At 40.1% G+C, this 288,358-nt stretch overlaps 2 protein-coding genes and 1 pseudogene across 2 annotated transcripts; 2 read left to right on the top strand and 1 right to left on the bottom strand.

Annotated features, from left to right (window-relative positions):
* Nucleotides 1–36,212: 36,212 nt before the first annotated feature.
* On the bottom strand, nt 36,213–37,578 carry LOC111165620 (large ribosomal subunit protein eL21 pseudogene; annotated as a pseudogene).
* A 53,131-nt stretch (nt 37,579–90,709) lies between these two features.
* PLCB4 (phospholipase C beta 4) lies at nt 90,710–249,370 on the top strand. The gene is made up of 37 exons (XM_022556478.2): nt 90,710–90,808; nt 118,471–118,551; nt 119,370–119,429; nt 120,443–120,586; nt 141,301–141,380; nt 144,323–144,376; nt 149,973–150,054; nt 151,021–151,121; nt 151,770–151,827; nt 158,969–159,077; nt 162,925–163,135; nt 164,127–164,220; nt 167,305–167,384; nt 167,921–168,005; nt 170,557–170,647; nt 172,612–172,707; nt 177,486–177,586; nt 179,706–179,741; nt 181,793–181,934; nt 182,572–182,656; nt 182,989–183,113; nt 184,988–185,039; nt 192,940–193,042; nt 195,077–195,241; nt 198,253–198,457; nt 213,093–213,181; nt 213,922–214,072; nt 218,979–219,028; nt 219,175–219,240; nt 228,685–228,800; nt 230,074–230,149; nt 231,907–232,082; nt 235,230–235,331; nt 240,568–240,625; nt 241,143–241,229; nt 244,238–244,274; nt 246,692–249,370. Exons 1-37 carry the CDS (start codon nt 90,725–90,727, stop codon nt 246,778–246,780), a joined length of 3,621 nt encoding a protein of 1,206 aa, XP_022412186.1. The 5' UTR covers nt 90,710–90,724; the 3' UTR covers nt 246,781–249,370.
* Nucleotides 249,371–268,693: 19,323 nt separating this feature from the next.
* On the top strand, nt 268,694–280,825 carry LAMP5 (lysosome associated membrane protein 5). The gene is made up of 5 exons (XM_089895455.1): nt 268,694–268,757; nt 269,290–269,462; nt 269,833–270,193; nt 271,556–271,744; nt 280,126–280,825. Exons 1-5 carry the CDS (start codon nt 268,694–268,696, stop codon nt 280,302–280,304), a joined length of 966 nt encoding a protein of 321 aa, XP_089751581.1. The 3' UTR covers nt 280,305–280,825.
* Nucleotides 280,826–288,358: the final 7,533 nt, after the last annotated feature.

The following is a 288,358-nucleotide window of genomic DNA, read 5'->3' as shown; positions in this document are numbered from 1 at the left end:
GAGTGGATTGTCAGTTTGGACTGCCCTTAGCTGGAAAGTTCTACCGATCTCAACTGAGCTCACTTAAGTATCTCTGGTCAACTGTTGGGTATACTGAGGGCTGGCTGGTAGAGAGTGGCCTTAGCTGGGATGGCTCATTTCTCCTCTATGTGTTTCTTGCCTTCTAGCAGGCCAGTTTGGGTTTCAAAGAGGGAGAGAAAGAGCAAAGGAGAGAGTGTGAATGAGTACCAAAGCCATACCATCATTTCTTCCACACCCTGTTTGTCAAGGGAAGTCTCAGACCAGCCCAGATTTAAGAGGTGGGGAGATGTACCCTTTTGGGTGAATGGCTTTGAGAGAAGGATTATTTAACTATGCAAATTCTGTGGCCTATTATATTTTATATTCATAATAGACTTGCCTATGTTCATAATCAGAAAATAACAACCTGGAAAGGAATCACTAGGGCATTTATTTATGAGTGGTGGTTCTTTATTCCCAAGTTGGAATGAACAGTTTAATCAGAATATTTATTTCAACCATGGGTGTCTTACTTTCCTGCATGTCTTGGTCCAGCCAGTTCACTGGGAGAGATCCCAGTCAGGAGAATGCAGAGTGATAGCTCAATTTTCTTCTCTTATCCTACTTAGAATGTAGCCTCTGGAAATAAGGTAATTTAGTGGAAACCTCCAGCTGTTTTCTCATGGAGACAGGGAGACAGGCCTCATGAAGCTGTAACAGGAAAACAGGATCTCTGGGGTCTTATGTAGGGAGACTGTTGAGAAAATTCAAACCTAACACCTTATATGGAAGAATATGTGTCATATAAACTCTCATAGAAGAGAGTTATCTCCTTGTCACGTGACTTACTAGTCCTTTGTACCCACATGGGGCTCTGTTAAGGGAATCCTCTTTCTAATTAGTTCTGTATTTCGTATTAAAACATCATACAGCTGTGTATAGCAGCTGTTCCTTAGCCCATTGTGAGATGGCTCTGTGCACTGAACTCCATGGAGGTGCAGAAGAACATGATGGCGTCTTGTGGGGCACAGAAAGGAAACTGGTGTGTAAAGTCTGAAACGTTCAATATTAAAGTTTTATATCTGGAAAATGAACGTATTTTTTAGTGCATTCACACAGAACTGTTTGGCAGATTCTTACAGAGTTCAGCATACACTTACCATAGGCCTCTAGCATTTTCATTCCTAGGTTTTTTTCCTCGAGAGAATGAAAATATATCCACACAAAGATTGTAAATGAACGTTCATAGCAGCTTTAGTTATAATAACAGAAACTGTAAAAACACAAGTATCCACCACATTAATGGATAAACAAATTATGAAGTATGCATACAATGGAATACTGCTTAGCAATGAAAAAGGAGCAAGGTACTGGTACAAACAACAACTTGGGTGAATCTCAGAAACATCCTGCTGTGTAAAGAAGTGATACATAAAAGGATACATGCTGTGTTATTCCATTTATAAGATGTTCAAAACAGACCAATTTAATCTGTCATGACAGGAAGTAGATAGGTGATTGCTTGTGGCTGGCATGTGTATTGGGTAGGGTGTGGGGGTGAGGATGGCAGAGTGGCCTGGAGGAACTTTTGGGTTGATGGAAAAGGTTCCAATATCTTGAGTGTGGTGTTAGTTACATGGGTGCATTGTACTATATATAATGTAGCCCTCAATAAACTGAGCTATTTGTGGGGGAGGGGGTTGTCCATGTTTCTCAATACATATACGACATTAGGGCAATATCATGAAAAATTTTTGATCAACAAAAGGGGACATATGTTTGAAAAGATTAAAGCTTTCTAGAAGTTGCCATTAGCCTAGGCTTTTTCTTAGATTTATTTGTCTCTAAATTGTCCATTGTTAGAAACAGAGGGTAAGAACAAGTAAACTGCTTAGACTTCTCATCATATGTAGATCTGGCCCATGTGACTAAGCCAAAATCTTTTTAATTGGACCAGATTTTTGAAATTCTTTACCAGAAGTGTGGGAAATTCATTTATACAGTTGAGCTATGGTAGCTACTGCTAGGTGAAGTTAATAGGTCATTTTCAATGTTTGATGCAGTGCAGAGGAATAAAGATTGGGTTTATGTTTCATAGATCATATGTTCATGTCAATCAGTTCTCATTCTTTGATGAAAACAGAATGCTTCAAAAGTGGGTAAATGTTTTACGTGTACTATACAAGTTCCAGAGTGGAAAAAAGAATATAAGAACAAGAGTCAAACAGTCCCTTAAAATCATGTGGAAGTGTAAAATCATGTGGAATCTAGCCATGCAGAACCTGCTGTTAAAATCCTGTTTGGGCTTGTTCACTCTCTGATTGTTTAAAGGATAGAGCTGAGAGAAAAATACGTTTGTCATATGTTTATTTGGATTCAATGCTGGATGTAACTTAGTAAGAGCAACTTCTTTTATTTTACCATCAAAGGATTTTTAAATTCCCAGATGTCATTCATGCACCAGAGTGCTAGAGACAGTGATTTATGTTGTCAAAGCCTGGTGATGCTAGAATGGAAGCAGTTTTTGTTTTGCTTCTTAGTCAAATTGTAGTCTGTTTGGATTGACTAAAATGTATTTCGTTTTGTTTTGATAATTCAGAAATGGGTTTCAGATTTCATATTTTTAATAGCATAATATTAAATTATAAAGAAGCTGACCCAGAAAAACTTTTTAGTTCCGTCCTGATTAGTGTTTTCTAAATGGTCATTTTTTTGGCATTTTATGTCTGTGATTAATTAATTCATTCATCAGGTATTTATCAAGTGTCTAACATGTACCAAACATTTTTCCAAGCACTTGGAAGAAAGCAGTGATCTTTGAGAGGAATACTTTCTGGCAGAGAGGAAGAGAGATAATGAAGAAGTGAATAGGAGAGGGGTCCAAGTTTAGGAAGACCCTAAGGTCACTTTCTCTCACAGACATGTTGAGTCTACACCTACATACAGAGCAATTCTCTTGAAGAAGATCTGAGGGCTGACTGAACACCTACTGCATGTAGAAGGACACAGAGAAACAGGTAGGAAAGATGGAGACACGGTATCCATAGGAACATCTCCCCAGAAGAAGCAACCTGCAGTAGGGAGGGATATTGCTGAGGGGTCCAAGTGCAGACTTGCCCCCCCCGACCCCCCCCCACCCCGGGACACAGTGAAAAAGCAGCAATATAAAGGGCACCCAGACTATACGAGAAGGAAATCCATTTATTAAATCTAGTTCTGTTAGAACTAATAAATGAACTAAATAAAATTGCAGGGTACAAAATTAATACACAGAAACCTGTTACATTTCTATACACTAATAACAAATTATCAGAAAGAGAAATTAAGAAGACAACCCATTTACAATTGCACCAAAAAGAATAAAATACCTAGGAATAAATTTAACCCAAGAGGCAAAAGACTTTAGGACACTGGGGAAACTATAGGACATTTAGGAAAGAAATTGAAGATGACACAAATAAGTGGAAAGATATATTGTGCTCATGGATTGGAAGAGTCAAATATCATTAAAATGTTCATGCTACCCAAAATAATCTACAGATTCAGTGCAATCCCTGTCAAAATATGAATGGCATTTTTCACAGAACTAGAACAAATTATTGCTAAAATTTGTAGGGAGCCACAAAAGACCCTGAATAGTCAAGGCAGTTTTGAGAAAGAAAAATAGAGATGCAGGTATCATGCTCCCAGACTTGAAACTATACTATGAAGTTATAGTAATCAAAACAGTATGGTATTGACACAAAACAGACACATAGATCAATTGGAACAGAATAGTGAATCCAGGAATAAACCCACATTCATATGGTCAATTAACCTATGACAAAGGTGGCAATAATAAACAATGGGGAAAAATAGTCTTTTCAATAAACAGTATTCAGAAAACTGGACAGCTATACACAAGAGAATAAAACTGGATCACTTTCTTACTCCCTATACAGAAATAAACTCTAAGTGTATTAAAGACTTAAATGTAAGACTTGAAACCATAAAAATGCTGGAAGAAAACATAGGCGGTAACCTCTTTGACATTGGTCTTAGCAGTATTTTTTGGATATGTTTCCTTTGGCAAGAGAAACAAAAGCAAAAATAAGTGGGACTACATCAAACTAAGAAGTTTTTGCACAGTGAAGGAAACTATCAACAAAATGAAAAGGCTGCCTACTGAATGGGAAAAGATTTGCATACAATGTATCCAATAAGGGGGTTGATGTCCAAATAAATAGAATACTCATACAACTCAATATCAAGAAAACAATCTGATTAAAAAATGGGCAGAATACCTGAACAGACATTTCTCCAAAGAATACATACAGATGGCCAACAGGCACATGAAAAGGTGCTTAACATTACTAGTCATCAGGGAAATGTAAATCAAAACCACTATGAGATTCCACCTCAGGATAACTATTATCAAAATGACAAGAAACAGCAAGTGTTGACACGGGTATGGAGAAAAGGGCACACTTGTGCACTGTTGATAGGAATGTAAATTGGTTCAGCCACTATGGAAAACAGTGTAGAGGTTTCTCAAAAAACTAAAAATAGAGCTACCATATCATCCAGCAATTCCACTTCTGGTGTGTTTATCCAAAGGCAATGAAAACACTAATTTGAAAAGATATATGTATCTCTATGTTCACTGTACATGATTTACAATAGCCAAGCTATGGAAGCATCTATGGAAGCATAGATGAATGGATAAAGAAGATGTGATATATATACACAATGGAATATTACTCAGCCATTAAAAAAGAATGAAATCTTGCCACATGCAGCAACATGGATAGACCTGTAGCGTATTATGCTAAGTGAAATAGAGAAAAACAAATACCATATTATTTCACTTATATGAAATCTAGAAAACAAGACAAATGAACAAACAAAAGAATTTTGTTTTCTCTGTGAGAAGCAGACTCATAGATACAGAGAAGAAATGGGTGGTTGCCACAGGGGAGGGTGGGCAGTGGGACAGAGAAAATAGGTGAAGAGGATTAAGAAATATAAACTCCCAGCTATAAAATACATAAGTCTTGGGATGTAATGTACACATAGGGAATATAGTCAATAATATTGTAACAGCTTTGTATGGTGACAGATGAAAACTGATTTATTGATGTGATCATTTCATAATGTGTAAAAATATTGAATCACTATGTTGTACACGTGAAACTAAGATAATATTGTATGTTAATTATAACTCAATAAAAAAGGTAAAATATAGCAACAAAAACAAAACAAAAAGAAGTAAACAAATGAAAGAACAAGAAATTTTATGAGTGATAGGTGTTAAGAAAATAAAATGAGATTTTTATGATAGAGGCTGAGTTAGGTGGGGAGGTGAGTCATTTGGATTTCTAGTCAAGGAAGGTCGTACTATGAAAGTAACATTTAAGCTGAGACCCCAAAGATAAGTAGGAGACAGCTATGTGAAGAAACAGGGGCAGAGTGTTTTAGACAAAAGGAACAGCAAGTTGAAAGGTCCTGTGGTAGAGATGAACTCGGTGTGTTCAAATCATAGCGGCCAATCAGGAGCAAATGGTAAATGAAGTCAGAGTGATGGGCAGCAGCCAGATGGCATCATCCCCTTTAAACCTTGGTAAGGGGATTTTTACTTTATATATAATATATATGTATATATTATAGATTATATATATATATTTTTTTATTTTAAGAAATAGGATAGACGTGATCTGATTTATATTTTAGAAAATCACTCTTATAGTGGACAATAAATTGGGGTGTAGAGTTGCAGACAAGATCGGAAGCCGAGAAGCCAGTTAGGAGGCTATTGGATTAAGATAAGAAAAAAGACTATGATTGTTTAGATGTTAATGCCAGAGATGATGATGGAGAGAAGTAGGCTGATTTGGGAATTATTTTTGAAGTGATGCCAGCAGCAGATGAATTGGGTATGGATATTTCGAGGAAAGGAGGCATTGAAGATGACTCCTAAGGTACCAGAGTCTTCAGAGTCTCACCTGAAGAACAGGTGAGAAATTTACTGATATGGGGAAAACTAGGGGAAAAATATGTTTTTTTTTAAATCAAGTGTTCTGCTTTAAATTTTAAAGTTTAATATGTTTAGTAAGCATTCAAGTAGAAATGTCAAGTAAGCAGTTGGATATATGAGTCTGGAGCAGTTGGATATATGAGAACTAGGAATGGAAATATAGGTGTTATGTAAAGCTTTGAGCCCACAGGGGATGACCTAGGAAGAGAAGATACACAGAGAAGAGCCCTGGGTCACTCTAACATATAGAAGCTAAATCAAAAGAGGTCATGATTGAGGACAAGTGGTTGGTGAGATCAAGGAAAACTAGGAGAGTGTGGAATTGCTGTCTCCAAGAGAAGAAAATGTTTCAAGAAGGAGAGAGTGGTTACTTGGGTCAAAACTGTTGAGATGGTTGATGGGGACAGAAAGATGCCTGTCAGATTTCCCAATAGGAAGGTCACTGAGGACCTTTACAAGAGGGGAGAATTCTAATTGGAGTGGTCTGAGGAAAGAGAGAGGTGAGAAACTGAAGTCTGTGTATGTGACTCTTTTAAGATGCTGGGTTCGATGCAATATTATCATTGAAAAGAGGCACGAACAGGAGACTCAGGCTTGAGGAGACTGTAGGAAAAATCATTTTAGAGAGTAGAGGAGAAAACATACTGAAGAAGGATTATTGGACAACCTTTGAATGTTCATTAGAGATCTGTGGTCATGAGTGTAAGGTGAAGACTGGTCAGTTTGGCTGTGAGTTTTTCTTCAGCCTAGTTCAATTCCATGACCGCACTGCTTAGTAGAGAATTAGGTGTGACAATAGAATTTAGGATAGGAAAGAAGGGAAGGGAGGCCTGGGGACTGTGATGGATAATGAAAGAGTGGTAGAGTCAACAGATGGTAGGTCTCAGTGAGATTTAGAATCGTTGGACTTGGAGTTATAATAGTTGAGAAGAGAACAGTTTATTGGCCAGAGAAGGATGTGGCACATGACTTTTAAAGGAGGTATTGTTGCTGATGATTTCAAGGTCAAGCAAATGCCCATACACGTGGGTGACTGAAGATATCAGTGGTGATTGAAGATACCATCTAAGGTTAAAAAGTCTTGGCCTCACTTTTTTTTGTTGTTGTTTTTAGCCTGTATATGTTAAAATGTATTGATCTATATTTTACAGAAAAATTATAATAGTGTCTAACCAACTGATATAAACCAACTCTATTTCTGTAGACCAGACTTCTCCCTTTAATGGAAACATGACTTTCAACAACCAACAAACTATATATATGATAGCCTCAGGCATCCAGAAAAATGGACCACTTTCCCAATGCTGTTTTCAAAAATCCCTGGGTCAATGAATGGCCTAACATCAATCCTGGGGCTTACACAGGACCAGTCAGCCTTGGTTGACAGAGTTCCCAGATGTAGAGGCAGGTTGTAGGGCACATGATCCCATAAATGCCACCTACAGATACCAGTTGGCTCACATCATTCAGTGGGTAAGGAAGGCTCAGGCTGGACGTGTCCAGCCTGTTCATGGACAAACTCTCATCGAAGAACGAAGGTAATTTAGCTACCACAGTCACTGTTTGGGGGCATCTTTTACGAGTGGTCTGGAGCTTGTTCCTAACTTACCTTTCTAGTTTAGTTCAGCAGGAAATTTAGCAGGCTGTGATTGCCTGTCTCTACTCCAGACCAAATATCTCCATTGCCTAGATGCCTTGGTTTGTCTGTCATGTGTTTGTTTATAAGATCTCTTTATTGAAGTATAACTAACATACAATTAGAAAAGTGCACAAATCATAAGTGCACAGCTCCCTGGATTTTAATGAGGTTAATGCACTGAGGTAACCTGAAAAAGAAACAGCGATTTCCAACACCCCAGAACCCCACCTCATGATCCGTTCTGGTCACTATTCTTTCCCTTCCCTGAGGGTAACCTCTCTCCTGACTTCTGACACTGTAGATTAATTTTGTCTTTTAATGTCTTGACGTTTTCACAGGATAGCCTGGCTATGGTGAGCATTATGCTGGATAAAACTAAGAATGTTTAAATGACCCATAGGTCTGTACATCCTTCCAAGGCCTGAAATTCTTACTGCTATTTTCCTCCCCCTCCCAAAGCAAGGAGGAATAACCTTCCAGGATAAAAACCGATATTACCCTCAAAGGCTGCTGGTAATGATATAAACTGATAGGACACGGGGTTCCTTTTCTAGTATCCAGGTTTTTCCTTTTGGTTTTGTTTTTTGTTCACTTTTTTCAAATATGAGCCTCAGGAACATTTCCTACGAGAGTCCTGCAGAGAACAGCCTATTTAGACCCAGGCTAATTGGACAAGGCAGTGTTTAATCTTTCATTTGTGTGTCCATAAGGGAGACAGCTCTTCTGATAAAGGTAACAGATGCTGACTTAAGTGCTCTTGTGTCCTTCTGCAACAGAGCAGGGCTGGGAGATGTCAGACTCCGAGGCAGGGTTTTCCTGGCCTCGTTTTGAATGGATGGGAGAGGCACTTAGTCCAGACAAGTGGGAGCATTCTACAGGAGTTTCTGTGGAAACTAACAATGTCAGATGAGATCAATGGTGGCTGAATGCTGTTTCCTCCAAAGGTGACTTAGGTTATAGAATTTTGGATAAAACTTGGCTTGGAAGAAACAAAAGACTAAGATGCTTTCTTTCATAGGGAAGGACAACAGCATACAGATTTCTCGTTACCTACTGCCTCATGTATGTCATCATGATACCTATGTGATAGTTTTTATTCTATTGCCTTCCCTAGATAATTCCTTAATGATGCATTTACTGTGTCAGAAAAATACAGATTGTGGAATAATGGGTTACTCTCCCACATACTCTAAGAGAGTGAATAAAAAAAGACAAGATAAGAACTTTAAAACATGGTCTTTTCTGTATTGTATTATTTTTTCTCACTTTTCTCTACTGTGTTTTATTTATTGGAGTATACCTTACATACTGGAAAATGCATAAATCATAGTTCAAGACTTTTTGTGTGTTTATATGTATATACACCCATATAACCACTTCCTAGATCAACACATATATGTGTGGGTGTATGCTTAAGTGACCTGTAGTCTCTGTATACACATACATGTCTTATTGTCGTCTTTATTAGCTCTGCATAGTTAAGGATCATTTTCTCGTATTTCTAACATGGGTCACCATTTACAATTTCTCATGTCCTGTAGTAAAGAATCTACAAAACTCTTTGGGGCAGCCTCATTTCTAAGCCCTCATATGTTTGCATACCCATCTTACAACTTGGAGTTAATAAGGATCTCCCCTAATTCAGATTAGCAGCCATTGCTAGCCATGCATTATTTACTTATCAAATGCTGATTGAGCCCTTACTATTTATAAAGCATTCTCCCAGGTATCGTCATCTCCAAACGTAAGTCAGATGCAGAATATGCCTTCCTATAGCTTATAGGCTACAGAAGTTAAGCAATGCAGGTAAACAATAACAAATCAGTACAGGAAGTTCTAAAGTGTGTAAAGAAAAGACAAGCATATGTTTGTTCCAGACCTTGAAGGGAGAAGGGTTTGGGCAGAGGGAGATAATGGAGGCCAGAAAGAACAACTGGGATACAGGAAAAAGGAGGTAGTTCTTTGGGCTGCAGCATAAGATAACCAAAGGGAAGCTAGAGGAGAGAAGGAGGGTGGAGAGGTTCTGATTAAAATAAGAAGGACCCTGAATGTCATGATAAGGAGTTTAGATATTTTCCCCATAGGAATTTGTTACTCATGTTGTTGTTGAGAGACCAGCAGCATCACCCGGGAGCTTGTTAGTGCTGCTGAATCTGGGACCCCCCGTTTACTGCCTCAGCATCTCTGGGATGGGGCTTAGCATCTGGGTGTTCACAAGCCCTCCATGTGGGCCTTCTGTGCATTCATGTTTGAGAAGCACCATGCTAGACCACAGCTCCTTGGAACATAAACCAGTAGTGTTGCCAAAGTTTGCTCAACAGAAGAGGGATTCCAGGTTGTGTTAATCTATGTTTTGTATAGAAGTGAAATGCTGAATTAAACGAAGCTGTGCACGGGATTCCTAGAACCCAGAGCATTCTGATATAGATCGTGAATCTTCCAATGGGAGTTAGAGTACGCGGTATATTCCAAATTGTTTCTCCATGGAATCTGTTCTTTCCCTTTCTTTTCTTAGTATTTTTATAAGAACTAATGGGGGCATTAGTATTGCTTGGGATACTCTTGGGGGTCACACTGTGGTGGGCAGTGATGAGCTAAGGGAAGTTTTTCATCAGGAAAGGGAGGGACTAGCATGAAAGGAGCAGTGCTTTGTGAATAATCACATAGAAGCCTGCTGGTTGAGATGACTGGGTTGGTTGGGGGCCCGGAAGCAGGGGCTGGGGATTGGAGAAGAAGGAAATGATGAGCTTGCACAGCAATAAGGCTAGTCCAGGTGAGAGCATGAGAACAGGCAGATTAGAATGGTGATGCTCTGAGGTGTAGGGATACAGATACTGTAGGAGGGACTTGGAGCTTATGGACATACCACTAGCATATACCATTTCCACATTCAACCATGAAGACGTTCTGCTGTCACTTCACTACAAGCAAACATGTCATGGTCCACAAAGACGGTTTCTAGAAGCAGAAGTGGTCCTGTGCTAAGAGCCTAAGGGACTGCCAGATTGATGGACGTGGGCTGCTCCATGTGTGTTGTGGAGGCGGAGGTGGACTCGACACTTCGGAGGGACACCTCATCCGGACGTAGGCATAGCTGTCCTTCAGCACAGAGTAGGAGAGCTGGGAAACAGCACAGCCTTTGATTTCCCAATTTGGTCTTACCATTCGAGTTCTTTCTACACATGACACTGTCTCCGGGCAACGCCACATTTCTGGGCAGCTGCTGCCTCGACTGATTTTGATATAGCAATAACTCTCCCTGTGATTTTCCAGGGCTTAAAAGGAAAGTGGAAGTCATCAGCAGTTCCTCATTACTGAGGTTCTTAGCACAGTTTTCCATGCTATAAATGATGGTGCTCAAAGACAATCGGATTATATTTGAGGGCCTTTCTGACTTATCTCACAAAATACCCCCCTGTTCCTCTTGATTGCCAACTGGGTCATCTGTGTTGAATAGTTATTCAGTAGGGTAAGTGTAACATTTTAGTTGTGTTTTTAATAAGAGTAATGTATGTGTATATATATTTTAAAAATAGGAAGGAAGACATGTGAACTGGATCAATTTCCACTACCCCCCCCAGGTTCTTTGGAGGCAACTGTTATAACCATTTCTTTTTTTTGAAATCATATCCTGGTTATTGCTATGACCTAAAGTCCTTGTCCTTCAGACTCAATTGATCAGTTTCGGATGTTATTTATTAACTTATTTAATGAATACAGATTTAACCCACATCAATGACAACCTCAATTTTTTAAATAATTACATTACTATATATAGTCCTTCTGTTTGTGGCCTGTGTTAGTTTACCTAGCATTCTTGAGCCTCTGTTTCTTATTCCTTCAACATTTGAAAGCCTCTCTTAACTTCCCCCACCATGTAGGGTGATGATGTTTGATCCACTGTCCTCTGGAATTTTCTTCCTTTCACTCCCACTTCTTTAAACAATCCTCTCACTTTTGCATTTTCAAACATTAGAACATTTCCGTTGTTCTTTTTTCACATCTTATATCACCATAGTTTCCCCAGGCTGTTATACATTCATTACGAACTGGATTTTAATGGATGTGTAGCATTGAGTGTTAAGTCTCTCATAATTTCCTTAACCATACTATTTCCCTGTTCCCCTGCTGCTCAGTTTTCCCTTCCGTTCTCCCTGCAACAACAGTTCACTGTAAATAACTATATCCTCAGCCTTTTAGCATGTGCTTTTATATAACCATTTTTATTTTTTAATTTTTTAAAAATTTATTTCATTGAAATACAGTTGATTTACAATGTTGTGTTAATTTCTGCTGTACAGCAAAGTGATTCAGTTATACATATATATTCTTTTTCATATCCTTTTTTCATTATGGTGTATCACAGGATGTTATACTCTGTGCTATACAGTAAGACCTTGTTGTTTATCCATTCTATATATAATAGTTTGCATCTGCTAATCCCAGACTCCCAATCCATCCCCCACCCGCCCTGCCCCTTGGCAACCACAAGTCTGTTCTCTGTGACTCTATTTCTGTTTTGTAAATAAGTTCATTTGTGTCATATTTTAGATTCCACTTTGGTATTTCTTTCCCTGTCTGGCTTACTTCACTTAGCATGATAATCTCCAGATCCATCCATGTCACTGCAAATGGCATGATTTCATTCTTTTTAATGGCTGAGTAATATTCCATTGTGTATATATATACCACATCTTCTTTATCCATTCATCTGTTCAATGGACGTTTAGGTTGTTTCCATGTCTTGGCTATTGTGAATAGTGCTGCTATGAACATAGGGACACATGTATCTTTTAAAATTATTTTTAAGTCATCTTCTGTGCTGTGTCTAAGCTTGAATCTTCCTCCTATCCTCCGCACCAGCCAGCTACAAGCCACGCCCACTGCAATCCCGTTCTGCCATATTCTGGACCGCAGCTTTCCCTAATTCGATCTCAGATCATAGATTTATGCCCAGTTGTTTGTCTCTAACTTCGAATCTTGTTTGCTCTTGACCTTTCTCTTCTCTTCAGTTATCAGTCAGTTCTCTTCTTTATTCCTTTACTTTCATTTCATTGCAGGGCTCAGACGAATCTATGGAGGAAAGGAGAGAGGGAGGGAGGGTTGATGAGCACTGAACTTTAGTCCAACCACCCTATCTGCTTAGGTTGTACTTCTGATGCCTGCTCTGATGGCCCGTGGTGTCAGAACTTTGCTACTGCATTTCCCTGTGGTAGCAAAGATTTGTTTTGAGTTACAGAAATCTCATCTAGCCCGCTGAATCAGTTAAATCCCTTCTTCCTTTTCCCTTCTTGTCTTAAGGTTATGGAATGGAAGATAGTACCTATGCAAGAAATATTCAGGGTTAGTTTTCTTTGAAATATAAGCAAGACAGGAAGTAAATTTTTTAAAAAGCTAAGTTGAAAAAATTTCCAGTGGGATTAGTTTTACTGTTTAACTACAAAGGAACTTCTCACTTGAATGGAGAAGCCTTCTCTGATTTTTTTTGATGCAGGTTGGGGAAAATACTGTTGCCTCTCTCCCCTCGTCCCCATTTATCTTGCTCATTCATACACCTCCTTTGCATCTCTTCTTCTTAGAGAAGCAGAGATTGGCAAATCAGTCTCAGTCATTCTTTTATTCATCTCATGGCAAAACAGTAACAGCACATACACCCAAAAACCCCAAAAGAGAAACCAGTGAGCCAAAAGCAGGATGGGAAAAAAAATTGGCCAAGCATGAAAGAAAAGTAAATGAAAGAAACATGGTTAGTGTTGACCAGCACTGAATATGATTGTCCAATTCAGGATAGTTGTGCAGTGAATCAGCAGATTCATTCAAGAGCTATGCCCAGAGTATCAACAACATGGGAGGCTTTTAGCCAAGGGCATAACCTGGAGATGCCGAAATGAAGAGAGCTCCCTCTCCAGGGAGGAGTCCTGACAAAGTCATTGGAATCAGAGAGTTGAGCTGAACATGACCAGAATGTCAGACACTTCATCAGTTATCTGTGGCCACAGTAATGATGAACAGTTATTACCCCAGAACCTCAGTTTGTAACAATAAACATTTATTTTGGGTCACAAACTTATGGGCCAGCTGGGCATTTTTGCTGGTTTGGGCTAGGTTCATCTGGGCTTACTCATGCATTTGTGGTCAGCTAGTGGGTCAGTTGGGGACTGGCCAGTTGTGAATGACCTCAGCTGGGCTGACTCAGCTCTGTTCCACGTGGTCTCTCATGCTCTGTTGGGTTAGCCTAGCCTTGTTCATGATGACCGAGCAGGATCCCAAGAGAAGGAGCAGAAACTTGCAAGGCCTCTTGAAATCTAGATTTGGAACTGGCATATGGCACTTCTTCTTTATTCTGTTGGCCAAAACGAGGTCCAAAGCCAACCCCAGAGTCAGAATGGGAAGAGACTTCAAAGTTAGCAGACAAAGGAAAAGGATACAGGAAGGCTGTTAATTGGAGGCATCAAGCAATCTGCCACATGCCACAGCCTCTTGTACCAAATACTGGACCTGGGGGAAGTTTACCAGGGCACAAAGGTCAGAAAATAAAATGGGAACAGTTATTATGAGAAGATCAGCTTTTAAGAAAGGAGATTGGGTTGGAGCCCCCTGCAGGTTCCTCCTTTGGGACAAACTTGCCTCAGGAGCAGTCATCTGCGCCTTAAAGAGGTCCTTTCCATCTCAGGGAATCTAATCCAGTATGAATGAGCAGAGGCTGGACCTTCTTAATCTGAGGTACTTTCTGATTTCCTAGTAGGATTGGGGAAAGGGGACTTGAATGCTCCGTGGGCATAGAGGAGACCCCACGCTCTCCCTTGGGCTTATGCAGTTTAGCTGGGGATTTTGCAGACTCAGACATGCTCCTTCCCCACACTATACTTAATTCAGGGAATTTGAGCGCTGATTCTCAAAAAGTATGGTCCTCAGACCAGCAGCATCAGCATCACCTGGCAACCTGGTAGAAATGCAGTTTCCTAATTGCAAGAGATTTCTGAATCAGAACCTCTGGAGGTGGGATCCAGGAGTCTATGTTTTAACAGCTCTCCAGGTGATTCTGATGCTTGCTCAAGTTTGAGACAACTGAGTTAGACAACTGTATGTGGTTTTGACAGGTTTAAAAGAAAATAGCCAGATATAGTAAATATAGATTCACAACGTCCACTCATATTTGCAACTCAGATCATTAATGAGTCATTTTTTAGTGTAGGTATGTCCCATGTAATATTTGGGACATATTTATACATGGGACATACTTATACTAAAATATTATTTGTTGTTGATCTGAAATCAAATTTAATTGGGTGTCCTATATTTTATCCGGCAACCCTAAAATAAAAAGTAGAGAAAAATTGTTAGAGGGTTCAAAAAACAATCAACATCATTAGAAGAGAAGCTCTAGAAAGAAAGGTTAAAGAAATTGACTTGGTGAACCCAGAGAGAAGGGTAATGGTGGAGGGTTTTATTTAAAGGGGATGCTGCTGAGCTGTTCTTCATGGCTGCTCGAATTAACCCAGAAGAGATTTCTCTTAGCAATAAATGAATAAATTTCTCTGTCAATAGATGACTTCACTGGGGGCTCTGAGTGATTTTGTGATTCCCGATGGAAGTCAGATGCATTTGGTAATTTCATGCGACCGTGATTCAGCCAGTCCTCCAACCTGTGTTTGTGAAGGAGCAACTTAGAGAGGCATGTGCCAACAGGGGGCAGGAGGAGATGATTTCTCAAGGTCCTTTATGGCTTCTCTTAAGACTATTTGAAGAAACTAACACAATATTGTAAAGCAACTATACTCCAATAAAATGTTTAAAAAAAGACTGTTTGAATTTACAGTTTTTGCTCCTTATTTTATTTTGAAAAGTTCGTAGTCTTTTGATTGATTTTTAAACGTGAGCTTATCTGGAAGGTTGGTTTTTCAGAACATGGTTATGAAGGTGAGGCAGGAAAGCAGAGCTGTTAAAAAGATACTTTAGAAACAGATACATGGGACTCAAATCCTAGCTCTCCCACTTCCTTGCTGTGCAGTCTTAGGCTGGTCTTTGTTCCTCAGCTTTCTCATTTGTAAAATGGGAATTATTATTAATTGTTAATTAATTGATATTTCATGGGTTGTTGTAGGGCTTAATTGAGCTTATTTATGTAAAACATAAGAACTGTTCCTGGAACACAGTGAGCCCTCATTAAATGTTATTTTACATTATTAAGGACTTGAATCTCTCTATGGATCCTGGGTATTCGGAGGTTGTTTTAGCCAAAAGCTGGTGTTGAATGGTCAGTTCATTGTCATATATGGGAGAGGAGTTGTCCCTTCTGAGCAAAGTCTTGTCCCTCTAGGTGACCCCTGATATTCAGGTGTTGGTTTTGGCTCTCAGGGGTGGTATTTGGCAGTATTACTGCATCTTAGTCATGAATCATTTCTTTTTCCTTACCCAGATGAACTTTCCCATATCTTCCTGAAACCCTCCCACATCTTCCTGAAACCCTCCCAAGAGAATTAGGTTTCCTTTCCCATTGCAAATTGAATTCAATTAAAAAGTTGTAAAAGAATGCCATAGAATGTCATGGAGAACATAATGTTACATTTCCAAAATATTTTTGAGAAACTTGAACTCTAAATCCATTTAGTTCTGTTGGTAAGGATACAGAGTTAGTCATGGAAACATTTTAATCTGATGACTAGCTTTTATCAGAATTATGGATCCAATTGAGATTAGTTATTTTTACAGACTGATCTCTTTCTTAACTCCTGAAGAAAAAAAAGGTAATAGCAGCCTCGTAGATGGTATAATTTTAGCCTACCTGTGGTTGAAGTGTCAGATGATAAATCCCAAGGCTCTGTTAGAAAAACAGTTTTGTCAGTCTACTCAGGATCCTACTGTACATACCTGATGATCAATAAACTAAGGAGTGTCTAGGGTTAAACATCTTTTGTTGTTATTGTTTTGCTGAGAAGTGTAAACTTGTTCTTTAAATGAAGCTCCGTCTGGAATTTGCAAAATAACACGCACTCAGTCTTGCCGTGCTCTAATTCTAGCAGTGAGCGAGAGTTGTTACTTTTCTTTCAGTAAAGAAAATGTGTTATGGTACCAATATCAGTGGCTTAAAACATTAAGCCTTTATTGTTTTACGGGTGCCGTGGGTAGTTATGAGGAAGTGGTCCAGGCTTGATTGACCTCAGCAGGGCTCACTCATATCTTGGCATTAGCTGGTGTCTGTCTAGTCAAGAATGGCCTTGCTCACACCTCTGGGAGTTTGCCAGCTGTAAGCTGAGGATGGGTTGACGAGACCATGTGCCTGTCCTCATCAGGAAGGCTAGCCTAGGCCTGCCTGTTCATTGAGGAGAGGCAGGATTTTGAGAGAGAGAGAAACAGAGAGACTGGCGGTCAGCAAGGTCTCTTGAGACCTAGGCTAGGAGCTGGCACAAGATCACTTCTGCTGCATTCTGTTGGCTTAAGCAAGTCCCAAGGTCAGTCCAGATGGAGGAAGTGAGGAAATTGACTCCTCCCCTTTGTGGGAGGAGCCACAGAACCACATGACAAAGCATGCTGTGGTTGGCTGGAAATGGCCCCTGAAATCCATATCCTATCGGTGGAACCTATGATTGTTCCCTTATGTGGCAAGAGAGGTGATTAAAAGAATTTGAGTGGAAGCACTTATCCTGGATAAGTGGACGCTAAGTGCTTCCTTGTAAGAGAGAGGCAGAGGCGGTTTGAGAGAGACCCACAGAAGAGGAGAAGTTGATGTGAAGATAGAGGCAGAGACTGGACTGATGCATCCTCAAGCCAAGGAGTGCTTCACCAGCAGAAGTGGGAAGAGAGAAATGGAATCTCCCCAGAGCCTCTGAAGGAAATGTGGCCGGGCCAACGCCTTGATTTCAGACTTTTGACCTCAACGGTGAGAGGATACATTTCTATTATATTAAATTACCTTGTTTGTGGTAGTTTTTCTATGTCAGACATGGGAAACTAATACAGGTGTGGATGGATACAGGAGAGAACAAATTGAAGACATTTTTGTAATAACCCACATATACTTCTAAATTATATAATTCTGTATAGTGCTTTTTCACTTAAAGTAGCAAAACACTTCCCCACGTCATTATAAAGTTGTTGAAAACAGTTTTAAATAATCACATGATACAATATGCATATGTATGTATATATATAATGCAATGCAGAAATAATAGCATGATAGTACACAATGTATATTAAGTTAGTCTAGCTAAACATTTCTTTGTTATTGGCAATTAAATTCTTTGAGTTTTTCAGATGAAGCCATGTGCACAAGACAAGGGCTCTATGCCCTGCATCACCGTTCACTTTTTCCCTTGGTCCTTTCCTCTATTAGGCCCATGATATCTCTTGTTGGAATTACTAGAATCATATCCTTGATGATCTTAACCTCCCTCCAGCCCACTTTACAAATTGCTCAACCAGATTCGTTTTCTAAAGAAAAATCTCAGTTCAAGTCGCCTCTGGCGAAAAGCTCTCAATGATGTTCAGTGGCAAATGTTAGTTCTTTAATCCAACACTTATTCCCTTGGAGTAAAGTTGTCTGTGCACAGTTACCTGTAGAGTCCTTTTTTCTGTGAGCCTTTGGGCTCCTTAAGAACAGTATTGCTTTCTCTATCTTTCTACCCCCCACGTCACCTGCCATGGCGCTTTGAAGGTATGGTTTGCTCTGGTATCTGCTGCATGCATGAATAAATGAATTCAAAGGGAAAATAATTCTAATTGCTTTGTCTTTTCCTATATGATCCCAGTCATTCAATTTGACTGAATTTGAAATTGATTGGGTTAGTCAACTAGAATTCGGGAACTAGAATTGTTGTTCTAGCTTGGGGAGGGGTCTTAATATTTGTGTGTCATGGACCCATTTGGCATCTGGGGAAGCCTGTGGATTTTTTTGCAGGAGGAAAGGTTATTAATGCATCAAATAAAATACATAAGATTACCAAGGAAATCAGTTATATTGCATTAGAGCTGTCGAAGTATTATGAATTGTGCTATAGTAATGTGTTCATCTTTAATGGATAAACTAATATCTAGTTGTAGCCCTATTAGCTACTATAATATCAAAGTGGTGGTGATGGTACACAGCATTTCAAGATCCTATGGCAACCGTAATGTGATATTAAAATATCTCTGGTTTCTATTGATGACAGAATCACAGATCCTGCTAATACTATTGTGGTTTGTTGCCTATGCCCATAATTGAAGAAGAGTCTGGATTTTAATGAGAAGTTAGTGTAAATAAAGATGTAACTTTATTCCCATCTTAGTTCACAGACCACCCCATCCCCCCAACCCCGGCCCTGAATTCGCCAGACCCCAGCTTGAGAAGGCCTGAAAGGCTTGTTTTAGGAAGAGCTGTAAGACAAGTCTGTGTAGCTCTGTTGTCGTCCAGTGGGTGAGCCTGAATTAGGCATGTTAAAGTCGTTCATGCAAGTAGGTAGGCAAGAAATTTTAGAACATTTGTATGTCTACTGTAGCACCTAAGATCTTGTAGAAACTGGATAAACCCTTTTTGTATAATAACACAACTTTCCAGTGCAGATGCTCCCTCCTGTATGGTGAGAACAGAGGTGTCCTTCAGCTTTAAAAGTGCCATCACCTTGTGGCCCAGGCCCTGCACACGGACACCTTTCTGTTTCTAACCCTCCTGGGCAGTTGTTTAGTTGAACTGAGTTGTTGGGTTGAATGTTTCCCTAATGGTACTGGATTGATAGGTTTGTACTTTGACATTTACTTGTCGAACTTACTCCCTCCATCTACTTCCAGAGGGGCTTGGGGGCAGCATTCGACCTGCAGCAAACTGCAAAACAGAGTGATTATGATAAACACTCCCCAGGGCCTCCTGGAGGGGCTGAGGTGACAGGTGCTCCAGGCACTAGGTGATTGGATTTCTAGTCCTGGCCAATAGGCTGTGGTCTGATTTCTGTGGGCCGAGAGAAACTAGGAAGCGTGTTGTTAGTGCAGCTTCTGTTTTTTCTCAATATAAATTATACAAAAATATTTTTTGTTCATTCCTTAAAAAAAAAATAAAGTACCTCATAATACAATCCTTTGTTGTACAAGGCACTAGCTTACAGCAGCAAAGTATCAATATTTGTCTCTGTAGTCAAGCTGAATCAGGGCAGGGGTTCTTATAACACTGAGAACTGCAGGATTGTGGACGATGTTTCTAATTGTGTCAGTTACCTGTCAGCACTATTAATTATGAAAATAAGATGAATGCCTTTATTGCCATATATATATTACATACCTCTATATCTCTATTCATGTCTGTATCTATATATGCATATACACACACAACGTGTGTATAGGTATATACATATGTGTATGTATATATTGTGATTGAAGCTAATGTAGAATTATCTTTACTTGAATACTGGAGGTCTTCATGTGACTGACATTTACATTTGCATTGACATTTGCATTTTTCTATCTTCCAAACCACCTAAATCCTCTTGACCCTGAGAGTTTATTTTTTGATAATTACTTCTCCTTTTTAATTCTTTTTTTTTGAATTTTATTTTATTTATTTTTTTGTACAGCAGGTTCTTATTAGTTATCCATTTTATACACATCAGTGCATACATGTCAATGCCAATCTCCCAAATCATCCCACCACTCCCACCCCACGCCGCTTTCCCCCCTTGGTGTCCATACGTTTGTTCTCTACATCTGTGTCTCAATTTCTGCCCTGCAAACTGGTTCATCTGTACCATTTTTCTAGGCTCTACATATATGCGTTAATATGCGATACTTGGTTTTCTCTTTCTGACTTACTTCAGTCTCTATGACAGTCTCTAGATCCATCCACATCTCTACAAATGACCCAATTTCATTCCTTTTTATGGCTGAGTAATATTCCATTGTATATATGTGCCACATCTTCTTTATCCACTCATCAGTCGATGGGCATTTAGGTTGCTTCCATGACTTGGCTATTGTAAATAGGGCTGCAATGAACATTGGGGTGCATGTGTCTTTTTGAATTATGGTGTTTATCTGGGTATATGCCCAGTAGTGGTATTGCTGGGTAATATGGTAATTCTATTTTTCATTTTTTAAGGAACATCCATACTGTTCTGCATAGTGCCTGTATCAATTTACATTCCCACCAACAGTGCAAGAGGGTTCCCTTTTCTCCACACCCTCTCCAGCATTTGTTGTTTGTAGATTTTCTGATGATGCCCATTCTCACTGGTGTGAGGTGGTACCTCATTGTAGTTTTGATTTGCATTTCGCTAATAATTAGTGATGTTGAGCAGCTTTTCATTGGCTTCTTGGCCATCTGTGTGTCTTCTTTGGAGAAATGTCTATTTAGGTCTTCTAGCCATTTTTGGATTGGGTTTTTTTTTCTTTTAATATTGAACTGAATGAGTTGTTTATATACTTTGGAGATTAATACTTTGTCCGTTGATTCATTTGCAAATATTTTCTCCCATTCTGAGGGTTGTCCTTTTGTCTTGTTTATGGTTTCCTTTGCTGTGCAAAAGCTTTTAAGTTTCATTAGGTCCCATTTGTTTATTTTTGTTTTTATTTCCATTACTCTAGGAGGTGGATCAAAGAAGACCTTGCTATGATTTATGTCAAAGAGTGTTCTTCCTATGTTTTCCTCTAAGAGTTTTATAGTGTCGGGTCTTACATTTAGGTCTCTAATGCATTTTGAGTTTATTTTTGTGTATGGTGTTAGGGAGTGTTCTAATTTCATTCTTTTACATGTAGCTGTCCAGTTTTCTCAGCACCACTTACTGAAGATACTGTCTTGTCTCCATTGTATATCCTTGCCTCCTTTGTCATAGATTAGTTGACCATAGGTGCGTGGGTTTATCCCTGGGCTTTCTGTCTTATCCATTGATCTATCTTTCTGTTTTTGCGCCAGTACAGTATTGTCTTGATTACTGTAGCTTTGTAGTATAGTCTGAAACCAGGGAGTCTGATTCCTCCAGCTCCATTATTTTCCCTCAAGACTGCTTTGTCTATTCGGGGTCTTTTGTGTCTCCATACAAATTTTAAGATTTTTTGTTCTAGTTCTGTAAAAATGCCATTGGTAATTTAATAGGGATTGCATTGAATCTGTAGATTGTTTTGGGTAGTATAGTCATTTTCACAATATTGATTCTTCAAATCCAAGCAAATGGTGTATCACTCCATCTGTTTGTATCATCTTTAATTTCTTTCATCAGTGTTTTATAGTTTTCTGCATACAGGTCTTTTGTCTCCCTAGGTAGGTTTATTCCTAGGTATTTTATTCTTTTTGTTGCAATGGTAAATGGGAGTGTTTCCTTAATTCCTCTTTCAGATTTTTCATCATTAGTATATAAGAATGAAAGAGATTTCTGTGCATTAATTTTGTATCCTGCAACTTTACCAAATTCATTGATTAGCTCTAGTAGTTTTCTGGCGGCATCTTTAGGATTCTCTACTTATAGTATCATGTCATCTGCAAACAGTGACAGTTTTACTTCTTCTTTTCCAATTTGGATTCCTTTTATTTCTTTTTATTCTCTGCTTGCTGTGTCTAGGACTTCCAAAACTATGTGGAATAATAGTGGTGAGAGTGGACATCCTTGTCTTGTTCCTGATCTTAGAGGAAATGCTTTCAGTTTTTCACCATTGAGAATGATGTTTGCTATGGGTTTTTCGTATATGGCCTTTATTATGTTGAGGTAGGTTCCCTCTGTGCCCACTTTCTGGAGAGTTTTTATCATAAATAGGTGTTGAATTTTATTGAAAGCTTTTTCTGCATCTATTGAGATGATCATATGTTTTTTATTCTTCAGTTTGTTGATATGGTGTATCACATTGATTGATTTGCATATATTGAAGAATCCTTGCATCCCTGGGATAAATCCCACTTGATCATGGTGTATGATCCTTTTAATGTGTTGTTGGATTCTGTTTGCTAGTATTTCATTGAGGATTTTTGCATCTATATTCATCAGTGATATAGGTCTGTAATTTTCTTTTTTTGTAGTATCTTTGTCTGGTTTTGGTATCAGGGTGATGGTGGCCCCATAGAATGAGTTTGGGAGTGTTCCTTCCTCTGCAATATTTTGGAAGAGTTTGAGAAGGATGGGTGTTAGCTCTTCTCTAAATGTTTGATAGAATTCACCTGTGAAGCCATCCGGTCTGGGACTTTTGTTTGTTGGAAGATTTTTAATCACAGTTTCAATTTCATTACTTGTGATTGGTCTGTTCATATTTTCTATTTCTTCCTGGTTCAGTCTTGGAAGCTTATACCTTTCTAAGAATTTGTCCATTTCTTCCAGGTTGTCCAAGTTATTGGCATAGAGTTGCTTGGAGTAGTCTCTTAGGATGCTTTGTATTTCTGTGGTGTCTGTTGTTACTTCTCCTTTTCCATTTCAAATTGTATTGATTTGAGTCCTCTCCCTCTTTTTCTTCATGAGTCTGGCTAATGGTTTATCAATTTTATTTATCTTCTCTAAGAACCAGCTTTTAGTTTTATTGATCTTTGCATTGTTTTCTTTGTTTCTGTTTCCTTTATTTCTGCTCTGATCTTTATGATTTCTTTCTTTCTGCTAACTTTAGGTTTTGTATATTCTTGTTTCTCTAGTTCCTTTAGGTGTAAGGTTAGATTTTTTTTATTAGAGATTTTTCTTGCTTCTTGAGGTAGCCTTGTATAGCTATAAACTTCCCTCTTAGAACTGCTTTTGTTGCATCCCATAGGTTTTGGATCATCATGTTTTCATTGTCATTTGTCTCTAGGTACTTTTTGATTTCCTCTTTTATTTCTTCAGTGATCTCTTGGTTACTTAGTAATATATTGTTTAGCCTCCATGTATTTGTGGCTTTTACGTTTTTTTCCCCGTAATTCATTTCTAATCTCACAGCTTTGTGGTCAGAAAAGATGCTTGATATGTTTCAATTTTCTTAAATTTACTGAGGCTTGATTTGTGACTCACGATGTGATCAATCCTGAAGAATGTTCCGTGCACACTTGAGAAGAAAGTGTAATCTGCTCTTTTTGGATGGAATGTCCTATAAATATCAGTTAAATCTATCTGCTCTATTGTGTCATTTAAAGCTTGTGTTTCTGTATTAATTTTCTGGTTGGGTGATCTGTCCATTGGTGTAAGTGAGTTATTAAAGTCCCCCATTATTATTGTGTTATTGTCGATTTCCTCTTTTATAGCTGTTAGCAGTTGCCTTATGTATTGAGGTGCTCCTACGTTGGGTACATATATATTTATAATTGTTATATCTTCTTCTTGGATTGATCCCTTGATCATTATGTAGTGTTCTTCCTTGTCTCTTATAGCATTGCATTTTAAAGTCTATTTTATCTGATATGCGTATTGCTACTCCAGTTTTCTTTTGATTTCCATTTGCATGGAATATCTTTTTCCTTCCCCTCACTTTCAGTCTCTATATGTCCCTAGGTCTGAAGTGGGTCTCTTGTAGACAGCATATATAATATATATGGGTCCTGTTTTTGTATGCATTCAGCAAGCCTCTGCCTTTATCTTGGAGCATTTAATCCATTCACGTTTAAGGTAATTATCGATATGTATGTTTCTATTACCATTTTCTTAATTGTTTTGGGTTAGTTTTTGTAGGTCCTTTTCTTCTCTTGTGTTTCCCACTTACAGAAGTTCCTTCAGCATTTGGTGTAGAGCTGGTTTGGTGGTGCTGAATTCTCTTAGCTTTTGCTTGTCTGTAAAGCTTTTGATTTCTCCATCGAATCTGAATGAGATCCTTGCCGGTTAGAGTAATCTTGGTTGTAGTTTCTTCCCTTTCATCACTTTAAATATATCATGCCACTCCCTTCTGGCTTGTAGAGTTTCTGCTGAGAAATCAGCTGTTAACCTTATGGGAGTTCCCTTGTATGTTATTTGTCATTTTTCCCTTGCTGCTTTCAATAATTTTTTTGTCTTTAATTTTTGCCAATTTGATTACGATGTGTCCTGGCGTATTTCTCCTTTGGTTTATCCTATATGGGACTCTGCACTTCCTGGACATGGGTGGGACCCCTATAATGCGAATGTTGTTGCATTTAATGTTGTCCCAGAGGACAGACACCATTCTGTCTTCCAGGTCACTTATCCGTTCTTCTGCCTCAATTATTCTGCTATTGATTCCTTCTAGTGTAGTTTTCATTTCAGTTATTTTATTGTTCATCTCTGTTTGTTTGTTCTTTAATTCTTCTAGGTCTTTGTTAAACATTTCTTGCATCTTCTTGATCTTTGCCTCCATTCTTTTTCCAAGGTCCTGGATCATCTTCACTGTCATTATTCTGAATTCTTTTTCTGGAAGGTTGGCTATCTCCACTTCATTTAGTTGTTTCGCTGGGGTTTTATCTTGTTCCTTCATCTGGTGCATAGCCCTCTGCCTTTGTATCTTGCCTATTTTTCTGTGAATGTGGTTTTTATTCCACAGGCTGCAGGATTGTAGTGCTTCGTGCTTCTGTTGTCTGCCCTCTGGTGGATGAGGCTATCTGACCTTGAGGCTTTCTGATTTGGTTGAAACTAATACCAAATTTGGAAATCTTTTAATATACCATGTTAACTTGAATAGTTTCTTGAATATGGGTGAGATAAGGGGATAGTTTGCAATGTTAGTGATAAAGTTTGGTAATCACTTGAAGATTTCAGAGTACGTAGTTTTTTGATGATTAATTTTGCATCTCTTGTGTATGTCATTAAATATAAAAAGGGCTGTCTTTTATGTTAGACTAATTTGTAAAAGTGGTATAAAGAGTTTGTGTTATTTATTTTTGTTTTCTGTTTCATTGGGTGGAAAATTTAAATCTGACCTAGTGAATCCTTTAACACTTTGAGAACTATATATTTATTTTTAATTTGTTAAGAATCACAACTATGTCTTCAAATTCCTTACAACCTACCAGGCTGGCTCCTTCACAGAGTTTTCTCTGATCCCATGTGTGAATTTCTTATTGCTATTGTAGAAAATTACCACGAAGTTAGTGGCTTAAAACAACACAGACTTATTCTTATCTTTCAATTCTAGAGGTCAGAAGTCCAAAATGGGTCTCAATGTGCTAAAATCAAGGTGTTGGCTGACTGTGCCTTCTGAAGGCTCTGGGGAGGATCTGTTCCTTGCCTTTTCCAGCTTCTAGAGGTCGCCTGCATTCCTTGGCTGGTGTCCCCCTTCCATCTTCAAAACCGTCAATGACCTGTGGAGTCTTTCTCACAGTGTTATGTGTTTCTTACTCTTCTGCCTCCTTTTTCCTCATTTAAGGACTTTTGTGATTATATTAGGTCCACCTGGATAATCCAGGATAGTCTCTTTATGTTACAATCAGTGGAATAGCAATCTTAATGCCACTGCAACCTTTGCCTATAATTCTTCTTTGCCTATGAAATAACATATTCACAGATTCTGAGCATTAGGAAGAAGCTATTATCCTGCCTACCACATTTCCTAAACCAGAAATGATCCATGTGCTTTTCATAAGGTTTCAGTGACACACTGTCTCAACTTGCTATTATTCATGTACATACTTTATCTCTCCTCTGTCTTTTTACCCCTGAACAAGACAGGACCATGTCTACATCATATTTGTGTTCTCAGAACACAGCAACATTGAAGGAACCAGGTAAATATTTTTTGAGCAAATGAATGATTCTGTGTAAAACTTTATTAAAAAATGATTAGAAGGGAGGAAGTCAATTATAGAAGTATAGAGAAAGGAAACAGGCAAAAATGGACAGGTTATCATCAGTACTACTTGCAAAGAACAGTTTCTTCAAGCACATCATTGTCTCTAAGCATCAAATAATATCACTAGTCAAAGGATATGATCCACTTAAGAGTTATTACAATTTTTCTCACTCTATTATTTTGGCATTAAAAATCCTTTAATGTTTTTTAGTTTTTTAAACAGAATCAGTTATTTGAGGCTTTATGATCTCTGGGCATCCTAACCTCTCACATGTGAACCTGCAAATTTTGGAAAGTGGTGGCCAAACTGTGGGATGGATACCCTTGTGGGGTGACCTGCTGAGTAGCTAGCCTTCACTGGCCAAGTGGTACCCAAGGCTTCCTCAAGCTCTAAGAGCTTTGGCTTTAAAGTACTTTCGAACATGTGCAGCTAGTCTATGAGACACACTTAAGAGCAGAGGAGAGTGAATGATTTCCCTAACGTGTCCAGGTAGCCTAGATTTTTCTCCCAGGTACCTTTAGCCTACATGTGAGTTATATATTCTACTTCATGATGCATTTGTGTATTTCTAAATATATTCTATATATATGTAAAGTTTTAATGCTGTCCCACATCCAAGAAGTGTCATTTTGAAAAGTGTGAGCATGCATTATTCTTACCATAGTTCTATGATGTAGGCAGGCATTCTTCTCCTGTCTTATGGGTGAAGAAGTCTAGCCACAGAGTATAACAAACTTGTCCATCCTCACACAGCTGACTTGTGATGTGTGTGATACAGTGAGTGATTTGAATCTAGATTACTTCACTCCAAACTCCATGCTTCTTATATATTTAGTACCACACAAACTACATTTTCCCAAGCGTCAAGGCTTATAGGTCTTGCTATTTCTTTTAACTCATGATCTGAATAGTGCAGCAATTCACAAAGTGTTTTCTGTTGTATGTTACTCTAATGATATTATCTGTGAAAAGAAAGTATTTTGTAATCAAGTGTAATTAACAATACTTTCAAAATTAAAGCATGTACCTCCATAGAAGTGACTATGCATGCAAAGCCCAATAGTAGAGAAATGTCTTAACTTCTTTTACCCCAGCATCTTCCAAACTCACATGACCACAGAACCCTTGCTCTCTGCCCTCATGCTCCCATAATAGTTATTGTCTTTTGGGAAAGCTACAAAATTCCTAGATCCTCGATCCCCAGGTGGTCTGACATGATTATGCTGCCAGCCAGTGTGTAAATGGAGCTGTTGTTAAGGGGCAGAAATTGGCTTTGCCTCCTGTGTCCATTAGGAATGCTTTCATCAGCAAGTACTAGAGTAAGTAATTTCAGTTTGAGCTCTTTCTAATGAAAGTGCAGTCCTTGTATCAGCTATATAGATGTCACCTGGGAGCCTGTTAGAAACCTGGACTTTCAGGTCCCACCCTAGATTTGCTGAAAGGAAATCTATATTTTATTTTTATTTTATTTATTTATTTATTTATTTTGTTTGAGGTACACAGGCCTCTCACTGTTGTGGCCTCTCCCGTTGTGGAGCACAGGCTCCAGACACACAGGCTCAGTGGCCATGGCTCACGGGCCCAGCCGCTCTGCGGCGTGTGGGATCTTTCTGGACTGGGGCACAAACCCGTGTCCCCTGCATCAGCAGGCGGACTCTCAACCACTGCACCACCAGGGAAGCCCAGGAATCTATATTTTAATAAGATCCTCAGGTAATTCAAATGCACAGTAACATTTAAGGAGCACTGATTTAAACAATAAGGGCATTTTTTTTTAATCTAATAATAAATTCAAAGATGGAGGGTCCTATTTTGATTTGCAACCCAAAGGAGTATTTAGGGCCCAGGGTCCTGTTTCCTCATGGTGGTAAAATGGCTGCCAACTCTATGCATTTTATCCTCTCTTAGCTGCATTGAAATACAGCTAGAAGGGGCTTTCCTGGTGGCGCAGTGGTTGAGAGTCTGCCTGCTGATTCAGGGGACGTGGGTTCATGCCCTGGTCCGAGAAGATCCCACATGCTGCGGAGCGGCTAGGCCCATGAGCCATGGCCACTGAGCCTGCACGTCCGGAGCCTGTGATCCACAACGGGAGAGGCCACAACAGTGAGAGACCCGTGTACCGAAAAAAAAAAAAAATACAGATAGAAGGAGACAGGGGCAAAGTAGACATGGAAGGAGGCAGGGACAAAGGACTTTTTCTTACGTGGATTTTTTTTTTTTAAATTTTGGCTGCCCCACAAGGCTTGCAGGATCTCAGTTCCCTGACCAGGGATTGAACCCGGTCCATGTCAGTGAAAGTGCTGAATCCTAACCACTAGACCACCAGGGAACGCCCAGGCTTTCTTTTTTTATTAAGAAATAATTTCTTTCTCAGGAGCCCTGCTGCAGCTTCCCCTTGGTTCTCATCAGCTAGATCTGTGTCACATATTCATGCATTAGATCAATTACTGAGAACATGTAACAGGAAAGCCTCAATTGCCTTTGTTCTTGACCAGTGCTGTCCAAAAAAAATATAAAGCTAGCCATATATATAAGTTAAGATTTTCTTGTAGCTACATTTTTAAGAAAAGAAAAAAAAAGGTAAAATTAATTTTAATAATGTTTTATTTAACCCAGTATATCTAGACCATTATCATTTCAACATGTAAGCAATATAAAAAAATTGCCAATGAGATATTTTATTTTCTTTATTTCATACTAAATCTTTGAACTCGAGTCCATATTTTATGCTTATACTACATTTCAATTCAGATGCTAAATTTTCATTAGAGATGTTTGATCTGTATTTAGATATCAATTGAAAAGGTGTTCACCAAATTGCTCCATGCATAATTAAATATTTTCCAATAATCAAATCATGTTTCAGATTTTAAGTTAAATTAAATTTAAATTAAATTAAAAATTTGGTTCCTCAGTCACATCAGTCACGTTTCAAGTGGCTGGTTGCTGTTGTATTGGACAAGGCAGGACTAGGCCCTCGCTACTCAAAACATGGTCCAGGGACCAGCAGTGACAGCATTTTCTGAGAGCTTGTTAGAACTGCTGAATCTTGGGTCCCACCCTAGATCTATTCAGTCAAAATCTATATTTTAATTTAATTTAATGCACATTAAAGCTTAAGCTGTACTCAACTTTGGCTAGGATTTACAATGACTGTGGGAACTTTAGAAAATACTGTTGCTTACACCCCACCCGAGAACCTTGGAATCAGACTTTCTGTGGGGTCCAGACATCAATATTTTATTGAAGCTTTCCAGGTTATTCCAATATGCAGCCAAGTTTGAGAACTGCTGGTCGAGACCAATCCTGATTCGTCCCTTCAATTCAGACACATTGCAACCCCAGCACTATGGTAGTGGAAGTTCTTAAGTAACCAAGAGTGGTTTCCATATTTGCTTCCCTTGTTCTGTGGATATTTTCTGTAGGGATCGGTGTCTGGCTGGTATCTGCTATGCTTGCTTGGGTCACACTCTCTTGGTCTCTTTTCTCCATTCAATCTGGCTAACTCTTTCCTCTGTTTTCCAGTCAACAGTTTCCCCATAGCTTACCTTCCTTGTTCTCCCAGGTAGCTGACACGTTAGGCTGTGCTGATCAGTATTCAAACCTGATCTGGAAGCCCATCAAGGGCTGCCTTTACTTCCAACTCCTCACCTCTGCTCCAGCCCTAGTGAAGATGCATCTTGCTTCTTTGTTGTTGTGTTATTCATTGCCTCTGCCTCAGTGTTTCATCCACAGTGTCCTTTTCTTAGTTCTTACACTTCCCACCTTATACATTTCCAGAATTAATTTCCTTAAGGTGCTCATAATTCTGCCTTTGTTTCGTTGATTATATTTTGCCTTCTCGTTGATGATGAGCTCAAATGAGGTGGGTATGAAGTCTACTCATTTAAAGCAGCTCTGAATCTATGAGCTCTAACTGAGATGCGATTTTTATGACCATATTTGGGTACCTTGTAAGCTACTCATGTACCCTTCTCTGGGTTCCTGGAGACTCAAAATGTACACAGACCTCAAAACATAGGCTTGCATATTTACATGCCTCCATTGCAAACTCTACCACCTGAGCTTCTCTTCTGAGGAGGGAACTTTAGCAGCACAGACTTGGAAAAAAATAGGTTCTTCTCTACTAGGAAACTTCACCTGGGAGGCTCTCATTAGTACACACAAAGCCACTTTAAAACAAAAGTGTATTCAGTTTGCCCAGCTCTAAGAGGCGCTGTTGTGGTCATGTGGACTCATGAACAAAGGGGCTGATTGACAGCCTTTTGAAATCTAACCCGTTTCTTGGTAGAAGGGCTTCTGTACAGGATACATTTCCATGATGAGTAATTGCTGTCAAATCTAACAAAAGGAGTTCTCTAAAATTTAGGCCATGTAACACTTAGGCTATGTAATAGAACAGCTTTGTATTGGGTGGTATTTATTTATTTAAATATTAAGAGAATCCTATCAGCTTCTGGAAATTATTATTAAAGTATAAATGTTTTTATTTGAGATTGTGTAAACAAGTATGTGAAGACTGAGCACTTGGAGAAATATAGGAGTTAAGCAATAATAGCAATTCTTACTCTTACGTTTGAAAGTAAATCAGTATTTTAACTGTGTAAACTCCATGATTTAAAAAGTCTTAGTTTAGAAAAATCTGATTTTTGAAATTTAAAATTGTAAGTAAGATCAAAAATATTTTTAAAGTCATTTAAAAATCTATCACATTTATGTATTTTTTCTAATATTTACATTGCATAAAAAATTAATATGGTAAAGTCCCCATGACATTTTTGAATAGTCATTAGAAGTGAACTATTCAAAGAAGCTCCCTGAGAAATATGGTCCATATGACTCAAATTATGTATAGAACAGCAAAATATTAAAAGTATAATGTTAGCTTCCTTGTATTAGAATTAAGAAATATCATGAGGAACCCCAGACATTTTGGAGGACTGGAAAAACTTTGACTTTTCTGCAATCAAACACTCTGTTCAGTAAAAGAGGAAAAGCTAATAATTAAATACACATTATATCTAGTAAAATACACATTTATGCCAGCATATATAATGAAGTATATCCAATTTGCCCAATAATATATGTAACACATGGGTGTGTTGTGTCTTGCCTTGTTCATAGCAGTTTGACACATAATCTTACCATCCTCTGTGGCCCTGGGCAGAGTCAGTAACATTTCGGTTCCATTCCACAGATTTGAAAATGGAGACTCAGAGAAGAACAATATATACCCCAAATCAGCAGAATGTAAGATTAGAAATCATTCATCTTACTCAACAGCTGGTGTTCTTTTCACTGTAGTATGCTGCCTCTTTATTTCTTAGGGCTCTCAGGCAATAGAACTTTTTAAGCTTTCTGGGCTATGAGATGTTAAAGGACTGGCCAGCGAGCTGACCGCTCCATGGTGGATTAGACCAGCCTGACAGATTGCTCCTATCTCCTGACAGAACCTCAGTCCCTTTTTCCATAATTCTGAAAGCATTAAAGCTTTGAAATTTAGTTTTCCCATAAGTTTGGCATAAATTTAGTGGCAAAATTATGCCTAAACCAACAGGAGGTTATATATAGTCTTTATCTCACTTTGGGTGAAGAGCTATAGGTCTCACTGCATAAATACTGGTGTATTTGCTAGGGATCCACAAACTTTTTCTCTAAAGATCTAGATAGTAAATATTTTAGGCTTTGTGGATCATACTGTCTCTTTGGCAACTACTCAACTCTGCCATTGTGACTAGCACAAAAGCAGCCAGAGAGTATGTAAATGAAGGCATGGCTGTGTTCCAATAAAACTTTATTTACAAAAATAGGGGACAGGTTGGACTTTGTCCACTGGCCATAGTCTGTCAACCCCTGGACTTAAGGGTGATGGCTAGATTTGATGGGACTATTGCATAATGTATTATATTTGCACCATATTACCTTTCTGACATTGAAACATATCAGACCCCAAAGGATTTTGGTAAGGGGCCATGGGCCTGTATCTAATATTTAGAGGAAATATTACAGAAGAGAAAGTCTGTTTTGGTCAAGCACTAAAGTCTTCGTACACACATGACTGGAGGGCCAACTAAAGTTCAGGTATTGCCAGTGCATTAGTCAAGAATGAGTGCTGTGAACCAGAAAGTATTTAAACATATAGGTTCATATTTGCCCCACATAACAGTAAGTTCAGTGGTAGGTAGTACAGGGCTGGTTCAAGCTAAGTGGTTCCCTCAGAAATCCAGCCTCTCTCCATATTCATTCTCTACCATCCTTAGTTGATAAGCCTTCATCCTGATGATCATTGCCTCATGGTTGTAAAATGGGTGCTGTACCTCCAGGTGTCACATACACACTCCCAGCAGAAAGCAAAAAAAGGAAGTGGGGAACATTGTATCTATATTAGAAAAGCAGAAACTTATCCCCGAATCTCAACATTTAGTCTATCACTGGACTAAACAGGATCACAAAGCTACCACTAATTGTAAGGAAGCCTCTGGAAGCAAGTATTTTTAGTTGGGTTCGTTTTCATTACCCACTGAAATAGGGAGAAAAGATATTGGGTGGACAAGTTGCACCATCTGCTGAGGCATCTGTTCTTGTTTTGGTAGCTGTTACATTTCATTACAGATATTTAACATTTTATAGTCTTCTCTCCTGGGCAACATATCTTTTTAAGTATCACCAGAGTTAGCAGTGTTTTCCATCTGAGTTGGAAAATTAAATAACATGATTCACATTTTTAAAATGTAAATGTTGTGTAATATGAATGTATAATCACTTGAGAATGGATTTTTCAGAAATAAACTTTCCTGAGGATTTTAGTGTTGGAGGATTTTGTTTAGATGGGACCCTTAGTATGTGTGTTTGCAAGGTTTGAGGAAAGACTGCTTTCCTCAAATGGAAGGCAGCTTACACATTCAGCCTCGTAAGCAAGTCTTTGTTCTCATGGGGGACAATTGCACAGTAGAGCAGGATTTCATGACATGGCATGGTGAACTCAGAGAGCTTTAAGATAGAACAGTCACTCAGTAACTTTCTTAACTATGGCTCTGCTACAAGTCTGAGAGAAAAGCAATTAGATAGGCACACAGAGACCATTTTAGTTTTTACTTGTGTGTCTTGGGATCTTTTTTTTTTTTTTAACATCTTTATTGGAGTATAATTGCTTTACAATGTTGTGTTAGTTTCTGCTATAACAAAGTGAATCAGCTATATGTATACATATATCCCCGTATCCACTCCCTCTTGTGTCTCCCTCCTACCTTCCCTATCCCACCCCTCTAGGTGGTCACAAAGCACCGAGCTGATCTCCCTGTGCTATGCAGCTGCTTCCCACTAGCTATCTATTTTACATTTGGTAGTGTATATATGTCAATGTTACTCTCTCACTTCGTCCCAGCTTACCCTTCCCCCTCCCCGTGTCCTCAAGTCCATTCTCTATGTCTGTGTCTTTATTCCTGTCCTGACCCTAGGTTCATGAGAACCATTTTTTTTTTTTTAGATTCCATATATATGTGTTAGCATATGGTATTTGTTTTTCTCTTTCTGACTTACCACTACTGGGCATATACCCTGAGAAAACCAGAATTCAAAAAGAGTCATGTACCACAGTGTTCATTGCAGCACTATTTACAATAGCCAGGACATGGAAGCAATGTAAGTGTCCATCGACAGATGAATGGATAAACAAGATGTGGTGCATATATACAATGGCATATTACTCAGCCATAAAAAGAAACGAAACTGAGTTATTTGTAGTGAGGTGGATGGACCTAGAGTCTGTTATACAGGGTGTCTTGGGATCTTTACCCTCCTGTCTGAGGTGGTATTTATTGTCTTTCTGGACACAGGGCACTTACTTGTTTTTTGTTTGTTTGTTTGTTTGTTTGTTTGTTTGTTTTGGCATAAGCTACTGTAATAAGAAAGGATAGAGGTACCCACACAATTTCAAATGTATATTTGCTTTAGTAGGCTATCCTAAAATGGTACAAGTGGAAATAGCATGAAAATAAATAGATTCATTTATTGATTTGTTTAGACCTTAAATGTAAGTGAAATTAGTTTTTCTTCAACTAAGTTCTGTAACACTGAATTAATTCTAGAATCTGTTTCAATGTAGCCATTATGACTAAGTTATAACAATGAACTTTGATCTGTCAGATAAAGCCTAATTTTGAAATAATGCCCATCAGACCCTCATCTGCTGTACTTTTGAAAACTGCAGCAAGAAAATCCAGTTTTTAACCCAAATAGTTCATGGTTCTTAGGGAATCCAGAATTAAGTGACCACCAAGAACTATTTCAAAAGTGACCAGAAATGGAATGGTCTGCATTTTGATGAGGAGAAATGAAGAAGAAGTCACGTTGGTAACTGTTTGAATCTGGATTACTCTGTGGCGTCCAGATCATTCATTAACATGGTCAAAGCAGCAGATACTGATGAAAAACAGACAGCTAAAAGAGAAGGATCAATGTGAACAAACCTATCAACTGAGCCAGAAGAAACAGAAATAAATGAGAAGAGATAAATCCTTAAAATCATTCCAAATTTTATCATCAGGGAGAGTTAAAAACAGACTCCTATGGAAGAGGAGTAGTTCAAGACCAAGAAGGGATTCTTGGAAATTAAAGAGTAATTGTTGACTTAAAAAATAATAGTATAGTGAAAAGATGAAGAAACCTTCCAGAAAAATGGAGCGAAAGAACAAAGAGTTGGAAAATATGAGTGAAAAGATGAGACATGATAGTGGTCCTACATGTTTTTATAGAGGGTCTGGAAAGAGAAAATTGAAAAAAAATTGGAGGAAATAAAAGATACATTCACACACACATTTTTAACTTTTCCAACTCTTCAGACAACAAAGGCCCTCTGAGTGCAAAGTAGGTTGAGTAAGCATATGAGTGGATCGGTAATTAAACACATTTTCCTGATATTTCAGAACACCAAGGAACAGGAGAGGATGCTAAAAGATTCCAGAAATGGGAGTGGGATAGGGAATTGACCACAGAGATGATTTCTAGAGGACAAGAGAATGATACCTTCTTGGTTTGGTAGGAATTTTGATTCTGTTCCCAACAAACTGCAAATTCAGTATGAAGGGAAAATAAAAGCATTTTAAGACAAGTAAGAACTAAAACATTTGCTCATCCCCAGGTCATTCCTAAAAGAATTAATGCAGCAAAATAAAAGAGAGAAATGTGGGTTCCAAGGATAGGTGGATAAACTAAACTAATACAAAAAACAAGAAACCCCAAGACAGTAGGTCTTTTGCAAATGGTTAAAAGAAAAAAAAAAGCTGTCAAAAGCAGAATAGGATTTTTAGGAATTTCTAAAATCCTAAAAGCAAATGAAATTTCTATAAGAGAAAGTGTGATAAAACTACACCTTCTCAGTTAACGGAGTATTTAAGTCGGGCCCTTCTCAACTCAGTTTTCTTTGTTCTGGTTCTTGAAGCAGCAGAGGCGAGAGCAGTGTTGTATGGCCTTCTCTTCCTTCACATGCACAATTTGTTTCTGCAGAGAGTATTTACCATGTAATTTTCATATTGTAAATGCTGTTCATTTTTCAATTTACAAACATCACTGTGTAAAAAAGTTATAGTACAGAACATGGTATAAATGATAAAACTTTGACAATGTGAGAGTAGTAGTTTGCTAGAGAAAAGTTGGGAGGTGGAAAGGGGAAGAATGTGAAAGGAGACAGAGGGACCCTAATCCCTCATTTTACAGAGAGAGCAAGATAACACTGCCTCAGTTTGGTGAGTTAAGAAGAGAGGTTTAAACTGTCTACAGATCAATTGAAAAACAAAATATTATATAATATTAGCAGTGGTGAAGAGAAGGAAAAAAAGGGAATGGCATACTGTGGAGTCAAATGATAATTTTTAAGTTGACAAATCAAGAAATAGGGTTTTGAGCATATTATCTGGAGGTACACTTTCCAATTCAGTAGCTACTGGCCAGGCGAGGTTATTGAGCCGTTGAAATGCGGCTCATCCAAATTGAGATGTGCTGTAAGGAAAATACACCTCATATTCCCAAGGCTTAGTATGAAAAAAATGAATGTTGAAATACCTCAGTCATTTTTAATATTGAATAATGTTGAACTGATAGTATTTTCAGTCTATTTAAATAACATATTGCTAAAATTAATTTTACCATTTTCTTTTTGTTGTTTTTAATGTATTACTAGAAAATTTAAAATTACATATGTGATTCGCTAGAGTTCTATTGAATAGCCCTGCCTCTAGAGAGGTATAGAGGTAGACTAGAGGAGTTGAAATCAGAAATGATCAATTTATTTGTACCATTGTGGGAGTGGACTGGTGTGATGGGAAAGGAAGCCTTTTTGTCTTATACTTTTATATCTTTTAGAAAATTGTTTTTATTAAATATTGAGCAGTTTCAAAAGGATATTTGTAAAATATATGAAAAGCATGAGGAAGAACAAGATAATAAATATTCTTAATCACCACCCAGTTTAAGGAAACAAAGAAGCAAAAACAACCCACCATTTACGTTGAAGGCATTTCTCCCTCCCACCCCAAGCTCCTGGACTGTTTTAATTTTTATTATTGTCATCATAATAAAAATAATCATATGCCTTTCAAGAAAGTTTTTAAGTGGAGGATATCCTTTTTTTTTTTTTTTTTTTTACAGTCCAGGTCTTTTATCTTCTTTACATCCATCATACCATGAATTCATAGGGATTGGGCTCCAACAGTTCAGGCTCCTTTCCACTGGTTCTCACGAAGTGTGCTTCTCTGGGTGGGGCAGGCTGGCGCTTCAGTTGAACCCAAGTACCTTTCTCTTTGGCTTCCTTCTTTTTCTGATCATTTTCCTTCTCCTGTTTCAGGAAGCTGTCCCGGCTCTTAGAGTGCTTAATATGCTCGATACGCACGTTAATTCTCTTGGCGAGAATCTTGCCCTTAACTTGTTTGTTTACAGTGACGCCAACAGCGTGCGGGGTAACCCGTAGACTCTCCCAGTTTTGCCGTGGTAACATTTGTGGGGCATTCCTTTTTGAACAGTGCCCATTCCCCTGATATCTACAATATCACCTTTCTTGTAGATTTGCATATATGTGGCCAAAGGAACAACTCCATGTTCTCTAAAAGGCCTAGAGGACATGTAGTGGGTGCCCCTCTTCTTTCCCTTTGTGTTGGTCATTTTGGCGAATTACTGGAAGATGGCGATTCCGGCCAAAAGGCAGGATATATTGTATAGTTTTTTTGTTTGTTTGTTTGGGTAATTTGGCAGTATTAAATTTTAAAATGGCTATGCTATTGGAATTAGTTGTTCCCTTTGAGAAATATGTTTTATGTGTTCCAAAAAATGCAAACTGCAAAGAAGTATGTAAAACTTGATGTCATTTTAATTTTTCTTAAAAAGATGGATGTTTGTATATCTACTTTATAACTATGCATGTACACATACATATACATGTATATGCTGCCATACACATAGACATGATATATGTATGTATACACACGAACGTATGCATAGTCAGTACCTGGTAACATTGCTTATCTCTCATAAGTCCGATTGGAAGGGTATTTTCTTGTTTTATACATTTTCAGAGGCAGATGATCATGCAATCATAATTTTATTTACTTAGTGGTGATAATTTTCTGTATTTTTCCACATGAAAATACTTGAAGAAATAAAATAAATATGTTTGAACAGTTAGGGCTTTTTTAGAAGAGAACACATTGCCTTAGAAGATAGGAAGCAACATGTTTTGAATTTTTTTAAAAAAAATGTTAAGTTACACAAAAAGTACTAAAGCCATCATTTTTCTTCTCCCCCACCCCAAGTGTATTAGTCCAAGAGGCAGGTGTTATCACTTTCAAACCAACCCTAAAGCTGATTCCTTATCTCATCCTTTCAGTCTAAGGCACTTGGAAAGGACACAGCAGTCTTCCTCCAGTGCTTCCTTTCCAACACAAAATTTAAGAAGCCTGTCAGCAAATCACATTAATGTAGTGAACTGTACTTCCCACAGGACAGTCAAAACAAAGGAGATGCATGAATCATTTTAATTTGATGAATGTAGGCCATGATATATAGGTAATGTTTACTTTTTCTCTAATTATACGTGTTCATGAGCACTGAGAAGAACCTTTTTTGCGGGGTGGGGGGCAGAGCGCCATGCAGCTTGTGTGTTCTTAGTTCCCCAACCAGGGATTGAACCTAGGCCACCGCAGTGAAAGCGCTGAGTCCTAACCACTGCACTGCCAGGGAATTCCCTGAAAAGATCTTTTTTACTTCATAAAATTACAAAGAAGAAATGAACTATTTACTTCAATCCTATCATCCAGACATAACCGTTAATAATATTTTGTTATATTTATTTCTAGTATTTCCAGACATAAACATAAACTATATTTTGAAACTTTGGACATATCATGTGTATGTCTTCTGTTTTTTTTCCCAAAACCATTATATTTGGAGTGCTTTTTCATGGCATTGAATATTCTTCATAGGCATAGTTTTAATAACTTTGGAATAGATCATTTTAGAGAAATCAGTGAAAAATATATTATGAGTTTAAATTGGAAATGAATATATTGCATTTTTATTGGGGTTGGAATTGAACATATTTGTTCTTCTAGGGGAGTTTTAGTATACAATTGATACCATAAGTGAAAAGATAATGAAATGTTTACCTTGTCATAATCAATAGCAATTTTCTTAGCTGTATTAGGTGAATGGAAGTCTTTATGGATGTGTAAGACATGTCCAGAGACACATCTTGAATGAAAACAGATGGTTGTACACTTCTGACCCCACCAATAGATGAAAAGGCGGAAACTTCATTAATGCAAAGTGGCGTGGAGCTGTAACCATGCATCTCAGGACAAAAATGAATCTAGATTCTGTTCTTGTCTCAAGGAGGCAGAAGGTTAAAGGCTTATCTTTGCCGGGCTGTTTACCCCTAACGGATGACTCATTAGGCATAAGCTAGCCTTGTCAAGGTGAATTCCACCGGTACCAAGTCTAATACGTATCATGAAAGATGGGATGTGTTAGTGGTTATGGAAACGGGTGTGTGTGGAATTATATCTTCTGAGGTCAAGTGGATGAACGGGGTTGGATGGGTGGGGGAAGGAATTGTCTTTAGGATAGGTAGGAATCCAGGAGCTGGTACCACCTGAGGAGAACCACTGGATTTTTATTTTAGGTGGAAGATCAGAGACATTTACAAGGATTATAATAAGGAAGAGTGTGATAAGGCAAGATGGGAGGATCAAACAGATAGTCAGATGAATGAGGGAGTGGAGAGAGGAACTTATAAAAATCATAGCTTCCACCTCCCAGATGCCTTCTGTGGGCCAGCCACCTGTCTCCTGTGGGTGGAATGCGAGTCACCTGCTTAGTGGGGAGTGACGGAGGAATAGGCCGGATTTCTTTTTACTTGGCATGTAAGGATAATAAGGTTGAAGGAAATGGGAAGGAAGGACATAGATTGAAGTAAACAGAGCCTTAATTATTAAAAGAGTTTGAAGAGTTGACATTGTCTGACATTTCAAGAGGAAGTAAAGGCTCCTTTTAAATGATTCGCAGAAGGTCATAGGATTGTTCACAGGTAGCCCCAGGAAGTTGCCCACCACTACTGGATATGGACGTGAACTCTTTATTCCTCTAAGATCCTGACCTCTGGGACAGATAGTGTATTCGCTGATGAAAAGTAAAACTACCTTCCCTTTGCATTAAGATTTGTAGGCTCCCTCTCAAGCTAGTTTAAGCAAGAAAAAGGGGAAATTATCAAAAGGATGCAGGGCTGTTTCCAGGGATCCCATGGTAAGAAAGGAAGAATCTGAAAATAGGAACTAAAAAGCTTTCAAGTATCCAGGCGGCAATTGATCTTCAGGTGCTCTCTCATCTCTGCTTCTCCAGTGCTATTTTTCTCTGTCCCCGTTTCTCTTTCCACATGAGGTACAATGATGGTTCCAGATGTTTACATCCCCCGGTTCAAGCAACTCGTGACTGGCCCTCGGAAGTCTGACCCCAAATTCTCAAGAGAGGAAGAAGCTGATTGGCTCAGCTTGAGCACATGTATGTCCATACTTGGTCCAGTCAGCTCTGGCCAGTGGTAAGGTCCTAGCACAAATATAGGTGCCATTGATATGCCATGGAAATGGGTCAGATAATAATTCTCAAAGAAGTTGTGGGCTCGATGGGCTCTCCAAAATTGACCACTACCACTGACACCTTAGTAGATGTGGGGCAGGAGACATAGCCTTTCACCATCACTGTGTTTTCTTTTCCACCAAAAATAATATCTAGCTCCTTGCACTTGAAAATGTGGTCCATGAACCTGCAGCATTAGCATCGCATGGGAACTTAGAAATGCAGACTCTTAGGCCCTACCCCAGACCTACTGAATCAGAATCTGACAGTTCACAAGATCTCCCAACAATTGTAGGACATAATATTTGAGAAATGCTGATTAGACAGAGGAGCAAATTAGGAACCACAGATTAGGGCTGTTAAAAGGGCTTCTTCCAGAGAGGGATGGCAGCCAAATTGTTTTGTCTGAACTTCAGCTGAGAGCCTTCCCCTGCCCTCACCCAAGCTTCCTTTTGAGTACATTTCTGCTGGAAATTCAGAGTTCAGAATGAGGATGGAGAGAGATGCCAGTGTCTGATGTGGGAACCATAGTGTATGTTGTCCTGTTTTGGCACTGAGGGGTGATCTGTGGGGTGAAAAAAGGAAAGAGAAAAGCAATAAATGTGTTAATATCATCATCAAAATGGAAGTATCAGCAAGCTTGCTTTTTTTTTTAACATCTTTATTGGAGTATAATTGCTTTCCAATGGTGTGTTAGTTTCTGCTTTATAACAAAGTGAATCAGCTATACATATACATATATCCCCATATCTCTTCCCTCTTGCGTCTCCCTCCCTCTCACCCTCCCTATCCCACCCTTCTAGGTGGTCACAAAGCACCGAGCTGATCTCCCTCTGCTATGCGGCTGCTTCCCACTACCTATCTATTTTACATTTGGTAGTGTATATATGTCCATGCCACTCTCTCACTTTGTCCCAACTTACCCTTCCCCCTCCCTGTGTCCTCAAGTCCATTCTCTAGTAAGTCTGTGAATTGGTACAGCCACTATGGAGAACAGTATGGAGGTTCCTTAAAAAACTACAAATTGAACCACCATATGACCCAGAAATCCCACTACTGGGCATATACCCTGAGAAAACCATAATTCTAAAAGAGTCATGTACCAAAATGTTCATTGAAGCTCTATTTACAATAGCCAGTAGATGGAAGCAACCTAAGTGTCCATCATCGGATGAATGGATAAAGAAGATGTGGCACATATATACAATGGTATATTACTCAGCCATAAAAAGAAATGAAATTGAGATATTTGTAGTGAGGTGGATGGACCTAGAGTCTGTCATACAAAGTGAAGTAAGTCAGAAAGAGAAAGACAAATACCGTATGCTAACACATATATATGGAATCCAAGAAAAAAAAGTCATGAAGAACCTAAGGGTACGACGGGAATAAAGGCAAGCCTGCTTTTAATTAAGTAGTCATTATCTTGAAGTTAATAAGTGTCACTTATATATTAAGTCACTAACCTACCTCTGTTTTCATGTCCAGCTCTGCAAGTTTTTAACGTCCCTAAAATGGCATCTTTTCATGAAGCTTGAGCTCTTTTTGAGCTAAACCAACAACTTTTGATTATGGAGAAATTACTAGGTTGATTGCTTAGAATATAGATACCCTCAAGAAACTTACTAGGTAGAACATCTTTGGCAGCAATTCAGAAATTCATGCCATTAGCGTTTTGGACTTTGAAGTCTAAAAAGATGAATTTCAGACACTCTACTTTGCAGGAATTCTATTTTCCTACTTTTCTCTTGTTTACTCCTTAAAATAATCCTGGGAACTGATGTGGGTCACGATAACCTGCCATTGCTGTTAAATCAAACTGCTCATTTGAAGGGAAACTTTTATTATTTAGTAACTTAACCAGAAATCCATAAAAAAAAATACTTTCTTATAAAAATCCTTGCTTTGTAAACTGCCAGAAGTGAGCAGATGGAAATAACAAGAATTTCTAGTTCTCCAGGCAAACAGAAAGCCCCACCTCAGTAGGACCCTGCTGACACCAATTCAAAACTTTTTTTCCACCTTATTTTGTTGGAATAGAAGCATTTGGGTTTACCGGATCAGACTGGAATTTTTGAAGCCAACTGCTCTAATACCCTTGGTATTCCAGGTGACCAAATTTCTATATTCATTAAAAGAAAGTATCATTTTGTCTGACGGTTTAACATCCTCATATTGGATAGAAATATAGAAGTATCTGGAAATCTCTGAGTACTGTTTCTCATCCTTGGCTGCACATTGGAATCACTGGAGAGCTTTGACAACTACTGATGCCTGAGCCGCATCTCTGGAGATTCCCATGTAATTGCATGCAGCCTGGGCATGGGGATTTTTAAACCCTCTCCTCCAAGGAGAACCATCCAAGGTTGAACCATCATCTTATGGACCTGTTCATCAAACAGTTCCACTGAGGGGCATTTGCAGGTACGCTTGTCAAAATGCAGACTCCCAGCTACCAGCCCAAGAGAATCAAATTCAATAATTTGGGGACAACTCATGAATTCTTACAGAAATTTCCAGCAGGACTCTTGATGTTTGCCCTAAAACAGTGGGGCAACAAGCATAGTAGCTTCTCCATCACCTGGGCTCAAGAAATGCAAAGTCTTGAGCCCTGCCCCAGACTTGCTGAAGCTGAATCTTTGAGAGTGAGGGCCACTGCTCCAAAAATAGTACTTGGAAAAAATAAAGTTGAGAAGTGTTCTTTTAATCTATAGTGAAGGAAAATCACCTCTATAAGTATGAACTTTTAACACTGTTTATAAACGTTATAATATCTTTGTTGGCAAGCTGATTCAAATTGAAGGGGAACTCTTAAAAAATACTGAACTCGGGCCTCCCTGGTGGCGCAGTGGTTGAGAGTCAGCCTGCCGATGCAGGGGCCACGGGTTCTTGTCCCGGTCTGGGAGGATCCCACATGCCACGGAGCGGCTGGGCCCGTGAGCCATGGCCGCTGAGGCTGTGCGTCCGGAGCCTGTGCTCCGCAACTCGAGAGGCCACAACAGTGAGAGACCCGCATACTGCAAAAAAAGAAAAAAAAAATACTGAACTCTAGAGACTTGATACACCAAGTATGGTCTCCTAACTGTCAACATCATCATCACCTGAGAATTTGTGAGAATTGCAGAATCTCTGGCTCCACCCCAGACATACTGAATCAGAATTTGCATTTTTTTTTGCTCAAGAAAATCGGATAATTTATTTGCAAGTTAAAGTCTGAGAAACACTGTTCTAGATAAAGATGTTAAAACTGTAATGACAGGTTTCCTTACTTTCAAAATATTATTTCTACACCTATCAGTAATCAGTTCCTCCCACACACCTGTAGGCAAATCTAGGAAAAAAAAATGTTCTTTTAAGTTTGTTCTGCACTTGTTTCAACTTAATAATTGGTAGGTGTTGTCTTCCTTGTATTTTGAGGCATTTAAACCTTTTTTCCCATTCTTCCTTGAAGAAAGTTACTTAACACTTTTATTTTTTCTTCCTTTTTTTTTTTTTTCTCTTTTGAAGCTGCCGTCTCAGGCTGGATCCCTATATTACTCGAGAATATTTTTTAAACTTATTTTTCTGATATCTGGCCCATTTCTCTAAGGTGGAGGATGGGCAGAGTATTGTTGAGTTGTTTTGTGTTTTATTTTATTTTGTTATATATTGTGATTCATTGCTAGGTCTGTAGCGGTCTCAATAAAATTATAAGTTTGAAGATTAACATTAAAGTGTAACAAATTATAAATTAGAAGATTAACATTGAATTGTAGAATTTCCTTTTGAAATGGAAAAATTCATTAAGGATCCATTAATTCCATCAGTAGAGCCTTCTACATTACCAATAAAGAAGAACCAGCCCTGTGCAGTGATCACCTTTGGATAGGCAGAGGCAACTTGAGATTTCACAATCAGAACAGGGCAGATTGGGTGTAAAATAGATGGAAATGGAGCCCAGAACTGTGTGCATATTCTTGTGTGGCAACTTTTAAAAATAATTTTTAATCACTTTATCATTTAAGTATGCTAGTATAGCTCCTAGGTTCCAGGATATTTTCAGCCTTCTCAAAAAATAGGTGAGTTCTGAAAAAATTTTATTGGCTTCAAAATATAAGATGAAAGCTACAACAAAATGACTGTTTCATTAAATATCTCCCAAATAAGACATTTCATTGTTAACTATTTTATCAACCATGACATTATCTCAACTTGTAACTTAAATCATCCTCGTGGACTTATATACCAACTACGTCTGCTGTGAGTGCCATTCAGTGTGTTTGATATGATTCAGGGTGATGCTAAAAAATAAGAATTTGTAGAACAACAAAGATCTTAAATCCCTGACCTGCCATGGTTAATTACTTCCTGTCTTCTTTTCTATGATTATTCCATATCTACTTTCCTATTTAGAAGTAGAAATTGTTTGTTTGTTTTTGGTAAAAATAAAAATGTGCCATAAAAGGGCAATTTTTGGTCAAGCTTTGTGGGATTGTTTTTCTCTAGAAAAGCGATTCTTGATCTTTTGGGGAATTAACTCATTTGAGAATCTCATGAAAGCTAAAGAAACTGCTCTAGAAACATGAAAGTATGCACGAAAATATACATTTGGGGCTGAAGGTTAATGTTTTAGTAAAGGCTCTTTGGATGACAAAAATTAGTAAAACAAACCAACAAATAAAATTAACTAATATGTTGACTTTCGGAGTTTTAAGCAAGGAAAGGATAACTTTTTGGTTCACGTAGCTGGAAAGGTGCTTCAGATACAGCTGGTTCCAGGGTCTCATTAGTCTAATTGTACTGGACTTGGCTTCCTTTGTCCCTCTGACGCGCCGTCTCCTATGTTTGGACAGTTCTCTGACTTTACATGTTAGTCATTGATAGCTCTAGCATCAAACCTAGCAGAAGAAAGACTCTACTTCCCAGGTATCTCAGATATATCAGATATCAAATGTATCACATATATCACAAGTGAACTTGTTAATCCCTATTGGTCAGATCCAATATTCTGTCCATTCCTGAGCCAGGTGCATTCCATTCCTCGCCATGGGAGGTCCGAGCCCAGGTCACAAGCTGCACTTCTGGAGTCAGTATTGCTGGGACCTCAGGAATGGAGAGCAGGAGAGGGGAGGACTTCAAGATGAACATTATTAGGACACTCTTGTCAATGGAATGGGGAGTAGTGTTAAGGGGCAAAGGCAACCAGAAGCCACTGCCATGAGCAACTCCTGCTTTAGAGATAAAGAAACCATCTAATTAGCTCAAGCCAACCTTTTTTTACTCCTATAGAGCCCCAAATACATGCACATCTTATTCATTCCTTTAATAAAAATGTACGGTGCACCTTCTGTACATGTATATTTTCAACCATTCATCCATGACCCTTATCCTCACGGATGCATTTTTTTGAAGTTGTCATCACATACCTTGTCTAAAATGCTGTGCTTGTGTTAGCATTTGAGCAAGGTGGGTAAACACATTGTATTTCCTCAAGTATCTTACCTAGAAGTGTAAAAATGCAGGTATCTCAGTCCCTAAGCATCCAAACTTATTCCTAATATTTCAGGCTATGTTTGCCAAGCCTCATGGGAAGTTTGTCTTTAAACAAGTCTGCAGTACTTATTTTAGGCTTGACTAATGTGGTTCATTGTTAACATGAAATGAAAGATACATTTAAAATCCGCAAGTAGTGAACAACAAAATCTATGAGGGACATGCTGACAGTTGTCAGAAGGTAAAAGGATTTATGTTCTGTCTTCATTTGTCAGTCATGGGACTGATAGCTAGGGTTAGAATGGACAGAATACCCGGATCTGACCAGTTGGGATTAAGCTCAATTCTGAAACTTTATTTGAGATACCTGGGAAGTAGAGTCTGTCTTCTGCTAGGTTTGATACTATCAGATATCAGCCTGGAGCTGTCACCTATAAGAGATAATTTGTTTAACATCTATCATCATTCCAACACAGTTAAAGAGGGCTGAGTGATACTGAAAACTCTGCAAAACAGTGGTAGCTTTACTTTGGCCATGGATTGCTGAATTTAATGGGACCTTTCTGGAATGTTTAAATAATCCCATCTTTAAAGACCATGAGCTGGGACTATTTTATAAATAAATTGGCCTTATATATCAGCAGAGATGAAGTCAGGAAATAGAAACCACTCCAGGTGTTTCAAGTAGAAGAGATTTAATACAGGGGACCGGGTGCTTACAAAATGGCATGAAAGACTGAAGAATGAGGAAGTCCACCCCTGGACTTCTGAGTTCAAAGGCATGCCACTGTTGCTATTGCTGCCACAACTTCCTCTTCCTCCAAAACCTGTATCTTTCAGACCTTGCTTGCTAGGAGAAGAGCAGCAGGAAAATGGCCACTGTCTTTCAGATATTTAATTAGTGCTTCTAATTGGCTCCAGTTCTAACCGGAACCCAGTTGCAAAGAAGTCTTAGAAATGTAATGTTTAGCTTTCTGGCCTCCCCAACCGAAGAAGGGTGGAATGGAGTACACAGACAATCTACAGTATATACTACAGCTTTTAAAAATGCAATCAGTTTCTCAAAGAGATATCTGCATTTCTGTGTTCATTGCAGCATTATTCAGAGTAGCCAAGATACGGAAACAACCTAAGTGTCTGTCAGCAGATAAGTGGGTAAAGGAAACATGATACACACACACACACACACACACACACACACACACACACACACACACTGGAATGTTATTCAGCCTTAAAATAGAAGGAAATCCTGCCATTTACAACATGGATAAATCTAGAGGACATTATGCTAAGTGAAATAATCCAGACACAGAAAGATAAATACTGCATGATCTCACTTATATGTGGAATCTGAAAAAGTCAGACTCGTAAAAACAGTAGAATGGTGTTTGCTAGAGGCAGAGGTGTGGGGGAAATGGAGAGATGTTAGAGAGTACAAAGTTCCAGTTATATAGGATAAATACGTTCTGGAGACCTAATGTACAGCATGGCAACTATAATTCATGATACTGTATTGTATACTTGAAATTTACTGAGAGTAGATTTTACGTGTTTTCACCACACAAAAGTACCAAAAAAAAAATGGTGACTATGTGAGGTGATAGATGTTAGCTTGATTGTGGTAATCATTTCACAATGTATACATATATCAAAACATCATATTATACACCTTAAATATATACAATTTTTATTTGTCAATTATATCTCAGTAAAGCTGGAAAAAAATGGGTTTTCCTGGGATTTTATAATGAAATTCCATTTTTTGTTCAAGAGAAACCACCTATCTACTACGATTTTAAATAGTGTTAAGATTAGGCCTCAGTAAACAATGAACTGTATGTTTTCTTCTTTTTAAACTTTACATTTGAATTTACATACAGTACAATTCACATTTTTGGTTTGAGTTATATGAGTTTTGCCAAATACATTGAGTCATGTAACCACTGACTGATAATTAGGATACAGAGCAGTTCCATCACTCCGGAAAAATACTCTTCTGCTGCCTGTTTGTAGTTAAGCCCTTTCTACATCCTTAACCCCTAGCAACCACTGATCTGCCCTCCATCATTAATAGCTTTGCCTTTTCCAGAATAGCACAGAAATGGAACCATACAATTTGTGTTGAATCCCACATTAGGACAGTGTATTTGAGTTTCTTCTCTGTTGTTTCTGATAAAGATAATCCATTTATTATTGCTGAATCATATTCCATTTACCATTGTAAATGTAGTTACAATTTACCATTGTAAATATTTACCATTTTACCGTTCCTGACTTTCATTGTAAATGAAATTGTAAATATTTACCATTTTACCATTCCTGACTTTCATTTTGAGAGTATAAAAGTTTTGAGAGTGTCCTTTTATTAAAAATCTCCTTATATATTTTTAAATAGTTCTAATTTGCCTCTTAAGCATGACAAAGAAATGAAGAAGACAAATGTCTTCCCTTTCCTGGATGACTTCAAACTAGGCGTTCCTCACGATAGCTCATCAAGTTATATAGTCTGATTGTGATTCCTGAATAGGAACACGATGATTAGACAAATCTCAAGAACTGGAATTTTTTCTATTCTGATAGTCAGACCAAGTGCTTAGAATGTATTAGGTGCCCATTCTTATCACTTCAATGAGTTTTCCAAAAGATGAAATACTTTTTAAATGAATTATTTGTTGATTGGTGCCAGATTAGAACTGAAAGGCCAGTGAAGGCCACCTAAATTTTTATTTGAAAAAGTAGAATCATTTTTGGCTTTATTCACAAAGAGCCTTTCCTGTAGACAGATTTCAGCATATTTTGATGATTCATCGTAGAAATGTGTTTATCAATTACAGTAGGAGAAAGCATTACCAGCTAACAGCTAAGAAAAGGAGAAAAGGTTACATCATTCAGTTTCAGGTTCCTAAAGGCATTAGTGGGCAGAATGTAATTAACCAGCTTTGGATTCATCCAGTTTGAGGACTTATCCCCCATCTCTTTTCTGAAGGGTTCGGTGATCATTCATTATCTCAAGTTTTTTGGTTTTGCATTTTAAATTTTATTTGAAAAGCAGAACCCTGACGGCACTGTGCCTTCTTAGGCTCAGTTGAACAGCCAGGGGTGAAGAAACCAAGAAGTTTTCTTATAATTACAATACCCCAGACATCCTGTATGTTACATTCATTGCCTCATGACCTTATCTGGTAGGTAGTATTATTATTCACATTTAAGTGTTAAGAAAGCTGAGGTTAAAAGAAGTTAGGTAACTTTCCCAAGATTCACATAGCTCATCAAGAAGAACTTGAACCCAGGGCTGCCTGGTAACAAAGTCTATGCTTTTAACCACTAACTTTTAGCTTTTCCATTGCAGTTAAACTATTTCGTATGCATCTAATTATGTGCATTTATCATTAAGATGATACCTGCTTATCCAGATTACTTACCTCCATCAATCATTTTTGAACAATGTGAAGTATGAGTAGGTAATACATCCTGCATAAAATATTTGTGGCCCAGTGAGATGACTAATTAGTAATCCTGAGCTTCTTCCAAGAAGGGTTGCCCATGTGCAACTTTAGTGGAGTTTTCTACAGCACTTGGGCCTGGAATCAGAAGTCACATTTAATGTCCAGGCTAACCACATTAGTTGAGGCTTTTAGAGTGTGTGCTTATTGGATTTTAGAGGGGTATGTTTTGACCTGATGTATAAAAACCTTCTTAATAACAGAACTTTGTTGCAGTGGGATTCTGCTATATTATTTGAAAATAATTTGATGAAACTAAATCAGATCAGGGACTTGTAGCTAAAGCATTCTAGGCACTTTAGTAGACATTAAAAAATGCTCTGCTAAAGAGGATGCTGATGGGCGATCAGAAATTCAAGATGGAGCGTGACTAATGTCCTACATGCTGCCATGGTTATCATCATAAGGTGTCTACAAAGGGCTCCAACTTAGATGATCAAGCCACCTGACCCCCCAGTCAAACACAAGCCTGGACAAGATTGTTTTAGCATGTTCTACGTACATTTCATTGTGGCAAGTCATGTGCTTTCTAGGTTCTTTTGTGCAAAGCTAATAAGCTACAGGAGAGGCCGTTAATCAAATTGTTTTGGAGTGTATTCCATTTCTGAGGGTGAGTAGGTGTGACACGTTTCACTGTGAGCACACCCTTAATATTAAAAGATGGTCTAGGTTGATACCAGACAAGGTCAACTTGCTCTTGTGTCTAATGAAAATGTCCTCGCAGTTTGTTCACTGGGAGCAGTTAACTTGACTTAGCTTGTGAGCTTCTGGTTACAGGAATTATTTTTCTCATTTCGTTCTGCCTCTTGGTACATAGTACAGTATCTGATACACAGTAGGTACGTATATATATATATATATATAGTATGTGTGTATGAGTGTAAACTACTTCAAAGTTACATGGGAGGAAATCCCATGTGATTCAGGGGAGGCTGAGAACTCTTCGGGGACTGGAAATCTTTGATTGCTTCAAATCCTCAGTTGGTATATATTTATTAAAGAGCAATGTATTGAATGTTTGGCATAGATAAATGTTTTGCAGGAGGGATAATGATATACTTGTTTTTGCAAAGCATACAATCAAGGGGGAAAGACCTGCAGATGGAGCCTAGCATGATTCTACTACTATGTTTATTATTAGTCCTGCCTAACATTTATTGAGCAATAATTAGATGTCAGACTCCTTCTAAGTCATTTCTGTATTAACTCATTTAATCCTCAAAACAGTCCTACTGAAGTAGGCATTATGATTATCTCCATTTTACAAATGAGGCATCTCAGGCTCAGAGACATTAAGTAACTCACAGAAGATCACACAGCCGTAAAAGGTGTAGTTGGGATTTGAATCCAGGCAGTCTGACTCCAGAGCCTCAACTTATATGTACCAGAGTCTACTTAAGTCATGGGTAATGACTTAATTAGCCAAGTGAAGAAGGGGGAAGCAGATAATGTAAGAGTATTGTGTTCGGATGGTATGTCATATATAGAATTGGGCACTGTGGTTGGAGAGTATGTGTGTGTGTTTGAGGTGGATGATAAAAGTATGATTGGAGAAACAGGTTATGTAAGTCTTCTTAAAGCTGTGTTGTTAAATGGATTTTTATCTTGTAGCTGGTAATGGGCCATTGAAGGGTTTAATCAGGTGACATAATAAAACTTGCCTTTTTTTATTGATGTATAATTGATTTACAATATTATGTTACTTTCAGGTGTACAGCAGAGTGATTCAGTTGTATATATATATATATATATTCTTTTTCAGAATCTTTTCCATAACAGGTTATTACAAGACATTGAATATAGTTCCCTGAGCTATACAGTAAGTTCTTGTTATCTTTTTTTTTTTTTTTTTTTTTTTTTTGCGGTACGTGGGCCTCTCACTGTTGTGGCCTCTCCCGTTGTGGAGCACAGGCTCTGGATGCGCAGGCTCAGTGGCCATGGCTCACGGGCCTAGCCGCTCCGTAGCATGTGGGATCTTCCCCGACCAGGGCATGAACCTGTGTCCCCTGCATCGGCAGGTGGACTCTCAACCACTGCGCCACCAGGGAAGCCCTCTTGTTATCTTTTTTATATATAGTAGCATGTATCTGTTAATCCCAAACTCCTAATTTATCCTTTCCTCCCCCACTTTCCCCTTTGATAACCATAAGTTTGTTTTCTATGACTGTGAATCTGTTTCTGTTTTGCAAATAAATTCATTTGTATCATTCTTTTAGATTCCACATATTAGTGGTATCATATGATATTTGTCTTTCTCTGTCTGACTTACTTCACTTAGTATGATAATCTCTAGGTCCATCTGTGTTGTTGCAAATGACATTATTTCGTTCCTTTTTATGGCTGAGTAATATTCCATTGTATATATGTACCACATCTTCTTTATCCATTCGTCTGTCAATGGACATTTAGGTTGCTTCCATGTCTTTGCTATTATAAATAGTGCTGCTATGAAGACCAGGGTGCATGTATCTTTTCAAATTAGAGCTTTCGTCTTTTCCAGATATATGCCCGGGAGTGAGAATGCTGGGTCATATGGCAACTCTATTTTTAGTTTTTTAAGGAAGCTCCATATTGTTTTCCATAGTGGCTGCGCCAATTTACATTCCCACCAACAGTGTAGGAGGGTTCCCTTTTCTCCACAGCCTCTCCAGCATTTATTATTTGTAGACTTTTGGATGATGGCCATTCTGACCAGTTTGAGTCATCGTAGTTTTGATTTGTGTTTCTCTTATAATTAGGGATGTTAGCATCTTTTTATGTGCCTGTTGGCCATCTGCATGTCTTCTTTGGAGAAATATCTGCTTAGATCTTCTGCCCACTTTTTGATAAAACTTTCAGTTTTAGAAAAGTTAGTCGGCCTTCTGTCTAGAGAATAGAGGGAGGGGTAGGGGACAGACTGCAGACAGAAAGATTAACTAGGAAGCTTTCCAGCAGCCCAGAAAAAGAGTGATGGACACTTAGCCTAGGCTGGGGGTGAGAAAGGGGCAGATTCAAGGGAGATCCAGGGGGTAGAATCAACAGGACTTCATGGGCAGGAGAGAAGTGTTAGAGGGAAGAGTTGCATTTAGAGTATTTTAAAGAATAAAATGTGAATTTCCCAGTTCCTGTTCTAGGCCAGCATTGTGTTGTTCTCATAGTTCATTTCCCTATAGGAAGGACAAGTTAAGTGTTAGAGGAATGAGTGTACATGGTTTTCTATGGACTTCTGGTCTATTTGGTTTTCCTTTAGAATGTTTCTTGAATTCATACTACTTGTGGCAGATTCTTTCAATAAACTTTTTATTTTTTATTCTTGAATTTTATTTTATTTTTTTTATAAAGCAGGTTCTTATTAGTTATCTATTTTATACATATTAGTGTATATATGTCAGTCCCAATCTCCCAATTCATCCCCACCACCCCTGCTTTCCCCCTCAATAAACTTTTGATGCATGCGGCCTCTTATGAACAGCAGTGCTAATCCGGCTAATATGCCATTAGAAGAAGAATGAAATGTAAAAGTAAGATGAAAGGAATTATACTAGTCTTTTCTACACAATGCTCCTTAGATGTTAAGATTGAACATGTCTTTTACCTGAAAATAATCATATTCTGACTTTGTTCTATTTTTATACATTGGAACACATATTTGAAATTACATATATATATGAGCCTTCATATGTATGATTGGGAACAACAAATTTATTTCCATCAGCCTTGGGTAATGTGTTTTTATAATGGGAAATTCTATCCTTAAACATACCACAGTGTTAAAGAGAAGAATATCATTTGTCCTATGAAAACCATGCCTTGTTCTTTTCCCCTATGCCTTGTTTCTGGAATACCCATCTGGGCAACAGAAGCTGTGTTTCATTTGAGGATTTCTCTTCTGGCTGATAGGTTTTATTCGTGGCTCAAGAGGGCAAATAAATGTATTATATAAATATCCCTCCTTATCTGAGGGTCTTGCTTCTTCTGTACAATCCAGGTTTTCAAATGGTAAAATTCTTGACTTATGTAATATTTTTTAAACCTGTGCTAATTTTTTGGTCCATTCCCTCCTTCTCCCTTTTAGCTTTGTAATACTCATTCATTCAAATGAAAAAAAAAGATATAACCATGCTTAAGATGCTTGAAAATTTTTTTTCCAGTTTGGAATTCTTTGAATGCAATGGAGGCTCTTTAGAATTTTACCATACGGTGGGAAATGCTGTGTCTAAAACCACAGGAACAATGTTTTATGATATTTCTTATGAGACAGCATTACTGGGGTAGGGGAGAAAGCAGGTGGCATAACATTAAATGGGACCATATTTATAACAGACTAGACTTAGAAGAAAGATAGCTAGCTATTTATGGAGTGCTAAGTCTGTCCAGATAACATGCTAACTGCCTTACAGGCATTATCTCATTTGACCTTCCCAAAAGGTGAGAAATATACTTATTTCTTCCCCAGTTGAGGGAAATGATGTTGGGAAATTTATCTAGGCACACTTATCCAATGTTGTGCAAGGGAAGGATGGAGATGAATTTGGACCTAGCCTTTCCAATTTCAGAGTTTATTTTTTTAATCAATACACTGTAATTTAAGATACACGTGGGGCTATTTCAGGGGAGAACATGGTAGGGAGGTAGGGGAGAGGAAGGAGGGAAGGAAAAGAATGGGAAAGGCATTGCATAGGTTAAGCTAGCCTCTGTAACAAAGAGGGCCACAAATAGATAATGGCTCAAATATGGTAAAAGTTTATTTTTTGCTCATGTGACAGTACTGGGCAGATGAAGTGGTTGGTGGTGCTGCCACATGTTTTCGGGTTTTCAGTGATCCAGGCTGATGACAGCTCTGTCATCGTTAACTTGTAGCTTTCAAGTTCCTCCGGGGGATGATGCTGTCTGTCCTCCCTGATGGGGGCAGAGTGCATGAGTGTGTGGAGGAGGATTTAATGGGCATGCCTAGTTATGACACATATCACTAACACACTCACAGGCCAGGACTCAGTCACATGGCTCTACCTGACTGCAGGGGAGGCAGGTAAATGTAGCCAGGTGTGGGTCCTAGAAGATGAGGAATGCATGGATTTGGCTGATTTGTCAGGAACCAATAATCAATCACGAGATCCTGTAAGAATCAAGTCTCCGTGCACACATTTATATTTTGTGTTCTCCCATGCTTTGTGAGAGAGGGATTATTTGTCTCATTTTACAAAGCAAATAATTGAGACCCCGGGAGTTGCCCAAGGTCATGTGGCTATTAAATAAATGGTAGAGCTATCCCTGGGCCTGCTCTTTCTTCCCTTCACACCACACATGTTATTGGGTCTCTCACTCCCCGCCCCAGTCTAGTCCTTTGATAGGAAGCAATTCCAGAAAGCAAGATTCAAATCCCAATTAATTCTATGATTCTCAAAATATGGTCCACCAGCAACATCATGATCACCAGGGAGCTTGTTTGAAATGTGCAATTTCAGTCTCTACCCCAGACCTGCTGACTAATCCAGTCATTCCAACAGGCTCCCCAGGTAATCTGGAGGCAGGGGGAAGCCTGGGCTCCTGCAAGACAACTTCCCAACCCCATCCTGCTGTCTGACTATCATCTTTCATCTGTGCCTGGGAAGAAGTGGGTTCCCTCTGTTAGTCACAGGATATCACCAGTTGAGTAGAATTTCAGCCTTTATACGGAGTAAACATGTTTAACCTAGAAAGGATAACTTAGCAATGTAATATTGAATGACCGCTTAGCCCAATTTTTGAAAAGCATGAGCTGTCTCCATAGATAAGCCAAACAGGCCCGAACAAAACAGAAGAAAAGAGAACTTGTCTCTTTGGGTTAGTGGACAACAATTTGATTTTCTGAAAAGAGCAGCTTTTTTTTCTTTTGCTGAGAAGGTAGGAGTACTGAGCCCCTAGTTTTCCCACTGCAGTTTACAGTTAGGGCCCAAACAGATTAAAGACACACGCTCTCAAACCATCTGACCTCTGATTCCACATTTCCCGGGGCAGTCCCCGTTCCTAGTGTATCAGCTGTTAACCTTGCCCTGCGGTTACAAAAAGGCCACTGCTGGTTAGATTGTTAATGGCTGATGAGTGTCAAGGAGGGTCTTTCTTGTGGTCAGACCCGTTCCCCTGTGAGTCTTATGACAATCATATCCTTACAGCCCCATTCACTGAAGAGGAGGGGGGGGAAGGGAGGTAAGCACCCAAGGGCCCCAAATGTCAGAATAGATGACCAGACGGCCTTCCTATCCAGGAGGAATGAAGTCTGAAGTCCACGGCTGAAGGGACACGCAGCCAGGCACTACTGTTTTGAAACAATAAAATAAAACTTTTCCAGAGGCTTTGCAACCTTGATAATTTTACTCTGTGTATGTAATTTTTACATAAAACAAACAAGTCAGGAACAGTCCCACTGCTCTAGTGTATGACTGCGTGCAGCCACAACTACATGCCTATTGCCTTAGAAGGTAACTTTAGGCTATTTTTATTCAATTAAATCTCACAGGCCACTCAGAGCAAATGTTTGCATCTTGTTTTCTTGGAGATTTGGACATGGAGAACAGCAACTTGCTTAAGGTCAGAGCAAGTAGAATTCCAGCTACATGGAGTCTCCCAGTTACAACTCCTATCTCTCAATTCATGGTGGGTAGGAGGGGTGGCTTGCAAACTGTAAGACTTTAATACATATCAGTGACCTTCTCTTATAAACTTAAATGCTCTGTAAATCAAGGAAGGTGTCTGCCATTCTCATACTAGTGTATTTCATTACAGTCAAATTGAAAAAGAGTTGGTATTGATGTTCCATTGGCAATATTTCCAGGCAGGATTTGATTTACAATAACAGTGTCATGCATGAGGGTGTATATTGCTTACATGGGACATCCAGAAACTAAGTGATTCTGTCTTAAGTTTTCAAGTAGTTTTACTTAAGGGAAGCATGGAAAATTTCTTTATTTATGATGTCCCCAAATTGCATTTTAGGAAAGGTTTGAACGAAGACGTTTGCTTGCTAATTCATCCATGGTTATTCCAACAGGCTCTCTCTTCACATTCATAGCAGCCTTCATGACATGCTTTACGCAGTGCTGAGCACTGTGCTTAGTCCTCTGTATGCACTTACCTAATACCACCCTAACGAGGACTTATCAGGTAGATATTACCTCTAGCATACAGCTTGAGGGGGCTGCCAGGATCTCACAGCTTACAGAAAGGTGAGCTGGGGTTCCAGTGTCATCGAATGTAGTAATCGCTGTGGGTTTCCAATGGCAGCTGGCAAGCAAAATAAACATCATCCATATGTGCCATGACTACAGCCACTCAGCTCACTCATGCAACACCTGCTCATTCACTCATTTATTTCTTTTCATTTGTTTAACAAACATGTATTGAGAACTTGCCATGCACCAAGAGGACACCAAAATGAGAAAGATTCACAGGTCCTGCCCTCATGGAGTTCCCCACCTAGTATTTTATTAAAAGTTGTATTGTGTTTTCTTCCTTAGTGGTTGCATTTATGTAACACAGATATGTTGTATGCTGGATGGCTTCAATTAAGCAAGATGGCTAATAACTTTATGAAACCGTGAGCACCAAAATTTAGGATGTGGCATTTGGCTAGAGAATGGGAAACTCTCTAAGGACAGATTGCAAAATTAAACCTAAAGTAAATAATTTGCTTACTAATTTATCCTTTTTCCTATGTGTTTCATCTGTATTCCTTTATCTGCGAGAATTGATGCTTCTGATGTGTAAGGTATTGTATGCAAAGATAAATTCAGTTTCCCATGCATCTAAAATTTCTTTCAGGCTTAGACCTGAGCTTGAAATAATGATAGTGCTAGATGGAAAGGTGTGTTGCCTTGGAGAGGTACGTATGAATTGCTATGCGATTCAAGGCAAGAGAGAATTAGAGAAAACTTCTAGGGGGAAGTGACATTTGAGCCAGACTTCAAAGGATAGACTGGATTATAAGATGGGGAGGCCGGTGGGGTGCGGGTTCATTTGAGGCAGAGAGAACTGTAGAAAGGAAAGTACAGAGAAGAGGGACTAGCAAGAATTTAACCTGAACTTTGAGATATGAGAGATACTTCAGAGGGTATTAATGATTGACTTACTAAGCAACTTCCTAGGGCTCATCATCATGTTGATAATCTCTTACGGAGACTGGAGAATTTAAAAAATCTAAATAAGAAATGATCACCTAAAACATTTAGAAAGTACATAAAATTATGAAAAGAAAAACTCAGCAAGAAACCTTCATCCGAATGAAGCCACTGACTAGCATTTGAATATTTTCCTTCAAGTCTTTTGTATTTTGTTTCTATACATCTTTGTGAATAGTTGAAATCATGTATTACATTCTACCTTTTCATGTTAAATAATACCAGCATTTACCTGTGTTATGAAGAAGCTCTTAGAAACCGTCACATTGAATGGCCTTGTACCATTGCCTGGGTTTGTCACAGTTGACTTTACCCCACCCTATTTTTAGACGTTTAGGGTGTTCCGTGTTCTCCTCCTACTACTACTTTTGTATTTTGCAGATGGTAAAGCCAAGGCACTTTAAGAAGGTGAGGGGGGTGGCTACTTGTTTGGTTGCTAGGAGCCAGAAGGAACCCAAAGACTCAGTACACAAAGCTCAGCCCTGTTACTAGAGGTTCTGGGGGTAAAGACTAATTAGCTATTGAAGTTCATGTTCTGAGAAGTTTGGCCTAAGTGGGCCACTGACCTTCTGACTCCCAGGAAGGAGATTCCATTGACTGTCAGGCTCAAAGCCATTTGGTTACTCCTCCCATTTCCCAGAGTGGTTTGGATTGTTAGGAAAGGACCAAACAATTAGCTCTTCAAATTGGATTTCCAGGTTGGGAAGAGGAAGCAGGAAGACCTATCAAAGGACAAAGATGTTGGGCTCACCCTCTTTGACCTGAAAGATGGAAGGGGCAGAAGGGAAGGTGGGAGTCTGTCCTAAATTGAGTAGGTTTCTCATCACCTGTTAGTTGGAGTTGGCAACCAGAGAAGCATTCTCTTTAGGAAGAAACATGACGAGAAAACTCAATCATGTCTTGCTTGGATTTTTAATGTTGCCGCATACCCGTGTTTGTGACTTATTCATTGTATGCTGTGAGCCTGGCTTGCTTTCCATGGGCCCTTTTTACCTTTGGCCCCATCTTTCCTTTATGACCATTCACTCTAAGAGCAGATAACTGCATTGGAGGGAAGCACAGGTTCCCATGGATCATGCTGCAGTCAGTTCAGCTATTAAATCTATCGTAAATCCCGGCAGACGGCGGTGTATCAGCAGTGTGGTTGTGTATGATGAATGTGTGGTCATAATAACAGTGCCTGGAGGCCTACTCATGTTATAGTTCAGCAAAGGAAGGAGACAGGAAGGAGACTGTTAGCGTAGGGCAAAGAAACATCTGCTCCATGAGACCAAAAAAAAAAAAAAAAAAAAGAGGTATACCACATTTTACATAATAGATGCTGTTTTGAAACGTTCTCTGGAATTAATTTCCCATATTAAATCATGCTTCAAACCTTCTTAGGAACTCCCCCCCGCCTTTTTATTTTTATTTTTTTGGCTGCGTTGGGTCTTCATTGCTACACGCGGGCTTTCTGGCTTTCTCTAGTTGGCGTGAGCGGGGACTACTGTTCATTGCAGTGCGTGGGCTTCTCATTGTGGTGGCTTCTCTTGTTGCAGAGCATGGGCTCTAGGCGCGTGGGCTTCAGCAGTTGTGGTGCGTGGGCTTCAGTAGTTGTGGCTCGCAGGCTCTAGAGCGCAGGCTCAGTAGTTGTGGTGCACGGGTTTAGTTACTCCGCAACATGTGGGATCTTCCCAGGCCAGGGATCGAACCCGTGTCCACTGCATTGGCAAGTGGATTCTTAACCACTGTGCCACCAGGGAAGTCCCAGGAAGTTCACTTTTTACAAGAACCATTCTATTAATTTTTTGAGAGAAAGCAGAATTTCTTAAAAGTCTACTAACTCTGAGATGAAGCTGCCTTCATTCAAATCTTGGCTCCATCATTTAGTATCTTTGTGACTTTGGACAAATGATTGAATTGCTCGAGGCCTTCATTTTCCTATCTGCATAACACAGACAGTAATAGCACCTATGGCATAAAGTATTTATACAGATTTGATGTGCGAAAACATTTTAGAATGCAGAATATGAAATGATTCAAAACGTAAAACTGTGACTGTAGTATAAATATATGTTAAAATATAAAAATAATCTGTCCGTTATTATGCAAGTGATATTATGCACATAAAATGAAATTTGGAACAATATTGTTCTTACTATAAGCCAGGCCTATAGGGCTAGGCACATTAGTACATTCAAAATAATTCATGGTACATTAGGTTAAAAGGATGAAATGAAAACCCTCCAGAGTAGGAGAGTTTCAAAGTAATTCAACTGATCTGTGAAGCTAAATAGGTATATAAACACGATTGAATTCTAAATTTTTTACACTTATGTTTATCACATAATATTTTATTACCCATTTGCTCTAAAGGTGTAGTTCTTATATTTAAATGATAGTATATATTTTCTTTGAAATGTGGAGCTGAATGATTTTGTAAAATTAAATTGGGGATGAGTTCAATTTTAGGTTCCCAGGAAAACTGTCTATGGTTAGATGGCTATAGTTCCCTTCCATTTAGTTTAACTGGGAAAAAAGTGGGTATTGGTGCATTAAACACACTCTAAAATTTCAATAAGTATTACATGACTACTTTATCTATCTATATGTAAATTTACAAACAATGTCAGCCATCTGAGTTAAACAGAAAGTAAAACACCCAGGAGTGAAAAATATATCTAAATGTTATAAAATGGCTATTATACAATCCCTGCTATAAAATGTTATTATAAAATTCAGATGCCCTCACTCAGAGCCTTCCTGATTCATATTTATCACATAATCTTTACCTTACTTATTCTTCTGAGCAGAATAGGAGCCGTAAATAAGAAAAAATTGGGAGAAAGCAAAGCCTGACATCAAAAGAGATATGGAGTAAAATGTAGACACATAACTTTGTTATCACATAGCTAATCACCAGGTCATTTCTTTCCTCATTCTATTATTCACTCCTCTTTCAAAGATTCTCTAATCACCTGTGAAAATACCCATCACTCTGCTAGGCACAAGGTTTAGAGAAGCAGGTGTGGGAGATTCAAAGCTAACTAAGAAACAGACCTTTCTGTGTCAAGTTGCTTGCAGTCAAGTGGACAGATTGTGTTCATAATAATTAGTGTCATCCAGAAAAGTAATGTTACAGTTTTAAGTCCTTGCTTTAAGTAGTCACAGATAGTTGACTTTGATTTTGTTGCACTCTCATACTCACGCCCTGGATTGCTTTCCTAGCTTCTAATTACTCCCTTTTTTTCCCCTGGATCCCTTTTTTCTTCCCTGTATCTCATTAGTCCTCTTTAATAGCATCTTTTATATAACATAGTCAGGATGCCCAGTGACTCACTAGAGTCATGTAGAAAACTCCCATCCTATTCATCCTTATTTTAGCAGATGTCTCAGTTAGTTTTTGCTGGGTAACAAACCACCCCCAATTTTTATGGATTTAAAAAACAATCATGTTTTATTTTTCATAATTCAGTGTGCTGGTTGGGCAGGTTTACTATTCTGGGCTGTCTCAGCTAGGACAGGATGATCCAGGATGGTCTTTCTCACGTACTTGAGGCCTCAGCTGGGATGACTGAGTTGATGGAAGCTTCTTACCACATAGCTTCTCATCTTCCAGCAGTCTTTCTCAGTCTTTCTAACGTGGTAGTTTCAGGGTTCCAAAGAGACACAAGAAAGGAAACCCCAATATACAAATGATTTCATGCATCTGATTTGCATCAAGGCAAGTCACATGCCCAAACCCAGATCCAAGATCCACGTGGAAAAATATTCTCTGCACCTTGGTGGAGAAGCTGCAGAGTCACAATGCAAAGGGGCACAATACAGGGAGGGAAAGACTTTGTGGCTCTTTTTGCAAATGGTCTGCCATACCCAGAGAAGGAGCAGCCCAGGAGGGATACCCATCCTCTTCAGCCAGAGTCTGTTGTCTGGAACTAGTCACCTAGCCCCCACTGAGGATGGTTGCAAAGAACAATGGAGAGTAAAGCCTTCTGAGCAGTTAGATGTCACATTTGTCTCAAATGACAGAGTTATACCTTACTTAATTTACTCTTAACAAAATTCATTTGAGCCTTTGAGGGTCATAGTCAAACACCATGAGTGTCCATCTTTAGCCTTTCAGTGGTTGGAGGTGGGTCTTCCAATAGCTATGGATTTGAGGGAGGGAGGAGGGTTGTAGGAAGTGGTTTACATTTTCACAACCAAAACGGTGATTTGCCTGTCACCTGTCATGCAGTCTTCCAACCTCTCAAGCATTACCTGTCCTATTTCCTAATCCTGGGGTCCCCCTTGCCCATTTCACTTAATAAGTATCCTTATCCTTTAAGGCCCAGTTCTAAATGTTCTCTCCAGATAACCTTCCTGCCTTTGTCTCCCCTGGGTAGGGGTCATCTTGCCTGTCTCTAAATTCCTGTAAAATATTATAGTGCTTGTGTTGAATTATCTACCAACCTCTTTTACTCTGCAGGATTTGAGTTCCTTAGTGTGGGGCCTGTGCCTTATTCACTATCAAATTCAAGATAGTGTCTAGTCTACCAGGGACATGATATAACTAAAAGATAATCCCTTGGGGAAGAAGGAGGAAGCAATATTTAACCCTGGTGCCCTAGTCTATTCCCTTTGTATTGTTAATGTAAATGTTCCATTTCATTTTCTCTCCTCAAGTCATCAACATATCAGGCCACGGTCATGTATGGATTCCTCTGTTAATTCCTTCATTGCAGAAAAGTCAGAGAGAGAGGCATTCATTCTGCACAGTATATATTGAATACCAACTCTGTGTCACACATGTTTTGTATGACAGAGATACAGCAGAAACAAAAATACAGGACTTCCCTGGTGGCTCAGTGGTTAAGAATCCGCCTGCCAATGCAGGGACACGGGTTTGATCCCTGGTCCGGGAAGATCCCACATGCCACGGAGCAACTAAGCCCGTGTGCCACAACTACTGAAGCTCACACACCTAGATCCTGTGCTCCTCAACAAGAGAAGCCACTGCAATGAGAAGCCCGAGCACCGCAAGAGTAGCCCCCACTCACCACAACTAGAGAAAGCCTGTGCGCAGCAATGAAGACCCAATGCAGCCGAAAATAAATTAATTAATTAATTTTTAAAAAAGAAAACAAAAATACATAAAGTTACTACTTCAATGGAGGGATATAAATATATATATATATATGTATATAAAATATTAGATGTCAGATATTGATGTAGGAAAATAGAACGGGTGAGGAAGGAAGTCCTAGTGGTGGTGGTAAGCTATTTTGTGATGAGTAGCAAGGAGGGGCCTCTCGAATACAGTGACAAATGAACAGCGATCTTCAGATATTTAGGGAAGAACAGTCTAAACTGAGGGAATGGTATATGCAAAGGCCCTGAGGCAGAATTATGAATGGCCTCTCTGAGGAACTGGAAGGAAGTCCATATGGTTGGAGTCCAGTGAGTGTGGGAAAGGAATAGGAGATGGGGGGAGAAGGTATGAGGCTAGGTTGTGTAGGGCCTTATGGCGCATGGCATAGACTGGCTTGTATTCTGAGGTAGATGGGGAGTCATATCAGTAAAGGATAAAGAACCAAAGGCTTTGAGAATTATATGGGTCTGGAGAGAGAAATGAGAGAGGGGGAAAATGTGTGTGTCTGCCCTACGATCTCTTTTCTCCCTTTCCTCTAACATTGAACAGGTTTTTCACCCTGCTCCATCCGGTGAAAAAAAATCTACTTTCAAGATTGACTGAGTGCTAGCAAATCAGTATCTATGAAAACGTATATAATAATATTTGACCACATGTAGAAATATCTTCTTCCACCAGAAATAGATAAATAGATCAAAGACAAATAGACTGGATAGCTGTTGTTGGTTAATTCTTGCCATTTTACTAGGTATAATCCTATTAAAAGTCCCATATTTATGTACTGCTTTTATTGTAATTTATGTTCTAAAAAAGATTAGTTGTTAGACCAAGTCTACATAGCTCTGCTTAAATAGTTTCAGTAGGACCCAACAAGCTATATATTATAAATAAAAATAAATAAGTGGTTATTTAACTTAAAATGGCCTTGATGTCATATGACTGTGCATGGGATGATGCACAAGGGTGAGTATTGACTTTCTGCATGAAAAAACAACCTGTGTAGAAAGTTTTTCTCTTTTTTTCACAAACACATTTTCTGAAAAGAAAACCATCAGGGGCAGAGAGCATTCTCTGTTAAGTGTGGTGAGAATACCTATATTTTTAATGTATTACAAAAATAATATATTGTAATAAATGTAAAAATATAGAAATTTTTAGAGTTCTTAGAAATGTAGTTATAGTCAATTTATAGTGGCATTTTTTTAATCAAGCCAAACCAACCTTGTTATGAGCACATTCATTTATCTCCAAGGTAATTTGGTTATAGCCAAGTTATTGGTTTCTTATGACTAATATTGGGCTATTATGTGCATTGTTCAGTCAAAGAAAAAACTGAATTATCGTTTTACTTGCTGTGGCCCTCAGTAAATAAAGCCTGGTGCTCCCCCCTGTTTGCATAATGCAGTCCTCCCAGTACCAGAATTCATAGGAAATCTAGAGGTCAGCAGAGGTTAGAATGCTCTACAGCTGTTAACAGCATCAGTTTCTGTTGTGATATAGAACAATTCCTTCAATGTGTAGGGAGCTGCATTGTTCAGAGAGCAAGAGCATTCTACATATGTCATCTCTTCTACCTGGGGAGCCTCCTTCCAAGTGAGATTATAGGCATGTTCATTTTCAGAGGGAAATTCCTTGAAACAGCATTCGTGAGATTCTCTTTTGGTTTCACAGTAATTGGTTGAACAGCTCTTGAAATTAGCCCTTCCTACTCTGAGTGCACTTTGCCACTAGACTGAGTCCATGAGTCTTCTGTAATCATGAGCTATCCTGTAGAGATGTGTGTGTTGATGGATATTTGAAATTAGCCTAGAGTTTAGGGTTTTTGTTTTTCCTTATTCACTGTGTATTTCTTGGATGTAAATGCCTACAGTGGGGTTTATTAATAATCAAGTAGGCTGAAAGTAGAATTAACCTATAAACACATTTGGGCTATGTCTCCACCCATAAGCCTTCACACGTTATTGTAAAAGTTTTGCTGAAGAAATGTCCTTATTTAGCATATGAGGAGGTCCTCATGGCTATAGTGGAAAATAATTGATTTAAGTTTGGAAGGTAACAATGAGGGAGGACCCCCTTGGTTTCTGGTTTTGCATCCTTAGCATCCAGTTCTGTGGGCTTAAAGCTTTTATGTTTATTGCCTAAGAAGATTTGAGAACCAGCATTTAATTCTTGAGGCCAAGAGAGGAAATACCAATTCTGCAGCCAATCACTTAAGCTTTGGAATGTAATATACTACATACTATGCAGAGAAGTAGGAATGTATCTTGAGGTACTACATCTAGTTTAAAACACAGCCGCAATATTCAGTAAGAGTCAAAGTCTAAGACCATGCCTAGGAGGTCATCATGAGTCATAACTTCATGGAGAGAGGATCCAAATCGACTATTAAAATCTACAAAGAACTAAGTAAGTGAAAGAGGGCCTGAGGTCCAGTAGGAGAGACTTTTCCCGAGCCATCAGTATCTGCATATAGACTTTCTATTTCCTGGGATCTCTATGGTCATCTAACCAGGAGGGCTTCATGGCGTCTTCCTGGGCTCAGGGCTGTGGGCCAAGCAACTTCTTCAGTCTCTCATCTGTGAATCAAAGGATGACTGCTTGTGGGCATCTGGCAAGATTGCGGGTAGGTGCTCTGTAAACGTCATGTCATGCTTTTCATTCACCAGGGAGCATTGTAACTTTCCAACATGTTTGTTATCAATGAAGATTTTATTTTTAAAAACCAAGACAGTGATGTCATATATTGCCAAGTAACAGGTTTCTGCTGTTCATTATATCAGATAAACTTTACACGTTTCCTGGAATATGTGAGTTTGAAAACTTAAGATAGCAGATTCAGCAGACTCAGGCACAGAGAGACCAGACGTTTCTCGGTTTAATCATCACTCCACTCATAGATGAAGGTATTAGGAGACAGAAGGGATTGTGGTGCTAAAGTTAGTATTGGCACTTGAATTAGAATTTGTCTTAGAAATATCAGTTTGCTTCGAAGCATGCTACACAGACCTTAACCATGTTTCTATCTGATCCTTTGTGAAATGAAAATGCCAATACAGAATGAACTGTTTTGATAAGCCCCCTCACAATTTTAGAGTATATTTATAGTTAATCCCTAAGAACTAATATGTAATGATGCCATTTTCCTGATTTTATTTTTATGAGCCGCAGCTTTATATCCCACAGCTTATCTGATTTGAAAATGCTTGTCATGTTTGGAGAAAGTTAATATTGAGTCATGCGAAAACCTTAATAAACTTAGTCTTGAACTAATATTTCAGGCTCATGGGGCATTTCTGTATGCTGAGATAGATTTTAGTATTAAAGAAATGCAACAGTGACCTTTCCATAAAACCTTAATAAAATTACTTTGTGATATAAACTGAAGAAGAGATGGGAACTTTCTTGAATAAGAGTATGCGTGATTTATCTGTGTCTCATGGTTTATCTTATAGCTCATGTCTTCAGATCTCTTGTGTTTTTCTTTCTCTTAAGCCAAACAACAATAATTTCCATAATTTAAACAGAGAACAGAACACAGAAATTTCAGACATGTTTTCCCTTTCTTTGCACCAGTGTCAGTTAACTGCTGCTGAAGTGCCTGTTGTCTTAATAATTCTCTTAGTCTCCATGTTGTTAAAAGATTAACAACATAGAAAATTCCACCCATAAATTTCAGTTATTTAATATTAAAAATACCATTTGGGGGTGGCATGTCACAGCTCTTTAGCAGAAAGCAGTGTACAATGGTTTCTCAAAAGTGTTGAATAAGGATACTGTATCCAGTTAATAAAATTAAAATGATGAATATATGGCAAACTAACTGTAACTTCCCAAAATTAAAATATTGACCTGGTATTCTGAAATTGAAACTCTTTGTTTTCCAGAGACTGGCAAACAGGTGACCAAAAATGACCAAAGTCTGAAGCCCACAGTTTTAACTTCATTTTTTTTTTTTTTTTTTTTTTTTTTTTTTTTGCGGTACGCGGGCCTCTCACTGTTGTGGCCTCTCCCGTCGTGGAGCACAGGCTCCAGATGCGCAGGCTCAGCGGCCATGGCTCACGGGCCCAGCCACTCCGCGGCATGTGGGATCCTCCCGGACTGGGGCACGAACCCGCGTCCCCTGCTTCGGCAGGCGGACTCTCAACCACTGCGCCACCAGGGAAGCCCAGACTTCATATTTTTTGCTAGTTCTAGTTTAGGGTGGACAAAAAAGTCTTAATTAGCATAGTTAGTATGAATCGTTGTTGTGTAAACTGCTTTTTGTGGTCTCCTTGATGGCTTGACCCAAGATTCTCTTTTAGAGCCCACAAAGCAAAGGCAAAACGATGGCTTTTAAGGGGTAGAACGTTTTGCTTTTTATTAGCTCCAAGACTATTTGCAAATGCAAAGTTGGATGAACATTTCCCCAATCAATCCCTGTGTATCTAACTGTTTACTGCTTAAACTTTAACCAATATTCTTATACAGGATAAACACCAAAAATCATTTCATTGCAAACTTGAAGTGAGATAGTATTTAGACTTCTTTGGGTCAGAGGAATTTGGAAAGAGGCTTACAGTGCCTTAGTGACATGGACTAACCCAGCTTTATCTCTGAAAAGATGTTAGAGGAATATTTAATCTCATCTCATCCAGGGCAACAATCCCTTTATAATCTCCAAGAACAGAGAAACATCTAAATCCTTAAGTGATTAGAAGTATTTGTTCTGAAACTGTACAACTTCACTGAAACATAATTCTTATTTTCCTGATGTTGCTTTAAAATAGACATTCCTGAGACCACTGATCTTTGGTACAGAGGTTTTCCTCTAAATGAACACAATGTTTGCATTACTCCCTTTTCCATGTGCGTGATTTTGGGGTGATTTTCAATACATTCTGTGAGTCAGAAAGAGGATGGGATGGGTATTGGATGGGCAGTTCAGCTGTATCAGCTCTATCACAGCTCCGCCAGTAGGGCTGAGGAACTGCTCAGTCCACCTGTTTTGGGCCTCTATGTCCATCCAGTTACATAACAGCTCAAATTAACTCTGAAATCCTTGGAATTTTCTTTTATAACTTGTTGCTTAAATAGTATGACTTCCCTCACCAGTTCCCTGTTTTGTCGATATGCTTCTTAAAATTGTGGCACAGAATGTACAAAATAATCCAAGCAATGGTGGTATCCAAAAGAGTTTGCTGAGATGGTTGTCCCTTGATTGAAGTCCTCCCTGAAACTGCATTAAAGTTTAAACCATTACTTCACCACCATTAGTTCACTAAGGTTGGAGTTCACATAAAGGTCAGATGTTTTTCATATTAAAAAAAACAGTTTTTTTGGCCTCATAGTTGCTTTAAAAACAAAAACAAAACCTTCTTGGAGATCTTTGTATTGCTCACTTTTATATGTCTCTTGATAGCTTGACCCATCCTTCCACGCAGTCATTTTGTAGCAATGACCTCTGCTCAGGACATGTTTGGACGTCTGAAGTGCTAGAAGAGCACCAGTAGGGATGGGGTCTTATCTTAGGAGGCCACTGAAAACAAGGAGTGAAGTCCTGGAGAGGAGAAAAGGATGGTGATACCACAGGATTGCCACGGGAAGGAGAATCCAAAGAGCAAAAAAGATGGGGAAAAGGGGTGGACAAGACAGACACGTGGAAAGAGGATCAGTAGAGTATAGGGTGAAGGTGGGAGGTTAAGAAAGACCAGGGCCAAGATAAGGACATTGAGTTTGAAGACTAACAGGTCCAACTACTCAAAATGGCATTTTGAACAGAATAGGTGAGGTAGATTCCATATTTTAAGACATTTATTGAGTCTGTACGTAGGAAATGGTGATATTGAGCAAAGCTGCTTTTTATTATTGAAGGAAACTTGGCCGTGGGAGGGTGTGATATAGGTGGTCAAAATATACCTTAATTGTAAGGCTTTCTCTCTTTAAAACTTCAGGGCATGATAATTGATTTAGTGACAGTAGATGTTTTGTGCACAGAGGCTGATTTAACTTACATTCATGTAATGGTCATAATTGAATCCCATTTCCTTTCCTGTTTCACCTTGGGGGTTGGTTTCAATTGGGGCAGAATAAAAATAAAAATATATGTAATGGCTTACTCAACACTTGTGATTTCATCCGAGTTAAATAAAGGCAACCACATTAATTTTGTTAAAATGCCCACTACGAATATTCCAAAATAACATCATAGGCCAGCACGTCAGGCACCCAGTGACTAGATCCTGATGTTTTTATCAAACTAAGTTTTCTCCATCACATTTAGAACACTACTCTAAAAACAAAGCTAAGAATTAAAGACACAGTGATCTTTTTAGAGTGAAAATTATTTTATGAGAGCATTAAAAAAATAAGAAACAAATACATTTTTCTTTTTTTTTTTTTTTTTTTTTGCGGTACGCGGGCCTCTCACTGTTGTGGCCTTTCCTGTTGCGGAGCACAGGCTCCGGATGCGCAGGTTCAGCGGCCATGGCTCACGGACCCAGCCGCTCCGCGGCATGTGGGATCTTCCCGGACTGGGGCACAAACCCGTGTCCCCTGCATCGGCAGGCGGACTCTCAACCACTGCACCACCAGGGAAGCCCTCATTTTTCTTTTGAATAATGTTTGTACTTCCTGATTTTGAAGCTGGGTAACAAGGATTTCTGTCCTTGTTAGCTAAGTTAACTAGCTAACTAGCTAAGTTCGAAATAGGAAATTGGATAGTGGTCGTGACTTAGGCATCTCCTTCGTGGAGGCAATCCTCATTTTTGGTTTAACTATCTCTCATTAAAGCAGCTTAAATACTATCCCAGGAAAAGATGACTTTACCTTATCTTGGTCAGAGGCTATATCTTTATTGTTTTTACTGAATTTAAGGAACTTTCATCATGAGAACCAAGGTCAGACAGAGAGTTTAAAGTTAAAAGGTTTAAGTTCTGGTTCTACCATCATTTGAGGGAGGCTTAGCTGTCTGAGCTCTGCTTTGCACGTTTTGCAGTTGAGTTATGATTTCTCACTTAAACAGAGTCTGTGAAAATACTTGATAAAATGTAAGCTGTTACATCAATACTGGGTGCCCTGGCTGGAAGAGCTGTGTGAAGCTTGGAGGGTCGGCGGTGATGAGCCCCCAACTACTCCATCAAGGCTGAGTGGTGACAGCAGCCACTTTGATTTCTCGTTATGGCAGGAAATCCAGCCTCTCTCGCCTAGTGAGAGAGTCATCCTCCTAGTCTCCAGGTCACGTCGCTGACTTCTTTCTTTAAAAGCGTGCCTGCAATCTTGTAGCATTTCAGAATATACTGGGTCAAACTTTACCCCTTAAGAAACAAAATAATTGATTGCAGACACAAGCGATTTTCAGTAACTTTGCTTATTAGTGCTGACACTTGGGGGAACCAAGGGCTTGTCTGACAAAGGGGCAGGGAATTTAGTTACAAAAGCTCTGTTTTGGCTCTCTCTTCCCAGACTGCTGATATGGCTTGAATTAGAAGTTAGCAACATTTGCTAAAATAAAATACGATGTAAACTCTTGGGAATTGCTTCACATCTGACTTCTCTGACCCCCAATATCCTTCCCATGCCTCTGGGCCTTGAGGGATGTTTTTCAGTTTCTATATAAGCAATGGAAGCAGACACATTTCAAAATAACCCCACAAAAGCACACATGGTATGAAAGGAACAATTATTTAAAGGCTGTTGACCTTACCAGCATTGGGCAAGCGTCTGGCATCTTGAAAGTCTGCTTTGATACTGAAGAGCTGTTCTAGAAATGTCACTATGTCATTACCTTGTCAGTTGCTCCTCAGTACATAATAGTAATGCATTGTTTTTCATCTTACTTGAAGCTGTCTCACTATGGCTTTCCTTTTAGGAAATAAAATATATTTCAGGAAGGACATATATGGTTCTTAAATAACATCTACATTTATTTGCAGCCCAAATAATGTTTAATCACACTCACCAAGACTAGAAGGAATCAGAAACATGACTATTTCAGCCTCTAGTTTCTACGAACAAAGAAACTAAGGCTCTAAGAACTTAAGGGGCTTCCTCAAGGTCCCACAAGTACTTGGGACAGAGCTGGGACTGGAATCCAGGTTATCCATCTCTGATTGCCCTGTCGTTTCCATTCCAGCCAGCTGCATAGGTCATATTAATTTAATATTCATTGTGGAAACAATAATATATAATTAAAGTCAGACCCTTTTTTAGGGTGTGACCAAATTATTTATAGAGCCATAAAATTTGGATCATTCTAATTCACTTTTCTAATATCACCTTAGAAGACCTATTTCAAATCGTGTGACCATTGGTACTGGTATTTATTAGGCAAATGGTAGTGAAACAGGTGAAATGTTCAGTGTCCTGCTGGTCTATCGGACAAAGCCAAAGACGGCACATATTCTAACATGCGGATCTATTTTTTCTGTGCATTCTCATGTACAGAAACCAATGTATGCAGTAAGTTCCCTGCCTTGTTGGAAATAACGGTTAATTATATGATGCCACACCTGGGGAAAAAAAACAAAAACAAAAACACAAAGACCTTTAACACTTTTTCCATAAATGAACCGAGGTTAAGGATTTTGCTTCTTTTTCCTTTCAGACTAATCGTACTTTTGTGCATAAAAACAAACAAACAAACAAAAACCATGAAGATAGGTTTGGGGACTTTGAAGAATTTGCACGAATAGAAAATAATAAAATCAACCTCCTGAAACCTTAAATTTCATGAAATTTTTTCTCACTGTCTCTGTCTTATTAGTTCCATCTGTAGCCTTAGTTTTAAGCTTTTGAGAATGGAGGTAGAACAATTTTGAACATGTAAGGAGATAATTGAATTTGTGTGAGATTTGAGGTTTATTTAGGTTACAACTCTTTGAACACAGTTTATTTTCAGGTCATGTGGTACCCCTGTGTGTATGAACATATAAAAGCTCATTAATTTTGGATACCTTTTAGCTCACAACCTAAGGAAAATATTTGATTTTCTCCTTTTATGGTCTGGACTCAGTTCCAATATGCATGGCCTTATACTTTATTCTCATCTTATGACTCTTGTATAATAATAGCAAAGACCTAGTAATAAAATCGCTTGGAGAATGTTTAAATACCAAGAATCTTGGGCTTCCCTGGTGGTGCAGTGATTGAGTCTGCCTGCAGATGCAGGGGACACGGGTTTGTGCCCCGGTCCGGGAAGATCCCACGTGCCGCGGGGCGGCTGGGCCTGTGAGCCATGGCCACTGAGCCTGCGCATCTGGAGCCTGTGCTCCGCAACGGGAGAGGCCACAACAGTGAGAGGCCCCCGTACGGCAAAAACAAAACAAACAAACCAAAACAAACAAACAAACAAAAAAAACAGGAATCTTGATTAAATTTGAACCCATTGTCTGTGTATGTTTATTTTAATAAGAAAATCATTTTTACAATAAAGGATTCTTCAAGCTCTTGAATGTGTGCCTGGTCCTAGTCCAAAACAGTGTCCCTGTTTTTTGTGAAGTCCTGTTTTGCAGTCTTTAGACTTATTCCATACACACGCCCAAGGCAACATTCAATAGATTATTCAAGTGAAGATAAAATAAAAATCTTTCCTTTGAAATATGCAGATAATTAAGGCAAAATCAGGCCTCTAAAGAGAGCTTTCTTCTCCCTTGATACATGTGATTCATGTTGGTGATGCTTTGCCTAATAATTGTGGCAGATAATAATTTGCCAGTCCCAGGGCAAATGAAGGGCAAAGTATGGAGGGCTGGGCACCAGAGAGAAGACCTTATGAACAGCCCAGGAGGCCTTCTGTAAAGAGGGAGTCTCCGTGGGTAAGAAAACCATGCACCCCATGAGTACATGCCCAGGGCATGGTTGGAGGACCCAGAAGCCAATCTGAGCAGCCCTCAAGGGGAATCAGTGGTCAGAGGTCTGAGCTAAGGGTGGGACACAGCAGATGGGAAGTTGGGATGTACAGCCCAAAAGTCATGTATGGGCCCCACCAGGCTACAGAACCAGGTGAATATGGAAACTTGTTCTCAGGCTGGGTCCCAGCCAGGCAGCAGGGGATCAGCATGGTATGAGTCGGGAACAAGAGAGTGGGACAGCATTTCAAGATCCTGGAGGAGAAAGCAGGTACATACAAAAAGGGTACCAACATGTTCATTTGGATAACAGAAGTGTTTATTGTCCTCTGCCTTGGTTGTTTTTCGGCTTGGTTGGGAGTTCCTCCCCAGAGTAAGATATTCATTCTTTCAGTCATGCAGTGTTTACTGAGTGCCCCCTGTATGCTGTGCTGGACACTAAAAATAATAGCAAATGAGGCTGGCCTCCCCAGCCTATAGTGAAGATACAGATAAACAAGAGCTGCCTACAGTGTAGCATGATTTGTTCCGCAAAGAGACATACAGAGTGCTTCAGTGAAAATACAGGAGTGGCACCTAACCCAGTTTCTCATGCTGATATCTGAAGGATAACCAGAGCTAACCAAATTTAGGAGAGAGGTTCAGGAATAAGAGGGAAAGAAAAATATGCAAAAGGCTCAGTGTATTTGGGGCAATGAGTCAAGTCTGATAAATCCAGAGAGAAGAATTGAAGGGGAAAAATGACACTTTTTTTTTTAGAATGCCTTTGGTGGACTTTTGTTTAATATATATATATATATATATATATATATATATATAATTATTTATTTGTTCATTTTGGCTGCGTTGGGTCTTAATTGCTGCACACGGGCTTTCTCTAGTTGCGGCAAACGGGGGCTACTCTTCATTGCGGTGTGCCGGCTTCTCATTGCAGTGGCCTCTCTTGTTGCGGAGCCCGGGCTCTAGGCACGCGGGCTTCAGTAGTTGCAGCATGCGGGCTCAATAGTTGTGGTGCACGGACTTAGTTGCTCCGTGGCATGTGGGATCTTCCCAGACCAGGGATCGAACCCGTGTCCCTGCACTGGCAGGCAGATTCTTACCCACTGTGCCACCAGGGAAATCCCAAAATGACACTTTTTGAGCATCTTTTGGGATGCTGCGGCTTTTCCACTCAGCCGAGGGGATGTTTCTTCTCTCATGTTTTAACATGATCTTTCTCCTCAGCTCTTTTGTTAATTGTGGCTTCTTAAAGGCTGAGTTTGCTGGTTGAATCTTTATTTACCCAATTTTTTTCTTTCTGAGTTCTTAGGAGAAATGTTAGTACTCTCAGCTTATAGTTATCAGGGACCATGAAGACTTGGGCCAAAAGAAGGAAGTGCTTGAAGTCACTTGTTAAGTGACTGCAGTGTCTACATTGTAGATTAAACAGATGCTGTGTTGACTGTTCAGTTATGTCATTCTTTATTTGCTTTCTTCAAGTCACCTGTCACCCATAACTGGCTTCTTTTGTTTTTTTCTTTTTTAAAATATTTATTTATTTGGTTGCTCCAGGTCTTAGTTGTGGCAGGTGGGCTCCTTAGCTGTGGCATGTGAACTCTTAGTTGCAGCATGCATGTGGGATCTAGTTCCCTGACCCGAGATCAAATCCCAGCCCCCTGCACTGGGAGTGCAGAGTCTTAACCACTGCACCACCAGCTAAGTCCCTTAACTAGCTTCTTTAAGACTTAACCCTTAAGGATTAGGCTTGAAAAAATGATTGAGAAAATTACCCATTTACTTTAGGCCTTTATTTTCTACTCTTGGTCTACTCTGGTGCCAGGGCCCAGAATCTCTGTCTCCTGGATTTTCCATGGCCTTGAGAGAAGTGTGCAGTTTAGACAAACGGACCATCTGTATTCCTTACCTGAGATTTAGTCCCAAATGCCTAGTGGGTCTCTTTCTCTGGTGAGCTGGCCTGGGCCATAGGTGAAGAGCAAAAGACCCTTCTTTCCTTCTTTTTCTTTTTTTGGCTTTTTTTCTTTGATGAAGACTTGACCCAAGGCAGTTGTTCTCAAACTTTAGCTGACATAGAACCACCTGGCCACTTGGATTAAGCATAGATATCTGAGCCCTGCCCTCCCAACTGATTTTCTGATTCAGAAGATCTGGGTGGGGTCTGAGATTTCTGCATTTCTAAAATGTTCAAGATGAGGTTTGCTGTTTGGGTACCATGCTTTGAGAACCACTGATCAAAGGCAAGCTCGTGGAGCCTACACCGTCTCTGATCTTTGCCTTATGCTCCTGGCTTGAGTCCCCAGAAGACTTGAGTCCCCAGCTTGGCTATCCAGATCTTACCATCAATAGCTCAAAGGGTGTTCCGGTTGAGAAGAACTAAGGCTGAAGGAGAAGTCGACTCAAGCCCCCATGGTCTTAGTTCCCACTCTGGACCCCTGGGCTCTCCAAGGACAAAGCCCCAGACTTCTGTCTTAGCTGGTCAATTAAGAACACCATGAATCAAGATCCAAGACAGAGTTATTTCTATAATATATTTATGACCTCCACTTAAAACTATACTTGATCTGTCATGTCGCCATTTTGTTACCTGTTTCTCCAGACCTTATCAGAACCCTTATGTGGAAGTGAGAGGGGCTGAACTCTCCCCAAATATTATTGTGTGTGGCTCACACCCAGTACTCAGCAGGAGGTTGTTTCTATCCATGGTAAACTGTACACATCCACCATATATTCTGTTGGTTCTGGTCTTGAAAACAGTAATAAATTCTGCTCTTGAAAGAGGGGGGGGAAATCCGGTCATTTGTTTACATGTATCACAATTTTGAATAATTGTCTTATTTCTCAGTACTGTTGTATTTATCAGGGCTCTTGTGGTTAACTCTGTTTACCTTAAGTACTCAGTAGTAATAAAGTACCTTCTGCTGTTTGCTGTACTCCCTTAGTCAGTAAAAACAAAAGTACTTTATATCAGAAGCATAAAAGAAATAAGATGCCTTTACTTTGCAGAATTTTTATGTGTTTACAAAAAAATTCTTTCTACGACAGTTTTGTTATTCCATTAAGTCAGAGAAAAAGCAGTTGAATTACATATTCCTCTCCCCAGGAAACACATTCTATATATATTTTTCATATCCTAAAGGTTGATTTATCTTGCATCTTATCAAACAAATTTTTATTTTTAGCAGTCATGTCTGTAAGTCAATACCACAAAAATCATTAATGTATAAATGATATCTTACATTTCTGAAAGATCATACATAATACTTTTTTTTGAACATCTTTATTGGAGTATAGTTGCTTTACAATGGTGTGTTAGTTTCTGCTTTAGAACAAAGTGAATTACCTATACATATATATGTATATCCCCATATCTCCTCCCTCTGCATCTCCCTCCCACCCTCCCTATCCCACCCCTCTAGGTGGTCACAAAACACCGAGCTGATCTCCCTATGCTATGCAGGTGCTTCCCACTAGCTATCTGTTTTACATTTGGTAGTGTATATATGTCCATGCCACTCTCTCACTTCGTCCCATCTTCCCCTTCCCCCTCCCCATGTCCTCAAGTCCATTCTCTACATCTGCGTCTTTATTCCTGTCCTGCCCCTAGGTTCTTCAGAACCTTTTTTTTTTTTTTTTAGATTCCATATATATATGTCAGCATATGGTATTTGTTTTTCTCTTCCTGATTTACTTCACTCTGTATGACAGACTCTAGGTCCATCCACCTCACTACAAATAACTCAGCTTCGTTTCTTTTTATGGCTGAGTAATATTCTATTGTATATGTGTGACACATCTTTATCCATTCATCGCCATTCATCACTCAATGGACACTTAGGTTGCTTCCATGTCCTGGCTATTGTAAATAGAGCTGCAATGAACATTTTGATACATGACTCTTTTCGTATTATGTTTTTCTCAGGGTATATGCCCAGTAGTGGGGTTCCTGCATCTTATAGTAGTTCTATTTTTAGTTTTTTAAGGAACCTCCATACTGTTCTCCATAGTGGCTGTATCAATTTACATTCCCACCAATGGTGCAAGAGGGTTCCCTTTTCTCCACACCCTCTCCAGCATTTATTGTTTCTAGATTTTTTGATGATGGCCATTCTCACTGGCGTGAGATGATACCTCAGTGTAGTTTTGATTTGCATTTCTCTAATGATTAGTGATGTTGAGCATTCTTTCATGTGTTTTTTTGGCAATCTGTATATCTTCATTGGAGAAATGTCTATTTAGGTCTTCTGCCCATTTTTGGATTTGGGTTGTTTGGTTTTTTGATACTGAGTTACATAAGCTGCTTGTAAATTTTGGAGATTAATCCTTCGTCAGTTGCTTCATTTGCAAATATTTTCTCCCATTCTGAGGGTTGTCTTTTCATCTTGTTTATATTTTCCTTTGCTGTACAAAAGCTTTCATTTTCACAAGGTCCCACTTGTTTATTTCTGTTTTTATTTCCTTTAAATTAGGAGGTGGGTCAAAAAGGATCTTGCTGTGATTTTTGTCATAGAGTGTTCTGCCCGTTTTTTCCTCTAAGAATTTTATAGTGTCTGACCTTACATTTAGGCCCCTAATCCATTTTTTTTTTCCAATCCATTTTGAGTTTACTTTTGTGTATGGTGTTAGGGAGTGTTCTAATTTCATTCTTTTACATGTAGCTGTCCAGTTTTCCCAGCATCACTTATTGAAGAGGCTCTCTTTTCTCCATTTTATATTCTTGCCTCCTTTATCAAAAATAAGGTGACCATATGTGTGTGGGTTTATTGCTGGGCTTTCTATCCTCTTCCATTGATCTATCTTTCTGTTTTTGTGCCAGTACCATACTGTCTTGATTACTGTAGCTTTGTAGTATAGTCTGAAGTCAGGGAGCCTGATTCCTCCAACTCTGTTTTTCGTTCTCAAGATTGCTTTGGCTATTCGGGGTCTTTTGTGTTTCCATACAAATTGTGAAATTTTTTGCTCTAGTTCTGTGAAAAATGCCAGTGGTAGTTTGATAGGGATTGCTTTGAATCTATAGATTGCTTTGGGTAGTAGAGTCATTTTCACAATGTTGATTCTTCCAATCCAAGAACATGGTATATCTCTCCATCTATTTGTATCATCTTTAATTTCTTTCATCAGTGTCTTATAATTTTCTGCATACAGGTCTTTTGTCTCCTTAGGTAGGTTTATTCCTAGATATTTGATTCTTTTTGTTGCAATGGTAAATGGGAGTGTTTTCTTTATTTCACTTTCAGATTTTTCATCATTAGTATATAGGAATGCCAGAGATTTCTGTGCATTAATTTTGTATCCTGCTACTTTACCAAATTCATTGATTAGCTCTAGTAGTTTTCTGGCAGCATCTTTAGGATTCTCTACGTATAGTATCATGTCATCTGCAAACAGTGACAGCTTTACTTCTTCTTTTCCGATTTGGATTCCTTTTATTTCCTTTTCTTCTCTGATTGCTGTGGCTAAAACTTCCAAAACTATGTTGAATTATAGTGGTGAGAGTGGGCAACCTTTTCTTGTTCCCGATCTTAGTGGAAATAGTTTCAGATTTTCACCATTGAGGACAGTGTTGGCTGTGGGTTTGTCATATATGGCCTTTATTATGTTGATGTAAGTTCCCTCTATGCCTACTCTCTGGAGGGTTTTTATCGTAAATGGGTGTTAAATTTTGTCAAAAGCTTTTTCTGCATCTATTGAGATGATCATATGTTTGTTTGTTTTTTTATTTTGTGGTATGCGGGCCTCTCACTGTTTTGGCCTCTCCCGTTGCGGAGCACAAGCTACGGATGTGCAGGCTCAGCGGCCATGGCTCATGGGCTCAGCTGCTCCACGGCATGTGGGATCCCCCTGGACCAGGGAAAAAACCCGTGTCCCCTGCATCGGCAGGCAGACTCTCAACCACTGCACCACCAGGGAAGCCTGATCATATGGTTTTTATCCTTCAATTTATTAATATGGTTTATCACATTGATTGATTTGCATATATTGAAGAATCTTTGCATTCCTAGCATAAAGCCCACTTGATCATGGTGTATGATCCTTTTAATGTGCTGTTGGATTCTGTTTGCTAGTATTTTGTTGAGGATTTTTGCATCTATGTTCATCAGTGATATTGGCCTGTAGTTTTCTTTCTTTGTGACATCTTTGTCTGGTTTTGGCATCAGGGTGATGGTGGCCTCGTAGAATGAGTTTTGGAGTGTTCCTTCCTCTGCTATATTTTCGAAGAGTTTGAGAAGTATAGGTGTTAGGTCTTCTCTAAATGTTTTGTTAGAATTCACCTGTGAAGCCATCTGGTCCTGGGTTTTTGTTTGTTGGAAGAGTTTTAATCACAGTCTCAATTTCAGTGCTTGTGATTGGTCTGTTTATATTTTCAGTTTCTTCCTGCTTCAGTCTCGGAAGGTTGTTCTTTTCTAAGAATTTGTCCATTTATTCCAGGTTGCCCATTTTATTGCCATAGAGTTGCTTATAGTAATCTCTTATGATCATTTGTATTTTTGCAGTGTCAGTTGTTACTTCTCCTTTTTCATTTCTAATTCTATTGATTTGAGTCTTCTCCCTTTTTTCTTGATGAGTCTGGCTAATGGTTTATCAATTTTGTTTATCTTCTCAAAGAACCAGCTTTTAGTTTTATTGACCTTTGCTACTCTTTCCTTCATTTCCTTTTCATTTATTTCTGATATGATCTTTATTATTTCTTTCCTCTGCTAACTTTGTGGGGGTTTTTTTTGTTCTTCTTTCTCAAATTGCTTTAGGGGGAAGGGTTGGTTGTTTATTTGAGATGTTTCTTTTTTCTTGAGGTAGGATTGTATTGCTATAAACTTCCCTCCTAGAACTGGTTTTGCTGCATCCCATAGGTTTTGGGTCGTCGTGCTTTCATTGTCATTTGTTTCTGGGTATTTTTGATTTCTTTTATATCCTCAGCGGTCTCTTGGTTACTAAGTCGTGTATTGTTTAGCCTGCATGTATTTGTATTTTTTACAGATTTTTTCCTGAAATGAAAATAAATAAATAAAGTTATTAAAATAAAAAATAAACAATTATTATTAAAAATAAAAAAATTAAAAGTAATAAAACAAGAAAAAGAAAGAAAGAAAGAACGAAGAGAGCAACCAGACCAAAAAACAAATCCACCAATGATAAGAAGTGCTAATTACTTAAAAAAAAAAAAAAAAAAAAACACGGACAGACAGAACCCTAGGACAAATGTGAAAGCAAAGCTATACAGACAAAATCACACAAAGAAGCATACAAATACACACTCACAAAAAGAGAAAAAGGAAAAAAAATATTTTATATATATATATTATTGCTCCCAAAGCCACTGCCTCAATTTTGGGATTATGCATTGTCTATTCAGGTATTCCACAGTTGCAAGGTACATCAAGTTGATTGTGGAGATTTAATCCACTGCTCCTGAGGCTGCTGGGAGAGATTTCCCTTTCTCTGCTTTGTTCGCACAGCTCCTGGGGTTCATCTTTGGATTTGGCCCCGCCTCTGCCTGTAGGTTGCCTGAGGGCGTCTGTTCTTCGCTCAGACAGAACAGGGTTAAATTAGCAGCTGATTAAGGGGCTCTGGCTCACTCAGGTTTGGGAGAGGGAGGGGTACACAATGTGGGGCGAGCCTGCAGCGGCAGAGGCCGGCGTAAACTTGCAGCAGCCTGAGGGGTGCCGTGTGTTCTCCCAGGGAAGTTGTCCCTGGATCACAGGACCCTGGCAGTGGCGGGCTGCACAGGCTCCCGGGAGGAGAGGTGTGGATAGTGACCTGTGCTTACACACAGGCTTCTTGGTGGCTGCAGCAGCAGTTTTAGCGTCTCATGCCCGTCTCTGGTGTCCATGCTGTTAGCCGCGGCTCACTCCCAACTCTGGAGCTCGTTTAGGCAGTGCTCTGAATCCTCTCTCCTCAGGCACTGTGAAACAATGATCTCTTGCCTCTTAGGCAGGTCCAGACTTTTTCCTGGACTCCTTCCTGGCTAGCTGTGGCACACCAGCCCCCTTCAGGCTGTGTTCACGCAGCCAACCCCAGTCCTGTCCCTGGGGTCTGACCTCCGAAGCTGGAGCCTCAGCTCCCAGCCCCCACCCGCCACAGCAGGTGAGCAGACAAGCCTCTCGGGCTGGTGAGTGCTGGTCAGCACCGTTCCTCTGTGCAGGAATCTCTCCGCTTTGCCCTCTGCACCCCTGTTGCTGCACTCTCCCCCGTGGCTCTGAAGCTTCCCCCCCTGCCCCCCGCCATCTCCACCAGTGAAGGGGCTTCCTACTGTGTGGAAACTTTGCCTCCTTCACAGCTCCCTCCCAGAGGTGCAGGTCCCGTCCCTATTCTTTTGTCTCTGTTTTTTCTTTTTTCTTTTGCCCTACCCAGGTACGTGCCTTTTGGGAGGTCTGAGGTCTTCTGCCAGCATTCAGTAGGTGTTCTGTAGGAGTTCTTCCACATGTAGATGTATTTCTGATGTATTTCTAGGGAGGAAGGTGATCTCCACATCTTACTCTTCTGCCATCTTGAAGGTCTCTCCCCATAATACTGTTAAGCCAAGGACTTACTAAATATTGAGGAAATGGAACCTCAGAAGGCTTCATACTCGCTGCCCTGAACGTTTGACATGGAATCCTCCTTCAACAATATTGGTCCCTAAACCCGGGTCTCTACCTGAGTCCTTCAGAGAAACTTAACTGAGAGGGAAGAGGTGAATAGCAAGGCACTATCAGGTCAGATAACCATAGTCATAGACAATTACTTTTAACACAATTTCTGCCACTTAACTTGTTCAAGAGGATCTTGGAAGGCTGGCATGTATACCCACAAGTCATTTCCAAGGGAATTGCTGCAGGCAGACATGAACAGCCAAACACTGTTTTGAAATAAATCAGTTCTTTTCTTGGGAAACTATATACTTCATCATATTCTAATTTCTTTAAAAACTGGTCATTACAGACTGAATTATATGTTAACAGTTGTTCATTATCTTCAGATGAAGCTGATCCTAAATATCCCGGATAATCAAGCATCTTTTAGACATGTTTTGTAAAATTCTGATATAATGAACCCTGTAATATAATCATAATTATACCTAATAAATTTATAAAGGGAAATCATTTTAATATTTTTATTCATCTATTTTGTAATGATTAAGTTTTAAGAATATTATGTTTACCTCTTAAGTATGATTAGTATTGACCAGGGGAGACAGAGTCAAAGAGTAGACGTTTGTTGTTTTAATTTAATTTGTGTCTTTTATAAATTCCAGGAAATTATTTTGAATCAAGTGGTGCTTTATTAATAAATAAATATACTTATTATGTATTTATTATGAATTTAATAGATGAATCATGGCAAAGGCCTTAGGTTTCTTTATTTCAGAATTCCTTAAAGACTAAATCTAGGGGCTTTCCTGGTGGTGCAGTGGTTGAGAGTCCGCCTGCCGATGCAGGGGCCACGGGTTCGTGCCCCGGTCCGGGAAGATCCCACATGCCGCAGAGCGGCTGGGCCCGTGAGCCATGGCCGCTGAGCCTGTGCGTCCGGAGCCTGTGCTCTGCGACGGGAGAGGCCGCAGCAGTGAGAGTCCTGCGTACCGCAAAAAAAAAAAAAAAAAAAAAGACTAAATCTAGCACCACCATAATCTGTTTTATTTCTAAATATAAGTATACTAGAAGTTTCAGAGTTAATACCCAAGGTTTAGTCAGTATTATTAAGTAATTCCTTCCTAAGAATCAGTTATAACTGGTGTGTGTGAGGCTCCTGATGTACTGTCAAGATTTTAAATCTTGAGAGGAAAAGAACATTTTAGAGCTTTATGTATTAGTCTCGTCCTGGTATTTGTTCTTGCCAGGAATTCTGGTGGAAAACGTGGACATAGAAATTGATTTATGTAAAAAAAAAAATTTTAATGTCATCTTCTCTTTACTTTCAATAACATTTTTCTTGAATATAAAAATTATAGTCACTGTAAATACAGAAAGTATTAAAAAAATAAAAATCACCTAAAATTATGTCACCACAATGTAACTACTGTTTGTACAATATTTTGGTTTATATTTTTCTTGTCTTTTTCCTCTATTAAAAAGTGTGTGTGTGTGTTTGTGTGTGTGTAAGGAACGTGTACATAACACATAAAAATTTGGATCATACTTGCAAACAATTTTGTAACCAGCTTTTTTACTTGCTTAATAATATATCGAGAACATTTGTATTTGCTTGCCAAGAGTTGTGAATATTTTTAGAAACTATTCTAAATTTGCTCTTGTTCAGCAAAGAACTATTCATTGAAAGCATTATTTTTAATGGGCACAGACTATTTAAATACTATCGTATATGTAACCAATTGCTTACTGTTGTTCATATAAAGATGACTTAAATAGCACAGCAGTGCTATTCCCCATAAACAGCACAACAGTGAGAAAGTATCTTTGTACGTAGATTTTGTATACATTTTCAAGGCTATAGAAATGTATTGCAAAATTCTTTTTCATCAAACTATACAAGAATGCCCTTACCTCCAACCCTGCACATTGCCTATTATCATTTTCTTAGTCCTGCACCCTTTATATGCTTTTTAAAAAGGTTATTTAATGGCTTGATAAAAATGGAGTTATTTTTAGCAAATGGAGAAGTTGTCATTAATGATGCAATATATCAGTGTCAAATTAAATTCTTACTGGAAGTAAAGCCATTTATTTAAAGGCTCTGGATGATCTGCTGTAGCTGTACTTCTGTTTCTAGAAATATAAGGATTACCTTATTTAAAGATTGAGGAGCAGGACGTTGAAATGTGCTGGATGGAGTCCACTAATTGACTTTTTTGTCAGTGGAATTTTTATCCCAACCCTCTGTGTTCTGGGAAACGATGTTGGTTGTTCTCAACATGGGGTCATTTAAGGCCATGGGTTATTTGGTTTAATGGGATTTATATGGTTGGATAGGGAAGGGATTAATTCTTTATGGAACTTTTTTGTTGTAAGGTGGATGGTAAAAGTTTCACTTAAGAAAATCCATAACTGAGCCATGGTGCCTGTTTGTTTACTTGAAAGCTGTATGTTATCAAGTGGAAGCAAACGCTTTTTCAGACGAATTCATTTGTTCACAAATAGAAACAGAAAGTGGAGAATGTCTTGATTGGCTTGGGGGAAGCTGCAGGGTTTATTTAAAGTTTGTATTTATTGCTGAGGTGCAAAATTGTTAAATGGCATTTGAATCCAGGGGAAAGATATACTGTAGAAATTACTTTTCAAAGGGGCATTGGGATAGAAGGACAGGAGTTATCTGAGTTCATTTCTAGATGAAATTCTATTCTACTTTTCTTTCTATCTTTCTTTGATTCAGTTGAACAAACACATGTTGAATGCCCATCCCTCAAGGCAGAGCTGTCCTTTCTCCTTTTCAGATTGATTTGGCAACTTGCTATGCCCAGCTTCAGAGGGCCCACTGTATTTGTTTCCTTGAGCTGCTGTTAAAAAAGTTACCACAAACTAGTGGCTGAAAGCAACAGAAGTTTATTCTCTCATAGTTCTGGAGGCCAGAAGTCTGAAATCAAGGTGTCTGCAAGACCACACGTCCTCCAGGCTGGAGGGAAGAACCCATGTCTTGCCTCTTCCAGCTTCTGGTGACTGCCAACACTCCTTGACTTGTGGCTGCATCACTCCAATCTCTGCCTCAGTGGTCACATTGCCTCCCCTTTCGTCTGTGTCAAATCTCCCCGCCTCCCTTTTACAAGGACACTTGTGATAGCATTTAGGACACCCTGGGAAGATCTAAGAGAATCTCTCCATCTTCAAGATCCTTAACTTAATCACATCTGCAAAGTCCTTTTTTGCTATATAAGGTAATGCCTATAGGTTTCAGATATTAGGATATAGGTATCTTTTGGGGGCCGTGATTCAGCCTGCAATACCCAGGACCTTAAATATACCTGATCTCATGTACATCCCCTTGTCTGCTCTTTACCAGAACATGAGGCATAGGTCCAGAAACAAAAAATTATTTGCCAAAGTTTTGACCCAACTGGCCTGGGGAGAAGAGTTGACTCCATAATTGAGCTAGCATATCTGGGATAGATAGTCTGGTAAGCTTTGAAGACCACCTTCTAGACAGCAGATTTAAAGATGCGGGGCAGAGCAGACCAGCAAACAAAGAGCTGCCCTTCCTCGGTTCACCCCAACTGAATGGGTGAGTGGATGGAAAGCCATCTTCTTGGGTGATGGCACATCCTCCTTGAGTATTTGGATCCCCACAGCTGACCTGAGCTCCCTGGTGGTCCTCCCCACTAACACTTTCGGTCCCTCATCATCTTTAGAAGGAGCTTTTTGCCACTTGTTCTGAAACGAGGTCTTCTAGGGACTCCCTCTCTCTCTCTCGTCCCCTCCCTGCAACCTGGGAGTTTTTCCTCTGTAGCCAGTGTAACAGCTAATCCATTTCAGTTGCGTAAGAATTTAGAAACAAGGAGACTATTTAAAAGCCCACTGGCCTCCCTCCAGTAGTCACTCAAGGTGTTTACTCTGGAAAAAGTACCGAGTTCTATATCCATTCTTTGTGTAAATTCTCCTTTACTTCCCGTGTTCCTTAAGAAGGACACTTTCCTGTGGGCTCTGTGGGGTGAGGTAATGTTCTTCCAGGAGACAACTGAACCATGAAGTATCTTGTAAATGAGACCTTAGAAGGCCAGCCAGAGAATTTGAGGAGAGGAGCCTTTGGCATGGCAGTGAAAGCGTTTTGTTTCTTGTTTGCTTTTTGGTTTTTTACCAGTTAGCTGTGGGTGGAGCTTTGAGATCATTGCAAACAGAGTGGCCAGTTCCCCGCTCCCTGACTTTTAAAAGAAGTAACTATTTGTCCTTTTAACTTTTTCTGGAGTCAGTTGGATTGTGACACATACCTCATTTATTCCTGTTTAATAATCAATTACCTGGATCAAACTGCTATTAAACATGACTGACTGGGCCAATGTTTTCTGGTCTGCAGGTCATAGTTGTACCATCTACATAAAATAAGCCAGTCGCTGCCCCTAATGCCAGACTTGAGGAAGTATTTCTGAGACAATTCAAGGAGCAGTCCCCCTCCCCCCAAATCCTGTTTAAAACTGGGAAAATTCAGGGTACTCCAATGTCATTTTTCTGAAATGCCATCTAACTTGTTCAGAAATCCAAAGCTCAGGAAAAGTAAGCAGTGAGATGAGCTCCTACCTCCACTGTCAACCTCTTTAGAGATTAAGGTCACAATTACCCTCCACTTTGCATTAGCTCCCACCAACATCCTTCACATAATTAGACCATTATGATGAAATTAGTACCCAATGCAGACATGAATATTTTAGTAGTAAGGATAGTAGTGAAATCGGAGAAACATCATGTACTGAGGACGTCTGCCGTGTGTCCTTTTGATCCTGGGAGAACCGGAGTTAAGCCAATGAAAGATGATACAAGTTGATATAAGCTGTCTTTTAATTTCATTTTTGGTGTGAGCATTTCATATTGCAAGCCCCTTGTTGCTATTCCCTTTACAATAAAACCAAAGGAAATATTGAAAGGGATGGTTGGCAGGAGTGGAAAGATCATAGAACACATAAAGTCCTGCAGAGGAGAGGTGTTTCGCCCACCGGGGAAGCCACCGTGTTGTTTCTTCATCCTTCTTTAATGCTAACACTTAGGTCCCTGTAGTTGACTCACCTTATTATAGGTCACTGAACAACACGTCCATGATAGCCTGAGGGGGGTCTGCAGGTCCTTTTTTCTCTGCAGATCTGTTTTATGACATAGAAGGCAGGAATGCACATCACTGCACTAGAAGCTTGCTTTGACACTGCCTGGGGTGGAGAGGCTGTGTTTGTGGACACTGAGAAATGGGCATGGAAAGACACAGAGAGAGGCAGACGAAGAGGAACAGAGAAGCAGAGAGAGAGAGGAAGAGAGACCCAGTCATAGCCATTGTGGGAGACTGAGACATGGACCAGCCTACTCACAGATGGACTCTCTTCTCCCACTGGCATGGCTTGTCTGCCTTGGCTTTCCATGGGAGGCCTTGGTACTGATGAATAGAGGGCTGCTTCCTGCCTCAGTCTGAGCTGGTTAGAATGCCCTTCATGCTTTGATCAGTTTTTAGCCTGGTCAGTAGTAAATATTGGATGAGTTCCTCCTTCAAACACCAGTGGTTGCCATTGTGAAGAAACTATCTTGAAACGTGACCTAATGTGCTCTTCGTCTGCTTTAAAGTATTTGGGACTAAAGATTCATGCGTCTGCCTATCTGTGTGATTTCAACTTCTTTTTTTTCCTTTTTGAAATTTGCATTATTTTTTATTTACACAAGCAGCACATGAATGCAGGAATCTATTCCCATAATAAAAAAGTCCAGGACAGAGATAACATGAAAGATATCTTGACTTTCAGCCCCAAGCTTTGTTCCCTCCCCAGAAGTAAGCAGAGTCATAAATTTGCAAGGTTCTTTCCAAACTTTTTAATAATGTATTATATGCATGAATATTTACCTAGAAAAATATATAGTTTTGCCTTGTGTGTGTGTGTGTGTGTGCGTTTACTACACAGTTCATGTCATTCTGTGGCTGTGTATTTAGGTAAATGGTGTCACACTGTTCCTATTCCATATTACTACATGGCTTGCTGCAAAAACGTGGTTTTCATTTAATGGTATGTGTTAGAGACTTTTCACGTTCAGCTTCACATCACCTTGTAATGTGTACATGTATTAGACTTTGCTCCTTAGTGAATCACATTGATTGTTTTCAGTGTGGAAACATCCCAAATTATTCTTTCAGAACTTTCTGGAATAGATTGGTTTATATTTTAGCAGAGGTTTTTCTCTGTGAGAATAAGCTCTAGGGTTGGTTGGTTGGTTTCTTATTAACCCTTTGTGATGTCATTGTCAGAGTCTGACAAGACACTTGTGAAATGAGTTGGGTAGTAGCTTTATTTTATTTTATTATTTTATTTTTTTATGTCCTAGAAAAATGTAGGTACACAGGATTTACCTTTTCCTAGACGATTTGGTAGAACTCACCTGTAAAATCATCTGGGCCTAATCTTTTACTATTTTTTCAATTTCTCCCAAGATTACTGGTCTGTTTAAGTGTTCTGCTCATTTGTTGAGCCAAATTTATTTTAACTTTGAAAAACATCCACTTTAAGTTTTCAAATATTTTGGTTAAAGTTATACATAGTATCTCTTACGGTGTTCACCTTCTGTCTGTATTTACACTCCACCTTTCATCATGGATATTGTGAGTTTACGGTTCTTCCTCATCCTCCTTCCTACCCCAACTCCCACTCTGTCTCTCTCCCCAATACCTGCCAAATTTTGTCTAATATATGCATATTCAGAAAATAATTAACTTTTACCAGTCATTGTTTTATTATTTGGGGTTAGGTTTTAATGTATATATAGTACTCCCATCTTTCATTTCTAAGAAGTTTATAATTTCTGCTTTGACTATTCTGCTCAAATCAAGAATTATTTAGAAGTATGTATGTTTATGTTTAATTCCTACGTGTGTAGGTTTTACACACTCTGTCATTAATTTATAAGTTGGCCTAGTCATGGTCAGTAAGCATGGCCACTGTAATTTCTGACTCTTGAAAAGTACTGAGATTTTCTCTGTGGCCTAATCATGATCAGATTTTGAGATTGTGATGTGTGTGTGGGGAAGCCGGGTACAAAGAGAGAATGAAGGAAAGATGTATGTGTGGGGGGGGGCTAAACTCATTAAGTAATATATTTAAATTATGTTAACTTGAGTCATTTAAATTGTTTTGGTTAAATTTGTATGATTTTCAAATCCTCAGTATTCTTCCATTAATTTCTGAGAATCATTATCTCCTAATATGTTTGTGACTTTGCCTGTTTCTCTTCGTATTTTCAGTTTTTCAATCTATGTTTTGATGCTGTGTGGTCACATATCTAATGTTAATGACTTGAAAAACTTTGATCACCCCTTCTCTTAATATGACTTATCACTGTCTCTTGCTTTTTTTCCTTGAAGTCTATTTTGTCTAACATTATTAGTGTTACATCTGGTCCTTTCCCAGCGTGTGCCTATTATAACTTCTTTTCATCCCTTCATTTTCAAACTTCCTATATAATTTTTATTTTATAAATATTTCTGGTAAACAACTATAATGTTACCTAATTTGAAAGCCTCTGTCTTTTATAAATGGATTTAGCCAAATCATATTTATTACAGTTAGTAAATACATTGTCATTTTACTTTGTGTTTTCCAGCTATTGTGTGTTCTTCTTTTTTCCCTCTCCCTTCCCACATCTTTTATCTGTTTCCTTTTTAAAGGAGGCTCACATTTCTTCATTCTATTTTTTCCCTCATTTATTTGCAAGTTATACTTTCCATTTAAAATTTTCTATTAGGAAAATTCTTAAATTTTTAACACTCATAATTGATCTTCTATTTTTCTGCCAATATCTAGAGTTTTAACTACCTATATTGCACTCCGTAAAATGTTTTTTACCTCCCTTTGTTCCATATTTCCTTCCCTCCAGCACCTACCTGTGTTGATATAATCTGGAATTTGGATGCTAGATTGTAATTTCTATATCTTCTTCTTTTTGTATAATACATAAGACTTAAGAGTAAAATTTGTCTCTTTTTTAAACTTTTTTCTTCTTTCTTTCTTCCCTTCTTTCTTCCTTCCTTTCTCCTTCCTTTCCCCTTCCTTCTTGCCAGCCTTACTTCTCATATCTCTTATTTTTCTATATTTCTTTTTCTTCTTGACAGAATATATAATACATTAACTCTTTCAGAGTAGGTTATTAAACCCTTTTGATACCTTGAAAGTCTGTAAATATATCTTCTCCTAACAATTAAACCATTATTCCATTGGTCACAGAGTTTCTAGTCCACAGTTACTTTCCCTCAAAACTTTGCAGTTATTGCTCTGCTGTCTTCTCATGTGTAATACTCTGATGGTGTGCCTGATTCCATGCTGATTGCCATTCAATTCTAAATTGTCTTCTCTCTATGCATCTCTGAGAAATTTCATAACTTCTCTTCATATTGCTTGTTCTTAGTCACCTCAAGGAATGTTTAGGTGTGTGTATCTTTTTCCCCCATTTATACCTACTGCATCACTGGATTTTTTCACACTGAGAGCACAAATCTTCAGATTTCAGAAATGTTTTTCTACTATTCCTTTAATTGTTCCCATTTTTCCATTGGCTTTACTTTCTCTCCTTCTAATAGAAGACATCCTTCTATAAGGTGGTTTTTGAATCTTCTGTTTCCATTTTCCATCTCTCTTAATTTTTCAGTCATGCTTTCTGTTTCTTTTTGTGTTGTATTCTGTGATAATTCCTTGGCTCAGCACTTCATATGAATTCTCTTTACAGTGCAGGTCACCTATTTATTAGGAGTTTGACTACAACAATCTTTTTAAAATTTCTAGAATCTGTAGTTAATTGTGTTTGGGGAAGAGAATGCACTCTTTCCTCCCTCTGAGGATATCAGCCATCCTTAAGTCAAAGTCAGATTCTGTTTGTCCCGTTAACTCTGTTTTCTTGGGTGTAAGTTCTTCTATTTACTCTGTTTGGTGTCTGCCTTCCATGTTCTTTGCATTGCTCAAATATTTGGTGATTCTTATTGGTGATCCTTTTCATTTAAGATGCCCTGTTTATAGCTATTGCATGCACACCATGGTGCAGGATGCTAAGAAGGGTGGGTAAAAGGAACATCCAGTTCTTCCTAAGTGTAGGCAGCCACTCTGGACAATGCCAGTCTCCCTTCAATGTCATACTCACTGCCTATGCTACAAAGCAGACATTCTGTTGTTCACTGCATGGCCCAAGGGAGGAGGGGGTGAGAGAGGGCTAAAGACAGGACCAAGAGAAATAAAAATTACAGCTACTCCTACTTGATTCTACAACCCCATCACCTGTCAACTCCCCCTGGCCGTGAGTTCACCTTGTAGTGGAGGCTTGTAGAACCTCTCGCTCTTTGCAGCAGTCCTCTGCTGTATGTAGGTTTAGGTGTGTGGTTTCTTTCTTTTATCTGATGACATCAGATTTTATATATACACAATTATTTTATAGGATTTGAAGAGGAAGGGGGAAGCTTCCCAAACAATCACCAAATGATCACCAAACAACCAGGAGAAGGGAATTCAGGGTCAGATGAAGGGAAGAAGGAAAAAAAAAAGACAATTTATGGACTTAGTCCATGTGTATGAAGAAAAGCTTTTGCAAACATGTAAATATCAAATGATTAACCTTTGATCTTCACTTGTTTTTTAATTGTGTTCACTAATGAGATACCCTTTTTCATTTTCAGGTCTTAAATATAATCATGGCCAAACCTTATGAATTTAATTGGCAGAAGGAAGTTCCTTCGTTTTTGCAAGAAGGAGCAGTTTTTGACAGATATGAAGAGGTAAAGAAGCATTATTAATCATTTCTCTCAAAACATTCTTATAATTATTTCATTTTAATCACAGTATTGAGTAAATAGTCTTTGATATAAGTAAGAATATCCTGGAGATTTATAAGATAGAATAGTTGGAAAGAGTCAAAGTTATGAGATATAATAATAATGATAATGATACTATAATTTACTGAGCACTCTCCCTGTGCCAGATATAATAATAATGTTGATACTATAAATTATTATGTGCTTACTGTGTGCCAGACAGCTTTCTAAGCACTTCCTGTGTATTATTTGTTCAATTCCTTATAACAACCTTATAAGATTGTTGCCATTATTATGCTTGTTTTACAGATGAGTTTCACGGAGTAATAGTTTTTGCTTAACGAAGTGCTTTAGTCAGGCTTTCCTCATAACACTTTCTATTTGTCATAAATGTAGTAGTGATTGGACTTTGTGCTGGTCACGTGCATTGCTCGTCTCATTTATACACATCAGCTTGACCAAAGCTTTGCGTGCCTCTGCTTCTATTATTTATTGCTTGTGCCCTTGCAAGGTGGTGATGGCTCCAGGCTTTCTAGAAACCAGGGGCTTGGGGCCACCAGTCTGTTCAGAAGGTTTAGGATGGAGAGTGGAAGCCTCCTTTGCATTGTTAACATGTTGTTTTCCTTAGAGTTTACTTGAATTTGAGATGACTTGTGGAGGGGTGTGTGATGATACTCTGTTGCCTCTAAGGCGAAGTAAGATGCAAAACTTGTTCAGACTTCATGCAGAGTCAGAGTTGGTTCCCTTCAAAATCAGTGGAATGTATGTGGCTCATTGTGGTGGCCTCCCAGGGGTTCAGATCATCAGGCCTTTTCGTGAGGTCTGTGGGCTGACACAACTCACTAACTGGTTGACTTGTTTTTCCAAAATATGTATCATAATACTCTCTAGATTTATACCATAGTTGTTTTGTGTAAACAGAATTGAGAAAGGCAAAGGATGGACCCAAATGTAGTCAGTATTCTTCATATTGAATTAAAGTATTGTGGTGACAGCTATCTATGCTACTGAAACTTTACTGCTTCCCTGAAAGAACAGCATTCTGCTATAAGAAGAAACAAAACAATTTTCTACCACCTGGAGGCAACCACTGTTAACTCTTTTGCAGTTTTCTTCTAGTCTTTATTTCTAATTATTTTTCCTCTTCCATAGTTGTCATCATAGAGTAATCTTGAAAATACAAATCAGAACCTCTTCTTCCTCTATTTAAAATGCTTCCATGACTCCCTTTTATAGGATAAAGATGACTCATCAGAATGAAATACAAGGTCTTCCATAATTTGGCTCCTGCCTAATTCTACAGCCTCATTTCCCACCAGTTTTCTACAAACACTCTCTGCTTTAACCCTAAGAATATGCTTAAAATTCCCCCAATAAACTATTCTATTTCATGCTTTGTGCTTACTGCTACCTTTTCCTGAAAGACACTTATCCCTCCTTGTTTGACTGGAAAACTCCTATTTATCCTTCAGAACCCAGATGAGAAATCTTTACTCTTTGATATCTCCCTTGACCCATTTGATAAGAATTGATCACTCCTTTGTGCTACCACTAAACTACCCTTGCACATACTACACGGCACTCACATTTCATTTAATGTTTTTGTCTTCCCTAGTATACTCTGAGTTTCTTGAGGTCAAGGACCATATTTTACTTATCTTTTTCTCTCCAGGGACTAGCAGGATGCCTACAATTGCCAAATTCACTGTAAATATCTAGTATCAAAAGGGATTTTAAAGGACATGGAAGCAGCCTAAGTGTCCATCGACAGATGAATGGATAAAGAAGATGTGGCACATATATACAATGGAATATTACTCAGCCATAAAAAGAAACAAAATTGAGTTATTTGTAGTGAGGTGGCTGGACCTAGATTCTGTCATACAGAGTGAAGTAAATCAGAAAGAGAAAAATAAATACCGTATGCTAACACATATATATGGAATAAAAAAAATGGTTCTGAAGAAGCTAGGGGGAGGACAGGAATAAAGACGCAGACATAGAGAATGGAATTGAGGACAGGGGGACGGGGAAGGGTAAGCTGGGATGAAGTGAGAGAGTGGCATGGACATATATACACTACCAAATGTAAATAGATAGCTAGTGGGAAGCAGCCACATAGCACAGGGAGATCAGCTCCGTGCTTTGTGACCACCTAGAGGGGTGGGATAGAGAGGATGGGAGCGAGACGCAAGAGGGAGGAGATATGGGGATGTATGTATAACTGATTCACCTTGTTATAAAACAGAAACTAACACACCATAGTAAAGCAATTATACTCAAATAAAGATGTTGTTAATAAAAAAAGGGGGATTTTAGATACAATTGATTCCAACTAAGTTTGGTTTTATTATAGTTTGTTCATTTTCTTGATAATTGAAATGGTGAGAGGTCCTTGAGACCTGTGTGGAAAGCTGTACTTCAACATATTCAAAATATTAGAGTAAATCATATCTAGTTTTCATCTTTTAAATTAAAAATTATCAATATCAACAATTTGAGAGTTCAAGCCGAATGCAATTAAGTGCACTTGACTACTTTTGTCCACTTTACACAACTTGGCAAGAAGGCCAAGGGCTAACTTAGAGGCATTTCCAAGCCTTTTCTCCCAGGTAAGTCAGGTCTAGGTTGAGTACCAGCGCCACCATGATGATGGCCATTGCCCTTCATTATGAGCTGGCGAGTGACATCTCTCCCTGAATCTGCTAGGGTATCCCAAAAGATTTGCGGTTTTCTGAGGCAGTTTCCCAGGCTCTGGAAATCTATAGGATAATTAAAAAATACTTCCTGGCTTCCAATTCCTCAGAGAAGGTCATTTTGAAGAGATTAAATGTAATCACTGGCTGAGTATCTCTTCTGCTGTCATATAAGCAGAAACCAGTTAGAGAAAGAGTACTGTTTTTTGATAAAGTGAAATGTGATTTGATGAACTAGAAGTTTATCATCATTGAATCATTTTTATTTCTCATGATTTTTTTTGGTAATTAATCATCATAACTCACTTATATTTAGAAAATACTGATGACTTGCACTTCTAAAGGCATTTACTTTTCTTCCAGGTTCCTCTGAAAATGAGGTAAAGCGAGGAAAGAAATCTTAACAAGTATTAAATACAATCTGGCTAAGCTTTCAACTTTCTTAAGTGCTATTTTACTAGGATTATAAGCAAAACGTTTTCAGCTTCATAAAGTAAATAATGCCTCTTCATAAAACATATCAAACTGGTGTTGACCTTAAAAATAAAAGTTATTTTATCAGCAAAAATGGGTTTATTTAGGAATAGCAGAGGAGTTGCAATTCAGGACAAGCAAGCTATAGCAAAAGCCATAGACAAGTTCATAGAACAGAGGAGGGGAATATTATTGCAGAGAGAAAAAGGAGGAAGTCAGGAGGGATTGTTTTGAACAAAAATCCATTGGAGAAAAGTGTGAGTTCAGGGAGCTGGTGGGTTACTCAGGGGCTGAGTTGCTGGGCTAGTCAGTATCTTGTGGGAGATGCCATGCACATCTTTTCCTTTTGGGGGCCTGAAATTGATGATTCTTTCCTATTGATGATTCTTCTCTGGGGTCTGTAACTGACAATTCTTCCCATAGTTGATGTCCAGTGGTACCTTGTGCGAGCTTCTCCTTCTGGCCTCCTGACTCCATTTTAGTAAGGTTTCCCTTTATTAATTTTCAAACCAGAAAAAGCCAAATAGTGTTTCATATGGGGCTGTAGCGAGTTGTTTTTATTACAGCTGACCTTTGAATAACACAGGTTTCAACTGCATGGTCCACTTTTATATGGATTTTTTTCAGTAAATACCTATCACAGTACCACACAATCCTCAGTTGGCTGAGTCAGCGGATGCGGAACCACGGATACAGAGGGTTGACTGTAAAAGTTATATTCATATTTTCAACTGCACTGGGGTTGGCAGCCCTAAAACCTCACGTTGTTCAAGGCTCAACTGTATTTCCCTATTCTGTAAGATTTAGTTCTTTAGAGTCACGGCCATTAAAATTTTCAAGGCACCAAATATAAGCAGAGAAGATTTGTTTCTACAGTGTTTTGCATGAACAGCAGGGAGAAATGACAGCTGACAGCAAGTGGGAGGAACAGGAATTAGAGAAAACACAACCTGATCATCCCAAAAGTGCCACGGCAAAGGGACCATTTGTGAAGGGGCATAAACGCCTTCAGCACCATATGGCAACTAACATTATCATGACGGTCTGAAGGATCGGGTAAACATTAAATTGTGTTCCACGTATTGGTTTAAAGAAGGCAGGGAAGTATTTTAATCAGTGGGTGAGCATTCACTAGGTCAGAAAAAAATAGGATTTACTAACCGCTGTTTTAAAAATATGTATTATTTTGCCAATAAATGCAACTAGTGCAACTGTATTTAAGCATTATTTTATTATTTCTGCTGAGGGATTTCTTCTGAGGTAGCCCAAAATTTCAGGAACTGCAGCCTTTCATTGTAGCCTCTGATTGTATTCTCCTGCCACTTCAAAAGCTGTTTTTATCTAACTTTACTTGACTTTTAAGTTACTTACATGAAAAATATATTTCATTTCCGAAGTGGTACAACAAGTGGTGTAAAAATCTTTAGACATTTTTCTATCACAGAGGAGGGAAACAGCAGTGCTTTTTAAAACCCATGCAGCCCAAATGTCTCTAACTCAACTGGCATCCTGACTTGCCTTTCATGTCCTTATTAAAGGGCTGAAGACCCCATCCTCTGGCTATTCAGGGCTCTCCCCAGCCTTTCCTAGAATTCCTAGGTGCCTAGAGCCGCCTTGTGATCACTCAGCTCCTCAATGCCTTCTTACCTCTCTGTTCCCAGGACGGTTCCCTGCTCTAATTTCTCTCCCTAAACCCATTATATCACTGAACCTCAGGAACAAGGATGTTGTGTAAAATAGGCTTTTATTAAAAATTTGGTGGTAGCAGAGGAGAATTGCAGCATGCAGTAGGAGACAACAGATATCATGAGGAATAAATTTCAGAGGTCAGCAGGGCAACAGGTATCTCTCTCACTGCCTTCTTTTTTGCCCCACTCTTCCACCAAGAAGCATGTTCCTGTTTCTTTTCTTTTTTGATCTCTCCCCCAGAATCCTTTTCTAATACACCCTTTTCCTTTTTCCCATATGCCTCTTATTCCAATTAGAAACAAAAACAAAAAAAACAAAAAACCAACTCCCTCTCAAACCAAGGAGGAAAATGGGAAATTCTGGTCCTTTCTCATCCTGAGCAGTGTGGTTCCTTGTCTAGCTGAAACTCTCGCATCCAGACTCGCCTGAGACCTCCGCTTTTGCGTAACTTTGAAGGGCAATGGATATACTTAAACACACAAAAATTTTAAAGACCTTTCTCCCTTGAAAGAAAAGTGGTCTGTCGTCCTTCTAGAGAAGTGGTCACCAGCAGAACTTTGCAGTGATGGACATGGTCTGTATCTGGGCTGCCTGTTACCACATGTGAAGAGGGTTGTGATGCACAGTTGGTAATCTCAAGGCTGTTTCCCCAACCTGTGCACAAAATCTAGACTGCACTTATTTTTCTTAGAGTGCAAGAGTTTCTCTTTAGCAAAATTCATTCAGTTTGGCATTTGAAAAACAAACAAAACAACAACAACAGCAAAAGTGGCCAGTGAGACTGAGGAACTGAGGTTTTATCTTAATTAATTTTAATTAAAGCTTACATAACAACATGTGGCTGGTGTCTCTCTTATTGGACAGCACAGTTTTCTAGACAGTTAGCTTAAATTACAACCAGATTTTAAAATACCATCCTCTTTCCCCAGCACGCAGAAAGAGCTCTCAGTTTGCTTAACTGGGATCTGCAGTTTCATCAGCCACGTCTTCTTAGGGGCAGCCAGAGCAGAGATTTGAATGTTTTATAGCTGACTTCCCTCCCCCACCACCCCACATCCCAAATCCCAGCTTGGGTTGGGCTGCCCCTTTTCCTCACCTGTGGGATTTTGTATCTGAGGCAGGCTGCCGGGTTGGTGTCCTTTTCTGAAGAAGGCTTGGTCTTTATTACTAACCCCTCCCACTCACCATCCCCAAACCCCTCCCCTGCACACACACAGAAACGGAGCCCCTTGATGCTCACAACTGCTGCCAGGAAAACAGAAACAGTTATGGTAGCTGCCAATCCCAGAGGAATATGGAAGTACAGCATCAATAAAAGCTGAAGTGAGGCCAAGTGGGACAGGCCGAATTTGGCCTCTTTCCAAGGTAGCTCTGAAACCAAACTGTAGGGCACTCAGTGAAGCTCCAAAAGGCCCAGGCACCCTACATACCCCAGGCTGCACATTGGTGAAGCAAATAATTTAACAAGTGTAATTTGCAAAAAACTAAAAACACATCCTCATAGAAAGTATTTTGACTGAAAGGTTTATTTAGCTCCTCAGTGAGGATACCAGCAGGATGATAAGTCTAGTTATAAGAGCACTGGAGGAAAAGAGGAAAGGAAAGCTGCAACAAGCTTTGTTAATTAGATACAAAACCGGTTACTGCCCTGGAGGGTAATAAAACCATAACCCCTGAGGCTGTCTTTTCTACCAGACACAAATCACATGCATCCCTTACAGAACAAAAAATGGCTGCAACTTATCTAGTTAACTTCAGAAAATCTGGGCCCTAAACTACAGTAAATAATAAGTCAAACAAAGGGGCATTCTTCTAGAGAAATAAATCATCCTTGGGTGGGTCTCTAGACAGCGTTCCTGTATAACATGGAAAGGATACATAGCCATCTTTTTATCTCATTCCCAGTTTTGGGTGATTTAAACTCAATTGCACCCACAGAGTTAGGATATCCAGCTCAAAAAGTAGAAAGTGGAATTGTAGCACATTACTTGTATTTACAGTGAAAGATACTTACAGAGTCATCATAATGATAACAATTCTGATCATATTTATTAGTCTTTCAATGTTTAGAGTCAACCTAATGGTATACAAAATATTTAATTACTATTGACAAAACAGAATGAAAAATCTATTAACTTTGTCAGTGCAAAGTAAGGGTACAGACAGATTTTGGAAAGGAGAGCTAGTTGGAGACACAGAGGAAAAACCAGAGGCTTAATATTCTCAGTGAGAGGAAATGTTGATAGTTAGTTGACGGTGCATGAAATAGAGGCTTCTGTCTATTATTTAAAGCCAATCACAAAACCAGAAAGAATGTGATTCACATTTGGAAGGGAGAGGAGGGAAAGTAGGGAAATGAGTTAAATTGAGTTCCATTTCTGAGTTGTTACCCTAAGGAACCTATCAACATTCCTACGTGTGCCTGGTGGATAATTAGTTCAGTTATTCACTGTCTTGCCATGAGTCCTGCTTTCTTCAAGCTCCAGTCCCTACTAGAATTGGACATTTAAAACAAAACAAAAAATGTGTTATATCACTTTATTGTCCACCAAATTACGTCCAGATGTCTTGGTTTGATACTGCAGGCCCTCAGCATGTGGCCCCAGATGTCCTACCACCCTCACCCCTGTGCTTTCCCCCCACAGTCACATTGCAATGAGGAAGGTGGCAGATTGTACCCCTTGTGGGGTGAGGAGACCAAGGTGGGCAGTGGGTCCAGGGGACTGACCGAGAAGGCCTCAGAGAGCAAGCCCCCTTCGGTCTGCGTATTGGTGGGTGAGTCCATTAGCGGATCAAAGGACAGCTAAGATGAGGGGACAGTCCGAGCTCTTGCAAGGGCATGGGTGCGGGATGGGGGGCATGGCTTGTCTGTCTGGGGTAGGAGGGCAGGTGGTGAAGGCAGGAGCTGCAGCTGCAGAGATGAGCAGTGCCCCACCATAAATGCTTTACTTTCCAGCCCAAGCATTGGCACTAGATCCTGAAGGCTCTAGGGACCCTTCGATGCATATTTTTTAGCAGGAAAGAGTGAGGTCTGAATATGACTGGAAAGTGGGTCTGGCTGATTAGTTGTGTCTGGGAGGGTAGAGGTGGGATTGAATGGCTGGATAGACAGTCATTCAGACACATGGGAAATAAGAGGAGGGGTGGAGGATGGAAATGAATTAGAGGATTTTCTAACCTGGTGGATGTAGAAGGTGAGGGAGAGTAAGAAGTGTAAAACGAGTTGGGATTTCCAGCCCAGGAAGCTGGGTGGGCTCTGATTGCTGGCACAGAGAATGTCAGAGAAGGGGTAATTTATGGATGTGCTTATGTGGTTCTTCTTCATGAAATGAACAGTACTTATCATTGTATGTTCTGTTGTACCTCAGAAGCATTTTGCATATACAGAAATCACATAAGTTTTAGTTAAAAATAAACTGCACAAAAAGAGAATTGACAAACATAGTAAACTACCCAAGAGGATGAACAAATGGATGCATTTTCTTCCTTCCTCCATCCTCCACTCCCAGGGGTGCTGTTGGCATCCTGGCTGGAGTAGGCGTCGTGAGCAAGGGCATGGTATGAACAGAAGTCTGAGAAGTAGGCAGAAGCCTCATTGCGTACAGCAGCAGTTCTGAAAGTGTGGTCCCCAAACCAGCATCACCTAGAACTTTATCAGAAATGCACATTCTCAGCCCATCTCATAGATGAATCAGAAACTCCGGGAATGGGCCCAGCAGTGTATGTTTTAACTAGTCCTCTAAGAGTCTTGGATGCACATCTGAGTATGAGGCTCAGTGGTCATAGGACTGGGATGGGGAGCTTGGATTTCTTTCTGAGTGTTATGGGAAGCCATTTTCAACAGGGACTGACATGATCTGGTTTACGTTCTGGTGACAGTTACTTTGGTAGCTGTGCGGAGAATGGATTTGTAAGGGGCGGGGTGCAAAGTGCACACCAGAGGTACAGAGTACGGTTAGAGAACACCAGAAGTTTAATTTAAGGAAGGTGAGCTGGAATCTTAGCCCTTGCTTTTACTTGGTGTATCTCTACAGGCAATTTTCTTAATATCTCTGTGCTAGAAAAGGGGAGCTAGGAAGGTAGGTGGGTCTGAAGAGTATGTATTATATTTCACCTAAGGATCCTATGATTCTACACCCACCCGCCTTCAGTTACCTCTCTCATCATCTTGTGACCTCTTCCTCATATGGTAAGAAAGGTGTGGCCAGAGCCTGAGCACTTAATCACTTAATCACGCTGAAACAATCCGGAGCTGCAAGGGCTAGTATCAGCCGGGGTTTTGCAAGAACACCCAGACCTGTTCCTTCCTCTAGACCCCCCATTGAAATAACAGTGCTAATAACATTATCTGTGCTCTCAGACCCCCAAAGTTTAGAGACCATTGTCATCCAAGCAGGAGGTGTTTAAGGAAAGGTCTGTATGGTTTGCAAAATTCTGGGAAGTAAGTGCACTTGAAGACAAAAGACTCTGATTTGAGCCTTGACCCTGACATTTACAAGTTATGACCTTGGGCAAGTCCTTTCACCGGCCTTAGTGAGCTTAGTGGGCTTCTAGGGGCAGAAAATTGTGGGACGGTAAATACATGGTGAAACTAATGGATCATCAGGGTTATTTTAAGTAAGGTTTGTGCAGACACATCTTGGTGCTGACTTTCTTCTTCATGGCCACAAAACACCCTGGAGGGGGGCTATATGGAAGGCTTTATTCCTCAGAAGTTTCTGCTTTAATTAGATAAGGGAAGCTCTGACCAGGTTTCTTTCTGCATTTGTTGATTCTCGAGTGCCTTCGGCTCAGAAAAATCCATACGCAAAGTGGCATATATTGGGATGGCACGTTCTAATTCCCTTCAGTGATTTAGGACAGCAACCATTTATGTAGTCTTTGAATCTGTGGGTCAGCCATCTGGGCTGGAATGGGCACACTCAAGTGTTTGCTGGTCCAACTGGGGGCTGGCTGATTTAGGATGGTCTTAGCAGGACCCTCTCATCTCCACCCCACCTGGTGTGTCATCCTCCTGCAAGCAGATGGAGCTTGTTCTTTCCTGCACACAGCCGAGTTTCTGCTGCATGCTGTAGACCAAAGTAAGTGGGGACATTGGGAGGGGCTGCAAAGTCACCTTGCGAGCAGCGAGATTCAGGGAGGGGTGAAGGAGTGTGTCCCTCTCTGCAGTCAACCACGGTTATTGTAGGTACTCTTTATGTAATCAGTCATCTTGCATTGAAAAGGCACAGAACAGGGGTCAACACACTTTTTCTGTAAAGGACCAGATATTAAATATTTTAGGTTTTGCAAGCCATAGGGTCTCTGTCACAACTACTTAACTTCGTAGCATAAAAGCAGTCATAGAACATTCAACAATCCGTAAATGAATGAGTGGGCTGTGTTCCAAGAAAATTTTATTTTCAAAAACAGGGCTGTGGTCTGCAGACACCTAGCTTAGAAGACGAATAATGATACATAGAAATGAATAACAAATTAGTTTGGATGGTGATGATGATACTTTCAGGTAATTACTTTTAGCTCAGTCATTTTCCCTTATGAATGTATTATTAAATTTTCAGTTTAGTCTTCCTCAATTTTGTTCCCTTTTCTCTATAACTGTATTGGCTTTTGCTGAATAATCAGTTGCTCTTGTCTAAGATGCTCCAGTTTTGTTTGCTTGTTTCTGCTTACTCTTCTCACTTTTATGTTTTTTCCCTCTCTGTGAGGTTTCTTTGGGTTTACATTTCTTCACAAAGGTAGAAGATAACTCTATTCCCTGGAGGAATAGGAGCATCTCACCCATGAAATGGTGTCTGAGTCAGTCTCATGGAAAACTCTAATACTTGAGATTCATGCTATTCAAGGGTGTAGGAAGGACTTATTTGTGGGAAGATGAGACATGCATCCACTAGGAAGCTAGAGAAGGAAATCCAGGCGGGCGTTCAATTTACAAGGAGCTGGTGAAAACAAAATGAAACAATACAACACAAAAAGAAAGTGTATAAATAATGAGTAAATCAAATATAAGGAGCTAGCTGAGGAGCTACTTAGGTCTCTGGAGTATGACTGCTATGCTAAAGAATTTAGTTAAAATTCAGTGGCTAAAATGACAGTGCTTGTTTTTTTTTTGTTTTTAACATTTGTTTTTAATTGAAATGTAGTTGATTTACAATATCATGTTAGTTTCAGGTAGACAGTGCTAGTTTTTTATTGCTTTTTTTCTACCTGAGTGTAAATAGGAAAATGCACAGTATCTGCTCCTTCAAATCTTGTCTATAGCTGCAGGGGAGCAGGAGGTCAGTGGCTGTGGTCAGGCATTCTTTAATTAGGGTTGATGAGTGCAGCCTTGTGGATCTCCAGCCTGATGGCGATGGGGCCCAGAGAACATCCTGGCTGCGTTCTGTTTGGGATCACACTCTGTTCATGCGTGTGGCCTGGCCATTGAATTAATGGAGTTCATTCAAGTGTGAACAAATGAACAGTCAAATGAAATATACAGCATATTTTAAAGTGAATCATTTTGAACTCCCTTCTCAAGTAAGAAAATGGCATTTCTTTAAACTCAGTTTCATGTGAATGAATTCCCTGCTGCTAAAAGTGATGATAAATGTTTTCGTTGTTACTGGTTTTGGTTCTTTTTAGGGAGGATGCTCTTCAGTCCTTATGTTCTCAGAGAGACAGCAGCAAGTGGTCTTGAAAAGCAGGGTTTTAGTTCCCTGCCCAGAAATTGAACCTGAGTAGCCTGGATGTAAACCAGGAATTCTAGCCACTAGTCCACCAGGGGCTAAAGGCTAAAAGCAAAGAGGCCCTGGCTCTTGCCCCATTTGGAAACAAGAATGTTTCAAGGAAGCAAAAACTGTAAAATCAGGTACAACATTTATTATTATTAGCACGGCACAACCTGTGGGAGAGCACACAGGGAAACTGTTTATGTAAGGCAGAAGCAAGGCAGAGATGCGCACCCAAAGAGAAAGGGTGTGGGCGTCCTCCCTAATGAGGAGTGCAGCAAAGAGGCGGTTAAATCATTTATATAGGGCAGTTTTTCCAGGTCGTTGTTTACCTTGGGCCAATTATCTCATTTCTTTTCCACACCTCACCTGTCCTAGGACCCTCTCAAACATGCATGTGTGTGTTTTTGCCAAGATGGATTCCAGCACAGAGGCCTGTGGGAGGTTTGAGATCACCTATTAATGGGGTGGTGCCCCCCCCTTTTGGCCCCGGAGGAGCCTTTCTACACATGTGCAGTCCAGGGAGTTCTCCTTGACCTCAGGAGTGGTCATCTTATCTCTTTATTCCAGCAGAGCTCAGCTCCTGCCATTAACTTTGTCCTTGGCGTGTCTAAGGAAAACAAAGCTCTAATTTTACTTCACTTGGTAAATACCAGCTGTCCAGCCAGGGCCCACCTACCTCCTACCTCACTTGCAGTAGAAATATCTGCCATTGTGAACCCTCACCAGGTGCTCTACAAATGGTATCATTGTGTAAATGCTCTACAGACATTATTTCATTCAAGCCTCCTAAGAACCCTGTTGTTAGGTGGGTCTTTGTAGCCTCATTTTACAGATTACAAAATCAAGGCTTAACATGGTTAAACACCTCACCTGAGGTAACATAACCGTTCACAGGCTGAGCTGAAAGATGCCATGCTAGCTAGCCTGCAGTGGTTCTCAAAGTGTGATCCTTGCAGCAGCCTTAGCTGCACATGCAGAACTTGTTAGAAGTGCCAAAAACAGGCTCCACCCCAGACCTACTGAATTGGGAATGGAAACTGCAGGTGGACTCCAACAGTCTGTGTTTTAAGAGCCCTCTGGGTGATCCTGATGCAGCTCGAATTTAAGAACCACTAGGCATAGGGCAAGGGAAGGAGTTTTAGACTTCCTTAGAAGGAAAAATAAATAAATAAATAAATAAATCCATTTAAAGTCCTTTACAACTAATCTCCCCAAACAGGCAATTCAGATAAACAGGGGAAAACTGTTCACTAAAAGAGACTTTTCTTTTTTCCAGAGGAGTTGAACCTATTAGATTTTATTGAGCTCCTCTAGGTGCCAGGCACAGTGCTAAGCACTTGACGTCAATCATCTCTTTAAACCCGCAGATGGTTGCGAGGATTAAATGAGATTGTTTTCCACGTTATACAGGTGGGGAAAGAGAAGCTTAAATCAGTTAATTGACTACTACCCAACATGTATTCATGGACAGAGCCAGTCTCCAGAACTGATGTCTTGATGAAGAGAACATACAGGTATCACAGCTATCAGTACGATGACTTGACATCTTGGAATGGCTGCCATTTGCAAATGATGGGGTTCAGAATATGCCACGCCCAAATATGGCACCTTTAGTATATTGAGTATTTTAAGGTGAAGGAGTTTGAGAAAACAATAGAAGCAGGAAGGTCACTCTGACCTTCCCATCTACTCCCCTCCTCTCCTCTGAAACAGGTCATAAAACCCACATGTGAGAGGTATGCTTCCTACTGCTGGATGAAAGGGGGGTCCTTATCTTCTGAAGAAAAAGGGGCTCTGAGAAGAATCTGAACAAACAGGCCTTCCAAAGCCCCCCCTCCCAGTTTATTACACTTACCTCATACTCCTTGACTCTCATATTTCTCCACAACTGTCTACTTTTCTGCAAACCCAGCACAAAAATACTCAAGCTTAACTGTTTCTTCTAGTCCTCGTTTTCTTATAAGGGCTCCCAGGTCACCTAAAACTTATATTAAATACATTTATATGCTCTTCTCCTGCTGATCTGTTTTGTCAGTTTAATTTTCAGACCCAGCCAGGGACCCTAAGTAGGTCAAGGAAATCTTATTCCTTCCCTACACAAAGAAACATATTTTGGGGAACTATGTATGATTGAAAAAAAAACCAAGCTACCTATTGAAAAAACACTTTCTGAAGTTCCTTAATGAAGGCTGTTTAACTCTTTTAGTCACCGATTTGCTTTATCTATTTAATACCATAATTATTATATTACTACAGCCGGGAGTTCTTAATTGGATTCTGCTAAAGAAATGAGGATGGGCAAAAAAATTATTTTTCATTTATTTGCCCCTAAGGGCAAATAACTGCCTCATAAGCAACCCTAAAAACACTAATACCTCTACCTTCGAATCAGTGAAAATCAGCATTTAAGGATAAAAAAGTACTAAGCAGGACTTTTTTAGTCTTTACATTTTGGGGGGAGAAGACCCCACACAACTAGATAAAATGTACTATATGAAAGGAATATAATATTTCCTTTCTTTACTTTTTTTTTTACATTTCCTTTTTTAATGAAATCTTTTATTTACTTTTTATTTACCTACTTATAACAATTTTTATTGAAGTATAGTTGATTTACAATGTGATGAACTTATTTTTTTAATTTAATTTTTATTTTCTATTGGAGTATAGTTGATTTACAATGCTGTGCTAGTTTCAGGTGTGCAGCTAAGTAATTCAGTTATACATATACATATTTCCATTCTTTTTCAGATTCTTTTCCCATATAGGTTATTACAGAATATTGAAGAGAGTTCCCTATTCTATTACATTTCCTTTCAATCAATAGAAATAGACATAAAATATCCTCAGCAGGGAAACCTGTCTTTAATACTGAATATTGATTCTGATAAATTAATAAGAAACACATGGTTTTTAAACTGCTTATTCATAAAACCATAAATAGTAGACAATTGCTCTGAAATCCTGCCTCATCAAAACATTTAATGAAGTGGATAGGCTGAGCCAGAATAGCTTCCCAAGAATGTAAGCCAACATACTCTTTCTACTGAAGAGTCACCCTGAGGACACTTTTGCTGCTGCCTCCAGTGCTCTCCTACTGTGGACTGTCTTCTTCCAAGTACCTAAAAGGGCAGATGATTCTCTCAACTTTGGTGAGATGCAAAAAGGAGCCTAGTTTTTGGATGCTCAGCAGAGCCAAGTTGCCAGGATATTGTTTGCAAATAAAGGATTTGTACTAAGTGGTATTTAGGGTAAAATCTTTGCCAGAGAACTCTTTCTTGAAGAGTTTGAAGTACACATAGTTGGTTAAGGGCATGGGTTTGGGGTTAAACAGAAATAGCTTCAACTTGGGCTTTGCTGCTCAAGAGATCTAACCATGAGCCAGTCTTAAACCCACTAGGCACTAAGCCACAGCTTCCTTGTCAGGAAAATGGGGGTGATAATACCTACCTCACAGAGACATGTTGAGGAATAGGTAAGATGGATCTTTTTACAGTGTAAGTTGGAATATATGCCTCTTCCACTTTAAACCTTCAGTGGCTTCCTACCTCATTCCAAATAATTTCCAGGGTCCTACTTGTCCCCTTACAAATCCCTTACAAAACCCATCACTTCATTGTCCCATTGATGTTCCCTGGAAGTATTAGACACAAACCTCAGGGCTTTTGCACTTGCAGCTTCTGCTCTGACTGCTCTTCTCCATGTATCATCAGTTCTCCTGGTTTACTTCCTCACTTCTTTCCAGTTTTCCTCAAAGTCACCTCATCTAAAGAGGCCTTCATCGTCTTACTTAAAAAAACGCATGTGCCCGTGCACACACACACACACCCCTTACCCTTTAGATTCTTTTATCTTCGCATTTATCAATTCCTGATATATTATTTATTTGCTTGTTGTTCATTGTCAAAGTCACACATAGAATATAAACCAAGAGACAGATACATTGTTTTTGTTTACTGCTATGTCCCCAGCAGGGAATTCATTCATCACCTCACAGATATTTAATAAGCATCTCTGATGATCCAGCAATTCCTTGGCTACATAACTGGGACTCAAATTGATTGTTATTTAAATGGTTCCTAATTTGTAAAGACTTTTAAGGGTCCTAAGAAACTGGAACTGGAGCTCCTTTAGGGTGATCTGGAGAAGGGTTAGCAAGAGATCCCATCTGTGGCAGCTGTGGAGCTGTGCCATTTACATCTCCCTCCAAGACAAAACTCACTAGGAGTGTAGTCAGTGGGACGGCCTCCGCTGCAGCATCCTCACCCCTGCGGCGTTCAGCCGAGGCTCCCAGCCAATGAGTGACATGGCAGAGACTGGAGCCGGCCCTTTCCTGCCCCAGGTGAGGCTCCTCTGGTGGGTGGTTGTTGCTCTGGGGCTCCCATGCACCTGGCGGAGACGCTCTCACAGCTGCCCTGCAGTCTGAGACCCTTCCTACCTGCTCATCCTTCCTCCCTCCTCTGCTTTCACAGTCATTAGTCCTGCCAATGTGGTTTGAAGGCTCTCCCTGCCTACTCCTGTTTCTTCTCCCCTTTCTCTTTCATACGCATTTCCTGTAATCAATCAATCAATTCCCCGTAATCAATCAAGTTCATCTTGGTGTCTGTTCCTAGATGACCCAACTCATGCAACAGCCCTTCTCTCAGGGTAGAAGAGTCATGTACTAAACTTTTGGACTGCAATTTTCTGAAGCCAAGTCTGTGCTCAGAATTCTCTAGGTTGGTAGCCGTGGTCCTCCATGTGCATGTGCCAGTGATTTCTGCACCTCCTTTAGACACAATAAAAAGTGATAGAACCAGGATTGGTCCTTAGAGCCAGTGGGGACTGTGTATATTTGAAGCCTAAACATAAGCTATTTCAGAAGATAAAAGTGGAAAGGGAGTGACAAAAAAATGCATTTTTACAAGCTGGACTATTTAAGTGGGTAATGCCGATATTCAAAGGGAAATTCCGTGAAAGTTATTTGAGATTCCTTTCCTTTCAGTGACTCTATTCAACACGGACTGTCATCTCCATTTGGCCATAGTTCAAAATGTTATTTCTTTGATCAGCCTCTTCAGATGTATGTCTTCTGTGTTGCTATATGTATAATCCCTGGCTCGTTGTAATTTATTATTCTGGAACTGAATGTGTTTTTATTAGAAGTGGTTTACTGAAAAGAAGGATTTACTAGCTTATGATCCTGTTTCAAGCACTTATGCAAAGCACATCTTCTGATGTTCTTAGAATTTTTTGAAGGGGGAGGATGTTAAAGAAAACATTATTCATGACACTTGTTAAAAATAAGACAGACTGTGTCCAGGAGACTACTACAATGGGGGTTTTGCAGGAGGGGAGAGAAGTTGAACTCAACTTTGAATACAATAAGGAAAAAAAGATCTATAGCCAAGGAGCAGGTTGGGGGGTGGGTCAGTGGATGGAGAATTACTAAGAGGAAACATCAGGGGTAAGGAGAGATTTGGGCTAAACCACCCTAATAGGATTCTTGCTGAAGGCAAGCCAGGGTGATCAGACATCACCTGGGAGATGGTGGAGGTTGAAGAACCAGATCAGATACTAAGGGTGATCAGATACTGAGGGTGTAGGATTCTAGCTAAATCAACTTATTAGCAGGATTCTTGCTAACACTGGGCAATGCAAAGACAGACACAGAAGTCCCAAAGTCAAGGCCTATTTGGGAATAAAATTCAGAGGAGCCTGACTAAAGTTGGCTCAAGGAGAGAATCTTTGGGGTGGGATGTGTGTGTGTCGCGGTGGTGGTGACATATGTTTTTAATGTTTGTTGTAAATGTTTGTTACGAAAAACATTTCTTTTCCTCCCTGGCTCTGAGTAAGCTGGTCTTCTTTCATTTTTCTCATTTTAGTTGCTACAGCAACTGTTTTGACTAACATGACAGTTTTCCTGCCCAAGAAAGTTACTTTCTTGAGTGACCACCCACTCCATCGAAAGGCATGTTTTGTTGACTTTCTTATTCTTTTTGCACTCTGAGAGGTAATTGCCGAATATCTTAGGAATAATTTCTTCAAGTGTTGTCTGGCAAGAATCAGGGAGCCTGTCTCAGTGCCCTGCTACAAGACAAGAGCCCTCGCAGAGTCTAAGTGTTCATACTTGGCCTCAAAATGCCCACAACAGAGATGCTTCTGGGAGAGGGAAGGACAAAGAGAGACAGATACAGAGTTTGACATCTCAAACTGGCAGACCTTAAAAGTTAAGTCCCAAAGATTCAACATCTCTATCGGGAAGTAAAAGAGAAAATGGAGATTCCTAAATATTGAGGACCATAAAGTGAGCAGACAGAAATACAGAGTTTGACTCTTTCAGGTGGATCATTTGAGCAGTTCCTTCTTCTTCTCAAATTCAGATCCTAATAGAGCTGATCAGCTTCTCACAGAGCCAAGGATATGTCAGAGCCCTTGTTAATAACAAACACCGTCAGGCCCAGTTTCAGTTTCTTTTTATTTTGCGGTACGCGGGCCTCTCACTGTTGTGACCTCTCCCATTGCGGAGCACAGGCTCCGGACGCGCAGGCTCAGTGGCCATGGCTCACGGGCCCAGCCGCTCCGCGGCATGTGGGATCTTCCCGGACTGGGGCACGAACCCGTGTCCCCTGCGTCGGCAGGCGAACTCTCAACCACTGCGCCACCAGGGAAGCCCCCAGTTTTTTTTTAAAAGATGACATAAGTCAGAAAAGGTGCTGTTCCTTCCTCTTGCTCGTTTTCAGCAGCCTTCGTCGACTCTCCCGAGCCAGGTCATTTTGAAAGTTGATGATGTTCTTCATTTCTGAGGTCAGAATAAAATGAAATGAATGGATTAAATCCTTCTACTTGTTATCAGAATAAGCGTTCGCTGTATTTCACGATCATTGCTGAAATCAGCTCTCTAAATGCTCACGGTTGGCTCCTGAGAAGGAGAACTTTTCATTTCTGCTTCTGTGGAATTGAGAACCCAAGATAGATAGTAGGTCCAGCACCTGTAAAACTTGCTTAACAATCTCTTGATTGCCCCTCACTACCTGAGAGCGAAATCAAGGAGGTGCAAGGCAGGGGCTCCCAACCCAGGGACGGTCTCCTCTGGTCACTACTCCCCGACACGCCCTTGAAGAAGGAAGGACTAAAACTTCCTACTGATGGCTTGCCCTCTGTGCCTGATGTGGACTGAGGCTGGCTGGGGCACAGAAGAAAGCCTGACCTCTCTGTGCAGAAACCACACTTTAGCGAGTCTAGCTCCACAGTAATTTACAAGCTCTGGGTTATCCTCACGTGTAGACCTCCCGATCTGCATTCTGGATCAGTGGAAATAAGCGCGCACGGTACCACTGCTCATCATGAAGACCCACGTGACAGAGATGCTCTCCCCACCATCATGTACTGATAGATATAATTCTGCCACATATTATCTGTGTCCTCTTGGGAGACTTGCTAACCTCAGAGAAAATCTGTAAGGTAGGGGAGGTGGCATTTACCACATTTGGTTCTTGGATGATTCATCATAAACAATACTAGCAACATGAGTCATAGTCACTGTCACTGTGTTCTTATATTGATAATCAGTAATAATGTAATGGGTGCAGGTTATGCAACAAGCCCTGCAGTGCCCACAGGTGGCCTGTAAGATGTGTTATTGTTCATGTTGCCATCCCTGCTTTTGGAGATGAAGAGACAAAGCTCAAATAAGCCTGTAAGTGTCCAGCCACGTTTGGATCAGGTCTGTTGGACCCTAAAACCAGTGTAACATGCCCAGTAGTTTCAGGTGTTCATGAAATGGGCTTCGTGCTTATTTACAAATGTTTCTTCCACATCCCAAAGTCAGCTGTAGTACAGAAGTAGGTGCCACTAGATAAAATGCATTAGGGATTTAAGTTGAAGACAGAAAAAAAAATGGGAAAGTACATCAAATTAGGGGTAAAATTAACAGGCAGCCACTCTATGGGCAGCAAAAATGTCCCATAAAATTGAAAGAAGTGAGCTGCAGATTTGCTACTTTTGATCATGGTGGCCAGAGTAATGCAGGAAAGAAAAACAGTTATAGGATTCAAACTGTCTGTCAGATTACAAGGAACGCAACAGATTAGGAAAAATAACTTTTCTTTAATACCAGGATCCAAGAAAAAATTCTGATAGCTTTCTACAACAACCGGTAATAAATACAGTCTGTACAGTTCATGGAGTTCACAAGAGAATCCTTAAAAATGATGTAACTAGAACTGAAACATTTCCAAAGCCCTTCTGATCTGAGTGATGGTTACTGGCCTTCAGTGACAAGGAGAACAGCAAAGCCTCCTTCAGATGTGATGCTGAGCAGTTCCCTGGGCCCACTCCCTGACAATGTCTCTTTCTCACTTACAGGTCTCAAAGCAGGTGTGATGCAAATGCCTGCTTCGGTGTAGCCATCAATCTCAGCTCTGCCCCACCAGCTACATGACACAGGGCAAGACGCTTAATTTCCATACCTCAATGGCCTCCTCCTCTGTAAAATGGGAATAATAATAGTAGCTCCCTCATGGGAAGTTGGGCGGTTAATAAGTTAATGTGTACAAAGCTCAGACCATTGCCTCGTGCTTAGTTAGCATTGTTTTGGTGGTAGTGGTTTATAATGTTATTTATATTTGGTTAGACCCGTCATGGCCTTTCTCTAACTCAGACTTCACTTGTCCCTCTTCAGCCTTAACAAAGCCCTTTCTCTTCCTCCAGTGTTGATCAAACCATGTTTACCCAAAGGTGGAGCCTCCAAGGCAGTGTTCATTCACTGACAACCCAAACACCCACTGATTTTAGGCAGAGTGGGACCTGCTCGGCAAGGTTGACAGGGTAGAACAGACACAGGCTTTGGAATCAGAGAAACCAGTTTGAATCCCAGGTCTGTTATTTATCCACTGTAGCTTTAAAGAATTGACTCTCCTTCAAACATTTTTCCCCTTATTTCTAAATACTGCATGTCTGATAAAGTAACCACTAATCATACCTGGCTGTTTAAACGAAAATGAAAAGTTCAGGGCCCCTGTCACACTAGCTACATTTCAAGGGCTTCATAGCCCCACATAACCTTCATGGCCTCCACGTCGGGCTGTGTTCATCTGGCACGTTTGCATCATCAAAGAAAATCTGTTGAAGAGTGTTGGATAGTAGCCCTGAATTACACAGTAGTTTTCTCCTAACTATTACCAGTTATTTGGCATTGACCTCATTCCAGACACTTGGGCTTTCTCAACTTTGAGAGCCATGTGAAGTTGGTATCAGTTTTCTCAAGTTACAGGTGAGAAAAGTGAAGCTTGGAGAGATGAAATGGCACCAGTGCAAGAATCTCTGGCAGATGCCTGGTGCGGAGGCTGACAGTCAAACCCAGGAAGGATAAGCTACAAGGTCTGGGCCCCAGTGCACCTCCTAGGGGTTCACTTTCTCAGAAATCAGGAGCCTCATGATGGAATGTGGAAGTCCTCACTCATTTCACTCCTTCTATATTCTAATCTACCCAACCCATCACAAGCACAAAAGAGGCCCAGAACAGCTAATGTTTAATTGAAATAATGTGAAGTTAACATGTTTATTAACCAGCCCCAAATCACTATCCCTTCCCAGTAGTGAGACTTGACTATTCCCTGTTTGATGATGCAGACCCCACAGTAGAAAAATATAGTCATTCACAGTTAACTTAAGTAGTAATGGTGGGTGAGAGAGCAGGAGAGGGAAAGGTAAGAAATAACCACAAATCACAGTTAAAATAAAATCAACCACCTGTTATTGCCTGTTATCTAGAAATCCCACCCAAATACTTTCCTCCTATTTACAGTATTTGGCCTGCTGAGATCTCTACCACTCCTTATGCAAAGAAATGGTATGAAATGTCGTTTAACCAAATCACTTATAAAATTGAAATAAAGGAAACATATTTTTAATCTAAATCATTTTGAAAGTAACTTGAATCTTTGAAAGATAAATTGTGATATTGAATGATGTTGAAATAGCAAGTGTTAGGGGAAAAATACACTAAAAGATAATGCTGAGACCACGGCTTTTAAATATACTCTATCCTTGATGCAATGGGGGCAGCATCTCTGGAAGCCCCTAGGGGCAAAAACCCCTCAGAACAGGGATCCTTGAGGCAGGAACAGCTTCTAACTGTAGTGATTCCAGCAAAAGTGATGCTTCTTGTTTCTTCCAAACAGAATGCCCTCCAATTACCAGCTTGTCCGCTTTCACAGGAGTTCCTGTTCCTTTCACACTGTCTCTCCCAATGGCCAAAGGCAAGAGCTGGTTTGGGCTGGATGTGTTAACTACTCCTTGAGCTCTAAAGCGTGACTAATGAGTTTTAACCAAGTCCTATGAGAACTGAAATTCTGAGCCCCCTGGAAGAAGTTACATTATGGTTTGCATCCTTACCAGAGGATCCCACTACCATCTGTTAATTGCAAACAAACAGATTTGTGAAGGAGCAAGGGCCCAGCTTCCTTTGACATCTCCCCTGCCATGCTCAAGTCTGGAGGAAGATTTTCCTGACAAGGGAACTGGGGATATTATAGCCTCAGTGTGGTCACGAGGCCACAGTCCAAGTTCTGGTCAGTAGGTACCTGTGTGAAATTTAAAACTGCTATTAGGGGAAAAGAATAGAGAATGTGTGGGAGGTGCAGAGAAATCTAAATAGGTTGGGTTTCAGGTCCTTTCAGCTGATTGCCGCATACCCCTCAGGTCTGTTCTCTGATTTTCATGGGTAGTTTGAATCCACTTGGTCTGAGAATTTTCTGGTCACAGTCGACAAGTTTATCATGGGCCTTGTTGGAAACCTTGTCATTAGCATCTGTCACAGCTCCTTACAGGTCTCACTGGAGAATTTCTGTTCTGGCAGCTGATTCTCCTAACATCTGATATTTTTTATCTATGAACTAAATGGACACCTGGTAAATGATATTTTTTCCCCTTTTGCTTTTGTTGCTAGGGAGCCCAGTGCCAAATAGGCACCTAATTCTCATTGTGTAGGACCTTTTAACAAGTATTTCTAAAAGCTCTTTTACTCTGTCCTTATTTTGCAAATTTGCCTTTTCTTCTCCTTCCTTAGAGTTCTTAACCCATTTTGCAAAGGATCTCTTTGCAGGGGCCACACCCAACCTCTAAGATGAGCTTGTATGACTTAGAAAAAGGTGCTGCTTCCTCTAGGCAGACAGCCTTAGGGTGGTGCCCTGGTATTTGTATGTCTGTCCGTGGCAGCCCTCCAGGGACTGACCCTGATGGGCTCTGGGCCTGGTGCAGCCCCCTCAACTTGAGTAGCTTCTTGTTTATGTTTTATATATTGGCCTACTGTGATATATTGCATTTGAAAAAAAATTCTTTTCTTATTTTTTTAAGACCATGAATTTAGTTTCGGTGTGCCTTTGATGTGCTAGGTGCTTGGAACACAAACGTGAAGAAGAAAGTTTCAAGGACTCTGCGCTCACAGAGGTTATATTCTGATGTGGGAGCCAGGCAATAAATCAATAAATAGTGAAATAATTGCAGACAGTGTTTTGTTGCAAGCAAGGAAATAATCAGGATACTGTAATAGAAAATAAAAATAGAAAATAAAGTATTAGGGAGGTAAGGGAAAACCTCTCTGAAGAGGGGATAATTAAGACAAGACCTGTAGGATGAAGAGGAGCTAAGGACAGTAGGAAGAGTCTTCTGGGCAGGCGGAACAGCAAGTGCAAAGACCCTGAGGCTAGAAGAATTTAAGAAGTTCAAGGAAAAGAGTCCTGATGGTTGTAATGAACAAGAGGGAACACAAAGGCAGAAAGTGGTGTGAGATCCGGTCTCTAGGACCCAGATTAATGCAGGACCTTTTAGGCCATGCTAGGAGTTGGGATTTTATCCTAAATATGATGGAGAACTATTAAATGACTTTAGTGAACTGATTAAAAGTTTGGAGAATCAATATGGCTGCTGTGGAAAGAAAGAGTAGAAGTGGGAAGATCAGTCCATGGGAGATGCTAGGAGTTGGGATTTTATCCTAAATATGATGGGGATCTACTAAATGATTTTAATGAACTTATTAAAACTTTGGAGAATCAACATGGCTGCTGTGGAAAGAAAGAGTAGAAGTGGGAAGATCAGTCCATGGGAGAGATGGTGATGCTTTGGACCAAGGTGGTGGTAGTGGAGATGGAGCAAAATGGATATATATGAAAAATGCTATGAAAATGAAATCAAGAATAGAAAGTCATGGATGACTCTTAGGGGAATTCCCTGGTGGTCCAGTGGTTAGGACTCTGTGCTCTCACTGCCGAGGACCAAGGCTCAATCCCTGGTCAGGGAACTAAGATCCTGCCAGCCAAGCAGTGTGGCCAAAAAGAAAAAAAAGAAAAAAAAAGGATGACTCTCAGTTTCAGTAAATGGATAGATACTAGTGACATTTATTGAGCCCAGAATGTCTTGTGATGGAGAGACTTAGAGAGATAAGGGTGAGGAGTAAAGAATTCAGCTATGGATATGTTAGTTTTGAGACATCTGTGTGGAGATGTCAAGTAGAGAGTTAGATGTCTGAATTGGGAACTCAGAGAAGACTGGGCTGCTGTTACAAATTTGGGAGTCATCAAGAAATAGATGGTATTAAAGCCCTGGGGTTAAAGGAGGTCTAGGAACGTAGTGGAAATGAGAATTCCCAGAGCCAATTCCTGTGGAACATGTGGAAGTTGGGTGTAGAAGGAAAAGAACTTAAAGGAACAGAACACAGTCAGAATATCAACATTCCAGAGTTTCCAAAAGGAGGGAATAGTCAGCCACTCAGGGATCAAATCAAAGGAGAAAAGGAGTGCGCGCACTGCATTTGGCAGCATGAACGTAAGTCATGGTGGACCTGGCAGAGAAATGTTAGCAAGTGATAGAAACAGAGGGCAGATGGAATTGGTCAGAGATGGTAGGGAAGGGAGATAGTAGAGACAATGGCTAGAGAAAGACTCTTCAAGATATTATGCCCTGAAAGGGGATGAGAGACATGAGGGAGTAAATGAAGGAGGAAGTGTTGATGGCTGGAACATATTTGTGTGCTGATCAGAATGATCTAATAGAGAAAAAAATTGAGTATTGGGTGGTGATAAACAGAAGACTGAAATCCTTGTGTAGGTGAAAGAGGATGGAACCTGGAAGAAGATTGAATCTGGAGCAGAAATGGGGGTATTGACCTTTGATGGGAGAAAGTGTGCTTTATTAGGAGTAAAGATGGAGAAAGTTCGCATCTGAAGAGTTTCCTTTAATCAGTGAAGCCCAGTAATTGGCTGGGAGTAAAGGGGTATGAGAAGAAGCAATGAGATAGGCCTTTCAAAGAGTGGGGAACCTTTTAAGAAAGAATTACAAGGTTGAAAGTCATGTTGACTATCCTTTTGAAGCTGATAATCTTGAATTTAAACCAAAGCCAGACAGTCCAGTTTTGTGGTTTTCTTTCATCAAGTTCAGCAATAAAAAAATGGACAGGGTGGACTTAGTTTTTTGGCCAAGAAAACAGAAAATGAGACATAGGAGTTGAGGGTGTCTGTGAGGGAGTGATTGTAATATTGGACCATGGAAATAAGCTAGACAAGGATGGAAGTAAAAGGAGGAGAAGTCTGGTGGTTAGTGAGAGATTGGCAGGGTTAATGAAGAGGAAGTTGCAAGAAGTCAAATTAATACAGAAGAGTGAGGACTGTAGAGCTAGGGGCTAAAAAACATCAGATGGAAGGGTCCAAGAGTGGGATGTTTAGGAATCCAGATTTCCAGATGGCGATGGTAAGGTCTGAGGGTACTGAGTAATTGAGAGAGGAGGAAAGAAAAAACTCCTTGCAGTTAAGAAGGCCAAGGAACTGAAAGTTCCACATCAAAATAAGCTGGAAAATCATTCTTATTTATCATGTATATTTCCTGGATCATCTCAAATCCTTATTTGGAATTGGATAGGGTGCACATAAGTAAATAATAATGAGAGTAGCTGATTCATTGTGGATCTACTCTGTAAATACCACTTTAGGTCATACTTCTGAACACTGAAATTGTTTATTACCGTTAGGATATTACTTGCGAAGTATTCTAAAATGTGTTCATTCTCATAGTTTAATTAATTGATTATTCTCATTTCTCAGTCAGTAATGATATAAGACATTTTCATTCAAGTTCAATACCTTTTTGTATGACGTACAACACCTTTCTTATCTAGCCTTATTTATGTGTCTAGTCTCATCCCCTACCATCCCCTTAAGATGTTCTAACCACACCAGCTCCTCAGAAGTCCCCACTGGCAGGTCAAGCCTACATGCCTGCCATGCTGCTTCACCTGGATAACTTCTGCTCATCCTCTAAGACCCATCTGAAATGTCAACTTCTGGGTCAAGCCTTTTCTAAAAAGTTGAACCATCTAAAAGTGTATTTTTGTGGGTCAAAGACATCACATACTGGCAATTTCATGTTGTTCATAATTTGCTACCAAAAATATAAACCTGAACCACACGTGAGGGATGGTAGCTACCACTTGCTGAGCTGTAACTATGTGATTCACATTCATGGTAAAAATGTAAAGGTACTTTAAATTTATCATCTCATTTCATTCCCTAAAAGGTAGGTATAAATACTTCCTTTTGTTAGATAAGGATTCTAAGACTTAAAAAGGGTCTTTACAAGAGAAGGTAAATAACAAGTGGCAGAACTGGGTTTTGATTCCAAAAGCAAAGGTCACATTATGCCCCTTCCTTCGTCTCACTCATCTCTGTGACTACAGTGCTAAGCACGAGCCTGGTACAGAGTTGAAATACCTATGATAATTCCTCACCTGTTCGAAAACTACCCAAACAAATTTAAAAGTTGGCTTTGTTCAGGGCCCCTGGTACTCTAAATTCGGACACGTTAAGGTGGCCAAGCCTCTTGACATTGGGTTTACCTTGATGAATGTTGCTGCTTCCTTGGAATTTGGAAAGATATGTTTTGGTGGGTGAAACTGAGAGTCTGGACTACAGTTAAAATCTTGAATCCAGTAATTGCTCTTTGTTTGAAGTCACACCCTGCTCCTGTTTGCCAGGCAGGTTCTCTATAGCAGTGTTGTAATTATCTAGGAGGACAAGTTCTTTAGATCACAAGAAGAACAAGTGGATTTGTTGACACGTGGGTGCCAAGTCTTGATGTAATGCAAACAGAGGGCAGAAGGTATCTGGATTCATTCCCTGAATACCCTTTTGCTTCCATTGACATAGAACTTCCCTGGCGTTGTTAAGAAAAGTGTTGCTTTCTTGCTAAAATAAAGACCAGGAATCCTTTGGCAAATACAACTTAGCTGCTCTGGGTCCCCTGCATTTGGCTAACATTCCATCTTGATTTGAATTTTGATCCTGTAGTTTTCAACAGAGTTCCTGATGTCCACAGCAGTGGTTCTCAGACTTTAGTGAGCATTAGACTCACCTGGAGGGCTTTTTGGAACACAGATTTTTGGTTCCCACCCCAGAGATTCTGATTCAGTCTGTCTGGCCTGGAGCCCTAGATTCTGCCAATTCAATCAGTCTCCCAGGTGAGGTTGAAACTGCTGGTCCAAGGATTACACTTTGAGTAGCTTAAAATCTTGCTTAAGTCCTGGTTTATGGGACACCAAGTGAGGTTGAATATAAAAGCAAAAACTCAGGAATTATCTGAATGCTGAATTGTATAGGCAAAAAAAAAAAAAAATCAGTGACTTAAAAAAATGATCTCCTGATTTCTGACATTTTGTTAGAGACCAGCAACAATTCCTCTTGTGTGGAGGGATACCAGTTGGCTGGAACTTGGGAGTCCTTCTTCTTTCCAGGAGCTCTTTTCCAAGATCTTAGAGCAAATTTCTCCTCTGTGACCTTCAGAACATTAGTGTGTTTTGTTCTTAAAACTACCCTAAAAGAAGATGCTGTATAAAATTGATCAGTCTTTCAATGCAAAAATGAATGCAAGAAATTTTCAAAATGAAAACATTACATAATATAATAAGAAATGTGGTCATTAGATTCAGGATGCATTTTTCTTTTGTTTAGAGACTAAAAGATATTTGCATTTTTATTAGATTCAAAATGGTGTGAGTCATGCAGATCAACACATTTCTTTTTCACAGGAATCCTTTGTGTTTGAACCCAACTGCCTCTTCAAAGTGGATGAATTTGGCTTTTTTCTGACCTGGAGAAGTGAAGGCAAGGTATGGCTCAGAAAGAGCAAGCTGCTCCTTCTTGCTCTCAGGGTGAAGGCATTTCATTTTTCAACAAGTGATGGAGTGCCTCTTGAGGGCATGGACCCTACGCTTATTCATTCGTTCAAGACTTTTAAAAATGTATGCTAGGAGTTGGGGATACATTGATGGTCAAGGATGTGATCCTCATAGATTCCAGCCTAGGATCAGAGTCACGCATCCAAAAAAAAGAAAAAAGTTACAAGTCATTGAGAATTGTGAAAGAGAAGTTCAGGTTGTTACAAGAGCTTTAACAGGCAAGTCTGATTTAAGTCTTGGGAGTTAGAAAGGTTTCCCAGAAGAGAGATGTTCAAGCTGAAGTCTCAGGGGTGCATTTAAGGGCATTTTCATCTGGTTATACCCCAGAACTTAACACACAGCACAATGACACATTTCATGAACCTTTGGGTAAAATTTACAAAAAGTAGAATCAGAGTTATATAAAAGCTAGCATAGTCCCACTTACTATTTCATGTACACACATATATTTAATAATATATATACAGTATTAATGTTATTACGTGTATAAAAGTAACATTTTATAAACATTTTATAAATAATTATTCAAAGTTGCATTCATACATATATTTGAAATGGAATGTTTGGGGCCTTGACTTTCTGTCTGTTGGAAATTATTATTATTATTATTATTATTATTTGTTTTTAATCCTGCTTCTGCCTTACTCTAGTCAGCATTGCCTTCATCATCACAAACATTTGTCACCTTGTCTGTGCCATAGGTCTGGCAGAATTTAGGCTCACTGCTATGCTAAATTCTCTCTTTGCAGGAAGGACAAGTTCTAGAATGTTCTCTCATCAACAGTGTTCGACTGGGAGCCACACCAAAGGTACCTGTGATTGGTGTTTGCTGGTCTTCTAAACACAGAATGTTGTTTAACCCGTTACTGCCCCTCAATCATCAGCTGGGAATGAAGAACAGGCACAGTTTAGAAATCTCATCATTAGCTCACCTTGAAGGCTCAGTTTGCCTCTGAGAGAAAAAAGAAGGAAAGAGCGCATAAATCAGCCTTCTTCACAGTGATTGCTTTGTTCGGATAAGAAGCTGTTTGCATAGTGGTGCTAGGAATTTAAAAAATGTTTTTTCCTAGAATATTCTAGCACAGTATTTATCCCCTTTTCCATAATAGCCCTGCAAGTTTTTAAATGTTCAAAACGAAATTATGTTCCTCACTTTGTTTTTGTTTTTTATTCTTTAGTGACCCTCTTTTATGTTAGTTACAATCGCTGTGTAACCCTGTTGGTATTTCCCCCTGAGTTCTTGTGGAGGACAAAACCACTATTTTTTTTTGCTAATTAGGGTAAACTTACACAGTTTTCATTCCAGATGAGGATGCCAGGGCTCCTAGAGGTGCACACACTCACTCTTTGTGTCCAGACTATTTGAAAGACTTAATCTCATTTTTGAGTAACTTGTGGTTGCTGGTTGTGGCAATGCCCTGCATATTTGCCTGAATCCTCCGTGACTGTTCTCTGTGAGAGATCCCTTTGACCTTTGTGGACGCAAGCAGGTCCCAGTCAGAGCCTTTCTGTCCTGTTGCCATAGTCCGAGTCCTCCGATAACTACAACGAGAAATCGAAAGAAAGACCCTCCCTCCCAGTCTTCTAAACTGATAATTTTATAATACTTTTCTTACCAAATGAGTCTCAGTCATGTGTAGTGTTAAAGATTTTACCTCCAGGACTTTTAGAATAACGCCAGATATCTGGGCATTTTTAGATAGAAAAAAAAAAAAAATTTGCCCTAATATATGTTTTTTACATCAAACATAGTTTCCTTTTACCATCTTTCTGCCATGCTCTGTGATCTAATGTATTTTTTCCTATTTGTCTACCTCAATAGGATCCCAAAATTTTGGCTGCTCTTGAAGCTATTGGAAAGTCAGAAAATGACCTGGAAGGGCGGGTAGTTTGTGTCTGCAGTGGTACAGATCTGGTGAACATCAGTTTCACATACATGGTGGCTGAAAATTCAGAAGTAACTAAGGTATCCTCTGTGAAACAGCCTCCTTCCCTTCCCCCCCCCATATGTACATATGTGGTGCACATAATTTTTCATGTATAATTGTAATAGATATTTTAAATTGTAAAATAATTTAATTTAAATTTTAAAAAATGATTCCATTGCCTTGCTGGAATGTTGGTCTAGAAAATTCAGCAAGCACAATACCCTTTTAGCCCGTCCCTCACGTATGCCAAGAGCCCGAACACCTACTGTGTTATGTTGTAGGAGCCTCTCACACTGGAATGTACACAGGAATCACCTGGGATTTTGTAAAAATGCAGATTCGGATTCAGTAGGTCTGAGGTGAGGACAAATCCTCCCTTTCTAACAAGCTCCCAGTTGATGCTGACGTTGCTGGTCTGAGAACCACACTTTGAGTAGCAGCACTGCCCAGTAGAAAACTAATGCAAGCCACAGATGTAGTTTAAATCTTTCCAGTAGCCACAGGTTGAATTAATTTCAGTATTTTAGATTCCACATATAAGCGATGTCATATGATATTTGTCTCTCTCTGTCTGGTTTACTTCACTTTGTATGATAATCTCTAGGTTCATCCATGTTGCTGCAACTGGCATGATTTCATTCTTTTTATGGCTGAGTAGTATTCCATTGTATATATCTACCACATCTTCTTTATCAATTCATCTGTCGATGGACAGTTAGATTGTTTCCATGTCTTGGCTGTTGTAAACAGCACTGCTATGAGCATAGGGGTGCATGTATCTTTTCGAATTCCAATATATCATATTTTAACCCAATAGGTCATTTTAACATGAAATCAATATAAAATCAGTTAATATATTTTACATTCTTCTGCTTATACAAAGCCTTTAAAATCTGATGTGTATTTTTAATTCAGATGGGCCACATTTCAGTGGCTGCATATGGCTAATGGCTACCCTGTTGGACAGTGCAGGTCTACGTGATTAAGATATCTACCCCCCCGCCATAAGCTATTAAAGTATTGAGTTATAATCCATCATAATACTGTAACCAGCCTACTATTGCCCTGGCAAGTGAGTCTCAAAGAGATTTTGGCCAAAGTAGAGAGCTTCAAATTTAAATCACTTTCCTGCAAGTCATTTGTCTTCAGGGTGGTTTTACCTGTGGATGGAGCGCCCATTATCTTTGCATAATATGTGTGAAGAGGCCTGGGCCTTTGCTCTACCATTGCAGAAACGTGGCTTTAGGGGATTGGGAAGGGGAACATTTTATTTTCCCATTGATCCTGCAGGTAGCTCAGTGTAGGGTCGAATGAGAAAGGCCATCATTAGAAATATTGAAATTTAGAGCCTGAAGAGAATATACAGGTAAGATTATTTGATGAAACAGAGATGAGAAGATTTAACCCTGGACCCAGAGCTAATGGGTACAGAATTGAGTTCTGCAGATTCCAAGACCATCTTTCTTTCACCCTCACTCACAAAGTGTGGTCCACATTCCAGCTGCATAGGCCTCACCTGCGAGCTCCTTACACATCAGAGTCTTGGGTCCACTCAGACCTACTGATTCAGAATCTTCATTTCTAACAAGGCCCCCCAGTGACTCATATGTGCAGTAAAGTTTGAGAAGCTCCCAGCTGTGGCTTTGGGTCCAGGAATGGATGTTCCATGTGAAATGAGAGCCGTTGCTTCTGTCCTTGTGGTGGTTTGGTTGGTTCCATGCTGTTTTCCCAGATCACCTTGCTTTGGGGAAACAGATTTTGCCTTCAAGTTCTTTCTTTATTGTGCTCAGATCAACACCTTGTTTGAATGGTTTCTTGAACCCTGCTGATCTAAACAAGCATCGTTTCTTAGAGTTCACGCTTACGTTATTTGCTACAGAGGTCTTTCTGGTTGCTATTTGCAATAACAACATTCAATCCCAGAAGCCCATGCTGACCACCCAGGAAGAAAAAGACTTGTTAATCAGACAGAGATATTTAGCTGCCTGAAGTTTTGCAAAAACACAGTTCTGTAGACCGGTATGCCCTGGTTTTTGTCAATGCGTCATATTACAAGAAACAGTATGACTCCTATGAGCTTAAGAACCTGGGCTTGGGACCAGGTTGCCTGGGCTTAAATCCGTGCTCTTTCTCTTCCCAGCTGTGTGACTGAGACATGCAACTGGTCTCTCTGAGCGTCACCTTCTGAATCCATAAAATAAGAACAATACCAAAATGCCTGCTCTTAGGATTGTTGTATAGATTACGAGTTGTTACATGGAAAGTGCTTAGTGCACGGCCTTTCTCATCCAAAGCCCTCAAAGTGTGCCTGCTATTCTGATCACAGGGTCCTAGAATTTTAGAGCTGGAGATGGAAATTAAGCAGAGCTTCCCACCACCTCATTTGTCAGATGTGGCAAATGAAGCCAAGCAGTTACACAACAGGCTAGGCCAGAGTCCAGCCTAAAGCTCAGGCCTTCTGATTTCCCGAGTGATGCTGTCCACCCACCCCATCCCTGAGCAAGTACAGTCCTGGGAAGGTGGCTCAGATCAGTAAGCCCATAATGTTCTTACTTTCCATGGTTTGATTGTTGTCAATCTTGGTTCCTTTTGTTTAAAAGTCATGATGTGAAACCTATACTCATGAGTACGTGGTATATATGTGTATGTTCCAGGTGGAAATTTATACTTAAAGATAAGATTTGGGGTGTTTTTGCAGTAGCATTTCCACTGAATTTAAGATTAGCTGGCCAAACAAGTAGGACTATAAAATAATTCTGTACTGGATTTTTAATTCAAACTCAATACTGTTTGACCCTGCTCTTATTAAATAAACTAAATGTTTCAGCTTCTGGGAACTATTAGTTACAATTTTATAATTCATTAATAATGTAATATGTAAATATTAATCTCACTGTCCAAACTAGACAGCCCATGCTTATTAGAGCATGTCCTTTTGGTTAATTGATACTTGGAAGATGTTGAACAAATTTTTCACTTATGTATACACGCGTGTGTGGATAATCTTGCCTACTTCCTGATTTCAAAACTTAACTGTCTGCATCCAGATCGTAATACTTACCACCTCCAGCATTGACATTTTCCCCATCACCACTGCCTTATTCCTATGCCTCTATATATGTTACTATCCCTAACAGAACACACAAGCCATCAAAGTGAGAGGATTTATACAAAATACAGATCTAATTACCACAGATCAAAATGATGGCAGAATTCATACATTAGATCAGATCAAGTGAGAAATGTAAAGATTTCCCAGTGTGCCTGAAATGGTGTTTGGGTCTCAGCCTGTGGTATCACTTTCACCTGAGCTTAGGAGCCTAGAATAGAATTATGGGACCATGGAATATGCTATCTGTCCTCTTAGCTAGCTGTATTCCGGTCACTTTATCACAGAAGTCAGTTAACACAAGTCACTTTTATAAAAATATTTTTATTGGAGTATAGTTGCTTTACAATGTTGTTAGTCTCTACTGTACAGCAAAGTGAATCAGCTATACATATATCCCCTCTTTTTTGGATTTCCTTCCCATTTAGGTCACCACAGAGCATTGAGCAGCGTTCCCTGTGCTATACAGTAGGCTCTCATTAGTTATGTATTTTATACTTAGTACCAATAGTGTATGTATGTCAATCCCAATCTCCCAGTTCATCCCACCCCCACTTCCCCCTTGGTATCCATACGTTTGTTCTCTACATCTGTGTCTCTATTTCAAGCAAGTCATCATTTTTAAAAATAACGCTTACAGACCTTAAACGCTTTATTTTAACTTGAAGCATATAAATGTGGTTCAATTGTTGACCCGTCTTTTAATGTTAGGGCCGAGGTCTTTGCATTCAGTATGGGTCTGTAGGTGGGGGTTGATGTAGTTTTTCTTTTTAATTGAAGTACGTATAGTTGATTTACAATGTTGTGTTAATTACTGCTGTACAGCAAAGTGATTCAGTTATACATATATATACATTCTTTTTTTCATATTCTTTTCCATTATGGTTTATCATAGGATATTGAATATAGTTCTCTGTGCTATACAGTAGAACCTTATTGTTTTTCCATTCTATACATAAAAGTGTCCACCTGCTAACCCCAAACTCCCACGCCACCCCTCCCCCAACCCCTTCCCCCTTGGCAACCACCATTCTGTTCTCTATGTCCGTGATTCTGTTTCTGCTTCTTAGATAGGTTCATTTGTGTCATATTTTAGATTCCACATATAAGTGATATCATATGGTATTTGTCTTTTTCTTTCTGACTTACTTCACTTAGTATAATAATCTCTAGTTCCATCCATGTTGCTGCAAATGGCATTATTTCGTTCTTTCTTATGGCTGAGTAGTATTCCATTGTAGATATGTACCACAGAGGTTGATGTATTTTTTGCCTATACTTCGCCCATAATGCATTGCCTGAAATAATCCAGTTTGGTTTCTTTAAAGTACAAGTGAGACTTTAAAGGCACTCATGGAGCAAATCAAAATACAGAATCCTACAACTGCATGACTTCTTTCCCTAATCCTTTAGTTGTCTTATTTACATCGAGATTGAGAAAAAGATTTTAGCAACTTGCCTTTAAAGAAATCTTCCCAAATATTCACCAAAAGAAACAACAACCCTCTTTCTTTCCACAAGCATATTTCACTGGTTCATGTAATTTTTATTACATACATAGACAGGTATGGAAACAAATGTAAGTAACTCATGGTAAGCATGCAAGGCGAGAGCAAAAAGGTACAACATGTTGGAAAACAGCTTATTAACTGTAAGGGTTTGGCATTCCCTGGGTGGTCAGAGTGTTTTGCTTGTTTTATGCCATCTGATAAGTCTTGGTCTGACCAGTGAAATAGAAATTTTAAGAGGGTTTCTAGTACAGAACTTGCTTAGGAGTATTTATTTGAGATTCTTGAGTCTGTTCTTAATTCCCAGGCTTTTACGATACTTACAGTCCAATGATTCTGAAAAATTCACTTAAACATTTAATCCAAGCAGATGGGCCAACCTTCAATTCATGTCCTCTCCATGGAGGACCAACTTTTACACGTGGAATCTTTCCTGACTCTGAGAAAGCCATCTTACTTTGTTTGTTCACCCACTTCCTAAAAGGGTTCTCTGGTATTTTTTCTTCTTATTTCAAGGAGGCGTTTTAAGAATCAATAAACTTTGACATGAAATCTGACTTTCTTAGAGTTAAGCTTTCAAATAAATACAAAATGTTTTCACAGCACACAGGACAATAAAATGATTGTGTTTTTTCTTTTTTCAATATAAGATGTCACCAGTATAAAAGACATCTTTGTAGCTCAGCTTGTCTTTTCTTCAATCACCCCCTCTGCTTAAAGAGTAAATAAGCTTGTCTTGCCACTCTGCCTCTTTACAAGATTTGAGCTCAATTCTATAGAACTTTCTCCCCTGCAAAATAAATGTCTAACAGTATCTAAACCTTTCACCCACATCCTTCCAGTTTCTGAGTCCGCAAACACCCTCCTCCAGTGTCCTGATCGGTCCATTAACAAACACTCTTGTATCTAGGATCTAGCTGCTTCTACCACCAGCATCACTACAGCATTCTCCAGGCCAATACCATTTCCCCCCCTAATTGGCATCTGTGCCTTGGCCTTGCCCCTTGCAGTCTGTAGCTGAAGGGATGTTTCTGAAATGTAATTCAGGTCACATCACTTTGCTGCTCAGAACCCTGCAAGGCTCATAGGGCCCAACAAGAATCCCTTCTCACTTCCCTTCCTCATGTTGCCTTCATCTCCCTCTTCCCTCCTTTATATTTCCTTCCAGCCTCAGGGACTTTGCATGTGCTGTTCCTTTTGCCTGGAACATACTCTTTCCCCAGTTACATGCAGCGCATTCTCCCTCACATTTCTCAAATCTCTCCTGGAACATCACCTTAGCTTCCTGCATCATCTCCCCTCAGCACATCCTAACTCCTTATCTTGCTGTATTTATCTTCATTGCACTTCCACTATTTTCATGCCATACATTCATTTACTGCCATACATTCATTTGCCTCCCTGCCCATGAAGGCAACATTCTGCTCACTGCTGCATCCCCGACATCTAGAACATTCGCTGCCCAACATTAGTAGATGCTCAATACATACTTGTTTTATTGAGGTCTTTATGTTGACTGAATCCATAAATTCTAACCTAGGCGATGAATAGTTATAACCCTCAAGTTTTTTACATTTTAGCTCAAAGAAAAGCTAAGAGAATTATCTTTGGACGAGAAGCCCAAGAAAATGTGATTCAGTGATGGTCCAAAAGGTCTGGGATTCCATGGCGTTATTTTTAGAGTCACTTTTCAGGATGTAATGGGACTGTTGCTAAGAATCCATGACAAGCCTGGAGGTTGTAACCCCGGTGTCTTGGCATCTTTCCAATTTAGATCATTATTTTCTGCTTCCCTAAATCTTTCCTGTCATTCCAGTTAGAAAATTCAGCTTTCATTTCCTCTCCTTAAAAACCTTCTGTTAAAAGAAATTGCTAACAAATTGCTGGCACTTTTCCCTCAAACCCAGTGTGCCTTTGGGTAATAGGTGCATCTGTTTGGTCACATAACTTAAAACATCTATGAAAAAACAGCCGCATGAAGGAGATATTTCTCAATTTTTTCTAAGCTGTGTGTAATACAACTTTTTCTCTGAATCCTACTCACCTCTCTGCCCACCGTTTTACCATAAACCCTACAAATAATACCAAATATTGTAACAAACTTCTTTAGTTAGAAAAGCAACTCAGTTTCTCTGATGTACTTTTTTCTCTCTTGCGATACAACTAGTTGGGGAGGATTTTGTCCCTGGTGTGTTGAAGGCAGTTCAGATGTCTTTCATTAAGCTACAGCTGGCGCTACACAGCAAACTGCAAGCACAGTCGCTGTACATCAGATTGAAAGGCAACCATCATTGAAAATCTCCACAAATAAGTCTGTTATTTTATACCAAGTTGAATTTTACTTTGATTACAAAAATAAGCTGTTACTGTGAAGTTCAAAATGCAAAGATTTGGATTTAAGTTCAGACAATTTCCAGACTGCTCATTATACTTTCTGCAGGTTGTAAATATTTGGCAAACTCCATAAATTATGCTTTGTAACCAAGTAAACAAATAAGCTCATGACCGGGTACTATAGAAATTAAATTACAAAATGTTATGTGTTATTCTTGTAGACAAAAAAGATAAGGTCAGGTAGTTTATTACAAGGGATAAAATCTTATTTTAGTCAATTGGGTTGAATGTCACAATCGCTCCGCTGAACTTGAATTATGTTGAGTAGAAGAATTTATGCAAAGGTTCTTGGAGAAGGGATTTATTCTTCGCTTTGCTGGGGAAAAAAATATCAAGTTCATGTTTAGTCTGTCCCTCCTACTGGCTTTGCTAACACACTGCAGAGCCCCGCTCCCCTCAACTAGTTCCTCTACCCCTAGTCAGGCACAGACCTACACAGGGGATCAAACCATAAGCCTCACCTGGGACCTTCTTAAAAATGCAAATTCTTGGGCCTTATGCCAGCCTAATGAACCTGAAATTCTCAGGATGGAGCCCAGTTATCTGTTTTTGTTTCTGTTTTTGTTAATTGAAGTATAGTTGATTTACAATGTTATATTGGTTTCAGAGATACAACATAGTGATTCAGTATTTTGATGGTAATAGTTTAACTAGCCTCCCAGGTGATTCTGATGCTGGTTGAAGTTTGAGTCCCATTGGTTTAGCATACAAATGGACTTGGTCCAAAAATCATAATGATTTTGAACCCAAACAAGTTTTTATCAGATTGATTGACTGAAGCATGCAGGTAAATCTGTAGACCTATCGATCACTGGTTAGAATTCACTGAGAACACAGAAAGCACGATTAAAATGAATTCGTTTCTGTGACTCTAGAAAAAAAGCTATTTCTTAAAATGCAGTTTTAAAACTGTCACTAGCTTTAAATTGCTTCTCCATTTACCACATAGCTCCAGTTTTTACTGCTAGGAAAAAATGTCATTGTGAACATAATGTATGTGTAACATGGGACTACACGTGTTTGTATGTTTTCTAATCTTTGGGGTATAATTGAAAGATGGGACACATGAGGTGATGGGTTGGACACCTTGCCTGAGATGAGACTCTTGCCTCTAGAAAAAAAGCTATTTCTTAAAATGCAGTTTTAATTGTATTATATATGCCAGTGATTCTTAAAGTGTGGTCCCCAGACCAGCAGCTCCAGCAGTACCTGGGAACTTAATCTGAGATGCAGATTCTCAGGCCCTGCCCCAGGCCTATGGAATCAGTACCCCGTGTTTTAAATAGCCCTCCAGATAAAGGCTCAAGGTGAGAACTACTGCCCTGCAGAGAAGCTCCATAAGGAGCGATTATATCCTGCTTCTCTTGCATAAGTCTTGAAGAACTTACATTAACTGCTCTGCTGCCCAGACTCACCTGAGCCGATGCCTGCTGAATGCTAAAGGAGCTAAATTGTAAATCTGAACTTTCTATCCAGAGTCCAAGCCCCAATATACTAATTGATTTAAGTTCTTCACCACACTGCCTCATGGTGTTTTGAGGCTCAAGTCTGGGATGGTGTGTGTGTGTGTGTGTGTGTTTCATGTTTCCAAGACTGAAAGTTGGCACGTTCTTGTTTTGTTTCTTTTTTAAACCTTCCGGAATGCATGGGAAACGAATCAGTGAGGGGCAGTAAAAAGCCATCTTGGGCTTCCCTGGTAGCGCAGTGGTTGAGAGTCCGCCTGCGGTTGCGGGGGACGCGGGTTCGTGTCCCGATCCGGGAAGATCCCACATGCCGCGGAGCGGCTGGGCCCGTGAGCCATGGCCGCTGAGCCTGCGCGTCCGGAGCCTGTGCTCGCAACGGTAGAGGCCACAACAGTGAGAGGCCCGCGTACCGCAAAACAAAACAAAAAACCCATATTAAGGACAGAGCTGTGAATCAGAGCAGAGCAGATGCATGGGTGCATTATTTGTGAGCTTTAAATGTCCCCATCTCACCTAGGTGTTTTCTTCTTGCCAAATAAAGGTAATAGGGTTCATTTGTTTAATTGCTGGGTTGAACGTGGAGGCCATCAAACTCTGGTTCGTCAGTGAATCTGTGGAATGGGTGACACTTGTCTCCTGGGGCCTCCCACGACCACCTGTCATCTCTCTTGCTCTCTCTTCCTTCCACCTTCAGCTCTCATGCTGCTCTTACCAGACCATTTGTCCCAGGATCCAGTACTTCAGTGTCTGACCCATGGTGGTACTCTCTGCACTCTGGAATTATTTCTTTATCTCTGTATTTCCAAAAACTGTAGTTCCCTTAGACCAGAAGTTGTGGACTCAGAGATGCCTGCAGGAGCCAGGGAGATGATGTGAATAATAAAAGGTGCCAGGAGACAGACAGGGATGGAGTGGAATTTAGTGAAGTGGGGTATGCATATACCATCTGGGGGCACTTCCTGCCAGTTTTCCAACCATCAGAGCATGGCCCCATGGGAGGAGCAAAGTGAGAAAGAAGCAATGAGTGAGGCGTGGTCCGCAGCCACACTGAGCAGGCTGCAAAGTCGTCTTCAACATTTGTGTGACCCATGCATTTTTATACAGTTCTCCAGTGTTTTCTGAATGCAAAAGGAGTGTTGCTCATGGTAAGGCATGCACTCCCACCACATTCTGGTCGAAAGCACGGAAGAGCGAAAAGAAAGGAAGCCCCATGTCCCCCTTTTCCCCTTCCTAAAACCCCCACCCCCTCTCTAATGTGTCTTTTTAATGCACACACAGTTTTCTTTTATACTAAGTTGGGCTCATGCTGTTTATAGAGTTTAATATAGTACTGTATTTTGTCATTAATAGTTTTTATCATGTGCATTTTCTTTGTCTTTAAAATGTTTTCTTGGGCTTCAGTGCAAGTCCCCATGACCTTTGAGGTGGGCATTTTTAGTTGTTACCCACTCTTGCTTCTTTAGAAACCTCCCAGCCTCTTAGGTACTTCTTTCAGAATGCTGTGATCTTCACAGGGGACATGTTTTCACTGCTGAGGGTTTCATGAACTTGAAGGTTTCCTAAGCAGAGACTCCATGCTGGGCCCAGTCCACAGCTGCTCGGCTTGCCCTAATTGCAAGTGTTATCAAATGACTCCATCAAGGGAATGCAGAATGAATTACTCTAATTGCACCAGAAGTTTGGATTTCACCTTTTGGCCCCTGGGACAGAAAAATGTCACTAGCTTTAAATTGCTTCTCCATTTACCACATAGCTCCAGTTTTTACTGCTAGCAAAAAATGTCATTGTGAACATAATGTATGTGTAACATGGGGCTACATGTGTTTGTATGTTTTCTAATCTTTTGGGTATAATTGAAAGATGGAACACATGAGGTGGTGGGTTGGACGGCTTGCCTGAGATGAGACTCTTGCCTCTGAGCACTGTGATCTGGAACAAATAATTTAATAATCGTAATCATAATAGTGCAGCCCATGGGCCAGATCCAGCCCTCGGCCTGATTTTGTGTGGCCAGTGAGCTAAGAACAGCTTTTAACTTTTTAAAGGATTATTAAGACAAAACAAAACATAAAAACTGTGCAACAGAGAACCATATGTGGCCCTCAAATCTTAAAGTATTTATTGCCTGGCCCTATACAGAAAAAGTTTGCTGGCCCCTAATAATTATAATAAGAGCAGCAGCAGTGATATTTTTTTTTTATATTGAATGCCAGACACTGTTCAGAGTGCTTGGCCTGCATTATCTCATTTAATTCTCACAACAATCCTGTGAGGTGGATTATTCTCATTTACAGAGAAAGAAATAGGTCCAGAGGGGTTGAGAAACTTGCCCAAGGTCACACAGCCAGTAGGTGGCCAGCTGGTGTCTTGAACCCAGGCATTGGGTCCACTCCAGATCCTGTGTTCTATCACACTCTCTGCTGCAGCTCACAAGTTGAGGAATAGCCTCTTCCACCTGTAACACTGTATGATTTTACTGTACTTTTCAGGTAAATGTTTAATGTCATTATTTCTGGAAGGTATAGTCATAGAGCAGCACTTCCCAAATTGGTGGCCCACAAAATGGATTCCTCAAAGAAGTCCACATATAAAGGGGGTTCTCTGGTCAAATGAGCATGAGAAAGCCTTGTTTAGATGGGTTTCTTTACTATAGCACTCTCAGAATCAGAATTATTCTCATACCAGTCTCAGCAAGGAGGGGGGATATTCAGCTATTTCCCAAGCGTACATACATTCATTCATTCATTCATTTATGCCTATTGAAGGGACACAAAATCTTTCAGAACTACTGCTTTACAGAAAAAAAGTCAGCAATGATGTCATAGAGGCATTGTTCAGCCCAATATTTTTCCAGATTTACCAAAACAATGTAATCTAGACATTCATTTATTCATCTTTGCCATTAACATTCTTTTTATTGTCCTTGTTTTACTGCTGCCATGTTTCTTCCTTCCCTCCCCCTTTTTGGGGGGCAAGAACAGGGGAAGGGTGGAATCTTTTCCATAAATGATAGGAAATTAGACAGTGAAACTCAAACCCATTGATTTAGATTCTTTTTAGTACCTCTTATCTTAAAAGTCATGTTTACTTTGTAGGATTACCTATAGATTTGATTTGCCTGAGCTGATAGGTGATGCTGCCTAGAAAAGGGCAGCCAGAGGCTCCTTGATTGTTGATGCTTATCCCAGACCCTCAGCAGGCGGCTTTATCTGAATGTTGAGTTCTGCTCATTTTGGCTTAATTTACCAGCGTTGTCAACTGACACATGTCAGGAGGAAAGTGACCTCGGGGATCTTAAGTACAGGCATTAGCCAAAGAAACGACTTCATGAACACCTTTTAATTCACCAGCTGTTCACTCATCCCTTACCATCAGGATTTTGCAAATTTGACAGGTGAGACCAAAAATGCACTCTTACAAAACTGGTAGTTTCTGACCAGCATAAAATGATGCTCTTGGTTTTCTTAAAATCTTAAAATTCTTCAATTATTTTAAAGTTCTCTATATGGATGTCAAATAAGTGTTACATAAAATAAACCAAATATCTCATTTTCTTTTTGAATGATTTCTGGGGTTTGTAGGAATGGAGCTGCTCTGTGAACTTTGAGGCATTAAAGAACATCACTTATTGCTTACTGTATATTGTTTATATAGAGTGAACACAAGGCATAAATGTATTCTGAATGTATATATGTATGTATGATTTCTTAGGCTGGGTCTGTGAAATAAACTGATAACAGACAAATTAACAGGAGAAAAGGCATACAAATTAATTAAGTTTTCATTTTATGTGAACGGGGGCATCACAGAAAGAAGTGAATACCCAAAGGAGCAGTGAGATTTTAGAGTTTATGTAGCACGTTAATAGTGGAAGGAGAGGGGGCGAAGGATAGATGGTTTTTAAGGAAGGTAAATGGGCCCTTAGGAGAATAGACAGGAGGTATGATTGTCTTGTGACAATTTCTATTTGGATGTGGTGCCAACTTTTCATTTTCCAGAAGAGGAGATTAGTGTTGCTTCTGGGGAGAGGATTTATGACAACTGAGTTCTGTTGGGAAGTTCTGCTTTTAGGCAGATAAGGAATTTCAGGAATTCAGATGCCTTCAGCTCAAAATAATTCTTACGCCAAAGTGGCATATTTTGGGGTGTCATATCCTGATTCTCTTCAACAGTATATTTATTGGAGTAAGTATTTGGAATTAGATGTGGTTATTTGGGACAAGGTTCATATATAGGTCCAAAAGAACATTGTTACAAGGTATCAGGTTGTCACAGGTAGAGTGAGCCTTAGGCGATGCAAAAAATTGTCTCTTAGAAATGATAGTGAACAGAAACCCATTTGGAATGGGAATTTGACACTTCAGCTTCTGGGTAATGACCAAGAATAGCACAGTGTCCCCTCCTTGCTGTGACTATTTAGAGATTTTTTTTTGACCTAGTGTTGTCAAGATAACCAGCCAGGCTGACAGACTGTTTTGACTGTCTGTGAGTGACTAAACTAATTTTGACTAGGGAAGTTATAAATATTATCCAGGCCCATCCAAATCGATCTTTCAAACACAGCCACCCATACTCATATGTGGCAGCTCATTTCCTGCGCCAACACTGGCTCGCTGTGCTGTGAGGGTGTGTTAAGGATCAGGCGGCACCTAATGCTTAACGCGTTCCCTTTTTCAGCGACTTAGTATTCTTCGTGAGCAGAGAGCAGCAGATGAAAAATGTATTCTCTGGGGGACGCTCAGACTACATCAAGGAAAAAAGGCCCCCATCACTCCTTTTTTCTCCCCTGATTCTCTTTTAGATTTGAAAATTTCATGAGAACTATTATTAACTTCCTAAGGGCTTTGAGATCACTATTGGGTTGTGTGTCTACTGATTTTTTTTTTTTTTTTTTTTACAAAACCCACATTGCTGTTTGGCTACCTACTTCAATAGTTTGCTACTGTGTGATTATCATAGGCTCATTAATTTAACCTTCCATCCTGGGTTTATCAACTGACTTTGTCTAGGACTGCAAGCATAGCTCCTTCATTATCCATGCAATTCTGTTCTGTCTCTGTTACCTTGCCCTCTTTCCCTGAGTCAGCGGTTAAGGTGACTTTCAGGTTTCTTTGCCTGATTTGTTCTCATTGTCACCACTGTCATTGCCTCCCTGTTGGCCTTCTGTCCCATGACCATGAGGGAGTTTTCAACGTTGACATTGATCTCTTGCCAGGCTGACACTTAGTACGTTTTACCTGTACTTCTTTCTCTCCTTATTAGGGCCAGGAGAAAGTAGCTGACATGAAAGAGAAAATTTGTTTTATTTTTTCTTTTTAACATGATATAGAAGTCAGTCTGTGATATATATAAACAAACATCGGTAGATCTGCTACTTAATTTTAGAATGGCTTTAGCATCCCCTATGAGCACAGTCAAAGGGTAAAATGTTAAATTTTGTCAAGTCCTGCCTAAATCACCAGCCTCTTCACTCTCCTGCTTCTACCCCTGGGTTTTTCTAATTCCTGAGCCAGGCTCTGCCTCAGTCCAGGGTTGAATACTACAGGGACCAAGACATTAAAGACAGGGGCACTTAGGCTCTAATCATTCCTGCCCACTGTGTTGGCTTCAGCCTTGAGGCTGAGGTCTGATCACTGACATTTGGTGCCCTGAGTCATGCTCTGATCATGTACCCCATTTCTGGGAATCATACCTCTCTCTTGTTTTTGTACCAAAAACAAGAACCTACAACAGGTCCTCAGTTGTAGGTTCACGCTAGAATTATCTACATTGTCTACAAAAGTAGATTGGTGGCCCAGCCACACTCAGACTGTTCATTAGAATCTCTGTGGTTGATGTTGAGGCTTCTGAAGTATTCCCTGGGGAATTCTACTGTACAACAGCCTCTGGGAACTGCTAATCTAGTCTCTGCATGCCATCCACGTAGTTTGCTTTCAACAATGTACCAGCTGCAAGTGTCCTCCCCTTGGCCTGCCCTCTAAGTTAAATGTTGACAATTTAATGCCAACTAATACCTTATCCTAACCAAAATGAAATGATATCATTTGCCTCAGTTATATAGACCCATAAGAGATACCTACAGTATCCTTACTTTAGAATCTGAGCCACTGCCTATATTCAGTGGCAGTCTAAAGCCCAAATACTGTCCTAAAACTCAGTTTCTAGTTTCATATAAAGATATCTTTATACATTGAATATTATTAATCTGGAGATTTGTGAAATGTTGCAACTTTACACTCTAAGGCCCTGTGGAAGGAAATCTTCACTTGAAAAGCCTCATAGTTTACCCCAAGTACATGGAAATGAGTCTTATTGCCCTTCTTCAATGCCCTGTAGTCTTACAAGAATTCACAGTACAAAGGGATCAAAAGATGTATTTTGAATTGTATCAATTCCTGGCTTATGTTGTTTGAGCAGATGAAAAGTAATCACAGTTGACCCTTGAAGAATGCAGGAGTTAAGGGTGCCAATCCTCTCTGCAATCGAAAAACATCCATGTATAATTTATAATTCACCCTCCAAATCCATGTTTCCTCCGTATTCACGGATCCTCAGTATCCACAGTTCAGCATCCGTGGATTCAGGCAACCACAGATCATGTAGTGCTGTCATATGTACTGTAGAAAAAATATCTACCTATAAGTTGACCTATGCAGTGCAAACCCATGTTGTTCAAGGGTTGACTGTAATTAGTAAAGCAATTAAGCACCTTGAGAATAACCAATTGAAATATGCCCTGACTTTTTGTCTCCATTTACATAAACAAACAAACCCTGTATGGATCAAGGCTTATGAGTTACAGGTCCCATGAAGTTCCCATGTTGTAGGTATTTCAGATGGCCCATCCATTGATGATTTTCACAGCTCAGACAGGGGGAAGTGGAAAGTCACTACCTACAGCATCTCACCTCACCTTGTTTCTACCCTTTAACTTCCCCTAAACGTTCGGGTCAGAACTTCTATTCTAGTGAGTGCAGATTTGTTCAGCCCAGATTGGGAGGGCATTGACAAAACCAAATAGTGATTGGGCTCTGTAAGGCCCTCACTAGAAGATTGGATATCCCAGCTGAGGGCACATGCAAAAACTTCAGTTCCCTTAGGAAACCTTATCAGCTCTTCCTCAGTGGGCAGTGGGAAGAGGTGCTCAAGCTGGGAAGGCCCCCTCATAGCCCTGTGCTTCTCAGACTGGACCGTGCACACAACTCACATGGGGATCTTACCAAATGCAGGTTCTAGCCCTGTGGGACTGGGGTGAGCCTGAAGATGCTTCCTGGACATCTTGATGAAGTTAGCCACCTCTCTGAGTGGCCTGAGTCTAGAACAGAGCTTCTTAAAAGTGAGTTTGCAGAACAATCACTTGGAAAGCTCATTTCAACACAGGTTTCTGTTCCCCAGGGTCAGATTTCATAGATGGGGCCTGATGATTTGCACTGTAAAAGCTCCCAGGAGGGTCTGACTGCTGGTCACTGGACTACACCTTAGGTGGCAAGTCTCTAACTTCTGAGCCAACTTAGTTGAAGATGCCTCCACTGTCTCCACCGTAGCCTCCTCTTTGAAAAGAAACACCAGATGATTAGGGAGGTTGCTACTGAGTCTTCCCTTTAGAGAAAATTACACAGCAGATTTAGAAAGTGTCACTGAGTTTCTGTGATTTTTTGCTTTGACAGTATGCTACTTTGACTAAAAACTAAGAAGCATGCTTCTGGAACAAAATCTAGAGATAAGATTGAGTTGAAGGAACAACAACTCTGCTTGAAGTGGTGCTGACTGGAAAACAACAGAACTAGTTATTTTAGGAGGACAAATCTATGTGTATAGAAAAAGGCTAGAAGTGCAGATGGCAAAGTGTTGTCAGCTCTCAATATCGGTAATGGAATATGGGGTGATGTTGACTTTTTGCTTTATGCTTTTTTGCTTTACCTTTTTCTACACAGGGCATTTAAATATGGCTTTCATAACCTTAAAATTTTTTCCAAATGTTTTTAAAGGTTAAAGCAAGATATGTGCTCTGTAAATTCACATATTTTTCAGTTAAGTTTTGTTCTGTCTGTGTCTCTATACATTTGGGGAGTTTTTTGTTTGTTTTTTGGTTTTTGTTTTTTTCTGTAGAGAGTAATTTTTAATTTCATTTTTTAATTTTTTTATACAAGTTTTAAAGGTTACTTTCCATTTACAGTGATTGCAAAATATTGGCTGTATGCCCCGTGTTGTACAACACATCCTTGAGCCTATCTTACACCCAGTAGTTTGTACCTCCCACTCCCCCACCCCATATTGCCCTCCCCCCTCCCCACTGGTAATCACTGGTTTGTTCTCTATGTCTGTGAGTCAGCTTCCTTTGTGTTATTCTATATGTTTGCTTTTTAACAGGAAAGGGATTATTTTGTCTGTGAGAGTCCTAGTGTTTAAGGGTGAGGCCCAGCCCTTTACCTGGAAAATGGACGCCACCTGCATGATGAAAATAAGTTTAAGGAATCCCAGAGAAGAGGGTGAAAATTCCCAGGAGAGAGTTAGGGGCAGCTGCCATTCCTCACTCCTTTCCCCTCGAACCATCCAGCACAAGCCCCCAAGAGTTCCTCAAAGGACCTTTTCTTAGAAGGGCTGAAATAAGCTTTAAGTTAATTTAGACAGAATTGGAAAATATTGAAAACTGAGAGAACAATAACCATTACAGCCTCCTGGGGAGGTGCAGAAGCTGCCCATTTGGACACTGGAACCGAACTGATACTGTGGGCTGGTTCCCCTGCATCCAGGCCACGTTTGCCCACTCAGGACAGCCGACCAGAGGGAAGACACCCAGTATAGTAGGAATGATACCCTGTGTCACCATGGAGCAGTGTGTGAGCTCAAAGTGTGTTGGGGAATGATCTAGAAACACTCATCCTGAGGCTTGAAGACACACCTCGTGGGGCGTTACGTAGACTATTAACGTATGTGCTTATATTCAGCAATTCAAAAACAAAAAACCTAAGTCAGTTTTTTCTGATTTTGTTAATCTGGAAACAATCGAAGAAGTTGATATGTATTTAACTCACTTCTGGCACAACTTTCCAACTAAATTCTAGGGTTCTACTGACACCTTCTGGCATTTCATCTATTTTATGTTAAAAACAAAACAAAATGCTTAACATATTTCCCACAGTCTTTTGGCCTTATTATGCCAGGTGTACATTAAGATAACAGACAGAAGGAAAGGTCTGATGGGAAGGAGACATTTGGACGAGACCTGAATACAAATTTCCCAGACACAAAGGGCAGAGGCCGGCTGCTCAGTGACCTTGGACCAGGCTGTGGACCTCACTTTCAGCATCACCAAGAGGAGAAGCTTCAGGTCCCTCCCCATGCCCTTTAGGGCTTGTGGGGATTCGGGGGCCTTTCTACTAACTAAAGCATAAGCCGAGTCACTGGTGTGATGACCTTAAAGGTTACACTCAAGGACTGTTCCATCACAATAAACAAACAAATTATTTTCCACATTGTATTTTCAAAAGATGGATGAATGTTGTTGAAGCCCCCTCAAAGCCTGATATCTCTGTAATTGATTTTAGAAACAACTAAATCAGAATGATCAGAAAGAACCAGCAAACAGTCTCAGAAATGATCCACTTTTTTGCCCCAGGAAACCATGGACTTCGTTTTGTGTTTTGGAACACGTAACAAGGCTTCAGTGCTGCCCAGTTCATGCCAACGAAATTATTTGTGCTTTTTCTGTCCCTTCTTGGGAAACTCTGTGTGGGCCTGTGGTTTGTTTGGCCAATCACAGGATATTTGATTGTCCCCAGGGAGTTAGAGTCCCTTTTTTTTTTTTTTTTTTTTTGGTACACGGGCCTCTCACCGTTGTGGCCCCTCCCGTTGCGGAGCACAGCCTCCAGACGCGCAGGCTCAGCGGCCATGGCTCACGGGCCCAGCTGCTCCGCGGCATGTGGGATCTCCCTAGACCGGGGCATGAACCTGTGTCCCCTGCGTCGGCAGGAGGACTCTCAACCACTGCGCCACCAGGGAAGCCCTAGAGTCCCATATTTATCCTGGCAGAGGAAGTGAAGTCTGATGAGGAAAATAATTGAGGCGTTTCTTCAAGGCTGCTATTTCACTTCTTCCTCCTCCCTCAGAACCCTGACTTCACCATCATGCTTGCTGAGGCTTTCAGTGCTATTTACAGTCCCCAAAAAATGGCCTTTTCTCTTTGTGAAAGGAAATTTTCCTCGTATCACTCCCAAGTCCCCCTTCAGAAGTCTGTTAGGTATGACTGGGGCTCAAAGAGGAAAGCACAAACTCGCTGGTAGACTCACATCCATTAGGGTGACTACTATCAAAACGCAAGCAAAACAGAAAATAAGGGGTTTGGTGAGGCTGTGGAGAAATTGGAACCCTTGTGCACTATTAGTGAGATTGTAAAACGGTGCAAGTGCTGTGGAAAACAGTATGGCGGCTCCTCAAAAACTTAAAAATAAAATTACCATACAATCCAGCAATTCCACTTCTGGGTATGTATCCAAAAGAATCAAAAGCAGACTCTTGAAGAGATACTGGAGCACCCATGTTCATAGCAGCATGAGTCATAATAGCAACACAAGGATCCATTGATAGATGAACAGATAAACCTAATGTGGCCTATACTTACAATGGAATATTATTCAGCCTTAAAAAAGGAAGGAAATTCTGACACCTGCTACAACACAGATAAACCTTGAGGAGGACATTAAATTAAATAAGCCAGTCACAAAGGACAAATACTGCATGATTCCACTTACATGAGGTACCTTGAGTAGTTAAATTCAGAAAAACAAAGTAGAATGATGGTTTTCATGGGCTGTGAGGAGAGGGAAATGAAGAGTGGTTGTTTAATGGGAACAGTTTCATTTCTGCAAGATGAAAAGAGTTCTGGAGATGGATGGCGGTGACGGTTGCACAACGATGTGACTGTTAGTTAATGCCACTGAACCGATCACTTAAAAATGGTTACAGTGATAAATTTTATGTTATATGTATTATATCACAATTAAAATTAAAACCACACACACGTATAGAACCCAGGCATCACCTCTGTCCCTCACAAGTGACTTAATCCCTTGGCCATGTTAAAGCTGGTAATACTATGCAATGCTGTCCAATGGAACCTTTGGTGATGACAGAAATGTTCTTTATTTGCACCGTCCGATATGTTAGGCGCTAAGCCCATGTTGGGTTTGAGCACTTGAAGTGTGATGAGTGCGACAGATGCACTGAATTTTATTTTTATTAGGTTTAAATTTAATTAATTTAATTTAATGAATCTTTATTCAGTTTAATTTAGCCACATGCGGCTAGTGGCTGCCATGCTGGACAAGGCAGGAAGACTGTATGTCTACATTACTGTCTATTCCAAAATATTTTCCCTTCCTCAGCATAGAGCTACAGCAGTCATACAAAAAACCTAAGAAGGTAAGGTGCTGGCTTGTGTGTGGACCCCAGTTCTGTTTGAACCCCCGGTATCAATTTGCTTCAAAGCATTTTGCCAAAAGTGTGACTCTCATTTTTAGCAATTTGGTATGGCATTCACTGGCATCGGTTTTTGGACCCAAGGGCAGAGTGGGCCTTAATTCATGCGCCAGCCTTTTCTAGTAAAATGCCCTTTGGAAACCCACATTCCTTTACTGCCACACACAGTCTTCTTCACTTTTCCTTGTAAATCCATGGAGTGATGTTATGAATTAAAACCGAGGTCCAAGTCCTTATACAGAAATCATGCAAGCACATTGCTTTTTGCTCTGGGTACCCTGGCATCGACGCCTATTTTACTTTTTAAGGCTTTGCTGGAAAACACAGACAGGTAAGATAGGTAACAAATTCTTACATTGAAATAGTATCACACAATAAAATGGATGAACCTCGAATGCCTTCATCCTCTATAATGAGAGTAGCTAAGTATGCCATCACGTATTGTATAATGTTGCTTGAGAAATAATTAATGTTGCCAGCAGCTGTAAGGGGCTTATATTTAAACAGGCTGCAAATAGAAGGCTTAACAAGTCAATCAGTGGGCAGCATTGCTTCGTGACAACCCAGTGTTTAATGACACTGTAGATGCCACATTTATCTTCCTGGAAAGAATGAAAGCTGTTTATTAAAGCATAAAATATGAGCATGTGGAATGAGGATGGCTGAGTGGCAGGAAGGAGATAAAGAAGAGTTTATATTCTTTTTACACAAAATGGACACGAGCTGTCTAATAAAAAAAACACCCAGTTTAGCTCTGGCAGATTTGCTCACCAAGAACACTCTTTTTCTTTTTCTTTCAGCAATGGGTCGAAGGCCTGAGATCCATCATACACAACTTCAGGGCCAACAATGTCAGTCCCATGACATGCCTCAAGAAACAGTGAGTTTTATTTGCATGATCCTTTGTTTTTGGCTGTTATCAAGCAAACAGTCAGATTAGGAGATGAAGGCTATGTATATGGACCAGGCAGCATCTTCCTTGCCTTCGCCTCTATGCTCCTGACCTTGGAGAAGATGTTGACCAATACGCACCTGTACTCTTCATGCCACCTGGCAGGGCATGTGTGATAAGCCCACAGCCTGAAACCTATTTGAAAGGAATGGTTGACAGCAGAAAGATGCTGGGTTGTGGGCCCTGTCTTTTGTGTCCCGAGACTGAGTCTGCTGATAAATAGCTCTGCATGCCTGGGGCCATATTTGGGTGCTGATGTAGCTGGAGTCTCTGTTGCATGACACTGAGAAATGGGGAGTGTGGCCAAGACAAGCACTTTTGCAAAAGCACCAATGGCTCCAGTGGAAAAGGAGCCCTGGCCCCAGGGACTGTTTAGCACCCAATCAGGGATCCAAAGGTACTTTTGAAATTCAGAAAGCAGAACTTCCTTACTCCAGCTCTGTATTCAAAATTCAGAGAGGACCTGCTTGACATGGTAGGTTTTAACCCTACGAAGCTATTCTTTCCAGGTGACATGAAAGTTACTCAAGTAGAAATTCTAGCCAAAGCCCAAATCAGCCTGTTTGAAAAGCAGTGATCCATGGAGGAGTGGGGCCACCTGTTATCACAGGGCCCTTGGCAGGCAGTCATGAGGTGCAGGAGAGAACCACACTGAGAATCTGCAGGGATAAGCCGGCATCTCTTAGCCAGGCCCAGGTCCAGCACCAAGGGTGGGATTCCTTGGACTTCGGGCGATGGGAGGAGAGATCAGTCCTTCGGGCATTTTGCTTTTTACTTCCGGTCCCTTTGGCAGGTGCTTTAACAGCATGGACTCTGTGCTGTAACTCCCAGGTTGGCCACTTTGTTGCTGGGTCCGTCTTGGCAAAGTCTTAACCTTGTGCCTCTCCGTCCTCATCTGTGAATGGAGGTGATAAGATTCCACGCAGAGGAAATAAGGTCATGGGCAACACCTAACCCGGTGCCTGGTTCCCCATCCCTCCTCGTTCAGTATTAGTTATTTTGATTTTGACATCATCCCTCCAGTGTTTTTCCCATTGTCTTATCAGAGGGGAGTTATTTAGTCTTGTACATTCCTATTTTTTGTTCAGCTGCTTCTTGTCCTCTGCAGTTGCTGTGTCATGTTTTCTTAAAAATAAAGAGCAGGGCTTCCCTGGTGACACAGTGGTTGAGAGTCCACCTGCCGATGCAGGGAGCACGGGTTCGTGCCCCGGTCTGGGAAGATCCCACATGCCACGGAGCGGCTGGGCCCGTGAGCCATGGCCGCTGAGCCTGCGCGTCCGGAGCCTGTGCTCCGCAACGGGAGAGGCCACAACAGTGAGAGGCCCGCGTACCGAAAAAAAATAAAATAATAATAATAATAATAATAAATAAAGAGCCACCCAACAGATACTTTGAAGTTATAGAACCTCAGACTTTTGGCATGCCCACTTATGCCTGAGTGACCCAAGTCCTTGTATCTGGACACCAGATCTTATCTGCCTTCATTGGTGTCCTGCCCAGATCCCTTTCTGTTGCTGGTGTTCACCCATCCGCCAGCTGCTGGGAGGGTTAGGTCACTAAGGGCTCACACCTGCCTGCTTCTCCAGATAATTGCCCTCTGCCTACCAGGAGTCACCGAGCCTGAGAGATCAGAGTCCTCCATTGGCGTCCCTGCAGGATTGGTTCCAAGAACCCTGCTGACACCAGAATCCACCGATGCGAGTGCCTAAGAGTTGACCCTTCGTGTCCACGGATACAGAACCCATGGATAAGGAGGGCTGACCCTAGACTCCTCCCTTCTTCTGGAAGGAAGCCCATGGCCAATGACAGGCTGAGACAGTATACAAGAGGCCAGCCTCCTTGCCACCAAGCCTGGTGCAAATCACACTCCAGAGCTCCCTGTGGCGTCAGGACAAAGCTCCAGCTGAGAGCACAGCTTTGTATAACTTCCTCCCTGCCTGTCTGCTTCCCTCACTCCTATGGTCCTGAAACCATCCCCTTAAAAGTAGTCCCGTGTGCTTCTAGGAAGCGTGACTTAAGACAGAAACTTTACCAAATCATCATGTTCTGCAGATTGTTAGAATGTTATTAACTGGAAACAGTGAGACTGGGAGTCAGTGGCTAAGAATAGTCCAAGCACCAAAGGACAAATATATGTTCTGGGTCTCCATGTGTCATGAACACCTGGGGAAAGCAAGGCATTTTTCACCATCAGTTTGAGTTGATGAACTTCTCTGACTGTTACAAATTAAGGGTCCAGATCCCTTTATGGAGCTGGTGTCCACCCATCCACCAGTTGCTGTGAGGATTAGGTCACTAAAGGCTCACACCTGCCTGCTTCTCCATCTTTACTTCACTACACTTAGAGCAGGAGCTGGGGCTGGGGTGGAGGGGGTCCCCACTGTCCACAAGACTAGGCTGGCTGGTGTTACCATGCACTTGCATTTCTTACCCCCTTAGTAGATTATTAAAGAACAACAATCAAGGATGAAACCAATCACCAAATAAGTGCCTACAATTTGCTTTGCTCATGCAAATTCCCAATTTTCTCATTCATCTAGGATTGCCAGATAAAATATGGGACTCTCAGTGAAATTTGAATTTTAGATAAGTAACAAATAATGTTTTAGTATAAGTATGTCCTATGCAATATTTGGAACATACTTGTAGTAAAAATTTATTTGTTGTTTATCTGAAATTCAGATCTAACAGAGTCCTATATTTTTGTTTGCTAAATCTGACAACAGTAAATTCATCTCACAGTGTGTAATTGTCTCTGGTTTTCCGAATAAATGCTCTGTGTTTGAATGAACTTTCTTTTAAAGTTCTTAACCAGATTGAAGCTATTTCTCCCGAGAAACATTAAAACAGTTGTTACTGTTGTTTTCCAGCTGGATGAAATTGGCATTTATGACCAACACAAATGGGAAAATTCCAGTTAGGAGGTAAGTCAGTTATTCTTGTCTGCTCTGCACAGCCTGGGTCAGCCCTTGTGATACCAGCCCACAGAGAGAGCCCCCCACACGGACTTGTTAATTTCTTTAACTAAAGATATTTCTGGAAGCTTAGTTTGAATCACATCATCAAGTGCTATCTTCAGTTTGTAAAAATCACTTATGGACGTAAAGTTGCATTTTTCCTCGGAACGGGTAGGGTTAACTCTGATAAATTAAAGAACATCTGAAAATGTAGCAGTATTTTTTAATCTTCAGCTAAGTGGGTTTTCAGGATTCAGGTATCTTTCACCTACTTGCCCTGAACAACCTTTAACTAAAATTAAAGAAGTTTATATTGTGCACCTACAGAGGAAGTGTATGGACGTGTCTTAGGAAGTGTGATGCCTCTAGACAGTGCATCTCATTCTGGGCTTTGCTGGTCCTGTCGCTTCCCTCCTTACCCTTCCCAAGGTAACAGAGACAAGGGAGAAAATGGAAGGAAAGCCTGGGTAGAGTCAAGAATGAAGAGAAGATGAACCAGAAACGGCCTTCACACCTGTGCTTCAGTACTTAAGCTGATGTGTTTCACCCTCTGAGGATTTCTCACTCTCCCCTTTTTTCTGCCTCTCCACTCCTTCTGGCGTTAGGGTCATGGTCTGTGGGTCCAGTTGGAAGCTCTTGTGACAATAGTGTTGGGAATTCTTTACTCAGCTCCCCAAGTATTTTTTTTTGTTGGTGTTTGTGTAAGCATTTCATGAAAATTCCAGAAGCTGAACTGGGCCCCAGAGCATCTGCTGCCCACATGAAGCCAGGGGTATATTGGGATTCAGGAACCTGAATTAAACATGAGTTCCCCAGATACCGACCCACTCTTATAGAATTCTCCCGACTTGCATTCAAGTTGACCTCTTCCTGGACACTTTAGTAAAGAAGCCAACGACAAATAACAGACAAAACCCAGAACTACTGGGTGGAGTCATGTCTTAGAACCGCTCTATCTTTCAGAGATGAGGTGGACAGGTCACCAGCTGCACAGCATTTGAGGGAATGCACTGGAGCCGAGACCCACAGATTACACTCAGCCATTTCTGCCTCTCCTTTCCCTCTGTCTCTGCCTAGACTTGAAGCTTCAATTCTGCATCCCTCTGAGAGTATCTCCATACTCCCTGAATGTCATTCTTTTCACATTTGTCAGAACTATCCTAGAGGTCATCATCTTCCTTAACTCCATGTATTGTAACATTCATGGACTGAGGTATCCATGTGACACAACTGATGTATCAATGGGCAAATGAAAAGCATACACATCATAAAGAAGACCATGGCAGTATTCTTTTTATTTAACCTTTTATTGAGGGCTTCCAGGGTTATCGACCTCATGCATCTGTTGTGGTCTTTACAAATCTACATGTAGGATTCTCTGCTTTTTATTTAATAACTTATTAGCAAGTCAATTTTGCATTTACTTTAGAAGTTTAAAAAAAGCCCCACTAGCACCCTTGACTGATGGTTGTTGGCAAAGGCACTTTACACTGATCCTTATTTTATTTAAAACCCTTTGCTCTGTTGAGAATAGCAGGACAATTATTTTAATGTATCTCAGCATCCTACAGCTATTACCAAATATATAGTGCATTTTAATTTAAAAATCAGTATTGAAGTAATAAGTCCAAACTTAGCACAGATAGCAGTGTGAAGACCAAAAATGTAGGTTGGATCAGTTTTTACATAAATTGCTCTCCTGATTTTTCTCCCAAGATAAGTTTCAGGAAATGGACAAAATAGAAACACATAGATTGTAATCAAAGCACTCCTAATGAGCAGTTCTGGTGTCATCTGTACACATCCTATGAATCAAACCATTGTTACACAAGCTTGGAAGCCTTTGCTGATTCCAAAGATCTTTGTGCAGCATGTTCACATACAAAATTATTACCCCGTTTTTTGTAGAAATAGCCTAGATATTTTGTCTTCTTCTTTAGCTTTCTCTGACATGAACTTTTTGGTGCCTGACAGCATTAACAGGTGTTTGACACAAGACATCTGTGATCCGGGGGCAGTTTGTCAGAGTTGATGGAAAATTGATACCAAGCCAGCAAAAAGCGGATAATTCTTTATGTGGATGGACTGCCAAGGGCGAGATGGAAATTGTTCTGAATGTTTTAATGGATATGAAGAGTAAACACTTTAAAATGTCATTTCATCACTATCATTCTGGAGTTTTTAAAATGGAAACTATTAGTGTATTGTGTGTGTAATATTAGAGGGGATCTGGCTTCAGGGTCATTAGATCAGCTTGAGAGTGGCCCCTCCTTGTGAGCTGTAACCAAAATTTAATGTCCAGGAAGCTGCAGGAAGGATAAGGGAGGAAAGTCTTTACCTCCCTCTTCTCTTTTCTTTCCTTGTACATCATGTTATGCAGTCTGCCTTTCTCCCAAACTTACAAACTCACACTTAGTTTGCCTATCCACTCAGACCAAAGCTTTGAAGGTCACTCTTTTGATCACTTTTTTCTTTTTCTTTTTCTTTTTTTTTTTTTTGCCATTTCCCATTCCTTGTAACACGGAGTTGGAACCAACAGCTATGAGTAGAAGGAGTCCCAAGGGAGAAGATGTATTAAGAGGGCTAAGACCTCAGGGGTGGTCATAGCAGCCCAACTCCCTCATAATCCATCCACATCCTGAAGGCCCAGCCTGCCTACGATGAGGGTCTGGTTCTGCAGGGGGCTTCATTTCATGAACACTCCTTGACTGTTTCAGAAGATGGTATTAAAACCATTGGATAGATTGTAGACCCTTTGAGGGCAGAGTGAGACTCCCTGAGTTTCTAGGGTCATTGCTGTCTTGGTTGCCTGTAAGGTCTGCTGGAACAGGGAATTTAATCAGATGGACTGGGTACCGCTTAAGGGTATTTGCTTTTCTAGCATTTCCTTTCAGGTAGGTAGTGTGTTTTGCTTCAAGAGAAACTCTGAGCACCTGTAGCTACGAAGCACTAAGCTGTACTCTTTGGGGCTGTGTATAAAGGGTTGAATAAATTGCAATCCCTTATACACACTCTACATGCCCATGAAACGCCTTCGATGGTGTCTGAAATGCCCCCAGCCTGTGATAAGTGTGTTTATTTCTCTCAGGACCCTGGTTAAATGCTGGGCCTCCAGTGCAACTGGAAACTCAGAGAATTCACCTTTGCACCACAACCCACTCGCCCCTAAGCCGAATCCATTTTGAGGCCCAAGAATGACTCTGAAAGCTGCCTGGAGAGAAGGCAATAAAGGAGCCCCATCCCCCCTCCTCCCCACCTCCAGGGAAATGGTCTCTTCCACTTCCTTGCTCCTATTTTCTCTTAGAATGAGGGGAGCAAATCTGTGTTGAGGTTGCCCAGCCCGAGCCCCCTCGTGAAAAGATGGGCCTGAGAACGAGCTCTTCTGACCATCATACCGCCTCTTGCCTTTATTTGTTTATTTATTTTGGCCCCTCGGCAGGTGGGATCTTAGTGCCCTGACCAGGGATCAAAGCCATGCCCCCTGCAGTGGAAGCATGGAGTCCTAACGATTGGACTGCCAGGGAAGTCCCACCTCTTGCCTTTATTATCTTCTGTCATGTCTCTGGGCTCTGATTTTGCCCTCACTGATATATTCCCATGTGGATTTCCCTCCTTCCTGCCCCTGGGCACCCTATTTTCTCCTTCTCTCAGTTCCTCTATCTCCCACAAATGCTTGGACAGACCACTCCCAAAAGATGTCCTTGTTCTGCTTCCTATTTCTTGGCATTTCTCCAAGCCCCAGCCAAGATTCTACTCCTATGAACTCTCCCTTTCCTCCCCACTCCACCCCCTCCCCAACACCAGGTTGTTTCACCAGAAAGGCTCAGGCCCTACACCTGCTACATTCATGACCACGTTCATCAGTTTTCATCTCCTTTATGAGGCCTGTTGAAACCTAACAGAAGCTCGAGTTAGCTGAGATTCCCCTGAGATTGCTAGGCAGAGAGTTTCCTCCTGGTTACAGGTGCCAGACATCCCAAATCCTGCTGGAACCTGCAGCTCTCACATTAACACATACATACTCTATTTCAAAAAAAGACACACTGAATAGCCACTTTCCCCTATTATAAAGAGCAGATAAAGTGCTTCTCAACTCAGTCCAATGTATGAAAATTCCATGAACTCTAGAGAAGTGGGAAAATGTGGGCATAGCACCCTTGACCCTAGAAACTGGTTTACTTAATGTCATACGTATATGCTGTACCATGTCTGCAGATTTGTTAAAGAGAATTCATAGGCCTCCCTATATTTGAATACAACTGTCTCAAACATTCTTAAAACTGTACTTCTTGAAGTATTCTTAGACCACGTATGAAACAATAAAGCTTTGAATAAACACATAGCAATTCGCTTACCTACAGCTAGTTCTTCCCAATCTCTTCTGGGAAGTTGTACTCTGCAGTTGAAGTGGTGCTTTCTCCCACTCATCAAGATTAAACGGCGGTCACTGCTTACATTGGGAACTTGCCTTCCACTTAACGCGAACGGTGGAGTGCACGACAAGGTTGGGCATGGGAGGTGCTGTTACAGATCCTCCTGTACTCACAGGGAAGGCGGTCCAAAGCCAAGCTTCACAGATGAAAGTAAGCTCTGTCTTCCAGTGGAGGCTGGACTTCTGATTTAGACTTTAAGTTATTATGGTGATAAATCACCTGTGCCTCCATTCGGGGAGTGAATGAAGGCTCTTCGGGTGGCCAAGACATGGCTCAGAGTCAAGTATGGATTCCAGGGTCCAAGTCCTCTCCTCAATAGTGTTTGTTCTGAGTGTCACCAATTCATTTGTCAGGAGTCTCTCTCTACTTTTATCATCATCAGGAAATATGCTCCTTAAGGTTTTATCCATCTTACTAGCCTTGATGAACACAGTACTGATTCAAAGGCACCACCATTATTCAAAAATACTGTGTCTCAGGGGAATGCCAAGATTCTGCTGAAACATTGAATAATTGTTCCCCTGCCTCCCCTCTCCCTGACACCTGTCACTTTCATAATAAAGTCCCCAATCCTTGAGGCAGCTGACATGTCAGAGTAGCTAAAGGGTGCTTAGCTCAAAATATATATATATATATATATATATATATATATATGTCTGATAATGCATGTCAGCTGTAGTATGAAACCAGGTAATGGCGATCACAGGCACATGCTGTGTGCTAAGGGACCTCCTTCCTTTCCCCAAGTCAAGATATTGTCACCATGAGGTTCTATTCTAGACATGCTGTTCCATCTGCCACATTCCTTTTTCCTAAGAAAGCAGTTTGATAGGATCGGAATTTATTATTGTGATTGTCCAATGGTCTGTATCCCTGGTGCATCTTACATTCACAAGTAGAGAGAGACCACCTGTCTTAGAATCAAGTCACCACACTGGCACAGCCAGCTCTGGTAACCAGAGAGACATTGCAGGAGCTAGTTTGGGAAGTGAAAAATACCTAAAAATGAAAAGTAATTTTATTTTCCTTTTGCTTCTCCCCTATCCCACCATCCCTAGTTTTAATGGGATCTTTGCATCAGAGAAAACAGAATTAATAGTAACCTTATTTCTTTTTCTTTTCTGCCCTAGTATTACCAGAACCTTTGCATCGGGGAAGACAGAAAAGGTGATCTTTCAAGCACTCAAGGAGCTAGGTCTTCCCAGTGGAAAGGTATTCATTAATCTAATAATGTTTCTAAAACCACTTTGTGTATTTATGTTCTCATGTAATAAACAAGACTGTATTAAACTGCTTCAGTTAGATTCAGAATTAGATTCAGTCACACATAGTACAGTCAATTTTTCCTTTATTCTCTTTCCTTCTACCCTTCCTTCCTTTTGTTTTCTGGGCATTTTAACCTAAACGTTTTAGTATTCAAATAGTGTACTTCCAAATGTTGTTGTCAACTTTATTAAGAAAAGGAAATGACAGCCAGGCTGCTCTTTCACACAGCTTATGGAAAACTTATTTTACAGAAATCCATCAACATTGCCTGGACCATGTATAATGTCAGCATGAAAAATGGCTCATAAATTCAGTTCTTCAGGATGGCTGTGCGATATTTTATGAAGCACCTCTCCCCAGACATACCATTTGTGTTTGTGGCCCTTTGGATTTAAAATAATTGCAATTAACGTGTTAACTGCAAGAAAGATTTAAGCCTGTTGCTGCCTTAACAAATCCGATTTGAAATATGAAGTTCTGTATGAAGAGTAAACTCTTATAGCATCCCCTTCATGTGGTCTTGTGAAAATTCACAAAATAAGCATAAGAAAACATTGGGCTTGATGTCATCATCCTTTAGGCAGGCACTTGCTTTTCTCCTTCAAGGAGAGAAGGAAAAAATGTTTCTTTGTATTTGTTCTATGGAGTGTCTCCCAGAGCAAGCCCAGCTGTGGCCAGTGTTTGAACATGCAAACCATGGATGAATGGTAACTAGAAATGCTCATTTTCATGTGCCACGTTCTAGAGGCCTGGCCAATGGCTGGACCTCCTGGCCTCTATCAGCAAGAATCAGAGATGAAGGCCCTGGAATTCCAAGTGTCATCTCTTTGCTTCATGAACCTGTAGATTCTGTAGATCCTCCAAGGAGAGAAAAATGTGCCCTGATTTATGACACGCTTCTATTCTTTCCAGAATGATGAAATTGAACCTGCAGCATTTACTTATGAAAAGTTCTATGAACTGACACAAAAGATTTGTCCTCGGACAGATATAGAGGATCTTTTTAAAAAAATGTAAGTTCCATTTATGAGAAAGTGTCACATCAATGTTATCTTTGTATTTTTAGATTTCAAAAACATTTTTGTCCTAATATTTTCAAATAGTATGTTGATAGTATCTAGGAATATCTAGTCAGGGTTACATTTTCACCCCTTAGTTTATTTGGTGTAAAAGTTTGCTCTGATTTTTTGAGAAACTTTTACGTAAGTTATTTGTAGCACCTGGAACTTCCCCCCTCCCCTCCCTGCATTGGCTTTACTAACTACCTACAATGTTAACTTGCTCCTTTAGGTATTAACCCGTTACGTGAACTAACAAGATTCGATTTGGAATGTTATTATGTTGTTGAAAAGTCCATTCATTCCAATTATTTCAAATGGATGACTTACATGTTGTTTTTATAATAATGCCTGTGGATAATGCAAAAGAGGGATTGCAGACATTTTCTGTAAGCTAGTGGGAATGATTTCTTTCCTTTGTTGTTGTTGTTGGGTTATTTTTTTCCCCCCTTACAAACAGTCTCTGGCCATTTTAAGAGTTCACCACTACTTCAGGGTTAGAAAATAAGTGTAGAATTATCATCAACAAATGTCAACATGTAAATCGTACCTCCTGTAGCATCATATACCAAAACTTACTTTTTCTAATAAATTTCTTTTCAGCAATGGAGACAAAACTGATTATTTAACGGTAGACCAATTAGTGAGCTTTCTAAATGAAGTAAGCTTTTTCATACATTAACTCCATCAGTCTGTGTGCAGTGGCTTGCCCTCCTCCAGCATCCTCATTGCATGCCTGCATCCTACACCTTCATTCGCTTTGCTTCTGACCTGCTGATCTTTCCATGATGGCTTTACCAGGTGCAAAAATCAACTGCTGCCTTCGTGTGTCCATGCACTTCCTCATTGGCTTTGCACACTGCTTTTTTGCTGGTTTCTTGCTGTGACGTGTAGCTCCGGTTCTGTGTGTGCGTGTGAATTTGATAATATATTCATTTAATTAAATGTGTCTATGTTTTTGCAAGGTGATATTTAAGGTACTTATTTTTTTCTATTTACTTATAAGAAATAGAAAGAGAATGGATTGAGTTTACCACACTGTAGTTGGATTCTCCATTGCTAACTTTTCCTCATACCTTTGCATGGACTAGAAAAGCTTTATTTTTGTCTTTTAATGGATTGCATGTAAGAAAAATATGTAGGTTCGAATAGAATATTTGGACAACAAGCACAACATGGAGTTCCTGGGTGAAAATATAGTGCATATTAGGCCAATGAGATGGCAGGTTAAATTTTTCCTTTTTATTTTTATAACAAGCTCAGAGCTAATTTTAGAACATGATTCACTTAACAACCAAAACTGATTGACAAAATTTGCTTAAGCCCAAGAGAAAGATATTTCAGAACACGTAAAGGTTGCAGTTTTTATTACAACTAAAATTAACTTCTTTTTTCCTCTGCACGTTCAAAAAAGTGTTTTCTCTTCAGTGAAACCCATTGAAGCTCTTGTTAATCCAAAAAGGGAAACTCACTTTTTGTCTAACAAACACATTAATACTAAGAAGACTTTAAGTGAGGAATGGACAGTATATTTTTGTTTCAAAACGATTGATGTTAGCCATTATACCTTATAAAAAGAAAATGTTAGGAAAGACAGTATCATGCCAGATATGAGGTATTGCCTCAAGAAAAAACCACAGGTAGGCTGTGATTTGCCAGTTTGCAGACACAGATCACATCTTTGCCAAAGGGCTTCTCTTTTCTTTCCCTGTCAGGGCTCAGTAGCTCCCAATCTGTAGGGTTGCACTTGAGAAGCTATGGTAAACAGAGCCTAGAAGCACCGATGCAGGAGATAAAAGTTCCCCCATATAGCAGTGCAGATGCCTCCACTTTTAAATAATCCTTTCAGTACATTGCAATATTTATTTTACTTGAAAACATTTCAAGTTTTTCACTCCACTAGTTTTTGGTCATGCGAATACTACGTTCATAATCTTTACCCAGATATTATCCACATTCTTACGCCACCGTTGCTTAGAAGTTAAGTTGCCTTGCTTTGCCTCCTTAACCCTTTCCCCATCTTCTGCTTCTTTTAAAAAATGTATTGTGTTATCTCCCTCAGCTTCTTCATGTACTTTGGGTCATTGGTCACCTTACGTTTTGGTGAGACGAGCAAAAATCTTGCTTTCTACTAAAGAGGGAAGACGCTTTAGTGGAGAGAAGATGTACCACCTCATCAGTTCGCCTAGAAAAAGGCCTCTTGGGTGCTCTGGGATGAAGCTGGTACCCAGCCATCTATTAAACATGACAGAGACTTAATATGCATTCTGCTGTTCAAATGAGGAAACAGTTCTGAAGTCCTCAGAATAGGTGCTGCATTCATGGGTGCTTATCTCACGCCTTTCCTTTTATGGGTGGTTTCTGTAGACCTACCCGATAACTACTCTTGTTCTTATGAGTCTTGGACAAAAAATTTAATTTTTAAAAGGTATGATCACCCACACTTTCTGGCTCTGACATCCAAATTCTTTCTCAAAATACTTACTCTTTGGTAAGCTTTTATCTATCACTATTACACTGGCCAATAGTGTTCATTTACTTATGTTTCCTTCTGTTTGGCTTCTCATTAACAGTAAGGTGGCACCTTTAATTTGGGGGGGTGGGACTCATGGAATCAGTGTGATTCTAGATTTCTTTAGGTCACAGAAACTACAAGACAGTCCAGGAAAGTATACAGCCTTTATTTTTAATCAAAGTGTCTGCCCTGAATCTCTTCCTTTTCTGTCCTAGTGAACTCAGCTGGAAGAACTAGACAGAAATCTGAATGTCTCCTTGAAGAAGGCTGTCAAACTTAGAGAACGTTCTGCCACCGCCTTGCACCCTCCCTTTTGAGTCCTACCATTGTCCCTCTCATTGCTCCAAAGTCGAAAGCACCCCTTGGGCAGAGCACCGTCAAAACCCATAATGAAAGGAGACAGAGTTCACTCAGGAAGGGAGCAGGCATTGGAACGTAAGGGTCTCTGACTTGAAAAGCTTAGACCTAAACATTTTCAAAATGCCTTAGCCACATAGTCTCAACAAGCTGGAATTCAACATTGTATTAGAAGACCTGGATCATACAATTAGACAAGAAAAACTAAATGAATCCCAGGAACACAAGAGGACAAGGCCCTATTCACTATTTGCAGATGTTGACTATGTAACCCGAATATCAAAAGCTATCAACTGAAAAACCCTTTGAACAGATAGAGAGTTCAACAAGGTAACCAAATAAGTGGTCAACAAAGAAAAATCAACACACACACATATACTAGCATTCATCAGTTAGAATAGGTAACAGGAAAAAAATGCCATTTATATTAGCAAAAGCCAGGCTACCACCCACCACCTTCCAGCTTGTAAATCCCTTTATTCCTTATATGCAGTTTTCTGTTCAGGGTACTAATGTGTATCTCCAGGAATTTGGAAGGTGAGGAGAGACTATCATTTACTGCCTTGGTCGCCGTGTAGGGGTTTGTACCACCTGCTCTCTACCCATGCCATCACCACTTACTAGCTTTTCACTAGTGGCTTTAGATCTGCTCCTCATTTGCTTCTCCGTATGTCCATGTTCATTGCTCCCCAGAGTGTGATCTGGGGACCAGCAGCATCGGCATCACCAGGGAGCTTGTTAGAAATGCAGAATCTCAGGTCCCACCCAGACCTGCTGAGCTGGAATCTGCATTTAACGTTATCTCCAGGTGATTTGTCTGCACATTAGAGTTTGTGAAGTGCTGGATTCCTCCTTGGAATGCTTAGTGTGAATGGAAAGAATGTGAGAGCAGCATAAACCTATTATTCTCCATAATGAATTTAGTCATGGAAATCCTCCACTCGGATCTAAAATTTTGCCACAGCTATGTCTCTTGGTCCCATCCAGTGGGTTGAGGGAAACTTTCTTTGCCTATATTATGGAAATAGCAAACTGGAGTCCAGGAGAGCTGGTGGGGGCCGTCAGTATGAGCTGGCACATGGTTGGATACTGCCACCAACTCAGTTCTCTATGTATCAGGGCTAATTAAAGCTTCTTGGCTTCAGTTAGTTTCACCTCTCTTTCCCTGTTCCTAATGAGGAGCTAAATTGATTTTAGTTTTGCCTTCATTCTCCATATGACTTCTTACAAAGACGACAGCAACTGAGGGCCAGCAGAATTGAGAGATGCATGAAGAGCTGGAGAAAGAGATCAAATTAAGAAAGAGAGGCAGAGATTTTAGATAATCACAACAATCAAGAATTAGCTTTATTTTCTTGTTGCTGGTAATCTTTCCGCCTGCCTCACATATGTCATAGGATCACATTAGAGCTAAACCTGATTTGTTATTTTATTTTGCAGTTGAAAGAATGTAATAAAGGGCTCAAGATTGCTTTCCATTTACAATATCTTTATTCTTTTTTTTAGGATTTTTTTTTTTTATTTTATATATTTATTTATTTATTTATTATTTTTGGCTGTGTTGGGTCTTCATTTCTGTGCGAGGGCTTTCTCTAGTTGCGGCAAGCGGGGGCGACTCTTCATCGCGGTGCGCGGGCCTCTCACTATCGTGGCCTCTCCTGTTGTGGAGCACAGGCTCCAGACACGCAGGCTCAGTATTTGTGGCTCACGGGCCTAGTTGCTCCGCAGCATGTGGGATCTTCCCAGACCAGGGCTCGAACCCGTGTCCCCTGCATTAGCAGGCAGATTCTCAACCACTGCGCCACCAGGGAAGCCCTCCATTTACAATATCTTTATTCTGTAATGCATGAGCAAAGAGAGAGATGGAAGTATTTGGTGCTATAAACCTTACCAATTATTCCCTTATCTTTTTATATCTCTTTTGAATATTATTTATGTCAACATCTCTCTCCCAGTGCTGCTTGGATTGAAGCCAGTTGAAGTCTTTTCTCAATAAAAGTAAGGACATAATAAAGGAGGTGTGTTCATTATCTTCTTGTTCACTTGGGCACAGTTCTGTGAACTATTTTCGGAAGCTGTTCAGTATCGTATTTTACAAAGCCCTGGACATCACGGGGTGGATGCCCTCGGTACATTGCTACCCCAAATTCCAACTGAAAACCCATGGTCTCTCCCTCAGAGCTGTGAAGCATTTGCCCCACTGTCCTTATGTCCATGTGGAAATCCTCTGCAACCTTATTACTCTGAGATTATGTGGAAATGATCTTTCTCCTCTTTGCTTTCTCATATAAAATTATATTTTTGTGACTCAATACAACTTTTACCATTTTTTCCTTGTCTTTGGGTTATCCAGATTACACTGTGCTTCCTTTTTGAAACGTGAACATTTTCAGGAAAGTAAAAGGTTAAGGTATCTGGTGGAGCAGATGTAAAGACAAGTGAAATTTCATTTTGTCTTCTCTTAATGCTTATTTGCTGCAAATGTAGAATAGGGGATTATGATACATCCATTTTATGTACTCAGTTTTCCTGGCTACTGCTTCTGATAGGGGGATGTTCTCTAGTGAATATCATGCCCTCTGATAAATTTTGATGGGGGTTAATTGGGAGGACACCTCAAACATTTAGCATTCTTCTATCCTTTGCAGAACTTAGGTACTTTTTTTTTACGGATATGCAAGTATATTGAAATGCAAACCTTTACACATTAGAGTAGTGCTTCTTAAATTTGAGCACATCAGAATCACCTGAGAAGCTTGTAAAAATACAGATTCATGGGCTCTACCCCAGAGAGTCAGGTTTGGTAAATTTGGAGTGGGGCCCAAGAATGTGCATTTCTAACAAGCTCCCAGGTGAGGGTGATGCCACTGCTGCCATCCACAGGCCACACTACAGGGGGCACCAGGTTAGAACCCACATACCTCTGTACATAAAAAGCACCTAAGAATACCTGGATTCCCTCTCTTCCTTTCCCAACTTTGCCTCTTTCTTCTTTAGCTGAGTCTCTTCTTTCTCTCACTTTTAAATTCATATGGATTTGCCCCATGATCTCCATGAGTCCAGAACACTTACCAAAAGCACACCTTTAAATTAAAAGACTTAATTATAATAAGGAAGAAAACCTTATTAGTATAGTGGCCAACCATGAACATAACTGCAGTGGGGTCTCAAAAGGCCCTTTTCCTGCCACATCCATCTTCTTCCATGGTATTATTTACAGAGACTGAAAAAGAAAGTGCCTAGAAAATGTACTGTTTGTTTGTTTGTTTTGAAAACAATGCTTTCTCACCAGAGAGCTCTGCTTGTCATTCCCTTGGGTAGGGGCTCTGGAGTTGCATGACAGCATCCATTCCCTAAACAAGATGTCTTGTAGCATGCCTTCACCTGCTTGGCATTCCGTGGTCCACTGCACCATCTCTCTGCATACCCCAGGACTTTTCTTTGTGGTCTCAAGGCCTGTTGCTCATATAACAGTTTCTGCTCTAGCACACGCATGGATGTGAGCTTTTGTGAGCCGTAATTTCTTAGATTCCAACAGAAGCATGCTTCATTGGGATAAATTGACAAAGAGATATTGATTCCTTAGGAGTTAACACTCTTAACTCGGTGGGAGGTGGGAGCATCAGAGCAGGCTAGGCCACAAGTGCTTTAGGAAATTACATCAAGTGTTCTGTTGGCCAAAGGCATTCATTCTATGTGCCCCACTCTTCAAATGATCATTTCAAAACAAATGGGGAAGGGAGATCCATATGAACTTTTAACAATTGTTTCTTCAATACTTTTCCAATAGTGCTTTTCAAAGTCTGTGCATATATTTGGGTAAAGAGTTGTTGCCGGTGTCCTACGTACTGACCAAGTTTTGCTCACATCTGCTTATATGCCATTATTCCATTGAAGTTTCCTTTATTTATTTATCTGATGGATGACCAGGGATGCAGTGTTTGGTCCTCTAATCTACCACAAACAATAAGGAAGTTTAATAGACCCACTACCTCTAGGTACAGAAAGATAGTCAGATAGACACACACACACGATTGTAGCTGAGTCAGTTAGTAAGCTGGACTTTTTTCATCACTGCTGTAAAGTTAGGATGACAGAACTGCAGAAATAGCTTTGCTCCTGGTGCCTCATATAACATAGCACCAGGAGCCTATAGGTGCTGATTTGAAAAGAATGACATCACCAACCTCCAAATTATTTACGTACTTTCTGCCCAGAGAATTTCCTCGGGGCAAACCAAGTTAGATTTCATAGTGAAATAGAATTGCTGAACTACTGATATTTAAACACAAATTTTCATATTGTTTAGAGCTTGTAAATATCCTTGTGCTGATTAATTTTCAACTATTACAATGGATTCATTTTGATAAATATTGATTCAAGAGAATGAAGTTTACAGTTCCCAAGAAATCTTTTATTCATGTAGAAAGACATAATGAAAATAAAATGATATTTGCCTGTCTAACTTTAGGGTTTTGGAGGGGTTTTTTGTTATTGTTGTTTTTGGTTTGGCATTTAAATGGGTATGTTATATATTTGGGGTTTTTTTGAATTTTTGCTTTTGTTTATCCTTTTTTTTTTTTTTAAAGATTTTTGATCTCACTTTTTATAAGCACTTATGCCAAATGTCTTGCCTGTGGTATGCCAATGCCATACCGTTTTCTCTGTCCGTCAACTTTTGAAGAAAGAAAGTATCTTCTGTTTTCTCCGTCATCAGTTCAGTGAGGGGAACCAATAAAATACTACTACCAAATTTGGACGTTTCTGAAGTCTATTTTAGGAAGAAAGGCAGGAAAATAGTGAAATCTTCTCTTTGTAACTGTAAACATGATATTCTAGATATATCTTATGTTAGAAATTACATACTTTAGTGATGTGTACTGGCCCAAGGGTGAATGTCAGCCTAAATGGAGTTGTTTTCTCATCATAGCATCAACGAGATCCTCGATTGAATGAAATTTTATTCCCATTTTATGATACTAAAAGGGCAATGCAGATCATTGAGATGTATGAGCCTGATGAAGACGTGAAGAAAAAAGGTAAGAAAAGTGTAAACAGAGAGAATTTTTCTTTGTTTAAAAAAATCAAGGACATATGCAACTTTTAAAGTCCTTGAATTTTTAGTTAAAGGTATCTTTAAATGCTTTGGGGCTCTCTAGAGGCAAGGATTGATAACTGATTTTTTTTTTCCTTGCTCTAAGTATAAATTTTACCTTACACCAAAATTTGTTCGTGCTGCCTGAAGTGTAATGATAAATTTATTATTAAACTGTAGTGATATTTTCCCCATGTACTTTCTTATCTTTAGTATTGCATAGTGCTTAAAATGCAAAAATGCCAATTACAGTCTCTGTTCGCCATCTATGAAAACAATGGCATTTGCTATCAAAATTGACACCTTCTTCTCCCTTTAGTTTTGCAAGCTAACTAAATTTAATACGTGATTTAAAGAGTCTTTTTACACATCATTTGACCTCTGGTATGGAAGATAAATGCAATTGACATGAAATTAAATAGGAATCAATTTAGCAAATTGTTGGGGTTTTTGAGCATTTGCCTCTTTCAATGAAACTTTGGAAACAATGTGTTGTTCATTCCAACATTTAACAAAGGAAAGGTATGGAGAGGAAAGTTAAGATTGGTTCTATAGCCATGAGAAACACCTGCAAAGGATGGGAGCGATGATGCTGATAGAGTATCTCCAGGGAGTGCCAGGAGATACCTGATCTGGAGTCTCTGGCCTTATGTCTCAGTGGAGAGTGAAGGGAGATCTAGGTTAAGTTCTTTCTGTCCCATCTGCCCATGAGTATCATGGCCTCAGTTTTCTCCTCTTTAGAATAGAGGTTCTTTTTTTTTTGTACCTCAGTGAGTGTGGCTGAAAGATTTATACGTTCTCTGGACCCACATAGAACCCATTTATATGCATGCCTGGCCCACCATACCATGTGGCCTTACCCCTGATATTTTCCCAAGCCCAACAGAGTTTTCCCTTGGTTATAGTCATACATTTACACTTTTCTGCTAGGGTCTCAAATATCTATTTTCAGAAAGACTGCTTCATTACTTACCTCTTTATCAATATCCTGAGTATCATAATTAAGTCCACATGGCATGTGATTTAAGTGAAGGGAGGAGTGGCTTGGCAGAAAATCTAGTACTTTGCAGTGGTGGGAGGTGATGTGATTTTTGTTGCATCCCCTGTTGCTGTGTGACCTTGAGCAAGGAACTGTATTCCTAGGCCTCAGTTTCCCTGCTTGTAAGATGGTGGGGTTCATGCAGTCATTCAGCTAGTATTTCTGTCGCCTGCTTTCAATCCTTATAGGCACAGCCAAGCACTGTGCTAGGTGCTGGGGATTCAAAATGAAATAAGGCGGTTGTAATCTACTGAAGGAGAAAGACCTATGACTCAGTAGTGCCTTGGTGGTGTGATAAATGTTATGATAGAGGTGTGTCTTATTATGTATAAGTTCCTCCCAGGTCCTAAAAGTCTATGAAATTACCACTGACACATCTAAAAAGCATAGCTTCACCATTTCACATATGACAGAAATGTTAAAGTCTGTCATCATCAAGTATGGGTGAGAATGTGGCGCCAAAGGCATTCTTATCAACTATGCTGAGTGTGTAAATGGGTACAAACAACCACCTTGATGAATATTTTGTCAATAATAAAGTGGAAAATATGCCTCTCCTACAGCCCAGCCTCTTTACTTCCAAGTATGTACCCTAGAGAATGTCCCATGTCTTTCCCGAGTCTGGTGTCAGAGTGGCCCTGCTCAGTCCTCAGATCTCTGCTCCTTCTATCCTCACTCCTTGAATGAGCTCATCCAGGTCAATGGCTTTAAGTTTCTTCTATAAACACATGACTTTCAGATTAAACTCTCCACTCCTAATCTGTCTCTTAAACTACAGACCTGTATAGTAGACCTCTCCATTTGGATGCTGAGTGGACATTTCAAATATATATATATATATATATATATATATATATATATATATATATATATACACACACACATAATATGTTTTGATTGTCCCCATCCACAGCCTAGAAAATGGTACCATGACTCACCCAGCTTTTCATGCCAAAACTCTTGGAATCATCCTTGACTTGTTTATTCTTTCACATCATCTCTGATCCATCAACAAAACCTGCAAGATCTATCCTGAAAATAAATCACTTCTCACCGTCTCCACACTTACTGGACTATCGGATCCTACATCATCTCTCCCTAGATGAGGCCAGCTGACTTCTAGCTAGTCTTCTTCTTTCCTCAATGCCCTACGATTTATGTACCACACAGCAGCCATAGTAAACCTTTTAAAATCAAATCTAATTATGTTCTTCCACTCTTCAAAATGCTCCAAAGACTTCCCAGCACACTCAGAATAAGATCCAAAGTACTTAGTGAAGACTAAAGTCCAACCGATGTAGATTTGGATTTGGATTCTTCATTTCTAGCTACTTTCCCCTCCATCACATGGTCTCTGCACTTGCTGACCTTTCTGTCTAGGATGGGGCAGCCCCAGGGGTGCATGGGGCTTGCTCCCCATGCATGAATGTGACCTCGTCAGAAGGACTTTTGCTGGCCACATAGCAAACACAGCATCCTGGTCATTCTTGATTGCTTTCCTACCCTGATTTCTGTTTCCTTCTAGCATTTTCATAACATTATATTTATTTTTTAATTTATTTGTTCTCTCACCCATAGTATATGAGTTTCATGAAGGTAGGGCTTGTCTGTTTCTTCTATCCTGCATCTATCACAGTGCCTGGGAAAGTATAAATGTATGTGTCCAAGGAGATAGACACACAAATTTTTACTGCAGTTTGTTTAGTTATAAATAGAAATGACCTAAATATCCATCAACAGAATGATGGATAATGAATTGTGGTATATTCACATATGGACTACTTTACACTCTACACACTGCATACTTCTACTATACATTACTCAGTGAAAAATAAATGAACAAGAGCTATTTATATTAACTAGATAAGTCACAAGAAAACAGAAAAAATGGCAAGCTGCAAATGCAAATAATGGGGTAACTTTTATATAAATTTTAAAATAGTCAAAACTACCTACTTTTTGGATAAATGCATATAAAGTTACAGAACCACTTTGGGAATGTTAAACACAAAAACTAGATTATTGGCTGTCTACCTAGGAATAAAAAGATGGAATTGAATGGAGTTGAGGTGGGGCACACAGGGTGCTTCATGGGCATCTGTAATTATGCATTTCTCTAAAAAATGTAAAGCAAATAAAGGAAAAGGTTAAGATCTAACAAGGCTGTGGTATAGCTGTTTATCCTGCTATTATCTGTACTTTTCTGTAAGCTTGAAACCAGCTTGTAACTTGGAAATGCTTAAGTAAATGCAGGAAGCTGAAGCTGTTGATGGTTGACAGGGTAGGAGAAGATGCAGAAATATTGACACCGGCCCTGTCCCATGTCACAAAGGTGTGACTGAGATGATGAGTGGTGGCTCTTGGGATCACGTTTCAATGACCACTGAATACTCATCTCACTGGTCCCATATCCTATTTTTTAGATGAAATAGGAAAATGGAATTATTTGAATCCAGAGAGGCCACTCATCCCTTCTCCAATCTGGCTCCTGGTGCTGCACTTTTGAACTTAGGGAACTGATTGTTTTGCCATCATGGATGTGAAAGCAGATGCCTCCTATTTGTGGAAAGCATTAGATTACTTATGCAACGCGGGTACTTCGTTCAAGTTCTGAAAGACGAAAGTTCTTGGGAAAGAGACTATGAAGAAGTTTTTACTCCTCCTGTTTAAGTTGCCTCAAATGTCATAAATAAAACATGAGATGTGTATCTTCAGAGCCATAAGTCTACCATGATATTCCTTTTCCCCCCAGGCCAAATATCAAGTGATGGGTTTTGCAGATACCTGATGTCAGATGAAAATGCCCCAGTCTTCCTAGATCGCCTAGAGCTTTACCAAGAAATGGACCACCCTCTGGCTCACTACTTCATCAGCTCTTCCCACAACACCTATCTCACTGGCAGACAGTTTGGTGGGAAGTCTTCAGTAGAAATGTACAGACAGGTCCTCCTGGCTGGTTGCAGGTCAGAAACTCAAGACACTGTTTCTTCTTTGGATTTGATGCTCTTCAATTGAATTTAGTTTTCTCTGAAAAATAGGAAGTAGCATTCAGAGTGAAAAGGACATTTGTCTTTCTCTTTAATGGATTACGATGGCCATTTAACCTTGAGAAAGGAAAATTGGTATCTGTTCCAGAAGGTCTAGAGTCCTCCTATGGGTCAAAAGATGTTTTTCTTTTACTGTAAATTTAAAATATTCCCCCAACATTACCAAAAAGATAGCATATTTTAAGAAGTTATGCTAAGTTTCCTGTTGGTCATAGACACTTGCAAATTTAGCTTTACTTAATGTTCAAAGTTCTAAAATTTCATTCTCAGATCATAAAGATTATTTTAAATGGCTTTAATTTTACAGAAATTGGAAAATATTTGAGGTTTAAAATATGGTAAAAATGCAGAAAGTGAAAAATGAGAAATGTAGTTACATTATGATTGGTTTCTTGATTGTCGATGACCAATACTTAATTTTTCAACTCACTATTTTCTGTGTGTATGGAAATATGTTAAAGGACTTTAACTACATCACTACATCTGTTTCTGAATGCTTAAATATGAGTCACTGAAACAATGAGAACATTTTAATTTATGGCCAGAGTAACATCATCCCACCTACAAAATTTTTACAGTATTCTTTAACATCCTATAAAACCCAGCCCATATCTAAATTTTCCCAGTTGTCCTCAAATTGTCCTTTATTACAGCTTTGTCACAACTAGGATTTCATCCAGAACCTCACTGCTTGTTACATCTCTTTTCTCTCTTAATCTCCGACAGTCCCTTTTTGATGACACCAATCTGGTGCAATTTTAACCTGCATCCTCCAAAAAATAATCGTGTTACTTCCTTCATTCCATTTTCTACTTCTATAGAAAACAAATTATTCTGATGTCTTTTCATTTGTACACACACTATTTTATTGTAAAGGTTTAATATTGGTAAATAACAATGTTCCTAGATGTGTTGAACTTGACTGTTGGGATGGAAAAGGTGAGGACCAAGAACCAATAATAACTCATGGAAAAGCAATGTGCACAGATATACTTTTTAAGGTAAGTGTTTCTTTTTTTTTATTGAAGTATAGTTGATTTACAATGTTGTATTCATTTCTGCTGTACAGCAAAGTGATCAGTTATACATATATATACATATTCTTTTTCATATTCTTTTGTATTATGGTTTATTATAGGATATTAAATATAGTTCCCTATGCCATACAGTAGGACCTTGTTGTTTATTTTATATATAGTAGTTTATATCTGCTAGTTCCAACCTCCTAATTTATCCCTTCCCACCCCCTTTCCCCTTTGGTAACTGTTAGGAACAGACTCACAGACATAGAAAAACTGTTTCATAAATAAGTTCATTTGTGTCATATTTTAGATTCCACATATAAGTGATATCATATGGTATTTGTCTTGCTCTTTCTGACCTACTTCATTCAGTATAATAATCTCTAGGTCCATCCATGTTGCTGCAAGTGGTGTGATTTCATTCTTTTTTATGGCTGAGTAGTATTCCATTGTGTATATATGTACCACATCTTCTTTATCCATTTCTCTGTCGATGGACATTTAGGTTGCTTCCACGTCTTGGTTATTGTTAATAGTGCTGCTATGAACATTGGGGTGTATGTATCTTTTTGAATTGGAATTTTTTCCAGATATATACCCAGGAGTGATATTGCTGGATAATATGGTAGCTCTATTTTTAGCTTTTTAAGGGAACTCCATACTGTTTTCCATAGTGACTGCACCAATTTACATTCCCAACCACAGTGTAGGAGGGTTCCAAGGTAAGTTTTAAAATTACCTCACCATTGCCTTTTCCAAACTATTGTGGAAACAGAGTGGAGAAAACAAATTATTCATCTTCTCAGGCATCTTACCTTTATATTCCGTTCTTCCAGTTTTTCAGAGAAAGTCAAGAAAAATGTTTTCTCTACTTAATATTTCCTTCATGCTACTTTTTCTGCTTTCAAATGGTGACGGTGCCATATAATGAGATTTCTCTGGCAGAACCTCCCTTGTTCCACTTACTTTAAAAACAGTCTTTCATTTTCTTATCTATTTTTGTGCTTACTTACTTTGCATTTTTTCTGAAGGGCTTTCAAAGTGGAATAAAAAGATAAATAGAATACAGGAAATAAAATAGATTATAAATAGTGCCTATATGGGTAAGAAAGTAAGATAGTGAGATTAGAGTTTTATGAATGCTTGTCAAGAAATCCTATAAACTTTCAAGCCATACCACAAATTGGGCTCCAGACTTCTTTGAATTCAGTGCAAGGAGAGAAACATGATAATTCACAGGATTTGTAAAATACATACAGAGTAGTTAGTCCAGGGAAGCACAGTTATTCCTCAGTACTGACACCAGATAGAAGTCGCCCCCCCATAAGATCCTCACAGAATGTAATCTACACTTTTATAAATTGGATTTCAGTCATGGCCTTTTGGTGATCTCTATGTACAATTTGAAGGTTGGTTTCTTAGCAAGTTCCTCAATATGCTCCAGTGATGTCCTGCCAAAAGACAAGTGAAAAAATGAAATTCTGTGGTTGGACAATATGTCAAGTACGTCAACCTCTGTCAGTTTCATATAACTCAGGAGAGTTATTTCAGCCTCTGGATCAATGGTTCTCAACTCTGCCAACATGTGGAAAATCACTGGGGTTGTTTTGTTTTGTTTTTTAATAGATTTATTTATTTTATTTACTTATTTTTGGCTGCATTGGGTCTTCGTTGCTACATGCAGGCTTTCTCTAGTTGCAGCGAGTGGGGGCTACTCTTTGTTGCGGTGCACAGGCTTCTCATTGCGGTGGCTTCTCTTGTTGCGGAGCACAAGCTCTAGGCACGTGGGCTTCAGTAGTTGTGGCTCACAGGCTCTAGAGCACAGGCTCAGTAGTTGCGGTGCATGGGCGTAGCTGCTCTGTGGCATGTGGGATCTTCCCGGACCAGGGATTGAATCTGTGTCTCCTGCATTGGCAGGCAGGTTCTTAAGCACTCTGCCACCAGTGAAGTCCCACTGGGAGTGTTTTTAAAAACAGACAGCTAGACCCTAGACCCGTGACCCTCCATGCATATCACTTCTCTTAGCCAAGATGTTGGTGAGTTTTGAACATCAATCAATTCAAGATTACATTTCCTGAGAAGTACCAAGAGTATGTTCAAGTGGGAAGCCATGAGTTTGCATAGTCACCAAACTGACAGCAAGGGTTGACATCTTTTTTCATAGAATTAAGGAGCCTAATAGGGAAGCTGAAGCTCAAAAGGAAGTTTTTCCCTCTCAGCTTGGAGGTGAGCAAAGAAGAAACCATGGGCAGAGCCAAGATTCTCCTAAAGGAGTAATTCTAGGTCAACTCAAGTGGATAATCAAGGTCACTTGGGAAGTGACTCAAGGCATTTTTGCCTGAGAAGAAACTTCAAGCAAGAATAACTAAAGGACCACCTGAGCCATAAGAATGCTCAGTAAAATACTCCAAGATTGTCTAGCCTAGGCCATTATTCTTTCCAATGGACTTCCCTAGACAGCTATTGTCAAATATTTTCCCAACTAACAGAATGATGGGACTTGCCCCATGGTTAACTACCAGGGTGATACAAAACAAGGGATATTGCAAATGTCACATCAATTCACAGGAGTCTTCATTGAATTAATGAAATGTAGCCCAACTCTGGTGCCAAAAGGCAGAGGAAAGTCAATAAAAGCTTCTAACAGGCCTGAGGTTTTTACCAACACATTCCTCCTCGAGATGAGAGGGGAAGGAGAGGGGTCTGCTGTGAAAATCTCTGTGCAGAAATCTCACCTGCTCCTCAGTGAGAAAGGTGAGCTCTGAACCCATCTTGGCAGATTATCAAGCAAGGAACTGCACTGCCATTTAGGTGAAATGTCTTGTCAGTTACTAGCACCCTAATTTTGGAGAAGTAAAAGTAGCTTTGAAAAAAAGTGTCATTAACCATGAACTGTGCCTGGGTCTAACCACAGGGGACTCAGTCTGTAGCAGTAAATGGGATCTCCAGGTCTTAATTGCCAAAAATGACTTTCTGAAAAGCTCAAATTAATAGTCTCCAATCGGTTTCAGGTAACTTAATTTTTTTTCTCTCCTCTCTCATTAACACTCTTTATCTTTCAAGGATGTCATTCAAGCCATCAAGGAAACTGCATTTGTCACATCTGAATATCCTGTAATTCTCTCCTTTGAAAATCACTGCAGGTATAATGATTCATTCTACTCCAAGTCTCTAAGTGTTGTTTCCTAATCCCCATTCCCCACCCCTGCTCTACATCTTTTTGAATAACCGAATAGTTTCTTTTGTGAAGTGGTAAGTACACATAGTCTTATGGGGGAAAAAAAAAAGAGAAGAAACTCAAACCACTACCTCTCAACACTTCCAAAAAAGAAAAAAAAAAAATGTCATGTTAATGTGTTTTAGAAATGCTTCCTCTAAACAAAAGGTCAGAGAGCAGGACACCTTGCTCAATGTTCCATTGGGTTGGAAGACTTGGCAGTATGTTTGTAGTCAGACTTGATGAACTTGAAAGACACTTTTTACTCTGCTTACCAACTCTTAGTTTGGGGGAAGAATCGACTTCTTTTTAAACTACACCAGTTAACCCATTAGCATCAAGAGGACACTCAAACATTTTGCAGAGTGGGAGTTTTTAATCGCTAGGAATGGATGTTTCTTATTCTTATTCTGGACAGTTAATGGATGTTGGAATTTACAAATGTCAGTTCTTTCCCTCTAGCAAATATCAACAGTACAAGATGTCCAAATATTGCGAAGATCTATTTGGAGATCTCCTGTTGAAACAAGCCCTTGAATCACATCCAGTATGTATTTTTAGCAAACCATATTTCTAACATGAATGGATTTGTTTTGAAATTCATTTCTGAAGGGCCAAGTAGTTCTGGAGGACTAATGTTAAAGATCTTCATGTGTATTTCAATTCGTTGGTATGGGAAGCTTCCATTGTGCTTCAGAGGGGTGTGTAGAGAGAGGCACAAAGTAAACATCTGGCTCAGTTTTATTCAGAAGATCATGGGGTCTCTATGGCTTCTGAGACCTCTGTCCTAAAATTTCACAAAGTGCGCACTGGCCAGGAGTCTAGAGTTGGTGATCATTGTCAAGTTCAGTGACAGGTTAGAATCACCTGGGGGAACCGTGAAACATACCTCTGCCACAGCCCCACTCAGAGATTCTGAAATTGATTCGAGTTCAGCCAGATCCTAGTGTTTTTTAAGTGCTCTCCAGGTAAATCAAATGTGCAGCCAGGGTTCAGCACCCACGGGAGCCTGTTGCTATAGGAAGTTCCCTGGATCAAGTCACAGAAGCCGGAAGTTCAAGCTCCTAAGTCCAAAATAAACTCTTGGGCCATGTTATATGCACGATTTCGAGCTTCATTTTTACACCTACTAATTCCTTCATCAAACAAAGAATTTTTAACCTGTTCCCCATAGATAGGCTTTGTGGGGTCTGTGAACTCATTCTAACCGCATACAGTTTGCTGTTTTGTATACAGTCATTCCAGAGAGTTCATCAGATGTTTACCAGGATCCATAACCCCCAAGTGGTTAAGATCCACTCTCCCAAGATGTTGGGAGTAACAAGAAAGCTACTGGAGTGAAAGAAAGTATGAAACACTCTACAGTAGTGAAATATTCTGCCCCACTGTTGATGAGAAGCTGATAGGCCCAAACACGGTAGCCCGAAGCAGCAATAGAACATCACCATGACTAAAGAGGGAAGGTGCTCCGTGCTACCTGGGAACACATCAGGTAGTTTAACAGTGAGTTTTGCAGAAGTACATCTTTGGGAACTGAAAAAAGATATAGGAGGATATTTTCAGCCTGCTGAAGTTTGGCTGCAGGGGCCCCGTCCACATCCTGGCAGTGCTTCCTGCTTCCCTGCACACTGGCCTGATCTCCACCGCCAGCACCTGCAGCTGCTGCTGGGGGGACGCTCTGGTCCCTGGAGCTCTGCGCACACAGGAAAGTCAGTCCAGAAGTACCAGAGAATTACCAACCCCCACCCCGTGTTCCCTCATTCCTCAGGCGGGATGACTCCGGGCCCATGGTCCCCACTGTCCCCCCGAAGTTCCCCAGTGGGATCATGCTCCCGTCCACAGTGACAACTTGCCTGATAGCACACCCTTCATGGCTGCCTGTCTTCTTTTTCTCACTTTCCTACTCCTCTGCTGGAGTTCCCTGGAGCTGCCCCCCAGATAAATTACTGGTACTTTCCTCTTTGTTTCAGACTGATTCTAAGGGAACCTAAACTAAGAAACATGCCTGCTTTATTTTATTTTATTTTTTACCTAGGCCCTTTGTTTGTTTTATTTTCTTTGTTAGACTAAGGTGCTGGCTTTTACGGAACGATCTCTGCATTCTTTGTGATGTGCACATACATGTGAGATTATGGGAAGTATAGGCAATATAAATGAGATTAAGATCTGAACTACAGAACTTTCAGTCCTGGAAGGAGGGCACAGGGTACAAATGTAAAACCGTAACTAAAACAGATGGCCTTTAGTGTGGTGAATATTTATTGCCAATACCCAGGTGCAGAAGAGATCGCTTGGAGTGTACTGGTTACAGCAGGCTTCCCAAAAGGAGCAGAATTTCGGCAGAGGGTTTCATTTGAGTCAGGACTGACATAGGAAGGCACAGTGCCTTGCGTGTACAAATAGTATAAAAATTAGTTTGGAAAATGAGTGGGCACGTGGAAGGGTAGGTGGGTATATAGATGGATGGTGGGGGGATGGGGAATGGATGACTGGATACAACACAGTTCTGTGGATCAGAAGTAATCAAATAAAGGAACATCCCCTTTGCAGACATTAATCCAAGCCAATGAAACCATAGTAGAGGTCAGATTTCAATAATTAGGACCACTTCCTTCTTAATTCTCTTATTGAACCCACAAAGCCACAATCCCAAGCATTGAAGATGGATCACCCTACTGAGCAGACCAGCTCACTGTACAGCCCGACACCTGGGGGGGCTCAGGAGCCTCTTGACTTTGCCTGGGAGGGCACCTCTGACCCTAGCTGACCCCATCACCTCTTGTACTTTACCAGGTACTTAAAGGGGGCAAGGTCTGGGGTTGAGCTGGACCCCTTTCCCCAAGACCACTGTAGGTCAGACCCCACTCCCTGGGGAAGGTGGAGTAGCTCCGCAAAGCTCTAGAGACCCTGTGGATGCCAAATTTGCTGCCTTAGTGTAAGGCAAAGCTCAGGCTAGTTGGGGTTGCAGAATGAAAGTGTAAAACTGTGCAGACTGCCATCTAGTGGATGTTGGTTGGCCTTCTGCTCATTCTGGGCTGGGAATGAGAAGGGAGAAGTACAACCCTGTCGTGAATTCAGCCTTTTCTCTTTGTCTCTAGCTGGAACCAGGCAGACCTTTGCCATCCCCAAATGACCTCAAAAGAAAAATACTCATCAAAAATAAACGGCTGAAACCTGAGGTTGAAAAAAGTAAGTCAAATACACTCATCTATGGCAGAAGCGTACGTATCTTGCATGTTGAGACAATTCAGCTATCTAGAATGAAATATACTTTAACACCACGGATTGGGGGGAAAGCAGGTCTAGTGGTGATGTTCTATATACTGTGCAGAGCAAAGTTGCCACATTTTTATTCAAGTTTAGGTTCCACATCAACCCCTTCCTGCAGTGGGAAAACATATTCATATATTCATAGATCAGAATTTGGAGGAGTCCCAAGGAAAGATAAGAAGAAAGCAAAAGAAGCATTTTAGAATTTGTCAGATATAAGGAACTAGCACTTTATCATTTTATACACTCTAAAGCCTTCTTTAAAAGCTTCCCTTTGCACTTTTCCCTGTGATATATACATATCTAGGGATCCTAGGTAATATGCGAGTGTGAATGTGTGTGTGGTCGGGGGGGTGGGGGGAGATGATTTTACCTAGACATTGCCCCCACTGTGTTTTCCCAGAACATTTTCTTTGAAAATATTTTCTTCCAACAAATCTCTTAGTTCAGTGAATGAATAGCATCAAATATTGGTATGATTGCATTGTGGTTTTCCCCTTGGTTATTCTAAATTAAAAAATTTTAACTATTTTAGCTCCAGTTTATTTTTATTGCAAAAGCAATAATGCTATAGGAAAATGAAAACAGCAAAGAAAAATATAATAAAATAGCACTAAATTATATATTTTACACACATATACATGTATTAGAGACACATGTACACACGTACACTTTTAACATATACATGCATTTTTAACAAAACTGGGATCATGTTAAATATACTGATTTTTAGTCATTTTTAATTCAACCAATGAAGTATACTCATATCCAGGAGGATATAAATCTACATACTAATTTTAATTCTTATGTATAAAATTTTTTTTTGATTCTAGTGTATGAAACACTATACAGAATTTATTATGTGGCACATAGTGTAATTTAAACAGATCCAAGTTGATGGATTTTCATTGCTATGAGAACAACAATGGTAAACATGTTTGGCTGTTCATTTTGTACATTCATGCAGCCTTCTCCTTGGTACAATTAGAGTTGGTTGGCCAAAGCATGTACACATTTTATATCATATGTATCTTGTTATACTGACTTTCAGGAAAGTTGTACCAGTTTATACCCTCACTATGATATATGAAGAGTGTCTGTTTCCCAGCGATATTCTTTTTTTTTTGGCTGCATTGGGTCTTCGGTGTTGCGCTCGGGCTTTCTCTAGCTGCGGCGAGCAGGGGCTATTCTTCATTGCAGTGCGTGGGCTTCTCATTGCGGTGGCTTCTCTTGTCGAGGAGCACAGGCTCTAGGTGCGTGGGCTTCAGTAGTTGCAGCACGCGGGCTCAGTAGTTGTGGCGCACGGACCTAGCTGCTCCACGGCATGTGGGATCTTCCCGGACCAGGGCTCAAACCCGTGTCCCCTGCATTGGCAGGCAGATTCTTAACGATGGTGCCACCAGAGAAGCCCCCCAACAATGTTCTTAATGCTGGCTGTTAGACATCTTTTATATGTGTTCACAACTAATAATCGAAAAATATTTTTTCTTGAAGCTTTTTCAGTCTCTATTCTGTCACTTCACCATAACAGTCCATAAACCTTGCTCTGTGCCAGATGCTCCAAATTCTGGGCTTTTGTTATCAAGCTTCAGATCCTTCACAGGGACTGAGCTGTGACTTCTCAACCCGGTGACCAGGATATGGGGCATTTCCCTCACGTTCCAATAGTGGCTCAGTGTGTATAGATAATAGGGTTGTTGTACTTGCCTTAAGGACTCAAGGCCGCCAGGACTGGGGAGACAGTGGCCGTGGCTGAGCCTCAGGAGCCTCGACAATAGGTTTCCCTTCCCTTTTCATTTCCTTCTCCATGTTGATCTTCAAACCTATTTTGTAAGTGATCCAACACCTGTCTCCATCTCCTTCTTGTTTATTTTTAATAACAGAACAGCTTGAAGCTTTGAAAAGTATGATGGAAGCAGGAGAATCCGCTGCCCCAGTGAACATCTTAGAGGATGATAATGAAGAGGAAATAGAAAGTGGTGAGTTGGATGTTTTAAATTTACACATCACAAAAAAATACTTTTTAAAATAAGAAAAACATGAATTTGTCTCAGTGGGCCCTTTTATATAACACAACATTCTAATTCCTAATAGGTACATGTACCAACCTTAATCTTTTGTTATTTTGGGGGAGTTTTCCAAATAGTATGACTTAGAATTTACCTGCACACTAGATTTTAGTAGCTTAGTCATCTCCTTTCCTGTTGTGCATTCAGCTATTCAGCAGAAACTCACAGCCAGAGAATCCTTGAAGCACTTGCTGTAGAAGGCCGGGCTTGGAATAAAAAGAACATTTCTGCAGTTCTTTCCCGTAAACAAAACCTGAACATCAGTGCTGTTACTGATGACAGCAGTAAGGCGAGTTAAAAGGGAAGGAACCTGGATAGAGACCCTCAGTAAATGCTTGGTTTGTGTGCACTTATAGTGAACTAGAAACTCAAAGCCAGAATTAAACTTTCAAGTTCAAATTCCTTCAAATAACCAGCTCACCAGAATTGCCTATATCTATATTTACAGGTAGATATTTTTTGCAAAGGCAGCCTTGCTCAAAATATTTTAATATTTGTTATTAACTTCTATTTTTACTTTGGCCATATAGCCACTACCATAGTCTTTGGTTTTACGTGGGTCATTTGAAAGGTTTGGAATGTTTTTAGAAAACTATTTGTTCATTATGTATCATGAGAATTGATTAACAAAATGACATGAGAGTTGATTAACAGAATAGTTTGGACATGCATTGAGTGTCTATTGGTTAGTGCCTTGAATTTAGATAGTGCCTTGGGGCTAAGTAATTTAGAAACATTTGTAGAAACTCTGTTTTTCATATAGACATCTGAAATAGAAGAGTAGATTTTAGGAAAGTTTGACATTATAGGTAAAAACCTAAAAGCTGTGAGAATCAACGAATCGTATTCACAACCCCTTAATAAAGACTCCTGACTATGGAAGAGACTTTATGAATGATTTATGTTGCCTGGGAACATGACTTACTTCCATATGTTTTATACATCAGGGAGGGTCTGGGAGGCCAGAGATACCTGGCAGTATTTAATCAATGCCTGTTGTGGTTATCTATTACTGTGTAACAAACCACCCCAAAACACTTTATTATTATCTCTCCTAGTTCTGTGGGTCACCTGGGCTCAGGTTGAGGGCTCTCCCTTTGGTTTCTCATGCGGTTGCCGGCAGATGACATCGGGGGCTGGAGTCATCTGAAGGTTCCACTGGGCCGGGTGTCTCGAGATGGCTCACTCGTGGCTGACGGTTGATGCTGGCTGGCTTTTGGGAGCTCAGCTGACACAAGCACCCCCATGTGGCCTCCCCAAGTGGCTTGGGCTTTTCACAGCATGGTGGCCAAGATCCTTGACAGAGCGTCCTGAGAGCCAGTGCTCCAACAGGCAGAAAACAGAAGCTGCTAAACTGTTTAAGAGCTGTGCTTGGAACTGGCACATCATCACTTCCTCTATATTTTATTCATCCAAGCAGTCTTAGTTAGGGCCCACCCACATTCCAGGGGGTGGGTGAGAGGCAAGATCATGTTGTAGAAGAATCAGTGGGAAGCTGGTATTATTGCAGCTGTCTTTGGAAAATACAGTCTGCCACATTGCTTATATTATTTCACAGTTTTCGCAAATAATAAACCCAAACAAGGTTTAAGAATAAAATCTTGAAAGGAATATACTGAGTTGGCCAAGAAGTTCGTTCAGGTTTTTCCATAACATCCTATGGAAATTTGGCCAACCCAGTATTTCAAAAGATCAATAAAATACTTCTAAAATTTGAAAGTCTGAATATTATATAAAAACTGTCCCTTAACTTAGGTTAAGTTTCATAGATGATAATCATACACATGTAAGGTGTTACTAGATACTCTAATCCAGTAAAACAAACTGAAGAATAATGGAATACATTAAGAAAAATCATAATAATAATAACTACGATTTTTGTACCAACTGTGGATTAGGTACTTTACATCAATTCCTCATCTAATCTTTATGCAGCCAAAGAAATAAGTATTATTATACTAATTTTTCAGGTGAGGAAACTGAAGCTTAGAGTGGTAACATATGTTACATGCAATCCCACAGCTGGTGAGCAATGCTACTAAGATTCAATCCCAGAATTGCCTTGACTCCAGGGTCAAGACCTTCTGTACCTTACAATATTGTCCTTCTAATGTATAGGAATATAAAGCGAACATAAATATGCAAAATCATTGGTAAAATATTTTTCTTTATAAAAAGGAAAAAATATATAAATGATGTGAGTCAAAAATGTGAAGTTTCCTGAACACACACACATTGATCTAAAATGAGGGCTCAGCAGGATTCCACTTACTGTCCTTAAGGGTACTTTCCCAACTTTTATGCAAATGCTAATTACTCCTATAGACAAAATAAATTTACCTCTAATGATTCCCATGTTATTCCAAAATGTTTGAGATAAAATTTTGATTGTTCTAACAGAAATATATGGGTTCATATGCACCTGAATTTCTCTCTAAGGCTATAGAGGTTTCTGCTATACCAGTTACATATGTGAGTCTCACGTTTCCTCAGTCATACTTGACTTCAGCTCTGGTCAGCCAGTTGGCTGTAATTACCCTGCTATCACAGTATGATCCTACTATACCTGAATGACTAGAGTCTCTCATTTAAATACTTCAACACAGCAGGCAAGAGGAAACCAAGCATAGTTCAAGAGGGCAGGCCTGCCTGGAGGCTGTAGAAAATAGAAAAGGCTCTCAGTCAGTGGAAGCGTGTGCCCAGTCATTAGGCTGGATGTAGATTCAGACAAACAGTGGAGAATAGCAGCATTGTGTGTGGTTGTGGGTGTGTCTATGCATACATACACACTCATGAGATGCTAACCTTTAGTCATACAACCCTTTTAAAACAGTTACTAAGTCTCTCCCCCTTCTATGGGGTATACCCCTGGAAATTCAAGTAGTTTATATCTGGCTAAGCAGGTTAGACTAGATAAAAAATTGAAATTCAGTAGTGATGGTGGGAGGTTTCAAAATCTTGGTTACAGACTGTAGGTCATGAAAACCCAGTGTCACACTAACAGCATTGGGCTAGAAGCCTGAGAAATCTAGGTTCATATTCTAACTCTGTGACCTCAGACAATTCAAATCATATTTGTGAATCTATTTCCTTTAAATGAAAACACTGGACTAGATTCTTTTAAGACCTCTTTCAGCTTCTCAAATCCTTTTTTCTTGCCCAAGGCCTATATGACCTACTTAAAAAAAAAGTCATCTGCCTCCAGACTACCCCCTCATCAGAATATCAGTTCCGGAAGAGGAGGGTGTCTGACTCGTTTCCCTTACCTTTATCCCTTCCCTGGAATAGCACTGTGCAAAAAGCAATCTAAAATTCTGAATCTAAGACACCGTCAGTTGAAAGGCACTACTATTTTATTGACTAAGAAAGAAAACTGCTTCCAGTGAATCGTAAAATGCCATCGATTAAAGGATACATTGCCATATTAGATATATTACAATGCGGGGAAAAAAATGCACCTTAGAATCGGTGAAAGTTTTTCATTTACTCCTGTTCTTGAATTCTCCTTTCCACCTTTGAAACATACTTAAAACAAAAAATGTCTAATTCTTATGGGTCTGTTCACCTCCCTCAGAAATATTTTCACTGTTTTTTTTTTTAATAGTAAAGGTCCCTCATGCCCAGTATAGTGACAGTGTGGATTTGTGTGGGCCTTGTCCTGTGGCCTGTGGGTGTCTCCTGATTCTGGCTAGTTTTTAGGCAAATTCCTGGGAGCCCCTGCAGGATGGACATCATGGGAATACAGATCTCACACCAGCATGTGCCTAATTTTCCAACAGGCAATCCTTTTTCCACCTATAGCCTTGGGTGGATACCAGGGCTCTTATAATTTCCTGGACTGGTGGGCCGGGTGATGGCATCTGTGCCTCCCTATATAGCCAGGCCAGGCTCCTGGGTCACCAGCTTGACTTAGCACCCACTTCCTGCTCCCTTCCCACCATGAGCCCAATGAATGATTTCAGAGTCTTTTAAACCGCAGCCAGATTTGGCAAATGATTTAGGAGAGCAGTAAGTCCTTCCAAGCTCTATCTTTTTTATATCACACCACTCCCGGCCACGAGTTATTATGCCCATAAAATTCAAGTGGACATTTTTGACTCTTTTTCAGAATTATCAAATGTACTTTCCTTCTCTTGTATCTTTTTTTTTTCCTCTGGGTGTCATAGAGGATCAAAATACCCTGTTATGAGTCACAGTTCTTCCTGAGGTGTTTGAGGCTTTAATTTTTAAGGTTAGTATACTGGAAAGGAAGTAATCATTCACTTAAGAAAAATTTGTTAAGCATCAATCATGTAAAAACCATGCTAACAATGATTTACTGTGTAACACAAGAACAATATCTGATATCTTGTAATAACCTATAATGGAAAATAATCAGAAAAAAAATATATATATATAACGAATCACTTTGCTATACACCTGAAACTAACACAATGTAAATCAGCTATACTCAATTTAAAAAGTCATGCTAGATGCAGAAGAAGTAACAAGATATGTTCCTTGACCTTGAGTAGGTAAGAATTTAGTGAGAGTTTTATCTGAAAAAAAATTGCTTATTTAAATGTTCCCATTTTCGTTTAGCTTCCTTCCTCTCTAGAACTGCTTATATTTTACCCAAGATTATGGAGGAGGCCTGACCCCTTGGTGGTAAGTTGGCTTCATGGATTTTCCATTTGTCTTTCACACAGCTGAGCAAGAGGAAGAAGCTCACCCTGAATACAAATATGGAAATGAACTTTCTGCAGACGACTTGGGTCACAAGGAAGCTATTGCCAATAGTGTTAAGAAGGTCAGAGTCTTGGTTCCCTTTCCTTTCATGACTTGCAAGAGGTAGCAGCTGTTAGTTATAGCATTTCAGAAATGTGAGAGCCACAAGAGAATAAGTAGGCTGTAATTCCCCTTCTCAGTTGGGTGGCCACAATCAACACCCGAACTCGAGGCATGCACAATACTAAGTTAGAAAGGACATTTAAGTGACTCATTAGCCATGCCCAGTGTTGACCCCTACCTCTTCGGCCCATGTCCTTCAGATGTTTTTATTCATTGCATTATTATAGGTGATCCGGGAGAAAACAGCAGCACCCCAGCAGCAAAGGTTAACCTATTCAAATCATCAGGAAAATGACCCCGATCACCCCGGCAAGCCCTCATTAGAAAACCAGTCCTACTCATTGATATCTCGTCTCCCTCTTAATGTAGAATAAGCCTAAAAATATTTCCATCCATCCAACCATTCAGCCAAAAAAATAGTAACTGTGTACCCACTATGTCCCAGGCACTTTCTGGGCCATAACAACCCAGAAGGGTCAAAACACACTTGGCTCCTGCCCTCATGGAGCTGATAGGCTGATGGGAGTTTATTGGAAGGGGGTGGGAAACAGACAACAAACAAGTAAACAGTCATTTGTATGATTACAATTTGTGATAGGTGCTATTACAAAATTAAGAGTGAGTACTCAGATGGAAAAAAAGAGGCGGAGAGAATAAAACAAGGAAATGAGAACCCAAAGGATAAAGAGGAACTGGCCATGCACAGGAATAGAGGTGTTGCTTTTCCCAGAGAGGGACCACAGCAGTAGCAACAACAAAGGCAGGGTGAACAGAGTGGGTTGAGTGAGAGGTCGAGTGAAACAAGATGAGATTAGACAGGCAGGTGGGAATTGGAGGATGAAGGATGTGAAGGGGGGCATGGTGAGAAACTCAAATGTTAATTTAAGTGAAATGTGAAGCTACTGAAAAAGTTTAAAGAAACGGGGCAGTGTAGCCTCACATAATTACCTTTGTGTGGGGGGTAGTGATGTGTGTGTGTGTGTGTGTGGGTGTGGGTGTGCACGCACTGAGAACATTTGAGATCTGCTCTCTTAGCACCTTTTGAGTATACAATACAGTCTTCCTAACTGTAGTCACCATGCTGTACGTGAGAGCCCCGGAACTTATTCCTTTTATAACTGGAAGTTTGTACCCTTTGATCAACATCTCATTTCCACCACCTGCTATCCCCTGGCAAAGTGGTTGATTTTTTTAATACTACTGAGTGATTGAGTAAGAAGATGCAAGAGTCATTGGCCTAGGAGTCATTGGCGACCTTGAAAAAAGGAGTCTCAGTGCGGAGGTTGGGACCCCTGTAGCAGATAGATGTGAGTGAGGAGACACTACACTTTTGGGCAGTTTTGCTATAAAGGGGAGCTGGTGGCTAAAGGGAACCCGAGGAGTCCAGGGAGTATTATTTTTAGGATGAATGAATCTGGAGTGATAAATGAATTCCTGGACGTGGGTGGGATTATGGTGATGTGAGGGTGTGGTCTTTGATGGGAGCAGCGATACTTGATCATTAAGACAGAGGATGAAGGTGCGGGTAGGTGTATGCCTTGGGTGCTAAGAAAATGGAAGCAAATTTGTCTGCCGAACAAAGCCAAGGGAATACTGCCATTACCCCTACCTTCTCCAATATAGAGAATCGCAGCTACTTTCAGACTAATAGATGCCTACTAAGACTCAGTGCTTACCTTTATGCTGCCTTTATCAACACAAGACATGAGTGTTGAGTAGCTGAAGAGTGACCCTTTACATACCAGAGGAGGTGGCCACATCGATTATTTCCCAAGCCCCATCACTAAATCATGTACTAAATTACCATAAGGAAGCATCAAAATAGGCAAAGACTATCAACAAAGAAGGGAGATAAGCATTAAGATGAGCTTTTATGATGTGAAAGAGAGCTATGCCATGATATCTTCTCAGTTCTCACTTTACCTATTCCTTTATGTTACCAGTAATTTCCCATCTTAACAAATAAATAGAATAATAAGTGTACATGAATTTATTTAAATATCTACATACGTATGGCTAGTAAATTTGGAATTTTGCCCTTTGGAGAGGTAAATTATTTTTATCTTTCTCTAATTTAGGCTTCAGATGACCTTGAACATGAAAACAACAAAAAGGTAACAAAATAATTTCATTGTACATTTTGTTTTCATTATAAGACACAGTACGTGGGCCTCTAATATTGAGCATTTTGTACTAAGTGTTGTTACTCTATCTTCCCCCACCCACTGCCCCATGAAATATCAGAATGTTTATAGGTATTATAGGTATAATATTTACATGCTCAATGCATCTACATATGAGTCTTCAAAAGAAAGAATTAATCACAGTGATGAAATGATTATATCCTGATAAAATCACAAAGCAGAGCGCAGGCAAATAAGATGATTTTCCTAAAAATAAGTGTTTAGTGCAATTAGGCAATTTCGTAGTTGGAATTTGAGATTTCATTCCTAGAATAAGAGTACATAATCATCAACACACTGAATTTTAAAGTAAAAATGACCTATAGGTCAACAAATTCATATTATAGTAAAATGGGAAGGGGATCTTGTTCTGACTATATTGACATTCTGAAAAATTGTCAGTTCACACTGTACACATTCTAGGAGTTTTATCTAACATTATTCGGTGTTGATTTTATTGTAAGGAAAGTAAAGTTACATTTTTAGTTTCTTTTATCCTCTTCATGGCTCATGATATCAAAGTGGTCTTTTTTAGTAAATGTATGTGGTTTATTATAGTAGTGAGATGCAAAAATTTACCTTGTCATTTGATTCCCACACTTCAGAGCTTCAGAAAATACTATCTTGTTGTGTATGGGGTCTTATCTTATTTGGAGTAAAACCCTATCTTCTTACTGTCTAAATATTGTTTGGAATAATCCTGGTTAAGTCTGATCCCGGTCTTCGCCCAAGATATTTGTGAAATTCTCTCCTACTAGAAATTCGTAAGGTATTGGGGTCAACAAAGGACAGGTTGACCGGTGATCACTGATATTTATTAGCTAAGTAGCTGTGACCAAGTTATTTTAATCTTTAAGGACTCAGTCTTCTCATGTGGTCAGTGGGTCAGACTCTAATCCTTGCTACACATGATGACTGACAGTAACGAGGTTGTCATGCACGGACTCAGGCCAGTACCTAGCTTATGGTACGGTGTTACTTATCATTAAACACACAAGAAAGGAATTAGACATGCCCCTGCCCTTATTTGGGGAGTCAGGACATATGAAAAATTTATTTTAAAAAATCCCAAGTTACATTCTTTGATTATTTATCTCAGACTTTTACTGGTGCAATCAGTTTGATGATCTAGAATGTTAAGTTATCAGATAAACAAATGGCCTATTTTTTTAACCAATGAATTGATTCATGTGAGTCAGCAGTTCATTCCTCAGTATCAATCTCAACTAAATGTAGATTGCTTTTGAAGGCGTTATTTTTGTTGTTGATTTTGTTGCTTTTGTTCTGATTTACTACAAAATGAACTACAATAAGTTGTTTCTCTTTGCCTCTATGCAAAACAATGCAGTAATAGGTCCTGTATAGTGGGTTCTCACATTAGTTTAAGAATAAGCATTTTTTTTAATACCGTAAACCATTTATGTATGTGGCTTGGTTTCCAAAGCAGTGTTAAACAAAGTGTGGTTCCCCAGACCACCCATATCATTAGCACTTGAGAACTAGTTAGAAATGCCAATTATTGGGCCTCACCCCAGACTCACTTTATCAGAAACTCTGAGAGTGGGTCCCCGGAATCTGTGATTTAACAAGCCTAGATTTACACTAAAATTGAAGGACCACCGTTTTTGACATTATGCCACAATTTGTGAAATCATGAATGATAATACCTGCTATACATATTTCATAGCATTGCTCTGAACTTCAGTATAGTTTCCAGAATAAAGCCCTTTGAAAATCTAAAAAATGTCCCCCAAATGTAAGGTAAACTTCATATTTTACTATTATCTCCATTTGCATTATTTGGAGCTACAGTGGACATTCACTTTTAAAGTTATCCTTTAGTTAGGATAACTGAGAAGAAAGAAGTCTTCATCTTTCGATCTGTGTGTGTGCAAATTATCGCTAGTGAGGCAGTCTGAAGCGTAAATCTGAGAGTCCTGCTGAAGTCACTGACGTGCATGTTCCCTTTGTCGTGCTCGTAGGGCCTGGTAACTATAGAAGATGAGCAGGCATGGATGGCATCTTATAAATATGTAGGCGCCACCACTAATATCCATCCATATTTGTCCACAATGATCAACTATGCACAGCCCGTAAAGTTTCAAGGTTTCCATGTGGCTGAAGGTAACACCGAAGGTTAAATGCTATTGCCTTTTTTGTCTGCTTTTCTTACGTTATGCTGTGAGCTGTGATCTGACTTGCTGCCATTTTCTTTTCTGGGCACGTGGACTGTTCCATCTCACCTTATTTTCATTGCGTAGACCACGTAGTGACATGTCCTTGGCATGTGGGGGCCTTGTGTTGTCGTTCCCGACATCGTCCACAAGGCGGCTCTGACAGACTATGGATTTGGTAGCAATCCAAGAGGTTAGCCTCTTGCATTAGATATACTTTTTTATAAGACTGCTTTCTGTCGAAAGCTGGTCTCCAAAAACGTATCAAGTATTTTCAGACTTTTCATAATTATTTCTGGACTGGAGAAGCTATCATCCTCATTGGAAATACATATTTCAGGGGTGGCTATGAATGGCAATTGGTATACACATAATTGGTTTAATGACTCCAAACTTAATTCATCACACTTTTCTTAAGTCAGCCATCTCCAGCCACAGGATGTTAATGAAATTAGGAGCTACTGATATAGTAAGGAGACATCTGCCTCCAAGGCCTCATGATTCAGGGTGTAATTATATTTATCGCTTGTCTTTCTGTGAGGGTTTGATGGCAGGGTTTCTAAGTGCATCTTTGCTTTCCTTTACAGAACGCAATATTCATTATAACATGTCTTCTTTTAATGAGTCAGTTGGTCTAGGCTACTTGAAGACACATGCGATTGAATTTGTGAAGTATCCTTATGTATTAAGTGGAATAAGTGGTTGGTGAACTTTGGGTTTGGCAGGAATCTCTAAAATAGAAAAATGGCTAATATATTATTGTGGTTGTAGAACTAATAAAATAATGTATGTGAAAGACCACAGCAGCTGGGAAAACCTGCCCAAATGTGGATTGTTTTTATAATCCACATGGTGAACTGTGGTTTTTCTCTTAAGCATCCTTTATACATGTGAAATTTGTTCTCTGTTGTCATATGTGTGTCATTTTTGGTCTAGATCTTCATTTTAGCTCTTTGTCACTGCCGGAATACTCTTTTTGCCATTTTCCTTAATATGTTACACAGTTATAACAAACGGCAAATGAGTCGCATTTACCCCAAGGGAGGCCGAGTCGATTCCAGTAATTACATGCCTCAGATTTTCTGGAACGCTGGCTGCCAGATGGTTTCGCTGAACTATCAAACCCCAGGTAGGAACTGATGTCCAGTGACCTCGAATTCCACGAGAACGCTTTGACAGGACGGTGCCAACAGTTGCCATCAGTTGGTTGTGGGCATTTTTTTCATGGAAGCAGACATATGGCAACACAATGTGTTGTTGGATTTATAGAATGGTGAGAAATTAAAAATGCAAACTAGAGCAATAAGACAATGGTAGAAGATAATAGATTTTGATTTCAATTGAATATCCTTTTGGAAATGCCATGACTAATCTGCTAAACATTGTCCCCTTTGCCAAAATATGTCTAATTTTGCTTCTTTTTGGATCAAACTTACCTTCTCGTCCAGAGGCAGAATGAAGTGAGAAGTATTTGAGCATCTTTGTATAGTAACTATGACTCATTTCTCCTTGGGAAAGTACCCTTCCCACTGTTAACATTCAGCAGGAGATCAGCAAAATAGTGGCATCTCACCGTAAGAGTGCAGAATATTATAGAGTAGATTCTGCTAAAATGGTGTTTAAGGAGTTCTGTACCCTTGGAGGTACTAATATATAACTTGTTCCTCCAAAGTGTATTCTGAGGCAAGTTTCCAGTATATAATCTTTTTTTTTTTTTTTCCCTGCAAGGAGAGCAGTCAATTTTTGTGAATGCATAAACAAAATTTGTCAAGTTTTCAAAGTTTGCTTAAGGGCCTAGGATTGCAATTAAAAATAGAAAAATAATAGGCTCTAGTTACTCACCTAAAACAGGTGAGAAATATGCCACAAAACCGATTCACTTTCTGTGGTTAATGCCACAGCATGGTCCTTAATATTGGTTAAGAAAAAAACCAAAACACCTTCCTTGTTCTGTTCTTTGCTCTATAACGGTGCCTCCCATGTTTCCCCATTTGGGGGGCATTTTCTTTTCAAGTCCATCCACCATATTTTGTGAATCTCAATCCACCTTGCTCCCTACGATCTGTACTGATCGAAAGGTCCTATGACTTGCATTCCCTTGGCATGAATGCGACCTGACTGTGTTTACCACCCCTTGGTGATGCTGCCTCAGTGATCAGGAACTGGGTTCAGATTTCTGCTCAGCATCCCTATCAGTGCTCACTCTGCTAAACTGTGACCAGGTACCAGCACAGCCCTGGAGTGTTTCTAACAGAGACAAAGTACGATTAAAAGGCACTGCTGATTTTACTTACTTAAAAAGAGGTCAAGTTTTATTATTTATTGTCAGTGACTCTGTTATAAGGATTAAATGATCCAAAGGCAGCTTATGATCTAGGTCAGTTTATGTTGTATTCTATAACGTTAGGTTTAATCACAGCACTTTGAGAAGAAAAAAAAAAATCCATCAGCTGCCCATTTCTTTTGCTGATGAAAAGAAAGAACATTGCGTTTGCCTGCAAGAGAAAAACCATAAGCCATGCCCTGCCACTAGACCCCACTAGAAGAATTCTCCTGAAGTCACCTTAAGTCAATTTTTACATACTTACCTAGTTTATTTTTTATTTTAATCGAGTTTTGTATTCACATGACCCTACTGGGTATGTCCGGTGTACCCTTCCTCTGGGATGGTAAGGCACATCTCCTCTAACTATATATCAGCTTGGACATCTGTACTCTCAACACTAACTCAACAATCATATGAAACATATATTGAATCCAAATTTTAAAGCATTGCCAACATGATCTCTATGAACACAGATTTTTTTGTTTAGTTTAAACACAAGGTCATTTCAACATGGAAGAGAGAGTTGTATGCCTTAAACAGACCCTTTAACCTTGTGGTGTTAAAAAAAGACCTTTCAGCCAGGGGTCAGTATCTGATTTCCGTTGTTTGAAATCACGCCATCAAGATCTTCTTTGTCCGAGGAGACGAGATGCTAAATTATTTTTGTCTCTTAACAGATTTAGCGATGCAATTGAATCAGGGAAAATTTGAGTATAATGGATCGTGCGGGTAAGTAATGTGATTTAAACTGTAGTCACTGTGTTCCACACTCCATACTACAGCTGTAATGAAACCGTGTCATTTTTAATTAGGAGCTGCTGAATTTAAGCTGGGTTTGAGGGATGGGATAGAAACAAATGAAATCCCCAGGTAAATTACATCTGCAACGTACATTCTTCACGGGACCCCTGTTTAACTAAGCAGATTTAAAAAAAATAAATAACGACTAGTTAAGCAGTTTATTATACACACTCTAGATTTTAGTGCTCTCACTTTAAATTCAGTAGCGGAGGTTTTTATAGCTAGGACAGATAATGAATGTGCTCATTTGGACATCAGCAGTAGACAAAGACATTAAATATGTGTATTTTACATACGACCTAGAGAGGAATGAAGTTGATTTAATATATAATGAAGTCCTAGGTGTCAAGTGGAATTTATTTCAGCTAGGAAGAAGGCTTTGTCCTCCTTTGATAGACATGTTTTGTATGTCTTGTAAATAGCAGCTACCAAAAAATAACACTATAAATGTTGTTTCAGTTACTTAAATAGAGCTCCCTAAAATCTGCAAACCGAGTAGTGAAATAGGAAATGTTCATTTCATTGAAACACTGAAAGGTTAAATGAAAATATGAAGTTAACATTCTATACATATGAAAAAAAACTGTGTGACCATTTTTTTTCTCCATGCAAATGTCCCCAAGCAGCACTGCAGGTAAATAATCACAAACCACTGCCCAGAGACCTCTAGACTAATTCAATAGAGTACTGTCTCATCCCACCATGCTACTGTCAGGATGTTCGTGGCCTCCCTGGTTGGATATTTAATTTCCATTACTAAAAACAGTCAAGATAAAATTTTCAGCACGTATGGTTTCAAAATGCCCACTCCCACCTCTTCCTGCCTGCCAGTTCACCTACACCCACGGGTGACAACCCTGCTACCCAAATCAGGATATAGCAGCTTACGGGATATTTGCCTCTACTGTGTATTTTGAAAGAAGTAAAAACTGTATACCTTAAACTAATACAGTGTTATATTTCAATTATATCTCAATAAAACAGGGGGAAAAATAAAATTATGGGTCAGAAGAAAACAGCTAAATACACATTTCAGAGATTTTTTTTTTTAAGCTACTTTGTTATTTAGCGCAAAGCATTCAGAACCAGGAGATTGTGTAGGTAAATTGATGGGTGGACCCCCAGTGGAGGCTTAGGCAATGAGACCCCAAGGGCAGCTGTGGCACAGGGGATAAAAGCCCTCGGCTCCAGCCTGACCCGGGTTTGAGCCCTGGGTGCGCCACATGCTGTTGTTGCCCTGGGCAGGTGTGTTAGACCCTAAACCTCAATTTCCTGCTGATAAAATGAAGTCGGTAATGCCTGCCACCCTGGGTTTGCTGTGACAGCTCAGAGGGTTTGGACTGAGTCTATTTGAATTACTTCATGAGCTGCAGATTTCTGTGAAAAAGTGAGGTTGCAAAAAAACTTAAGCCCATATGACCGATCACAGGCAGGAATCACACAAGATTAAATGAGCAGTCTGCTCACAACAGGCCTGTAAGGAGCCCAAGAGACAACCCTCATGGTTCACACCTGGCTGTGCTCACTCCCTGAACCTTCCTGTGGCTCACGGATGCCAAAGGAGCTTTTCCTTTCACCTCAGCCGTTTGATGGCTTATCCTGCCCTGACACGGGGAGGGGAGTTGGTTCCACGTAAAAGGGGTCCCACTGTTACTGAGCCAAACTTGGGTCTGCTCGTGCACATGCAGTAAAGTCAGTCTACTGACACCACGTTGTGGTGAAGGAAAGTGCAGCATTTATTGTAAGGCCCTATACAGGGAGAACGGGTGGCTAGTGCTCTAAAACTCCTGAACTCCCTGAAGGGTTTCAGCAAAGCATTTTTAAAGGCCAGATGATGGGCGGGGGGAGGGTGTCACAGGGCACACACAATTGGGCTTGTGCACAGTTCTCTGATTGGTTGATGGTGAGGTAACAGGGCAGTGTCACAGGGGTTCACATTATCAATCCTTAGGCTCCAGTAGGTCTTGGGGCCACGTGCAAGTAATTAATTTCCTCCATTTGGTGGTGGTTTTAGCATCTGAAAAACTCAGGAAATAGGCATCAGATACTGTTATCTAGGTACTTCAGAGAGGAGCTAAGGCAGAGGATGTAGCGGAGAAGTCTGTCCCAGGAAGACCTCATAGGGTCCTGCTCTGTTACACCAACAGGAGTTCTACGCCTTCACTATGTTTCTTTTCAGGAGTTTCCGATTTGCCACAGTTCACATGCTCAGTGTCTCACCTTCCACACCATTGTGTATTTTAAAATATGTTCATGAGCAAGGATGGTGCTACATTAGCCTGAATTCTGTGCTCATGTGTTTGAGGTGATGTGACCAAAAGCTGAAGTCCCATCAGGGGGACTAAAAAATATGATTGTTCCTTGGGGCAGCCTGACTACAAGAGATGTTAACAGTATTGTTCAGTCTCATGTCCCCCTGCCCCTTCCCTTTTCCCCACACCCAGCCTGGAGGAAGAGGTTGTCACCAACAGGGCAGAGAGAGGCAATCTTTCTCACGAGTGTGCTGTGCCCCTGAGGAGTCATAGCTGGTGGAGATGGGCCAGCCACTGAGCAAGGGCATCTGAGGCACCCGATGGATTTCACTGCACTACCCTTGTCATTCTCCTGCCCACCTGCAGGGACTTTTAAAAAATCCTTGTGGATTGAGTTACTTGTAGTGAGGTGGATGGACCTAGAGTCTGTCATACAGAGTGCAGTAAGTCATAAAAAGAAAAACAAATACTGTATGCTAACACCTATATATGGAATCTAAAAAAAAAAAAATGGTTATGAAGAACCTAGGGGCAAGATGGGAATAGAGACGCAGATGTAGAGAATGGACTTGAGGACACAGGGAGGGGGAAGGGTAAGCTGGGGCAAAGTGAGAGAGTGGCACGGACATACATACAGTACCAAATGTAAAATAGATAGCTAGTGGGAAGCAGCCGCATAGCACAGGGAGATCGGCTCGGTGCTTTGTGACCACCTAGAGGGCTGGGATCAGGAGGGTGGGAGGGAGACACAAGAGGGAAGAGATATGGGGATATACGTTTATGTATAGTTGATTCACTTTGTTAAACAGCAGAAACATACCATTGTAAAGCAATTATAATCCAATAAAGATGTTAAAAAAATAAAAATAAATAAGAAATCCTTGTGGGCTATGTCTGAGGGCTGTGTTTCTGTACAGAGACATTCTGTGCCTTTTAGGCCTGCAGTGGCACAAACCCCACCCCCATAAAGCCAGGGCTCCAGCTCCTGCTTCCCCATCGATGCCCAGGGTCCCTGGGCCTACACAGCCTCCAGGTCTGTGAGTGACCTGTGAGGTCTCTGCCACCTTAGGCCCCAAATTGACACTCGTTCAAGACAAGCTGGCTAAGTGTCACCCCCAAGCCAGGGATCCTGTCAGACTTCTGTAGCCAAATCCAGCCTCTGTACCCTGACACCAAATTAAATCTCGAGATGGAGTTTTGGGTGACGTAGAAAAAAGTAGCTTTATTGCTTTGCCAGGCAAAGGGGGCCACATTGGGCTAATGCCCTCAGAATTGTGTGTCCTAACCCAGAGGGGGTAGTGAGGAGTTTTATAGAAATGGTTCAAAGAGGGTGTGATCAGCTCGTGGATATTCTTCTGATTGGTTGGTGGTGAGGTAATTGGGAGTCAGCATCATCAACCTCCTGGTTCCAACTGGTCTGGGGTCTGGTACTTGCGAGCAGCATACAGTTAACTTCTCCCACCTGGTGGGGGTTCAGTAACTGCAAAACAGCTCAAAGGTATTGTTTTGTGTATCCCTTGAGGGAGGACCAGGACCTTGCCCCAAGGCTGCACTATTGTTTCTTGACTGTTCTTCCTTTGTCTCCGCATTTCCTCCCTTCCCTGGTTAGCAACTGTTTGAACCTGCTCATTGGAACTCAGGGAAGGTGGTAGAGGCTGAATGAAGCCTATTTCCTACAAACAAAAAAATGGGGGGACACAGAGAGGCTTTTGTGTCCAGGAGCCCCACAGGGTCCTGCTCGGTATCACTTCTACACAGTCACTTTTATTTTTTAAGTATATAAATGAACACATTACACTGCAAGCTGCCAACTTTGGAGAATCGGACTTGGATTTCTTGCCATTTCCTCCTGACATTTTTTATTTTGGATCACGCTTTCACAGATTAGTTTTCTTCTAAGCAGGTCTGAGAGCAGCAGGGAATGTGGAAGAATGTTGTTGATACTGAAACATCATCAATATGACATTGCTCTATTTTTGGTGAGAAGGGGCTCCTGACCCTTCAGAAATGACTGAGGAGCACCACAGGGAGTCCTGAATGTCTACAGCCACTGTCCTAGGAGATTCTGGACTGGGCATATGACTACAGTCCTTTATGGACCCCGAGTCCCACCTTTCGCAGAAGGCAGATTCCCTCATTTCACACAACTGGAATCCAAATGCTGCCTCCATGTGAAAGCTAGAGCCATGATCCATGACCTCGCCTTGCAGCTGATGTCTGATGCTTGGCCAGGCAAAGCTAGTAGGCTTGCCTTGGAGAAGTGTGTGTAGAATTGTATCCGTTCATCTACTTCCCATCCTAAGTCTTGAGTTTTTGCTGTATCATCATATTTTCCAATGGTTAACAGTTGCCACAAAAAAAGGTCCAAATCAAAGCTCTATAAACATAGAAAACAATATCTTCTATGCAGAGACCTTGTATTGATATATTAATATTAAGGGTTGCGTTCTGTTGGAGACAGGTGAATGTTCAATGTCATCTTTAATATTTGAACTATTCTATAAACTCTCTATATCCTTTATTTAAAGGTCAGTGTTGTTCTCGGGTTTTTTATTGATTATTATATCCAAGTGGAATGTGGGCTTGTTTTTTAACACTTTTTTGTTCAGACTCTGAAGATAGCAAAGAATGGCAACTTTGTCAAAACCAAAAAACATGACTTTAAACTTTCCTTTAAGGAAAAATATTATGCCTTGGGATTCCTTTTTTGGTTGTATTTTTAAAGATAGTAATAAATTTGACATCATCTAGAGTTGAAACTAGTAAAAGTTATACTCCTAAGGAATATGAAAGATTTGATCCCAAATTGTGATTCTTTTACATCTAAAAGCAAACCTAGAGTTTTGGGGAAAGTGTTTTTATTTTCCTTTATATACTGATCACATTGGTGTGGAATTTTCTTATCTATAGTTATAGTCATTCCTAACAAAAAATATTTCGTTTAGAGAGATGAAGTTCTTTAACACGAGTTTCAGGAAAGTTATGGAATCTAGCCAAGGTGTGATTCTGTGACCATACCCAGTGGGGATAAGGGGCAGACAGTGCTGGAGATCAATTTTAAAACATTTTAGTCATACAAAAAAGAAAATTCGTACCCTTTAGCTGTCACCTTCCAACATCCCCTGCCCCCATCCCAGCATTAAGCAACCACCAATCTATACACTGTCACTATATTTTTGCCTGTTCTGCACATTTCATGTAAATGGATTCATATAATATGTGACCTTTTATGACTGTCTTGTTTCACTTAGCATAATGGTTTCAAGGTTCACCTATGTTGTAGTGTATATCAGTACTTTATTTCTTTTTATTGCTGAATAATTTTCCATTATATGGATATACCTCATATTGTATATCCATTCATCTTTTGATGGACATTTGGATTGTTTCTATCTTTTGGTTATTACAAATAATGCCACTATGAAAATTCATGTACAAGTTTCTGTATGGACAGATGTTTTCACTTCTCTTGGGTGTATACCTAAGAGAATCACTGGGTCATATGGTAACTCTATGTTTAACTGTTTGAGAAACTACAGACTGTTTTCCAAAGTGGCTGCATCATTTTACATTCCCACCAGCAATGTCGTATGAAGGCTCCAATTTCTCCATCTCCTCGTCCGTAGTTACTATTATCTGACTTTTTTTTTATTGTAGCCGACCTAGTGTGTGTGCAATGGTATCTTATTATGGTACTGGTTTGCATTTCTCTGTTGACTCATGATATTAAGCGTCTTTTCAAGTGCTTGCCGGCCATTTGTATATCTTATTTGGAGAACTGTCTATTCAAATCATTTGCCCATTTTTTAACTGGGTTATTTGTTCTTCATATATTTTAGATACAAGCCTCTTATCAGGTAAATGATTTGCAAATATTTTCCTCATTCTATGACTAGTCTTTTCACTTTCTTGAGAGTGTTCTTTGAAGTGTAAAAGTCTTTATGATGAAGTGAAGTTTATGTATTGATATTTTTGCTCATTGCTTGTGCTTTTGGTGTTATGTCTAATAATCCATTGTCAAATTCCAAGTCACAAAGATTTATCCCTAAGTCTTCTTCTAAGAAATTTATAGTTATAGCTTTTACTTTTAGGTCTTTGATCCATTTTGAGATAATTTTTGTTTATGGTGTGAAAGAAGGGACTAATTTTATTCTTTTGCATGTGGCTATCCAGTTGTCCTAGCATCATTTGTTTAAAGACTGTTCTTTCCCTCACTGACTAGTCTTGGCATCCTTGTCAAAAATCAGTTGAGCATAGATATGAATTTATTTTTGGACTCCCAATTCTATCTCACTGATTTATATATCTATCTTTTTGCCAGTACCAAGATGCTTAGTATTTGTTGATTTGTAGAAAGTTTTAAAATTGAGAAGTATGAGACCTCCTACTTTGTTCTTCTTTATCAAGAATGTTTGGGGAATTCCTGGTCCTTGAGTTTCCAATTGAATTTTAGGATTAACTTGTCAATTTCTATAAAGAAGACAGCTGGGATTTTGATAGGGATTGTATTGAATCTGTATATCAATTTGGGGACTAGCACCATCTTAACAATATTAAGCCTTCTGATCCATGAACACAAGCTATCTTTCCATTTATTTAGTTCTTTTAAAATTTTCTTCAACAATTTTTTGTGGTTTTCCAAGTATATGTACTTATTTTGTTAAATGTATTCCTAAGTATTTTATTATTTTAGGTTCTGTTATAAATGGAATTGTTTACTTAATTTCATTTTTGGATTGTTCATTGCTTGGTGTGTAGAAATACAATTGATTTTTATATATTGATTTTGTACCCTGTAAGCTTGCTGAACTCGTTTATTAGTTCGAATAGCTTTTTAGTGGATTCTTTAGGATTTTCTATATATAAGATCATATCATCTGAGAATAGAAATAGTATTAAATACTTCTTCTTTCCAGTCTGGATGCCTTTTTATTTCATTTTCTTACCTAATTAGCCTGGCTAGAATTGGAGAAATAATAACATCTTTATCTTCACCCACCTCTAACTGAAACTTTACATTCCCTTCGATTATGAAAATAGACAACAATTCGCAGTAATGTTAGTGGTACCTCTGACTCTGACACTGATATAAATCACAGATATCTCATTACTTTTGTTAGAGATCTCTCGAAATATTCTTATGATTATTGGCACTTTGAAACTATGTAGTTATCAAACTTGTCATTATATCCCATAATTTAATACATTAATTAAAACAATGAATAATATCACATATTTCCCATATTTTGATAACTATAGCTCATTTTCGTTGGTTTTTCATTATTATTTTGTGCATGTAAGAGCATAAACGAGTTCCAGAGAAGACGGTCGTGTCAGGAAGTCATAGATGTCCCAGAGCCTGGAATCTAGAGAACATTTGCTCTTCCCTGCTCCTCATTAGGATTATCCACAGGGCAGGGATATTCTCTTCAGTCCTTGAGATCCTCTACCTAAAAGCCTAGCTCCTAAGTTAGAAATGGGGATAAATAAGTATTCAGTATCCTGAATAGTGGTTTTCTTAGTCTTTATAAAAATAACTAACAAAATAAACTCCTTCTGCACTTTTGTCCCATCAGGTACCTTCTCAAACCAGATTTCATGAGACGGCCTGATCGAACATTTGATCCCTTCTCTGAAACGCCTGTTGATGGGGTTATTGCAGCCACTTGCTCAGTGCAGGTAAGGTGCTTGCTTTTCACAGAATAGTATAAATGTATACGCAGGTGGTCTTGGAAAAGTCTTAGGAAATTACAACAAAAATATTTAATGTTGGGACTTCCCTAGTGGTCCAGTGGTTAAGACTCCACGCTCCCAATGCCTGGAACTAGATCCCACATGCCGCAACTAAGAACCCACATGCCCACTAAGACCCAGTGCAGCCAAATGAAAAATAAATAAATAAATTTAATGTCAATTTGCAAGATCAGTGTGTGGCTCTCAACTCTGATTTTAAATTCTTTCTTTTTTTCTTGAGAAACATGTTTTTCTACTAGTGACATTATTAGCTGCTTTTAATGAAAAACACCAGATCAAAAAGTATCCAGTAGAGGCTGTGGAGCAACGGGAACTCTCGGCCATTGATGGTGGGAATGCAAAATGATGAAACCGTTTTGGAAAACAGTTTGGCAGTTTCTTACAAAACTCAACATACTCTTACTATATGATCCAGCAAGTTGTATTCCTTGTTATTTACCCAAATGAATTGAAAACTTATGTCCACACAAAAACTTAACAGAGATGTTTTAGCAGCTTTATTCATAATTGACAAAATTTTGAAAGTAACCACGGTGCCATTTAGTAGGTGAATGGATAAATAATCAGTGGCATATCCAGACAGTGGAATATTATTTAGTTCTAAAAAGAAATGAGCTATTGAGTCATGAAAAGGCATGGATGAAATTTAAATGTACATTACGAAGTGAAAGAAGCCAGTCTGAAAAAGTGACACACTGTATGATTCCAACTATATAACATTCCGGAAAAAGGCAAAACTATGGAGATGCTAAAAAAGATCAGGAGTTGGGGGGAGGGATTAGCAGGCAGAGCACAAGGGATTTTAGGGCAGTGGAACTATTCTGTATGATACTACAATGGTAGATACGTGTCATTATACATTTTTCCACATCCATCGAATGTACAACACCAAGAGTAAGCCCTAAACGTAAACTATGGACTTTGGGTGATAATGAAGTGTCAATGTAGGTTCACTGATTGTAACGAGTATACTACTGTGGTGCGAGATACACATAGTGGGGGAAGTGGTGGGTACGGGGACAGGGGTATATGAGAACTCTGTACTTTCTTCTCAACTTTGCTGTAAAGCAAAAATGGCTATAAAAAATAAAGCTTATTAATGAAAAGATACCTACTATATGATTCCACTTATACTAAATTCTAGAAAATGCAAACTAATGTATAGTAACAGAAAGTAAATCAGTTGTTTCCTCTAGACAGAGATGGAAGAAAGGATGAATTACAAAAGGGCACAAAGGAACTTTGGGAGTTGTTGAAAATATTTATTGTCTTAATTGTGGTGATAGTTTTACAGATGTGCTCATGTGTAAAAACTGATCTCATTGTACACTTTAAACATGTACAGTTTATGTCAGTTATACCTCGAAAAACTGTTTCACAATTATTAGCTATTAGATAACATGAAAAAACCTAATAAATGGCTGTCGTCATTTGGAAAATAAATGAAAAATAGTCTCTCCATAGCTTTAAAATAGATAAAATTTAACACTGGTCTTTACAAAAAATAACACTGTCCTGTATGAAGATTGTCAACATCAGTTTAGCATTGCTTTTCTTTCTGTGTGTCTCAAGACTTTTGAAAGAATTCAGTGAAAGTGTGGCGTGACAGAATTTCAGAGCTATGAAGTGGCCTTAGGGCATATTTGAATCCTTTGCTTCATTTCATAGGTGTGGCACTTAGGTGAAGATGCTGTGGACAGTATTGTTTTGTAATAGATGATTCACGTATAGTTCCCTCTTTCTTTTTCTAGGCAGTTCTCGGAGGCAGAACCTCTGCCTAGAATAGTTTTTTGCATGTAGTTCTTGCTCAACCATGTTTTAGTTTAATAAGGAATGAATACATTATTTCCATAGATAATTAAAATTTCTAAAGATGAACAGAGAATCTCTTCCTTCCAGATTATTCTTTGCTACTGATGATTGCACTGACTTTACTTCTCTCTCATCCTATTTCTATAGGTCATATCAGGTCAGTTCTTATCAGATAAAAAAATTGGCACATATGTAGAAGTGGATATGTATGGGTTGCCCACCGACACTATCCGGAAGGAATTCCGAACACGCATGGTGATGAACAATGGACTCAATCCAGTTTACAATGAAGAATCATTTGTATTTCGGAAGGTAGGGTATTTTCAATGTATCAGACTCACTCTGCTAAGTTGGGAACTACATTTTGGTGTAGAGACACTACATGATATAGGGACAGTTATTCAACCCTAAATGTGTTCTTCTAATGCATGAGTTCTGCAGCCATCATATGATTGTTGTTTCAGTTTGTCCCTGTCCTCCTCTTGGCTCTCCTTCCTCCTTGGAGGAGCCCACCTCCCACATGGCAGTGCCCAAGCCCCAGGTTAGCAGTCTACTCAGAGGGAGCCCTACAGGTGGACAGCCTCACATGTGGCAGAGCTCTTCCCTGCCCTTGTGGCAGCTGGTGACTTGCACTGTACCTTTAGCCAAGAGGACGGGTAGGATGTTGCACCTAAACTGAGGCCAATAAATGTCCTTAAATGGGTCAGTTGGTATTGTCCTGTGCCTCCAGAAAGTGTGGTCCCCATTGCTACCCACAGGTTCTGTGGGTCGTGTGCTGTTTTTGTCTTTTTGTTTTTTATCTCCTTATTATACCTTGATCCTAAGACCAATCAGTCATTCTCTGTAATGATGCAGTTTTTAATCTTGTAACCATTTTTTAAAAATTTGTTTTATTTATTTATTTTTGGCTGCGTTGGGTCTTCGTTGCTATGTGCAGGCTTTCTCTAGTTGCAGCGAGTGGGGGCTACTCTTTGTTACGATGCACAGGCTTCTCATTGCGGTGGCTTCTCTTGTTGTGGAGCACGGACTCTAGGCATGTGGGCTTCAGTAGTTGTGGCTCACAGGCTCTAGAGCACAGGCTCTGTAGTTGTGGCGCACGGGCTTAGTTGCTCTGTGGCATGTGGGATCTTCCTGGACCAGGGCTCGAACCTGTGTCCCCTGCATTGGCAGGTGGATTCTTAACCACTGAACCACTGGGGAGGCCCTTAATCTTGTAACCATTTTTTTTCCAGTTGTTTCTCTTTCATCAATGGAAGATGTATTGAAAAATCCATGCACTGGCAGTGCTATCTCAAAAATGCCTGTTTCTTTCTCACTTGTTCTGTTATCCAACCAAAATGCTTTCTTGCTTCTTCTTCAGGCACAGGTTTTCCAAGTGTTGCATGACATACATATGTCATGCAACACAGATAATCAGCTTTTTATCTTAACAAAAATAGGGATTATCAACCTCAGAATTGGCTAACTTGTTTACAGAAAGCATATTACAGAAGATCAATATAGTTCAATAAATCAAGCCATTTTGACGTGTAGGCGCTCCCTGTTACGTGAATACCATTATCCGTGCAACACCCTCTCCCCATTTTCACCTTCTCTTCTACAATCAGAGTGTAGTGTGAATTGCATACACAGCTGTGATGTGTCTTTTTTTTCTTCCCATGTTTTTCAATTTGTTATAGCTGGATCTGTTGTCAGTATGGTCAGTGTTTTGGAACATAATGAATAATCCCTACACACATTTCTAGAAATTCAGAAAGCTGGCTTCAGGCATTGTTTTTGATGCATAGGGAAATATCAGAGTTGGTTTTTCATGCAGTATTACTGGCCCCAGAAACAAGACGCCAATTTTGCGTCCTCCCCTGTTCTTTAGAAGTTACAATACGTTGCCTTTCATTGATACCAAGTGCTTTAACTTTAGTTTCCTTCTTGCTGGTATTGTTTTTGTTCATTGCGCTAATCTCACAAGGTAAGCCCCCATTCACCACGTGAGGAACAACATAGTGACTGAAGTTGGATGCATTTCATCTTGGTTTCTCCTGTTCATCTTCATGAAGTTGGAATTAAATTAAAACCCTAGGCATAAATAAGCAACCAGTTCATTGTCTAGCTTTAGACATAGTGCTCAAATCAGACGAGATATCTTAGCGGCTCATAGCCAATAAATAGGCATTCTTTTTTTTATTTTTTATTTTTTTTGTGGTACGCGGGCCTCTCACTGTTGTGGCCTCTCCCACTGTGGAGCACAGGCTCCGGACGCGCAGGCCCAGCGGCCATGGCTCATGAGTCTAGCCTCTCCGCGGCATGTGGGATCTTCCCGGACCGGGGCACAAATCCGTGTCCCCTGCATCGGCAGGCGGACTCTCAACCACTGCGCCACCAGGGAAGCCCTAAATAGGCATTCTTGATTAAAAAACATAGGATTTTTTTTTTGTCATGTTGCTCTTTAATATCTGAATACGGCTTCTGCTATCTGAGCTCAGATGTTTTGGCCATGTATTAGGTTTGGGGTTGGCAAGAGTAGATGTCTTGGGTATATGTTAATGTTGATTTTTGTTGGTGTTTTTTTGTTTTGTTCTGTTTTTGTTTGTTTTGTTTTATTTGTTGTGCTGCACAGCTTGTGGGATCTTAGTTCCCTGACCAGGGATCAAACCTGGGCCCTTGGCAGTGAGAGCACAGAGTGCAAACCACTGGACTGCCAGGGAATTCCCTATGTTAATGCTTCTAGCTGCCCCATCTTACTCTATTTAATATCCCAAAATGTGTTAAAAACTGAGGTGTGCAAGGAAAAGGGGAAATCTAAATTTATATATAGATTGTCTTTTATACATGAGGTGTTTCTTCAAAGATACTTTCCATATTCTTAAAAACAGAGTTTGATGTCAGAAGCAGCCCAGGTAGTAGACAGATCACAGGACTAGAAATCAGGAGCCCCAGTATCTAGGCCCAGCTTTCACTGGCCATCTCTGACATAAAGGAAAGTCACTTTATTTCTCAGGGTCTCCTTTTGCTCATCCATTACATGGGTGGGACAGGGAAAGATGCCAAGGATTGGAGTAGTCATCTTTCACATCCATTCATTCCATCTAAAATTTTCAGGAAATGATTTCCAGGAAATGAATTCCAGCCTGTTCCAATTGCCTTTCTCAATGGCTTGGGCATTGTAGCTTATACAGTATGCTTTAAGAATGCAAATTGACCATTGGCTTATTTTCACCATAAAGAAGCCTTTCAGAACATTATGAATATACTCCAGATTCCTAGAGTTGTAATTTTTGGGAGCTGCATTCCAAAAAGCAACAAAAAGTACCATTTCTTGTTTGCAGGTGATCCTCCCCGACCTGGCAGTCTTGAGACTTGCAGTGTATGATGACAACAACAAGCTGATTGGCCAGAGGATTCTGCCACTGGATGGCCTCCAAGCAGGCTATCGACACATTTCTCTTCGAAATGAGGGAAATAAACCTTTATCACTGCCAACAATTTTCTGCAATATTGTTCTTAAAACATATGTGCCTGATGGATTTGGAGGTTAGTTAAACTTTTAGAATATTTTGTGTGTGTGTGTGTGTGTGTGTGATTTCCCCCTCAATTGCACAATTATAAGCTATTTCAACAATTGTTAAAAAGTCCTTTGCTGACAATGCTACCAACCCCTATAGTATTGAAGAAATCAGGGATAATTAGTAACCTCAGGTCTCCTAGTAAGAAATGAAAGGGCAAGTCTAGATTATCTTTAAGGTTCTTTCTTATTTTAAAATACTGTAATTTTATGTTGTTTTTCAACTTTCACAAATACATTTGTGAAAAATATATTTACACCATCACTCAAAGTGAGGAAAGACATGAATGATGTAAAACCTTAGATATCTTGTCAACTGGTTTCACTAAAAAGATTTAAATTGAACTCAACTATCAACATGCCTGGATTTTTTTTTTTTTCCAAATCACAGGAGAGTTCATCCTCGCACAAAATCCAGCCATCAGTCCATAAAAGACCACCTTTGGTTATACTAATCAATGGGAAGCATCAAAAGTTGGACCAAGTCATAGGATTTTGCTTAAACCCAAACATTAGTTTTCATAACCCCCACTCTGCCAAGAACATTAAAAGGAAACAAAGATCCTCTATATTTTCAGAGTCTGTTGAACCAGGAAACAGTACACAAAGTACATCAAATTAACAAGGGCTCAAGTCCTGACTCTCCACTGCTAGCTGAGTGACCATGAGACAGTGACATCACCTTTCAAACACCTCATTTCCTGGCCTGTAGAGTAAAGGTACCATTACTGTCTCCCTCATAGCATCCTTATGAAGTGTGTGCTCATCATTACAGTATATAACATAACAAGGCATATATGCACACACATGTATCTGGCTCTAGATGAAGGTCTAGTTTCTGTGCTATACTGGAACACATCACAGTCTTGTTTGGGGAACTTTAGGTTATTTTGTTGTGTGTTTTTAACAATGCAGACTTCTCTGGAGGGCAGATTTTCTGCAACAAATGCTCAACATTAACAACTTGATTGCAGGTTTAAAAAGTAAAGTCAGCCATAAGGATTTTTCAGTTGAGAAATCAAGAGTAAAGATTCCTTCCCCCTTCCCTTTGCTTTTCGTGGAAAAGGAAGTCTATTAGAAACTGCAACACAGAGTAACAGATAATGAGCACATGGAAGAGTCTGAGACTAGGTGCTGTGGGGCTGGGTAAACGGGTCAGAAAAGAGCCAGGGAGATCTGCATGGGTGTTGAGAAGCATGTGATGGCCACAGGGCATCAGCAGATGGATTAAATCAGGCTCCACATACTTGCACTTAGGAAGCAGGCAGTGCATAATACCTAATACGTTTTAAAGACAATTGTATAAACAAATATGTTGGAAGGCTTTGCCTTTACATGTGTTCCTTTTCAAACGAAACTCTAATTTACTCCAGGGAAATGGGCTGTTTGAATAGAAAAGGATCTTCATGACCTTTTTTTCTTTTTTTCCTTAGATTCTTTATATATGTGTTAGCGTACGGTATTTGTTTTTCTCTTTCTGACTTACTTCACTCTGTATGACAGACTCTAGATCCATCCACCTCACTACAAATACTCAATTTTGTTTCTTTTTATAGCTGAGTAATATTCCATTGTATATATGTGCCACATCTTCTTTATCCATTCATCCGATGATGGACACTTAGGTTGCTTCCATGTCCTGGCTATTGTAAATAGAGCTGCAATGAATATTTTGGTACATGACTATTTTTGAATTATGGTTTTCTCAGGGTATGTGCCCAGTAGTGGGATTGCTGTGTCATATGGTAGTTCTATTTTTAGTTTTTTAAGGAACCTCCATACTGTTCTCCATAGTGGCTGTATCAATTCACATTCCCACCAACAGTGCAAGAGTGTTCCCTTTTCTCCACACCCTCTCCAGCATTTAGTGTTTGTAGATTTTTTGATGATGGCCATTCTGATCAGTGTGAGATGATATCTCATTGTAGTTTTGATTTGCATTTCTCTAATGATTAGTGATGTTGAGCATTCTTTCATGGGTTTGTTGGCAACCTGTATATCTTCTTTGGAAAAACGTCTATTTAGGTCTTCTGCCCATTTTTGGATTGTGTTGTTTGTTTTTTGTTATTGAGCTGCTTGTAAATCTTGGAGATTAATCCTTTGTCAGTTGCTTCATTTGCAAGTATTTTCTCCCATTCTGAGGGTTGTCTTTTGGTCTTTTTTATGGTTGCCTTTGCTGTGCAAAAGCTTTTAAGTTTCATTAGGTCCTATTTGTTTATTTTTGTTTTTGTTTCCATTTCTCTAGGAGGTGGTTATAAAAGGATCTTGCTGTGATTTATGTCATAGAGTGTTATGAAGAACCTAGGGGTAAGACAGGAATAAAGACACAGACCTACTAGAGAATGGACTTGAGTATATGGGGAGGGGAAAGAGTAAGCTGTGACAAAGTGAGACAGTGGCATGGACATATATACACTACCAAATGTAAAATAGATAGCTAGTGGGAAGCAGCCGCATAGCACAGGGCGATCAACTTGGTGGTTTGTGACCACCTAGAGGGGTGGGATAGGGAGGATAGGAGGGAGGGAGATGCAAGAGGGAAGAGATATGGGAACATATGTATATGTATAACTGATTCACTTTATTATAAAGCAGAAACTAACACACCATTGTAAAGCAATTATACTCCAATAAAGATGATTAAAAAAAAAGAGAGAGCAATGAATAGAAAAGAAAAAGGTATAGTTTGTTGAGCTCCTACTTTGTGCCAAGCACATTACATAGAATCCAGAAATGTGAAACTGTTCAGAATGAATGTGAATATATGTAGGTGTATGCTGAAGAAATGTCTGTGTTTATCATGTGGCTTATTACTAGTGTTAATATTTATGTAAGTATTGATTCAAATCTCCAAAAATCATCTTGCAAGTGTTCTTTCCTAACAGTGTCATTGTAGTATTTCTATCAGAAGCATCAGAAATTTCTGTACTACGTTATCCTTGATGGGATTCTGCAGTTGACATCTTAACCTCAGATGTGACATTCAAAGAGTGTTTATTCAGAATTATCAGTCATTTCTTTTATATGTGAAGAAACCGAGGGCAGACATTATGAGGGTTTATTTAAGGGACTTACCTGAAAGTAACAAAATAAGAATATGAGAACTTTTTCCACATTTCTGATCTTCTTTACAGCCTCTTGATTTCCAAAATGAATTTGTATTTCATCTGCTTAACTAACCACCCACATTCAGATCTGAACATTTATGTACTGAGCCAGCACATTAGGAAGTCTACAGAGTCCCTGTTGCCTAGAACATTGATATTTGTTGATTCTATAGGAAAAAGTTCAAAATGAAATTCTACACCACTGCACTCCAGCATTTTATGGGGAAAAAAGAAGGAAGTGGTTGATATACATCATCAGATTTTTATGTGGCTAAAGAGAGATAATATGAATTTATTCATTCATTCTGCAAATGTGTTTAGCGGGTTTTATTCTGTAAAAGGCAAAGTCGGTACAATATGTATCCGAAAGAGATTCTGACAACATAAAAAATTTTTAAAGGGTCATTCATAAATCCACTGCGCAGAGGGAACTCTGTTACTATATTGGTCCCTTTACTTCCAATCTCATTTCTTCTCTTTATTTTAAAAAAATTGGATCTTACTATGCATACTCAGTTGGATTCATATTTCAGAGACTTAATTTTTTTTCATATAATGGAGAGTATTTTCTCCATGTCATGAATTATTCTTATTGGCTAGATGAGATTCCATTTTATATATGCTGTAATTTATCATGTTATTGAAACATCGAAGTCATTTCTGTTTTTCTTTCTTATAAACAATATTGCATCTAAGAACCCTAAATGTAAAGCTTTGGAAATATTCGTGATTGTTTCCTGAAGATGAATTCTTTGAAATGGATTTGTTGCATCAAAGTGTGTATACATATTTAAAGCTTTAGATACAGGTTGACAAATAACCCATCAGCAGTGTATGAGCTATAACTTTTGTTAGCATTTACTAGTTTAAAAAGTAAAAATGGTATACCATTCATGTATTCATTTAAGATATTTTTTTCTCAAAAGAATAGATATTTTCAACAATTATTTAGTACCTACTCTATGAATAGCCTGAGTAAGAGATATAAGGTTGAAAAAGTCATGTACACTTAACCTCACGAATTTTCCAACCTTGTACTCATATACATTTTCGTAAGCAGGCATATATGTATACGTAGATAAGTGTAACCTGTTCTATAAATGCCCCAAGGGTAGTAGCCAGATGGTATTTGGAGCATTGAACCAAGGAGTGATTAATCAGAGTAGGGAGGTTTCAGTAGCTGTCTGGGCCTTGAAAGATGAATAATACATCACAGCAGAGAGGTAGACTGGATTTCTCTCCAGATAGGGAAGCAGCCCAGGCCAAGGCCTTGATGAGGAAAGTGCTGGACTTACTGATTCATTCTGAAGAAGCTGAAATACAGTGTGTTTGGCATTAAAACTGAAAAGATCTGGTTCCTGTTTGAGGATGTGTCCTCAAAACCTAGTGTTAGTCAGTAAGAACAGTGTGCTGTTCCTGTTGAACAGTTTGGGCACCTTCAGGAAAATATTCTCATTGTCAGGGCACTAAGTAATTTGGTAAATTATGTCTTCTCGGCTTTTAGGTGGGTCAGTTTGTCTAAAATCACTCCATAATTTTAGATCCAGTTCCAGAAGTAAGATCTCTTAGGCCTGACCAAGCTAAGTGAGTCCCAGCTTTTATAATCCACTAAATACTTACCCTAGGAATTATTTCTTTAATCAGATTGTTAAAGGCAAACAATTTTTAAAATTATACTCTAGTGGCATGCAGCATTATTTGTATAAAGAAGATTAGAAACAACCTAATCCATCGCTAGGGATTGGTTAAATACATTACAGCCATTCTATAGAATACTGCGTTAATAGCCATTAAAAATAATAACATGGACATATATACACTACCAAACGTAAAATAGATAGCTAGTGGGAAGCAGCCACATAGCACAGGGAGATCAGCTCAGTGCTTTGTGACCACCTAGAGGGGTGGGATAGGGAGGGTGGGAGGGAGGGAGACGCAAGAGGGAAGAGAGATGGGAACATATGTATATGTATAACTGATTCACTTTGTTATAAAGCAGAAACTAACACACCATTGTAAAGCAATTATACTCCAATAAAGATGTAAAAAAAAAACAAAAACAGGTAAATTCTCAATGAAAAATTAAACTTTGAATTTCTGTGCATTAAGAAAGTTAATGATAAATGTGTGAGTTGCACTAAAACAAATAACAATAACTTGGCTCTGAGTATTTGAACATAGGAATATGACAGTGATATATTGCTGAGTGAAAAAATAAATTGCAAAACAATCTCATTATTTTTACAAAAAGCCCTATAGCCCTGTTTATACATGTACATAAAATGCATAAAAAAATTCTAGAAGGATACATACCCAACGTTAATAGTGTAACCACTATCTGAGAGTAGGGGTGAAGGTTTAGGGGAGCTTCCCCATTGCATTGGACAGCGCCCAGGAACATCACAGAGAATTCACTGTCCAGTATGGCAGGACTCCACTTATTACTTCTGGACTGTGGCAGTCAAAGTGGTATCTCGTCATTTCAAATCACGCATTTACAATTATGAGTCAGATTTAACTCATTTTGTATGTTTTTTTGTCACATATTCCTGTGCCTGCAAAAAACTCTAGTGCCTTTGGTTTTGTTTTGTTTTGTTTTAAATTGGGTTGCTCCTCTTTTTCTTAAGTAATTGTTTAAATCAAATTTTAATTTACTCATAAGATCTCTTTCTATTAATTTCTAAAGTGGTCTCATATACATTTTAATGTCTAGATAAAGTTCTATGAATGTAAAGGTTGGAGATTCAAAGACTGTCTATTTTTCTTGGCCTGAAAGAATGCTATTTCATTGAGGCCACATAACAGGTACATAAGAACACTGATGGAGCCCCTTGGCTGTCTAACCTTGGATGACTTAGCATAACATTTTGTTTTAGTGTCCTCATTGCAACTCAGCCATAACAGTAGTACCCTCCTCATAAGTGAAGATCAAATGAGCTCTTGGAATAGTACCTGACCATAACAGCCCTCCATTAATTTTTGTTCATTTTATTTATTTCTAATGAGTTAAAGAAAACTCAGTTGGTTCTATTTTCTTCTCCCTAACTTTACCCTTTAATTGGCTGCAGTAAGTTAGTTTGTCATAAGTAATTCATCATCCTAAGAAAAACCTCTTAATCCTGGGCTTGCTAAGAAGCTTCAGAATTCTAATGTATTAGTAATGTTACTATGATTGTCTTTAAGCACCAGCAACTCTGTATTCTGCATGATTTTTAAATGTATTTTAAATCTCAATAATGTCAGGTGGGTGGTGTCATTTTATAGCAATAAGAAAAATGTTCTTAAATGGCTTTTCCAAGTTAAGGCAGTTCTTTAGGGAGGGCTTGGGCTTTTGCAGGAGCTTCTGGTCATTTATTGGGCTTCTGTGCTATGAGGTCACCATATGATGATGTATCTCTACTAATGAGGCAACTAGGTACTTCTGCAATTGCTCAAAATACTTCTACTTTCTTGCATGTGGTACTCTCTGGACGCCTTGAACTCTGAGCTGACCCATTCCCTCCTGAACAGGAGATAGGTCCAGAACCAGTGTTTTCCACCCTGACCCTCTTCCACTCCTATGAGTTCCCTGTTTTCATTCCTCACCCCCTCGGGAGACAGAGGCAGGGAATTCCACTTTTCCTTCTCGTTACTATAACAACTCCCAAGATACACAAAGAGATAAGCAAACAAAGATGATTCTGGAAGATTCTGAACTCTTCATAGATCTTTCTGTTCCTGAGCTGCCTAGATGTAAAGTATCTCTAGGCTTAAGAACAGAGATGAAGTCTCTCAGCTCTAGAAACTAAACTTGAACGTGAAAAAAAAAACGGTAACATTTAGAAGAATGACTAGGCATGAATCAAGCCTGAGTTTAATTTTTTGTAATATTAGTTTTCTACTGAACATAGAGTAAAACAGTCCTCTCGTTCACTTACACACACACACACACACACACACACACACACACAGTAGAAGTACTAGGTTGGGTGCTAAGGTGCATTTTCCTTTGTCAAATCCAGTGAGACTCAGTGTGCTGGGTTGTCTTTGCTGCTTTTTCTGTAGTTGCAGGTACCACTGACAATGGCATTTACCTATCACAGCAACTTTGCCACTGTTAGCCACTGCTGTTGGTGACGGGAGACGGTTCCAAAGATGATGACAATTAAATGAGTGTCAGTATTACTTTTTTCCCACTCACTGTTGCTTTGATGGTTTTTATTGTTTGTATTTCTTTTATCATTACTGAGTGGTAGTGAGGAGAACAAATAAGAGAGTCAAAGCTATGCTTCCAGAGTTCATGGATCACCAGTGTGATATTTGTGTCACTCCAAGCTGTATTTCATGAGCCTCTTGTCCCTTGTCCCTTGAGCAATGCTTATCACTGCTTCCACAGCTATAGATTATCTCTTCTACAACTAGGCTAATTTTATGTCAGCAAAGACGAAGTGGTTCTTTGTTTATTCACCCAATTCCCCTTTCTGCCCCCCTTATGATTAAAGATACAGCATGGGGTGGGGGTGTTTCTTGTTCACTTGCCCGGTATCTTCACAGGGTTGCTTTCCAGCCTCTTTGCAAAGATAACTGACCATTTCTTACATCAGATGGTTCCAGAGGAGGAGCAACCTTTATTAATATGCCATTTGTAGGGTATGACCTCAGAATTTGCCAATACAATTTAAAGGTTTTCCATTTTGTCCTGTCCTTCGTGGATGCTAAAATGTCTCATTCTTTCTATCAAATATTTGTTGAAAAACCGATTCACATAGCAGTGATATCCATTTTTATGACCTCTTCTGAACTACAGAAAATATTAGTTAGAACACCAAGAAGAAAAACTCTAGTGGGAAGGGGGCAGGATGGATTATGGTGAAATATATTGGGAGTTGCTAGGCTAAGTGAATTTATACATGTATTTATTGCATAGTTCCTTGAGATGCTCTGTGAATGTCTGAGAAGAGGGGAGATGTGAGGATTTCCCGATCTTATTCAACCACAAGATCTTCTGGCCCCTGAACCTTCTGTATCTTCTAGCATTCCTGGAAATGCAGTTTGGGAAATGATCAATCATTTGGTAGAAGCTAAAAGAGCTAATCCAAAATCATAGTTATAGAATTTGTTGATCTTTACTAGCATCACTTTGAAGCCAACAGGGAACGTGTATTTCTCTGCTGCCTTTACCTGTTGATGAGGTAGAAACAGTAGAGTGGGGAACAGAAGGGAACCTGGGCCAGGAGTGAGCACACGGAGGGAGGGAAGGGTGTCACAGGTACCATAGTTGGTGCTCACCACTGAGGCACCCACGTGCCTTGAAAAACAGTGGTTAAACAAACAAGCAAACAAACAAAACCCAGAGTTCTCCTAAAAAGCCAATAAGTATCTGGAAGTCTGTACTAAGGAACCGCCATTTTCTTTGCAGTTCTTGGGGATACCTAAATTGATGCTTTCAACTCTATATGGAAGTGAGAAAACACGGGCAGGAAGGAGGGAGGAGAAAAACAGGAATATACATGGAAACTCTTCATCAGGAGACCAGCCATTTGGAAATGGCACTAAACCCCGAAATAGTTGGTATTTTTAAAAAATATAAATAAGTAAGACTGGTAGACTTCAAACAACAGAAACTTTTATTCATTCACAGTTCTGAAAGCTAGAAGTTTGAAATCAAGCGGTCAGCAGGACCATGCTCCTTCTGGAGGCTCTTAGGAAAATCCTTCCTTTCCTCTTCCCAGACCCTCCTGGTGGCTGCCCACAGCCCTTAGTGTTCCTTGACTTGTAGCTGTATCACTGCAATCTGCCTCCATCATCACCTGGCCTTTCTTCTCTTTGTCTCTGTGTGTCCTGTCCTCTTCTTATAAACATACTAGCCATGGGATTTAGGGCCAGCCTTAACCCAGAATGGTTTCATCTCAGACCTTAACTAATTACATGTGCAAAGGCCCTGTTTATGAATAAGGTCACATTCTGAGGTTCTGGGCAGACATGAATTTTTGGAGGCGGTATTCAACCCCATGTGCCCTCTTGATTCTGCTTTATTTTCTCGATACTCATTTTTTCCATTAATTATTCTTCAATAACTATTTTAAAGCTTATTAGGTAAAAAGTTTGTTAGGAATGCCCATTGGCATATATGTTGTTATATTATATATCTGAACTACTAATTTCTGATTTTAAAATGATGAAGAAATCATTTTTTGCACTAACATATTCCTTGCAAAGTCATCTTTTATAGAAAACTTGAAAGTCCATATAAATATCTAGCAGTGGGGAGTAGTTTTATACATAAACTCAATGGAACATTGTCTACTCACTAAAGATAATTTTCAAAGCTCTACATATATAACCTAATACATCTAAAAAGCATATTATATAATTTTTTCTTCCAGTTGTATTGAGATATAATTGACGTACAGTGCCATATAAGTTTAAGGTGTACAGCATAATTATTTGATTTATATACATCATGAAATGATTATCACTAAGTAAGTTTAGTGAACATCTATCATCTCATATAGATACAAAATTAAAGAAATAGGAAAAAAACCTTTTCTTTGCGATGAGAACTCTTAGGGTTTATTCTCTTAACAACTTTTATATTTAACATACAGCACTGTTAATTATGTTTATCATGTTGTACATACGTCCCTGGTACTTATTTATCTTATAACTAGAAGTGTGTGCCTTTTGTATAGCCACTCTGACAGGTGTGAGGTGATATGTCATTGTGGCTTTGATTTGCATTTCCCTGACGAGTTGTGATGTTGAGCATCTTTTCATGTGTCTGTTGGCCATTTGTATGTCTTCTTTGGAAAACTGTCTATTCAGATCCTTTGCCCTTTTTTTAAAATCAGGTTGTTTGTTTTTTTGATGTTGAGTTGTATGAGTTCTTTGTATATTTTGGATATTAATCCCCTGTCAGATTTATCATTTGCAAATATCTTCTCCCACTCAGTAGATAGTATTTTTGTTTTGTTGATGGTTTCCTTCACTGTGCAAAAGTCTTTAGTTTGATATACTCCCATTTGTTCATTTTTGCTTTTGTTTCCCTTATGTGAGGAGTCATATCCAAAAAATATTACTAAGACTGATGTCAAAGAGCTTACTGCCTATGTTTTCTTCTAGAAGTTTTTTGGTTTCAGGTCTTACATTTAAGTCTTTAATCCATTTTGAATTTATTTTTGTGCATAATGTGAGAGAGTAATCTAGTTTCATTCTTCTGCATGTAGCTGTCCAGTTTTCCCAATACCATTTATTGAAGAGTCTGTCTTTTCCCCATTGTATATTCTTGCCTCTTTTGTCATAGATTAATTGCCCATATAAGTGTGGGCTCGTTTCTAGGCTCTCTATTCTGTTCCATTGATCTATGTATCTGTTTTGGTGCCAGTACCATACTATTTTGATTACTGTCGCTTTTAGTATAGTTTGAAATCAGGGAGTGTGATACCTCCAGCTTTAATTCTTCAAGATTGTTTTGACTATTTGGGGTCTTTTGTGTCTCCATATGAATTTTAGAATTATTTGTTCTAATTCTGTGAAGAATGTTATTGGTATTTGATAAGAATTACATTGAATCTGTAGATTGCCTTGGGTAGTATGGTCAATTTTACCAATATTAATTCTTCCAATCAGGAACACAGTATATCTTTCCAGCTGTTTGTGTCATCTTCAATTTCTTTCATCAGTGTCTTTACTTTTCCAAGTATAGGTCTTTTACCTCCTTATTTAGGTTTATTTCTAGGTATTTTATTATTTTTGATGTGATTGTAAATAGATTGTTTTCCTGCTTTCTCTTTCTGATAGTTTGTTGTTAGTGTACAGAAAAGCAACAGATTTATGTATATTAACTTTGTATCCTGCAATGTTACTGAATTCATTAATGAGTTCTGGTGTTTTTTGGTGGCATCTTTAGACTTTTCCATGTATAGTATCGTGTCGTCTGTAAACAGTGACAATTTTACTTCTTCCTTTGCAATTTTGATTCCTTTTATTTCTTCTTCCTGTCTGATTGCTGTGGCTAGGACTTCCCATATTGTTTTGAATAAAAGTGGCAAGAGTGGGCATCCTTGTCTTGTTCCTGATCTGAGAGGAAATGTTTTCAGCTTTTCACTATTGAGTATGATGCCAGCTGTGGGCTTGTCATATAAGGACTTTATTATGTTGAGGTATGTTCCCTCTATACCCAGTTTGTTGAAGGTTTATAATCATAAATGGATGTTGAATTTTGTGAAAAGTTTTTTCTGCATCTATTGAGATGATCGTGTTACTTTTTTAAAATTTAATTTTATTTATTTTTTATACAGCATGTTCTTATTAGTTATCCATTTTATACATATTAGTGTATATATGTCAATCCCAATCTCCCAGTTCATCACACTACCATCCCCACCCCCTGCCGCTTTCTCCCCTTGGTGTCCATACGTTTGTTCTCTACGCCTGTGTCTCAATTTCTGCCCTGCAAACTGGTTCATTTGTACCATTTTTCTGGGTTCCACATATATGCGTTAATATATGATATTTCTTTTTCTCTTTCTGACTTACTTCACTCTGTATGACAGTCTCTAGATTCATCCACGTCTCTACAAATGACCCAATTTCGTTCCTTTTTATCACTGAGTAATATATGTATATTGTATATATGTACCACATTGTATCACATTGTATATATGTACCACATCTTCTTTATCCAGTCATCTGTCGATGGCCATTTAGGTTGCTTCCATGACCTGGCTATTGAAAATGGTGCTGCAATGAACATTGGGGTACATGTGTCTTTTTGAATTATGGTTTTCTCTGGGTATATGCCCAGTAGTGGGATTGCTGGGTCATAAGGTAATTCTATTTTTAGTTTTTTAAGGAACCTCCATACTGTTCTCCATAGTGGCTGTATCAATTTACAGTCCCACCAACAGTGAAAGAGGGTTCCCTTTCCTCCACACCCTCTCCAGCATTTGTTGTTTGTAGATTTTCTCATGATGCCCATTCTAACTGCTGTGAGGTGATACCTCATTGTAGCTTTGATTTGCATTTCTCTAATAATTAGTGATGTTGAGCAGCTTTTCATGTGCTTCTTGGCCATCTGTATGTCTTCTTTGGAGAAATGCCTATTTAGGTCTTCTGCCCATTTATGGATTGGGTTGTTTACTTTTTTAATATTGAGCTGCATGAGCTGTTTATATATTTTGGAGATTAATCCTTTGTCCGTTGATTCGTTTGCAAATATTTTCTCCCATTCTGAGGGTTGTCTTTTGGGCTTGTTTATGATTGTCTTTGCTGTGCAAAAGCTTTTAAGTTTCATTAGGTCCCATTTGTTTATTTTTGTTTTTATTTCCAGTACTCTAGGAGGTGGATCAAAAAAACCTTGCTGTGATTTATGTCAAAGAGTGTTCTTCCTATGTTTTCCTCTAAGAGTTTTATAGTGTCCAGTCTTACATTTAGATATCTAATGCATTTTGAGTTTATTTTTGTGTATAGTGTTAGGGAATGTTCTAATTTCATTCTTTTACATGTAGCTGTCCAGTTTTCCCAGTACCACTTATTGAAGAGACTGTCTTTTCTCCATTTAACATCCTTGCCTCCTTTGTCACAGATTAGTTGACAATAGGTGCATGGGTTTATCTCTGGGCTTTCTATCCTGTTCCAATTATCTATATTTCTGTTTTTGTGCCAGTACCATATTGTCTTGATTACTGTAGCTTTGTAATATAGTCTGAAGTCAGGGAGTCTGATTCCTCTGGCTCCATTATTTTCCCTCAAGACTTCTTTGGCTATTCAGAGCCTTTTGTGTCTCCATACAAATTTTAAGATTTTTTTGTTCTAGTCTGTAAAAAATGCCATTGGTAGTTTGATAGGGATTGCATTGAATTTGTAGATTGCTTTGGGTAGTATAGTCATTTTCACAATGTTGATTCTTCCAATCCAAAAACATGCTATATCTCTCCATCTATTTGTATCATCTTTAATTTATTTCATCAGTGTTTTATAGTTTTCTGCATACAGGTCTTTTGTTTCCTTAGGTAGGTTTATTCCTAGGTATTTTATTCTTTTTGTTGCAGTAGTAAATGAGAATGTTTCCTTAATTTCTCTTTCAGATTTTTCATCATTAGTGTATAGGAATGCAAGAGATTTCTGTGCATTAATTTTGTATCCTGCAACTTTACCAAATTCATTGATTAGCTCTAGTAGTTTTCTGGTGGCATCTTTAGGATTCTCTATGTATAGTATCATGTCATTTGCAAACAGTGACAGTTTTACTTCTTTTCCAATTTGTATTCCTTTTATTTCTTTTTCTTCTCTGATTTCCATGGCTAGGACTTCCAAAACTATGTTGAATAATAGTGGTGAGAGTGGACATCCTTGTCTTGTTCCTGATCTTAGAGGAAATGCTTTCAGTTTTTCACCATTGAGAATGATGTTTGCTGTGGGTTTGTGGTATTTGGCCTTTTTTATGTTGAGGTAGGTTCCCTCTATGCCCACTTTCTGGAGAGCTTTTATTATAAATGGGTGTTGAGTTTTGTCTGGGATGGGCAGGAGAGGAGATGTTTACTTTTCATTTTATACATTTGAATGTTTATCATGTGTATATATTATTTTCTATTATAAAAGAAAAAAATTAAGAAAAAATTTAAAAATCATATCAATGTAATTAGGAAGGTGATTCTGCTGGGGTAAATTTAAAAACATACAACTTTTACGAGTTGTAAATTATGTACTGCTTTAAGGATATGACAATAATGATTCCTTCTATAATATTGATAAATTATACAAAATTGTATTAAATTCTGTTTGAAAGTACTTGGAGCTCTTCAACTGATGTTATGTAAAAGACGATTTTTTTTTTTTTTTTGGCCACACCGGGAGGCTCCTGGGATCTTAGTTCCCTGACCAGGGATTGAACCTGGGCCACCACAGTGAAAGCACCAAGTCCTAACCACTGGACTGCCAGGGAATTCTCTAAACGATGAAATCTTGAAATATTTCTCCAGTGTTTTCTCAGCTATAACTTGCACTCACTTTATCTACATAGTACCAAAATTAGCTTTAAATATACATTTTCCTTCTGTATCTAAAAATAAGGCTAGTGCTGGTGGCGTCTACTGTGCTCCAGGTACTTTTTCATTGAATGCTCATAGTGCCTCTGCAGGGTGGGTGGTATTAGTTCTAATTTTCCTATGAAGAAACTGAGGCTGGAAATATTGATCAACTTGTTCAAAGTCACACAAGTAGAGAGACCCCAAGGCAATTCACTTAGCTTGACCTGCCTCCCCATCTTTTTCATTTGGGGAAAAAAAATAAAGGGAAACTAAAAGAAAATCATCTGGCATTTTATTCTTGCCTTTACTTATTTCTTGTTTTCAGCAACTAATTGTGCTTTTCTAACCTTGTCTTATGTCCTAGGAGAAGGTACTTAACAGAAGGCATCACAGGGGTCAGAGATTATAAACAGTTTGTTAGCTGAATTTTCATAGATGTTTTCAGTAAAACAGAGAATTCTCAGCTCAGTGATATTATTTTCCCCCAGATATTGTGGATGCTTTATCAGATCCAAAGAAATTTCTTTCCATTACGGAAAAGAGAGCAGACCAAATGAGAGCTATGGGCATTGAAACCGTAAGTAGCAATGGTCAATTAAAGACAGCCGAGTTGGCGAAATTTGGTTGTCTAACAGTGATTACAAGACCAAGACAAAGTAATAAATTAATAGAACAAGTTCAAAAGTGGTTTTTGAAACTGAACTTATCAGTTCAACAAAAGAGTTTCAAAGGTCTATGAGGACGTAACATATTTAATAAAATGTGACCCACTTCCTCACTGTGGCTTCACTCACATCTGGGGATCCTGGCCCCATTAGAAATGAAATGGAAAACATTCATGCTGCTTTTAGGAACATTTAGAATATAGGGTGCTTTTGTGAGACACTGAAATACCAGCTAACCTTATTCAGTATATTAGTGAAATTGGCGTTTACTATTGTTTATTTTTTACTAGTCTTGCATCCAACCTTCAATTTCAGTGCACAGTTGTGGTGTTTGCTTCTTTGTTTTTAAAACTTCCCTTACTCCTCAGTTTAGAATTGGAAACGGAAATCTCTCCAGTAGCTGGAAAAAAAGAAGGTATACCCTGCTTGTAAAGGAGCTACATCTGCTTTCCTAGGCTTCATCATTTGTTTCAAGCTTGAGGAAACCATGTGTTTACTCCTGCCAAGCAAAGATCTATTTAAGGAGTAGAGGTTAGGATGCAGAAGGGGAAAAGTTGATGGTACAGACTGGATTCAGTAAAAGGAAGAATGTGCAAGACATTTGAACTTGAGGTGGCATTCATTTGGGTCAGTATAAACATTTCTGTTCCAGAGTGACATCGCCGACGTGCCCAGTGACACATCAAAGAATGACAAGAAAGGGAAAGCCAACACAGCAAAAGCAAGTGTGACCCCTCAGAGCAGCTCAGAGCTCAGGCCCACCACCACAGCCACCCTGGGAGCTGGCCTGGAGGTCAAGAAAGGTAAAGGAGAGTTGTCTGGGCTCCTTGTCTCTTCTGGTAATTTTAGAATCTTTGATGCAGGTATTTAGAATTGTTAATTTTGCCAATTTTCATGGTTCCATAAATCTCAAGAGCAGCAGGTTTTCTTGTGGGTTGAACAAACAGCTTAATTTCCCTGAGTGGTTAACAGGAAGTCAGTGTTTCATCTGCTAGATCCCCTGCACTGTAGTCATACTGCATACAAGATTCGTAGATCTAGAAATGTTTACATTTGGTGTCCTTTATGGAAAAAACATTCACAGAGTGAACTTAGCGAACTCATCCCCTCTCTCCTCCAGATACTACCATAGGCATGGGCAGTGAGCTTATGAACCAACAGAATCCTGATTGTTCTGACATTCCTGGATTCCTTTATTGATAATTTCCCCCCATCTGTAGATATTTAGCATCTGTGACTGTTTATTTGTAAAATTATTGATGGGCATCTGAAGGCCAGTTCTGTGTGATTACCTATGAATGAAACGAAAGATCATTACGGGTGGCATTGCAAAGAATTATGTGTCCCGTGTGCTGGTGTGTAGGGGGATAATTGTACTGATTATTTAAAGGGAACTTCCATTCTTATTGTCCAGGCCTCCATTCTGATTGGATGGTCCCCATCCCATATGATAATTAAATATTGTAAATATTCTCCTTGACCTGAATCATTTACTAAATTCATTCTTCTTACTTTAAGAAGAATTTCTGCTTTTCCTAATGGTTTTCTACTCAGTATATATATCTCCCATTTATATGTGAATTCAGCATCTTTGGTATAAGAAGATCAAGTTGTCTGTTTACTTAAATACACACAGTGCTGCAGTTTAAGGTAAGAAATGACAGACTTTCCTTAACCAAAGCAGCATTGTAATTTAGCAGGAAACTAAGTGTGCACTGAGCTTTGTGAAACAAATTAGAGAATGAGATGGCACAAAAGTAGCCCCAGTTGTACTTTGCAACTTGTCTGTTTCTCCCTGGAAAGAATGTGGAACAAGGTAATGATACAGGATTTGGGCGTTCCGTCCAGCACTGGTCGTTCTTAACATCAGCCACCCAGACAGAGATAGAGAGTGGAAAATGGAAGAGTTTTTGTTTAGTTAAAGTTCTTGTGTCATGCCCACCAGTACATAAAGACATTAGTAATTACAGTGAATTAAGTGGCCTGCAAAAGCAGTGTGACTAACTTTCAGAGGACAGAAGTGATCTTAGTTCTAGAAGGGACTATGTTTGTGTTTTGAACTGTTTCACTCCTGGTTCCAAATGAGATTACACAGGAAGGAGCCACTGGAATAAAGCTCTCCCTTTCCCTCGTCCCCTCCGCAGACGCCCCGAGGAAGAGTGTCTAGACACTTTCATTTTGGCCTTTTGTTCAGGAGACTTGGGAGCCTCCTCTAAGTGGCAGTACTCGGTTCTATGAGAAATGCCTTTGCACCTTCAGGGACCTCACATGGCCCGAGGGGTAAGATGGGACAGGCTTCCACCCCTCGGCCAGGCAGTGTTTGTGAGCGCTGACCTCTCAGAAACAAGAGGGAGAGGGCCTCTTCCAGCTGGCGCTCAGAGGAGGCTTAAGGATGATGTCCTAACTGAGCTGGGCCTTGAAATGAAGGTCTGATGTGAACAGGAAGAAAAGGTGGAGGAGCCCAGGAGGAGGCCACATAGGAAGCAGCCAGGGGTAGGAAAGGGGGCAGGGCCAGTCCTGGTCTGGAAAGGATCTGAGACCACCTGAGAATGGGAAATGACATCAGAGGATTTTTTAAAGAAGATTAATACAGTCTTGGCAGAAATATTCTTTAAAAGGAAGGAATGGATGCTAAGGGCAAGTGAAGAATTAGAGTATTTGTGACTCTACTATAACGCTTATCACCTTATATTTATATTATATACTTATTCACATTATATTTATATGACGTGATAACAACCAGAGAAAGCAGTTATTGCTGACAAGACCACCCCTCTGTCATTCAGTGTGTCCCTGGAACGATGCCTAGTAAAGATCTAAAGTCTCTTCTCTTAAGAGGTAAATGGCTGATGAATGAATGAGCCATACTAATGGCCAGGAGGGCCTGAATTAGGCTGGAAGTACTCAGAGGGAAAGGAAGGATGGAAATCAGTTGGTGGCTTGGATATGGGACTTAGGAGGTAACTCAGCGACTTCAAGGTCAGGTCACAGAGAGAGATGGTGCCGCTGAGTGAAGTAGAGAACTCAAGAGGAAGAAAAGCTTTGAGTAAGATGATTCTGGTCCTGGACATCATCAAGTTCAAGCTGTTGGTGGTACATCTGGGTGGAAACATGCAACAGCAGAGCTGTGGTAGGTAAAGAGGAGGGAGAAGGGAGAGAAAGAGAGAGAGTGAATGTGAGAATGCTTAGAAAGATAGCAGGAATGAAAACAAAGAAAAACAGAGAGAGATCTATGTTATAAGAAGAATGAGTTTTGGAAGGTATTGCAGACAGTCCAGAGAAGTTAAGACTGCATAATTACTGTTGGATCAGGGATGCCTGGGTGATGAGAATGGAAACCAGGTTAGAAAAATTGATGATTTAAGATATAAAATGGTTGTTGTGTAGAGGAGTAACATGTTGGTAGGAACCAGTGAAGAGAAAGAGAAGGAAAATGCAAGAGAGAGCTATATAGTGAAACAGGCTCTGGGGAAGAGCTGAATCAAGAGAAAGGAAACGATCCTGCTGCATAAAGAGGGAAGAGAGGTGTCCTGTCTGAGCCAAGAAGAGAAGTTTCAGGGTGAAAAGGAAGCTGTCAGGGTGGAGCCCGACAGAATTTGCGTGAACATCTGTGAAGGTGAGGAGTCCTGAAGTTCTACATGATTTCTCTTAGACACACAGCCAAATAGCAATAACTGCACCAATGCTGCTTGATTTTCTCTTTAATTTTAAGGATAAAGAATTAAGGAAACTCAACTAGTTGATTTCCAAATTACGGTTTGAGAGAAAACAAGTCATTTTTAATGAGCTGCGTTGATAAAAATATATATATATATATATATATACTGAACCTTCAACTAGTCAAAATCTTTGGGGCCCAAATTCACCCCTACTTTCCAACCAGAAGCCTGGAGACCTACACTATCCAATATAGAAACCACTGGCCACATGTGGCTATTTGGGCTTAAAAATCAAAACTTGAGTTCCTCAGGTGCACTGGCCACATTTCAGGTGCTCAAGAGCCACGTGGAACTCGTGGCCATCCACTGGACAGCTCACAGATGGAACATATCCACTCCTATTGGAAGTCCTATTAGACAAGCTGCTTTGGACATATAGATGAAACCAAGCATGTACCAGTTCCTGTTCTGTAGAGTGTGTTTTTTTCCTAACTAACTAAATCATTCACAGGAACTAACACTTTTATAATGTCTTTCTCCAAAGAAGACCAAAGGTTTATGTTTTCACAGGGTCCTGTTAATCAAGATTTCATTGAACAAACACCAAAAAAGAGTCTCATCAGACTAGGTCAAACTCTTAGTATTTGTTAGATCTCCAGAGGACCTTGCATGCCCCCCAATTCTGTGTGTTCATTTTATAGAAGAGAGAAAAGAGACCCAAAGATAGGGAGCTCTTAGTGATGCCAGGATAGACCCCTCTGCCCTGCAGTAAAGCAGGAAATTAGCTTGTGATGTCAGACCTAAGAGATTAGAGAGTAGCCCCATGATCCCTTGACACCCCTATCACAAAATGTTATAGATCAGAAGACTGATTTCTCTCCGCCATGACTCTCCTTTTTTCTGTCCTTACCACGCTCACACTGGGTGTGCACATCTTCTTAAAATCAGTACAGCTGAAAAACAAGAGCCTAGAACTTGACACCTATCTTTCTTGAATATTTCATACCTAGCCTTTGGGATTCTAACGGAAATCAATTATAGTACAGAGGGCACATTCATCTTGTTTGCGTAAGATGAATATCTGCAGTCAAACAGAACATGTTTTGGGATTCGCCTACAAATGTGGTTGCCATGACAACACCAGGCTTAGCATCACTCCAGTAACAGGATGACTTAGTATATTAATCTAGGTCTTCATGACAGCGTCCTGTTCTACGATGGTTTGATTTCATTATTTTCATTATTTTATGTCTGTTAAAGGCATTTTTGGACTCAGTAGTATATCACTTAAATGCTAAAATTAAATTCAGTTAAAGAAAGCGGCTGAAAAAATGTTTTGTTCTTTGATGATGGTTAAGCTGGGAATAGAGTTGGTAGTTAGTGGACTTATAGGATGAGCCTTCAAATACAAAGATAAAGGTAACTGTAATAGATGCTGCTGTGCCTGGTCTGATCTCCTCTATGGGGTTGGTGTCGCAACCCTCGGTGCCTGGGAATACTGGCTGACTGCAAATCACAGCTGCACTTTTCTCCCTAGAGTTGCCCTCAGACCATGTGAGTTCTCTTGCCTCGAAAAGGAAGATTCTGTAAAATCTCTGACACCCTTAGCTGAGTGATATGGGGTTACAAAAGCCCAGTTTCCTTACCTCAAACTAGAACAACACCAGAGGGCCGTTTATGCTAAAGAATTTCCTGTAGGATCAGACCTAGGCTGGATTTCAGCTAGAAAGACACTCAAGCTTCTTCCTCTGCCCTATCCTGCTTCTCTCCCACCCTCTAAGGGGTTTCTCCTGAGAGCCTTCCCTTGATAAATCATGTGTACACAAATCCCCTTTTCAGGCTCTGATAGTAGGGAACCTGACCTAAAACAATAAACGTTTCAGGTAAGTGTCTAATTAATTGCTCTGTAATAGGAAACTAAGATGTTTATATCCATAACATTACACGGAAAGCTGCGTCAGCATCTTTAGATGAGATTTCAAAACTGTGAATTTGATATGATCACTTATTCTCTCTCATTTTTAATATACACAGTGACTTTTTGTTTCAGGTATTGAACTGATCCCTCAAGTGAGGATAGAAGATTTAAAGCAGATGAAGGTAAAATTACTCCGTCATTTTGCCAGCACTCTTGTGTTCTGCCTGTTGGTGAAACTGACTTATTTTTGTTTCTCACTAACTGTAATCATTGTGGTAGTACTACACAAACTTATTTGGGATCCTGCCTTTCTTTTTCCCCCCCACAGGCTTACTTGAAGCATTTAAAGAAACAACAGAAGGAGCTCAGTTCTTTAAAGAAGAAACATGCAAAGGTACAGTGTTTTGTGTGGGCAAGCAATATGTGTGTGTAGTTTTGTTTGCTTGTTTGTGTGTTTTTTCCTTTCATCTCTCTGATGAAACCTCACAGCCAAAAACACTACTTAGAAACTGATACCAGCCAACTGGGCAGAAGGACCTTCATTTTAACTGCTTAGAAATGAAATTTAAAAATAGAATCCATTTGGGATTGGTTGTCACTGATTTGTGATCTGTGTTTCTAACATTTATTTCAAAAGCATAACAAAGCTTCACCCATTTCAAAATTGTTTCATAATTTGACTTTATCTAAACGAGTGGGCTGTCACCTGACTATTGAAAACCAGCGCATAGTCTTAGTCTCTGGGTACTGAAATTCCCTTAGTCACTGGCAAATAGTTTGCCATACGCGGTGTGTCAGGGGAGATGCTGGCCAGCTCCAAACTTCTCACCCAAGCCACCTAGAGAAAGAGTTTGTCTCACCTTCCCCCCATTATGTAAACTCTGCTTGCTGGCCTACTTATGGAATATAGTTGTTGTTCCTACTTACCCATAAGAAGAGGTCTTTGGACAGTGATCATGAGAAAATCTAAGTTAGCTACAAATTTAAGAGAATAGCAGGAATTCTCACGTAGGTTGAAAAACTTCACAGCACCCAGACGCCATCCTGCTTTCAAGTCTTCCCTCACCAGGAAAAGAGACAAACGTGATATCTTTTTCCTTCCTAAGATGTATCACAACAGCTGCTGCTGCTGGAAGGGTAAATTTGTCCTCTTCCATTACGGGTAAGGAGAGCAAGAGAAATTTTAACTTCTTAACTTGAAAGGACTTCTGAATTCTTTTAAGCTCATGTTGCCATCCCACTTCTTTATACCCTGACCCCAGCCTCAAACCAAGGCACAGCCTGCAGAGCTGGACTTGAGTGATGAACCTCTGAGTCACTTCAAATACGAAGATGCAAAGAGTGCAGCCTGGAACTCTGTCATCTCTTTAATGGTTTGTGCTCCTTTGAGAAATTTGGCCTAATCTTGGCCTAGTAACAGTCCCTGTATTATTGGCTTCATGGATTTGCTGATATAGCGGTCACTTCAAAGACTGCTCGAATTTCAGTTCTATTCAGTGGAATTCCTTTCATTGCCCACGTGGGAAACCCGCCACAGATTTTTATAAGTGTGGAGACAGAGCTCAAGTAGGGATTTCCATTTTATTGGTCATTGGCAGCAAGCTGGAATATGGAAAGGGAACAGAAAAGGGAGAGAAAAGGAAATGCGAATGCACTTTCAATGACTTTGGTTATTAGGAATGGAGTTGGTAACCATATGGCAAGGAGTCATCCACCAGATTTTCCTTCTGTTTAAGTTGGATCTCTGTTATTGAGGCAGGCATCTCAATGGCCTTTGGACTGATTGGAAATTTAAACATTTTGGCCTGAGTCTCATTAATATTGAGGCATGACCAGGAAATATACCATGTCTGATAATAATAAGAATAATATACCATCTAGGATTTTTGTATGTGAAGTTATTTTCCATATGCTGTGCTCAGCACTTTATATTTATTACCTCAGCTTATACTTTCTACCCTATAAGATAAATTCTAAGTCCCCATTGTGCACATGTGGAAGTTAAGATCAGGGAGGTGAAGCCATGTAACTAATGCCCCAGCATTAGAGGGCAGCAGAGCCAATATTTGAACCCAAATTGTCTTGAGTCTGGAACCCATACTCATATTGCATTATTCTGTGAAGGATATTGGATGCTTCAGTAAGTAAACAAGTTCCTGTGTTGCATCCAAGGCAGTGGCAGCACATGGGACAGTATGTAAATCTCCATCTACTTTGGAGAGTGTCAATATACTGGTTACCTGGACAGCTGCTGAGGACGGTTGCGCCTTGGTTCTTTAGGACTTAAACTCCATAACACTGAGCAGAATTGTCTGCTGATTCCCTATCTAAACCTTCGAGTTCAGACTGTCTCAGTTCTATTAACAGGCCTATCTGCTTAATCGGAAAAGTGGCAAAGATGGTGTCTTAGTCAGTTTGGGCTGCTATGACAGATTACCATAGACCAGGTGGCTTAAACAACAATTTCTTTCTTACAGTACTGGAGGCTGGAAGTCCAAGGTCAGGGTGCACCAGATTCAGTGTCTGACGAGGGCCCCCTTCCTGGTTTACAGACAGCCTCCTTCTTACTGCTCCTTACATGGTGTGGAGAGCTTTCATCTCTTTCCTGTATCTTCTTATAAGGGCACTAATCCCATTCATGAAAGCTCCACCCTCATGACCTCACCACCTCCCAAAGGCACCCCCTCCAAACACACTGGGGATTAAGGCTTCCACATATGAATTCAGAGTGGGGAGGGATACAAATATTCAGTCAATAGCAAGTGAAAAATTATTTTTCCATGAGAGAATTTAGAGGTAGCTTTGATAGCTCTTCCCCTCTGATGCCACTGAACTTTATTCCTTCCATTTTCTTCACACTTATTGGTGAGGAAATATTAGTATTTAGTAACAAATAAATCCTATATGGCAGAATAGAATCCAAGTTGCCTTCATTTGCAGAAACAACTTCAAGCTTCTTGGAGCCCCACATTCTAATAGAACCAAAACTGAAAAGGAGATTTTAAATCTCCCTAAATCCTACCATCTAAATTTGTGTGGACTTTCGTAACAGCTTTAGTGTACATTTTTTGGAGGAAGCCTTCAAAATGCCTTCAGTCAAGTAACAGAGCCAAATTGCACAGTAAAATATACAGTGCTTGCCTGTTGCTTTTCAGAATGCTTGTTGAAAGCATTTCTTAGCAGGCAAATGCATTTCATGGCTTGTTTTCCATATCCTCATGTACTTCAGAAGTTAAAGTCACAAATGTATAATTATAAGCTTATGATGAATTCCTTCTCCCACATTAAATACACAGGGGGCCCACTTTTCTATTCAACCTGCTTTGGCAGTATAATTTATGAACTCTGAATTCCATAATCTTTTTATATAGAACTACCACTACTAATAAGGCTGACATTTATTTAATGTCACTTTTGTGTTACACATTGTATATACATTCTTAAATTCTCACAATATCCCTGAAACCCAAATGGTATTATCCACATTTTAGACATGAATAAAATGAAATTCAGAGAAGTGCCTAGAGCAATATAACTCATTCATGCTGGTTATAATTAAAGTGCTTTTCATCTATTTGAACTGTCCAAAGGCTTTGCAAATAATTATTTTCAAACAGTTAGACCTTTCTCTTTATAAAGTTTCTGTAACTTTTCAGTCTATAGTACTTCCCTAATTCTTTCCACTGTCTCATCTGAGCCAACTTTTAAGATTAAGGGTATATTGGAATATTTACTTGCCCAATATATACTGAGGTCTACTCAACTAATACACTTGCCTTTAAAACTGAAAAAAAGAAACACTGGTGAAGGAGGTGAGAGGATGTGGTGAATCTATTACCACTGGACCCACTTAGTGCCTGATCCCATTTGATCTTATTGATCCTAACACTAGTTTTTCTATCTGTCAATACTTTTCAAAAGGTAAAACTAGCTAATATATACATAAGCATTTATTATTTGGTATTCTTATAACAATTATATAAAGGATTATTATAATTATATTAACTTGTATCAGTTAGCTTTTGCTGAGTAACAAACTATCCCCAAATGTAGTGACTAAAAACAGCCACTGTTTATTTAGCCCACAATTTTGCAGCTCAGCTGGATGATGTTCCTGGTCTCATCTGGGTTCACTTGTACATCTGCTGTCACTACCAGTTTGGCAGATGGTGGGCAGATGTGGGGGGCTGGCTGACTTTGGAAGGCCTCTGCTTCTGTGGTCTCTCATCTTCAGCAGTAGTCCAGGCTTATTCACATGGTAGGGGTCCCAAGAGACCAAGCCTCAGCTCAGAACTGGCACAGCATCACTTCCACCTCCATCTCTTGGCTACAGCAGGTCACAAGGCTGTCCCAGTTTCAAGGGATGAGGACTCTACTTCTTGGCAGGAGGAACCACAAAGTCAGGTTGCAAAGGGGATTGGATACAGAAAGAGAAATCATTGTGGCCCTTTTTGCAAACAGTCTACCAACCATTTGCCAGATGAGATAATTTACACTTAAAAGAAACACAGCTTGACTAAATCACCTAGCTTTTAAATGGTGGAGCCAAGCTTTGGACCAAATTCTATTGGACTCCAGAACTCAAGCTCTTCATCACTGTATTGGGTTGCCTCTGAGTTTTCCCACATTAGTTTTTATTTCCACACATCTTGATGGTCTTAGTGAAAGGTTTTTAAGAGCAGTCATGAGTCTACAGGGCACAGATATCTTGGCATCCTTTGGGACTGCTTTTTCAACACATGATCCTTGGGCCAAGAACTGGAGGCTTCATAGAACTGCATATTCTTGTGCCCACTGGAGACTTTTTTATCATCTCCAAGGAGAAATCTAGGAAATACATTTTAAATAAGCTCCTCTCCTATGCACATTAATTTTGAAAACTGTTTCTTTAGGAATATTATTTAGCACTCTTTACTGTTCCTCAGTGAAAACCCCACTAAAGGCCTGTAAGATGCAGAGCAGGCCTCCCTGAAAAATGGGTTTTGCCCTGTTGTCAAGCAATAGTAAGGATTAACTACCCCAGCCTTTCTGTGAAACAACATTTATATAACCCTTTCTAACAGTTATGGTGCTACCTAAGATGGGGCTAAGGTTTGCTACCTCAAAGCTCTGGGTTATAAAATAACCTACAGAGGAGGGAAGGTAGCCTATGCTATACCTTCCAATCACAGCACCCATGGGTCAACCATGGCACATGGTAGCCAAAAGCAGAGACCAGTACTCAGTCCATGTTCAGTGACTGTAGGGCACTCTCAGCTATTACATACCAGCCTGAGTAAATCATGCCACTTCTCAGAAAGGGAAGCAGAGAATGTGGTTTACTTAACCTAGTGGCTTAAGAAATGTATGGTCCATAAGAGAGCTTATTTCCAAACTTAAAGTTTAGCTGCAGGATGGAGAAGGAATAGTAATATGACAATGAGGATCTACCATATATGAAAGTGAGCCAAAGAAATAGTTGTGAGATCTGCTGTTAGGACAGTGAGAAGAAAAGATAGGTACTGACCATTTGAGCCCCAAATGGGATCGAAATGCTAGCCAACATGGCTAGTTTTCGGAAAATGGCAATGGTCAATTGCTTTTGATCCTCTGAATGCGGTTGACAGTCAAACTTCTACTTGTCTCTCACTTTCTCAATTTGAAATGGAAACTAGTGGACTGCTTTTCAAGTGTCCATTAGATGAGACACAGAAAGAGCAGAACTAAGCAACCGTGATCCCACACTAGCGCAGGGCTCATCTGGGTCCAGAGCTAGGGTTGCTTTCATTAAAAGACAAGCATGCTTTTCAATTGTCAGATGTGGTCCAATCCTTAGAGCAAAAAATTTAAACCCAAAGTTAAGTAAATATCCCCAATAACACATTAGAAGAAGAATTCCAGCTCAAATGAGGTAAAAGAAGTAAATGAAGGAAGTTGGCCCCATGTAGAAAACGGGGAGCACTCATTCTTGTCCAAAGGGCAAGTCAGACTCAGTTCCTACCATTGGTCTGAGTCTGAGGTCTTCCCACCTTGAGAGTCTGTGGGCCAGCTTCATTCTCTAAAGGAGAATCACAGAACCTGAAATCTTAAATGAATTTCCTCTTCTTTTAATATTGGCCACTAATTCAGTCTTTTTCTGAAACACCATGTCGGCAAAAAAAAAAAAGCAGTAACAAAAACTGAATGCATCCCTTGGACCACCAGTTTGCAGCATCATCACTAGATGAGTCAAATAAAATGCCTGAGAATCTGACTAAAATTTGGCATTTCAGTAAAGCTGCTAATGGAAAATATGCTCTTTGCTATGCAAGCAGTTTTGCTGATAATAAACACCAAGACTACTGTTAAACTCATCAAATGTAATTCGTGGTAAGAAGTCAGTAACACACCTACCACTCTGTCATGAAGTAGAAATGGGCAGAGACACAGCAACCACCCACAAAGGCAGCTTACTGGTAATCTCAGAGGTGCGTGCTGAGCAAACGCGACTTACTCAGATGTTTCAGTATCATCTGTGGCGTGAGAATTTATGCCCAGAGTCACATCAGCCACAAGAATGAATTGCAGCAGAAGTTTTTCCCAGAAGAAGCTGAATTTACTCTTAATGTTTTTTTTTCCACTGAGCAAATAGATATACTGTAGTTTTTGAGGTTACTATTGATTTTTTTTTTTCCTTTAGCAGTTGATGGTGGTAGACAGTTCTTTTTTTCTTATTGGAGTATAGTTGATTTACAATGTTGTGTTAGTTTCAGGTGTACAGCAATGTGAATCAATTATACATATACATATATAGAGCAGGTACTCTTAACTTTGATAGAAATATATACAAATCCTGCTAAAAGCCATACATTAATTTCCCCAAAATGTCCCAATTAAGATAGACTTTTAAGTCAACATATTTAATTTTGGTACTCTTGACCTGAAAGAATGAAAAAGGACTTATCTCTTCCATAGGGTCTCATGACTCAGTTAAGGACCAAAAGAATAAAATCAATGATAGTTTTTTTGTTTTTTGTGTTTAGTATAAATAGGCTTAGAGATAATTTCCTGGCTCCTCTAGTTTGTACAACAGGAAGCTGAGGCTTGAGCCCACCGCCATGCCCATCAAGTGATGATCAGTAATTAGGTCCCCATTTCTTTGTGAAAGGGGAAGTGTTGTCTGGGAACCAGATTATCCCAAAACTTCAATACCTGCTACCTACCACGCAGGGATAGTTTTGAGCACAGAGAAGAAACACAAGAGATAATTTTTCAAGGTGAGCTTTCTTGTTATGTGTATTCATTGTAATCATTTTAATTCCATATGCTTCTAATTTTTTAAAATTCTATATACATTAGGTAACTTGCAGCTCATAACCATGAATTAGGTTGGGCAAACAAGGTCCTGTTCAGTTTTCTAATAAAGAAATTGAAGCCTGGAAAGATTTATGTTTGTTACACAAGGCCACTAGGATGAGCTGGGACCAGAATCCAAGTCCTCCTACTGCTTTTCCATGCTAATTTTTTTAATTCATGCAACAAATATTTACTGAATCTACTTTGTACCAAGCATTGGGCCGTGTAGTGGTGAAAAAAAGAGGTTTTCCCTGCCCTTGTAGAGCATATCTTATATACTTGAAGCCATCATGAATGCCTTTATGGTACAAACACCCTCATTCCTCATATCTTAATTGGGTTAATTAAGGTTCACCAGAATACTTCCTTAAGCAATAGTCTATGTCAGCTTACTTCCAATCCTCAGAGCCTCTTTTTTTTTCCCTTTTCTTGTGCTGCGCTAGAATATTTAAAGAAACAATCTTCTCCACCCTCCTTTCAATGATATTTGCAAGGGACATAGGAATGTGGCACCTCTGAAATGTTTTATTCTAGACTTGCATACAGCCCCTTATTTGCCCAGGAAAATTAATACATGTGCCAGACAGGCATGATGATTACTAAATCTTAGAAGGGAGGCTAGTAGTAGGGTGATTTAGTGGGGTTTTTTTCCCCATGACAATGCAAGAGTAGCTAAATCCATTTAAATAAGGATACATCGACGTGTCAATCTATTCCTGCGGCAGTAGGTTAAGCTTGGAGGAAAAGTTTATTGATTTAACTTCTCAGGCTGTTCTCCCTTCTCCCAGGTCACTCTCTGCATGTTTTCATGAGTACTGAATAATATAAGTAGGTTTGTATGTAATTGTATTTTGAATAAGGTATAACAGGCATTTGAAATATGATTTCTCTTATATTTAATCCTAACAACCCTTTGAAGTAGGCAACAATCTCCCAATTATAAAGATTGAAGAAGGTATCACTCTCCCAATTATAAAGATGAACAGACTGAGAGGGTAAGTAGCTTGTCCTAAGACCTGAGACTGTCCATGTCTTTAACCCAATGCAGAACCCCTTGTTTATAACACAAAAGGGCACAGATATTGGTAACAGGACTGGATTTATGAGGTGTTCCAGGTTACCACAAATTAAGCAGGACATTGTTACCTATAATTCCCTAACCCCAAATCCAGGGGAAGGTAACATCACCTCAGAGCACTCATTGTCCCTGTTATCAGGTCCTATTCCTAGAACCTTCCTGCCTAGCACCACCTTCCTCCATGCCTTCTCCCAGAGGCATTTATTCACTGGACAGGAATGCTGAGACCATGTGCACCAATGCGTTTCTGAAGAATTTATATATAAATGAACTGTAAATCAAGTCCTGTGTTAACCTGCTAACAGTATTGGGAAATTAAGAAAATCTTGGGAAAGTTCAAAATCCCTCCCCCATTTATATTTTATGAAATCTTTTAAGATATCCATGAAGTAGGTTAAAGGTGAGCCTACCTTAGGAAGAAAATTAAACGTAAAATAATTAAGTCACTCACTTAAAAAAATAAGCAAAAGGAAACATGACCATGAGGGTAGTTATATAACCTGAGCAAAGTCTATCCATTCCAGACTTCAGTATCATCTCATTTCTCTAAGTTTCTCAAGAGTAAGACTAGGATATAACATCAAGCATCATCTTAGAGTGGATATTACTGATTGAACTGTTTTCCTCTATGATTAGGGGCTGATCAGCTAAAGAAATCTGATTTCAGTTAAGTCCCTGGCTGTGACCAAATTATCAGGAAGAAATAATGTTTATAAAGAAATACTTATTTTCAAAGCATTGCAGCCCCATTTTCAGTGATTGAAGGAAGCAGATGGAGAAATATTTTAATTATCTGTAAAGCTGAAGGCCAGGGTTCCTCAACGTTCTGTCATCCTTGTGAGTGCATCTAGATTAGGAAGCTGGCAAAAATATCAATTGATGAGGATTCAAAATGAGCTGAGATTGACAACCACAGTGGAGGTTCTCACTGTGTAATGATGGTATTCAAGACCTTCCAAAAAGTGTCCGGTGTTTAGAAGCCATGCCACATAATGAATAGTTATATTCAGCATGTAAAAGAGAATAAATATGGTAGCTGAACTTGGGTTTTTGGGACTAGGTTGTAGAAGGGGCAGTGGACTCATTAGATGACTCAGCAGAACAAAGATGGATGGGTGGCAGTTCTATGGAGACATCTATGTGCAGAAGAAAGAACTTTGGGATGATTGGTGTTGCCCAGCAGTGGGCAGGGCTGCCTTTTGAGGTGGGCATATTCAATGGACTGAGACTGGAAGCCCACTTGTTGGAGAGACCTTATGGGAATACAAGAAACTCTTGGGTCGGGTGGGAGATTGGAAGTCTTTCCAGCTCCCAGACTCAGTTACTCCTTGATTTTCAAACCAAGACTCTGAAAGAGCTGTTGAAAATTATGCCAGCCCAACATGGGAGAAAGTTTACCAGCTACACTACAGGTCTAACTCGTCACTACAAATTCTTCTCGTTCAGGAGCACAGTACCATGCAGAAGCTACATTGCACACAAGTTGACAAAATTGTGGCGCAGTATGACAAGGAGAAGTCAACTCATGAGAAAATCCTAGAGAAGGCAATGAAGAAGAAGGGGTAAATGCTGTTTATGTCCTTCTGGAGGCTGTTTGCCTTTTTATGTTTTGTCTTTTCCCACAGTTCAACTGCCTGTTTAGGCCAAGGAAGAACTTAGTCTTAACTGTGTTTTTCATCATTAACAATGATTCCTGGAAAATAAGCGACTCACTCAGCTGAAGGGAGTGACTGAAGTGGAAAAGAAGAGCTTTATTCAAGTTCTGCAGCTGTTGGTTAATGAAGTAATAACTGTGTCTTTCATGGTACCTTTAAGGTGAATGGGGGTCGAGGGGGAGAAGGAAGGACAAATTACAGTTGGAAAAATTCCAGAAATCATTTTGCATTGCTAGGTAATAAATAATAAGGTTGATACACTCAAGGAAAAAAACGCAATTTTGATGTTTAATATTACAAGAATCCTTAGCTTATGCCAACAGATGAAACTGTTGAATAAAACCTATCACTGCATTTACCTTGAAAGATTTTATCTATTGATAGAATTAAGCTGGGGGAATGTTTCTGTGATGCTGCAAGCTCACTGAATAACAGAGCAGGAGGGAAACACACTCAGTGCCAGCCATGGAGAAGTGATAAGTTGGATGTTTAGAATGTGCCTCTCAGAGACACTCTCTATTAATAATATGATGAAGCACTCTGACTTAGGCCATAATAAATCAGAGCATATATGCTGAAGGCAGAAGCTCAGGACCTATTCTGGTTTCAGCAATGATATGGATATTCCAAAAGGAAAAAGTAATCACTGAAATAAGCAGTAATAGTTGCTGGGCAATTGCCTAGTATATATTTCCTACTCACAATAGAGTAAGAAGCAAAAATTACCCTGCACTGCCAAGAAATGCTATTTTTCTCCCTTGCTGGCATGTGTCAAAGACAAAAATCTGGCTTTACAACCAAAGTGGAAGAATTGAAAACTCGTTTCAAGGCTGAGGTCCTATTTTTCAGTTCTCATCCTAAATAGTGTATTATTGAATAAATAAAAAATAGCTTGAAGAAAAGCAGGAACCAAAATGGAAACTCTGACAACAAACCTTTAACAATGAGATAATTGTTAGGTCTGAAATGTCTCTTTGTGTAGTGGTTGAATTGAGTAATCACGATACAGATATTTTGTAAGGTGTGCATCTATTACTGGAAGAACCGAGGCTGCCCAGTGAGCCATGGCGTCTCATGTTTGATGAACAAATTGTCTTCATTGGAAGGCTTTGGAGCAAAGGTTCCTGGGAGAGGAAAGATATCTAATGCCTGGCATGCATTTGTGGTTTTCCATTTTCAGGGGAAGTAATTGTCTCGAAATGAAGAAAGAAACAGAAATTAAAATTCAGACGCTGACATCAGATCACAAATCTAAGGTAAGAAAATACCTGTTTTTACAGCAGCAACTGCAGAAGATACTGTGTAATTTTTTAGAAGCTGCACCCAGTTTAAATCAGAAATAACAGTAGCCTGGGGCTGGTCTGGGCTCACTGGCTTGGAGAAGAGCCATTTCATGAAACACCTTTTCCTTAATTTGTAAACATATGCTCACAATATCTATGTTGTCTGCCTCAGAGACATCAAGGGAAACAACTAAAAGGAAATAGTGTATAAAATACAGAATATGATTCCCTATAGAAGTAACATTGATCATAGGACAGAAAACCACCCACCTTGAGGGTTCAGTAGCTCTTTGATACTTATTCCGTCCTAACTTTGCTGTGGAAGTTTGGGATGGGAAAAAATCCAGAGCTGAGATTCTAGGAGATGAGCCTAATTACTTGGATTCCCCCAAAGATGCAAGAAAATAGTTTAGGGGACATTAATTAAGATTATGGACATTTTGGAGAGCTGAGCACCAAGGTGCCATCAAGAACATAAATAATTATAATTATAATAATTATAAAAGAAAAGAAACTGTGAAAGAAAGTTTCCAACTATAGCTTTTGGTCAAACCAGCCAGCCTCCGTATGTCTACATGCAGCTCTGTCATCCAGCCAGCGACCCTGCCACACACCTGGGCCAACCGGGCATCCAAGCCGAAGTTCTCTTTGGTGCTGTGTATTTTGTGTCCACTCTGCCATGCAGTCTGTAGAGGCAGTAAGCTGTGTATCTTTAAGAGTTGTTCCCCACTCTCTCTTTCTCTCTTCTTAACTGGAATATGTGAGAATTAACAACTATGCAACATGCCATGATTTTTAAATGCTTTGCATAAATAGGAAAACAGAAATGTTGGCCACCATATCAATTTGCTTTTGCTGCATGAAACACCATGCCGAAATTTAGTGGCGTAAGACAGCTACCATGTATTAGCTCACAATTCAGTGGGTTAGAATTTGGGCTATACTCCACTGGACAGTTCTACTGATTTTGGCTGGGCTCATGTGTGTGTCAACAGTCAGCTGGGATTGATAGCCTCACTCAGCTCTCTGGTGGGTAGCTGACTGCTGGTTGTTTTTTCCTACATGACCTCTCATCCTCCAGCAGGCTAGCACAGGCTTTACCACAGGTTAGCCTCAAGGTTCCAGGCATAGAAAAAGGATAAGTACTTTCCAAGCTTCTGCTTGTATCACATTTGCTACTGTCTTGTGGCTAAAGCAAATCACGGGTCAGCCAGATTCAAGGAGGTGGAGAAAGAGAATCTAGCTATTGATGAGCTGTAAAACCACAGTGTGAAGAGCACGGATACTCTTTGCAGGAGAAGACTTTCTACCCCAGCATCTGTTCAAATGACACAATAAGTCATGATCCAGGAATAAGAGAACACAGCTCTCTATTCAGATCTGTGGCCTTGTGGAAGTGAAGCTGGAAAAATATAAGGTGATGAAGAGAATTCTGATAGAATTGGTAAAGGAGCCCAAAGCCCAGACAAACCAGAGTGTGGGCGAGTTAGGCAGTTGAAATAACGAGTCATGATTAAGTATTTAGAGCCAAAGTGTTTGCTCTATTTTAATAAGCAATGACTTCCTGATTCCCACGGATTAGTACATATTTTTGCAGGTTATATGGGTGTCTACTGATTGACCAAGTAAATTGGTGGGAGGGATCTGAAATGCATGGCTAATATTGTGCTTTCAGTTCCTACCTGACCTGTGAGAATTCCAAGTGGCACCACCCCCTTTTCCCCACGCAGGTCAAGGAGATCGTGGCGCAGCACACAAAAGAGTGGTCAGACATGATCAACACTCACAGTGCAGAGGAGCAGGAGATCCGGGATCTGCACCTCAGCCAGCAGTGCGAGCTACTCAAAAAGCTCCTGATCAACGCCCACGAGCAGCAGACCCTGCAGTTGAAACTGTCCCATGACAGGTGGGAGAGTTAGCTCCAGAAGACACTCCCAATTTTTACGAAAGACTAGTTTTGTGGTGTGTGTGTGTGTGTGTGTGTGTGTGTGTATGCACCTGTCAAGGTAGTAAGGAAAATCAACTTGACATACAACATTGAGCTTTTACATATATCCTATTGTACAGTTGACGTGAGCAAGAGGAACTATGAGAAATGGCCTCTGCCATCAAAGGGCTTCCAAGCGTTGGCAAGATCTCACACTCCCATGACAAATTAAGTCACGTTACAAGTAGCGTATGATACATACTAAAACGTGTCACAGGCTCTACCGCCTCCAAGTGGTCCCAGATGCTTCATAGAATGATAGGGCTGGAGGCGGCCTTTGAAAAATGATCTGGAGCCTCTTGGAAGAGAAGACATAGAAGGAGGTAAAGACCAAGCAGTTGAGCTCCTAGAGGGATTGGTTCTGATCACTCAGAGGTACCTGAGGAAAGACCCTTGTTTCCGCTGTCTGGACTTCTATGAGTTCTAGAAAAGCAGGCCTGATCAAGAAACAGCAAAAAGTATCTGTTTACTTTGGTCTCACCCCATTTCAGCAAATCGCATACTGCATATGATGAGCTGGACTTTTTCCCAGGGCGGAAGAGTGTTAGGTCAGTTATGTCTTTTTATCACAGCTTTGTTGCAGCTCGCCTGCGCCTACCTTAGTGCCAGCTGTATGCCACAGTTATGGTCTGTTGATACACACAGAAAAGTAGAAAACAGAAGCATTTTACAAACAAATCAAAAAGAAACTTTTAAAATCTAACTGCATGAATTATCTAGGCACATTCTCAGATTTCCAACTTTATTTTGGAGTGATATACAGCCATAAGAACATGAAGTATTTTTGCCATAGTTTCTGATTCTCACATGAATCAACTAAATGAGGTATACTATGCTGAGTTTCCTGTGGGCTAAGTTTCCAGACACTGTCCATTTTCAAGTATTCTATTTATTTGTATAGGATTAAAAGTTGTCTTTTTTTCCCTTAGAAATGCTCTTGATTTAGTACACAGAAAGGTCTGTTCATTATCCTCCCTTTGACCATTGCTATAATACCAGATTTTAGGTGTCCACCCTTATTCAAAGATACTTCAAAGAATAAGGTACTCTATTCTAATTTTTTTTCTTTTGAAGTTGAATAAAGGGAAAAAATTAGCCCACAACAGCAGGCATTGTCTAAAAAAAAAGTAAATGAATTCTTGCATGACACAGGAAGTCATTTGAAGGAACCATAACCTTAATACTAACTTACCTTAAAAAACAGATCGATGACAGGGGTATTTTTCAAAAAAAACAGCAGCATCAAAGCTTCTTCTCAAGCATCCTGTAGTTGTGTTTCTTTGTCACCATCACAGCTGTCGCTCTCGGTTAAAAAATCTTGGCTTCTTAACATTCAGCAGCATTATTTGGTTATAGATAGGTGCTTGTTGAATGAAAGAAGGGATGGTCAATTTAATAACAAGTTATGAAAAATTTTGAGAGCCATTTTCTTGGGCCCAGGAGTTTCTATACATACTCCAGCCTCTGTGGCCCTAAGGTCTCTGACTGAAGCACTCTCTGTTTCAGCTTTGTCCACCCCTTTCCCTGAAGTACAAACACTACTTAAACAACCTCGCTCCTTGGTCCCTCATTTCCAGGCAGTGCTTCAAGGAGATTGCCACAGGTTCCAGGGAAGATTCTTTGTTAATAATATTCATTTTAGTATTCTAAATTGTATGCTTTTAATGAACTCATCAATAATATAAAGATATGAGTTTTTGTGGTACACACACGCATTCACACACACAGTGATCAGTCACCTGTAAACATCCTTTCCCCCCCCCCCCATTTCCTATGCTTATTGGAAACCATTTCGTCCCCTTCCTTCCCTTGGGCTGTCAGAAAACAGGATGGTCACTTGTGAGTGTTAGAACATCCTTTCTCTTCCAAGCCATCTGATCCCAAAAATATGGGGCAAAGCTGGAATATCCTTGTATTCTACTGACCATAAGTGGTTGTCCCTGTGCATTCTTTGATTACTCTCATGCTGTATTCACTATTTACTTTATTTTTAAATTGTATATAGGTTGGTAAACATGATTGCCTGAGATATTTGTATATAACTTAAGATTTGTAGCTTTTATTATTCAGAATTCTTATGGCATGTTAATGACAGTGTCCTACTCTGGACAGCTGAATACGATCATTGTGTGGTTAGGGTTAGCTTAGACACACATAATGTCACTTCTTCCCAGCCCACCACTGTTACTTCACAGTGACCCACTGCCCCCAGGAGAAGCATCCTAGTGGATCGGGGCTCCTGCCCTCCTTTCCACAGAGTACAAAACAACTTGATGAGCCCAATAGTGAAATAAAAAGTGAACCTAGTCCCGTTGTTACATGTGGAATGTGTTTTCTGTTTCTGTTTTCATTTTTTTTATTAGAGTTAAATATCCATAACATGAAATTTATAATTTAACCATTTTTAAAATGTATGGCATGAAGTCTATTCGCACTGTTGTGCAACCATCACCACCATCCATCTCCAGAACTTTTTCATCTTCCCCAGCTGAAGCTCTATACCCACTAAACACTAGCTATCCACTCTCCTAATTTTTCTTCTTTCCAGTTTTATCGAGATGTAATTGACATACAGCACTGTATGGTTTCAGGTGTACAGCATAGTGCTTTGGCTTTACATACATCATGAAACGATTACCACAGAAAGTTAGTGAACATTCATCATCTCATATAGATATAAAAGAAAAGAAAAAGAAAAAATATGTTTTCCTTGTGATGGGAACTCTTAGGGTTTACTCTCTGAACAACTTTCATATATAACGTACAGCAGTGTTCATTATATTTATCATGTTGTACGTTACATCCCTAGGACTTATTAATCTTATAACTGGAAGTTGGTACCTTTTAACCACCTTCCTCCAATTCCCCCTCCTCCCACCCCTGCCTCTGGTAACCAGAAATCTGATCTCTTTTTCTGGGAGTTTGGTTACGTTTGTTTTTTGTTTTTTGAAGTATAATTGATCTACAACACTATGTTAGTTCCTATGTTAGTACACAACATAGTGATTCAATATTTCTATACATTACAAAATGATCACCACCTGTTTTTTTATTTTTAATACATAGGGAAAGCAAGGAAATGCGAGCACACCAGGCTAAGATTTCTATGGAAAATAGCAAAGCCATCAGCCAAGATAAATCTATCAAGAATAAAGCAGAACGGGAAAGGTGAGTCTGAACGCTCACTGCCGGAATATAACACTGACTTGAAGACACAGACTCGACAATATTTCTGTGTGTATACACACACTCACATTTGAGATACAAACAAACCTGTGAGTTCTGGTTTAGAATCCTGCTATTATAACTGCTAGAGGATGTATTATTATTGCTGTAAAACATCTTCTGATTGTTTACTACCACTAGTAAAACAGATTTACATTCAATATATGTGTGCTAATTTACAAACAAAATTATATAAAATATGGCAAGATATCCTTCCCACATCCCGTTGGGTCATCCTGTAAGCATCTCATCTGCTCAGGTGTTAAGCCCATTCTGAATGGACTTACAGTCTGTATAACAGCATGTAGGATGGTCTTCTTCCCTTGACTGGCCTCGTGCTGTCCTTGACACCAGGTGTCATCTCAAACCACCACCACCCCCCCACACACACACAGGTTTTCTGGTTCATCCTTGTCTTAGAATGGGTTTCTAGAAACAGAGACAGGAATTTGTGTGCATATGATTTACTGAGGAAAGGATCTTCAGCTAAGGGGAGAGGAGGAAGCAGGAGGGGGCCAGGGCAGGGGCTAAGTAAGGATATGGTCTCGGCTAGAGTTCCTCTTCAGCCTGATCCCAAGCTCTGGATTGTAAACTCTACCATGATCTGTCCCTTTGAACCACAGGTGTCTGGCTTTTGTACTTCTATGTTAATCAGTCATTGGCCACATAGAGTTGGGGGAAGGTTTGTGTGACCTCCAGAGAAGATCCTAGGTGCAAGCCTTTTAGCCAAAGCTGGTAAAGGGGATCTGAGAGGACATCAGTAGTCATAGTACCCAAGAGAGGGAGTTAGCAGCACTTGGTTCCCAGTGATCCCAAAAAGCATCTTCATCTGTGATGCTCATGGCTGCCCTGAAAGCCTCTAAGAACACAGATGCTGGTTGCTCCAGAACTGAGAGCTAGGTTCACACAGCAGTGGTCAAGCACAGCAGGATTGTGTCTCTTGGAGAAATAGACTTGGATAGAATGTGGCTGCCGGCTGAGTTCACCACCCACACAAAGCCTGTGTTTTATGCTCAACAAAATTCAGAGCAAAGTGAAGATTACCTTTGGGGGTTAAAACGTGAGCATGAAGTTTAGGGCTTTACGTCATTCAGCTGTGGACCATAGGCTGAGCTGTTAGGAAACTTTGCAGCTCCAAGCAAAGTACCCCTGTTTCAATTCCACTGTCTACACGGTCTTTTGTGGACGCTTAGTTGATACCTGATGTTTCCTCCTTGTCTTGAACACAGCAGTAACTGCTGTCCAACTACTTCAATATCGTTGATTTTTAAAACGCATCTCATTTATTAACCATAATTAAAGTTAAACTTGAAATAGGACAAAATATAAAGCATAATACCATCCAGTGCATTTTTATGCTGAAGTTTTGTTGGATTAAATATGGTTTGGAATTAACTGGCCAGTAATAGGATTTGGAATTCCACAGTAATTTGACCTGGAAATGAATTGCCTTTTCAACACTTTGGCCAAGAAATTTCCCAGTAAACATGGAGTGTCATTTGTGTCTCTCTAGGGAGATTATTACTCAATTTAATCAATGCTCATTTACACCATCATTTTGGGGTAGTTATCTGGTTCTTGTTTATTTTAACAAAGTGCCACCCTCTGGACGTTATTCTCAGACAAGGAACTTTGCTTAATGGCCTTGTGTACATGGAAATGACATTGTCCACTTTAGCTGAAAAACACAAAATATTCATGCCATAATAAAACCTTGTTAAACTGTTTTAGACTGTCCAAACTGAAATATAGAATTCAACATGATAAATGTGCTAATTGTTAAATAGCTCTTTATCATACTTTTTCAATTATGTTGCAAAATGGACTTTAACCCAGTTGAGATCAAGTTATCTTAAATTATGAGTTACTGATAACTTAACCAGGAAAGTTTTTTTATTTAATTTCCTTATTTTGGCTTATTATACTTATTTATTATAACTCAGTATCCAGTGGTTAGGTGACTCTCAAACATCTACAAATGGCTGGTCTCTTAAAAAATAATTTCTCTATGCTAAATGGTTACCTTTTTAAACACATGCTGTGTGTATCCACCTTATCAAACTACTGAGAAATAAAATTAAAAATTTATAATCAGAGAGCTAAGAAAGACATGCAGAAGCTGAAAAATACTTCTATTCTTGGGTCAAAGCAGACATTTCAACATAAATGACATGATATTTATAACTGAATGACAACATAAACACTGTTGATCAATGTGTCAGAGTTAGATGAAGCACACAGGAAGAGAAATAATCAGCAAAATAAAGAGGCAACCTACCAAATGCGTGAAAATATTTGCAAACATATATCAGGTAAGGGATTAATATCCAAAATATATAAGCAAATCAACAAATCAATAGCAAAAAAACAAATAATCTGATTTTAAAAGTGGGCAGGGGACCTGAATAGACATATTTCTGAAGAAGACATGCAAATAGCCAACAGTATATGAAAAGATGCTCAACACTATGAATCATCAGGGGATGCAAATCAAAACCACAATAAGATATCACCTCACATCTGTTAGAGTGGCAGTTATCAAAAAGACAAGAGATAATAAGTGTTGGCAAGGATGTGGAGAAAAGGGAACCCTTGTGTACTCTTGGTGGGATTGTAAATTGGTGGTGCAGCCACTATGGAGAACAATATGGAGGAGGTTCCTCAAAAAATTAAAAATAGAACTACCATATGATCCAGCAATTCCATTTCTGGGTATATATCTGAAGGAAATGAAAACACTATCTAGAAGAGATGCCTACATCCCCATGTTCATCACAATATTATTCACAATAGCCAAGACATGGAAACAACCTAAGTGTCTATGAACAGATGAATGGTTAAAGAAAATTTGAGATGTCTATTCAATGAAATGTTATTTAGCCATAAAAAGAAGGAAATCCTGCCATTTGGGACAACATGGATGAACTTTGAGAACATTATCCTAAGTGAACTAAATCGGACAGAGAAAAATACTGTATATTTGTGGAGTCTATAAAAAAGCCAAATTCATAGAAACAGGGTGGCATGGTGATTACCAGGGGGTGACGGTAGGGGAGTCAATGAGGAGACATTGATTAAAAGATACAAACTTGCAAATATAAGTTTAATAAGTTTTAGGCATCTAATTTCAGCATGGTGACTGTAGCTCACACTGTATATTACTTGAAAGTTGCTAAGAGAGTAGATCTTTTTTTAACATCTTTATTGGAGTATAATTGCTTTACATTGTTGTGTTAGTTGCTGCTGTATAACAAAGTGAATTAGCTATACGTATACGTATATCCCCTCCCTCTTGCGTCTCCCTCCCACCCTCCCTATCCCACCCCTCTAGGTGGTCACAAAGCACCGAGCTGATCTCCCTGTGCTATGTGGCTGCTTCCCACTAGCTATCTATTTTACAGTTGGTAGTGTATATATGTCAGTGCTACTCTCTGACTTCGTCCCAGCTTACCCTTCCCCCTCCCCACGTCCTCAACTCCATTCTCTATGTCTGTGTCTTTATTCCTTTCCTGCCACTAGATCTTAAAGTGATATTTACAGTGAAAATTATAGCCTAGATGCATATATTTTTTTAAAGAAATGAAAATTAATAAGAAAATGCTCAAAGAGGACATAAAATTAGAAAAATAAACTGAACCCAAAGATGTCAGATGGGAAGAAATCAAAATTTAAGAAGCAAAAAATATTAAAATAGAAAACAAAAAGCAATGGAAGTAAAAAAGTGAAAAAAGCAAAAGCAAAAGCTTGTTATTTGAAAAAAAAAAAATCAGTGAACCTCCAGCAAGACTGATAAAGAAGAGATACCACAAATTAGTAGTATTGGGGATGAAAAGGGAAATAACTACAAATGCAGTAAATACTTTTGAAAACCAAGACTACTATAAACAATACTACTAATGAATTTGAAAACCTAGATGGAATGGACAATTGCTTAGAAAAACTAAAATATCCAAAACTGACTGTAAAAGAAAGAGAAGACCTGAATAGACCTATAACTATTATAGAAATTCAGTCAATTATACGTCTATTTAGTCATGAGAAACACTCCACCTCACCAATAATCAGGGGAAATGTGAGTTAAAACAACAGCATGATGCCATTTCAAAAAAACAGCAATTGACAGAAAAGGAAATGTCTGATAGTAACAAGAGTAGGCAAAGATATGGAGAAAGGGTAACACCCAGACACCATGGGTGGGAGTGCAAACTGGGACAGGTACTTTGGAGTAAAGATGAAGTTGTTTACTCCCTACCAACCTGCAAGTCTAGGTTTACACCCTGGAGAAACCTTTGCTCATACGCACAAGAAGATATGTCCTACATTTCATTTATTTAGCCAATAGACAGTGTGCCAAGCATTTCAGGACCCTATGTGCCAAACCATTGTGCATTGTTGGGAAATAACCTACTTTCTATTAATGGCAAAATGAAAATACTGTAATCTACTCATAAATGGAAAAATCCATGCAGCAGATGAAAATAATGGAATCGTTTGAAACATAGCTATATCTCTTAATCATAAGGCTAAGTTTTAAGTTACAGAAAGAAACCCAGAATATGTTAGCATTTAGGTTAATTTGGAAACCATACAAAACAGTATATGTATAGTCCAGAAGCATCAGCATCACCTGGGAGCTTATTAGAAATGCAGAATCTCAGGTCCACCCCAGACCCACTGAATCACACCCTCTGGGAGTGGGTTCAGAAATCTGTGTTTTTGATAGTATCTCCATGTGATTTGTGTGCATGTGAAAGTTTGAGAAACATTTGTGTGTATTACATATGGATACATCCATATGTAATAAAAATATTAAAACATGGATAGGAAGGTCCACACCAAATTCAGAATAGTGGTTACCTCTGGAGAGAGATAAAGGAGGGAAGTGGAGTGAGGAAGAATACAAAGGGGGGTTTATTTATATCTGCAATGCTTTATTTCCTTTAAAAATATGAGACAAGCATGGTAAAACATAATTAATGTTGACTAATCTGAGTGATGGGTACACAGATTTTTTTTGTCTTTTTCTCTGTACATTGTACATTTCAAAATTCCTCAATAAAAATTAGGAAAAGGAAGTGATAATCCCATCCAAATAATTAAATGGAATATGACTCCTTCATATTTAATATCATGTCCAACCGACGTCATACCAACTGTTGTTTGTACCTGTTGCTTTTAGGCGGGTCAGGGAATTAAACAGCAGCAACACTAAAAAGTTTCTGGAAGAAAGAAAGCGAGTAAGTATTTTATAATTTTCTTGACACTTTTCCTTTAAAAAAACTATAAACAGTAACTCATGCTTAGAAATCAGACTACTAGCTAATTTGCTTAATTTGCTTTTTCTGTACGTCAAACATTCTAGCTTCTCTTCTCCGCTCCCTGAAAGCTAAATTAATCTCTCACTGAAATCTTTAAGGTAATTATTTGCTCCATTTTATACAGAAAATGAAGCCAGATTTTAATCGTGAACAAGTACTCTTGTTTTCTAAGATTTTGGCAGGAACTATCTTGCCAGTAAAAATTATGGGTTTAAACTCTCCCAGTTTTCAGGCTAATCCTAAAAATGAAAAGAAAGTAATTTGGCATTTAAAAATCCAATTTTGTATTGGATAACACATATTTTTCTTTCTTCTTTTTAATTTTTTTTTATATCCGTCACTTAAATTGCAAACTACCAACCTTCATCCATAAGTTTTAAGATTACAACCCAAAGTTGACCAGAAGTTTTGTTTTGTTTTGTTTTGTTTTTTGCAGCTCGCAATGAAGCAGTCCAAAGAAATGGACCAGTTGAAAAAAGTCCAGCTTGAGCACCTCGAATTCCTAGAGAAACAGAACGAGCAGGTATTTCACCTAAAAAGCATAAAAAGTTGTAGGCAGCCAGCCAGCTTCGGGAGGCAAATGCCTTAGGTCAGAGTCACCCTTCTGCTAAAGCCCGTGGCCTGAGTAGTAGCACGGAAAGATGGCTAGAAAAATTTGGTGCCTACTGTACTTACCCCATTTCATCCACCAAGAACAGAAAGTATTCTTTTTTGAAGTGGGAGAGGAATGTGGCTGTGGGGAGAAAAGAATCAAAAGTCATGTTTTGATTAGATTATGGGGATTCTAAGAAGGACATTACTGAGAGGAGGAGAAAACAGGTTACAAATTGTTTCTTCATTTTCACTTAGAGTTTTATCACTTTTACCCTAGAGACAAGTGAGGTTGTATTTAAAAGCAAATGAGAGAGACCACCCACTTTCAACCTCAATCTAAAAGTGAAGTTATAGAACCTTATTAGGCCTTACAAGTGAAACTTAGAGGCATGAGCCACCATAACTCTACAAACCACTGGAAGTGGGTGGATACCATACTCTTGGTGCTAAACGCTAAATATACACAAATAAAAATACACACAAAAAATGTACACAAATAAAAAGAGTTATCCAAAATCCAACTATTTAGTAGCTATCAGGCATATACCAACACCAGGATAAATGTGTGTTTACCTCGAGCAGTACATATAGATGGGCTATAGCCCATTGGCCATCCGCACTCTCATTTCAATTTGATGGAAGTACCTCTAGCTTATGTGGCAAAATGACCCTCAGCAGCAGTTAAAATTTCAGTCTGTCTCAGTCCAAATACATCTCTTTAGGTGTAGCTGGTTTGGAAGTTTCTAGATAATTCACTTCAATATAGAAGCTTTAAAGTGGTTTTGCTGAAATACGTACTTGTACTACATTATTCTTTCCTATTTCCTTTCATATATAAAGTAATACTATTTAAGGTATATTTTTTAAGAGTAAATGGCTTCCATTGAAGAACACCTAACTGGAAATTACACTAAAAACTACCTTTGAGAAAGTAAAACAAAACCATAAAATCTTTTTTTTTTTTTGTATTGCAATTGGGTAACAAATAAATCCAACTTCTGGTTTCAGATTCTTTACTTTTTAGTTGATAGAAGTTTTACTCATGGGCATACTTCTGAGTTATGTTTCCCATTTCCTTTCCAGCTAAATGCTTCTATTCATGAACAGTCCACAGATCCCTAAGGGGGACAATAAGTGTTTATTGTCCCATGGGCCCAACTCATTTGACCAACTCATAGATACATCACCTTCTGGTACAAGTTACTAATGATTTTGCTCCTAAAGCATTGCTCAGAAAGTGCTGGGGGGGGGCTGGGGGGGATGGGTGAATGAGTAAGGGTAGAACCACCATCTCCAAAACAATAGAATCCACTTTAGTGAATCAGGACTGGGTGGGGATAAGGATGCCTTAGAAGAAGGCACAATGGAGGTAAGATGCAGTTATGTTTCACTTAGCTAAATTAAGAAACTACTTAGAAATCATTGTGTTGCTTGGCAACAAGTTTGACTAAAGAATATAAATGTGCTAAAAATTACTCATCACTACAATAGTGGTGTATATCAGAGCTAGAGAGTACGGTTACCTAGTCTTTTTAGTTTGAGAGCTAAATTGCATAATTTAAAAATCACTTTGGGCTTTTATCCTAATACATGTGTAACTCAAATCACACCAGAGTTCTTGCACTGAAATACTGGATTAGTGATAACTGTACTGATTGGATCATATTGGGAGTATAGTGACCTTTTGTTCCAAAAATTCATATAATGCCTTTCAGTGGGTCACAGGTAATGTCTACCACCCACACCTGATACTTTGAGTCACAGAAGCTTAGGAAAAAACATGAGAAGGCTTGAGATTTGATGAAGATTTAATGAGATTCCATGAAAAGAAATTCAAGATATAGTGACACTTCCAGCAAATGTAGAATTAGGACTTGAATTTCTTTGTTAAGCTTTGCTTTACAAATATGGCCTATTCTATAGCAAATTCAATCCCAGGTATTTCTGGTATACCTTTTTTTTTTTGGAATTTAAAGATCAGAGACCTCTCAATTCAGTTACTCAGTGTGTTTCAACACTGTCATAGACACAGGGCAAAAGACATAGTGACTCTGTTTCTTCCCTCATAATAGGCGAGGTCTGGAACCATTTGGAGAGCTCCCTTTATAACCAATATTTCATTGGCAGAAAACAGTTTCCTGTCTCCAGGCAATCCCAAACTTGTATAACAATCTCCCAAACTACTGTTAAACCCCAAGACTTTTTTCTGTTTCTAAGCCAAAAATAAATGAATTTTAACATTCTCCCATAATACCTCCCTTTAAGGTTTCTTACCTGCTTTCCTGTGACCCTAATCGCCTAAATTCTCCCAGTCACTCCCAAAGAAAAGCCTGGAATCGATCTACTTCATTAGCTAGACAGTGTTGAGGGCATTGGTAGAAACAACTCAAGTTTTAATATATTTGGGTCCTGACTCTGGATCCTAACTTCATATGGCCTTTTAAAGCCTCCTAATGGCCTTGTCTACTTGGTCAGCCAGTTATTCATTTAAAACTCCAAAGGGTTTTTGCTGCTGTTTCCCATCGACCTCCCAGCCACACAGGAGCTCATCCTTCTTGACATGCACCATTTCAAACCTGAAATGCTCCATTACTGTCACACCCAAGTTTTAAAAATTGATTTTTGCCATCAATCCTATCATTTAATAAAGAAAGGTGAGGGGGTCTCGCTCAAGGGTGGGTTCCCCACTCACTGCCCCACAAGAGAGGCGCAGTCTGGGCTAATAGGCATCGGTCGTTTGTTTTGTTCTTTTTTTTTCTGTTGAGATCAACTTGGGGGAAGTTTGTCACTGATGGTTGTATACATGTTTTAGTCTTAGCTTTTTGCTTTTCTGTATATGGTTTTGCATTCATTTTTCAAATTCACTTCAGTATTCATTTATTTTCTTTGTTTTGTATGTATGACTCAATTTTGACATTACTATTTTTGTACAAACAGCTTTTGAAATCCTGTCATGCAGTGTCCCAAACGCAAGGTAGGACTGAAAACTCTGATAAGCAAGACATTGCCTTCCTGCTCAACTACATCCATATTCTTGGTGCTTTGATGATTCACATCTGCTCATGACTAGTTAAGATCACAAGGGTTTGATTTAAAAGTGTGACTATTTAATGCTTGGATTTCTGATGTAATATTCAAACCAAAATGGCCAACATCTTGAGAGAATTATTTCTGATGGAGTTTTAGTAGCCTTTCCAGTTGCAGACCTGGGAAACTCAAGCCATGCTAATGAAGATGTACCCAGGCATCAAAAACAGTGATGTATGGTTGTTGTTTGGACAGATCACAGCTAAGACTGGGTCACAGAGTCATATCTTTCACAAACATTAATATGACTGCCATTAATTTTTAAAGCACCCTGGTAAAAGTTCATTGGTGGTTTTTAATGACAAAGAGTTATGGTTTGCGTGCAGAAACATTATACAATGTCATTATACAATGACTCTTGGCATGCTTTGTGTTAGATCCAATCTGCCAGGGACCTTAATCACCCCTTATAAGTGACTATATGATTTATTGTTCAAACAAGGTAGTTTTGTAAGTGAAAGGGGAAGCTGTTCATAATAGCCAAGACCATGGGCATAAATTGAAACCGTCCTTGACAAGTGGGCATGAATGGTCACCCTGCTCATATGAGAAGCTGGCTCTTGGAATCCTTTTTTAGTGTTAATATGATCCTTCTTTCTAAACAGTGTTCAATATTGTCTTTAAGTGCTAGAGGGGGAGAAGCATAGGGAATCCTTTATTACTACTTAGTGAACATAAAAGTATTTAATTTCAAGTGCTGATAATGTTTCACTGTCATCTCTTATGAATACTGCTTGTGTCATAGTTTCATGTTTGTATATTTTTCTCCATTTCTTCATTTCTCTATTAGAGCATTATTATATCTCAGGCATAAAAAAAATCTGGGGAGGGGGAACTGTCCATCCCAAATGTAAGCAGAAAGTTATCATCTTTAATGTTATTATATCCATCCTCACCAAAATGAAATTTAAAGCCACAATATAAAAATAATGATAAGGGCTTCCCTGGTGGCGCAGTGGTTGAGAGTCCGCCTGCCGATGCAGGGGACACGGGTTCGTGCCCCTGTCCGGGAAGATCCCACATGCTGCAGAGCAGCTAGGCCCATGAGCCATGGCCGCTGAGCCTGCGCGTCCGGAGCCTGTGTTCTGCAACGGGAGAGGCCACAACAGTGAGAGGCCCGTGTACCGCAAAAAACAAAAAAACCCATAAAACAAACAAACAAAAATAACGATAAGAAGGAACTCACTCTATGGTCTGTGGGTTAAACTAATTTTGTAGCAGGACTTCATTTGGGACATTTAGATGCTCATAGTATGATCTGCAGAGTTGACCAAATCCTCCCACTGACCTTCCATTTGGTTGGAATACCTAACTAGACATGAATAGTAACATCAGAGCTCATGAGAGTCCTCCTCTTGAGTTATATCTTTCTATATCCATGTTTCCATTTTTAAATGCCCTTTATTTCAAAATGATGTGTCACTGAAAAAGGACAGGGTGCTTTATTGTTCCTCTGAAAGATCCATGTATTGGGTTGGAAAAAAGCATATGGCTGGAAAGTAAAAGATAAAATGAACCAATTGATTTTCCCTATTTTGCCAGGCAATGATTTGTCATCAGAGCCTGTCCCCATATGACGCCTTTCCACCCCCCAAATCAGCTGGTTGTCTTCTTGACAGCCTTAATTCATGAGATTGAGTTCACTGTGGCTTACTTCCTGGGGTGGACCATAAAAAATGAATGACTCCAGAGAAGTGAGAGCCTATGAGGATAGTTTTTGGACAATAGCATTCCAGGAACCCTACATATTCCTGTAACGTTCTGTTTGCAGCATACTCCAACCAAATCAATGTGATATGCTCCCACCTGAACTTCTCCATCAGTGAAATTCTTAGGCAACTACTTTAAATTAAATTTCAGGCTATTTGGGGAATAAATCGTTCATAAGCAATGCTTATTCTAAAAGTGATCAAATTATCCACACACAGTCAAGGCATGTCAATCTGTAGAAACTAAATCAAACAGTTAGACACGACATAATCTATGAGTAACAGGCGTAGCCTCTTCTCAAGTTGTTTTCCTGGTACTGTGTGGGCCAGTCCTTCTCAGACTTTAACGTGCATAAAAATTTCCTGGCGATCTTATTAAAATGCAGATTCGGGATCAGTAGGTCTGGGGTGGAGTCCAAGATTCCGCATTTCTCACAAGATCCCAGGTGATGCTGATGATGCTGGTCCATGGACCACACTTTAAGTACCAGGACATAGTGACAAGCATCAAATTTACGGGAGAAGAGAGGTTGGGTTTGCTCTATGGATTCAGGAGAGGATTTCAACATGTAAGGTCACGTTTCTGATGTTACAGGCGAAGGAGATGCAGCAGATGGTGAAATTGGAAGCCGAGATGGACCGCAGACCAGCAACAGTTGTGTGAAACTCCAGGACGCAAACTGAAACCGCAGAACCACTGCATCAAAAGAGCACTCCCAAAGTTCTGAACACAAATTCCGTGGAAGAAAGCTGATGTCTTTTGCGTCTCCTTTATGTATAGACAAGATGTCACCTGAAACCACAGAGACTTACGTACTTCTCTTAAATGTTTTGAATACTGAATTTCCTTGGCCAACTAAAAGTAGCTACAAATCCCCCAAAATTACGATTCCAATAAGGCAGAGTTTACCCATTGATCATACCACTTAAACATGTTTGCTATAAAGTACCATCACAGATAAATGAGCTTGGTGTTAACAACTCTGCTTTGTGATGCATTAGGACATGTTTGAGCAACAGCAAAAATAGTGTATTAGCCATGTGATAGTAAGCGCATGCACTAGGGGGAAAAGAAACTCTGTCTACAAATTTATCAGCAGAAGTGGTGATCTGCTAGACAAATAATCTGGGGGAATTTTTCTACATCTAAGTTACCTCATCAGTAAGTGCCAAGTCTCCACCATGCCATAAGAAGCTAACTTCCTGTAACAGTTGTGGAAATTATTAGAACAATAGAAAAAAAAAGAAAAAGAACAGTGTCCCTGTGCCAAAACCATCAGTGCTCAAAAGGAGAACTCTGTCAGGCACTTTTAAGAAAGTTGACATCTGACATTGCTTTCTAGGAATTGCTTCTGCCAATTCCAGATTATTACAGCTCACTCTTACACCATAAAGATTGTGAAGTGGTTATTGGCAAACGTTTGTAAATGTGACCATGTATAAAGTATTTATACTCCTAATTCTCACTGTCAGAGAGCAAAATCATCTAAGTATTGCCACATGACAAGATTAGTAAACAGGAATACTAGAACTATGTTTGCATGATACACAAGCACCAATTATGACTAATCCGTACACAGTTAACCTAATGCAAGTAAATACTGGTTAAGAAAATGTATGGCACAGAATATAATTTGACTCTCAAGACTTTTAGCATAATGAAGAAGTCTATATATATGTGTATACGAATTATGTGGGCATTCTTGATACTTCAAGTTCTAGTTTCAAAAAAAATACATAACTAATTTAATTTTACACAAAAATATTTATGCAGATTTTCAGAATTTCATATCAGGAAATAACCTTTTTATGTCTGTTAAATATCAAAACAATTTGCTACAGTGTTAATCTGCATGGTCTTTAAGCCTGCTGTAGTTGTGTTGCAGAGACTGCATGAAGAAGTCCCCCCTGGGAATGGAGCCATGCCCCAAAGCCCAGAGGAGTGCATGGAAACTGTAATCTAGAGCTAATCAGATTACTGATTTTAGGGCACAAACCACCAACTGAATTGTTGTATATGCTTGTACAGATTGATTCTGTGTGTTCCTCTGAATAAAGCAGAGAAAATTATGTTACCATCAATATTGAAATTAAACTTCCAACTTCTCTAATAAAAAATGAAAACACATCTAACACCCGTCAGAGTATTTGCTCCCAAAGATGCTTTCCAGTGTACTTTTCCTGTTTCATAAAAGATCTCTTCATTGAAGGGGGCTTATGCATGACCCAACACATTTTGCTCCTGACACAAAACAGGCTGATTCTAGTTGACTCCCAATGTAAAGTACTTGTTTTTTTTTTTCTTTTTCTCATATTTATCCTTTGAACTGGCTTCTGAAATTCTCTGGTTCCAAATTTCCTTATCTGTAAGACAGTGGAGTTAGACTATGTATCTTTCAACACTAACATCTCATGAAAAATGATGGCTATTAAAATGGTACCACATTTGGATGGCCAGTTTTCAGAGATTCCAAATGGCTCCCTCATCAAATCAAATAGCTTCTTCCCAGTGCTCACCATTCTGTAGCAATTGACTGAATCCATCACTCCCCTGCTCTTTGCTCTTCTTCTGAGAGAGAAGCAGAAAAAAGTAGGAGCAAACTCTTACTTTTCCCATTTTTCTGATTATTTCTTCTCTGGCTTTTCATCCTCCTACACTGTCATAAGTATTTCTGAGGTCCAGCTTAAATCCAGAGCCAGTTTTTTTTCTTTAACCCAGATTACTTTCAGTATTTGAGATATCTTACTCCCTGAAAGGATCCATTGTAATAGGATGAAAATGTACACACAGCTCAAATGTACAACAAAAAGATGTGTTTATTTTCAACTGTAAGTTCATATTGCACTCAAATCCTGCATTCTCACTTATTATGAAGGAAAAAAAAATCCTGCCAATTACAGTTACTCAGCCTCTTCCAACTTAAAAATAAAAAACACACCTATTTCAGAGGCTTATTAAATTACTTCAAAGTCAAACCCCCAGTTAGAGTTCCCTCCCCCTTAAGGAGGTCTCCCTGCTTCTTTCCCCAGGTGGCCTCTTGGTGTGAAGAGAAGCCTGTGTGTCCTCCTGGCAGTGGGGAGGAGCATCTGGTCTCCTCTCTGGGGTGGTCCTAACTGCCTGCAAGGTGGGCCCTTCCATCCCAGTGTCTCAAGGTTTCTGCTCAGAGGAGTTTTCACCCTAGGCTCATTTTTTCCAACATTCTTCTGGGATACACAGAAACTTCTGGATTTTGTTGGGAGTGGGAACCAGAGGTGCTAGCTCAGGTTCATCCATTTAAATACCTCCTTTGGCCATTTGTCAGCTTCTAACGCCGTGCTGTTCCAATACCACGGGGGTTTCTCCAGGAGGCTTGTAATTTTCTAGAGCTATGCCACAAGAAGCAAGAAGCAAGCCTATAGAGGTTCTACTACATCTTCCTTCTCCCACCTCCAGGACTTTTTGTCCCAATCTGGGGATCAAGGCACTTGACTCAATTCTTACCTTTCTCCCTCCTATCAGCCCTGAAAGGATATTCAGCCGCTCATGGATGATTGATTGGAATGCTCATACTGGACTGGACTTCTTCCCTAAGTAGATTGTTCTTCCCCTTTTGGGGGAATAAAAGGCTTCATGGAAAAGAAAGCAGATTGACAAGATAGGGAAACCCATCGGGAAGTACCATATTTCATCAAATCCAAGACATCGTTGATTAGAACATGCCCATTACTATTTTATATTCCACAAAGAATGAAAGCATGCTGCCAGTTAAACTATGACACACCATCCAGTGATTATAAGACACATCTCAATTTCAGGGATGTTAAAATGTAGAAAATATGTGAAGCTTGGAATCCATGAAATATATAGTATTTCAAAAAATACTATGCAAGCTACTCAAATCCCAAGTCTTAATGGGGGTCGGGGGGGGACTTAGTTTTAAAGATAGAGCACAAGAGAAACCTTATATCAGAAAACCTAAACTAAAGGACACTTACACGATTGGGTTTGAAATTTAGCAGTGAGCTTCCTGGAGAGCATTTCAAAAGCAGAAAGAAATCTATTTCTCACCATCAGTTCAAAGAATGTTCTTTATGTGTATTTTCCTTAGCTGTTTCATTCAGTCACATGCCTTCAATTTCTACTTCTCTGAACATAATTCTTACTTCTCCTAAGCTCTGGTTCTTCCTCTTAGCTTTTCGGTTAAACAAGTGGCCCACATGCATATTGTATGTAATTAATCAAAAAAAGAGGCCCTCCCTCCATCTGTCCTCCCTGTTTAACAGTCCATAACAGGCGCTAAACCTTGTGTGCTTCCACACTCAATCTGTTTATAAAACCCATGAATTCTACCCTGTCTTGGAAGTTGCCTTCTCCCTTACAACTTTTCTCATTCTTCAACACCCAAAATTGAATTTCTTTGGCCCTCAAATCTCTTCTACACCTAGCTTAATTTTCCCAAACAGCAGCTCTGATCATATTACTATCTGGCTGGTAAAGCCTGAGTTCTAATCCACTACCTAAAGAATAATGTTGAGATTACTGATATCAGCATTCATCTTGGGCCCCAGACTGCACCCTCACTTAGCCAGTCTGGATTATCACTATTCTCTGTTCACACACGTAGCACACATCTTTCCTAGCCATGTCACATGAGGATGTTCTATCAATTCTTAAAAGCAACCTCCCAAAATGCCACCTCCAAAACTTCCCTCATTCCCCCAAGCAAGAAATCATCCACCCTTCTGAATGTATCCATTTACACTTTAAAAGTTGTTTAAGCATAGACTTTTTCACCAGCCCAGACTAATTTCTTTTCAGGCTTTGTTTATTCGCTTTGCAAAGAACAGGTAGTCAGTAACTACCCAGTGACCATTTAAGTTGTTTTCTGTGAATGAAGGGTTTGTAACTATCTGGCCCCTTGTGCAATGTCCTTCAATGAAAGGCTAAAGTAAGTTTCCTTCCCAATTTCAAGAAAAAAATTTTCCTCAGTTCATATTGTTAGCATCCTTTCAAAGCAGTAGGACTCTTACCATAGTTAACAGGCAATGTGGCTCCATCAACACTAAGTGTGATTATGGAGAGTGAAGAGGGAACACCCTGAATTATTTCAGTGCTGAGGTTGTCTTAGAGATGCCTCATTCCAAGCCCTCAATAGCTTCTCTTTATCATCACATGTGAAAGTTTAGCAGAAGACCACTCTTCTCTACAACTTTCCCTTGATGCTTGGCATTTCACAGAATCCCAAGCACAACTTTAATGTCATAATAAATCCTGGGTAGTGCCTCTGGGATGAATTTTTATGAGCCATCTTCTTTAATAATATATCATGAAAAGCGTTCTGCTCCATAGGTTAGAATAATGCAAAAATGTTAGGAAGGGAGCGGGGAGATGATTAAAAATAGCAGTATCATTGCTTTTACATTAAAAGAAAAAATAGGTGGCAGCACTTTACTCGATTAATGAAGCAATGCCTCTTCCTCTCCTGTCCTCATGATACTTCCTTGGAAATTTGGGGCAAGGGACAGTCCCCAAGCTACTTCATCCTGGACATTTTTGAGACCCCTTAAAGTCTCCACCAAGATAAAATTTGGAAAACTTTTCCAAAGGAGGGCAGTTTAATATTGTATACCTAATCAGTCACACCGTGACCCAATAGCTTTAGGTGAGTCGAATGTATTTAAAACATAACAAGAGAGATAAAAGAATTTGACCCTTGATTGTTTCTAAACTTATATAACTTGAATGCGGAAATGTTATACTTGTCACTCAAAATACTTATTGTTTACCCTTTTCAAGCAATATATATGCTTAATTTTCTCACACACAGCTTTTAAACTTTATCTTTTTCTTCTCTGTAGAAAAAACTTGGTGTTTGTGTTAGAAAGTGGTGCTCATAATGCAGCATATTGAACCCTATAGACTATAAGACTAAATTATGAATTCTTATATACCTTGACTGACACACGAATGGTTGTAGTGAACATATTCTCAGCATTGAACTAACTTTATTCATCGATCAAATATTTATTAGGAGCCCACTGTAGTCCTCTATATGTTCAAATATTGGATTGGCCAAAAAGTTTGTTCAGGTTTTCCATAAGATGTTGCAGAAAACCCTGAATGATATTTTTGGCCAATCCAATAGTTTTTAACTAGTAATATATTATTTTTTTAATTATCTGTAATTATAGTTTTAGGCCATGCCAGTATGACAGATGGGTTGCATTAATGGCCCCAATTTGTCATGCCTTCCTCTATCCCTGCCCTTTGGTAACACCCTGCTGCACTGACTTTGGGCTTGGTCATGTAATTTGCTTCCACCACCGGGATGGCAGCAAACTTGTCAAAGCAGAGGTGCATTTTTGTTTCTTCCCTTGGATCTCTGCCACTGCCATGAGAACGAGTACAGGCTGGCCTGCTGGTGGTGGGGGAGACTCACAGAGAGTTGAGTCATCTTGTCCACCGTACTAGCTGACAGCTGATGCGTGAGCTTGCATCTAAGACCAGCCAAGCTTTTCCCAAACCAGTAGAACCACCCAGCCAGCCTACAAACTCATGAGAAACAGTAAACAGATGTTATTTGGGGTTGGTCTGTTATGTGACAATAGTTAATACATCCAAGTCTTGGGGATATGAAGATGATAAAAGTGTCATCTCAGAATTCCAGAAACTGTGCATAAATAAAGCCACTGGAATCACTGACGTGAGTGGGACATAGTTTTCTCTTCCACTGAACCATGCCAACTACTAAGCTGCCATGTTTGGTGTCTCTTGCATCTCATTGTGTCTGGATCTATTTCCTTTTGGAACCTTCTGAGGGTCTGTTGTTCACTTCTTCTAACTTGGACTTCTGATGCTTTCAACCTTGTCATTTGACATACACCTCTTTCTTCTTCTTTTACTTCCCCCTCCTTCTTTTCTTATTTTTTGTTGTTTGTTTTTAAACTTCTTTTTCCTTCCTTTGGGCTCCTCAGTCAATAAAATTATATCATGTGAACAACCCTAGCTACTAATATTCACTAGTTGTTTTTAGATATTTTGTCTGAGTTATGAATCCTTAAGTTTCCAGAAAAATGGAAGACATTCAGGTAAATAGGTAAATGGGGAATTACTTTACTACATAACCTTGTCCAATCACATAAAATGAAACAGTTTTTTCTTTTTATTTAATAGTCTAGCAATGGAATTGTATAGTATTGGGAAATTACATAGATTTTTAAAGCAACATTTTAAAAGAAAGATATATATTATATATTAATAGGAAAATTATGAAATAATTTATGTTAAATGATATATACTGAAATAAAATTCAACAAATAAAAATATTTTCTGTGGCTTGGAAATCTATTAAGCTAAACATCCATCGGCTCATCTTATGTTTCAGCAATTCTGCTCCAAGAGAAATGAGTGCATGTGTTCACCAAAAAATATGTTCTTCACTCCTAATAGTAAATGTGCACCAATATGAGAATGGATCAATAAAATCTGGTATATCTGATGCACGGTGGAATGCACAAAAGTGCTTACATTGTGATTCCATGTATATGAAACTCGAGGTAATCCCAATCTTGAAGGCCAGGATAGTGGTTCCTGTGGAAACCTTCTGCAATGATGGGAATAGTCTCTAGAACTAGTTCTTAAAGTGTGCATCAAGGACCTCTTTGTGGACCAGTGTGTCCCCAAGAGCCCTTCAGAGAGTCTGCCAGGTCATCTTGTATCAAACCCATCTCTGTGGGAAACAAAATTTTCTTCATATACTTCAATGAAAACAGCAAATCACAACAGACTGCGTGAAGAAAAAGACACAAGAACTCAGATAACTTCTGTGAAGCCCGACATTAAAGAGATTTGCAACAACGTAAAACAATGTCACCCTTCCCACCAGTATTTAGAAAACATAGTTGTTTTTATCGAAATATGATATTTTAATAATACATTATTTATATCTTAACATATGATGGGTTTATTATTTTGACTTTTCTCTGTTTCCCTTTCTAACACAGTAATATTGACTTTTTTTTTTTTTTTTTTTTTCCGTTACGCGGGCCTCTCACTGTTGTGGCCTCTCCCGTTGCGGAGCACAGGCTCCGGACGTGCAGGCTCCGCAGCATGTGGGATCTTCCCAGACCGGGGCATGAACCTGTGTCCCCTGCATCGGCAGGCGGACTCTCAACCACTGCGCCACCAGGGAAGCCCAGTACTATTGACATTTAATTCACATAAATAAAAATCCTTTGAGTTTCTTAAAAATTTAAAGGTGTCTGAGACCAAATGGTAACTTTAAATCTTACATGTTTATAGCATTTAACAATCTTTCTCATTTAATCGCCATGTTACAGGCAAATCAAGAACATTATCACCGTTGCACAGATGGAGAAATTATTGAATCCAAGGTCATAAAGCCACATAATGGGAGATTAAGGAATAAAATACATTTATTCTCCAGCTTCTAAATTCCTCTTGCCTACAGAATCACCACCCTGAAACAGAGATCATCATATCTTATACCTGAAAAGCATGATCACAATACCACCTGACATTTTACAATTACAATTAACAAAGTGTTGCCACAGACACAATGTCATTTAATTGTCATGGCAACCTATTAGTGTGGGTTTTATCATCTTTTCTTCAAATGAGAAAATGATTGAGTGAGTCCCACAGCACAGTGTATAGCACAATAAAGAACAAATAATAAGCTCTCTGCTCTGGTGCTATTGTAAATTAATTTATGTATACAACCACAAGGAGTGCTCTGGGGAAAATGCAAAGGATATTTCCCTAACCTAGAAGGGTTTATTTGTTGATAATACATCAAAACTTGATAAATCCAATAAATCCAATGCATTCCTAACCTTAATTAGATTCAAATAATACCAATCAAAAAGGAGCTTAGCTGCATAAAAAAATCTAAACAGGATTTTTCTTTGCAAGACTAGCCTACAAGTCAGCAAACTATGCCCCACTGGCCAAATCCAGTCTGCTACCTTATTTTGGATGATCTACGAGCTAAGAATGCTTTTACATTTCTAAGTGGTTGGGGGAAAAAATTAAAGAAAACTATTTTTGACTTGCAAAAATTATATGAAATGAAAATTTCTGGGTCCATAAATAAAGTTGTATTGGAACACAGCCACACTTGTCAACTTATGTATGACCTATGGCTGCTCTCATGCTACATACAACCGCAGGGTTAAACAGAGACTGCATAGCCCACAGAGTCTACAATAGTTACCATCTTCTCCTTTACAGAGAAAATTTGCCAGCCCTTGATCTAGCCCACTGGAGCTGAGTAAACAAGAGGGAAGGGGATTGAAGTACCCCAAAGTTGAGGAGCAGAGTGGTGAAAACACAGCTCTCTAGCTTTTGGAGAAGAGAAGCAATAAAGGGCCCTTGGAGCACCCAAAGAATAGGCTTTTTGAAACCCAGGGTCTGGGCAGTGGCAGAACCTCAGATGGGAAGGCTACCTGACTGCTTTGCCAGCCTTTTGTAGAAGAAAGGGAGATAACAAGAAAGATGGCTGCCTTGGACATGTAGCCCAGTCCATGTTGGCTGGGACAAGGAACAATGGCAGCAGTGCCCTCTGGGACTGAGGAGTGGGTGCCTCCCCCACTCCTCAGGGCTTCCCAGTGTCATTGTATTGTCCAAAAGAAGGGGAAGAAGGCAATTAGGTGATGCTGGATGTCTCAACTTGTGGTCTCCAAAAAGCAGGCCCTCAGACAAGAATTTGGGTACAAGTATTCTATTTTGGAGGTCATCTCAGGAAACATAATAAGAGATTGGAGTGGGGGTGGATAGAACACTAGCAGTATAATAATGGTCACTGTTACTGCTGTGGGCAACTGGGGCTCCATCCCGCTGGGGACTCTGTGATGGAGAGAGTGTAGCACTCCCTCAGGATTGTCCCACCAGGGGTGAAGACAAGGCTATTCATCCTCTAACTTTCTCATCTTGTTGGGTGAGAGTTGTTCTTGAGGGTAGTAACTCCTCACACTTCCAGCCTGCCCCCTGTGGGCTGAGCAAGTTCCAGGGGCCAGAGAGAGCCCTCAGGAAAAAGCCACGGGTTCTCGAGGCAGGAGGCACGAACACCACCATGTCCTTAAGCTGCCAGGGGCCACAGGGAAATAAATGGGCACCAAGAGTATCTGCTGCACTGGACTTCCCCTCAACCTTGGAAAGTTTATGGGATTGGGGAGGACATTCATATTAGAATTGTTTTGATTTTAAAACATAAAGAAATGGTACTTCCAGCTGCCAGAGTGTGCCAGATGTCCATGTATGTGTCTTAACTTTACTATGAGGCAGCAAAGTCCTCAACGTCATGCAAAAGATGAGTCTTGACCTTTGCTTAATGGATTAGTCAATCAAGAAAAAATATTAAGAAGGTTTTGCTTTGACTTTTCTCTTTCACTGCCTGTATTCTGGTATGGAGGTGACTGTTGAGAAATGTAAACAACAATAATAACAATGAAAGTCATGAATAGCCTGCAATATGTTATTCTTAAATGATAAACGTTGATCACCAAAACTGGTGAGAACTAATCAGCACTGGATCTAATCTCGAATGTTTTAACAAATAGGACAAAAAACATGACAGGTACACAGATGCTATCATATGCACTATATTTTAGTAGCAACAAATCTCTAGAGATATGAGTGGGTGGGTCGTGAGGGGTATTTTTTGTTTTGTTTTGTTTCGTCTTATGATTTAAAAATAAATACAAAAGATGACAGTGTGTCCAGTTGGAATGGAATCCAGCCAGCCTTCCAGATTTCAAAGGGTTTATAATGGAAGCAATAGCCCATAAGTGGGTCACGAACGGTCTCGTCCATTAATCATCCCAGGTCCGCGGCATGTACATGCCAGGTGCCAAGGAAGCCACGAGACTGTCTCAAAGACAGTGTGCTTTTCTAAATTTACTTTTCAGTGTGAAAGACTACTATTTGGGTTCACTAATATTTTGAATTTGTATGAGAAGGAGGACCCTGCACAAAAGGGCGGGGCAAAGCAACACAGCCCTCTCTTGAAGTAGCAAAAATGATCCCTAGTAATCAGACTCACAAGTTTATATGCCCGGCAGTTCCTCCTCATTGATCCCCACATAAACCTGCCATTGGGTATATAATAGGCATTTCAAAGTTAGCTCATTCAAAACAGAATTCCTGTTGTTGTTGTTGTTTTTAACTGAAAACCCACTTTTCAGTTACTAATGATATTTCCACCTTCCCAGGCTCAGGTTAAAATTCTAAGAATAATTTTTGATTATCTCTTTTTTTCATCCCCTTGGTCTAATCAATAAGTATTATTGGCTCTTTCTCCAAGCTATTTCTGGAATGGAACTACTTCTCAACACTGCTGGGAAAACCACCCTGGTTTTAGCCTCCGTCATCCCTCACTCTGACAACTGTCACAGCCTCCTGGTTTCATTTCCATTCACTCTTGAGCCCCTACAGCCCTTTCTCCACACATGAGCAGAGCGAGCCTCTTGAAGTGTGAATCAGATTGTGTAACTCATCTGCTTAAAATCCTCTAATTCTTCCCTCTGCATTAAAAATAAAAGCCATAATTCTTTCCTGAGCCTATATACCTTCCCATGATCTGGCCCCTGCTAGTTCATTTATCTATGGCTGCATGACAAACCATCCCAAAACAATGCTTGAAGCAACAACAGTGTACTATTCCTCATGATGTTCAGCAGAACAGCTGGCCAGTTCTGCTCCATTTGGTATTGGCTGGGGTCACTTGTATGGCTGCGTCTGGTTGGGAACCCAGCTGAGGCTGAAATGTCTAATATGCTTTACTCACATGTCTGGCGCCTCGGCCAGGATGGCTACCTGGGCCTCTCCCTCTCCCCATGGTCTCTCAGCATTTAGTGGTCAAGTTCAATTCTTCTTTTACTGGAAGCTGAATCTCCAGAGGACATCAGAGGAAGTTGCCAGTATTCTTAAAGCCTAAGCCAAAACACACAACATCACTTTCACCACATTCTATTGATCAAAGCAAGTCACAAGGGTAGCCCAGACTCAAGGGAGAAGAAGATAGACCTGCCTCTTGATCAGAGGGATATAAATGTTCAACAATGAGAGGAATTTGGGGCAACCATCTTTAGAAATAATCTTCCACACCTTCCTATCTCTCCAGACTACCACTCTGCACTTTTTTCAGTCTGCCCAAGCCGCACTGGACATCTTTGTCTTTGTAATAGATGCTGAGATAGAGACTGTTGGCATTCTTTCTAATATCCTTCTGCCCATCTTCTTCAGAAATAGAACTTATGAATTTGAGCAAAGTGCATGACTTCCCAGAATAAATATTGCATTTCCCAGGTTCCTTTGAAGCAAGGTAGGACCACGTGATTACATCCTGGGCAATGGAATGTCAGGAGCCCAGGGGAAGCTTTAGTGCATCTTCTTAAAAGACAACAGTTGTCTCTCCTTTGACCTTGACCCATTTTCTTCCTGTGTCTTTTGCTCCTTACTGGTTGGACTATGAGGAGTCATTGAGAATGAAGACCTTTGCAGGTTGGAGAAGTCTGAATCTCTGAGACCATGAAACAGCCTACCAACCCTGGAGCAATGGCTCCTGGACTTTTCTTTGAGAAAAATATACTGCTATCTTGTTTAAGTCACTGTTATTTTGGGTTTTCCATTCTTCACAGCCAAATGTAATCCTTAATTAGCTCCCAGCAGAGGGATCAGCTAGAGCAAAGGGCCTGAGGCAGCAGCATGTCCAGAATGTTGGCAGAGTGAAGGGGGTAAGGGATTGTAGAAGATGTAACAGTCGCCACAACATAGACTTCCAGGCTTGGTTTTTTCATCTGAATGAAAGAGGAAACCACTGTAGAGTTTGGAGGAAGGAGTGACTGACATGGTTTTATCTACACTGTGGAATCACTCTTGACTGCATGTGAAGAAAAGGCCACAAGAGGACCAAGGAAGAAACAGAAGACTAACTAGGAAGTTTTTTAACTAGGTAAGAGGAGCAAAAACCAGAGTGAGAGCAATAAGGATGATGAGAAGTTGTCAGATCATGGACCTGGTTTAAAGGGAAAGATGGCAGGATTTTCTGATGAGTTAGATGTGGGGCATGAGGGAATGGGAGAAGTCAGTGGTGGTTTAGAAGCTCTTGGTCTGCACAACTGGAATTTCTGCTAACTGTAACAGCTGAAAAGAAGCAGGGTTTTGGGAGGTGGAGGCAAGGGATAAATGAGAAGTTTGGTTTTGGACATTGTATTAATCAAGGTTATCCAGAGAAACAGAACCAATAGAATGTGTGTAGAGAGAAATTTATTTTAAGGAACTGGCTCATGTGATTATGGATGCTAGCAAGTCTGCATTCTGCAGAGCAGGCTGGCAGGTGGGACATCCAAGAAAGAGTTGATTTTGCTGCTCAAGTCTGAAGGCAGACTCCTTCCTTCCTTGGAGGACCTCAGTCTTTTCTCTTAAGGGCCTCAACTGATTGGATGAGGATCACCCACATTATGAAGGGCAACCTATTTACTCAAAGTCTACTGATTTAAAAGTTGATCACATTTTATTTGTTTGTTTGTTTCTTTTTGTGGTACGCGAGCCTCTCACTGTTGTGGCCTCTTCCGTTGTGGAGCACAGGCTCCGGACATGCAGGCTCAGTGGCCATGGCTCACGGGCCCAGCCTCTCTGCGGCATGTGGGATCTTCCTGGACCGGGGCACGAACCCGTGTCCCCTGCATCGGCAGGCGGACTCTCAACCACTGCGCCACCAGGGAAGTCCAGTTGATCACATTATAAAAATACCTCCACAGCAACATCTAACCTGGTTTTGACCAAACATCTGGGCGCCATAGCCTAGCCAAATTGATGCATAAAATTAACAATCATGGACTTGTTAAGTTGGAAATATCTTTATATATCCCAGTGGAGATACTAAGCAGTTGATTTATTTGAGGTGAGAATTTGGGATAATCAACATATGCAGTTCATTTAAAGAAACAAGACTGAATGATTTAATCAAGTGCAGGAAGAGAAGGGAAGAGGTTTGAGAACTGGGCATTCTAACTTGAAGTGGGCAGTGGCTAAACTGAGGTTCTATAAATTAGGCTTCTCCAGCTTAGATGTTCATAAGCCCCCTAGACCCCCTTTTTCAATGGAGCTTCTGATGCAGGAGGCCTGGGTGGGGCCTGAGATTCTGCAGTAGCCAGGTGAGGGTGATGCTACTGGCCCATGGACCACACTTCAGTCTCTGGGCAGTGCACTGTCTAGATGCCCTGACCCTTGTGATGCTTTCCTGGCTCCCTAGAGAGTGGCCACTTTCCCAGAAGGCAGCTGGGGAGTGGGTGGGCTACTGTGCCCAGGTGCACACCCGGCTGGGGACTCCTTGAGATCACAGGCCTGATCCTCTCAGGCCTCTCCAAGGCCCAGCCTAGGATGAATGCTTCCAAGTAGAGTCAGCGTTCAAGTTCCCAGAGACCTGGAGGAAGATTCTGGATTCCTGGAAGCTGAAAAAGAAAACCCCACACTTACGGCCTAGAAACAGGAACCCCAGTGTCTGACCCTTCTTTGGTTCAGCTGTCCTCTCATCTGAGCTCAGCCTCCGGCTCCCTCCTGGGTTTCTCTCCTTCCTCCCAGCTCCTTCCTGAGTTGCGGGTGAGGTGCTGAGACAGGGACCAGCAACCTTGCCCTCCCCAGGGGCACACACGGCTTTGTTGTGCTCGCTGGAGTGTCCAACCGCCCCGGAAGCGAGCGTTCCAATGTGCATTTTCCCACCCACCTTTCTACAACATTCCTCACCGCCGCCTGACTCTCAAGGCCAGTCCCCTGTCTCCCTCCAAGTTTCCCAGAGAGGTGGACCTTACATGGACCCAGAATGGAGGCTTCCCCACCCCCTCCACACTGTGGCTTTCATGACCTGTTCCCCCACCCACAGCCCTTTCGGGGGACTGGACTGAAGGCCAAGTCCTGCTCTCCTCAGCCTCCCGCGTCAAAGGATGCTGCCAGCACGGTGCGAGCGGACGCCTGGAGCTCTGACAACCACCACTGCACTCACAACCGGGAACAAGGCGCTTGTGTCCAGAACAGAAAACCGGAGGAGGGATAACTTCGCGTTGGGGGAGGGAAGGTATTGAGGGTCTTTCTCTAAGATACATATCACACACACACACACACACACACACACACACACACACACACGCCTATGCACCCGTGCGGCTGGCTGGGTCCCTACACCACCCCGCTCCCCCCGGCCAGCCCGACCAGCCCAGGTTCTGGCCCATCAAGTCAGGAAATGAGACGATCCATCAGCCGGCCCTGAGTGCCGGCCCGAGGCGTTCCCCATCTGTGCACCTCCCCACAAAGTCACCGGCGATGAAACGGTAGCGGCAGTGGTACCCAGGCTCCTGACCTCCGGGTGACAGGGATTGGGGCGCGTTGCTCGTGGTGGCTTCAGCGCCCTAAGCTCGAACGCTCTCGAACGCCCGTTTGACTTGGGTTGTGACTCCAGAGACTGGGCAGCGAGGCGGGGACAACCACCTCTACAGACCCTGCTGTTTTGCTGACAAGTAAAAAAAAGGGGGGTGTGGGAGGAGAATTAGAAACACAAAGAACCTCCTGGGGCGGGGCTGGGGGCTGGGCCTAGACTGCACGTGCAGGTGCCGTGGGCGCTGCTGAGCCGGGGACACCTCTGGCAGACAGACCTGGGGCAGCAGAGGCCTGCACCCACAAATTTGCTTTTGAGTTAAAAAGTAACCATGGAGCCGCCATGGATTAAAATCCCGAGCGTTAGTGGGGTTTTTTTAGTGTTAGAATGCGAGATTTAGTGTTATTTGAATCTTGGATTTAATGTTATTTTTATTTCAAAGGGAATATCGGGAGGGTCCCCACAGTGTTTCTCAGGGGTGGGGCCTCCCAGAGTCCTTATCTGGTCTTGTCACCGGAGAAGAGCAGAGCCGCAGGTCCCCGGCTCCGCGTCCTGCCAGCTGCGTGGCACAGCACCCCCGGGGGCGCGGGATCAGTCTCGGGAACTGGGACTTTCCGTAGAGAGGCGGCCCCTGCTTTGTCCCTGGACTCTTTCTCTCATTTGCGACCTAGAGTACAGAATAACCTCCGCTCCCGCCCCCAGCCCCAGATTGGAAAACAAAAACAAACAGAGCTCTAACCCTAACCTCACAGGCCTGGGCCTCCAGCAGCCCGGGGCGCCCCGAGGGGGTAGAAGACTCGTGCGTGGGAGGAGGAGAGTGTTTCGGTCCCACTTCTCCACCAGGTCAGAAGGCTCACTTAGCGACCAGGGACCCTAGCAGAAGGCCCCAGTGAGTTAGTCCACCCTGTCACCGTCCTGTCCCCGGGCCGGGACCCGCCCGGTTCCCAGGCCGCCAGCCCCGCAGGCAGAGCCGTTTCCCTCTGAGGGCGCGCCCTCTGAGCCTCTTCGGGCACCTCAGCCTCGATCTCCTCTCGGCAGAGTCTCAAAACCTTGCCCACGTCTCAGAGTGGTCCAAGAACCGCGCGCCGCGAGGATGCCCGAGCACCCCTGGCCCTGCAGCGCAGCATCCTCCCGACTTCTGCCCTGGAAGCTGGATCTCTGGGGCCCATCGGGGGCATTTCCCTCCGATGCAGATGCCACCCTGGCGGGTTAGAAAGGAAAAGAAAAAAGAAGAGAAAAGAAGAGACGCGAAGCCTCTGCAACCTGGCCTCTTCCCCCGCCTCTGTGTAACACCCCACCCAGCTCAAGCCCCCCCGGCTTTCCTCTGGGCGGGGGAGGGACCCGAGAGGCGCGAGGCAGGCAGAGCGCCGGGGTCTCACCGCCCACCCTCCCCGCCCCAGCGTGGGGTTTGCTAACGCTTTCCGGCCTTGGAAGCTCCAAAGAAAGTCGCGGGGAGCCAGAGAACACTCTCTGCCAGGAACTTACTTCCTCCCTTTCTAGTCCTAATTCCCCTCGACACCAGAACACAAAAGAGCCCGGAGCTTCTGTCCAGCAGCCAAGGCCCGAACTCGCTCAACTCCAGCAACCTCGGAATTGATCCTTCTTACCCGGCTTTGGAGCCGGCTTGGACCACACCTCTGCAAGGTTCCTCTTTCACCTCCACACCGGGAGCAACTTCGCGAACGTGCGGTGAAGTCCAACCCGGGTGCCTGGCGCCGACGTCTTTCCCCTGCTGAGGTCGCCGCGAACTCGGCGTTCGGGCCGCTGGGCGCACCGCCGCAACGCGCATCTCTTGTCTCTCGGGCAGAAGCAGACAGGTCTGGAGTCCGCAGCCCCAGCCCTGCCAAGCTCCAGACCTCGAGCAACCGGGCCCATGTGCCTCGGTGTCACCCAAAGGTAACGCCGAGGGCCGCAATCCGTGAGTCTAGATCTGTGCAGGCTTCTTGCACGTTGGGATAGAAAGCTTTAGTAATGGAAATCCTCAGCGGTTTTTGTTTGTTTGTTTTGGTTTTTCGATTTTGCTTTTTTTTTTTTTCCCCCTAGAAAGTATTGCTCAGATCACTTCCTAACTAAGGTCACTCATAGAAGCGGGGCATGCAGTCCTGGAAGGATCCTGTAGGAAAGGCATGTTGAAGACCAGAGAGGTGAAACCATTCCTCCCAGAGGTTTTTGTTAGTGGAGTAATAAAGCTAACATATTGCTTCCTAGATTCCCATGCCAGTCATCTTTCCAATACACTGAAGACTCTTTCCTCTTTCCCTTTCTTGGTTACCAGAGCAAGCGTCTTGCAATGGTTTCAAATAAACAGCCATAGAAACATCCCAAACTTACAACATCAAAACGCCCCAGGGCAACTCCAGGGCTCCAGGTCTGCACCAGCAAAGCTTCCTTCCAAGCTCAGCTGACTGGCTGCCCCACTCTCACCCTCCCCACCCCATAGCAATTAATATAAATTTCCCTTAGTTCTAACACATCTTCAAGTGAATATGCAGAAAACTGCAAATAGAGAACTTAAAGAGTAGGTAACTGGGAATAAGGAACCCCTGTGATACACGATAAAAGAAATTTTTTTAAAGTGCATTATCTCAGAACGCAGATAGCAAACTGTTGTAAATGAGCCACAGCTTGTCTAACCTTAAGCCTACGGGGATAACTGTTAGTATTTCTTGGAGAAAAAAACTTCTTAAAGGACTTTTTAAAATTCTCAGTTGACTCTTGTCTTTTACAGAAGAGTCCCAGGTCCCCCCTGTGTTAAGATTTTCCTCACTGCCAGGAAAGCCAAGAGGACTGATTGTACTCAGTAGCCTAAAATTTTACACATTGAAGCTAGCGGTAGCTATCATAAACTGTTTTAAAAACAGTTAACTAATTACTGGCTCAAGAGATAAAAATAATTCCTGTGCTCTTGAACCTTTCAGGAATGATCACCTGGCCTCACCATCTGCTTATTCAGGTAGTTTTTTTAGAGAGACTTTGTCCCCTGCATGCCCTCCTATGTGAAGGCATTTATCCTAAATGAGTTCATAAAAGGACATTTTCTAAGAACTTAGCATGAAGATACATTGCCAATGAAAGGGCTATTATTCTGGTGCCTTGTCTTCTCCACTGCTTACCCTCATTGCAGAAATAGCTTGGTTTCTTTAAACTAGCTGCAGGAGAGACCAATGACAGGAAGGATGAGGGAAATTTCACCAAGGTCATGCAAGCTGAGTGCATCAGAGGGCCAAACTTAATTTTCTCATTCTTTCCACATATTCTAGGGTTTGCCAATATATGCACAAAATATTTTTATGTATACTTATTTTTCAGTTCCTATCCCAAGAGGATTTCAAAGGTTTTCAAAGGCAGTGATTAAATTAAATGAAATAATTGTCCAGTGATTAACTTGAGCACAGAAAAGGTTTTGGTAACTAGTAATTTGGGCGTAAGGGCTGTGTGCATCTTGTCCAGTTCAGTTATCCCTCCTTCCTTTATCCATGTGTGCTTCCTTATCTGTGTGTGTGTGTGTGTGTGTGTGTGTGTGTGTGTGTGTGTGTGCTGGGTCAGGGGAGAGCATTAGTGGTGGTGGGAACAGCAGCACCAGAGCACATTTTTACATTTCACTGTAAAGTGGATTGAAACATCAACAAGCCAAATTTCAGCTGCAACAAAGCTTAGCTTTCCACTTTTGATTCTACAGATACAAGCCAATTGCTTGTGCAACCAAGTATAAAGAGATACACCTAATAAGTTGAATATTTAATTTTATTTAGAATGTTTTGCATATGCCATTCTTTTGCATATACCATATATGGGTAAATTACCAAATAAAGAAGTTAAATAAAGGTTATGTATAAGACACTGTGGATTTGGGGGTCTAATTTCTTCTTTATTGCAAATTGATAAATATGGAGGAATGAAGAATTACATCTTTGCACTGATTCTCCTACTTAATATATTTTTCTTCCATCTGCATTGCCCTTCTTTATCCTTTACCTTAGATCAATTTGTCCACTTCTTTAAGATCTCCTTCTCCAAGAGGCCTCCTTGGTCAATTCCACCCCACCCCAGGGTGGCTATCTTACTTTTTCTTTCCTTAAACATCTGTGCACACATTGTGCCAGGCAACCATACATCTTCATGTTTCTTCTCATTTTCTTTCAACCAAACTAAAAGTTCTATACACACAGTGGGTCTTTTCTTCCACATCCATGAAACAGTAACCACTCAATGACATGCATGAGATTCATAAAGACTAATTCAATAAGTAAATACCAGAATTGAAGAGAATCCTTTGAAGGACTTAGAGGATTGAGAAGAGATTCAAAAGCCTGTGCACTTGGGTGACATTTGTATTGACTGCCGGAAGCATTGATGAAAATTGACACAGCTATCATCCACATGAGTGTACATGTTTATGTCATTTTTTCTCTTACTTTCTCTCCCACTCAAGAAATGAAGAATGGAATGGATCCTGGAAAACTCTGTTACTATGATTTAATGGTACATTTTTCTCCTTTATTATCTCTTTAGTAATTTTAAAGAACTGAGGTTTTTTTAAGGATGATTAGAAAGTATTTAATTAATGTTGGTGAAAGTTGTAGGTATAATGACCCGACTCCTATTGCAACGTAAGAATCATTACAGATAGACAAATAAGTTAATGGGTGTTTGTAAAGCTATGTTTAAGATAAAATACCCAAAGGGATTTTAAATTAATTATGCTTTGAAGATAATTCTCCGAAGAAGAGGAGTTAAAATTGCTTCCTTTTTTTTTCTTTTGACTCATTCAATTGCTGGTCAACAAGGAGATCATTTATGTCAGGTATGGAAAGAAACCATTTTCCAAAGGAACCACCATTTGATTTGTAAATCAACTACAACAACTTAAGATTCATGACCAATGCTATGTCCCATCTAATATTTTATTATTAAAGCAGCTAATCATCAATTAATTCAGTTGCTTTTTTAACAACTTATAATTTAAGATATCTGCAATAATGTGTCATAAGAGAAAGTGTCCTAACTGTTACAGATATCTCTTCTACTTTATAATGGTATTTGTTTATCTTTGGGTTTCCAAATTACCAAACATAGTGCAAGTAGTGGGTACTCAGTTAATGCTTATGGTCTAAATTAATTTGTCTTTTTTTTTTAATGCTTTTATAATCATTGGCTCACTTGGCCTAACCAGATATCCCCTGAGCTATTATCCCAGTTTCTGAGGTGAGGAACACTGAAATCTGTACAAGGTCATAAAAAATAAATAGTGAATCCTGGACTGAAATCCATTCATTTCTTTCCTCATTTAACTACTAAAGGGAGAGAGGGAAAGAGAATATATAAATGTTCCATTACCTATATCTCATTGCTTTCTAATTTTTACAGTGCTACAGGAAAATAAGTGTTTATTAACAATTGCTAACATGACAAATCATTAGGCATATATAATTTTTACAAATTCCACTGTCAACTGATAATAATTGCCTTTGTATCAATCACAATTTTGCCTCAGTGCTTCTATATATATTCAGTTATATAAAGTTATTGAGAAATGTTTGGATGAAATATCAAAATACAGAGATAAAAATAAAGATGTAAAAATATAGTATTGATTTAAACATTACTTCATAATTTGAACTGCTATTAATCTCATTATTGATATAGGAACAGGTTTGAAAAAATAATTGTATAAACACTTTGTGGCAAGCATAATGTCAGAATATTATTATACTTAAAACAGCACTCTATACATTTCAGGAATGTGAGCTAGAGATCTTAGGTGTTAGCTTGTTATTTGGTCACTGAATAAAGATTTTTTAATGGAAATCAACGTATGGTATATTTTAGAGTCAAAGTATTATATAAGGAAAAATGAAAATGATCCCTATGAAGTTAAATAATGTGATTTTTCTATTTTAATTTTACTGACCATGTGACATTGAGGAAGGTCATTTAATTTCTCTGAGCCTCAATTCTGGGTTATGTACAACCACAATAATTATATCTTCCCTTGCCTACCTTCTAAGGTTGTAGGGAGGATCAAATTTGACAATGAACATGAAAATACTTTGCAATTTGCCCCTTATTATGACATTGTTTTATGACATTATATTGTTGATTTTTCATATAATGAAATTGCCGCTAAGAAATAAAATATTTGGACATCACTACAATTGATTAGGACAGTATGTCTATTGCTGAAAGTGCTGTATTCAGATTTATGGAGCAAAAAATTTAAAAATCAAGCAAGTTATTAAAAAGTGTAAATATAGGAATTAGCCCCGTAGTATTTGTTTTTTCTGTCCCACTAGATGCTGTAGAGTATTATATGTGTGCATGCGCGCGCGCGCGTGTGTGTGTGTGTGTGTGTGTATAACTAGGACTGTCCTAAAAATGCTACATAACCCTCACAAACTTTGGGTTCACTTACATTCCTCTTAGCAGAGTAGTCACGATATAATGAGCGAGGGTAGGTGACCCCAGAGTTCAAAGTCCTCATGCAATCAGAGAACAGAACTCACAAAAAACAAGCCCAAATAGACATACTGCATTGACTAACGGCCTCACTTGAGGAGGCATCAGTTTAACTTTAAACCCTGAGCTCGTGAGAGCAGGGGAGAGAAGGCGATGTCTCCAAATGCAGGAAGCTGTTGCCATAGCATTTTCCTTCCCTATTCCTGCCTACGCCTCCTCCCCCAAAGCAGCAACAATTTGCGCTCCACCGTTTTCCTTCAGGAGCTAGAAGCATTTTCAGAAGCCAGGACTCCAGTGGTGTGATGTCTTCACCACCTAATCACTGTACTGGTAGGGATATTGAATAAGTCGGAGGGTGCTATTAAGTTTCTCAGGATAGACTCATCTTTGCGGATGCAGTTGCAGCGCAGAAACAGACTCAGGGGGAATTTTAGCCTTCCCAAATTTCATTGGAGCTCTGCACAAGCCCAGCCACAATCACTCCAGCAATACAACCGAATCCTTTCAGCACTCGCAGCCGTGGACAGCTCCCTCGCCACGCGGTCCTTTCCTCTGCAGTGAGCACATTAGCGTTCACCCTGCCCGGGTCGGTGCGGTACTCCATCTACACCAAGTCCGCCAGTGCGTACGGAACGCGCGCTCCCTCCCTCCTCCCTCTCGGTGCCCCCGCCCCTCGCTCACTCAGGCTCACTCCAGCGGCGACTTTGAGGGATTCCCTCTCGGGCGGCCTCTGCAGCAGCACCACTGGCCTTATTCGCTGCTCCGCGAGGATGGATCTCCGAGGAAGAGCCGTTCTCGGCATAAATAGACTTCGAGTTCTTCTGATGCTCTTCCGTGAGTAGCGTTTCGGCAACCGCCAGAGCAGGGTGCACTCTTTGCAGAGAATAGAACTGGCACAGTAAAGCCATTAGCTTAAGGTCAAAACGTGGCCCTAATGTTTGGCGGGTTTGTTCTTTTTTGGGGGGAGGAGGGGAGGACCTTCCCATCAGTGACAGGGAATTCCCCAGAGAGCCACACACTTGTACGCCAATCCCAGACACGATGCTGCACAGGCCTGCTTCGAGGGCTCAGAGCACTGGCGAGAAAGCTTTGGTTTAAAAGCCTAAGATGAAGAAAAACGCCAGTCGGATTACAAATTAATAAGGCTTTAAATGTTTTTTAATTTTATTTTTATTATAAATTAACAGCAACGAAGTCGAATTTGTTGGTGCTAGGTCAGCGAAACGGCTCTCAGAGAGCCCTGCAGCCGGCAAGGAACTTGGGCAGCCCAAAGCCCGCAGACCTCCTTGTCTCTCCACCCCTGTGCCCGAGACGCGTGGGCTCGCTGAGCCCCTAACCGATAGGATTTTTTGTTTGTTTTCTGCAGATACAATGGCTCGAATCATGGCAGAACAAGAAGTGGAGAATCTCTCAGGCCTCTCCACTAACCCTGAAAAAGATATATTTGTGGTGCGGGAAAATGGGACGACGTGTCTCATGGCAGAGTTTGCAGCCAAATTTATTGTCCCTTATGATGTGTGGGCCAGCAATTATGTAGATGTAAGGCACTTTTTCCCTCGCAGCTTGCTCCTAGGGCTCCAGGGACGAAGGGCACCTTCCTTCAAGACCCTGTGAAGACCTGGGTCGCCCGCCTTCCCCCCTGCACCCTGCAGGCTGCTCCCAAATGCTGCATGGGGGTTCCCGCTTGTAATGCCTTCTGCTCGCCCCGCCTGCTTTGAAAGTAAATCCCTCTCTCTCCTTCCCTAACGGCCGGGTCTGCACGCAGAGCATCTAACCGCATGTTCCTGGACCTGGGAGCGCGCGCGCAAAGGAGTGCCCAGGCGTGCGACCCGGAGTTTGGACGCGCTGCCCTTTACAGCCCCCACTGGGGCTCGCGCGTTGAGGGGGTGCGGGGCGTCTGTGTTCCCAGCTAATCACGGAACAGGCTGATATCTCACTGACCCGGGGAGCTGAGGTGAAGGGCCACTGTGGCCACAACGAGTCGGAGCTGCAGGTGTTCTGGGTGGATCGCGCGTACGCGCTCAAAATGCTCTTTGTAAAGGTAACTGCTAATGGGGCGCTCAGAGGGGTTGCAGACTCCGGGTGGGTGTGGGTAGGGGCCGCCCCTCAGTTTCCCCACCCAGATCTGCTCTGGCGGTTAACGCGCGCCTGCCCCGCTCGGCAGGAAAGTCACAACACGTCCAAGGGACCCGAGGCGACGTGGAGGCTGAGCAAGGTCCAGTTTGTCTATGACTCCTCGGAGAAGACCCATTTTAAAGACGCGGTCAGTGGTGAGTAGAGACCAGCAGGGCTCGGAAAGGAGCCCGGGCAAGCGCAGACACTGCAGGGATCTCAGTCTTGGAGGCCGAATTCCTCAGGGTCAGGGCCTTGCGCTCCCAGGCCAAGTTAGCCCTGGGCTTGCTCTCCAAGGTGGAGGAAGCAAGCGGGAGCGCGGGTGGGTCCTCTGGCCTTCAGGCCTTGTAGATGCGCAAGAAACCCAGGGCCTGAGGCCCAGCCTGTCACCCATCACCTGATCCTGGATGAGATGTCTCTTGAGGGACTGTCTTCCTGTGGCTGCTTCAGGATGGCTTTCTTATGATTTGTCCTTTAAAGAAGCACGGAGAAGGGCAAAGCTGTATTTTTATTTTCTTCTGCACCCCCGTTTTTATTCTTATGCGCTAAAACTTCAAGGGGGACAGTATGACTTTCATTTTGGGTCAGAATCTGATGGCCTTCAGATCTTTTGGCGCATTGCTCAGGCCTCACTGCAATCTTCAGTCATCCACTGCGGCCACCCCAGAGTGGATTCTGAACCATGTCCTTAATTTATTAGCTTTTCATGCCCATCACTACAACAACTACCCAGATCCTCCAAAAATATTGTGGCAAGGGATATCTAGGCTCCAAATAACAATGCTGGGATCTGCAGGCACCATCAAAGACCACATTTAAATTTATGTATTTATTTTGTAAATTGTCTGATCTACTCACAATGAAGCCTTTCATCACCTGGGCACCTGAGTTGGGAAACGATTTTTATTGAACATGTATAAGAATACATATGTCATCTTTTCCGTTTCACCCCTGATCATCGCAGTAAAAAGGGCAATTTTGTCTCTTCATCAAAATTCATATTCAAACGTTTCACACAGTTAAATTAGACCAAAAAAAGGAAAAAAAAAAAAAAAACCTTAATCCAGAAAAGGAGGAAAAGGGGTGAGGCAGGCTTCCAAAGAATATGTACGCACACAAGGGCATCTGCTCAGAGTACTAGCAGCAGCCATGCTTTGATGAGGAAGATATTTTATCTTCTGCGGGCCCGTGCGAGGTGTAGGATACCAAGTCACTGTTCGTTGTGGATCTTTGGAATCTCTGTTGTGAGGTCTTATACAGTAAAAAGGGTTGGGGTTTTAGGTATCACTTTATTCTTCCAAAAGGAAATTCCACATTAATATTTAAGAAATCCATGTTCATGAAAGAATGGGTGCATTCACATTTGCATAGCCCCAGCCGGGCAAGGCAACAGGGCATGTCAGCAGAGGATCAGAGGGGGGTTCTGGGCTAAGAGGCAAAGGTCAACTATCTGGATCACCATAATGAGAGTTCTGCCAGCCCTATAGGGGCCTAACCATTGCTCTGCGCCTTCCCTGCAGCCGGGAAGCACACAGCCAACTCGCATCATCTCTCTGCCTTGGTCACCCCAGCTGGAAAGTCCTATGAATGTCAAGCTCAGCAGACCATTTCACTAGCCTCCAGTGATCCGCAGAAGACGGTCACCATGATCCTGTCTGCAGTCCACATCCAGCCCTTTGACATCATCTCTGATTTTGTCTTCAGTGAAGGTAGGTTGGTGGGGAGGCAGGAGGAGAGGGAGAGGAAGGAAGCAAAGGCCGACCTCAAGATGGATGTGGAAGGCAACCTGCCAGGGTACCAGGCTGTTACCACGTGGACTTTCTCTAGGATATCATGGCGCTGCCTCCCTCTATAATATTTTTCAAAGACTAAAGGCAACAAACTGAATTGTATCAACTTCAATGGCTTTCTCTTTCATCTTCCATCTCTTCCTCCTTCACTTCCTTCTTTTCCTCACTCTTTCTCTCCCTCCCTTCTTTGTCTCTGTTTTCTTCCTTCCTCCCTCCCTTCCTTTTTTCCCTTATTTTTTCATCTTTCCCTTCCTCCCCTCCTTTGCCAAAAAAAGGAAAGTGGATAGGGAGAAAGATAAGAAAGTCAGCTGAAAAAAATATATAATTTTGATGCAAGTTTCCCAAGGAGAAGGCAGCTAAAAACCCCAAGCAGCTATTGCAAGAGCCGTGGATTGGAGAAGGGCCTTTGCTTGCGTGGGCCTCAGTTTCACCATGGTCTCTAAACGCTTCCAGCCCTAGGCTCTACCACTGTGAGTCTAAGTTTTTGTGTGACCAGAATGCAATAGAGGTGTGTGTGTGTGTGTGTGTGTGTGTGTGTGTGTGTGTGTGTACAGGTTACAGAGAGAGACTCATGGAGACCTGCCTCTGTCCAGCTCTCACCTTTGTGTGGAGGGACACCCATGAGGTTCCAAGGAGGCAAGGTCCCTGATCTGCTCCCTCTGGGGCATGCAAGAAGGCTTCTTCGCAGTCTATGCGAGCCCTGGAAGGGGGTCAGGCAGGATCCAGCTGGAGCAGGTTCAGGGTGTCCATATCTTCCTGGTTCTCTGCATCCCAGAAGAAGGGCAGGAGAGAAGCTCACATTCTGCAATTTGTCCAAATCTAGCAACAATTTACTCTGGGCAAGTGGAGTAAGTGAATTCTTCCATTCATTTTTTTTTCTCTCTCTCTCTATTGTCTGGAGGAGGTTGTTAAAGGCAGTTTGATATTCTCATTTATTCCTTGTGGTTAAGAAATGGGGAGAGATTCTGACTGCTTTATTGATGCCTACCTTTGGGCTGGTGGTCCCCAGGTGAATACAACGATTTGAATGTGTAGGATATTAGGGAATGCCCACCTGGGTCACACACAAATCATTAAATCAGTCCCAAGGAGTCCAGCTTTCATTAAATGCCCCGCCCATTCAAAGTATATGGAATAGAATCCCTCCCCCCATGATTTACTCAGAAGGCATTTAGGAATTCCTAAGTTAAACTTTCCTAAAGAGAAAGGCCTCCTTCTTATTCATCTTTATATTTTTAGCACCAAATACAGTGCTTGGCACATTGCAGATGCCCTGTTAACTTTGGCTGAATTGATATTCCGAAGCTGTGGGCTCAATTAATAGAGACTTGCAAATGCTTCAAAGCCAGGCAAATCAGAATTTAATAGATTTAGTACAGCAGTGCCATGCCTACCTGTTATGGCTCTTACCTGTATGGGCTATCCCATCTTAATGTGTTTTCTACAAAATTGAAACTAAACTAAACGCCAAGATCTTAATACTAAAAAATACTGTTGATTATGAAAGTATTTATAAAATGTGAGTGTCTTTCTTAAACTGAAAATATTAAATGTAATTAAAAGTAAGTGGACTTATGATTATGGATGGCCCAGAATTCATTTTGAAAATATTGGATCACATAGTCCCCAGGGTCCCTACCATAGATACTTCTGAGTTTGTATAGGTACTTTCAGTAGTCTCTAGTTACTCTTTGTGTTTCTCTGGTCAATGGTTTTTAGACACTTCTTCATTTCTTGGTACTACTGGTGCTGTAATTGCTGCTTTTACTAATTCCTTATCACAATCTCACCCTAACCCTCTCTGGGTTATTTCTAAGTTGCTGCTTATAGTCATTTATGAATGGAGAAATCAGATCTCATAGATGTTGGAATTGTGTACAAAATAAGAGTAACTGAGTACTGAATAAGAACCAGAGCTGTTTTCCTAAAAATCAGTGATATTCTTGGCATAGATTTAATTATGTTTTTGCATAAAAAGCAGTTCTTATCCACTTCCAGGGCTTAAATAGATAGATTTAGACAGTTTGTAAGCATGCATAACTTCCTAAATGCAGATATATTAAGCACAAGCAAATTGCACTTGTCTCACCCAGGCTTTTCTGGGGAATAATTAGGGTGTTGCCTCCTGTATGGTGCCCTGGGGCTCAAGCCTTGACACTCCCGGGAGGAGGCAAGCCTTATTCAGGATCTCTCACTGAATCAATGTGCCTTTGTGTGGCAGGGCTCCTTTTGCTCCTGGTTCCTCCTGTCTGTGCCTCTCAGCACCTGTCCCCAGTGTGTTTTGTAAGAGATCATTTTATTTGATTTGGTGGAATCTGAAAGATTCCTTTTGGAGTGCCTTTTCGGGACCTGGCACTTGGACCCCACTCCCCAGAATAGAAAGAGGCTCTGATGTGTTGCTAATGCCTGTGTGGGTGAGTGAAGCCTGCCTGCATTGCGGTGGGGAGGGCACCTGGTCATATGTCTGACGCCCACTGCAGGGCTGTGTACATGCGTTCTGTCATGTGCAAGCAGGACCTGCAGCATAAGGGCTTCCAATGAAGAGCCTATTCCCTGTGTAAGGGGGTCATGCCTGGCAGTCTGCAGTCTCCCACCTGCCTCCTTCATAGATTCTGAGAAAAGCAAGAAAAGGTCAGTGAAATGGGTTAGTGGGCACTCATAGAGGCTGAGAGCAGCCCAGGTGGGGATGACATCCTTATCACACAAATCCCTTTAGACCGTTGAGCTTTGCTACTATGCTGATCCCTAATGAAAGTAGCCCAGAGGCTCCAGATCACTGTGCACAGCTCTGGTGATCTTGTTAACATGCCAAGTCAAGTCTGGTTCTGTAGGTCTGGGGGCGGGGCCCAAGAGGCTCCATTTCTAGCAAGCTCCTTGCTGATACTGCTGGCCATGGCAAACTGTCGTTAGGGGTATTTGAGGGATTTTGAGCTGATCAAGGAATATGATATGACCATGAGACGCAGAAACACACAAGCTTCATTGGGTGGCACTTGGACAGGTTGTGTAAGGAAAGTCCCTCACAGCATGGGACCGTCCAGAAGAAGGCTTACAGCACCCTGGGGACCACTATCCCAAAGGAAAGGAGGATAAGGGATGTCCTGGCAGGGAGAGGGGTGTCAGGAGGGGGCTTATGGATCTAGGTGATGTCACTTAGCAGCACGGGGAGGAGTCTTTGGGTCAGAGAGCTCGGGGGGCAGCAGAAGCTTAGGGCCTTATCTATCCTATCAGTGGGTAACAGCTGTTGGGTGAGATTTGTATGCAAAGCAGACAGGCCCTAGATGGCTAAACGTGTCTGTTTGGGCTGTTTTTTTTGTTTGTTTTTTTTAAATAATTGGATGTGGGTCTCAGCCTGCAGTGAAAATATAAACCACCGAGGGGCCAATCCATGGAGGCCAGCTTATTTCTATAACAGGTACACTTGGTGTGGCAACTCAGCCCGCAGTTCAAGGCAGCCCATGTGTCTCAGCTGGTGTTGGGTAACTTGTCCTTCCACAATTCATTCCTGGTAGTGAGTCCCTTTGAGGCCCCAGGAGAACTCTGACTGTGCTAGCATGGAGGATGCATCACTGGGAGGGAACAGATCAGCCTGAGTATTTTAATGGCTTGAATTAAAGGCGACTCTCACGCATAAAGACAGAAGAAACGTAATAGAACACGAAGGTGCCTCTGTGCCCCTTTGTTAAACACTCAGGTTTAATGGGCATTTAAGTCGCCACATATAGACTGGGCCCATCTTAATTCTCAAGGGGGGAAACAAACAAATAAAGAGACCTGTGAAGAAGGTACTGAGATCCCTGTTTACAGTGGAGAAGCTGAGGCTTAGGGGTAAAGCTACTGGCCAAGACTGCGCTCCTTGTGGCTGCCAGGGCTGGGACAGGAACCTGTCTTTGGGTATCAGATCCTGTGCTCTTAGCCTCTCCAAGCCTCAGCTGCTGCAGCTGAGCAACTGTACCAGACATGTGAATGCAGGGGGCCATCTTCAGAAAGGTTGTCGGGTGCTCTGAATTCATGAGCTTATCATTGTTTCTAACAGTGTGTTTGGGAGATACCACCTGATCTGTATTTTACCCAGATCTATAGGACAAATGATCTGTGTTTTAGTGGAAATGAATGTACATCATCCCCAACTGAGCGCCCCAAGGTTGGCTGCCATGCTGCAAACCGGGGCATGGTGAGCCGATGCTGATCCAGAGCGCTGTGTACACCTGTGGTTTGCATGGCACCTCTCAGCCAAGAAACATGCCACCTGAGTAGTTGCTCCTTCTCAGAGCCTCCTGGGGAAGCATCCAGAGGGATTTAATCCTGTTATTAACGCCACAGATAACTGTGTCGAGGGCTGGAATACAGAGGCCTAGCGCAGGGCCGCATAGCCAGCCAGTCGTAGCATTCTGTGTCCTTGCTACTGCTCTGGAGCCTAGTGTTTTAGGTTGGGTTCCCCAAGAAGCATATCCTCTATAAGCATGTAAGGGCAAGTAGTTTATTTAGGTGGTTCTAGAAGGCACTGCTAGTGGAGTGGGGAAGTGAGGTGAGAAGGCAAGGAAGCTAGTACAGGTGCATAAGTGAGCAGGTTACCACTGTGGGCACCGGGGCTCACACTGCTGGAACTTCTGGGAAAGAGCATGGTACCCACCTGAGTTACCCTCCAACTCCCATCTGCCACTGATGGCTGCTGGGGTGGGGAAGGGGGGCGTTGACTCTCCAGGATGTCTAACCTGCCCTGTAGTCAAAGCCTATTGGAATGGGTGGGAATGGTGTATACCAAGGTCATAGGACCCTGTTGGTGTCTGTACACCTGTACACCCGGTACTGGGATATAGGAACTTTCCCTGCCCTGGTGGAGCTTACAGGCTAGTGGGAAAGAGTTTATACAGCTCTTCCTTGTGCACAGGGATGTTCCTGGCACACACTGGCATCAATCAGTAATTGTTTTCTTACTTACTGTTGTGCTTACATCTTGGTGAGAGTATCTGCTTGTCTCCAGCCAAAGATCTCCAAAGCCCACTCATCTTAACATCTTCTCAGTACACAAAATACATTTTGCTGAGGTTACAGGAGTCCCGAGCCAGTCCAGAGAAGATATGGAAAGAGGGACAAACCCCTCCCTCCAGTTGCCCTATCAGACAGCAGAGGGAAGCACAGCCAGCAAAAGGCTTGCCCACCTTCTCCAACAAGAAAAGTCTGTGGCGCTAGCAGAGCTGGAGAAAGCAATCAGCTTGCCTCCTGGTCCGTGGCCCATCTCAATGCTGTTCATTTGGAGCTGCTTTTCATTAAGACCTTTCACAGTTTGTTTGCCTCAGGGAGTAAATACAACTTTAAAATGCTGTGGTCATCAAACAAAACAAAATAACACACACATCTGGAAAAGAGAACCTAAGATGGTTCAGGGTTGAATTGGGCACTCCAGGTTTGTGGCTGAGGGGACTTGAACTGGCAGCCGGCAGTTACGCCATTTTGTCTGATCTGTCTTCATCTGGTTCTTTGCAATGACTGGGATGGTTGTTGCTTTTTCCAATCATGGGCCATCCACCCTGGGCCTCTGTTTTGTGTTCTCTAGAACTGTAAGTCCAGCCAGGGCAGAGGTGTGAGGGACCCCAAGACCTGTGGAGATGAACAGGGAGTCAGGGGTCTCCGAGCACCCAAAGCCAGATGCTGAGCTGGACTAAGCCAAGGGATGCTCTTCTCCCAGACAGAGATCGAGGCCAGCTGTCCTTGCTCTATAATCTGTGGGTTGTATAATCAGTTCATTGCACAGGCTCACAATCCTGGAGTGCATAGTGTTTGTGTATAGAATTCAAGGGGTCTGTAAATTTCAATAGGAAACATTTACATCTTTATTTTCTTTAATTTCTAATTAATGTTTAACATTTCCTTCAATTATAAATAAAGGTAACAACCCACAGTAGTATTAATCATACCTATGACTTTGTCACCAATATAAATAATAGTCTTGTTCTTCCCACATGTTTGCGCAGATCTTGCAAAGTAACAGTTATGCTTCTCCCTACTTTGCAATCACAGCCAGTATACCTGTGTACTAATAAATATATATATAACTGTCCCTCATATTATTTTAAAATATTTTAATAGATGAACTTCAGTGTAGTTTGTTTTCTTTGTAATCTTATGTGTTTTATTTTTATGCAATCATAAGTATTCTGAGAAGGGGTAGAGTTTCATCACACTGACACTAAAAAGATTATAACCTCTGCTTTAGTGGGTCATGACCAGCACTGTTTTAAATGAAAGAGGATAGTACAGGGGATAAATTATTAGAGGCACAAAGTAAGGAAAACCATTGTTTTATAACACTTTGGTTTTAGTTATGTATGTATACGTATGTTCTGGGTTGTAATGTAAAATACTGTTTTTCCTGGGGGTCAAAGGCAGAGTTTGAAGACAGTGGCTTAAGCCTGAGAGGGGAATGCGTGTTTTTTTTTTTTTATGGGTTCACAATCTCTCATCTAAAACCCTTGGGGCTAGATGTTTCTCAGAATTCAGAATAATTTTGGACTTTAGGAAGATAATACAGTGCATTGTCCATATATTATATAAGACCCAGAAGACTCAGGGAAGCTCCTGTAATCAAACAGATTAATGAATCTGTTTCCTGCAGTGAAACACATGAATCTTCATGCTAAGGAAGAGAAATGAGAATCAGAGCAGCCAGCTTTTGCTGCCACATGAACGATACAAAGTACTTGTGGTTTCTAGAGCTTTGTGGATTTTGGAATGGTGGGTAAGGGAAAGAGAACTCAGGAATTCCCCTTTCTTTGACCACTTAATGAATGGGGATGGGTGGGGAAGGGGATTCAGTATTTTTCATGATAATTTTTGACATCCCCTTATTTTCCCATAATTACTTTTGACTTCTTGTCCATAGTTTAATACTCCCTTTATATTCTTCTCCAGTGATGTGTTTAATTCAGGTTTTCTCCTAAGGCAACAAAACAATTTTTAAAGAAATAAACTCCACAATGGGAGAGGCCACAACAGTGAGAGGCCCACGTACCACAAAATTAAAAAAAAAAAAAAAGAAAGAAACTATAATAATATTTTGACCATAATTTTTTGCCAAAATACACCATGCTTTTCTCCTCTATCTTCTTTAAAGGATGGTGTATTAGATGATTTTTCCCATAACTATTCCAAATTTATTATCCATTTAAAGCTAATACTTTTGGCACCACAATTCTGAAACCAGTTCTGATGTGTGTGGTGTAAATCCATCAAACTCTACACTTTCTTTTTTAAATGGTGGTATAATTTACATATATCAAAATGCACAAATCTGAAGTGCTAACTCAGTATGCTTTTACCTATACTTGCAGTCACATAATCCTCACCTAAATCAACAGTCAGAACATTTCCATCACACCTGAAGTTCTCTTGTGTCTTGTTCTGCAAGACACACTGTTCCCCACTGTTCTGACTTCAATCACCATAGACTTAGCTTTGCCTGCCCTTGAACTTCATATAAATGGAGTCATACAACATGTACTCTTTTGTGTCTGACAGTTTTCACTCAACATAATATTTTTGAGATGCATCCATTTTGTTACGTGGAGCCATAGTTCATGCCTTGGTATTGTTGATTAATATTCCATTGTATGAATATACCACAGTTTATTTATCCATTCTACTCTGATGGACATTTTGGTTGTTTCTGGTTTTAAGCTATTATGAATAAAGCTCCTATGAACATTTATGTTCAAGTCTTTTTGTGTCCATATGTTTTCATTGCTCTTGGGTAAATTCCTAGGAGTGGAATGCTGGGTTATAAGGTAGGTGTATATTTATCCTTACCTTACTACAAAGTGATTGTACCATTTCCCACCAATGGTGGACAAGAGCTCCAATTGCTCTGTATCATTGACAACACCTGGTACTTTCAGATTATCTAAAAGGTGTATTTTGTCTGTGATTCTATGCACATTATACACCAGTAAAAAGTTTAAAAAATTAAATAAACAATAGAAATGATGGTGGTTGTGCCTAATGCCCAAACTCTGAAAATTTGCATAAATCATTTGGAAGCTTTATTGACATTGGCCTGGAATCCAATAACCTGAATATTGCCCTATTTAACTGATGTATTTTTATTTTACACTATGCAGAAATTTTAAGGAATTGGGCCTTAAGTTTGGTTGGGAAGTATTGTTTCTGAAAAAGAAAATATCTCTGAAGTTTCCTTGAGAAATCTTCTCACCTCTATCTGCCTTTTAGTTTTCTTGAGCAGACATATGATTCAGAATATTTTGGCAGGAGCTCATTGCTTTTCTTCTTCTTTCCCATTTCAGAGCATAAATGCCCAGTGGATGAGCGGGAGCAGTTGGAGGAAACCTTGCCCCTGATTTTGGGGCTCATCTTGGGCCTCGTCATTGTGGTAACGCTGGTGATTTACCATCTCCACCACAAAATGACTGCCAACCAGGTCCAGATCCCTAGGGACCGATCCCAATATAAGCACATGGGCTAGAAACTATTAGGCAGACAGACCCCAGCCCCCCTCCACTGGCTGGATCAGGTAGAAAAACAAAAGCACTTTCCACCTGTACATGGGATATACCAACATAGCTGCAATCAAACAGACGTGGGTATTCAAGGCTTGCTTGGCCTGCATCCATGCTTAAATCGCAGGATGGGGGGATTCTTTCGGATTCATGGGGTGAAGGACAGTTGCTGGGGAGTGGAAGGGAGGGGTCAGCCAGCTTTTACACTCATCGTGGCTTGGCTTTGACTCTCCAAGCAGCAACTCATAAAACTCGGAAAGGTATATGACTCTGAAGTTTAGGGATTGAAACCACACTTCGTTTGGAAAGACACCCCTTAAGATTCAAGAGGAATATTGGAGGCTTTGCTCCCTTGAACACAGATGGCTTACCCTATACTGTTGTCAACGTACACAAAATACAGCCTCACGCTCCCTGCAGCAAGACCCCTGAAAGTGACCCATGCTTCTGGCTGGCGTTCTGCATGTCTAGTGATTGTCTTGGGAATGTTTCACTGCTACCTGCACCCAGTGAATTCACAGCACAAGAACCTGTTTAATGTAACTATGCAGAGTTGTTCGGACTTCATAGTGTGTCAGGTCCAAGTAAGGGGACCTGAAGAATCAATCCATGTGAGTTTGTTTTTCAAAATGAATTAAAACACACTACTGTCTAACATTTGAATGCTTTCTTGAAATAAGAAAACAGACTCAAATGGTTTCTGGGGCACCCAGAGGAGAGAGGGGAATGATGAAGACAGGATTTCATTTCTGCAAGAGGAAAAGCAAAGAAAGAGCAAGGAAACAATGGGGGAGGGGGAGGGAGTTGGCTTTTCCAGGTGAAAACACGTGGATTTATTTTGGCAAATATAAGTAGTTTTAATAATGGCACCTCTTGAATGATGGGTCTAATATAGCTTCTGGTGCTTCTTGGTCTTGAGTCTGGCATTTCACTTTGGATTAAAAAGCTGGACTGAACATAGTAGCTTAGGTTGACTTTTATTTGTGATAAAATGTAATTTACTGAAATTCCCTAGAGAAATGTACATAGTTTGGATTTCACTCACTTTCTACATAATCATTTTTCAGAAGATCTGAGCAGGGGTAGGGGAAATCCTTTTCTTTGGTGTTAGGGTGGGAATCCCCCTACCCCTGTAAAATCATCACCACGTGAGAGGAAGCGCATGAGTTATCTCCCCAAGTCTTCAATTGTTGGCAGTAGCACATCCTTAGAAGTTCATTATACCAGCAAATCTTGATAACTATCAGCCAGTTGCTCTCCTATTATCCATTTGTTTGCTGCTCCGGCAACCTCAGTCTTTCCCTGCATGACTTCTTCTCAGTGCCTGCCTGGTCAGTGAGGAACAAGCCCTGATTCCTCATGAAAGTTGCCTGTTGCACAAGAAAAAAGAGACGCCTTTTTTTTTTTTTTTTTTTTTAGCGGTATGCGGGCCTCTCACTGCTGTGGCCTCTCCCGTTGCAGAGCACAGGCTCTGGACGTGCAGGCTCAGCGGCCATGGCTCACGGTCCCAGCCGCTCCGCGGCATGTGGGATCTTCCAGGACCAGGGCACGAACCCGTGTCCCTTGCATCGGCAGGCGGACCCTAAACCACTGCGCCACCAGGGAAGCCCAAGAGACGCCTTTGGTGCCAGCGGAGGCAAACAACCCCCACCCCACCCACGTGTCCTCCACCCTTCCGTCATCTGTGATCATCTCACCCCCACGACCCAAACATGACAAGCCCTCTCCCTTTTAGCATCTCATGTATTTTTAGGAAACTTCCTACTTATCTGGAACCATCCAAGGATCTGCGGAGAAACAGACACTTAGGTGTATCCACTTTAGAAAACATTTTTAGGCTTTCTGAGTCGTACTTCTGAAAACTCCATCTTTACTTAATTTAATCTACTTTTACAAAAGTAAATTTGTTTTTTTAAAAAATTTTGCTTTCACAAGACAGGACTCATTACTATTTTTGGAATTGTCATTCATTCATTCAACAAACAGTTTTTGAGCACATACTGAGTGCAGGCTCAGTGCTGGGTGTACAGTAGTAAACGACAACTGGGAGTCTATAGGGGGAGAACAGACAAGAAAACACACACGCATACATGTGTGTACACACACACACACACACACACACAGGTCATTCTAAACAGAACAAAGTGCCCTGGCGCTTTACAAAGTGTTGCCATATGGCTACGTCCCTGTGTCTAAGCTAATTAAATCTTTCTAGAATCCAAATTTCTTAATTCTCAAAATTAAGAGTGATTTTTTTTCCACCTGTGATATGCAGTACATATAAAACGCCTTATTACTACGTCTGTTATTGTTACTATTAATCACGGCATCTTTATTTAGCAGTCCTAAAATTAGGTCTCAAGTTCAGCCTAATTTCTATGAACCTCGCCTTATTTTTCTTAGCCCTTTTTAATCTTCATCATCAACTAAGCAGAATAAAAGGGGGCCTCCTGATGAGGGCAGGGCCAGTGGTCTATGGGTGGACAAGGCAAGGTGTCCAGAGGGATGACTCATGTTCATTGTCATTGTCCTGCGTTTCATGGAGGCTCCTGCAGCAGGAACAAGCTGTGGGGTGGCTCCTCTATTTGCATTGTTTCCTGAGCTCAGAGACAAGAAAGAAAACAAACAGATAATCCACAGATGCTCAATTACCCCTTTAACTGTCATTTTTCTTTTTTACTGGAGTTTTAAACACAAACGCCTCTGGGCACAAAAGGATGTTGTGTCTGGTTGCTGCTCTGCTGGCCTGGAAAAGCCAGGCTGGATGAACCATATGCATGTTTCTTTCGGGGAAGGAGGAGTTTGATTTCAATTCTGAGAGTGGTTCTTTGCAGGGTTCCCCCATTTTCGGCAAATAGCTCCCAGTGAAGCTGCCTCAGAGAACAGGGAAGACTGTTCTCCACCCCAAGAAAACCCTCTAAACTATAACCACTCTTTTCTCACCAATTCTAATGTTTCCATTAACAAAGACTTGTCGAAGCCACATGGATGGGGGAGACAACAGAGATACGAGAATGGAGAAGTGGGAGGAAGATGGAAGGAATGACCTGCAGCGTCTGGTGGAGGTAGCAGGTAGTGCGTGCACTGGGGTTGTTTACAGGGGAGGGTAGTCCAAACCAGCAGTGGGCACAAACACCTCCCTGGAACAAACACCCAAGCAGCTTGAACCAGATAGACACAGCTTTCAATGTGTGTCTCAAAGTGCAGTTTGCAAGCAGCCTGTATCAGAATCATCTCAGGGGGTCGTTGAAAAATGTCAGTTCTAGGGCATCAACCCAGTGATTGAGAATCTCTATGGTGAGACCCTAGAATTGGTATTCTGACTACTTGCTCTCTCCAGATAATTCTGGTTTAGTAGTATGACAACTTCTGGTTAAAAAAGCCTTTGCTATCAGCCTACCTGCAACATTAGCCAAATTACTGGGCTTCTCTGTGCTCATTTTCTCATCTGAAAATGGAGTTCACTGTCCTCTCCTTGCAAAGTTATTTGAGGATGCATGATAGTACATTTAAGTCCCTGGCACAGCACCTGGCACACTGGAAATGCTCCATAAGAGGTATTACTAATGATATTTTTCTAGCATCCTTATTAAAATGTGTGTTCAAATTTTACCTGCCATACATGTACATGAAAGACCCCAAAAGACTAATGCAGGGTTTGTTTGTTTGTTTTTTCAATCTGGCATCCAGTTTTCTGTGTCAGTTTATTTTGAATTCAGAGTATGTTTCTATGCAAGGATTCTCTCCATCCCCAGCCCAGTGAACTGCTCAGGAGGTTGTCAGTTTGGGGGTGTCGGGGAGACGGTTGGAGTCCATGAATTTGGATGAGAAGAAACTACACCTTCAGTTTTACTAACCTCAAATGAAAGGTAGCATCTCCTTCAATTATGAACATAGGCACCAAACCACTGTAGTATAAGCAGGACCTAGGTATAAGTCATCGGCAGAAATGACCACATTATACTTGTTGCAGATACCTCCAAAAATCATTTATATTCCTTATTGGAAATTACGGCAGTTATTAGACCCATCACAGATCTTATTTAATGTATCATAACCATAACATTAAAATATATATTTTGATAACTATGCTTTAATTGGTTTCCTTTGTAAGCCTATGTATTTTACTTTATGCATTTTAAAACATTTTTCTGAGGACTCCATAGGCGTCAGACAGCCAAGAGGGTCCAGGGTGCAAAATTAGGCTAAGAACTCCAGGGCCGATGGCTACTTCAGTTGTCATTTAAACTGACGGAACCTGTCAGGTTGTCTTCTGGGGAAGGTCACAAAGGCTTATGTGACAAATGAGATAAGTATTTGTTAGCACCGATCTTGTGTTTTATAGACCCTGGTCTCGTGCTGGGGACACATCAGTGAATGAAATAGGTAAGAATCCCTGCCCTCATGAAACAGAACTCTCTCTCTCTCTCTCTCTCTCGCTCTCTCTCGCGCTCTCTCTCTCTCTCTCTCTCTCTCTCTCTGTGTGTGTGTGTGTGTGTGTGTGTGTGTGTGTGTGGTGTATTCAGGTATCACGATTCATGTGCTGTCATTGAACAAGTTGTTGGGGACTTGGTTAGGCTCAGTTAAGGTGGACCATATGTGACCTTGAAGTCCTTTCTAGCTTTAATGTTTTTTCAGAATGCTGCCAATGATGATGAGGCATAATTATCAAACCAGTTGCTATGTAGGCAAACCTTTCAGGATAAGGAGTCCCTTTGCTTTTAAAACAGTATATTTTGATTCAGAAATCAGGAACCCTCAGACTTTGTCAAGTCTCCTTTTTATCCTTCATCAGATCTATTTATGTAGGAGACATTGCTGGGGTCCCACCCATGTTCCCTCGGTCTTTCCTGGAACTCGTTTGCTGACAGTTTCTGTACATGCCCACAGCTCCCCATGTCTCCCTCCCTCTTAGTTGGAGGGAACAAACTTTGCCCACCTACAGGGCAAGATGGACGTTCTGGGGGATGATGCCCTAGATGGAGCAACTCTCAACAAACCAGGGATAGGAGATGGTGGATAAATACCCCAGCCACTTCACTGCTAGAAGGACGATTCTGGAGCATCTCTCCCAGAAGGTCTGCAGTGGGACTGAGCCCCAGGCACCCATAGTGGTGACCCATTCATTAATACACACCTTTTTTTCAAATTTCTGTCCCTCTTGGTCTCATGTCTCTACTCTGCCATGTTGAATGAGCTTCCTGGGATCATCTTCCAGGAAGGACTTGTGTGTCTGTCTTAGGTTCTCCTTTTGGCAGAACCCACACTAAGGTCATCTATTCACTTAACTCAAAATGCACACATTTCAAGGCTTACGTTGATGGGTTTGCTGCACAGTTTGGATTTGTACTATATCATGTCACTTTCACAGAACTGCTCCTGCTTGTACATTTTGTAGCTGCTTCAGACCAAATCAATCGTTTCTCTGCCTCGAATCTCATTACCGTTTCTTTGATGACACGGGGACATTCACTCGATCAGTTTGCCCAACGAGTCTGAACTCATTGAGTTGATAACTTCATAGAATGATTTTATTTTTCTAGTAATTGCTACTGAGTGTGTTCGTCCCAGTGGGTAATGGGGACACAACCATAACTCAGACTGATTCCATCTGCCTAATCCATTAAAAAAAATCAATCTCATTCAAAATCAAAATAACTCCCCTCCCCTTTGCTTGAGCTAAACTTGTATCAGAGAGAAAGAAGTAGAGTGGATAGGCAGTGGCAGGGGACAAGGTGTGCTTTCTTATCCTCCCTTTCTTTCTTCTGAGTCCCTCTTTCAAATCATGGAGTTTCAGACTAACTCGTGGCTCAAACCTATGGGGAGCTGTGGGGAAGGGAGATTCCAGTAACCCAGCTGGCTGCAGTCAGCTGCCTTGGATATTCTGTTGAGGAAGAGGAGATGCCTGAGTTTCATTTGTGTCCACCTGAAGACTACAGCCTCTGCTTTTAGAGTGGTCGTGGTGTAGATGATATATGTGGTTTTTAGAGTAAGGTTCAGCTCCTCCCCGACCCTGCCCACTGTAGAAAAGCAGCCATATTTCCCTTTGTTTCCCCCCATGGTGCATACCTCCAATGCACTCTTCAAGTTACTTAGTTAAGTGGTTGCCGTGTTCCCTGTTCTCTCTCTATGCACCATAATAAGCAGAAGAAATTGGTGTATTCTTCTGTGCCTTCCAGTGGCTTCAGGGACCTGCCTGGGGAAGGTTGCCTTCATCTTTCTCTTCCCTGGCACACAATATACTACTATTAGGAGGTCTCATCCTGCTATCTCAGGTTATTTCCTGAGGGCTTCCACTTTCTGAAATTTCCAGGTGAGAAATGAACTCCTTATTTACTAGTATCACCCTCAACTTCATGGGATAAATGTTAATGTCTTCCTTGTCACCCAAACAGGAGGAAGGGGCCCAACATTTTCTTCCAGTCTACCAGAGAGTTTCTCTAATCCAGAACATCTCCTTTTTTATATCTTTCGTGGGTAAAAGCGATCAGATCAATTCACCATCTTTGGAACAGCAGAGTAGGAACCTTCAGCCATGAATCTGGCTTTCCTTGAATTTGGCCTTCCAGAATTCAATTTGTTTTTCAGTAGTGGCATTTACATCGTAGTCTTACACCGCTTATAACCTGTGGGGATGGGAATATTTATCTTTGCTTCATGTCAACATGATATTACATATAATTTTATAGCAACTTATTTGCATTCCTCAAGATCATAAAGACACCATTCTTGTTATTCAAGAAGCAAATTCAGGAAATTACCAGAGTTTCCAATAACACGATGGGAAAAAGGCAAACATTTATTTTTATTTGCAAGTGCAGTTTCTGCCAATAGTTAGTGCTCACACGTTTTAAGCTACAGTAACTTTTGGTAAATTCAATGAAGACTTTAAAAAAGAGGCAGTGATAAGAAAATTACAGAAAAATTTCTATTACACTGTCGAAAATGTTTGGAATCCAAAATCCACTATTTTCTGCAATGGTTTTTAATATTTTCTCTGGTTAAGAAAAGATTTTTTTTCTTTCCTTTCTATTTCTACATAGTCCTGGTTAAATGAATATAGTCTGTTCCATGAACTTTTAGGACTTCCATTTTCTGGATTTAGATTATTTTAATTCGTACATACTTATATTAATATTTTAATATTTTACATAAAACATTGATTTGTTGTGTTTTATGAAACAAAATTATAGATCCTATTTATAATGAGGCATTTCCAGTTTAGGGAAAAACTGAAAATCTAATCAGTAGAAGGTCATTTTATGCCTTTTTTTTCCTTTTTAACTTTAATAAATAATTAGCAACCTATTAATTACAAACATTCTTAATTAGGCTTAGAGCAACCAGAGCATTTTCACAATTTTAAATTCATATTTGTTACAGTATGTGAAATTCAGAAAAGCCTCTGGTTTTCCAGTTTGGTAAAAAATGGCTTTCATTGGATGCAGAAGTAATAGAAACTAATGATGACTATGTAGCTTTTCCAGAGTCTTAAAGGCAAATCTATATTGGCCTACAGGTAACATGCAAATTCATCCAACAAGCAACACAAAATGTATTGTAGTAGTCATTCGTGTTTATCAACATTCAAGAAGATCTAGTCAGCAGCACAACTCTCCTATGTTGGAAACACAGAACATGGTCACAACTGAATTCGGGTCACACCCGGGAAAATCCCCGCTCCCTAATTCATTCTCTAGAATCCAGACTTCCAGTATGATACAGAAACAATAGCGACGAAGGTAAATTACAGACAAGAGTTTGGTGTGCTAGCACACAGAGTTTTAAAAACAGTAACGAACAAAACCAAACATCTTGCCCACTTCTGTCTTTTTTCCCTTTGTGAGACTGGAATTCTCACAGTCTTCTTGAAACATTCAGTTTGGAGAATGGAGTCCAAATGATCCTAGCACTGGGTTGTTGGATCAAGATGGCGGAGGGGTAGGACGTGGAGCTCACAGCCTCCTACAAGTACATCAAATGATCCTAGCACTAAAATTGTTCCTTGGAGGGGAAATTT

This window comes from Delphinapterus leucas, chromosome 15 (genome assembly GCF_059928025.1).
Source record: "Delphinapterus leucas isolate spDelLeu-1000000601 "Yukka" chromosome 15, BTC_Dleu_Yukka2, whole genome shotgun sequence".
Taxonomy (NCBI): domain Eukaryota; kingdom Metazoa; phylum Chordata; class Mammalia; order Artiodactyla; family Monodontidae; genus Delphinapterus; species Delphinapterus leucas.
This window is presented reverse-complemented; position numbering and strand designations above follow the sequence as displayed.

Bases quoted from the DNA above. Each gene is read 5' to 3' on its own strand.
- LAMP5 (XM_089895455.1), top strand. From the start codon at position 268,694: ATGGATCTCCGAGGAAGAGCCGTTCTCGGCATAAATAGACTTCGAGTT. The intron at 269,463-269,832 runs GTAAGGCACTTT...CTGTGTTCCCAG, and splicing joins GGGCCAGCAATTATGTAGAT to CTAATCACGGAACAGGCTGA. The intron at 270,194-271,555 runs GTGAGTAGAGAC...CCTTCCCTGCAG, and splicing joins TTTTAAAGACGCGGTCAGTG to CCGGGAAGCACACAGCCAAC.
- PLCB4 (XM_022556478.2), top strand. From the start codon at position 90,725: ATGGCCAAACCTTATGAATTTAATTGGCAGAAGGAAGTTCCTTCGTTT. The intron at 181,935-182,571 runs GTAACACCGAAG...TTTCCTTTACAG, and splicing joins AGGTTTCCATGTGGCTGAAG to AACGCAATATTCATTATAAC. The intron at 228,801-230,073 runs GTAAATGCTGTT...TTCCATTTTCAG, and splicing joins AAGGCAATGAAGAAGAAGGG to GGGAAGTAATTGTCTCGAAA.